The sequence below is a fragment of the Meles meles genome, chromosome 16 (assembly GCF_922984935.1).
Source record: "Meles meles chromosome 16, mMelMel3.1 paternal haplotype, whole genome shotgun sequence".
NCBI classification, from domain to species: Eukaryota; Metazoa; Chordata; class Mammalia; order Carnivora; family Mustelidae; genus Meles; species Meles meles.
Window position 1 is genome coordinate 75,289,282 of NC_060081.1, and position 288,358 is coordinate 75,577,639.

At 42.9% G+C, this 288,358-nt stretch overlaps 1 protein-coding gene and 1 non-coding gene across 4 annotated transcripts; one reads left to right on the forward strand and one right to left on the reverse strand.

Annotated features, from left to right (window-relative positions):
* Nucleotides 1-30,219: 30,219 nt before the first annotated feature.
* DOK5 (docking protein 5) lies at nt 30,220-194,221 on the forward strand. 3 transcript variants are annotated; one of them, XM_045981178.1, is made up of 9 exons: nt 30,220-30,237; nt 30,738-31,073; nt 101,752-101,859; nt 133,728-133,842; nt 133,928-134,047; nt 137,235-137,424; nt 152,971-153,106; nt 179,246-179,366; nt 193,732-194,221. In XM_045981178.1, exons 2-9 carry the CDS (start codon nt 31,008-31,010, stop codon nt 193,794-193,796), a joined length of 921 nt encoding a protein of 306 aa, XP_045837134.1. In that variant the 5' UTR covers nt 30,220-30,237; nt 30,738-31,007; the 3' UTR covers nt 193,797-194,221. The 3 variants fall into 3 exon arrangements, with proteins under 3 accessions (XP_045837134.1, XP_045837133.1, XP_045837135.1); XM_045981177.1 differs by lacking the exon at nt 30,220-30,237 and having other exon boundaries at nt 30,621-31,073; XM_045981179.1 differs by lacking the exon at nt 30,220-30,237 and having other exon boundaries at nt 30,621-31,073; nt 137,274-137,424.
* A 57,283-nt stretch (nt 194,222-251,504) lies between these two features.
* On the reverse strand, nt 251,505-251,609 carry LOC123927326. Its single transcript, XR_006815412.1, has one exon. It is a non-coding gene; the product is annotated as a U6 spliceosomal RNA (small nuclear RNA).
* Nucleotides 251,610-288,358: the final 36,749 nt, after the last annotated feature.

The following is a 288,358-nucleotide window of genomic DNA, read 5'->3' on the forward strand; positions in this document are numbered from 1 at the left end:
ATGAGCTTTGACTCTTGGCTCCCTCCTTGCCCTCCAAGTTCCACAGGAGAGGGTAAAAGGAGGCTTTCAAGCAGCGGGGTCCAGGTGGATTTGCACTGCAAGTGAGGGACGTTGAGTTCAGGGAATGTGCTGGGATTACAGTAAACTGTACACAAGCCTGCTTGCTACCTGGGGGAGACGGTACCACAGTCCTCAAAGTTGCTGTCTATTAACGGAACCCTAAAAAGCGACCTGAGCAAAGAGCCGGCAGTCAGGGCCTTACATTCCGGTCATTATTTTAGCCGCAATGTGTCGGAATGCTCAGGGCCCGTAGTGACTGCCTCTTCCCCTCCCGGCCTTCCGCTCATCCCAAAGGGAACAAAGCCATCTTCCTCAGGACTGTCACAGGAAGTTGTCCCAGATTGAACCCTTACCCTGTTGCAGAAAGAGGGAGAGAGATGCGTAAGAAATCAGAGCACTGGGGTAGAGGTTTTGAATGATTTTGGCTGCAAGGAAGGGAACGTTCCCTCGTCAGAATCTTGGAGGAGGGTTTCATTTTTCTCACAGAAGATGAAATTCTGGCCACAGGTGATTTGTTGGTGATGGTTTGGCGGGTCCACGATATCTGGGCTCTAGGTTGGCAGGCATCTCTGCAGTCTTCTGAACTTTCCACGTACAGATACAAGATGGACCTGGCTCTTCTGAGCATGGTGTCCTTCACCCAGTTATTTCCAAAGCAAGGGCCAGTGACACAGAGCATTTCTTTACCAGTCCATCCTCTTGTCAGGGGTGAAAACTCATATCCTCCTGGGGCCCCCAGGGCATTTCTGCTTATATCTCAACAGCCACACCCGGGTCCCATGACCACTTGGGTCCCATGACCATCCCTATGTTGTGGTCTGTTCCTCTCTCTCTCCTGAGAGGCCTCTGGCAGATATTTGAATACAGTCGAGGTTTTGTGAGGAAAAAAAGGAGGTGTTGGCCATGGGGTTGCCACTCTTCCACCCCCATTTACTTTCTGGCATTTAGACAAGGGCTCTGGGCAAGAAGGATGACCTGGAATCCTATAATCACTAAAGCAAGGAGTGGCTTTGTAGGTGGTTTCCCACGAGTAACCATGAAGAGGGATTTGGTCATTCACACCAGCCCCGTGTGGGGATGGACACAGAGCCTGCCAATGAACCTGGCAAAGAACTCCACTTTGTTGAACTTTAAATAAAGAGCACAAAGGGGGACAAATGGGAATTATTTTGTAATCTGACTCAAAGCCTTGCATGTTCCTAGTCACTGACTAGAACGAGGAGAAGGTCTTGTCGACATATGTTGTCAGTGGGCTAAAAGCAGAAGGACGTGGAGAGGAAGCTGTTCGTATGCCTGGAACCCGTCACGAAAATCCCAAACAAGCAAAATGAATGCTACGTTTCTCAGCGGGTGAGGCAGCCTGGGACGCAGCCCGGCCTGCGTGCTCACAGGTTGAGTCAGCGTCCCATTTCTTCCTTTTAATAATATTCACCATATTGACAGTCATTTGCAGGTTTTTGAGTTCTGCATATGTTCCCACTGAAATAATCCTTCCTTTTTGCCTCCCAGAGACCTCGTTCAAGGAACACCTGAGCTAAGCAAAACAGCAAACACATGAATGAAAATGTTCTTCCGTGGTGCATTAACCAGAGCACCTCTCTGGAAATTTCTCTAGGCTCTTGCACGCAAAGCACTGTACCCATCGAAATGACAGTGGCAGCGTTAGGGAATTAATTGTGAGGAACTGGAATCATAATCGTGGGATATTTTTCACTGAGAATTAGGTTACACTAGTAGGTCTGTTATATATGGTTTAAAGGTATTTTTTTTTTTTAAAGTAACTGAAATTACTCCTTAGTTATTGTACGTTCTTTTTTTTTTTTTTGGACTTGACAAACACAGCACATTTATCACACAAGGAGTCATTTTTAGAATTGATTAGCTGTCCTAAGTGTATCTAGAACTATGAATGTGTTTTTATATGGATAGCTCTGTGTGAGTGTGTGTGTGTGTGTGTGTGTGTGTGTGTGTGTGTAGGAAAACTAAATGGACATAACACATGGATCCTATAGGCAACTGTTTCAAATTTTGGCCCAAACAGGGGTGCCTGGGTGTCTCAGTCGTTAAGTGTCTGCCTTCACTCAGTTCATGATCCTAGGGTCCTGGGACGGAGCCCTACATCGGGCTCCCTAGGAGCATAGGGCTCAACAAGGAGCATGCCTCTCCCTCTCCCACTCTCTCTGTTTGTGTTCCCTCTCTCACTCTCTGTCAAATAAGTAAATAAAATCTTAAAAAAATCTTTTTTGGCTCAAATAATAATATATTTTCAACCGATAATTATCATTGTAGATCTGGCGTAGGCTGGCAGCTCACAGTACAGCTCTAAACTCAGACTCTGGGGGTTCAGTTCTCATGCTGTCATTTGACCTTGGGGAAGTTACTGAATTTCTCTGAGGCTCAGTTCCCTGATTTATAGATTAATAGCAAATACAAGAGTCATATTAATAGCAATAATGAGAATGATGGTGAAGACAGCAGCCAACAGTAATTAAGGGCGAGGTTCTCTTGTAAGCACTTCTGTGTTCACTCATTTATTGTTACTAATACTAACAATTATAAGGGTTTGCGAGAATAAAAATGCAGTATGTGCCTAATATAGGACTTCATATTGCCATAAATATTTTAAAACATGTATTCGCCAGAATCATATTAATTGACTAAATGAATTAGGCAGGTCAGTCAAAAGGGAGCAGACCAATTATGCGTCTAGACCCAGCCAAAGAACTCCAGGCTATGTTAGTTATTTATTTCGAGAGGCAATGCCAAACCGTTGTGGGCGAAGGATTTTAAATTATATCCTTCCCTTACCGGAATTCACAAAACACATTAACAGCAAGGGATCCCTTATCTAGATTCTTTAAAACTGGAGCCTGAACGATTTCCACATGTTTGTGTGTCCATCTGCACGTTTCTAGCTAGAACCTCAAGAGTTTAATTAAATATTTGCACAACAGGCTTTTTCAGGATCGTTTGGGGAGGACAGTTGCACCTCCTGCTGCGGTCGCAGATCGGCTCCTCAACTGGCTGGCGTGTTCCTTTCCCGGCCTGGCACACAGCAGCCCTGTGCAGCGTCCAAGGGCACCGGCACTCACTGCGTGGAAGGTTCCTATCGGCTTTCTGTGCCTTCTGGTTTCGGCAGAGCTGAGAAGCCCTCCCCTGTTGACTTTTTATTAATGAACAGGGCAAACTGGCTGCCGCCATTCATCCATCCATCCATTCATTCACTCACTCACTCTTCCATTCTCCAAAGAGCACCCAGACCGGTCTAGGCGGAACGTGAAGCAGATCACAGACATCCTAAACTGTTGGAAAGCTTCAGCACCTTCTCATGCTTCGGATGAAACTTTGTCCCCTCCCCTCAGGCATGAGCCCCACATCCTGGCAGGCCTTTTGTCCTCATTTTGCATCACGATCCCTGTCTCTCTGCTTCAGCCCCATCTGTCTTACTGTGTCCCATTCAAGGGGCCAGACTTACCAGGCTTTAAGGCCTTTCCACTCCCAGCATGCTCTAGTCTCTCTTTTCCATGCGGGGCTCAGTTCAACACTGCCACCCCCCGGGGGTGCTTCCTACGGACCCCGCTCAAAGGAACTCTCCCCCAGTGCCTGCAACGACGCCAGACACCTAACAGGTGCCAGTAGTTAATTAACTCAGATCGCATGAATTATGCTTCTACTGCGTGCAAATTATCCCCTTTTAAAGAAACTATGTAGGTGTATAATTAAATCCAGTGAGGCCTCATGAGATTATAGCTGAGCTCTTGGAAGAGAGGCAGTTTTGGGGATGGGTAGTATCCGAGGTGGTGGGCTCCTGTTTAGGTGGGCACAGGAGGCGGGCAGGGAAAGCGCGTTTGAAGTCACGCTCCTTTTCAGAACAGGGGAAAGAGCGGGAGGTGTGGCCCAACTTGAAGGGTCCTGCCCCCGCCTTAAATAATTCAAATTCAGTTTGAAACATAAAAACAAAAACTGTAGTCTTTGCCACGGAGTCTGCTGGCTGGTTTCTAGTCCTGGATGCAGTGCTCACTCTGCCAATTGCTCTCCTGCGCGTTCTCTTTATTTTCTTCCATCCGACGTTGCTAACAGCCCCGCAAGGAAGGTACTGGAATCCGACACGATTTTCAGATGCAGTACCTGAGCTTTTGAGAGGGGGCAGGCTTTCTCTGTAAAGGGTCAGAAAGTACATATTCTAGGCTTGGTAGGCTCTCAGGTCTATGTCAACTCTTCAGCTCTGACTTCGTTGCGGAGAAGCAGCCAGAGCCGTCATCTACACAAATGGCCGCAGCTGTGTTCCAATAAAACTTTGTTTACAAAACAAGTAGCGGGCCAGACTTAGCCACATACAGTTTGCCAACCTTTCTTACAGAAGGAAGGAAATTTGCCTGCATTTGAATAGCAGCCAAGTGACAGTGAGGGTCTGGACTCAGGTTGTCCTGATTCCCAGATGCTAGATTTCAAATACTGCATTTCCATACTTATTGCCCTCTCCTTTCCACTGACCCATCCCATAGGTCAGGGGCACCACAGTTTTTTAATAACTGTAATGAACATACTGACTGCTTACGACACACCAGGCACAATTGAAGGGATCTGTGTATGTAGTCAGGGGTGTGATCCCTATGGTGTTGAAGAAAGAAGCCAGGACTCAGTATCTGAAATAAAAAGCTGAATTTCTCACTTGCTAGGAAGGGACAACTGCTCTGTTTCGTATGCCTCTGAACAAGCAGAGAGAGCTGAGCCTTTAACGGTTGGTTTGGGGACCTGGGGAGTTCAAGGATGGGTGGCTTTCAGAAGCAGAGTTGAAGGGTTGGTCGCCTTTAGCCCTCTGGGTCTGCCTAGTTGTCTGAGGCTGAGTTGCCGTGGATAGTTGTAGATGGATTTAAAACCACTTCCGGTGATTACTTGGTCCTGGTATGGACTAGGGTCAAAGCATCATCAACATTTTTCTCTCTTGAGTTTGGGTCCGAAGAACTTTTTCTGTTTATAGCAGTCCTATGAGGGAGACACTCTAATTAACCCCTACTTGGTGTAGGAGGAAACAGGGCACATAGAGATTACATGACTTGCCCAGGATCTTAAGGCTGGTGAATGGAGGAGCCAGGATTTTAAATCTGAAAGGTTGGATCTGTGTTCTCTGCTCTCCAAGTGGACCTCTTCTGCCTCCCGGGTCATGTGTTTGCTTTCATGAGAATTGCAGGTTGGTCACGCACGGGCACGTCAAGAACTCCTCGTCTGAATCCATCCATTTTATTCATTTCAGCTCATCATTCCTTCCCACCTCCATTCCCTCTATTGGGTAACAAATGGTCACTTAAAAAAGAACAGTCACAAGGCCAAATTCCTTGATGTGAAATGCAGTGCCATTTAAGGTAATCATTCCTAATACTTCGGCTTCTAACTGAAAAGTCAGGCTTGCTTTTGCTAAAAGGTTAATAAGCAGAAATCTTGACTTCACAGTACATCAGGACAGATAAATGACCACGTGAAAGATAATGCAAAATTACAGCCTACTTTAACCCTACCGGGTTTGTTCTTGACTCTTAGACAAGCCTTACAAAAGGTTAAATGGAAAATTAAGGGAAAGACAAGTCTGTCTCTCTGCAAATTCCTGTGTTCCACCTTCTACAGCTCACAAGACTCAACAGCTCATGGCCAATATGTATAACAGAATGAGGAGAATTATACCTAGAGAGTTATAATGGTCTCCTACTGGACCACTGATGGATGCAGAGGACAGAAGACGTGGACTTCATTCTGTTTTCACCAAAAACTTAGGTGCAAAATCCTGGGAAATGGGTTGAATCTGTCCCTATGTATCTGAGAAAGTACTGAAAACTGGGTGGGTTCAAACAGAAATTTATCATCTTATAGTTCCGGAGACCAGAAGTTTGAAATCGAGGTTGTCCGCAGGGCCATATTCCTTCTGAAGATTCTAGCGGAGACGCCCTCCCTGCCTCTTCGAGCTTCTGGTGTTTACCAGCAATTGTTAGCTTTCCTGGGCTTACAGATGCCTTATTGCCATCTCTGCCTGTGCCGACACATCGATATGCTCCCTGTGTTTCTGTCACTGAGTCTCTTTGCTTCCTGTAAAACCACCAGCCATATTGGCTTAAGAACCCACTCTACTTTACCTTGACTTGTCTTCACTAATTATATTGACAATGACCTTATTTCTAAATAAGTTCACATTCTGAGGTACTGGGGGTAGGAACTTCAGCATATCTTGTCAAGGGACACAGTTCAAACCGTAACACCAGGATTCCATGCTCTCATTGGTTTTATGATGATTGCTTTCTTCATAGGGGTACTAAAGGGCGGATAATGAGATTCAAGTCCTTTGAGGAAAAAGTGCTCTGTAATTATTAAGCATATCACTGACAGATTAATCGAAAAGATGACGACTTATTCATAGGACAGGCTTTATGAAGTCTAGAATTCTTTTACTACCTACACACACCAGCTGACATCCTTTTTACAGGAGCTGAGCTCCCCAAGGTGTATTTTTGCCAGAATAATAAGTAACTTCAAAAATAAGTGAGATATACACAAAGGGATGATAATTTCTGACCTAGATGTGATTCTGCAGCAAATTTCAGAAATTACTTCCTTTATGTATGGACTGGACACTTCTTAAGAGAAAACCAGCTTCTCCCCCGAGATGCAAAAATTGTTTCTTCTATTTGTTCTGGAAGAAAGAAAGTTTTCATCAGCCCGGACCATCCATATTTGGCTTTTTCACTAAACTTGTAGAAAAGAATGTCAATTCAGACAGGTAATTTTTATGGAGATGCAGAAAGTATGCTCAGACCTCTCAAGAAGTAGTGTTGGCAGGAGATAGGGAAACAAAAGCTCCCAAAATCTCGTTTTGAGTTTCGTAGCTCATTCACTCATTTGTTCAACAAATATCGAGCCCCCCTGGATGTTGGGCAACGACAAGGGAGATATAAAAATATATAAGTTCTGGTCCCTTGCCCTTGGGAGCCCATAAGCAAGTAGAGAAAGCATGTCAAGAAATAGGATAATATGATATGTTCCATTGAAGAGGTTATTTCCAAAATGCTGTGAATATAACTGATGTCATTAAAGGAAATCAGGGAAGGTTTTCTTGAAGCAGAAACAACGCAAGCAGGGAACGTGATTGTGCAAAGGCCAAGCGGTATAAGTCCTTATAACCTCTTCTGTGGCTGGAGTGTAGAGTGTGACTTGTCTTCAGGGACCGTATTATAAAAATTTGAACTCAGTCATCAAAAAGTAATAATCTTCTTTTATTTTCTTAATATTAATTTTTCTTCATTTAAATTAACCTCACGTTGTGGGCCCATGGGTGGCTCAGGTCATGGTCTCAGGGTCCTGGGATGGGGCCCTGTGTTGGGCTCCCTGCTAAGTGGGGAGTCTGCTTGTCCCTCTCCATCTCCTTCTCCCTTTACCCCTCCCTCTCACTCATGCTCTCTCTCTCTCAAATACATAAATAAAATCTTAAAAACAAACAAACAAACAAAACCTCGGCTTTTTACACAAAACCTAAAGCAGTGGAAAGTACAGTATGGAAGTTAAAATCACCTTTAATCTTTATATCCAGAGATACATGTTTTTGTGTTTTATGAATGTCCTTCAGTCTTTTCAAAAATTATCCAATGAATTCAATATAATATATTTAATTTTAGGGGCACCTGGGTGGCTCAGTGGGTTAAAGCCTTTGCCTTCAGCTCAGGTCATGATCTCAGGATCCTGGGATCGAGCCCCACATCTGGTTCTCTGCTCAGCGGGGAGACTGCTTCCTCCTCTCTCTCTCTGCCTGCCTCTCTGCCTACTTGTGATCTCTATCTGTCAGATAAATAAATAAAATCTTTAATGTATTTAATTTTTAGTTTATTATAATGATAAGGTATACATACTTTTGTCTGTCTGTCTCTCTCTCTTTTTTCACTTAATTGTACCAGGGACTTTATCTGGAAGAAATTTTTTCTACATAGTCGTGTAATATATCTACATTTTTAAGAACTCTGGTAGCAAGCAGAGGTTTCTACAATCTAGGAGAACATCAAGATGGCTTAGAACTCCTGCCATTCCTCACTGCAGATGATTGGTGTTGATGTGTTTCAACTCATCATGTGATTCACAGAAATCAAACAAACAGCTCCTTTTTTAAATAAAGGGGCATTTTAAGTGATACATGAAAAGGAACATGTCTTGAGAATGAACATGTAAATGAGGAAAAATGGCAGGTTTTTAAAAATTATTTAACTAATTTATCTGACTGGGGGTGGAGGGGCGTGGGGGACACAAGCAAGGGCAGTGGGGGGCTTGATTCCAGGACCCTGGGATCGTGACCTGAGCTAAAAGCCTATGCTTAGCGACCGAGGCACCCAGGTGCCTCAAAATGGCAGGTTTCAAACAGAGTACTTATTTTCTAAAAATAAGCATTTCTCTTTATTTAAACTTCCAGTCGGAGCATGCTGACTCTGTGATGCTTTAAGCCTAAGATTTCCATAACCGGCATCATTACAAGCCCCACAAGCTTTGTTGACAATATAATAGCCATCTCAAATCATCTGTCTGGAGAACAAATCTCAGATCAAAATAACATATCAGATTTTAAAAATTTATCCCTGAAATAATAATAATACCATTAGGCTGGATCAAAACAGGCCCAGTAGACATGAAATAAAAACTCTGCCCAGGAGTGTAGGTTTGTACAGTGTCCTCTAGGCTTTGTCTAATTCTAAGATGGTTGAATGCTTTTAATGTGGAAAATCAGTAGTTAGTTGCTGTTTCAACAATATTTAATAACATTCGCAAATTCCACTAAACCAGAGAGTTCACAGTTAAGGGAATCAGAATGATTTTTTATTTTGTCTTAAATTAGAGGCTGTCGACTATTTTTAAATTCCCCATGTCACAGTGAACTGACAGTATTCATCTATGGTGGGGGAAGAAAAACAACCTTGATTGTTATCTAGAAGGAAAAACCAAATTATCTCTAAGGAAACGAAAGTCAGGCCTGCTCCAGCCTCCCGTTCTGGGAAAGAGAGGATTAGGAAGCAGAAGCACTGACCATTATTGAAAGGTAATTTCAGAAGAGGTAAAATCGTTACTTACCTACAGTCATCCAATCGAATACATGTTAGAGATTTTATTTTATGCATATGAAGGATACCCAGGCTAATGTTATAACTAGTTCAAAGGGAAAGTCCAACAAGCTGAGATTTATCTAGAGTAAAGAGATGTTGAGACGAGCTGTAGTCAAAGACAAGGACTGTTTTTTCCAAAGAGTAGGAGTGAGGACAGTTGGAACCTCTCCCCCATGAAGACACACTTCGCACATGTCTCAGTGATCTACAACTTGCAGAGTCAGAACAGAGCTGGAATCTGATAACTCAGAGAATGTGCTAGACCTGTGCAGTCTTCCACGGAAGCAGTTTTTAATGCCGTGATGTAGAAACCCATCTCCCACTGCCCTCTTATCTTCTGTTTCCCACTACTCCAGTCTTTTGGAATACTAAAACCCAGGATCCAACGAAATGAAGGCTACAGGTTTAGGAGGGAGGAAAAAAAGATTAAAACAACAACAACAACAACAACCCAAAAACAAAAAAAGCAAGAATCTAGGGCCAAACACTCACTCTTACTGCTTAAGGACAGTGGACACTTTCCCACTGCACTATAAACTCCATTTCCCTAGGCATCCCCTGTTAATGATAGACCCTGGTTTTTGAGACTTGAAGATTTTACAATTCCTAGAGCCCTCTTTAAAAAGAAAATGGGGGCCCTTGGGGGGCTCAGTCGTTGGGCATCTGCCTTCAGCTCAGGTCATGATCCAGGATCCTGGGATTGAGCCCCACATTGGGCTCCCCGCTCAGCGGGAAGCCTGCTTTTCCCTCTCCTACTCCCCCTGCTTGTACTCCTCTTGTTGCCTCTCTCTGTCAAGTGAATGGATAAATCTTAAAAAAAAATTTTTAAAAATTAAAAAAGAAAAAGGAAATGTGTATGAGATTTTGAATTAGATAAAGGGCAAATTAGATAAAGGGCAAATATTTACTTAGAATAAGAAAATAAATATGAAAAATAATAAATGATTTAAGAAATCATAAATCACAACATAAAAGCTTATTTTAAAAAAGCCATATGTGCCCAACATGCAGCAAATACCGTAGAGTTTATTTTCTTATTAACTGATTCACGCCTCTGTAGCTCCTTTTTCCCTACATTTTTTATTCATCTAGCTTCTGATCAGCCTATCATATAATGATGATTTCATGATTTTATTTCTAGAGGGAAAATGGAAAGGTAATTCAGGCTTTTTTCTACTGTGGTCGGTTATTTCTGTTCTGAGAGTCATTTTCTGTGCTGTTCCGTATAGATCCATCAGACCTCATTAAGACAAGATGAGTCACATGAGCGGAGATGTGATTTAATACGCTTCTACTCAAATTTTGTGTCTTACACACTATGAATTCAGGAATTTTGAAGTGCTGTTTCTCAGAATTCCCATCAAGAAGAACGAATGTGTATGGTGTGTTTATTGTTACGTACGCTCTATTTTCAAGTGGATTCTCAATGATAGAGCCCATGGATGTCAGAATTTTTCATAGGTGGCCATCTGACTCTGAACATTTCAAACCTCGTTTCCCTTCCATGGCCCACATACTTGTGAGGTCAGGAACATGTTTCCACTTGGATCCACCTCTGTTCTCGCTTCTCTGTGTCTTTGTGAGGGAGAACCAACCCGGTAGACCCAGAAAGTCTCTCAGGAAGCAGTTCCTACACCAGGACAGTGAGCACAATGTTAATGCACCAATGATTATGAATCCCATACCTACATCCCACGGAAACCAAAATAAGGGTGTCTTAAATTCACCTTCCCCTTAGCCAGATCCAATCACTTTAATACCACCACATGACTGGGATGTGTAACAAGCAGGAAGTTGGCGGTGAAGGAAGGGTTCTAACTTAGTTGTGCCTAAACACCTCACTCTCACAAAATACGGAAAAACACAAAAATATATGTTTGTGTGAATATATTGCTAATAACCCTCCCTCATTCCTCACTATATCCCCAGTGTCTTGACCATTACCTGGATTATAATAGGCACTTAATAAATCTCTGCTTAATGATTTAAAAAAATGCTTAAGGAAGCAGTATGAAAGGAAGGATATATTTATGGGGGGGAGGCGTTGGTGCCCTCAGGGGATGCTTGTATATATAGAAAATACTATTCAAGAGGTTGTTTTGTTTGTTTTTTGTTTTTTTTTTTTCATCTGTAAAGGGCTTATATTAAAACAGTACAAAACTGATGATTCTGATAACCATATTGGCAAATAGTTCCTGAATTTAAATTTTAAAATTATTTGAAGAAATTAAAAATATATTCTGGTGAAAAAATGGTGAAAACTTTGTTATATTTAATTAAATTTAAACTATACAGAATCATGACAGTGAAATATTATTTTAATTTATAATACAGTACTATAAGGTAAAATATACACCTACTTTTGGTAGATAAGATTTAAAATTAAAGTGATAGCAACATCTATAGGTTTATTAAAGTGGAAGTATATAAAAATTATTTGAGCTCAGGGGGGCGCCTGGGTGGCTCAGTGGTTAAAGCCTCTGCCTTTGGCTCAGGTCATGATCTCGGGGTCCTGAGATCGAGCCCCGCATCGGGCTCTCTGCTTGGCAGGAAGCCTGCTTCCCCCCTCTCTGCCTGCTTCTCTGCTTACTTGTGATCTTTGTCTGTCAAATAAATAAATAAATAAAATCTTTAAAAAAAAATTATTTGAGCTCAGGGATTTTGATACCTTGTGTTTTAATAAAGGGTTTAGTTAAAAAAATCTAAATTTTTTTTAACTACACATCCACATTTTATTTCTTATTTTTTCTATAAACATACAATGTATTTTTATCTCCAGGGGTACAGGTCTGTGAATCGCCAGGTTTACACACTTCACAGCACTCAACATAGCACATACCCTCCCCAATGTCCATAACCCCCCTCCCCCTCTCCCAACCCCACCTCCCCCTAGCAACCCCCAGTTTGTTTTGTGAGATTAAGAGTCACCTATGGTTTGTCTCCCTCCCAATCCCATCTTGTTTCATTTATTCTTCTCCTATCCCCCTAACCCCCCATGTTGCATCTCCACGTCCTAATATCAGGGAGATCATATGATAGTTGTCTTTCTCTGATTGACTTATTTCACTAAGCATGATACCCTCTAGTTCCATCCACGTCGTCGCAAATGACAAGATTTCATTTCTTTTGATGGCTGCATAGTATTCCATTGTGTATATATACCACATCTTCTTTATCCATTCATCTGTTGATGGACATCTAGGTTCTTTCCATAGTTTAGCTATTGTAGACATTGCTGCTATAAACATTCGGGTACACATGCCCCTTTGGATCACTATGTTTGTATCTTTAGGGTAAATACCCAGTAGTGCAATGGCTGGGTCATAGGGTAGTTCTATTTTCAACATTTTGAGGAACCTCCATGCTGTTTTCCAGAGTGGTTGCACCAGCTTGCATTCCCACCAACAGTGTAGGAAGGTTCCCCTTTCTCCGCATCCTTGCCAGCATCTGTCATTTCCTGACTTGTTAATTTTAGCCATTCTGACTGGTGTGAGGTGATATCTCATTGTGGTTTTGATTTGTATTTCCCTGATGCCAAGTGATGTGGAGCACTTTTTCATGTGTCTGTTGGCCATCTGGATGTCTTCTTTGCAGAAATGTCTGTTCATGTCCTCTGCCCATTTCTTGATTGGATTGTTTGTTCTTTGGGTGTTGAGTTTGCTAAGTTCCTTATAGATTTTGGACACTAGCCCTTTATCTGATATGTTGTTTGCAAATATCTTCTCCCATTCTGTCAGTTGTCTTTTGGTTTTGTGAACTGTTTCCTTTGCTGTGCAAAAGCTTTTGATCTTGATGAAATCCCAATAGTTCATTTTTGCCCTTGCTTCCCTTGCCTTTGCCGTTGTTCCTAGGAAGATGTTGCTGCAGCTGAGATCGAAGAGGTTGCTGCCTGTGTTCTCCTCAAGGATATTGATGGATTCCTTTCTCACATTGAGGCCCTTCATCCATTTTGAGTCTATTTTCGTGTGTGGTGTAAGGAAGTGGTCCAATTTCATTTTTCTGCATGTGGCTGTCCAATTTTCCCAGCACCATTTATTGAAGAGGCTGTCTTTTTCCATTGGACATTCTTTCCTGCTTTGTCGAAGATTAGTTGACCATAGAGTTGAGGGTCTGTTTTTTTTTTTAAATAGTATTCAATTTATTGAAGTTCAACAGTAGTAAATAATATTCAATTTATTAAAGTTATAATCCTAAAAGAAAAACTAACTCTCAGGCTTAAGTTTAGCTCACAAATGTGTTAAGCTTAGCTTGCAAATATATCTGTGAGCTCAATATATTTTAAATCCAGCTATAGAGTAATCACTTTCATGGGATCTCTGACAAATATTTGGTTTCTCTTACAAGCTTAAATGCCTCAAATATTTTAAACGACTTTTATAAATTTAACATATTTGCTTTCTTTAAGTGTCTCCCAAGAGACTGTATTAATAAAAACCATCTTTCTGTATAGTTACCATGTCTTTTTAATTTATGAATATTTAAGTTCACAAAAATTTTAAGTTTTAATTTTGTTAATGTGTTTCAAACGCATATGTATAAAGTACATGCAAATTTATTATTTACAGAACGCTGTTAATACTATGGTTTTGTTACTCTTAAATTTTTAAGACTTAGCTTTAAGGTTTAAGAAATCTATTCCATTTAAGGGGATATAGTTCTCATTCCCACGAACCAGAATGATCTGTGATCAGAGGCTTTGCCCAGCGATTCTGTGTGCTATGGGTGACCACCCTGCTGGGGCTCACCAAGTTCCACCTTAATTTCCTCCTGTTTTCGGAACTCCAGAATGTGACTGAGTAGCCCTATTGCCCTGAATTCAAGTTTCACATTTACTAATTCACGTCCATTCACAGGCTCTGTGACTCTCACTCAACTTGGTCACTCGATGTAATTTTGCATTTGCTTTTTCCTTCCCCATCTTAAAAGGACTTGGCATTGCTCTTTGCCGACTCAGACTTAAGCATTTGATGAAATTTTAAAGACAGAGAAATAGAATTTCTACCAAAGGATAAGCACTCCTCTGTTGGATGAGCTTGTTAAAAAACAGATTCTCGTTAAAATATATATTCTCAAATTCGTACCACCGATGGAAATGTTGAGAATGATATCTGGTTGAATTTTGTATACTTCACATGGCCTTTGTGTGATTTGCCTTTAAACTCATGAGGTCGTTCCACTGGCAGTAAATGTCAGTACCTTTCCTAAAAATAAATTCAAAGCCACCCCCCTGCTATTCATAAGAACGTGTCAAAGAATTTCAGAGAAGGAAAACAATAGTCCAAAAAACTACCATGGAACAAAATAGGTGAGATTTCACTAATGTGATAGTAATAGGGAACACAAATTTCAAAAATAACTTTTTTTTTGTTTGCCCCTATTATGATATTATTTCTTAAAAGTTGTTACTTAAATTCCAATTAGTTAACATACAGCACCAGGTGATGTACAGAATTGTTGAATCACTATTTTGTACATCTGAAAAATAACTCTTGATTGACAAGGTGCAGAAAAAATGAATAATAGATCTATGAATTGAAAATCTCAGGTTATGTAAATACGTACTTATTGATACTAGAAGAAGTAGGATGGGAATGGTATAAAACAATGTGCTAAATTTTCCACCATAGATGTTTATATGCTTATAAAAGCTGATACAAAGGTCAAAAGTGATTATTCAAAGAGGAAGGATGTTGTAAACTCATCACCATCTTTATCATTATAATCTTCGATCACATAGCATAGTAACAAAAGCCAGAAAGGGGAGGCTCTAGGGGAAATAAAAATTGCTTAATTTTTTAACTTGTACAAAAAGTTAGACTTTCAAAAATAGATTTAAATGTATTCACAGAATTGTAAAATTAACAGGCAGGAGGGAGTAAAAGGAGGATAGTGTTGACTGTTGACTCCCCAAAGCGACCATTAACATAACCTACAGATCAAGCAAAGCCAAGTTTATTGTTTATTGCAGTAAGGGACAGCAGAGTCCCTGTAGCATCTCTAGAGGGGAAAGTCAAAAGCGGACGTCTGTGAGGTTGTTGTGATCTGATCTCAGTGCATCTTTCAGTGCAGGGACCTCACTGGGATTTGGCAAAGTTTGTGATGTCGTTGAGGAATGATGGATGTGGAAAGGTGAACATCTTGAAGTGAGTCTTTCAAGAACAAACAATAATTTGAGGAAGCCACTTGAGCAATCTATTGTTCAGTAGGAAGAAGAAACTATTGTTCCTTGTACTGAAGAGAACAAGGGGAATAGTCTATTGTTTAGATAAGTGGATTTTCAGCAGATTCCTCAAACAAACAATAAAGTTATTTGCAACTCCATTTTTCTGGGCAAGAATTTCCTGGCATAATCAAGTCATGGTAATGTAGAGAGTAAAGTGGGTGGATGTAGATAAGAGCTGTTGTCAACAGCATTTTTTAATATCAGAATTATTAAAAATTAAAAAGAAAATACAGCTTGTATATAAATGGGAGAAAATGAAATGTAAAAGGAGTATAAAATCAGAAAACAGAAATTAAGCGGGCAAGAGGAAGACCTAACTTCCAGTAAGAGTTAAAAATGAAAATGAAATACATTATCTAGTGAAAAGGTACATTCCATTATATACTAACTGAAGACGAACATACTTTAACATGATACCTGTAGATGAAAAATAAAAGATGGGCAGTGATGTCTCAGACCGTCGCAAGAACATTGAGAGGGTGTAATATATTAACCTAAGACATTAGATTTCAAGGCACAATTTACTGATGTGAAGGAAGCTCATTTCATGCTGGTGTTACAAAACTCAACAAAAAAAATGCAATCATGGATATTTACGTGCAAAATAAAAGGGCATGGAAATATGTAAATCGGAAACTTTTGAAGATAGAACGTAGGAAAAAGAGGAATTAAGGAAGTGTGTGTAGTTTGGAGTTAGGACAGGTATTGAGAAAGTGAGTTGGGTGGGGAGTGGGAAGGGGTCACAAGTGTGGAGGGAAGATGAAAGACTGCCAAAGGGTCAGGAGAACGGCCTCCATAGTCAAATGTGAGAAAACAAATCGTAAAGTGAAACCATTTTGAGTATCACTGAGTTGTGTGGTCCAAGGAGAGAATTCACATACAAGAATTCAGGATTCCTGGGGTGCCTGGGTGGCTCAGTCAGTTAAGCATCTGCTGTTGGCTCAGCTGTGATTTCAGTGTCCTGAGATCAAGCCTGCCTTGGGCTCCCTGCTCAGCGGGGAGTCTGCTTCTCCCTCTCCCTCTGCCCCTCTTCCCGCTTGTGTTCTCTCTCTCTCTCACTCTTCCTCTTAAATAAATAAATGGATAGTTAAAAAAAAAAAAAAAAAAGAATTCAGGATTCCTGACAAATCCGCCGGTATTCAGACCCAGCTAGAAACGCAGATTCCATTCAAGAGTGCAAGCAGAGTGGGGGTCCACGTTTCTAGGAGTAGACCAAGTTAGGATCTTGAATGTCACTGGAATGTAAGGTGGCGGCCCACGTGACCTGGCAGGCCAAAGTTTCGTATTTTCTGTGGTCCATGACAGAGCACCTCTAAAGTGGAGTTTATGATGAATGAAAGTATTACTGAGATGTATCAGTCAGTGTCCCAGGCTTTAGGAACCTCCAGCATTGGAATAGGCAAGCCCCAAACTGATCTGAACATAAGGATAGCGGCTTGGGGCTTAGCTGGACTCTCAGCAGGACAGGGATCCCAGCCTGTACACGCCGAGCGGACACCTTCCTCTGTTCCATGCCCCCTGGGAGCTGGGGAGTTTGACAGGTGAGTATAGACGGGTTCAGTGGAATGAAAACCACATTACTTATTTTATTTTTATTTAAATTCAACTATCCAGCTTCTGACTTCTTTAGTTTCAGATGTAGTGTTTAATAATTTATCAGTTTTGTGTAACACCTCGTGCTCATCACGTCATGTGCACTCCTTAATGCCCGTCCCCCATTACTTCATCTCCTCACCCAACTTCCCTCCAGCAACCCCCAAGTTTGTTTCCTAGAGTTAAGAGTCTCTCATGGTTTTTCTCCTTCTGTGATGACTTCCTATTCTCTTTTCCCTCCCTTCCTACAAATCCTCTGTCCTCTTACGTATATTCCATGCATGAGTGAAACCATGTAATTGTCTTTCTTCATTTGACTTATCTCACTCAGCATCATCTCCTCCAGTCCCATCCATGTCGATGCAAAAGTTGGGTATTCATCCTTTCTGATGGCTGAGTAATACTCCATTGAATATATAAACCACATCATCTTTATCCATTCGTCTGTTGGTAGACATCCGGGCTCTTTCCATAGTTTGGCTATTGTGGACATTGCTGCTATGAATATTGGGGTGCAGGTGACCCTTCAGATCACTACATTTGTATCTTTGGGGTAAATACCCAATAGTGCAATTGCTGGGTCGTAGGGTAGCTCTATTTTTAACTTCTTGAGGAAGCTCTGTACCGTTTTCCAGATTGGCTGTACTAGCTTGCCACATATTTTAATTTTTGAAAATTTACTTATAGAATTTGAAAGACTTTGATGTATTCAACTGGAAGTTTTATAACTCCACAGGAAAAAGCCTGTCTCAAATAAATAAATAAATAAAACATCATTCAAAGACTCTTTAGAAGTGAAAGTCAAATTCTGTGAAACCAGGAAACACAACATTAATTTTTTCCTTAAATTTATTTATTCACAACATTAATTTTTAAAAGGTTTTGTTTATTTGGCAAAGAGAAAGAGAGAGTGAGCACAAACAAGGGGAGCGGCAGAAGGAGAGGGAGAAGCAGGCTCCCCGCTGAGCAGGGAGCTTGATGCAGGACTTGATCCCAGGACCCCGGGATCATGACTTGAGCCAAAGGCAGATGCTTAACTGACTGAGCCACCCAGGCTCCCCCGACAATATTAAGTTTTTACAGTTCAAGTTAAAAGGAAAAACTAGATTTTTCTTTCACTTTTATTTTAAAATACTTAAAGGACTTACAGGAAGTTGCAAGGTTAGTACAGAGAGGTCCCCTGTACCCTTCACTCATTTTTTTTTTTTAGCAAGTTGGTTTTTTTAATTTGTGAGTTTCAAAAAATTGAGTATTAACAAAATTAAATAAAACGAAACATGTGGATAATTTTTTTTTTCCTACAAGTATCCTGTGTGTGAGTGTGTGAATCGTGTGCGCATATGCACGCGCTCAGTTCCTCCAGGGACACTGAAAAACTCCCACTAACAATAGTTCATATTGGGACACCCTGAGTTTGGCCAGTGCTGGGGACATCCAGCTAGAACTCCCCAGTAAACTGTGGAACAGACTGGCTGAGCGTGTGTCCTGCTCTGTCCCCGGTGTGCCCTGCCTGCCTTCCCCCACTCACCAGCACTGAGACCTTGAGCCTGTTCTTAAGCTGTGCACCACAATCTCTCACGGGTGACTGGATGCTGACAGCGGTCATTGCCACACTGGGCTGTTGAGGGGTTCAGTGAGCAGATGCGTCGCAAGCTCCTGGCTTCTGCTTGGTACACTTCTGTTCTGTACTCAGCCTGTAGGCCACTGTTCTTATACATCCGGTTATGACCTGGGAGCGAGGTCGCAGTTCAGACATGCGTTTGGGAAGCATTTGGCAAGGAGATCCTAAAGAATTTGCGTAGAATGAGAAATAAGAGAGAAGTCTACGGACTCCCAAAGAACACCAGCATTTAATCTTTTTTTTTTAAAGATTTTATTTTTATTTATTTGACACAGAGAGAGAGATCACAAGTAGGCAGAGAGGCAGAGGCAGAGAGAGGGGGATTAGCAGACTCCCCGCTGAGCAGAGAGCCCGATGTGGGGCTCGATCCTAGGACACTGAGATCATGACCTGAGCTGAAGACAGAGGCTTAACCACTGAACCACACAGGTGCCCCAAGAACACCAGCATTTAAGGCATAGCAAAAGGAGAGGATCCTGGACAAAAACAAAAACAAAAAACAACTAAACAAAAAGCCCCCAAAGAAGGAGCACTCTTAGATGAGGAAAGAACATTGATATGCAGCCATGATCACAAGGGAGTCACAAGGGAGTGGGCATTGGGACAAGCATATAATCGAAGATCCAAAAGCAGACCCACGTACGGGAACTGGATCTATGACAGCTGAGACCCTGCAGACTGACGTGGAAAGAGGAACGTCGTCGGTGGTTTCACGTGGAAATAAACGAATTGGATTCCAGTCTTCCATGACACAGTCATTCACAATGAATTAAAGACTTAAAAGTGAAAAGCAAAACTTTCAAGCTGGTGGAAAACGTATTGTAAAATATTTTGTGACATTAGGATCCTGAAAGATTTATTTAAAAAGACACCAAAGTGACTATGACAGAAATGATCAAAAAGTTTGACTCCATTAAAAATTAAAATGACATGTGTCAGACTGGTGAATCACGGACCCATACCCCTGAAACAAATAATGCGTTATATGTTAACAAAAAAATAAAATAAAATAAAATAAAATAAAATAAGCTATACAATTTGAACATACTTTCTTTTTTTAAAAATATTTTATTTATTTATTTGACAGAGAGAGATCACAAGTAGGCAGAGAGACAGGCAGAGAGAGCAGGCTCCCTGTGGAGCAGAGAGCCCGATGCGGGGCTCAATCCCAGAACCCTGGGATCATGACCTGAACTGAAGGCAGAGGCTTTAACCCGCTGAGCCACCCAGTTGCCCCTGAACATATTTTCGTTTGAAATTCAAATTCAAATAAATGTGTAAGATTTTACAAACAAAATAATTTGTTCTCAAGAAAGTTATTTTTCTTCTAAAATGCTAGAATGTGTTAAAGAGTAAATATAAATTATAATTAATAAACTTAAATTTTTTTTAATTAAAACTTCTGTTCATTAAAAGGCACCATAAAGAAAAAGAAAAGACCTCAGTCCAGGAGGTTTTTATAATACTTAACAACTGACAAAAAGTTGTTAGCTGGAATACACTAACAAAAATACAGTAAGGTTCGACCCCACTTTCACCAAAGAAGGAGGTTTAAGATCTCATGTTGACATCCAGAGAGAAGAGCAATTCTAGCCAGAAGAAGTGCCAAGGCTCTGAGGCAGATACTGGCGTGTCTTGTCGAAAAATAGCAAGAATGGGGCGACTGGGTGGCTCAGTTGTTAAGCATCTGCCTTCAGCTCGGGTCATGATCCCAGAGTCCTGGGATCGAGCCCCGCATCGGGCTCTCTGCTCAGTGGAGGCCTGCTTCTCCTTTCCCACTCCCTCTGTTTGTGCTCCCTCTCTCGCTGTCTCTCTGTCAAATAAATAAATAAAATCTTTGGGGGGAAAAATAGCAAGAAGGCCAGTGTGCTCTAGCCACTCTGTTTATATGCCAAACAAAGACAGGTAAGAGTCTGGATCATTATTTCCATGTCTTGTAATTTAATCTTTGACTTAAGAGGCCAGCCAGCAAGATGCTTCATGAAAAAAAACTAAAATATTTAATCATATAGAGGACAGATTAGAGTGACCAAATGGATTTTGAGATGAAATAGTTTCATTTTGATTAAATATTTATTTGATATACACATATCAAATAAATATCTGATAAATATTTATATTGAATTTTGATTAAATATTTAATCATATAGGGGCTGATTACAGTGACCAAATGAATTTTGAGAGAAAGGGACAAAGTATAAGATGAGTGAAATTTAAGATATTTTAGACAATTCAGTATTTAATTTATCAAGACCATATTAAGTAAGCATCCACTCAGGGCCAGGCCCTCTGTTAGGGACTGAGTGAGAATCAAAGAGAAGAAGGAAAACCCCAACCTAGAAGGAGGCACATGCCTAAGTAACTAATAAGGAGAAGTGATAAACAATGTAACGTGTGACGTCATAGTAAACATAATGTTTATTTGTTGACTTCTCATGCTCCAGACACAGAGCCTTCAACACAAATTTACCCATCCCCACAGTAATCCTAGATGGTTGGTATTATTTATCCCCAATTTGAAGATGAGGAAATGAAATACAAGGGAGAGTAAGTAATTTGTTTAGAGCAGGGTTTCCCGATGGCAGCAGTATTGGCATTTGGGGCTGGCTAATTCTCTGTCGTGGGGCTCTTCTGTGCATCGGAAGATGTTCAACGGTCTCCCTGGGCTCTGCCCACTGGAAGCAAGTACCTCCTCTCTCCACACGGTTACGACAGCCCAGATGTCTCCAGACCAGTTATCTCCTGGGTGACAAAAGGGTCCTGCTGGGGGACACTGGTTCAGAGACAGAGAACAAACTGGGGTGGGACTTCCGACCAACTCTATTTGAGTCCAATGGCCAGAGTTGCTGGTTGTTTCTGTTAGTTTGCTTGGACTTCTTTATCAAGTGTACAATGTCTCTACGAACAAGAGTATCTTGGGTCCTACCCACTGGTGTTTAACTACCTTCATTGAAGGCAATATAGTGTTGATATCCAGATGGCTCCCACCAGAGGAAGAGATGCCGTGAAGGCACGGCAGACGTTGTCTGAGGTTTCTACCATTTGTTCAGAATCTCAGGTAATGATATCCCATGAAATGATAAATAACAGCCTGCAGACACTGTTTATGTTGCTTTAATTTCATTCATTCATTCATTCATTCATTCATTCATTCATTCATTCGTTCATTCATTCATCAATGCCCGCCTTGCCTGGGGCACTGAGGCTCATCGTGGACAATTCAGAAAGGTTCCTCCTCATGCTCTGTTTCGTCGAGGGTGGGCAACAGACCTGAGATGTGGTAACACATTGTTCAACAAGGGAATGTCAATTTGTCATACGTATTTTGAAAAAATAGAACAGTTTTATGAGGGCAAGTGACTTGGTTAGAAGGAGCATGCGAACTGGGGTCCAGAGATCACGAGAGGCTTCTCAGAAGAGGTCACACAAGCTGGGGCGTACTAACAAGAAGGAATCAGTCCTGTGAAAATCTGAAGGGGGAGTTCGCGAAGAGAGGAACAAGAAAAGGTTAAGACGCGGAGGTGGGAGCGTGGTATATCTCGGGAACGGAAAGGTCTTTATGGGTGGGAGGGGAACGTGCAGGGCAAGAGGTAGCCGACATCTGGGAGGTGCATGAGGACCCACGGGCGTGTTTGACCTTGTCGGACAAGGAGGAGTGTGGCTTGTGTTCTCTGTGCGCGCTGAACGTGATCTTCCTGAAGTCGCTTCAAGAGGGAGGCCGGGTGTAGTCCTTCTTTGAGCTCAACTGTGAAAGCAATGTCCTGGGTGTCCCTGCCGCTATCAGTTTTATGTTTTATGTTTGCAGTGATTTGAATGGACCGATGTAAGAGTTAGAGTTTGAAGCTTACAAGGGAAATCAAAGAAATATTTAAAATATATTAGTTCAGTTTGTTGTTCTCCCTGCAGAGCTTCTGCAAAACAGACTTTTTATTGCACCTGTTCCTTAGAAGGTCTGTTGAGTGTTTGATTTCATAAAGAGAGCCCACAAGCAGCTCTAGTGTTTAAGAATTTTGATATTCTCAAGGACTGTCAGTGATTGTCGATTTTTTAAAGAAAGATTTTATTATGGTGGTCATCTCCTTTCCTGTTTTAGGCATAACAATTTCATGCCTATTGCTGGTCATGGGATAAAATGGAAATAATTTAGATGTCCATCAGTAGAGAAAGGAGAAATAAAACGTGTTATGGTCAGATGATGGAATGTGATTCAGCAGGTTAATGACCTAGACCTACATGGATCAACTGTGCAGGTCTCCAGGAAATGAGGAGGGGGAAAGGTAAGTTGTTGGACAATAGGTATAGAAAAATGTGATTTTTTTTCCCCGAGTTATATTGAGATATAATTGACACATTACGTTGAGTACGTTTAAGGTTGTACAAGTGTCGATTGGATACATTTATATATGGCAAAATGATTACCCCCAGAGCCCACAGCATGGTGGCATGAGACAGAAGGTGCATGAGAATACTTTGGGGGATGGAAGATACATTTATTGCCTCGATTATGGGCATGAGTTCGCCGGTGTACACGTATGTCAGAACCTGGGAAATTTTACATTTCACATACCCGTGGTTTGCTGTCTGTCGATTATACCTCTGTAACAAGCCATTACAGACTGTTGTGGTTGGTCATTGATGGGAAAGCCTAGGCTGGCCACAACTTTTCTTCCTTACTAGGACATACAAAGTGGTGGTACACTTTGAAACAAAAGGCGTCTTAGATTTTTGTCAACTACAGCAGTAAATGCCTTTGGTCTGAGATTCCGGTGGCTGAACTTTTTGCTATTTTCAGCTAAAAACATGCTAACGGACAAAATAGGAAATACTAGCAGGGGAGATTGTCAAGGAGACTGTGAATCTGTTTAGCCATGTTAAGATGGTAGGATGTTGGGATGACTGGTGACCCACAGTCATTTCCTTACGGGTCACTTCGTGCACTCAGGCTTTTTTCTGATCCAGTCTTCAAGCCAGCAGCCCCCTGCCCTTGCTGGGTACTCTGGTACTTAGCCTGGCTTATGGCTTCCTGGAATACAACCTCCATTTTGCCACTTTTGCCCATCTTCTTGTGAAGCCAAGGGCCTGTGACTCAGCTCTGGCCACTGAGATAAAAGTAGAATTGATGTGTGCAGCTAATACAGTCACCAGCTGAAGAAAGGCGTCCTTAAACTTGCCAATGGATCTGTCATATTTTTTGGTCCATGTGGCTGTCTTTTTTTTTTTCTCGCCTTATACTTCATCGACCCAGAAAGTATGTTTTCAAAATAAAACCATCCCAGACACAATTCACTGAATTGTATTTTATGAGCGAGGTGAAAATGATGCCTCTTTGGATACCACTGCTGTCACTGGCCAAGCCTCATTCTGACGCAGGCTTCTTCTGTGTCTTTGGACGCGTCATTCAGGCTTTCTGCTGCAGGTCCCTCAGCTGCAAAATGCGGATAATATGACAGGGCTCATGAGTGCTGTGAGGATTAATTAACATCGGCAAAGCGTTTTGAACATAAGACGTTGCCCTCTTCACACGTTTTATCCGTGGACTTCAACAGACTGCATCAACGAGGCTGGTCCCATTTATCTCTGTTTTCCAGATCATGTTGTGAGTCTCTCCGTGAACTAGGGAAACAGCCCTGGGAAGACCTCTGGACTATTGACCTTGTGATCTTCTTGCCACAACCCTGGATACATGCTTCATTTCGAAAAGGGTCTCTGTAAATGCCAAGTGTCTTTGTCGTCTACTTACTTCTCTTGGTCTTTTTTCATGCATTGACCTAGATCTTCCTGGATTAGCTCTGCACTGACCTACGGTGGGGAGGGCTCTTCTCCTCAGAAAAGAAACTCGAATATCTGGGAGAGCCTAACGGTCACAAGACTCCTTTTTTTTTTTTTTTTGGTATTCTAAATCAAGTTCACTAGAAGATTAGTTTTGCTTTTGTGTCCTTGGTTATAAAACTCAAGACACGAGGTCTACCCATGCAGGAATAGTCATCCTACTTTTAGAAGTTGTATTTAGGATTTTTTATTTAAAAAAAAAAAGCACACAGGAGAAAGTTGACATCTCCAATACTCGCACAACAAATAACTACCACTACTATTTTAGTGTGGATATATTTGATCTTAGTTTTTTCTTTTTTTAAATTCATTTTTAAAAAACCAGGCCCTTCTTCATAGATCACCTGTAATACACTGAGAAACCCTGTTATCTTCCAGGGCTCATTCCCCAATACCCACTTTTCATTCTCCAAATCCAGTCACTCCGACCTTCTGGGCTAGATGTTCCAGATGTTCTTCTGTCTGGGACACATGACCCCTGTTGTCCTTCTCCCCACCATCCTCTCTGCCATCACTCAGATCAGAACACCTTCACCTTCCTATCCCAGCTCCCAATTTCTCCACCCCCCGTCTCCCAAAAGGGTCAGGTCCTGTCTCTCTGTCCTTCCTCAAACAGCGTCATGTAACTTTCTTCTGTGCATAATTTGATACATATTTGAGTATTTTTTTAATGTCTGTGCTCCTGATGGATCGTCACCCACTCAAGCTCAGTCTGGTCCTTTCCTGTCTGCTTCACCAGCTCTTTGGCGCCTAGCAAGCCTGGCTCAGATAACATTTGCTGGATGAATGAATGAGAGGGAATATCCTTTATGTGCATTCTAATGGCTTTGATATGGGTTTATAAGCGAATGGTAAATGTGACCCTTCCTGTTGACTCAGTTTCAGCAGAAGCCTCAAAAGCCCAGTGTGTGTGTGTGTGGGGGGGGAACATTAGGAAAGTTTCTGAAGCCAAGTGTTGGACTCTTTATGCAGAAATTGCAAAAAGAGCAGCAGCAAACCTTTTTGTCTGCATTCATTGACCATGCACCCCCAGCTAAATGCTTATTTATTTATTTATTGTGATTCAAGAGTTGAAAGAAGGAAGGTTATTTGGCAGAGAGTTGGTTTTCTTCTCCCCATGAGACAAGGAGGGAAGCTCCCTCCCCTTACTTTATAGCAGGGGAGTGATTTTCAAGAGGATCACTCAGAAGGCTAGACATGAGTGTCTAGAAGCATAGAGGACACAAGGACTGCTGGTAGACCCAATCCTTACTATTCTAAAGGTGGAGGCCTGGGGTCAGCTGGTTGACTTGCATTGAGGCAGAGCTAAGAGCAGTGGCTGCCCTGGGAGTGAACTAACCGTTCACTGGCATGGACGATACTGAGTAGAGTTTTTCCTTTGACCAGGTAGGGCTTATTTTAGAATAAATCCACCAGGAGAACCAACTGCAAGGGGCAAAAATCCAACATGGGCCTGGAGCTTGAGACGCTGGGGTGTTCATAGCCCGTCTGAGAAGGGCATTGGAGATAGAGTTCTTAGCGGGTGCATCTCTAAGGAACTCTCAAAAGCTCCTTGAGAGAAAGAGCAAACATTTTATGTCTTTGCCCAGAGGGCATCACCTCCAAGGCAAGATCTGGAGCAAGCAAAACTTTCCTTTCCTTCCACACCACCCGCCCACCCCGAACTCCATGGAAGCCAGAAGCCTATAGTTACTACGCGGAAGAGGGGGCAGAGCAGAAAACCAGTGAAGGAGCCGTCTCCAAGCCCTACCCTCCCAGTCCTGAACTGGGTTAAGGGATAAAACCTAAATCGAATGATATCCAGTGTTATACGGCTGTTAGGCTGAGATGACTCTTTATGACCTCGTAGTAGCCAAAAAAGCCAGAGACCTTCTGGAAACTTCATTCATGTTTAGAGAAACAAATTTTCAATAAGCAAAGTTTAATGGGAAAAGATCATACCAGGTGGATCCCAGTTCCTTCAGAAATTTGCTTACATGTGTGTACCTGCTTCCATGTAAAATATATATTTAGATGCAGACATATTAATATACATGCAGATAATATGAAGATAGTTACCCATATTATCATAAATAATACTGCTGTGAATGTTCTTGTAACTAAATCTTTGTGCCTTTGGATGCATTTCCAGAACTGGATAAGCAATTATAAAAGTTTTTAAAAATCTCTGATAGATATCCCTATGCTTCAAAACAGTTGTATCAATTGATATAAATTTATATTTTCAGTGGAAGGTTCATTTCTCTTTTCTTAAAGATTTTTGGGTACAGGTCTTTAGAAGTAGATTTTTTTATTTGGTCTTACCACTTCCAGTCCAGTGTCCAGTGCACTTCCAACCCATTTTTTATTCATCAGAGAGAATAATATTTTTTAAAAATGCAACTTTCGTGGGGCGCCTAGGTGGCTCAGTCAGTCAAGCATCTGACTCTTGGTTTTGGCTCAGGTCATGATCATAGGGTCCTGAGATCGAGTCCTGTGTCGGGCTCCATGCTCAACATGGAGTCTGCTTGAGATTCTCTCCCTCTTCCTCTGCCCTTCCCCCTGTGTGCCCGCACGCTCTCTCTCTCTCTCTCAAATAAGTAAATAAATAAAATCTTTTATATATAACTTTCCTGCATTTGGTTTTCTCAAGGGCTCTTCATTCTAGCTGGTATGCACTTCCCCAACATTGCCCATAGCTTCTTCCCATCTTTTGTGTCTTAGCTTAAATGTCACCTTCTCAGAGAAGCCTTCCCTGACTCTTTCTGACTGAAAGTAGGGCTGTTTATTACCCGCCCCCCACACACACATAACACACCACTTCTGTTCTTTAAACTGTCACCGATAGTCATCTAAAATGTTTATCTGCTTGTTTTTTCTCTCTCCAACTGGGGCTACAGGCTCCAGGACGACAAGACTGTGTGTGTGTGTGTGTGTGTGTGTGTGTGTGTGTGTAAGCTTATTGTAGACAGACCCCACCCGGAGCAGGTGCTTGGTCAATATTTTTTGAAGGCAGGACAGAAGCAATGAATCAATGAAAGACAGAGGCAGACCTGCTTGCAAGTTTTCTCTCAGCTGATTTCTGTGTCATCTTCCAAGTCATCCTTCCTTAGCCGGGTAAGGACTGGTGTAGAGGGACCTGGCCGCCCAGCAAACAAGGTCTCTCCTTGGTGATAGCCAAATCATTTTCATTAGCACGGTCACTCCTTGCCAGAGCAAAGGCTGTCTGTTTCTGGCCTCGCAGCTGGCGACGGGGCCAAAGCTCAAGCTATTTTTGGTAAAGACATCGGACGAGTGCCATTTCAGTCTCTGCCTTGGTACTTTGTGGTACTTGGTGAAAGTAACACCTCCTTGGGCCAAGCGTGGGAGCCCATCATCTACTCTGGAAAAGTGCAGAAGCCTCTGGATTTCTGCACGTAATTTTCTGTCCTGGAGAGTTTTACAATAATAACAATAATGATAGTAATTGGCTGAATGGGATACAGAGGGGATGGCATGAGTCATTCATATTTCAGGCTTGAGTGGGTTCCCACTTTGAAAATGGCGCAGTGGGGGGAACTGTGTGTTAATTCCTGGCTCTGCAACGTGACACGGTTTTGTTCCTTATCGACAAGATGTCCAAAGAGGAGCAAAGTGCTACTGTATGTGATTCATTCCGATCTCGCACTTACTTCATTTTAATGCAATCAACTCTTAGTCCCCCGGCTTAGACGGAGAGCAGGGGATTAAGTATACTCAAAATGAGTATGAGTACCACTGTCGGCAGAGGGGAGTCTCAATGCTGAGCAAACAAACAAATAAGCTTGAAGTGTTGGAAATGAGTTAAAAACAGGGACTGAAATAATGATTTTTAAAATGACTAATTTATTTATTTATTTATTTTTTTTGAGAGAGAGAGAGAGCGGGGGAGGGGCAAAGGGAGAAGGAGACAAGTACACTCTGCACTGAGCTCAGAGCCCTATGTGGGGTTTGATCTCAGGACCCCGAGATTATGACGTGAGCTAAAATCAGAGTAGGATGGTTAACCGACTGAGCCACCCAGGTGCCCCAAATAATGATTTGTGCGTGTGTGTCACCCTTCTCCCCAGTGAAACTGAATTGTGTGTGACTGTATGTCCATTTGGCAGCATATAGTGGTGTGAATTGTGCACTGTGCAAGTCTATCAGCACAGCTTCCATTGTATATCTCTGAATTCCTCTTTTCCTCTTCAGCCATGGTTGTGTATCACACGATTTGGACAAGTACAAGTGACTGTTCATCATGTGACATTTAAGGGTTTGCTTTAACAAAAAACAAACATAAAACCATATATTGGGTTCCGTCCTGCAGTTAAAAAATATCACTCATCTTTTCCCAACCAGTTTGATATTTTCTAGTTTGATTCTAGTATCCTCATGTCTGGCTTAATTATTTATGGATATGGATTATACTCAACATTAATTATCATGAGATGTATTTCTCAGTTTCTGGTTTTGTCAGTAATTACTTCTTTTTTCTTGAGCCATTCATCTCTGGGCCCTTATGCCTCCATTCCTTCATTCTTGGTTTCTGTGATACTGTTGATTTGGTGTACAGAGATATGTTGGACAAATACCTTCCATGACCACGTCTATTTCGTCGCAACCATGGACAGTATTTTTTTAAGTTCTAAGCCTTCCAAAAGAACTCACCAAAGGATTTCATCATTTCATCTTTCTTTGGTGAGAGATTGAAACTTAAAACATCATCTATCGCAAGTGATAACATGACAGAGCAAATGATTTATTAGATAATAAAAAGAGTTCTCGTCCCAGAATATTTGCCTTTTGACTGTCCCAACTTAGTCTCAGTCCTCCTATGACACATTCTTGGGTGATTCTCTTCTTTTTCTGACACCTACCAAACCAAAGTGACTAAAAGCTAGTGTTCTTGGCCAGAAAAGAAAGAATTATATAAGCTTGGAGTTGAAAGGTCTTCAAATCTCATCCGGTCAAAGTAGTCAACACTCAGTAAATGAGCTTTCTTCTCCCTAGCTCTGAGTAGGGGTCATCCAACCTCGGTTTGGTCTCTCCTGTGAACAGGAACTGTCTATTTCTGATGCTGTCTTTGTGCCTTTGCAAGATAGGGCAAGTTAGAAGGATCTTCCTTGAAGGAAGCAAGTTGCCTCCCTCATGACCTCTGCTCTTCAGAAGGGCTATAGAACCAAGCTGGTATCACACACATCTTCCTTCCGTCCCTGTCCTGCGGTACCTGGGGCAAGTCTCAATTTGTTGGAGCTTCAGTTTCCGTGTGTGCGACAGTAGGGATCTCATTATGACATGTGCGTGATGGTACCTATTTCATTATTCCTTTAACAGGATTAGGACCGCGTCTAGCAGCCTGGTGCCCTGTAAATGTCAGTGGGTATCAACCCAAGCATGCTTCAGGAGGGTCGTGCAGTCGGGGCAGTGAGTCCAAGACCTGTTCCCCCTTTTCATCTTACTCTATAGGCAGCACCGCTTAATGGTTCTGAGGGTGAGGTCCATTGCTAGGCTACTGGGGCATAAATATGGGCCTGGTATTTACATTAGGGAGGACATATCTCATGGGTGCAGGGGAGTTTAAGTGAGTTAATCCGTGCGTGCGGCTTAGAGCCTTGCCAGGCACCAGAATTTATCCAGCACCTGCTCCAGATGAGGCTTTGGGGGCACACATATTAATGAGGCCAAGCGTTAGCCCCTGGGAAACTTACATTCGGGCGGGAAAAACAGGCTCAAACAAGGAAAATGTAGCAAATGATACCACCAGGATGCCAAGGAAACCGGAGGAAGCTCTTCTGTAGCTTAAGGTAGGGCAGTATCCCTCCCCTCCTATGCCAAGGTCAGGGCAAACCATGGCAACATCGCCACCCGCACAACAGAAAATCAGCCCTTCCCGGGAAAGAGATGGGGCTGGAGAGGCGTGGTGGGCGGCGGCTGGCATAAAGTGAAATTTCCTCTCCTCCTAAAATCAAACACCGGAGCGAGAAGAGAGGGCGCGTGCTCTCGGCAGGCTGTCCGCGAGGCGTGGGGGCGGGCCGGGGCGCGCTCGGGGTCCGGGAGGAGGGGAGGGATCGGAAGGGGAAGCGGGTCGGGCCAGGTGGGCGGGAGAGGAGGGGAGGGGTGCGGCGCGCTCAAGGGTGTCTGCCCGCGGGTGGCCGCAGCCGGGCGCTGGGGTGGGGGGGCCCTCCGCGGTCCTCCTTCGCTTCCCTCTGCCTCCTTCTCCTCCTCCTCCCCTCCCCCCTCCTCGCGGGCCCCTGGAAGAGGCAGGGCTGGAGCCCTGAGCAGCCGCCGCTCCTCCTCCCCGCAGGCCGGCGGATGAGTCAGCTGACGGCGGCGCCCCAGCCTCGCCGCGCCGCGCTCCGCGCTCCCCCGAAGTGGCTGCGAGCCGGCCGCCCACTTTCGGGGTTGGGGGACAGACAAAGTGATGTGCGCCTTCTAGAGCCGCGCCGAGCCGCCGCCGGAGCCGCTTCGCCGTGTCAACTTTCTCCCCCCACGTCTGCTCCCGACCCGGCCCGGAACCCGCCCCAGAGCCGCTTCGGGCGCGGGCGCCTGGGTGAGGGGTCGCCGGCCGTCCAGGATGGCTTCCAATTTTAATGACATAGTGAAGCAAGGGTACGTGCGGATCCGGAGCAGACGCCTGGGGGTAAGTATCGGTCCTTTCCCCGCAACCCCCTTTCCTTCTCCCCGTGCGTTCGATTGTCTCCATCCCCCGCCAGCATCCCCCGAGGCTGGCCCGAGAGTGCGCGGCCGCGCGCGGGCGGATTGCGCGGCGGCTTTCTCGGCCGAAAGCCACATCGCCTGCGGCTGCCCCTGTGAGGCCGGGTCGCGGTGTGTCACGGATCTATCTTTATCTCTCGGGTGACTTGGCTGTCTCATGGTGGCCGCGTGTTCGGCTTCAGGAGCCGCTGGAGCCCATCGCCTGGAAATAAATATTTCTCGGTAGCCAAGGGAGTCGGAGCCCAGAGACCCGGCTGGGGGTGCTGAGCCCGCCGGATGCCCCCGGTGCCCCTCTTCCCACTCGCCGCCAACTTAACTTTTCCAGGGGATGGATGGGAGGCTGGCTGAGAAGGAGGGCAGGCGCTCTCGCTGGGAACGAGGTCGGTGACCCTCTGACCCCAGGGAGAATTTGCTGCCAAGCGGAAGGTCTCTGCCGGCGTCCGGTCCTGGACGATGACCCGCGTCTGTCTCAGGTGTTGGCCAAGGCGGTGTGGGCTGGGCCTCGGGCCAGGCCAGCTTGGGGTGGAGACCCGAATCTGAATTTTCGTTGGTCCTTACCCGGGGTGCTGGATTTTTGTTGCTGTAATACACACTGGAAGCCCACTGCAAGATTCTTTGGGGTGGAATATAGCGCCTGGTGCAGAGCGGGCTCTCCCTAAATATGGACCACGAGGGACTTGTTGGGGAAAGAGGTTGGCACAGGGATGGCTCCTCTCTTAAAATTCCCTCTCTTTTGCCCCCTTTCCCTTTGCTCTGCCTTGATAGGACTTAAGAGAGAACTCATTTTGCTTCTCTTTGAGATTGAGTGATGAGGAAAGAATTCTCCAGAGACAGGGAGGATACTGGAATGATTTTTTGCTCCCCAGATTCCAACCTGTCTCATTTCCCTTTGTCTTATGTCAAATATTGTTGCTGTTTTTGTGTTTATTGGGTGTTTGGATGCTGGCATTGGGGCGCAGAAAGTTTACTTTAGTAATGTCTGAAATCATATCCCCAATGATGTTCAGTGGCCACATTGGGCTAGTTAGTTACAGTGATAAACTGAATGTCTTTCCCCACAAATACATGTCATTAGCACCTTTCTGTTCCTTGGTTTTTGTACTTTCTTATGTGTTAGATAATTTTACTGAAAATTGAAAAGAAATTTCAAAGTGCTAACCAGCGAGGGAGGATGAGAGGAAACATCTGTAATTATTAGAAACTCTTGCCTGATTTGTTTTGACCCTTTGCTTGCTTGCTTGCTTTTTTCCCCTGCTGGTTACCATGTTTCAGCAATTATGTCCCATGTTATTGTGAATGTATACATATATAATTAGGAAGAAATGTAACAGGATTTACCAGTGCCTATCGGCCCTGTGCAGGTTTCTTTGATCTTTTCTGCCATGCACATATTCTCACCAGGAGCAACTACTGTTAGGGTACTTACTTAACTTAGTGACTCATGCAAAGGGCAAGAAATTATAGGAGTTTTATGTTTATGATAACCTTAAGGGCCAGCTGAGTTGTTACCATTTTAAAGGGAGCACTAAAAACACCATTCTAATTTTAGATTTACTCCATCACCTCAGTTGAGGAAATTGATAAGAGACATCCATTCTGTGTTAGGGAGCATTCCAATAGGAGGAAGACATGCATTATTAATGCACAAAATGTGAATTATTCATAAGGATCAGGGTGTATGCCAAATTGTGACACGTGGTGATTTATTTGAAAGACTAGTTATCCTAACTTCCTAGTTTATGGTAATTGAGATTATTTTTCTATATTATTACAGCTGACATAATATGGTCCTATAAATATTGTGCCAATGTTTACACACAGATATTTGAAGCAGAAGGAAAGGAAATACAATTTAGTTTGTACTCATTTTATATTGTACATACTGTATATTGGATGCCAGAGAGCAGTCTCTTTTCTCAGGATTTCCTCATCTTGTCTGCGTTACTACTCAAGTAGATTTTAGAGTATCTACGGAATGACGCTTATTGCTCATGGAGAGAAAGGTCAAACATGTAATCAACAAAACCTGATTGTACTTATTAATAATTTATTAATACCAGTTTAGTTTTTAAAAGTCTTCTTATGATATAGTTGATTTATAAAATGAAAGAGGCTGATTACACAGTTGTCAGAAAACACTACAAACTGAAGTTTTCATGGAGGTCCCAAGTAATGAGGAAGAAGGCTTCAGGGAACGGTGTGGACCCTTTGTCCAAAGTGAGGAATGTCAGTGGTATTAATCCAGGCTGCAGAGAGCCTGAAGCAGCATGTGTCTTGTGTAAATCTCAGCCAGCGCTGGGGCATCACTTCTAGTTCAAAGTGGGCACTCTTACATGCTCGTTGGACTACAGGGTGATGTGTGACTTTGCCGTTCATAAGCCTCTTGAGGAACTACTATGACATAGTCATTTTATTAATGGAATCCAGACAAATATCTGTGGATTAGAACCATGTTTGGGAGGGTTTATAATTAAACAAGAAAACAACTTTTCATGGTAAGCAGCTGTTGTGCCAAGGAATGCTCCCTCAGACTTGGAAAAGGAGGAAAGAGCCATTTCTGCTTCTGTAACTCAGGACCTCCGTGACCTTGACCTCTCTCAGCCTCAGTCTCCTAATCTGTACAATGAACACTATTTCATGATGTTGGAAGTATTGACTAAGATCATAGCTGTGAGAATGTAATGAAAGCGTAGCATTGATTCTCATTGTGTTATTTGTTTGATGAAATCAAAGGTGAGTTAGGATTCGCTTAAGGATATGGGGATTATAAATCTCTTTATGTCCAGAAGTGTCCAATGGTATAAATGGTTTTTCAGATGTGGATGTTTTCATTGAGTGAAGTTTTTACAAATTCTGTACATTTCATTGATTTTACAGTGGGACACGAGACATTTTAAGACTATCTCCATTTGCATGAATGAAAGATAAATGGTCACTTTTAGTTGGGATCCTATATAGTTTAAGCTGATGAAGCAATCATTTTAATATAGACTTTTGTCTGTAAACATCAAAAGGCTTAATGACATTCAACTCCTTTAACTCAAAAGTCTCAGTGTCTTTACATCTGTGTTCTCCAGCTTAATCTCCGGTGGTTCCTGGAGGTCTCGAGCTGTGCCCTGGGTGCAGGGTTTGCTCAGCAATGTCTGTGCCACAATTTAGGGGGCTCTGGGAAGGGGGAAGGGAGCAATCGTCTACGGTTATCCGGCTAATCCACAGAAGGCACTAAGAATGCATTCTTAGAGGCATGGTGAATCAGGCGATTTGCACGTCATTAACCTGACTGAGTTTACATGGTGTCCTATAACTGTCCTCACTTGGTTTCTTTGCAACAGAGAGAATTTCCAATCAATAATTGCATGCTTCTGAGTTTAAACTCAGACCTGATCACCTCATCTACATGCAGTCTCTCGATTACTCACCTTAAATCACATCTTGATGCGTCTGTACACCAAGGGCCTCTTCTGTCCAGCCTGTCTCTCCCACCTGGACGTTTAGGAGTTTCATACTTAATGCATCCAAACACTTGGTTGTTTCCTCCAAACTACCTTCTCCTGGAGTCTGCATCTCCACCACTAGAGGTCCCTGCATTTTAGTTGCCCTGGTTAAAATTAACCAGGCAAGCAAAGGGATAGCAAGCAAACCTCTGTTGCACTTCAGTCTTCTCTTACCTCTCTCCCCACAACCAGTCCAGCACGACATCCTGTGGGCTGTGTTTTTGAAAATGCATCTACAATCTGTCTTTCATACTATCTGCCACTACCATCCTGGTCCAAGTCCCCATCATCTCCTTCCTGTAATGTTATAAAAATCTCCTCATTCGTCCCCCTGGCTGTTCAGACCACCAATGCCTTTCCATGCAATTCAGGGAAAAAGACTTAGATGGGCTCAGAGGCCCTTTGCTGACTCGGAACCTTTTCTCTTGCTGTTCCCTCTGGCTGGAATGCTGTTCCTCCACGTATCTCTTCCCAGCTGGCTCCCTCATCCCCTTCAGTCTTGCCTCAAACGCCACCTGCTCCCTGAGGCCTTCCAGATACTTAATTTTATTTCTTGCCTCCTCCTCCCCCATATCTTTTTCTGTTTCTCCTCCCCCATATCCCTTCCATTTCTTCTCTCTAGACTTATCACCCCCTCACATACTGGACTTTATTTTACATGGTGATTGCCTGTATCCCTCAAAGAGCACATGAGGCTCTGTGGGGCTCTGACTTCTCTATCTTTTAATTATAGCTGACTGCCAGTGCTGAAATCATGCCCAGCACTACATCGACAGTCTTCTTGATGAAGATTTCTTGAATGAATGAATGAATGAATGAATGAGTCACCTTGAACTGGTTTAAGAGCATACACTCTGACCTGAGACTGTTAAAATCCCAGGTCAGCAACGGGTTATATGGATTTTTGGTGAGTTCCTTAACATTTGTAAGCATCAGTCTTCTGTAAAACTAGGGAGATTCATAGAACCCAGCTTGTAGTTGGTCCTCATAAAGGGCTCCACACAACGCTTGACACAATGGAAACCTAATTCATATTTATTACTGCCCTTTCTCACTACCACGGCTGTTAGGGATGATGAGGCTTAGGTGGTTATTATGTTTATTTACTGCTTCTTCTGCAATAACTCTCATCCTTAAAGAACTTGCTGTTTCGTTGGGAAAACAGACTTAATACACGTGCAGTAATTAATGGATAAGCACAAATATTGCTTGACAGTGATGCTAAGTATAGAAGGAATATTTGCCTTTGTAAGATTTTTCATGATGCTTGGATACATGGAAAAGATCATCAGAGACAAAGAAACTCATCTCCATGAAATGTCAGTTTGAATGAGCTCATCAGGCTAGGAGGGATTTCTGTAAATTTGGGGGTCTTTCTCTTGGGTGCTAGAGAATGGATTTGCAAAACGGGTTAGTTAATGGCTGGAGTTTAGGCAGAAATATTTTCTCACTCCTTTGCTTCCCTGTTTGACCAGACCCAGTATGACAAGCAGCTACAATATTCCCTTCGGGGTTTTGGGATCTGTAGATGATCCACAGATGACCCACCGTTTTAATGACAAAGTTATAGTCGTAACATCGAAATTCAACCATTCAGGAAGCTACATGGAGCACTGTTTTTCCTCCTCAAGAAAAAGAGGCTTTGGGGATAACTTCGTGGTGGTGAAACTGATGATCACCTAGACTGAATACCCTGGCCTGTGTCCAGACCACTCAGCGTCTCGGCCCCACGTGAACTGACTCCTGTCCCTATGTCAGAAGTGCTTCACGGCGGGTATTTGCGTCATCCGCACAGGGTAGTCTGTGTGGATGTTCTGATGAGTGGTGCATAAAGCCCAGCTTTCATCGTCCTCATCCAAACTTAAGCAAAGAACGGCCGATTTAGTGACTTCATGTGTAGACATAGACCAGATTACTGATGGCATGATTGTCCCCACATCTGCCGTATTTTGCCCCACATCTGCTATATTTTTTTAGTCATATTCCTTGACTCGAAATATTTATTTCTTAAGTAGCTTTGTAATTCTTATGAGAAATCATGATCTTGGTTATTTTAAGAATTTAGTTTTCATTTGGGCTGTATTTGCTTTCATTTGTTTTATCGTTCACTAAATATTTATGGTGTGCATACTAGTACAAGATCAGGGTACACCACCTTAAACAAGACAGGTCCGATCACTGCCCTCAAGGGACTGATGGTCTGTTATTGGACTTGTATTGTTAACATGAGATTAATATGTTCACTGTACTTAAGGATGAATTAGTCTGAGTAACAGATGAAATACTGAAGTGCAAAGATCTCTGCAGAAGCCGCCCTGTTCCGTTTTTGTGAAATGAGGAAGGTCAAATTTGATTTTCCTCTTAACTCCAGGAATTTGATTCCAGTTGGGTGGAAGTTAAGCCTTTGGAGAGTCTAAGCCGGGAAGAGATTATGATGCCTCCTTCCTGCAACCTCTGTTCCTTTGAAACTCAAAATGAAATTGTGAGTTTAGAAATGCCACAGATATGTGTGAATGTTGAAGTTTTAAAATAGCTTCTTTCTAGGATGCAGATGGCTAAATTTTGAGTAAGTATCTGGAAGCTGATCTTTGCCAAGCAGTAGGGGGGCTGTCTTTATTTTACTAGTGTTCTGTGTCTTTCTTCACGCCCTGGTTCCCAGAGAACACAAATGTTAGCTTGTGTGTATTATGCTCTTGTGTGGAGTCCTTTAAGTAGGTTCTTGGAATAGAATGCAGGTGAACATTCTGGAGTGACGCTTTATAGCTTTTATCAGATTCCTGGTGATTTCCAGACCACCCTGCCCCCAGGCCTCTCACCTCCCACCCCCTCCAACTTCTGAAAGATTAAGAACCACTGTCTCATTTAAATTTTTTTTTTTTATTTTTAGATGATACATGCAGTTGTAAAAAATAATGCAGAAAGATCTCTCATACCCAGTTCCTCCCAGTGGCAATATTCAAGTATATACTATAGTATTGCAACCAAGATACCGACATTGGTACAGTCAAGAGAAAGAACATTCCCTCACCACAAGGTCCTTCTTGTTTTTTTATAGCTTCCCCTACTGCTCCTCCTCCCACAGCCCTAAAGCCCTGACAACCACTAATCTGTTTTCCATTTCTATAATTTTATCATTTTGAGAATATTATACAAATGGAACCATATGGCATGTAACCTTTTGAGATTTGGGTTTTCTTTTTTCCTTTTTTTTTTACTCAGCATGATTCTCTGGAATTGTTGTGTTTTGTTTTGGGTATCGTGGTTCATTCCTTCATGTCCCATGGAATGGACGGACCATAGTTTGCTTAGCCATTCATCTATTGAAGAACATTTAGGGTGGTTTCCATTTTGGGGCTGTTACAGAAAAAGCTGATATAAATGTTTGTGTACAGATCTTTGTAGGAATATAGGTTTACATACCTTCTAGATAAATGCCCAGGAATGCCACTGTTGGGTGGTATTGGTATTTGCATGTCTAATTTTTTAAAGAAACTGCCCAACTGCTTTTCCTAGTCTTTGTACTGTTTTATGTTCACACCAGCAACATAGAATCCGGTTTCTCTGTGATCCTGCCACCATTTCATGTTGTCACCAGGTTTTGGTGTCCCTACTGTTTTTTATTTTAGACATTCTGATATATGTGTGGGATAGCTCATTGTGGTTTTGATTTATATTTTTGTAATGGGTAGCGACGTTGAGCTTCTTTTCATGTCCTATTTGCCAACTGGATATACAGTTTGATAAAATGTCTGTTCATGTCTTTTGCCCATTTTCTAATTGGGTTGTTTGTTTTTTGACTGTTGAGTTTAAATGTTCTTTATATATTCTAGGTATCAATCCTTTCAGACATGTGGTTCTTAAATGTTTCCACTCAGTAGGTAGCTTGTCTTTCCTACCTTCTCAACAAAGTCTTTCGCAGAACAAAGGTTTTTAATTGTGATGAAATCCAGTTTATTCCTTTCTTGCTTTTGTGGATCATGCTTTTGGTACTAACACTTTGCCCGGCTCAAGATCCCCAATGATTTTTTTCTAGATGTTTTAGAGTATTACCTTTTACATTTAAGCCCATGATCCATTTTGAGTTAATTTTTGTGTAAGTTGCACATTTAAGTGTAGATTCATTTTTTGCCTGTGGATGGCCAGTTGTTGCAGCATGCTTTGTGGAAAAGTCTTTTCTCCATTGAGCATATTTATGTGTTTTTATTCTTGAGTCATTTATCCTGGTCCATTGCTTTGTATGCCCATATATATATAGCGGTATGTCTATATATGTCTATATGTACAGCAATACAATAATCTTGAAACAGGGTAGACTAATTCTTCCCACTTTATTTACTCTTTTTCAAAATTATTTTAGGTATTGTAGTTCCTTTGCCTTTTGATATGGAATTTAGAATAATTTTGACTGTAACTACCACAGATATTGCTGGGACACGCTCCCTCCCTCCCTTCCTCCTTTTCTTCTTTTCTTCCTTCCTTTCTGACTTTCATAACTGAATTGATGCAAGATTTTTTTCCATGGTGGAAGTAGCGTACATTTGAAACTGACACTCCTGCTTGGATCTCAACTTGGCCACTTACTGATTCTATGGCTTGAGAAAATTGCTTATTCTTTCTGATATTTTTCTTCATCATGTACAGAAATGAGGATAGTAATATACTTCTCACAAAAGATAAGTATATCAAACTCTTAATCCTGCGCCTGACTCATAGGAACTTAATGAATGCTGATAATGTTTTTTTATTTTTTTTATTATTGAAAGATTGAGGTGATATTTGTTGTTCTTTGTCTATAAGAACAATAAACCAGTAAAAATAAATTCACTCATCTCAGCAGAAGAGTCACGGTGTTGGTAATGAAAAACAGAAGGCATTTAACTTCCCTCTTGCTGTTAACTTTAGTAATACATTTTTATAACATTGGACTCATTTAGGAATTACTCCTGAAACACTATGTTAGAAAATATAGAATTGGCCCAAACAGCAGACCTTTGATTCAAAGACTGATCACAGTATTTTTTGTCTACCAACTCTAATAGTGGCCCTCAAACCTGGGAATTATGTATCTTGAGAGAAAGCAATTATTAGGGTAGTCAGTAACATTGAATCACAAGATAAGAAAAATGTTACTTCTTAATCAACTTGTTTCAAAGAACAGATGCCTTGAAGTCCTTTTACTTTTAAAATTTTATTTATTTTATTTTTGTTTTTATTTTTAAAAGATTTTATTTTACACAATCTCTGTACCCAACATAGGGCTCGAACTTACAACCCTGAGATCAAGAGTTGCATGCTCTACCAACTGAGCCAGCCAGGCACTCCCTGAAGGCCTTTAAATAGGGAGAACACTGTACTTAGTTGCAGAGGCTTCGGGTAACAGTCCTATGCTTTATTGTATTCATTAACTTTACATTGCATTAAATTTTACATTTACCTTCAAGTGATATTGGTTTTCCATTTAAGGTAAAAATGTGTAGCTTCCTCTTTAAATAAGCTTATTTAATTTAAAAAGTAAAGTTGTTTAATGGATCGCTAACTCATAGTGCAAGCATACCACAGAGTAGCAAAAATTAGGAAGGTAAGGGCTCCTGGGTGGCTCAGTTGGTTAAACTTCTGCCTTTGGCTCAGATCATGATCTCAGGGTCCTGGGATTGAGTCCCACGTCCCTGCTCAACAGGGAGTCTGCTTCTTCCTCTCTCTCTGTCTGCTGCTCCCCCTGCTTGTGTTCGATCTCTCTCTCTCTCTTTCTCTCGCTGTCAAGTAAATAAAGACAATCTTAAAAAAAAGTATGAAGGTAGGTAGTGGAACTCAGTATGGCACAAATCCAAATGTCGGCCTATGCATGACTGAGCTTGGGAGACTCAATGAAGATTGTACTTTTCTTAAGTAGGTTCCTCAACCCTTACATGTAAAACTTATACTGGCCATATTGCTTGATTCTATACAAATACTTAAAAAATTGGTTCCTAAGAAAAAATATCCCAGGTACTCAACACACCCTCTTTAAAAAGTTCCATCTGATATCTCCATAATGTTATATGTTGCTTCTCACCCTAAAACCTCCACAATTTTATCTCAAATTTGCCTAAACCTTTATTTTGTCTTTTCTTCACTCATGTTTGCAGTGAATACTTTAGTGGTTAACAGAAAGAAAATAAGTCTGTCTTATGAATGGGCTAACTCAAATTAAAGCACTGGTTGAGCTTTTCCTTAATACAAGTTTCACTACTTAGGAAAGCAATTAGATCCTTAAAATGCATTTTATTATCTTAAAGTCACACATTAACTCAATAAAAGAAATTTATTTTAAAAACCTTCAAGAAATCATACCTCTCTGAATCCCCTAGCAAAACTGACTCTTCATCTGAACAATTTCTTTAGGGCTCCAGGTTTCCATCTCATGGACTAATCTGCAAAAGAACCACTTTTTAAGCCCAAGTTGTATTATACCAACATTGACCCCAGATCTAGGTGTTACGAAACTGGGCTAGTTCTCAACATCCATGAATTCAGATGGAAAATGTGGTGTGAAGTGAAGTTTGAAAGGAACATTTCTGGGGGAGTTTGCCCTGAGAGGTCTTCATCGGTTTGAATAGATCTCCATTAATGGCTCCTCTTTTCTCTGAATTTCTCCTGCATGACTCTCTCTTGGTCTCCAGTTAAAATCTGCCTCAGAACAACCTGCCAGGACCACCGCATCTAAAAAGTCTTTTTCTCACATCCCTCTAGAGCATCCTTCTAATTTAAGAGTATGAATAGGTTTTTAAAGATTTTCTTAACTTTTGTGCCGGATACTTTTCTTCATAGTGTTTTTGTAGGTTATTTCTTCTCCTTCTAGGGTTTAAGTTTTAGGAGGCCAAAGACCTTAGCTACCTAGTTCACTCTGTATCCCTCCGCTCTCTGCCCATAGTAAGTGTTCAATATTTGCTGACCAAATGAATGAGTGATTTTGCTGCAGATCAGAATAATAGAATGAGATATTCACATTATATCCCACTTAATTTTTTTGTAGATTTTGTGCTGGAGTGGCAGAATGTTCTAGAATTTCTCATAATTGCTATTGGTATTTAACCTGCAAAGTCAGTATCAGGGAATATAGCAATTAATGCTGGAGGTTTAGACTGACCCCCTTAAAATTAAATCTTACTTGGTTTCTTCTTGTGGTAGGCAATATGTATATTGGATTCAGATTTGAAAGTACAAAGTTTGTACATTGAACAGTAAGATTTCCTTTGAACTTTGTTCCCAGGAATCTAGTTCCCAGAAGCAACCACTGTGAATATTCCAGAATAGTCTAGGTATAGCTAGTTTTGTATGTGCATGTGTGCGATATATAATTACATCTCTTCTGTGCTGTGGGTTTCTTATTCAGTAATATATCATGCTTTTCAATTATTAGACAGGATTCCAGTGTATAAATAAATTCTGTCCATTTATTTAATTACTCATTCTGCTTTCCTTTCTCCCTTTCATCTGTTATTAAAGATGAGCATGAAGAAGGTGTTTTGTGCCCATTTTACAGATCACAAGACTGAGTGCCTGAGGGGGTGAGTTTTTGTTCAAGTCACATAGCTGGTATACAGCAGAGCCCAAGTTTGAGTCCTAGCTGCCTGTCTGTTGTGGAACAGTTGAGCAATTTTTCTTCCCTGTGACAGGCAGTGCCACAGATGACCCCTCCTTCCACCAGGGGGGAGCATACTGGTAAATGAGTTCCTAGAAGTGGGACTCAGTGTCCAAAGTGTATTTACACATAAAGCTTTATTGAAGTTGTCCTGCCATCTATGAGAATGCCTGGTTCTTCTAATCTTGCAAAAGTATGCTTTGAGAGCTTTTTCAAGGTTTTGCTAATCTAGCGGGTGAAAGATGGACCCATTTGTGTACGGATTTTCTCCAGTCTGAGGTTGAGTTCTTGGCAGTTTTGTAATTAGAATCTTTTCAGTTTTGTCGTCTTTTTTTCTTTTAGGGTAATATTCATCTTAAGTAGTTATTACTAGGATTTAGTAAGGAAGCAAGGATTTGCTTTATTAGATAAGCACCTTCGTGGTACAGGCTATGCAGAAATCTTTCACATAGAAGATACAGTAAATCATATGTTTACTGTGACTGTGTTAATTTTTATTCTAAAAATAGAATTATAAAATTGAAAATTTGACCAGTATCTATTGGGTAACAAGATGTTTACTGAATCAAATAAATAAATATCGACTAATACAGCCTGTATATATTGATTAATGCAGCTGATATCTTTATTAACCTGGTCATATTAACCTGTAAGATCCTTCAAGTGGGTCTGGCTGGGAGGCAGGATGAGATAGCTAGATGCAATTTCTGAATATTCCATTTATGTGGAATATTAATATCCTAGTTATTAAGAACCACAAGTCCTTGCTTAGTGTGGTATCTTGAACTTCTCTTCATCTTTTTTTTTTTTAAGATTTATTTATTTTATTTTAGAGAGAGAGCACGAGCAGGGGGAGGGGACAGAGAGAGAGGGAGACAAGGTCACTCCTACTGAGCGCAGAGTCCAATGCAGGGCTCCATCCCAGGATCCAGAGATCAGGACCTGAGCTGAAACCAAGAGTTGGAAGCTTCCCTGACTGAGCCACCCAGGTGCCCCATCTTCTCTTTTCTTCTTTCTCTTTGTCATGCAAGTCTTGTGCTCTTACTGCTTCCTTCCATCTGTGATGTCCTTCCCGGAGGGAGTGGCTGGCCCTCACTTCATCATCAGCTTAGAAGTCACCTCCCCAGGGAACATTGACCATCCAGTTGTGGGTGTCCCCCCCCCCCCCCAGGGTATTTTCCGTCTCATCTCCTTTTTGTTTCATCCAGAATCACATTCCTCACAACTGTAAGGATCTTTTAGATTACTCACTTCTTTATCTCTCATTTTTTTCCCACTTACCTCTAAACATCAAGAAGATAAAATCATCAGTTGTGTTAATGGCAGAGTTCTCCATGGCTCAAATAGTGTCTGGGCACACAGCGCCCAGGTCAGTAGGGTGTCAGCCAACATGTAGGTACAAATGAAACTCTGAAACAGCATTTGGCATATTAAATTGTGAAGCAGACAATAACCCTACAGATAATGTATGTATGTATTTATAAATACCAAGAAACTCCAAGAGTTCTGTGGCGTTCCCTTGCATGATTTTTGGTTGTAGCCATTTTTCAGGATCCAGTTTATAGTCAGTGCAGGCCAGGCATGTGGAGAAGAAAAATCTGGCTGGCATTAAAAAAAAAAAAGGCTTTTCTTTTGCTCTGTCCTAGTGCTGCCGGCCATCTGCTGTGACCAGAGCTTGTCACTGAATTTCTCACACCTCAGCTTCCATTGCAGCAAAATGGAAGTATTCATGTCTGACCTTTCTGTCTCACCACCTGTCCACCTCTGAGCCAGAGTGCAGTTGTGGGTGGAAAGAACACGCCCAAGCACATGAAACATTCTTTTTCATCCCAGACAGGTCTTCCCAGGGCCCCCTATGTGGAAAAATAGAAGAGAAAACTTAGATTCCATTGTGCTGTTTGGGTCAGACCCAGGACAAAACCAGATAACTTTGTAAATCTATTATTTACCTTGAATTTCAAAAGACAGAGTTGACTATCTAGTAAAAAAGAAAAAAGAAAAGAAAAAAAGAAGGGAGGGAGGAAGGAAGGGAATCCACTTTAGCTACAACAAAAGATTGCTTTTATAATAATCTATCTCTCTGTGTGTGTATTTATCAGTTCTTTTAAACTAGTGTTTTACATTACACGTACATGGCAAATAAATAGAACAATGCAAAAAAGAACAGAGTGAAGAGGCAGTTTCTCTCCTACCCCATGCTTGTCTCACTTCCCAGGCATACCATTCTGGGCAGATACTTGTCTATTTTTGTAGAGATATGTGTGCATAGACATACATAAAAATGCAGGTGTTTTTGTATAGTTCATTTTGTACATATGGGTTCATATTTAATATTGTTGTATACCCTGTCGATTTTCTTCTAATTTATGTTGGAGCACTTTTCAACACCTTTTATGGATGCCCATTGTTCATTTATTTGGCTGTTTCACAATTTCTTTCGTTAACACTATTAATGGATACTTGAAGGTAACGTCTCGTTTTGGCTAATTAAACGGTAAAGCAGGGTTCATCCTTGTGCATACCTGTATGCATACACAAAACTGTATTTCTAAGTTAAATCAAAAAAGGAGTTTCTCTTACAAAGTGGTGTGCGTCACAGTTTTGATAAATAGAGCCAATTTTCCTTGAAAGAGATTGTACCAGGTATGTTCCCACTGAGAGTGGTCAGGAGTTCAGTACTTGATTCTGCCAGTCCTAAAGTGTGTGTGTATCTGTGAGAGCGTGTGTGTGTGTAACTCTTGAAGGGTATTCTCTTGCCTCCATTCCTCGGCTCAGTCCTCCACTCCCCAAATCTATTCTGCTTACTGGAAATCGATCACCTAAAAAAATATCAAACCTAATCCTACCCTAATTCTCTTTTAAAATATTCTCAGATGCCTTCCCCTTACACATAATTATTCTGTAATGTACTCAAGACACTCTGTGATCTAGAGCCTGCCGTAGCTCATACCACCCATATCAGTGCACCCCCAAATCAGTGCTCAAGGCGACTATGCCATTTCTTTTTTTTTTTTTTTTTTAGTTTTGTTTTTTTTTATTTGACAGAGAGAGAGGTCACAAGTAGGCAGAGAGGCAGGCAGAGAGAGAGGGAGAAACAGGCTCCCCACTGAGCAGAGAGTCTGATGCGGGGCTCGATCCCAAGACCCTGAGATCATGACCTGAGCCGAAGGCAGAGGCCTAAACCGCTGAGCCACCCAGGAGCCCCGACTATGCCATTTCTAGTTCCTTCACTGTCCAGGCTTTTTCCTTCATTACTATCCATATGCCTGCTGTTTCATTGATTAGAAAGTTCTTCCTCTTCCTTTTACTTTCTCTACTTTTTTCTCACCCCGAAAATCCCAACTGGGATGTCCTTGATTTGGAGATGCTTTCCCCAACACTATAACACCATCCCCCATCTCAGTGGTGGGAGGTACCGCTTGCCACATGTATCCTGTTACATTTAAATTAATTGAAATCCAATAAAATTTTAAAAAATTAAGTCTCCTAGTTAGACCAGCCAAATTTTAAGTGTTCAATAGCCAGACTTCTTTAGTGGTTACCATCTTGGACAGTACAGATTGAGAATATTTCCATTGTTATAGAGAATTCTTTTGGACAGTGCTGTTTTGAGAATATTGTTTTAATGATGGTACCCTCACTAGTCTGTGAGCTCCATAAGGGCACAGCTTGTCCTTGTCTGGGTCCTTGCTTTTTCCCATTACAGAGGTTCTATTAACTGGTGAATGAATGGAAGAGTGAGTGAGTGGCTCTTTATTAGGCTTCACTGATCAGTAGACCTTCTGGGAAGGAGCCGAATCCTCCATGCCTTTACCCAAGTCCCCTTCACAATCCAGTTAGGAGCTTTAGCGGGACCCTAGTTCTTATACCATCATGATCCAGGAGGATTTGAACTTTGCCATTGGGCCTGACTTCAGCATCCATTTCCTAACTGTCAAAAGGTTGCCCAGGATTGGGTTAGACTTGTGCAGTGGGCATCTTAGTGGGCCTCCCAGATCTTCCTTCTCACCCCTCCACCCCCACTTAGAACTGAAGCCTTTCTTTCTCCAGCTGGGAGTGCTCAGAGTGGTTTAGAGTGACAACTTGCAGCTATGGCCCCTCCTTCTCCCAAAGAGAGCTTCATGGCCAAAAGCCACACCTCCTTCCATGGGGCACAGCCCACACCCAAGACCTTCCCCATTTGGGATGACTCTGAGTGGGTGATGGATCTTCAGAGGACATTGCAGAGAGTGGGTCAGAGTTGACATGCCTCCTTGACTCCCTCCTAGGTGTTGCTCTTGAAAGCCCTTCTCACTGAACTTCCAGAATTCAGATCTCCTTAGAATCTGCTTCCCAGGAAACTCAACTTGCAACAATCTGATTTCTAATTAAAAATCTGCAGCTCAGCCTTCCAAAGAAGGATCCGTGATCTTCTGTAATATGTTTTTGCTTGATTTGTTGGCCCACGGATTCTGATTTTTACCTTTTGTTCTCAAAACTAAAATGATTCGTTAATTTAATTTTCATAAAAAGTTTGGTGGCCTATTTTATTTATTAGGTTGTTAAAATGGTCCAGTCTATTCAGTAGAATCATCTGATAAATGAATTTAAAAAATACCTTAGCCACTTTATTACATTGAATCTGGATTCCATAAATTATTAGTATCAGCCTTGATCTTTTTTGTTTTTTGGAGGAGGAAGCTCCAAAGAAACAGTAGGCAAGATTTATATGCATATTACTTTAGCATTTCTTGCCTGAAAGTCTTGATTTCAGTCCTTTTTCCTGCATACCTGTTCACACTGTCATAAAAGGGGAGTGCTGGTTATAGCTTTGTAGCCAGAGGGAAGATAAATGCTTTGTCTGTGGGTTTGATTCTACTTTATTCCTGAACAGGGCACTTGGCCATCATGTAGCCCACTCACTGAGAGGAGACAATTTGATTTTTCTTCATAGCTGTCAATTTCATTGGGCAACTGTGAATTTCTGGGGAACATTTGTAAAATAGATGGAGTTACAGAAGATATGCTGACTGGCAGATGTTTCGAGATTGATTAAAGATTTAGAAAGAAGTACATTTCCCCAGGCTGCTGGGCTCCCTTTTAATGAGATTGACAGTTTTACACATGGGGCTGAAAAAGTTCTTTATCATACAGAAATACATTTCTAAAGTTAAATCCACTTGAGAGAGATGGATACAGGGTAAAGTGTGTGTGAAGAAGATTGGACATTTTACTGGTGTTTAACTTTGAAGCTTATTTTCTAGAGAAAGATGGAGTCGAATATTTCAAAGATGAAGAAATCCTTTCGTTAGACTAATTGCTCTAAAATTAACTCAAAGTGTGGGGCAGCTTTCCACGAGTTCAGGTCATGCATTCCAGGGAACTTGTAACCGTGATTTTAGATAGGCTTTAGGCACATGGAGATAAAAATTAGCAATTTTCGTTTCATCTTCCAAAGGTTCAAGCTGAAAAAGGCATTGGCATATTGGTTGGAAAAATGACTAATAAGGAGACTTTAAGAGTTATTAAAAAAATATTTCTTACTATTCTCTGACCTAGAGAGACATGCAAGCGAAGGTTATACTAAATATAATATATAAAAAGGATAACGTCTTCAAGTTTTGATACTAGAGGATAGAGAAAGAGCCAGAATAAATGGACATCCATAATGAAAACAATTTGATACTGACTTTTCTGATCCTTGTATTTTACTGATGGGGAAACTGAGGCCCTGAGAGATTTCATGACTTCTCCAGAGCTCTGGCCCCTCAGGAACTTACCTGTGAGTCTACTACCTGGGGGCTAAGAGCATAAACCTCGGTGACAGGTGGCAGACAGATCTTTCTAGGCCTCTGACTTACTGTAATTTTGTTTATGTTTCTTAATCTCTCTTAATTTGTTCTCTCAGTTAATTGGTGTCAATAATTAGGGTGCCTGTCTCATAGGGGTGTGTGAAAATTACATAAAATAATTGATGAAGTGGATTTCATAGCTTGTAGGTTACTTTGAAAAGCAGATTTTGAAGTTGGAGAGCTAGACTGCTTTGTTCCCATGGGTTCATAAACCACGCCCTCTGCCAGGAGCATCGTGGGTGCTTAGTGAATCAAGGAGTAAACACCAAACACCAAAATATGAAGAGGCTGCTACTTGGAATGACCAAGGCTAAACTTGTGATCCAATTAAAATGTTAATTTAAATAGTCTTGCATTTGAAGGACATACTGGTATTTTACTCTTTGAATTTGTATTTCCAAACTCTTATAACTAATTGTGAAATCATGTAATTGAGGTGTTGGTAGAGGCAGGAGTGGGCAGTTCAAAGGTGGTGTAATCTGTTGTAAAGGGAAAAATTGCCCGCTGAAAATTGGAAGCCTTCAAGTTTTGCTCTGTTCTGCTTTACCCCATTGTTGTACCTTCTGGAAGACTGTCCTGATACCTTGTGGTGTATGAGAAAAAGCAAATGGCAGAAAAAAAAAAAAGAAAGAAAAATTTTGGTGCACATGTATTCACAGAATATATTACTGTGTGGGCATAGAAAAATGAAGAAAGGAATGGTTTCTGGTAGTAACTATTAAAAATGTAACCGTGCTGGGGCGCCTGGGTGGCTCAGTGGGTCAAAACCTCTGCCTTTGGCTCAGGTCATAATCTCGGAGTCCTGGGGTCGAGCCCCGCATCGGGCTCTCTGCTCAGAGGGGAGCCTGCTTCCTCCTCTATCTCTGCCTGCCTCTCCGCCTACTTGTGATCTCTTGTCTGTCAAATAAATAAATAAAATTAAAAAATATATATATAACTGTGCTTTCCTGTAACAAGTGGGACCAGTGCAGGTAAGGCGAGGTGGGTGGTCATCTGCTTTTTACTCTTACGCTTTTCAACTTCTTTATTTATCTATTTGCTTATGTATTTTTATGATGCACATTCATATCTTTTGTAGTATAACAAAAACAAATATTGTGATCCTAATTGGCTAGAGATAAAGAACAAAGAACATTGGTTGGGAGATGAGACTCTTTGTGAATTCATTTTATTTAAAAATATATTGAAAGTGCATCTTTATACAAGGGCATATACTTACATATTGTGTTGTCCTAAAAGATATCATCCAATAATGGCACTGACCTTTTCTCTCATGCAGCTGTTGGGACTTCGGATAGCAATGGATCATGTTCATTCATACATAAAGCCATGCATTTGTCACTTCGACTGTGTATTTTCCTTTGCAAGAGAGCTAGCTAGGCAACGGGACCTCCTGCACCTTAGCGTAATTATTATGGCTTGTCAGAAACATTATAAGACATCTTCCCAATTAGAATGAAATATACTTTCCTTTAGTGATCATTATGTTGTCTTAATTAAGAGCCTGGATAGCTCAGGGCTTCAGCCATATCTCACTCGCTGTGGTAAATTTGAGGATTAAGTGGTGTTTTTACATACTATATAATCAGAGGAACAATAGCAGCTCTAGCCAGTCAAGAGAGAAAGACGGGACTGGGTTCTTATGCGCACATATTTCAAGATGGCTGATTTGGTAGTGAGAGACAGTGGCCAGACTGAGAAAATGGGAAAAGGAGGCTGGCTCAGCTTTTTAGAGCAAATCAAGCTGATTTGGAATTGCAAGTTACCTTGATAATTTGTTCACTTCTAGTTTCCTGTGTTATTTTGCAAGTGTTGGTGTTTGCTTTTATGTAGCAAAATTACGTGAACTGTTTTTGAGTTGTGATCCCCAAGATCTGTCTAAATTGCATAACCGACATGCATTGTTTAAGACTCTAATATAAAGCAGGGAAGGAGAGGGTCGTGCCCCTCTGAGGTTTGAATCCAGTCTCAGCCCCTTGCAATGTACTGTCCTTGTCCTCAATTTATAGATGAAGGAGCTGGGCTCACAGGGAATCATAATCTACTCAAGATGGCTTAGCCTAAGAACCAAAGGAGCAAAAGAGTTGAGATCCATGCCTCTCCCTGCTTAATCTCCGTCACAGTAATGCAGGTCTCTATACACCGTCCTTGTAATTTTAGCATCAGTAATAGGACTAAACTGAATGTCTTGAAATGCTAGTATAGGACTGCGTCTTTTAGATATTTTCTTGACCTATTTTATTTATCCAAGATTCTCTGAAAATGAGAAGAAACTTCAGACTTGCTAATGAGCAAAAGAACTAAAAGAACTGCATTTGAGTAAAAACCAAAATTTTATGACTATGTGAATGTCATACAACTGGCTTGAAAGACAGTGGAAAGACAATACAGCTGGGGTATCTGAGCATTCTTTGTGTGTTTATTTATTCCTTAAGAAATAGACCACTGGACTAAGCTAGGTTCTATAAGTGGAATCTTTAGAAGGATTTTAGTAACCAAGATCTTTTCATTCAAATTAAGTTTGAACACTGGGCACAATGAAAATAGGAAAGACTACAGCAGTGTCAATAAAATGTTTTCTGTCTTTTTATTGTTACTGTTTTGCTGGGTTTTCCAATGGTTTCCCTATAATAATATAAACCTAAAACCCCAACATGAAATTATTATTTTAGTATATATACTTTACATTTTTTTCCATACCCATCTAAAATTTCACTTTGCCAAAAGCAGGGGACACAAGGGCAAAAAATGAACTATTGGGACTTCATCAAGATCAAAAGATTTTGCAAAGCAAAGGGAACAGTCAACAAAACCAAAGACAACTGACAGAATGGGAGAAGATATTTGCAATTGATATATCAAATAAAGGGCTGGTAGCCAAAAATCTATAAAGAACTTAACCAAACTCAACACCCAAAGAATAAATAATTCAGTCAAGAAATGGGCAGAAGACATGAACAAACATTTCTGCAAAGAAGACATCCAAATGGCCAACCCACACATGAAAAAATACGCAACATCACTTGGCATCAGGGAAATATAAATCAAAACCTCAGTGAGATACCACCTCACACCAGTCAGAATGGCTAAAATGAACAAGTCAGGAAATGATGCTGGTGAGGGTGCGGAGAAAGCGGAACCCTCCTACACTGCTGGTGGGAATGCCAGCTGGTGCAACCACTCCGGAAAAAAGTGTGGAGGTTCCTCAAAAAAGTTGAAAGAAAGGAGCCTAGATGTCCAACAACAGATGAATGGAGAAAGAAGGAGTGGCATGTATATATAATGGAATATCATGTAGCCATCAAGAAATGAAATCTTGCCATTTGCAATGACATGGATGGAACTAGAGGGTATTATGCTGAGTGAAATAAGTCAATCAGAGAAACAATTATCATATGATCTCTCTGATCTGAGGAATCTGAGAAACAAGACAGAGGATCATAGGGGAAGGGAGGGAAAAATGAAAGAAGATGAAAGCAGAGAGGGAGACAAACCATAAGAGACTCTTAATTTCACAAAACAAACTGAGGGTTGCTGGAGAGGAAGGGGGTGCAAGGGATGGGGTGGCTGGCTGATGGACATGTGCTATGGAGAGTGCTGTGAATTGTGTAAGACTGATGAATACAGACCTGTACCCCTGAAACAAATAATACATTATATGTTAGTAAAAAGATTATAAAGATAAAATTTCACATCCTTGCAATTATTACATATTTACAATGTCATAGTCTGTGTATAATATCTAAAATGGATTGTGTTCTATTACAAATATTCCCCCAAAGGGTTACATAATTTCTAAAACCATAATTTTGAAGTCTATAATACTCCATTGAGTAGGTACATGATTTACTTCCTAGTTAAAACAGCTAAAGTGTTTCTATTTCAGATAACAGTCAGGCCTATAATAACTTCAACCATGTTTTGGATTGTTCCCTTTCAATGGAGGTGATTAGGAGGCTAGAAAGTGTGAATATTTTTATGACTCTTGATATACATTGTGAATTAGCTTCCTTTTGGGCCACTCCAGTTTACACTTTGTCAGCAACATCTGAGGGAATGAAGACCAGTTTTTAAGACTAGAACTCTGGCCGTAGGCCACAGATGAGCTGACGTTCTGTTTCCTTTGCAGTCGCCCATTCACTGGTGATAGGACTGGGTTGAGGATCCCAAGTTCTACAACAAAGTCATACCTCTAGGCCTCAGTACATGTTTTGGCTCTTAGCATAAGAATATACACAATCTTTTAGGGAAATAAAAGCAAAAATAAACTATTGGGACTAGAGCAAAATAAAAAGCTTCTGTGCAGTGAAGGAAACGTTCAACAAAACTAAAAGACAACCTACTGAATGTGAGAAGATATTTACAAATGACATATCAACAAAGCGTTAGTATCCAAAATATATAAAGAACTTATAAAGTTAGGGGTGCCTGGGTGGCTCAGTGGGTTAAGCCACTGCTTTTGGCTCAGGTCATGATCTCAAGGTCCTGGGATCAAGTCCCGCATCAGGCTGTCTGCTCAGCAGGGAGCCTGCTTTCCCCTCTCTCTGCCTACCTCTCTGCCTACTTGTGATCTCTCTCTGTCAAATAAATAAATAAAAATCTTAAAAAAAATAGTATTCCATTGTGTATATATACCACATCTTCTTTATCCATTCATCTGTTGATGGACATCTAGGTTCTTTCCATAGTTTGGCTATTGTAGACATTGCTGCTATAAACATTCGGGTACACGTGCCCCTTCGGATCACTATGTTTGTATCTTTAGGGTAAATACCCAGTAGTGCAATTGCTGGGTCATAGGGTAGTTCTATTTTCAACATTTTGAGGAACCTCCATGCTGTTTTCCAGAGTGGTTGCTGGTATATATACACAATGGAATACTATGCAGCCATCAAAAGAAATGAAATCTTGCCATTTGCGACGACGTGGATGGAACTAGAGGGTATCATGCTTAGTGAAATAAGTCAATCGGAGAAAGACAACTGTCATATGATCTCCCTGATATGAGGACATGGAGAAGCAACATGGGGGGGTAGGGGGATAGGAGAAGAATAAATGAAACAAGATGGGATTGGGAGGGAGACAAACCATAAATGACTCTTAATCCCACAAAACAAACTGGGGGTTGCTGGGGGGAGGTGGGATTGGGAGAGGGGGAGGGGGCTATGGACATTGGGGAGGGGAGGCGAACCATAAGAGACTATGGACTCTGAAAAACAACCTGAGGGATTTGAAGGGTCAGGAGTGGGAGGTTGGGGGAACAGATGGTGGGTAATAGGGAGGCCATGTTTTGCATGGAGCACTGGGTGTTGTGCAAAAACAATGAATACTGTTACGCTGAAAAAAATAAAATGGAAAAAAATCTTAAAAAAAAAAAGAACTTATAAAGTTAGACACCCCCCAAAACAAATAATCCAATTAAAAATGGGCAGAAGCCATGAACAGCAAAGAAGATACACAGAGGGCTAATAGACAGATGAAAAGTTATTCCTCATCAGTTACTGTCTGGGACATGCCAACCAAAATGACACTGAGTTATCACCTCCCGCCTATCAGAATGGCTAAAATTAACAAGACAGGAATCAACGGGTTGGCGAGGATGAGGAGAAAAAGGAGCCCTTGTGCCCTGCTGGTGGGAATGCCAACTGGTGCAGCCACTTTGGAAAACAGTATGGAGGTTCCTCAAAAAGTCGAAAACAGAACTACCCTACAATCTAGTGATTACACTACTGGGTGTTGACCCAAAGAATACAAAAACACTAATTCAAATAGATACATGCCCCCCCCCTTTATTTATAGGAGCATTATTTACAAGAGCCAAATTATGGAAGCAGTCCAAGTGTCCACTGATTGATGAATGGATAAAGGAGAAGTGGTGTACACACACACACACACGCGCGCGTGCGCGCGCGGACTGGAATACTATGCAGCCATAAAAAAGAATGAAATCTTGCCATTTGCAATGACACAGATGGCGCTAGAGAGGGTAATGCTACGTGAAATAAGTCAGAGAAAGAGATACCATATGATTTCACTCATCTGCGGATTTAAGAAACAAAACAAATGAACAAAAGGGGGGGAAAAAGATACACCAAGAAACAGACTCTTAACTCTAGAGAACACACAGATGGTTAGCAGTGGGGAAGGGGGATGGGGGACGGGGGAATTAAATGACGGGGATTAAGAGTCCACGTCTCACGATGAGCTCTGAGTAATGTGTAGAATTGTTGAGTCACTGCATTAGACACCTGAAACTGCTCTAACACCGCATGTTAACTAATAGGAATTAAAATAAACATTTTAAAAAGGAATATATACAGTGTTTTGTGACGTCCATAAATCAGGCCCTCTGTAAATTCCCTAACTCATTTAGCAGTTTTATTATCGCCAGAGAAAAATGAAATAGGCTCTTTGAAGTGGTGAGCTGAGCTGTGTTTAGCACATTCATAAGTGCTGCAAAGGATTTCAATGAACGTTTTGGTTTCCTTTGTTCCAAAACTGGAGAGAGGACACATCATATCTATTTCTGAATTTTCAGCAAACTTCATATTCCTCAGTTAATACTCGGAGTGCTGTTCTCTTGTCATGCTTGCCAGCAGTGGAGAGCATCAGATTTGGTTTTGTGGCTCATGTCCTTTATTGATTATTCTCCATCAAGAAAGCGACCTGCATCGACTCTGAAGTTGGGAAAGTGGGAGCTCTTCTTAGTTAAGTTGTGTCCTGAATGAAGGGTGCACCTCTGACTTTTAGTCGTCTATGCACAGCACTACCAGAAACCACATTAGCAATTGAAACCTATTTCATAATCATTATACCAGTAATCTGTTCACTCCTGTAGTTTAAAATATTTAATACACATATTTGCACGTGTGTGTCCGTGCATTTCACACATTCATTTATTTATCCAGCTCCTTTTTCTTGAGGAGCTGTTATGTGCAAGGCTCCGTTCTTAGCGCCAGTAGAGAAGTGGTGAATCAGAATAAACTGGAAAGATACGTTAATGATAAATGCACTCGTTTAACCCGTAATGTTAATGTTACTGCAACAGTTTTGTACTATTTGATTTAAAATTTTTACGGGATTCGCATGTCTGAAAATTGGAGCATTGAAAGTTAGAACGGATACACAATGAAAAGTCTTCTTATAGCCACAACAATATTATCCAAACGGGCAATCAGTGTTATAGCTTCCTGTGTGTTTTTTGAGGCACATGGCAACATACACACATACAGGTAAGTGCACACACGTGTTATGTTGTATACTCCATTTCCCCACATCTGTGGCACGTGTGCCTATACGATTCTGCATCTATCCTGTGTGGCTTCATAAATTTGGAACACCTCTCCTCATCATTACTTATATAACATCAGGCTTGTTTCTTCTTTTGCCTGGCTGCATGGTAGTCCATTGTGTTAAATATTATATTAACTTTGAATTCTTGAGAAGATTCATTATTTCATCTCTATTGTTATAAATAGCACTGCAAAGAACATCGTTGTCTATAGGTTTCATTCCTTTAGACTTTTTTTTTTTTCTCAGTAAGTGTAATTGTGAATTTAAAGTGGCGTGAATTTTTAGGGCTATTGAAAAATATTTTTAAAATTATAACCTGGGGGGCACCTGGGGGGCTCAGTGGGTTAAGCCTCTGCCTTCAGCTCGGGTCATGATCTCAGGGTCCTGGGATCGAGCCCCACATCAGGCTCTCTGCTCAGCGGGGAGCCTGCTTCCTCCTTTCTCTCTGCCTGCCTCTCTGCTTACTCGTGATCTCTCTCTGTCAAATAAATAAAAATCTTAAAAAAAAATTATAAACTGGAAGTACAGATCTGCAATGTGTACAGAATACTGTATTTTGTATAAGAAGTGGGCGGTAAGGCTATATATTAATATTTGTCTGTATGTGCTTGTGTTTGCGTGAGAAACTAATAAATGTAGTTACAAACAGGCACTGGTTCAGGGGATAGAAAACAGAGATCGGAGCCAGGCTGATCAATATATACCTCTGACAGTCAAATTTTGAACCATGTGAATGTCTTACTTATAAAAATTATAAAATTTCAATTTTAACTATGAAGTTAAGAATTGAAATGTAATTCTCTATTATACTGCCATTTTCAATATATGGATATGAGCAGCTTTTTGTTGTTTTTTTTTTTAAGACTGGGCTCTTGGAAGGTACTACCATCAAGTGAAATATGGGAAGTCACAAAGTCCGCATGGCCATGAATCTTGTTCACTGGTAGGATCTAACTCAGAGGTTTATTGCTTCCGTCCCTGACTCTTAAAAACAATGGAAAGATAATGGTGTATTTCCCAGACCTCGGTGATTCACGTGTCCCCTCCACAGTCTTTATCATAGTTGCAGACAGCCTTGACTGGTTTACTTTTCTTTATGCTTATTGCATTTTCTAGAAGTAGCCAATATGAAAAACCGTGTCACCTTCCTTATATAGAAGCTGTGTGAGTTTACGTTCCGTCAGAGAAGCAGAACCAGGAGGAGGATTTGCTTTCAGGATTCATTCTTAACGCATTTTAGGATCCGGTTTACGGGGTCTGGGTGTATCCGATGCTGGAGGCTGACATCAGAAGTAAAGATGGAGACGAAGTGGTAGGAAGCAAAAACAAACTGGGGCCTGTGAGGACGAGCTGGGAGTCTCTGATGGACAAAGCACCTAATCCCCCATCTCCAACAATGGGTGTGTCCTCCAAGGAAAAGATGGGAAGACGGTGCCTGTCGTCAAGAAGTTAAACAGACACTTGGCCCAGGTTTCTGAGTAGCTGAAGGAGGATGTGGCAGGGACCGAAGAAGCTGCAGCCCAGCTGTTGCCGCATGTCCACAATGTGAACCAACAGAGCCCAGACCATCCCTGACGGTCAATATGGTGCCCTGCGCTGAGCGTCCAAGATGTAAAAACAATACAGAGCTTCACCTCCTCCTTCTAGATCTTGTGGTCCATACTCTGATCTTCGCAGGGAAGGCAATTCTTTGAAAAGTATTTCCAGCCTAACTGAGTTGACCTAGTATGAATCTACCCCAGAAGATAACTGTCAAAATAAATGCCTTGAAAAGTGAGCAATATTATCGAATTCTAACAGGACACATGGCTCCCTAGAGGTACTGATCCTGAAGCCCTCTCTTTGTTGAAGAGGAAGATTAGCACATTTTAGAGAGGTTTTAAAATCATTACTGGCAACTGACTGGAACATTCTCCTTGACTCACTTGGAAGGACTGAAATGACAAAATGAGGATCTTGCTCACTGTGAGATCTGTGTTATTTAGTGCCTTTGCCAGTACAGTTCTTTCTGGTGCTCCCACAGTTTAAGGAGTATGTGGTGGTGAATAGAGATGGTGCCGTGCTCTGTTCACTTGTCTCTGCATTTTGCCTTCCTAAGTGAAGGAAATAACAAGGCGGACGACAGTGTGGTAGACGGGAAAGGACAGAGCAAAGCTCCAGATGTGATTTTATTAGCTGTAGACCCAGCTCATGGAAGACCTGTCATGGACACACTTGAGTGCATAGATCATCAGCATCGAAGGCTTGTTGGCTTTTGAGGGGGTGGCAGGGAAACAAGGAGAGCCTGGCTCAGATCTCTGAGGGTTGGTGTCCATCTCCACTCATTGGAGGTCAGTTACTGCCAGTAACTGAAATGTGGGGAAATGGGAGCTAGAGCAGGGTTTGGAGCAAAGATTAAGAATTCAGAATTGAGGGACACCTGGGTGGCTCAGTGGGTTAAGCCTCTGCCTTCGGCTCGGGTCATGATCTCAGGGTCCTGGGATCGAGGCCCGCATCGGGCTCTCTGCTCAGTGGGGAGTCTGCTTTCCTCTCTCTCTGTCTCTGCCTGCTGCTCTGCCTACTTGTGATCTCTCTCTCTCTCTCTTTGCGTCAAATAAATCAATTAATTAAAAAAAAAAAAAAAACCTTGATGAGTGCCTGGGTGGCTCAGTGGGTTAAAGCCTCTGCCTTCGGCTCAGGTCATGATCCCAGCATCCTGGGATCGAGCCCCGCATGGGGCTCTCTGCTCTGCAGGGAGCCTGATTCCTCCTCTCTCTCTCTCTGCCTGCCTCTCTCCCTACTTGTGATCTCGGTCTGTCAAATAAATAAATTAAAATCTTAAAAAAAATTAAAAAATAAAAAAAAACCTTGAAAGCTCTTCTTATTAAAAAAAAAAAAAAGAATTCGAGCGCCTGGGTGGCTCAGTGGTTTAAGCCGCTGCCTTCGGCTCAGGTCATGATCTCAAGGTCCTGGGATCGAGTCCCACATTGGGCTCTCTGCTCGGCAGGGAGCCTGCTTCCCTCTCACTCTCTCTGCCTGCTTCTCTGACTACTTGTGATCTCTCTCTCTGTCAAATAAATAAATAAAATCTTTAAAAAAAAAAAGAATTCAGAATTGAAAATGTTCATTGTGACATGCCCGTTAGGCTTTCAGGTGGGAATATAAATATATAAATGCCTAGAATGATGCCAGCCACTTAGTAAATAGTAAATATTCGCTATTACTACTGTCATGACTGATGTTATTATGAGAGCTCAGTACCTGTATGTGTGTATGTGTGTATATATATGTGTGTGTGTATATATATATATATATGTATATATTAATATATGTACTTACTATGTATCAGCATAGAGAAACAACATTGGATGAGTTCCTGTCCCTGTCTTCATGGTGCTGGTGGGGAGACAGATAAATACTCAGAAATTTTAAGTGAGATCACTGGTGTGGGGCAGTGTGGGGGAGTCACAGACACCATGTAGATCCAAATCATGGTTTTTATAAAATTAGTTATTTACACCTTGCTTAGTCTTTACATATCCCTGTCCTCATCTATAAAATAGAGACATCAACTTTATTTTTATAATGCATCTAAGTGCTCAGTAAACATTAGCTTGGTATAAAAGGTGCTATAAAATCATTTGTTTGTTACAAAAATATTTGTTGAGTATCTACCATGTACCAGGAACTTGGATTGCATTAATGGTATAGTGTGAGCAAGACAGATGAAGACCCCGCTTTCAAGGAGATCCTAGAGGGCAGGGGTGGAGAACACATGGTAAATAAATGAAATGGTAGGTGGAGCTAAGAATTACACGAAAAATTCAATATATTCTAGGACTACACTCTCCGGTAGAAATATAATGTGAGCGGCATGTATGCAATTTTAAATTTTCTAGATGACACATTAAAAAAGTAAAATGAAACAGGTGAAATTAAGTTTAATAATATACCTTAATCCAACATATCCAAAATGTTATCATTTTAACATATAATAAGCATAACAATTATTAATGAGACATTTTACATTCTTTTTTTCTAGTAAATCTTCAAAACCTAGCCTTTTATTTATTACAGCACATTTCAAGTGCTTAGAAACTACATGTAGCTAATGGCGACTTGGAAATCGCTCATGGCTGCCATATTGGACACTGCAGATCTAGAGTGAGTGGGTGCCTGCTTTGGATGGAGTGCTTGAGGAAAGGTGAGTCCTTATGACGGGAAGGATCCAGCCATATAAAGATTTGGCAGAAGCCCTCCATGTAGAAGATAGAAGTAGGCAAAGAGCCTAGGACAAAAATGGGCTTCCTGTGGTAACTGAGAACAGATCTATAAGGCCAGTGGGGCCAGGGTCCAGAGGGCGAAGGGAATGGTTATATGAGGTTGAGGAACGACATGGGGCGAGATCTTGTAGAACTTAGAGTCCACAGTGAGGGGTGTGGATGAATTCTGGGTGTGTTGAGAACTGGTGGAAGGGTCGAAGTAGGAAGTGAGAGCATGAAGCTGTCCCCAGCTGCTGGGAGGAGAGAGGCGTGGTAAGACACAAGAATGGATGCAGCAAGGTATGGAGATACCTCCAGTCCAGCTTTGGGACTTCAAGGATGGCTTGGAGGAAAGAGGTCATAAAGTGGATTTCCCCAGGCACAGTTGGGTTGAGACGTGATTATAAGACACAGAGCGTGTTTTTAGATTCATACACTTCACACTTTTTTGATGACTGATTCACTCCATTAAGGCAACTCTAATACCTTTATTCTTGATTATTCATTATGCATGTGCTCTATGTCCAATCCACAGATTACAGTATTATGCTTTAGTAAACTTATTCTCTTACTTATTCCAGACACACAAGCAAATACAAGTTTTTGTATTGTTTCCCTTCGTGTGGCTGCATCCCGGTTTGGAAATGACTGTTGTGGACGGAGGGAAGGGCGCAGGGGGAGTGAGACAGCTTGACGGCAGCAGCTGCACACATCTGGAGGGAAGCGTGTTATCAAGGAGGTGGGTGGGCGATGGTGAGGAAGTGTTCGGGGCTGTTTCTGCAGATCTGTGAGGGAGCTAGATCATGAAGAGTGTATATTTCTGTACACAATGGGAGGCCACTGGTGGGCTTTAAGCTAAGAGAGTCACCATTTTGGGAAGCACTTTACATTCTCACCTTGTTTGTCTTTAACATACACAGAGCAAGAGCCAAGGAAAGAGTTTAAGGCAAGATTATTTATTATGGACTAGAATATTCTCCTTCCCCTCTTCTCCATTTCTCCAATTAAATTCTCTAAATGGGAAGCTCATGCCGGTAAGACTATAGCTTTGATCAGAGAGAGAGATTTCATTCCTGGACAGCCCACATGCCCTCTCGCCCTGACCTCTACCTCCAACAGCTCCGGAAGAAAAACACTGCCGAAGGGCTGATCCGGTAAAAACCATCCGCTTACACCGGAGACTTAGAAATATCTATGGGAGCTTTTGGCAAGAGTACGGACACTTTTGGAAATACTGATTTATATTTCCTTTCCTTTGCATTCTTTGTTCTTTCACACCCAATGTCCTGGAAACAATGCTGCTGTAAGACACAAAGCTGTTCCTTTCTCTTGGCCATGGGTTCTTTTTCTCCCTTCCTTGATTAGGCAGAGGGACTGTGGGAGTGGCTGGCTCTCTATCCACACTCAGTCATTAACAGTCACACTTCATACTTAATCCCAAGATATATGCACTTGAAATATCATAACATTTAGAACAGCCTTTCTACACTTTGTACTTGTATGATTTTTAGCTTCTTACTAGAATTAAAGAGATAATAAATAAACCCTTTCATGTTCAACTTCTGGTCATGGTGAAGAGAGGTGTTTTGTTGCTGATCTCTTTAAACCACAGCCAGAGATGTACACTCAGAAAAATCAGTTTATACTAATGACTAATTGGGCATATGGACAATATTGCGAGAACAGTGAGAGAGAGGTCACGTGGGCTTTCTAAGTGGATTCGGCTTGGGATCCCATGGCCTAGTTTGAGAGGGAACATTTCTCCGTCCTGATCTGCCAGAATCCAGTCAGGCCATCATCCCCTCCCTGCTTGCTTGAGTTCACTCACATTGCCCTAGGTTGAGCTGGATTGGAAAGCTGCCTGGCTTTATGCCCTCGCTGGGCCAGAATGACAGTCCCCGTTTGGCCATTGGGAGCACACGCCATCTATGAATGTATCCATTGGATTTCACTTCGGGGCTTCTGGAGTTGAAAGAGCAGGCCATCAGAATGGGACTGAGCCAGAGGGCTCAGCCAAACTGGCCTGATCAACAGTGCCTGCCCGTTGCAGTGCACGGGACAACACAGAATAGCATTTCCCTGTGAGGACATTCAGAGCCACCAGACTCCAACAACAGTGACAACATCGGCAGTAATAGCTACCATTTCTTGGGTGTTCTCTGTGTGCTAAACGTTTTCATATACTTCTTTATAAAGCCTTATTGTGACCTTGTGAGGGATGTAGCAAGACTTTGGAGGATGAGTGTGCTTGTCCTAGGTATGACTGCTGTGCTGACCACTTCTATGACCCTGTGGAATGGCCCAACTCCTGGAGCGACACGGTTCCCCATCTTTAAAAGAGGGATAACAATAATAGTGACTATCCAGAACTGCTGTATGAAGCAGGATACAGGATACTGTAGTGTCCAGCCCATAGTAAGTGCTCAGTAAAAGTTGTTGAATTTGCTTTGCTTACTCGCAAGGTGGCCATGGCGGTTCCACAGCCCGTATCCTTCCAGATTCTTAGCCAGTTGGGGGGAGAGAGAGCATCTGTCTCTCCTAACAGTTGAAGAAACATTCTGAGCCTGACCCTTCCAGGCCAGAATTAGATCACAGATCTATGATTGAACCAATCCTGTGGCTCAGGTGATGGGGTAGGCGAGTTGCCTTCGGCTAATCAGGTTCCTGTCTTGAACCTGAGCGTGGTTGACCTTACCTAAACCAGCAGAGCCAAGGGGGTTTCCCAGGGAGGATCTGAGTGCCGTTCACCAGTGGGAGTGGACAGATGCCAAGTGACACAAACAGTAGAAATCCACTAGATGAATGAATGAATAGTGAGCAAATTCCTCCAAGAAGCTTCAGAGAAACCTATTTCCTTACCTTTCCTTTCTCTCTTCCCTTGAACTTTTCTTTCCGCAAATTATGCTTACTCAGAGAATGAAGGAAAAAAGAAAGATTTATCATCCTCCTGAGAAAACCGCCAACTCTAATGCAACCTTTTATATTTTCTGTGGGTCCCCTGAATATTGTGGCACATTATTTATACTCAGACAATCATGACATTTAATGGTCATTAGCAGAAATGCTAAGGAGGTGACTCACTTGCACAGTTATACTTGCTAAGACATATGAATTGTGAATCTCATCATTATTTGGGTCAATTTGGGAATTTGATGCTGCCATTTATACCCTGTTTACTTCACAGTGGTAATGTAGGCAGTGGCTTAAACAGAGGCCCACCAACTCTACCTTTGGGATGGTGAGGGTATAAAATTGGTTTGGTGGGAATGTGTGGCATTTTTTTTTTAAAGATCTTATTTATTTATTTGAGAGACAGAGTGAGTAAGAGAGAGAGGGCGAGCACATGTGCACGTGAGCAGGGGCAGAGGGAGAAACAGACTCCCCCTGAGTAAGGAGCCCGATGTGGACCTTGATCCCAGGAACCTGGGATCATGACCTGAGCTGAAGACAGACGCTTAACCAAATGAGCCACCCAGATGCCCAGAAAGTGCAGCATTTTTTTAAAAGATTTTATATTTATTTGACAGAGATCACAAGTAGGCAGAGAGGCAGGCAGAGAGAGAAAAGGAAGCAGGCTCCCCGCTGAGCAGGGAGCCCGATGCGGGGCTCCATCCCAGGACCCTGAGATCATGACCTGAGCCGAAGGCAGAGGCTTTAACCCACTGATCCACCCAGGCACCCCAAAGTGCAGCATTCTTAATAGGAGTCTTTCCTATTGAAATACTCCACTTTGCTTTACTATTTCAAAATACACTTTCAAAAGAAATTTGCTGTGAAAGACCAACTCTATCTGAGTGACGATTATTAGATTTTGGCCTCGGTCGCTATGTATTTACTGTCACGTGGTCCTGAGGAAGACAGGCTTGAGAGCACCTAGCAGCTGTTTAAGCACAAGAACATGATGGAAAGGGAGAAAGGACGGAGGCAGGAGCATGGTTTTGTGATGGTTTTGTGGAGTGGGAAGCCTGCTTCAGACGTTTTTCCCCGACTGTTTCACAACAAGGCCACCATCCCTGTAGGTGTGCTTGGTAGACACCACTGGACACGTAATGGATATCTCTTCTGCTGCTTCTTTACCAACAAGCAGATCCCTGGTTGGCTTGGGGCCATGGCATACCGAGCTCCAATGACTCCATTTCTCGGGTTGGGTTTGCTCACTCCATGGGGCTGCTAGGAAAACCCTTCAACAAAGGCCAGCGTCCCCTGGCAACTCATCTCTTGCCCTTTTCTCAGAGCGTAACACGGAAGGGTTGTCAGAGGTTGAGCAGCCATCTTGGGAGCCATCTTTATTTTCTAGCTAAGAAGCTAAGAAGCCACAGTAACTGGTTTTCGGTTACTCAGTTCCTAATAAGTAAAATAATACGGTGGTTTACTGAGTTTTAATTGAGGATGTGCTGTCTGCCAGGAACAGTGCCAAATGCCTGAACTTCATTATTTCATTTCGTCCCTACTCCAACCACATACTTAATGAGAATTGCAGTAGTATCCCTGTTTTACAAATGCGGGAACTGAAGCTGAGAGGTTGTAAGTAACTTGTCCTTGAGTGCTTACGTGGGACGAAGGGTCTGTTCCACAGCAAAGTTTCTGCCCCTAAGCAAGATATAAGCTGGCTTTTTTTTTAAAAGAATTTATTTATTTATTTGACAGAGAGAGAGATCACAAGTAGGCAGAGAGGCAGGCAGAGAGAGAGAGGAGGAAGCAGGCTCCCTGCGGAGCAGAGAGCCCGCTGCGGGGCTCGATCCCAGGACCCTGAGATCATGACCCGAGCCGAAGGCAGAGGCCTTAACCCACTGAGCCACCCAGGCGCCCCTAAGCTGGCTTTTTTTGATGGGCTCGTGTGGTGACACTGGTAGGTCAAACTGGATGAAATAGAAGCTAAATAAACAAGTAAGCACTCTGCCTCCTAGGAAGTGGTCACAGCTATGGTCTTCATTTCAGAAGACTATGGAAATCATAGATTCTGTGTGACCAGGTAAGGAGCAGAGAAGTTGGTTCAATTCCTTTGTCCCAGATTTTACACTGGTCATCATCTGGGATCTAGCTTTGTCAGTTCTTCCGATTTTTTAAGCAAAATCAGAATTTCAGTTTTATGGGAAACTTGATTGTAAAATATTGGTTCTTTTTTCTTTTCCTTTTTTTTTTTTAAAATGCTCTTTGGACAAAAAATTCTCCGTTCCCATTTGCAGGCTGCCGTTTTGTCACTCCCGATCATTGATTCCTTTCTTGTATTCCTTCGACAGAGCGTGGACAGGTTGAAGGTAATTCAGAACTGAGTCACAAAAGAGCCAGAGAATAAAACTTTCAAAGGAAGGTAAAAGACACTGAGATGATTCAAGTCCGAGGAATAGGCCGTGAGTTGGCTAATTCATGTCAAGGAATTTAAGCAGTTGATGTTGACTAATTATCCTTTATTTTCTAGAGAATAGCACAAGAAGAAAATGGGTGTATTTTTTCAAGGAGAATGATTATGAAGGAATAGGAGAAGAATTTCCTGGATACTGGGAGTTACTAAGTTTTAGGGAAAAACAAAGAAAACAAAAAACAGGAGAAAAGACTGTAAACTCTTACTTGGTAAAGTCTTTTAAAAAAATAAGACGGGGGCGCCTGGGTGGCTCAGTGGGTTAAAGCCTCTTCCTTCGGCTCATGTCATAATCCCAGGGTCCTGGGATCGAGCCCTGCATCGGGCTCTCTGCTCAGCAGGGAGCCTGCTTCCTCCTCTCTCTCTGCCTGCCTCTCTGCCTAGTTGTGATTTCTCTCTGTCAAATAAATAAAATATTAAAAAAAATAAGACAGCTTATCAGAGGGATTTGTTTGTATGGTTCGGATGACCTTGGGTGCTCCCCGCCCTCCACTGTGAGGCTGTGCCTCCTTTTACTGAAGGGGTCCAGTAGCTTCACCCAGCATTTTTGTACCCGCTGTTCATTGCAAGGTGCAAGGCAAGAGAAGGACTGCGAGGTCCTGAGTGATTCTGGATTCTGATTACTCAAGAGAGCTTTTTGCCTCCCATATGCCAGCACCGCTCCAGCTAATGGACACATGCTTTGAATACAGGGCTCCTTTTGGTGATACAGAAAAGGGGTTTACCCCAGGGAAGTCACGTCTCCGGCTTGACAGATGCCAACTTGACATTTTCGTCCTCTTTCATTACTCCGAATTACTCTGCAAAGCCCTCCTCATTCCGGGACTGTACTGAGCATGAGAATGTGCCTTTTCCACTTGTCAAAAGATGTCAAGAGTTTTTAAGAGTCCACGGTCGTTCTCCGGTTTTCAGACGGAAGAGGAATTCCAAGGATTCCAGAAATGGCAGTAGATCTCTTTTCTTACTAACTTTGGTTCAGGTGCGCTTTAAAAATTTGAAGCTTGACAGGGTCTTGAATATTCCCTTTCCTTTTGCTGAAGAGCCTCAAGTTATTTTAAAATATATGGAGGGTTGCCTAGTAACCGCAGCTTCACTGGCTGTGCAAGAGAAGTTTGCTTTTTTTTCCTTTCCTTTTGCTCCTACAGAATTGGCAGGTCAGGGAAGAGTGACGGGAGGCAGGCTTCATTGAGGAATTAATGAAAGTAAGGTGTCTCTCTGGGATTTGAGGTCACACAAAACCGATGTTAGTGGGGACATGTAGCGGTAGGTTCCTGTCAGTGGTAATTAGGAGCAAGTTCACGGACATCAGCTACCCCTTTATCTTCGTTGATGCTGAATAGTTTGAGTGAAGTGTATTGTAGAGAGTCGAATTATGTAAATATTCTGTTTCTTCCTTTTTCCCTTGGTCTGTCCTTCCCTCCCTCCTTTCCTCCTTCCTTCTGTCCATCCATCCTTCCGTCATTCTTTCTTTCCTTTTTTAAAACAGCGTATGAGTCCGCTCACACTGCCATAACAGAATGCCACAGATGGGGTGGCGCTTAAACAACAGAAATTTATTTCCTCACAGTTCTAGGGGCTGGAGGTCCAAGATCGGGGTCCCCAAAACGTTGCTATCTGGGAAGGTATCTCCTTCTTCCTTGTAGACAGCTGTCCTCACATGGCCTCATGGCCTTTCTTCTGTGCGTGTGAGGAGAGAGAGATCTCTGGTGTCTCTTCCTCCTCTTACAAAGACAACAGTCCTGTAGGATTAGGGCTCCACACTTATGACCTCATTGAACCTGAGTCACCACCTTAAAGGCCTTATTTCCAAGTACAGTTACGTTGTGGTTTGAGGCTTCAACATGTGAACTTGCCTAGGTTGGGGGGGGCTGGGTAGGACACACAATTCAGTCCATAAGGAACAGCATGGATACTGTTGGTGTCTTGTGGATGCGACTTTGGGCTCTGAGATATGGGTTAGTTATAACGGATTTCATAACTGACTTTACTCCTTGTGTTAATTCTGCTTCTTTTAGCTGGGGGCGGGGGGCGGCATTCATCACCGATCAGGATACGGTATAGTTGGTGCTATCTCCTGGCTTTGCAGAGCCCTTCAAGATTTGCAGCTGACTTGTCGAAGAGCTGAACTCATTGGACTTTGCCGAGTTGTATGGGGATGAGGAGAGTTTCATGAACTTCTAGGGGTCTCAGTGCACCTTCCCATATTCGGGGACAGTGTGTGTTCTCTCCCACCCCCTTCTCTCTTTCCCTCCCTCTGTTTTAACACGCTTTGACCTGTAAGGAAGAAGACTGAGGGAAAATTTAACTTAAGGGAAGGAAACTACTGGTACTGTGTGATGCAGGGAACCTTGAATAAGACATGTTCAGTAGTTGCCGTCCCTGAACCAGGAGCACGCCCTCAGGATAGTACGAGGACCAAGACAAAGCAAGGACCATGCCCCTAGAACATTCCTTCCCAGTTGATTAAATCTCCGTCTTCCAGCCGTGGAAGTGCACTGAACTTGAAAGAAGTGTTTTTTTTAGGGAAGGGACAATGAATTAATAGTTTACTGAAGGGCTGGGTTGACTCACGCGGTTTTAGGTGTGCTGCAGGCACAGTTCGTTCCAGGGAAAGTCAGCTACCATCTAACCTTTCAGAGACAATGACCTCGTTCTTTCATTAAATGTTCTCTGGAGTTTCGGCCTTAGATGAGTCTTCTGAATTTTTCTTGTGTCCCCTTGAAGCCCCATGCCATGATCACCGGTCCTTCTCTTTTCTGTTATCTGGCTGACTCTTCCTCAGTTTCTCCCCATTGTTGCCTTCTTGCTTGGCTTCAGGAGCATATGCCACTGTAATGCTTTATTATTAACTTTACATGAATAATGCAAAGCACGTTCTCATTATAGGAAGTTGAAACACTACAAATAAATGCCAAGGCTAGTGTCCCTTGGCAATATCATCCTGCCTTTAATTTCTTACCGGGGTAACCATTGTTATTAATTTGCATAATATAATTACTGACAGTCTCTAGGCATATGCGTAAATGTATATAGCCCCGGAAACATAGTTATTTGGTATGTGTGTTCCTTTATGTAAATGATGCCTTGTGGGGAGTGTTCTGTAGGTTGTTTTACTACTTACCTACAGAGAAATACATGTGCATAACCAGAGATCCAATAGGATGATGACCGCATCCAGCTTGTGTGGTGGTATAAATTAAAAACAATATCTGTCCATTAACAGAGAGCAGCCAAGTGGCTGTTGATTACGCATGCTGTGGGATTCTGTGTCGTCTTAAAAAGGAAGGAAGGAGCCATGGAATGAAATATTCACATGTGTATTTATATATTGTTTATTTAAAATGCTATTTATATATAAGATTGGAGAGATCATCTCTATAGACTATACATCATATCTGTGTTTTTCCTGAAATTGCTTATGACACGTACTGACATTTTGACATGTGTTTTTCCTATATTAGACCGGGAGCGACAAGAGGGTAGGAGCTGAAATTTTCATTTGTGTCTTTCTCTAATCTGCTTTATCTCAGAGTGGGCTTTCGATAAGGGCTGTTGAAGAAGTGAAATAAAGTATTAAACGGGTGAATAAATGAATGTGTTATACTTGGGCAAATAATCAAGGAACCAGGACAATAAATACATTTTTTAAGAATCAGAAGTAATTTTGTTAAGTTACAGTGCATCCCGTTCAGTGGTCAGAATAGTTCTATGTTTGGATTTGGTTCTCAGACATGGAAATTAATCCTAAAAAGATTTGTCTGAAATTTAACAAAAAACAAAAAAACAACCCTATATGCATTATGTTCCTATTGCTATTGTAACGAATTATCAGAAACTTAGTTGTTTAAAAGAACACAAACTTACTAGCCTACAGTTCTGGAGGTCAGAAGTTGGAACTGGGCCTTTGGGGGCAAACATCCAGAGGTCGGCAAGATGTATTTCTCCTGGAGACTTTCAGGAAGACTTTCTCTGCATTTTCCAGATTCTAGAGGCTGCCTTGTTCTCCTTGGTTCATGGCCCCTTCCTTCATCTTCAGAGCCCGTCTCTCCATTCTCTGATTCCCTTCCGCTGACTTTGCCCTCTTGCCTGTCTCTTGTCAGGAAATCCGTAATGACATTGTGCCCCCTTGGGTAATCCAGGGTAATTTCCTCATATTAAAATCCTTCTCTCAGGCCCATCTGTGGGTATCTTCTGCCATGGAGGACAGCCTCTTCACAGGATCTGGGTATTAGGACATGACCCTCTTTGTGGGGACACTTGCTCGTCTACTGTAGTTGGTCTTGTTGTTATTGATTACTAAAACCTTCCTTTGAGATCGTATAAGGGGGAAGATCCTACCCTTGTTCCTTCGGAGGCAGATATGTTGTTTTGAGCTTGGGTTCTGTCTGCTTAACCCATTTCGGAAAGTTAATTTATTTACCCAGCAGAGCAATTGTTCCCTCTACTGATTGCCGGTGAATAGAGTCATGGTTCAGCCAAGGAGAGCATACCCTGATGGGTTCCGTGCCTCCCGAGGAGAAGCTAGCTACCCAGCCATGTATGCTAGTGACACAGAGACGTCAGCTTGCTGGCCCCGAGCCAGCTCTGTCAGGTGATGGCATCAACGTCGCGAGTTTGCTTTTATGCTATCCGTGATGTGGCAGTAATTGGGCAGGGCCATAGCTGACAGAAATCCCTGACACAGCCCATCTCTTTCCAGCTCTTGTTACTTCTGACTCTTAAAGTGGACAGGGGAAACAAAGAGAAAGGTGTGTATAATAGTAAAATGTTCATTTGCGGTGTGTCATGCACCCTGAGGCTAAAGATAGACAGCGTCTCGGAATCCGGCTCCCAGATGCTCCTTTCCCTGTATGTGATTCCTTAAGTGGGCAGAAGTGTGTCTGCTTCTATAACCGTGTTGTAGTGGGAAGAGGAGCTCTATTTAAGTCTGCATGTGGAGAGCCCATTGTCCGCTACGGATACATATTTAATTACTGTAAAAAAAATCCACACATTTGAATATGATGTAGAGGTTGATTTTATTCAAATTAGGGTTCTAATTCAGTCTAAAAAGAACTGAACAGTGTTGTTTAAATGATTGCCTCCTAGGAGAGACAGTATGTGTATGAGTATCCATAACCCCGCTTTATTTAAAGAGGCTGTTACAGCAGATGGAAAGCTGTAAGTGAGGGAAGAAAGTAATTTGCATTTAACTCTTTGGAAATATTGTAGCTTGAGGGACATTCTGTTGTCTTCTTTGGGTCTGGTGTCTGAACTCCGTTTTCTCCTTCTAAGGTCCTGTGCTAAGACCTTTATTCTCACAAAACTCAGGTCCTTCTAAGTGATAGAGACGGGAATCCAACTCAGATGGTTTTACCCCAGGTCTGTGCTCCGCACTGACCCAAGATCAAGCCTAGCAGGAAGTGAGGAAGAAATTAACACAGGCATTCATTCATTCAGTTACTAAATAGGCACTTACTGCTGACTGTGATCGGTTCCTACCCACAGAGTACGTCTGACAACAAATGAGTGTGTGGTTTTCCCACACCAACCAGTTCTCCAACCCTCTTGACATCAGATGTTTTCCTAGAATTCAATTCCATTCTGATGCTAACTATTCAGAGCTTGGGCCGACCCCCTAAGTTAAAGGCTCACCCACAAGACTGCCCACCAGTTCAGATGCCAATTGCAATAGTGGTCCCCGAGGTTACCCACAATTCTCTCTGACTTAGCTTCAAACTGGGGGTTCCATGACCCCTCCTTGGGTTTCATAATTTGCTAATGGAGCTCGTGGAACTCAGGGACACCCTTTATACTGGTAATGGTTTATTATAAAGAATATAAATGAACAATGAGATGAAAAGGGTGAGGACCTGAAGGGTACTGAGTCCAGAAGTTTCTGACCCTGTGGGTTTGGATTGTGCCACCTTCTGGTGGATGCATTCGCCAACTGGATGCTCTTTGAACCCCATTGTTAAGGAGTTTTGTGGAGGTTCCATTCCATTGGCATTATTGGTCTAATCGCTGGTCATCGGTGGTTGTCTCCATCTCCAGCCCCTCTCCCCTCCCTAGAGATGGAGTGGGGGATTGGGCTGAAATTCCAACCCTTCACTCACAGGGTTGGTTCCTCTGGCAACCAGCTCCCCATCTAAGGAGTCACCTCATTAGCCTAACCTCAGGTATGGTTGATGGGACTTATTATAAATAACAAAGGATGCTCCTCACATCTTTCACTCAGGAAGGGGTTTAAGAACTCTGTATTAAGAAAACAAGGATGGGTCCCAGGATCCTGAGATCGAGCCCCATATCCGGCTCTCTGCTCAGCAGGGAGCCTGCTTCCTTCCCCTCTCTCTTCCCCTCTCTCTCTCTCTGCCTACTTGTGATCTCTCTCTTTCAAATAAATAAATAAAAATCTAAAAAAAAAAAAAAAAGAAAAAGAAAACAAGGATGGGGGTGCCTGAATGGCTTCATGGGTTAAGCCGTTGCCTTCAGCTCAGATCATGATCTCAGGGTCCTGGGATCAAGCCCCGCATCCATCTCTCTGCTCAGCAGGGAGCCTGCTCCCCCCCCCCCGCCCCCACCGCTTGCTCCCCCCCCCCCGCCCCCGCCGCCTGCCTCTCTGCCTACTTGTGATCTCTGTCTGTCAAATAAATAAATAAAATCTTTAAAAAAAAAGAAAACAGGGATGAAGACCAACTAGGTATTTCTTATTATATCACAAGATCACAGTACAGAAGATGAAACCTTTTGCTGGGCTGCGAAATGTAGAAGTTAGATTTAGTTCCTGCCCTTCAAGAATCTACAGGGTAGGGGAAACCCACTTTGAAACCAGCAATTAAGTCTTTAACATCTTTGCATTTATTCTGCAACACTGAATTTAAAGCAGGTTTTTCACAGAAGCAAGTTCTGTTTTTACAGACTGTTTCCCGGGCTCAAAATTCTTCCTATTATCAAGTTTCTTGAAAGCCATGCGGTCACTTTTAAATATAACATGTATCAGATTCACATTTTCTTTGTTTTGTAATATTCTTTCCATTTCTTCCATTTGTTTGAGAATTTGAAAAATAGGAGTTGCAAAAGCCCTAAAGAATCAGCAGGGCTGACTTGATTCAAATGTGACTTTCACCCTCTGTGCAACATTAAACCACGGAGTAGAACAGATCTGAGTTCTAACCCCTTCTGAGTCTCTTGTCAAGGTTTTGTTAGCATTTGGTTAACTCATTTGGGTTAACTTGGCCGCTGATTCTTCACGTGAATAATGGGCATAGCTGTGGATTCTTAGGAGGATCAGATGCTCTTCTGTGGGCATTCCCTGAAACACAGTAATGCCATAGCAGGTTTAAGTTCCGAAATAAATTAGAAGCATCGTGATTTCGCAACATGTGATACCAAAACGGGCTCAACTCTGTGTGTGCTGGAGTCATCCAGCTTGACTTTGAATGAGTCTTTGAAGTAAATCCTGGCTCTGACATTCACAAACTGTGGCTTTGGGTTATTTACTGAGCGTCTCTGAGCTTTAGTTTCCCTCTTGGTAAAACAGGAATGAAAACAGATTTTCCCTTATAGGATTGATGATGGTGGAGGTGCTGGTTGGGATGGTAAAGTGATGATGTTGATTAATAATGCCTCAGGGTCCTTGCTTTGGGTGGGCACTGCGCTGAGCACCAGCGTGCATTACCTCATAGTGTCCTCTGTGACCCTCTATGGCAGGTACCATCATAATCTCATTTGTTCTGTTTTTTAAAAAGATTTTATTAATTTATATGAGAGAGCACGGGAGAACTTATGAGTGGGGGGGAGGGGCAGAAGGAGAAGGAGAAGCAGGCTCCCTACTGAGCAGACGCTTAACCAACTGAGCCACCCGACCACCCCAGTCTCGTTTGTTTTAAATGGAAAGGAAGGAAGATGTGATTTAGCGGCATTAATGAATGTGTTCAGATTCACCAAGGTAGGAATTAGCACACGTAGGACTTCAGTGTAGACTTGACGGACTTTTAATGTGCACCGTGTCTCATTTCCTGTTTTCATTGCCCTCTGGCAGTTTGAACTGTGCTCTCTGGTGTGAAGATTAAAAAAGATGTAGTAGATATTAAATGTTGAGTATTTGTCCCAGACTAAATGCTGCATAAATACTAGGTATTTAATTAACATTGGGTTTATATTGTTTTTACTTATCTGTTATAATCTTTATTCCAATACTGTTATTCCCTTTAACATTAAAACCACCCAGAAATGATTAAGATATTTATTCTCCTCTGCAGAGACAAAAAAGTTAGCAGTGCCCATACCAGTGAAGACGAGGGAGAGACAAGGTTGCTATTACATCTGTTGAAAGGCAGAAACAAATTCTTCATTTAGGTCTCAGTTTCAAGTCAAAATATGACTTGCACTCATTTTTTCAAATAACTAGTTTGTATTAAAAAAACAAACAAACCATGAAGTCTGTAACACCATCCTCTTGGGATTTGGTTAAGAAAGAGCAATGGGTTGTTTAACCATGATACTGTACCAGTTCATTTGAGAGTGAACGATGCATTCAGTAAGTATTTGTGAATTTGGCTCTGCTGTGTAATCATCAATTTGTTTGATTTTATCTTCAAATTAATACTTGTTTTGGCTTCAGGGAGATGGGATACATTAGAAATTGCATATTATCTGTGGTAAATCTGACTTATAGGCTTTTACTAACAGCCTATTTAAAATTCTTAAAAGAGAATTCTGGGGATTTTTTTTTTTTTTAGCATTTTTGTCCTTGAAAATCAAGTGTGTTATAACTTTCATAGTACACATTCCTGCCTACTGATGCTCATTGACCTAAAGCTTCTGTTGAACATCAGACTCTTTTTTTTTTTTTAAGATTTTAATTATTTGTTTTTGAGAGAGAGAGAATAAGTTGGGGAGAATGTGGGGGGCAGAGGGAGAAGCAGGCTTTCCGCTGAGCAAGGAACCCAATGCAGGACTCAATCCCAGGACCCTGGGATCACGACCTGAACTAAAGGCAGACGCCTAACCAACTGAGCCACCCAAGCACCCCCGAGCATCTTGTTGCAGTGCTCATGCCACTGGGTCCTTCCTCTTCCAGTCAGTTGGACCAAAGGTATCTCAGTCAGTCTCCTTGCCCTGTTCCCCAAATTTGTCCCTCATGTGTTCTTCCCATCTCAGTCAATGGCATCTCCATCCTTCCAATTGCTTTGACCATGAACTTGAAGACATCCCTGACTCCTCTCTTTCTCCCACATTTCATTAGTCCTTCCTTAGCAAATTCTGTTAGCTCTCTGTTCAAAATAGATCTAGGATTTAGTTCTTAGTGTCCGCATTATTATCCCTGTAAGTCAAAACTCCGTATCTTATTGGCTGGACAATGACACCAGCTTCCTGACTTGCTCCCTTGCTTGTATCCTTGCTTGCTTTACTTGCTTCTTTAGCTGAGATGATATTTGAGACTATGAATTAGAGCACGCCACTATTCTGCTCAAAATTCCACAAGTCTCGGGGCGCCTGGGTGGCTCAGTGGATTAAGCCGCTGCCTTCGGCTCAGGTCATGATCCCAGGGTCCTGGGATCGAGCCCCACATCGGGCTCTCTGCTCAGCAGGGAGCCTGCTTCCCTTCCTCTCTCTGCCTGCCTCTCCACCTACTTGTGATCTCTGTCTGTCAAATAAATAAATAAAATCTTTAAAAAAAAAAAATTCCACAAGTCTCAAATTTTATTAAGAATAAAATCCAGAGTCCATCCATGGCCTCTGAGGTTTCACATAATTTTGCTGTTTGCTCCTTCCCTTGTCCATCTGCTCTATGAACAGCATTGCTTTTGCTTAATTATGGCAGGCCTGTGGCCTCAGGGCCTTTGCACTCACTGTGTCTTGGAATGTTCTTTACCTGTAAATGGCTCAGCTTGCTCCTTTACATCATCTAACCCTCTAGGTGAACAACACCCGTCAGAGAGACCTGTGAGCAACCTCTGAAGTAGCACATGTCTCCTCCCATTGGCTTTACTATCCATTTTCTGGCTTCATGCCTTTTCCCACACTGGTTCTCCAATTTTCCAACACCAACAGAGTGTCCAGCAATTCCATCCAGTTCTGATGCTGCTTCCTAGAGCTAGTGCAGGCCCCCATAGGCTAAGGGCTCTGCCCCACAAGACTTTCCCTATTGCAGTTGGGATGCCTAGGCTGGCCACACCGCTGTCTGCTGACTACAAATTTGGGGCTCCCATGACTCCCTCTTCAGGTTCAGTAATTTGCTAGAGGAACTTCAGAACTCAGGAAAACACTTTACTTGCTTTTACCAGTTTATTGTAAAAGATGTAAGTCAGGAACAGCCCAATTGAAAAGAGGCCTAGAACAGGGAATGGTATGGAACTTCCATGTCCTCTCTGGGCCTGCCACCCTCTCAGCACCTTTACCAATCCTGAAACTTCCCAAACCCTGTCATTTAGGGGCTTCTATGGAGGTTTCATTATGTTGGCATGATTGATTGAGTTATCGGCCATTGGTGATTGAATTCGATCTCCAGCCCCTCTCCCCTCCCCAGAGGTAGAGGGAGTGGGGAGATGGAGCAGAGACTTCCAAGGCTTTCATCACCTGCCTGGTTCCTCTGGCTCATTAGTAGTCACCTCATAAGCATAAATTTAGGTATGGGTGAAAGGACCTGCTTATGGATAATAACAGATGCCCCTAAAACTCCTATCCTTCCAGTCACTCAGCAAATTCCAAGGCTTTTTGGAGCTTCGTACCAAGAACTGGGAACAAAAATGAAATGTCTGTTTCTTAGACCAGCCCCGCCAGCCTGGTTCATCTTGCGCTTAGTTGTTGATGGTCTGCACCTGTTGGAAGTAAACCCCGCCCCGGCAGGGGACGTTTTCCAGTTGTGTTACTGCTCTCGTTCAGCACCCAAAACAGTGCCTGATGCCCTGTAGACACTCAGTCAACAGTCAATGGATATATTGAATGAGATATTTAATTGAATTAAATTGAAATGTGAATTAATTCAGGAGTTAATGGAGGAAGACCACAGAGAGAGGCTGAGATGAGTAAACACGTGGTCCTTGAGAGTCAGAACCGTGAAAGAGAAAGAGGTTTTCTGGAGAGATGTCTGCTTTGAGTTTCAGTCCTTTGTGACTCTCTTATTTCTACAACTTAGAAAATTCCATGAGCTTTGCGTGTTTTCTGGAAATAAATCCCCCTTCTCTTAGGCAAGGTTGAATGGGCTTTCCATTTGTTGCAAGCCAAAGTGCCTTGTCTAGTGAAGTCCTAGTAAGCCTTGAAAAGTAAAAGAAATATGCCTGGCACATGATCGGTGCTCAATAAATAATTTCTAATGAACAAAAATACCCTTAAGCCCTTACCTCTCAGCCGTGACCCTGCACCTCTTAGATGAGCCCAAGTTCAATGATGAGCCCAAGTTCACCTCTTAGATGAGCCCAAGTTCAATGTCTACCCATTTTGAGGTGGTGGAGGGATGAGGCAAGGAATGTTGTGTGTTGGAAGAGGGGAGGACAGGCTGTGTAAGGAAGTCTGAGACTAGAGAAGGAGCCATGACATTAATGCTTAAGCAGGAAGAAGTGAAGGGACAGCTTTGCTTAGGGTTTTGTCCCCTTGTCCTCATATATCGGTCTTTTCCACTTATTAAGCAAATATTTACTGATAAGTGTCCTCATTAGGATGCGGTAAAACTTAACAGGATTTGCCCTTGAAATCCCTACAGCTCTCAGAAACCCCAAATTCTGCTTTGCTGACTGTGTACTCTCCTTGCATAATCTGATTTTTGGAATCTCTGTTACTGTGATGAACAGTGAAATACAGACGATTGCATCCCCCACCTCCAGTAACCGCGCTACGGAGTAGCAAGGAAGGTGTTGATGGTGCTTTCTCCATTATTCATTGGGGGAGAAATCTGAGATGCTGAGCAGTTAGGGAATTTATTTGCCTAGGATCACATGGTAGAAGGAGAGGAGGGTGAGGGTTTCAAACTCCGCTGCTCCCTGCCATTCTCAAGCAAATTCACAACACACGTCATTTCTCAGGGTTTTGATATTTCCCCTCTGCTGTGTTTATCTTTCTTTGTAACTTAATTTTCATTAAGATAATTAGCATGCTCTTGAGCTTGTAGACGACACTGAGCTCTATCAGGTTAAAAAATCAGACCTTAACAAGAAAATGAAAAAGGTTGGGTTTTTACAGCTTTTCATATGCGGTTCCCGGGTGCAGTGGGCTTTCAGCTCTTTGGAGAAGAACTTTATTAGAGGGGGTTCCTGAGCAGGTGATGGTCACCGTCTGGTGAGAGAGCAGGGCCAAGCTCTTGCCCTGCTCACATGTTAAATATTCCAAGTGGCACCGCTCTGAAGAGCCGAGTTATTTATAGTGGGTCTAATTATGAATGTCCTTGCCCTGAAGGAAGTGTTTGCCCCAAGGGTGGGAGACTGGCTCACAGAGTCTTGAGCTCTGGCAGGAAAAGGTACATTCCTGTTTTCCTGGTTGGGAAAACCTTCACATGAGTCTTCCAGGTGACGGTGGGGTTCCGCGGAATATTGCCTGGACATGAGAAATCTCACTGAATGGACCAAATGATTTTTCTGGACTCGAGCATTAAAATTCTTCATTTTTGTGTGCACTTTGAGTGTATTTATGCGGGGAACAATTCCTGTCGGGGTGGGGTGGGGGCGGTAAAAAAATCTCATTGAAGTGCCCCAAAGAGCAGGTAACACATACTTTGGTTAGTTTTTTTATGATTTTGTTTCTTCAGGGCTTCTCACATTGGTGGGGCACTTTTCTGAGTGCGAGGTGAGAGGAAATAAAGAACATCGTAGATGTGCATCAGGTTTCGAGATGTCAGGACCTATCATGTAACCTCTGGGGAGTTTCATCATCAATAGGATGGAGACAGTGATCATAATACCCTTGTGGACAGAGTGAAATAGGCTCCGTTTATGTAGAAAGCCAGAGCCAAGGTGTTCTGTAAATATTGGCCGTTATTATACATTTGAAATTAAACCACAGAAAACTCATGCCGCCTGCTTTTACAACTTAAAGTGTATTATTATAATCACCGAGGCAGTCCTTTCACCTTTAGGGAGATCATAGAGGGGCTAATGCGTTGTGTTCAGGTCTTCTCTTGCTTCCCATTTGATTTATTTTGAAGATTTGCCTGCAAATTTGGGGCCAAAGTCTGAGAAACAAATTGCTTTTTTATTTTAAGTATGTGCGCTCCAGTGCGTGATTTTTCTGGGCGAGTTCCCTGTACAGGCTACATTGTTTCCTTTCTGCTCTAACCACTGGCTCTAAGTTTTACTGGAAACCTAGTTGCCTCTTCTGATTCAAGTCCCCCATCCCCCGCCCCTTCTCTGATTGATCTCTAGCCCAGAGTTCTGCCTAAAAGCCAACCAAAGTCTTTTACCGGTTCCCCACATTCCTCTCTCTTAGGTTCAAAGAGGTCAGGTTTCCAAAGGCCAACCTGACAGTTTTCTCCTCCTTCTGGTGATGGTGTTGGATAAAACCAGGCTGTTTCAAGATCGCTTTCAGTCTGAGGGGTGTCCTTTCTCTGCATTGTGAGAGATGATGCCCCAGAGCCGGGACCTCGACAGTCTGGCGCCGGGATTCATGGAGTTCTAACTGGTGAATATTCAGAAAGAAATGAATTTGTTCTCTTTGATCCAGAGCCAGCTGCCAGGGCTGCTGCTGGAAAGTGAAAGGAAATGTGGGGCCTGACAACTTGGGTATTAAGAACGTTAGAAATAATGATTGTCTCCTTAGGAATGAACTTTTTTGCTGTCGACTCGTAGTTATAAACCAAGTGAGTATTTGGCAGAAACTGAGCACAGTTGGTTAAAAAAAAAATGCCTTGAAAACACAAGAAAAGATGTCCAATTGCAGCATGCCTCCTCGAGCCATGTAATTAAATTAAACTGTGTTATTTCAGAAATACCTGGAACAGCTCCATCTTCCAATAATAGATATCTCCTCGTACACACGGCTGGGTCTGAACTCAGAGAAGGCGGGACAGCCGCCTGCTCAGAAAGGAGCCTTTCTTTCTTCCCGAGCACCAATGTCAAAGACAAGCACAGTTTCGCATTCAGAGGTAGAGGTGTTTTAAAATCAGTTGCTTCCCTACCACAAGTGGGTAATGTCTGTGAAATAATAAGATTTTATTTATCACGAACAATGTTTAGGAAGGCACAGTTTGCCCGGTCTCCTGTTGTCCTGCAAGGTGATTCCAAACCGTCCTGGTTTCTGTGCACGTCTGATAAGGATGCTGCAGTAATTGTGCTTGGAGCCTAAAGGGCAATCCAGAGAATTCTCTCATTAGTATTTCTCTCCAAAATGGACAGTCGGAGCAACTTGCCTAAAAACATGGATTTGGTCTTCTGATGGCACAGGAGAGATGTACGCTGGCCATGCAACCACAGGTCAAGGTCCAATGGCAAACTTTAGGGACCGTGTTTAAGAATTTGCCTTCTCTCTGGGAATGATGGCTTTCAGAGTTTATTATTTTTTTTTAATAGCTGTTTTATGGCTTGCCAAGTGAAGATACATTGACGTGTATACTCCTGTGCTTAGAATTCCATGAAGCTTCTTTCCATTTGCAAATACCTGGTTGTCCCAAGAAGCACGTGTTCGCTCCCGTCCTCCCAGGAACCATAGGTGGTCCTGGCACTTATAGCTCCTGTTGCCCATGCTTCTTTGTATGGTCCATGAAGCAATATCCCAGCACTCATGAGCACGCATCCCTGATTTTCCCTTCTCTTCAGTCCCTGGCAACCATGAACCTACTTTCTGTGTGTAAGGGGACTCACACAATATGCAACCTTTTGAGTCTGGCTTCTTCTAACACACTGCTAATATTTTCAACTTTCATTCATGTTTGAGACCCTTTGTTCCTGTTTATGGCTGAAACCCGTTCCATTGTACGGATAGACCACGTTTTGTTTATTCGGCAGTCGATGGACAGTTACTTTGTTTCTACCTTTGGATCATTGTTTTGTGTAGATGTCTGTTTTAATTTCTCCTGGGCATTCGCTTTGCTTTTTCACTTAGCATCCCTGCCTGAAGAGACTATTTTGATAGATTCAGAGTAGCCTCTGACTTCTTGACGACTGCATGGTCATCTCTGACATTCGTGTTTTGTTCACCAGTGCTCTCATGATGGGTATTCCAGTTGTTTCTAGTCTTTTCTAGGACGAATAGTGCTATGGGAACACTCTTACACACCCATTATTTCACACATATAAGACTACAAAGGTAAGCTCAGTTTCTGAAATTATTGGGTCAAAGGATATGTACATTTTGGGAGAAGATCTTGCCAAATTGCCTTCATGGAAGTTGATGGAACTGTAGTTCCATCTGTTATGAAGACCCTGAGGAAACATTTCTGTCTGGGTCTAGTATAAAAAAATGGTTGCGATCTCCTTAGTGATTGGCTTGTTTTCATCTTATGGAGCATTGACTCATAACTCATCAAGTTTGTATTGTGTTGCCACCATTATTGAGTACATGGGATGGTATTAGATTTTTATGTTGGTGTTTTATTTTTGCTTATCTCATGGTATTGCAAAAGCATTACTGTGGATCTTCAAATTCTCATTCAGATGCGTCAACGAATCAACTTCAATTCTGAGTTTGGATCTCAGAGCTCTGAACTGCCATAGAGCCTGCCTTCTGGGCCAGGGAAGCTTTCCATTTTGGGCGAGTTTGAGTACCATCCACTACAGATAGAACATCTAGGGATAAACTGATGTTATAAGACAAAGAAATTACCAACTCGGCTTCATTTCATAATGAACCAGAATGGGAATGCTTTGCCAAGGTCTTGGAATATTCAGCAGCTTCCTACATGGCTTCCCTTTGGTCTAGAATTCAAGGAAGATGAAAGTTGAATCCTTGCCTCCACATAGCACTGTTGAAGACAGAATCTTGGGGAAGCTGGTTCCAAATACTTTTTCGTGGAAAAGCTCTCATTTTCTTCATACTCTTTGTAAAGACAAAGGCATTTCTAGCAAAACTTTGTAGAGACAGGTTTCTAAGAAAGCAAAAAGAAGGAATTTGTGTGAAAGCTACTGGCTCTGCTAACAATCTTATTTATTTTTTAAGCATTCATTTATTTCTTCATTCCATTTGGGAACTTTTTTGTTGTGTGCTCGCCATGATCCAGCAATCAGAGTGATGCAGAAAGCAGGCGCTGCCCTTCACAGAACTTACAGTCTAGAAGAGAGAATGAAAAATTACCATAACATTTTTTTATGATGATGGGAAGTCAGAGTGCTCTGGGAGGACCTAGGGAAGGACTCTGACAAATGATTTACTCAGCAATTATGGAGTCCCTTCGATGTGGCCGGCATTGTGCTGGAGCAGAGGACGAAGCAGTCACGACACCTCCTGCTAATGGACGCTGCACCCTCGGAAGCGCGCCTGTCACTTACTGAAGTTCGATTACGTTCCAGGCATTGTTCCACGGTGCTTTAAATGTCGTAACTCGTTGAATCCTCTCGAAAGCCCAATGCGGTATGTGCATTACAGTTATCCCACGAAGCCCAGAGAGGTTAACAACTCGCCCAAGGCCACACAGGCTGCGCGTCCTGGAGTGAACACTGGAGCCCAGGAGTTTGGTTTCTGAGGCTGGGCCCCTGACTGCTGGTGGATGCGCTGCTTTGTGGGGTCTGTGTGGGCATTGGCCTGGGGCTGACAAAGGCTTTAGTGAAGGTTTCCGAGAGGAAGTCACAGGACAAAGGAGAGGTAGGGTGTGATCTGGGCAGATTGTTCTCTGGGTGCAGGAAAGAAAGGGGGTGGTTTTGGCAAAGAAAGGTACTGATGGTTGGGGAGGCTGTCGGAGGGTAGGTGTCTGGCTTGGCAGGAAACTTCCACATCACGTGCACCCCTGAGCCTTCTGTGCCGGGACTGTGGCTGTTCTCGGCCTCTGTTGTGTTTCTTTTCCTACTGATTAATCCTTACCAGGCCACTTCTTCCTCTTGTTTTCCGCACTTGGGTGCCAGTGACTCTTCTCACCAGGCTGCCATTTGGGCAAGATGCCAGCGGGCTTGGCGAACTGCGGACTGGGTGGCATTTCCTCAGGCTTGGTCCAGACCTCCTGGTCCAGCACTAACTGCCGCCACCTGACATGGAAAATTCTTTGAAGGTTTGAGTCTCTTGTCCCGGGACTACGGGCACGTCTCAGCTTGTTGGGATCTGTGTCGGCCTGACCCCGAAGTAGTTCCAGCGCAAAAACAGCTGACTTTGAGCCACTCGTCCTCTTGAGTCTGGGGTAAAGGCTCTACTTTTGAGAAGACTTTTCTTTATCTAACATCATCTTTTTCTCAGCTTGGGCACGATTGCTATTTTGGGGCCAGATAATTCTTGGTCGTAGGGGCCTATCCTGAGCACTGTAGGATGTTTAGCGGCACCCCTGGCCTCTACCCATGAGAGGCTGGTAACATCTTCCCAGGTGAGACAAGGAAATAATGTCTGCAGACATTGTCAAGGGTCCCCTGGTGGACAAACTTGTCCCCGGTTGAGAACCACGGATATAAACATACAGACAATTGTTTACCATCTGCATTCTCTGTCATTCAATTACAGATTTTTTTTTAAAGATTTTATTTACTTATTTGATAGAGAGAGATCACAAGTAGGCAGAGAGGCAGGCGGAGAGAGAGGGAGAAACAGGCTCCTCACTGAGCAGAGAGCCCGATGCGGGACTCGATCCCAGGGCCCCGAGATCATGACCTGAGCCGAAGGCAGCAGCTTAAACCACTGAGCCACCCAGGTGCCCCCAATTATAGATATTTTTAACATGTTTATTTATCTGAGAAAGAGAGAGAGAGAGAGAAAATGAGCAGGGGGAGGGACAGTGGGAAAGGAAGAAGCAGACTCCTTGCTGAGTGGGGAGCCTGACTCAGGGCTTGATTCCAGAACTCTGGGATCATGACAGATGCATAACCCACTGAGCCCCCCAGGCATCCCTAGATTTTTTTTTTATAATCTAGGTGATATATAGTAAAAAGCCATTTCACGGAATTTTAATAATCGTGGCTTTAACATCTTTTTCTAACTTGTTATAATTAAATGCATATGCATGGTAATAATAAAATAATAAAGCACAATTAAGAAATGAATATATAAAGAACAAAATAACAATAACATTAATTAAACACTTAGAAGTATACACAAACCCGTGCATAAAGTACTAGTGTTGCTATTTAACAGCTGGAAACCCATAAGTTCAAAAGGGTAAGTTATTTGCTCGAAGTCAGACTGATGGTATTTTTATTAACCTTGATTAATGTCAAACTTCGTATTTTTAGAGCTTCAGTTGTAGCTCTCTTAATACTGAATTTATGATACAGCAACCAGTATTTTTTTATTTTTTGATCATTGTATATTATTAGATTGAGTCCACAATATAAATTATTATTTTTTCTAAAGAAATGTCAAAATTAAAAGATGAAACTTGTATTTTGATTGACTCCTATAATTTTAGAGACAGTAAGTCCACAGATCCTGTTTTCAGCAAGTGTTTCTGGAAGAGCACCTGTATTATAACTGCGTTAATAATCATCTCAGTTTTTGGACTGCTCTGATAACAGCTTAGCTACGTGTCACTTTATGGTCAAGAGTAACTTCAATCCCTGAAGAATGAATTCGAAAAGGAAATGGCCAGTGTGGTGGGCCAAGCCGCTATAAAATAAAGACGGTTCTGAAGTGTGGCTTTTGTTCAGATGTTGGGGATTTGAGCTCAGTGCAGATCATAGTCTGGGAGGCAGGCAGACCTGACTGCAAGCGTTGACTCCACATTACATTAGCTAATTTGTTCCTGTGGCCACGGCACATGGCTTCAGTCTCAGCTGTAGTGTTTTCGCCCGTAGAAAGGGAAAATTAATAGGCCCTAGCTCACACAGCGTGGGTGACACCTGGGTAATTCTTGTCCATCATGTAGCCGGTGCTCAGCGGAGGTTGATGAGGATGATGATGTGTTCCAGACACTGAATGTGTTGGCAGTGTTCGATGCCACTCATCTGTCAACAAAACAAAACCAAAACCACAACCCCAACCCCCAAAAAGCCCCAAACAAACTAACCACCTGCCAGTGCTGTCAATTTCACATCTCTTCCCATCAAGAATAATATTTGCAAATATGTTTCTTTGTTGTAAATCGCCCGTGAAAATCTGTGACGGATTTCTCAGTGGCCACCTGGGTTTCCTGCTCATGAATTCTTGGCTCAGAATTTTTTACAACATGACTGTTATTCTTCACCCTTCTGCCCTTTTCTGGCAACGTCTGTTCCTTGTGGGGCTTTTTTGGTTGCTTTTCTTTCTTTTCTTTTTTTTTTTGAAGAGTGCTTCCTCAACCGTGGAATTCATTTCTGTTCCTTTCTTGGAGAGTGACATTCTAATTTTCTGTACTGAGCCTTCTCACAGAATGACTTTTACTCAGTGTTGTCCCAAAAATGTGGAGGAGCGAGCCTTGTTGAAATGTTTCCTTCTGAAATCATTACAGTACGTGCTCCAGAATGGAGCATTTTTTAATGAAAACCCCTATTTTTACATATGTATGTATGTTTTTATTTTTGCCATAGTGGGTAGATCTCTTTCCAGTTTGGTTAGAGCCTGTTTCCAATTATAGGAACATATTTGCTTTGGTTATAGGGAAATAGAGTCATTTTGAGGTTCTGTGGTTTTAGAACAAAACCCTTGATTTTTTAAAACACTGACATGAAAAAGAGCCACTGACATCTTCCTCCATGTCATTTTGCGAAATGCACTTTTTAAGGAAAAATGTGATTATATGATTGTTTCTTTGAAAAGATTGTCCCTCAGTATCATTTTAATGTTTGTATACTAAATAACCCGGGTTTTTTTTTTTGTTTCTTGCTTAAAGATGTGAAAATTGGTCTGGAAATGTCAGATCCATTATGAAATTCTAGAAATCTCTTTTGAGTTCTGAGTGTGGCTTTTTTCCACTCGTTTATTTGCTCATTTATTTATTCACTCAGTCATTCAAAATAAAGAGATGAAAGCCTCATGCTTTCCTGGGCCCTGAGGATTCAAGGTAATTAAGATAAAGTATAATTTTTTTCTATATTCCATGTAAATAGTGGAAAAATCAATGAGGGAGATCATTTCAGACCCGGATTTGAAGTTTGCGTGCATGGGGGTTGAGAGTACTGTAGATTTGGGAGGTGGGAAGTTGCCTCCGAGGAGGCAATGTCGTGGTCAATTGTGAGTACATTGATGGTCTCAATTCCTTCCATGACTTTTACTCTGAAACTTTGTTATCCCTGTCTGCCCTATTTGACCATGGGGGATGAAATATTAACAGACTTAATACAGGCAGAGGCTTGATAAAAGCATTTTATTCAGAAGCTATAAAAAACATTTACCTTCTGCGCTGGGGCAGGTGAATAAACATACCTTTTCTGTTCTCTTGTTAAGTACAACTAAGACCCTGGCCATTATATGTGAGTCAAACCTGAGAACCTGAAAGGTGGAGAGAAGGTAGGCAAGGTAGGGAACTTAGGATAAGGGAACAACACAGCGTTGACTTTCCTGGGTTTTCTTTTTGCCTCGTATATGCTAGACTTAGAGCTAAAGAAGTGAGTATGCCAGAATGCCCATTGGTACAGACAAAAAAAGCCTCCCCCTCCAAAAAAAAAAAAAAAAAAAACCAACTTTTTTTTTTTCTCCCTAGCCAAAGGCCAGGAAATGAGACACCCCAGCAATACAGAAAAGTTTTGGAAAGTGACTACCCTGCATTAGCCCAACCCCATAGAGTAGACTGTGGCCACTTTCCAACCCATGCCAGTGAATGTGGAATAAGGATCCCAGACTTAAACCCTTGAGAGAATGTGTAGAAGAGTATAAACATCTCCTATACCCTCTTAAGTGCGGTACCTGGGCACTGTGAATTAAGCTGACAAAAACCGATGTATGGGAGAAAAGACATATAGATATCATTGATACTGCATTTTACATGCACTGTGAATTAAGCTGACAAAAACAGATGTATGGGAGAAAAGACATATAGATATTGTTGATACTGCATTTTACATGCAGGGGGACATCACAGAAAAGAAGTAAAAATCCAAAGAAATGGTTAGGTTTGACATCTTATATACCATTTTAACAGAGGGTGATAAATCGGGGAGAAGTGACTAGACAAAGGATAAAGGGGATTTGAGTTGCCAGGGATGGTAAATTGTGGGAGGGTGATAAGGAAATGTATAGTATATTAGGGTTATTAAGGTTTGATATACAGATTCATCGCAGTGCCATCTCTGGTCTTCCTGGCACAAGATGCAGAAACACCTAAAAATATAGGCTTATGTCACCTTTAAGGGGATATTTATGCCTTTCTCTTAGGCAGAAAGGGGTAGTACAGACAGTTTTTCCTCTGTCTGCTGTCTCTCAGTTGCCTTCGGCTTAAAATAATCTTATGCCCAAGTGACATGTTTTAGGGCAATATATTGTGATCCCCTTTGTAACAAGGTGCTCTGTGAAGTGGTGTCTATGAAGGCCAAGTCAGGGGTCACAACTTTCTTCCCCATTGGTTGATAATTAGTTCTCTCCATCATGGTATCAGTAGAGACCTCGTGGGGAGCCTGGACTTCTACAGTGAGGTGCAATCTCTTTCCCCACTGGGATGGCGTCAGAGGAGGCCTATGGGAGAGTCCATACTTTGACTACTACCCAGTGGCAATGAGACCACTCCCAGTGTGGTGTGCACGAAGATCACATGAGGACTCAGAACTCTCATCCCAACTCAGGTGTAAGGAAGGGCCCCCTCCGGTTTCAACGATTCCAAGTTGGGAAGCTGGATTTTGACTAATAGTAACAGGGAGGCACATGCTGCCTCCTACCTCTTCCCGTGTTGGAGTGGGGTTGGAGGAAGCCAGCTAAAATAGACGGTTTAACTAAGATCCAGATACTTGTAACACTCCATGTGTCCACATTTGCATAACAAAATGTATTTGGTGTACCAAGAGAAGTCAGGAGACTTCAGACAGTGGTTGTCAACACCGAGATGACAGGCGTGCTAGATTTATGGAGCAAAAGTGTTTAAGGAACCGTGATAAAAATTCTCCCATGAGTAATTACCAACGTGCTTGAAACACATGAAAAAATTAGATTGTCTCAGTAAAGAAAGAGTTTCTTCCACAAGAAATAAGATTGAGAGGAGAACCAAGAAGTTGTTTTAGAACAGAAAATATAATTAAATTAAAAAATTCAGTAGATGGGCTCCACAGCAGAATGGAGGTGATGGGGAGAGATAGAAAAATAGGAAACCCCCAATTTGAACAACAGAGAGAAAATAGACTGGAAAAAATTCAGAGTTTCAGGGGCCTGTGAGACCGTAACAAAGGATCTAAGATTCATACCATCCGAGCCTAGAAAGAAGGTGGAACTAGAAAAGTCCTGAAGAAAGAATGTCTGACAGCAAGTAGCGTAAGGAAGTGCACTTTGTCAGGTGCTGAAGAAGACAACCATCAACTCGGATTCTTACACCTATGAGGTGTCCTTCAGGAATGAAGGGGAAACAAGACATTCTCAGATGAAAGAGGGCTAGGAGAATTTGTCCCCAGCAGATCTACTCTGAAATAATTAAAGGAATATTTCTAAATGGAAAGGAAAGGATAAAGGAAAGAATAGTGGAACATCTGGGAGGAAGAAATAAGTCAATAAGCAAAAATATGGGTAAATACAATAGGCTTTCCTGCCCCTTGTAAGTGTTCTAAATTGTATCCTTTTTTTTTTTTTAAGATTTTATTTACTTATTTGACACAGAGAGAGAGAGATCACAAGTAGGCAGAGAGTCAGGTGGAGAGAGAGGGGGAAGCAGGCTCCCCGCTGAGCAGAGAGCCCGATGTGGGGCTCAATCCCAGGACCCTGAGATCATGACCTGAGCCAAAGGCAGAGGCTTAATGCACTGAGCCACCCACGCCCCTAAATTATATTCTATGATTGATTGAAGCAAAGATTATAACACTGCTCTGGTGTAGTTTTCAATGTATGTAGATGGAATTTTTTTAAAAAGATAATTTTAAGCCAGAGAAGTATAAGTACATAAAGTGCGATAAAGTTTATCCTAGAGAAATGAAGACTTCTCTTCACTCAAAAGTCTGTGTGTGAATGTTTATGGCAGCTTTGTTCATAAGAGCCAGAAACTTGAAATGACCCAGCTGGTCTTCAAATGAGTAAATGGTTGAAAGAACCATGGTATGTCAGTATCAGAGAGAATTAAAACCTGGATGACTCTTCAGAGAAGTTTTCGGACTGGAAGAAACCAAACCCAAAAGCACCTGAATGACTGAATTTATACAACATTCTTTTTTTTTTTCAAGATTTTATTTATTTGAGACAGAGAGAGAGTGAGAGAGATAGAATGAGCAGGGGGAGGAGCAGAGGGGGTGAGAGAGAGAGAGAGAGAGAGAAGCAAACTCTCTGCTGAGCAAGGAGCGTAATGCAGGGCTCGATCCCAGGACCCTGGGATTATGATCTGAGCTGAAGGTAGATGCCTCACTGACTGAGCCACCCAGGTGCCCCACATATAACATTATTACAGTGTAAAAATTAGAAATGGAGAACAGATTAGATGTCCCCAGGGCTTAAGGAGGAGTCATGCAGGAAGGAAGTAGGTATGGCCATAAAAGAGCGACATGGAAGATTCCAGTCTTGTAGGAAATGTCAGCATCCTGGTTGGGATATTGTACTAATGTTTCTCAAGATGTTACCTTCACGGGAAACTGATAAAAAATGCATAGGTTTTCTCTGTAGTATTTGCTACAGCTGTGTATGACTCTACGATTATCTCTAAATGAAGTGATAGATTAAAAAATAAAAAGCATCTACATTTTCCTGCTCGTTCTCTGAGACTAATGCTTGCTGCAGGAGAATAAGCCCCAGCCAACCTGTTGGAGAATCCAAGACAATGTAAGAAGACAGAGCTGAGTCACGCCTCGCAAACTCAAGAAAATCTGTGACTTGGCTGCTCACATGTGAGTGAGCCCATCCATGATGAAAAAATGAAGCCAGGTCAGATCAGCCGTCATATTCATGAGGAGTGATTCATGGTTATTGTTTTAAGCTGCTAAGCTCTGCCGTGAGTTTTGTGCAACAGTAGTTAAGTGGCAGAGAAATTTCACCAAAGACCTGAAGGATAAAAGGAAGCAGCTACCTGAACGGTATGGGGAAAAAAGTTCTGGCAAGTTCTCTCATCCTTTGTCAGAATGGCAGGTAACATTTTGGAGGCTGGTGTGTCATGAGTGAAACAGGAAGTGATGGGAGGTAAGGTCCCGCAAATTGGCAGGGGTCCCATTGCATAGGGCCAGGCTATGAAACTGGATCTTAGTCTTGGTGCTGTGGGTTTGGTGATCACTCAAAGACTGCTCTGGAAGTCACTTTGGAAGCCACAGTGAGATCATTTCTTTTTTAACTCTACCAAATACTTAGTTGGATACTTATTACCAAATGACAGTGTTCCACACATCACATGTCATCTCTAGTTATTATCACTGTGTACTAGGCATTGTCCTAGGGTCTGGGAGACTTAATTATCTGACTCTGTACACTAGAAAGTATGCTTTGTGGACTTTGCTTTGTGCACTGCCATTTCTTCAGTGTTGGAATAGGGCCTAGTGCATAGTAGATGCTCAGTAAATATTCACAAAATTAATGAGTAATGAAGGGACCAACATGTGTGTTGTCCTTGTTTGCAGGTGGATCACCCCCTAGGCAGTTGGGGTGAGTCACTGACTGCTCTAGAGGGCTCTCCAAGCAACAGAAGCACTTTAAATGCAGCCCTATAGGGAAGATGGTATTATTAATTCATTTTCAAATAGAATAAAATCTTGTATATACAGGCTCACGTAGACAATGTATATGTAACTGCCTCTTCATTGTGTTCGATAATGTAATGTTAATATAAACTAGTTGTTTCATAGGCATGGCAAACTCATTATATCCATCACCAAATTCCACAACATCTTTACAAACCCTGGTCTCCTTGCAGGCTTGCTCAGCTGCTGGGAACTCCATACTACTTGCCTGAGCTAAAAATCTTGGAATCATCCTTGAGTCTCTCCTTCCTCCAGTCCAGTCCCATTGGTGAATCTTGCTGGTTCTGCCTTCCAACCAGATGCAGATTCTGACTGCTGCTCACCCCTTCCTCGCTATCATCCTGGCCCCGGGACCCATCCTCTCCTTCAAGCCTTATTGCAGCAGCTCCTACAGTTTCCCTCCTTCTGCCTTCTGACCCCTCCAGTCTGTTGACCGTACTCCAGATTGTATTACGTCCATTCAAAACGCTCCAGCTCACTTCTCATCTCATTCAGGGAAAAAGCCAATGTATGCACCGACGCAGGCACACACATCTTACTGTCTTCTCCATGACCTGTAAGCCCAGCAAAGATGGTGACTTCTCCCGTTTTCTTAACAGCTGTGGCCCTGGTCAGTGCCTGACAGGGCCCCGCATGGGGTAGGTGCTCAGGAAATGTTTGTCTGATGAATTCATGATTGCTATCAGCTCCCAGACATGCCCATACAGTAGCTAAGATTTTCTGCTGTCTTTTTTTTTTTTTTTTAAGGATAGTATGTGTTTTTTTTTTGTTTTTTGTTTTGTTTTTGTTGTTGTTTTTGTTTTTTTTTTCCCGAAAGACTAGTTAAAAATAGAAGCTAAATAAATGACTCTTGCTGCCAATGGCTTCTTGAGGCAGTTCTTTTGTTCCTCATCTTCCTCTCCATCTTCCTCACCCCTCAGCCCCTCTCACCGTGGAGATCTGGAGAACAGAAAGGAATTGGAGACCGAAGGAAAGGGGGTGTAACTTTCCTCTCTCAGCATTGGCTGTCCCGACATTGGCCAGCTTTGTAGGACAACTAAAGAGTTTCCCTTGGTGATGAGAACTGTTTGTGGCAGATAACGGATTCCATGAGAGTTTTTAACAATTATGTATTGCTTGTTTGCTAAACTATGCGTATCTGCATATTTACAACTGAAGAACATAGAAAAGGAAGAAAGCCGCAAAATGAGGCTAAAACGGTAAGGAGGGGCTAATTCTTGCAGGTTCTGGAATGTCTTAAGACTTCGGTTTTTTACCCCAGAGGCAACAGGCAGACCACAGAAATACTTTAAGCTGCAGATTGATGCCCTCAGATTAAGTTTTTTTTTTAAATGATTTTTTTTAAGATTTTATTTATTTATTTGACAGAGAGAGAGATCACAAGTAGGCAGAGAGAGAGAGAGGAGGAAGCAGGCTCCCTGTGGAGCAGAGAGCCCGATGTGGGGCTTGATCCCAGGACCCTGAGATCATGACCTGAGCCGAAGGCAGCGGCAGCTGCTTAATCTGCTGAGCCACCCAGGCGCCCTCAGATTAAGTTTTTAAAAGATCACCCCAGATGCCCTGTGGGAAAGGGATTGAAATGCAGCCACATGGAAGCAGGGGGTCTCTGAAACTCCGGAGATGGTGACTTGGTCAGTGTGGCCATCCCCAGCAAAGCACGAAGGACATTCCCGGCTTAGTTAGAAGGAAAGCACACAGGACTTGGGTTGCTGGATTGTGTTAAAAATACGATTTTCCTAAGCTGGTAAAATCACAACGAATGAACACGTTATGCATCCCGCTTTAGCTCATTAGTTAAATGAAAGAACAAAGCAGAATATTACGAGTGGTTCAGAGAGAACCCGGAGAACCCACACATTTATGTGCGACGTAAAGTGAATGTTGGAAAGGAGGCAAAACCTTGCCTTGTTGGCAGTGGGGGAAGGAAGTGAGTTGAACCTCTGTCTCATGGGACAGAATTTGCCTCTTCATGGACTAGAATTATGTTGCATTTCTATGAATTATCTACAATTTAGATGCAGAATAGCACCCACAGAATCCGAAACAGATAATCCTACAAGTGTATGTGCTAAGGAATGCAGTTTTCCACAAAAGCATGGATTTTTTCCCCAGTAATTGCATGTATGAGTGTCTGTGTGTGTCTGTGTATGTCTGTGTGTGTGTGTGTCTGTCTGTCTGAATGAGGGCTAGAGGGGAAGGGTCAAATATAGCCCACAATCTTAAGCAACAGAGCTGAATAAAAGTATACTGGACTTTGGGGGGAGTTGGAGGGGAAGACAAACCATGCGAGACTGTGGACTTTGAGAAACAAACTGAGGGTTTTGGAGGAGAGGGGGGTGGGGGGTTAGGTGAGCCTGGTGGTGGGCATTAAGGAGGGCACGGATTGCATGGAGCACGAGGTGTGGTGCATAAACGATGAATTCTGGAACGCTGAAAAGAAATAAAATAAAAGGAAAAACAAAGGGATGCCAATTTAAAAGAAGTATACTGGAGTAGAAGCAGGTTAAAAAGCAGGAATATCCTACTTATTAAACTTAATAATTTACTAATAGCATTTTCTATGGTATAAATATTGTGTGACAATATCATTTTTAATTATAGCAATTTCCAGTTTACAGACATGCCATCATTAATTAAACCAGCCCCCGTGGAACGTTGAGAGTATTTCCAGTTTTTATGTGGAAGAACCTTATTCCCATATGTTTGCATATTTCCTTAATTATTCCCCGAGGGGGGAATTTCCTAGAAGTAATATCTCCAGGTCAAAGGGGAGGCTTAATTCTGCCGCTAGAAGGTTTGTGCTAATTTACCTCACCATCAGCAAAGGACTGACATAGCTAATTTATCGCCTGTGGATGCTTTTTAAGGCTTTTTAATCCTCTTTGTACAAGTTTTATTTTATGATTAATTATCCTGTTCTTGCTGTCTTTTGCTTCGCAGTGAATTTAAAATGTACCTCGCTACCCACTGTGCAATCTTCTCCAAATTAGCATTCCTTTCCTTACAAGTAAAGGTATACGTGAACGATAGGCATGGAATCATGATGTTTACTCATTAACATTTTTTTCCCCTTCATGAAATACGTAATTCTGCACCGGCTCATTATTTTAGGAAGTGGCTTGGTCACAGCCTACAAGTTACCATTCCAAGGTGCAGAAGAAATCCTTGTATACGCTTCACCTATCACGTTCTGAAATCCCACACAGATAGTCGTTTGTAGAACCGGAAAGTCATAACCACGTTGGTCTCAGAGATCATCCAGGCCAAAGCTCTCACGGTGTGGAAGGAGAATTTCGCAGACGCTGGCAGACAGGAGAGAGCGGGGGTTATCTGCTGGGCTCCTTCCTGCCTCGTCTTTGGACTGCATCGTTGGGCACTATTCTCTGTGGCCGCTGGGCCATCCTTAGCTACTGGCATTTGCTCGGTCTCGAAGTGATGGAGGAGCCCGAGGCTGTCATGGGCAGCTGGTCCCTGACCGTGTGTCATGCCCCAAGCCGGTATGCCAAACCAAAGCCGGCAAACCAAAGGTGGCTCCTGGGCAGCTGGTCCCTGACCGTGTGTCATGCCCCAAGCCGGTATGCCAAACCAAGCCGGCAAACCAAAGGTGAGCTCCTGGTGAAGGGGTGGGTCAGCCCTACTCGGTGACTGCGTGTGCCCGTGGGGAGCCAGCCGGTCGGGGTGTTTCTTAGCAGCAGCCGTAACTAATTGAGAATAAGAGGTTGAAGGTTAGCAAGGCAAGGAAGGCCAAGAAAAAAAGAGGTACTTCTAATGTAGTCAGAAATACTTTGGCCTGTTTGGGTTTCTGGACTTCGGTCAAGGATATGCAATACTTTGTCACTTAAAGAGAGGAATTAAAACATAATAATAATTTTTAAAATTTGTGAAAATTTTTTAAAATTTTAAATTGTGAAATTTTTTAAAAAAGCAAACTCTTCATACAAATTGCTAGGATACCTTTGAGTCCTAGCCTGGGATGTTAAGACCCCAGTTGCAGACGTGCTCCATTAAAAACCATCCCTGGAGCGACGCCTGGGTGGCTCATTGGTCAAGCAGCTGCCTTTTGGCTCAGACCACGATCCTGGAGTCCTAGGATCGAGCCCCGCATCGGGCTCCCTGCTCAGCGGGAAGCCTGCTTCTCCCTCTCCCACTCCTCCTGCTTGTGTTCCCTCTCTCGCTGTCTCTCTCTCTCCCTTTCTCTCTCTGCCAAATAAATAAATAAAATCTTTTTTAAAAAATGAAAAAAGTAAAAAGAAATAAAATAAAAACCATCACTGGAGATGAACACTTGGTGCCAGAGACATTACCAATGCAAATGTCACTCTGAAATAGCTAAGCTAAAAAGTCGTCGTCCAGATGAAAGAGCATATGGTTACAACGAAATGTCTCTTTTTAGATTGGGATAAGCTTGAAAATAAACTTCATACAGACGGTTCGACCCTTGGCGTAAGTGTGTGCCTCTCTAGGAGTCCAACTTTTCTGAGGAACTCGTGGGGTGATGGTTAGCTTGTTCTCCAGAGCAGGGCAAACCAAAGGTGAAATCCTGGCTTTTTTTCTGCTAGCTTCATGCCCTGAAGTAATACTTAGCGAGTAACCTTACTGAGGCCGTGTCCTTATGCAGTGGGCACAGTGGGGCACCTGCTTCCCAGGGCTGGGGGGAGGGGGTTAACTGAAGGAAGAGAACGCACAAAAAGGGCTCCGCACTCTGCACTGGGAAGGTTCTGCGGGTGCTACGTGCTACGTGTTGATATTAAGATCCTGGATGAGAAGAGCATTTGGTTTGTTTTGGAGAGGAGGTAGAAATAACGTTAGCCCACGAGCAGTGAGGTTACTTTAGCAGTGTGTGGCCGAGGTTTTATCTTGACAGTTGCGGGGAAGGCTTTCAGAAGAGCCCACCTGATTAGAGAGAGGGGATGTTGGCAAAATGGAAAATCTACCTTTTCTCCCAAAGTGCACCTTGACTTCACAAAAAAAGATAATGACCAAAAGCTAACTATATCCCAAGGCTAAGAGGGTATGCTCTGTCGGTGCGTGGGAGAGCTCTCTGCAGGACGGCATCTAAACTGATTGCGAAGGAGTAAATCTCAGACAGTGGACAGGACTCAGAAGGGTGGTGGAAGGCGTAGAAAAAGCATCATGTCCACATTAATAATAAAATTTTCTGTAAGTAAAATTTAGACTTGTGGGGAGATGGAGAGTATCTAGGCATTCTCACCTGGGCTGTGTTTCCTCCTCATTTTCTCTCAAGGAACATGTCAGATGAATTTTTAGCTTCATGAAAAGGTCACATGAGCTTCAGCAGTCGAGAAATATGGCCATAGACCAGAGGTTGGCAAACCGCAACATGGCCTGCTCCCTGATTTTTTTTTTTAATAAAGTTTTATTGGAAGATAACCACACCATTCATTTATACCTACTCTCTGGCTACCTTTTGCTATAACTGTGGAGTTCAGTAGCTCCAACAAAGACCTATGATCATCAAAGACTAAAACATTTACCCTCTGGCCCTTTACAGAAAGTTTGTTGACACTTGCAATGGGCCAGAGAGACCTAAATGGTCACATCTTACATAGGCTTTCTGATTTTTGTCAGTATACATGGAGGCGTATGTAATTTCCAATTAAAAGAAATTTTGTGACCAAAATTTGCTTTCTGTCACCGTTATGACTGTCCATATGTTCTCCAGAAGCTTTATTTGTGCCTCTGTTGTTCAACGCATTGTCATGGACTGCTAATAAAATTAGGAACTCAAAACAAATTCTTACTTGTTTCGGTTGCTTTGTTGGCCCCGAGAGTCTCGGTGAATTTACCAGACGGTTCTTTGTTAGGAGAAGAAGCTAGTAAAAGTGTCAGTGATTTGAAACCAGAGCTGAGCAATTATTAAGGGTATCCAGTTTTTAAGAAAGACAATGGAAAAAACAGTACAAATCATACAGGGTTTGGTGACAATTTAGGGCGAAAATAGATGTAATAAGGCCACTACCAATAACTAGCAAGCGCACACTGAAGGAAATTGTCATGTAACTGCTAAATCTGGTGTCTCTCCACCCAGGTTGTCAGAACTGTGTGATGTGCTTATCTTTTTAGCTTCAGCAGTGGCTCACGCAGATTAACTTGTCCAAATCCGGGACTTTGAAGATATTCACAAAGCCTCATATTTTTCAAATGTGCAATCTCCGATCGGCGTACACGTGTCTCAAGGAGTGGTTCTGACTTCTCCCCCCCGGGGACCCTTGGCAATGTCTGGAGATAATTCTGGTTGTCAGCTGGGTAGGAGGAGTGCGCTGCTGGCCTTGAGTTGGCGAAGGCCCGAGATGCTACTAAACATCCCGCAACGCGCAGGACACGCCACCCTCATCACTCTACGAAAAAATGGCTTGCCTGAAATATCTCTACTCTTGAGATCGTAGAACCTTGATGCGTGGGAGGTGGCTATTTCAAGATGAAATGTATTCGACCATCAAATTCTCTAACAGTATTTTTGTCATTAGAATCATCTATTCTTTATGTTTAGTGAGAACTACACTTAGCTGTTATCCTTGGGATAAAAATTTCCTCTTTTAAATAGAAAAAAAATTTAGTTCAATCAATTGACAGAAAAGCATTAACTAAAAAGTGCTACAGACGGTAAGTCGATATATAAAATACGAAGGAGATGGTTGAATGAATTAATTTTAAGGAGATGAAAAGAAAACTGCTATAAACTCTTGAGTGGGATTGTTCTCGAATTGTCATCTTTTTAACAACGTCTGTTACTCCAGCGAGTCCCGCGTGATCGTGTTCAGGGAGTCCTGTTTCATTCTCGTGGAAGCGTACTGAGATATTTAGCATAAGATTTTAATCCTCAGGTACTCCGGGGCTCTCCGTGAATTCTTAGGACAGAGAGTGTCCAAAGGTGAAGTTGTGAGTTCCTCAGAGCTCAACAGATTTATTTCTGCTTCTTTATCTCTCTTCAGCTCATGACAGCATCTCACACTGCTTGACTTCAAAGGCCTCTGTGTGCCCCTTGTGGGAAAGCACACATCTCAGAAGCCCTCCTTGTGGAGCATTTGTTGGTGAACTCTTTGTTGGCAGTCCCAAGTGGGAAGCACTGTGTTTTGTGCATCTTTATGAATATTTATGGCCCGGGTTTGCAAATTATAAATAAAACACCTGGGGAACGTGTTAAAGAGCAAATTTGTCTGGCCCCACCCCAGGAGGTTCTGAGTCAGTAGACCTTGGCTAATCTCTAGGAATCTACATAATTAACAATTATCTTGAGTGATGCTGGACCAGCGCTGAGAATCACTGATGCGTGATGTCTGGCAGAATGAGGAATGGCCTTGATGGCCCGATGGCTCCCAAGTGCATTATTTTTGTCCCGTGTGTTTGTATGTTACAGACATCCTGAGCTGCCTTTCCATAAGCCAAATTTTTGTTTTTTCCTTCTTTCCTGATGAACCAACATGACGTAATCTATTCCACGGTGATTTCCCTGCCAGTTGGTGCATTTAAATTTATATAATAGTATTTTTTTTAAGATTTTTATTTATTTATTTGACAGAGAGAGATCACAAATAGACAGAGAGGCAGGCAGAGAGAGTGAGAGGGAAGCAGGCTCCCTGCTGAGCAGAGAGCCCGATGTGGGACTCGATCCCAGGACCCTGAGATCATGACCTGAGCCGAAGGCAGCAGCTTAAACCACTGAGCCACCCAGGTGCCCCTCTATAATAGTATTTTTGCAGTTGTTTGTAACTTTGCACTTTTGCCCTTACTGCTTAATAAAACAGAAGAAAAACAAAAAAATGAAAAAGATCCCCTCAGCCCACTACAGATGGATCACAGGTGGGCATTATTGGGCATGCTGAATTCGAGGAGTCTTTATCTTGCGTTCAGCAGCCTTTGGACATAAGCCAGGAAAAGACTGGTTTGATTGTGGAGAAAATGAACAAGTATAAAAGAAAGTTAGAAATGGTATCACTCAAGAGTGAGTCAGAAAGTTGAGGCATAATTAGGAAATGTAAATTATCTTCCAAAGTGAAAATAATGTTTTGCTACAGTGGATATATTTTTGCATACCTTTAGCATGCTCAATTTCTGAACCATTTTCCAAAGCACTCACAAAAGAAAAGGGTGGCTGGTTGTAGAATGACAGCCTATTTTCTGCACTCCTTATGGGAAAGAGTGACGGTTACTCCCCCTGTAATTACAGTCTCTGGCGGTGATCAAATTTTCAAGGAGACAGTTGTCTCCCCCATTATTCAGACATGGAGTGAGATGTTGGTAAGACTTCTATGTGTCAACCACAGGACTGGAAATGTTAATTTTCATGGCGGGTTCGCTATCTTGAGAACGAGTTTTTGTTTGAACTCCTATTAGTGGCTCTCACAACTTGGCTTCTTAAAGTTCCTTAGTCCACTGTTTAATATGACTGTGGTCTGACAGCAACAGAAGGAGGACTGGTATATAACAGTTATTAAATTAGGCTGTAATTCTAAGATTTTGCTTAATTATCTCTACAACTCTCCATGTAAACATTTTAAGTATTTTGTTTTGAAATAGTTGTAGATTTATATTCAGTTGTAAGAAATATTATGCAAATCCTATACCCTTTACCCAGTTTCCGTGCTGATAACGTCTTCAAAACTATAATGCAACATCATAACCAAGATATCGACATTAATACAGTCAAGACACAGGATAGATTTCTTGGTCTCCTTTTGTCGATATATCCACTTCCCATCCCTGTCCCCCTACAATCACAGATCCGTTCTCCATTTCTGTAATGTTGTCGTTTCACGAATACTATAAATGGGGTCATATAGTATGTATCCTTTTAGGTTTGGCTCTCCCCTCCATCCCACTCAGCATAATTATCTGAAAACTCATTCAAACTGTTGCAGTATTGATAGTTCAGTTGTTTTTGTAGCTAAGTAGTGTTCTATGGTACGCATGTACCACCTTAGTCCACTGAAGAACATGTGAGTGTTTCCAGTTTTGTGCTGATCCAGATCAAGCTGTTATGAACGTTTATGTTCAGTGTGTGTGTGTGTGTGTGTGTGTGTGTGTGTGTGTGTGTGATGTTCACATTTCTCTGGGGTAGATACCTAAGAAAACAACTGTGGGTCATACATTGCTTGTTTAGTTTTTAAAGAAACTGCCCAGCTGTGTTTCAGAGTGCCTGTTCCATTCTACATTCTGACCAGCAAAGTGTAAGAGACCCAGTTTCTCTGCATCTTTTTCATCATTTGGTGGTGGTATTTTTTTTTTTTTTTTAGCCAATCTGATAGATGTGTGGTAATATTTCCTTGTGGTTTTTATTTACATTTACCTGATGGCTAATAATGTTGAACATTTTTTTCTGTGCTTCTTCATCATCTGTGCACCCTCTTCAGTGAAATGTGTGTTCAGTTTTTTTGTTTGTTTGGTTTTTTTCTTCCTTCTATTTTGTAATTGGATTGTTTGACCCTTTATGTTGAGTATTAGGAGTTCTTTATGTATCCAGATACTAATCCTTTGTCATATTCATGGTTTGCAATCATTTCTTCCCAGTCTGTAACTTGTCTTTTCATCCTCTTAATAGGGTTTTTCACAAAGCAAAAAGTTTAAGTTTTGAGAAGGTACAGTTTGGCAAGTTTTTCTTTTATGGATTATGCTTTTGGTGTGAAGTCTAAGAATTCTTTGTCCAGACCATGATCCCAAACATGGTCTTTTTTTTTTCCCCTTCCCTAAAGTCTTATAGTTCTGTTTTATATTTAAGTCTATTTTGAATTTAAAATGAATATTTTAGGTTAAGGTGTTTGTTTGTTATGCTTTTTGGTTTATTTGGTTTTTCCTACAGATATTCAGTGATTCCAGTGCCATTTGTTTGAAAGGTTACCCTTTCTCTGTTGAATTACTTTCTGTTTCCGGCTCCTGCTTTTATGTATCTTGTAAGTTCAATGACTATGTGAGATGAAAGCCAATAAAATCGATTTTAATTGTACTATTTTACTGGTACCTCTGGATATTTAAGAAATAATAATTCTCTTTCATTTAGTTTACAGTATCAATTTTTGTTAAACAAAACAAAAATAAACAAAAACCTCCTCTTTCTCTTGTCATTAGAAATTCCTTCTGAAATTTATTTCAAATGATATACCTATGGTATCCTATAGATTAACATACATATTACTGCTGTATTGTGTGTACTATTACTGTGTATAGTGTGTACTATTCATACTGGTACATTTTTAATACAATGATTACCTATATTATCTTACAGATGCATACATCTATTTGTATTATATATATTTGTACCACAGACTTACTTGTGTAATAGAAGTCCTGTCATTAACTTGGTCCTTCGTTATTATTGAAGCTTTAGTAGTTTCTATTTATTATTATTTAAATAATAATACTGGAATTATACATTCAACAGGATGAGGCATATGTCTTACCCTCTGTATTCAGAGCGAAACTTCAATGTGCAGTGGAGTTCATGTTCATTTTACCACCCCAAACAAAACGATTAATGAATGTTTAGTTTACTGAGTGAAAAGAGAAAAACAGAATCTGTTCAGCATTGCAGACAAGTAGTAGCAAACCTGAATTCCTCATCCACCTGCCAGTTACTAATAAAGTTGTAGAAGGCATTTTAAATTGAAGATGGTTTGAATGGCCAGATGTTTTATGTGGACTTTTTGTTTCTTCTTAGTAGCTCAGAGGTTCTTAAGCTTTATAGTGCATAAAATTTATTTATGGGTTGACTATACAAAGCCACATAAACATGGTACTTAGAAGGTGATTTAAGGATTAGGAAGATAATTGTGATTGGATACTTGCCCACATGTCTGCACTTGAATTCAGAATTCCTCTGTCAATTCTGGGCTGCATTTGGGCTTTTTCTTTAGGATAAATTCTTATTCTCTTAAGGGTCTTCATATTTGTTGTCAGGTGGCCGTTAGAGGTCACCAGCAGAGTATAAGAATGCCACTCAGATCTCTGCTGTTAGTGAATATTATCATTAATATACATCCTTATTAATTTTTAGGTTAAAACACTTCATTTTATTTTGCTTATGGAGAACATTGTTTTCATTTACTCACTAGCTCTTTGCACTTTCCTCTCTTGGTATGATTAATATTTTAGTGTCTAATTTATATTGGTTATTCCAATCAAGGTAGCTTTTGTTGCTTGGATCAGAACATTCCATTCAGCCTCACTCAGTTAAGACTGATGTTGATGGTGATGGGTTGCAAGGGACACAGATGATTTCTAAGAAAACTGGAAGAAGTCAGCAACAGAAAGATTACAAAGGACTAGAATGTCTCTTCTGCCTGGAGGAGAAGTTATCTACTTCTTTGTACCAGGTTCCACTGCCTAACTATTAAGCACATGATTCAATATGGTCGCCAACCTCTGTTTATAACCTGCTAGGGTTGACCTCTCAAATCAGCCTGTGCCTCAGTAATCTGAGTATCTGGGTTGGGTGTTCTGAGGGAGTATCTGGTTGGTGTTCATCAGTCATTAGCTAGTCTAGTGTCTGGTCCAACTATTGAACCTCAGTTATGAGGGACGTCATATGACACATAGGGACCATCTCTTTCTAGGGCTGACAATGAAGTCTTCAGTATATATTGGGCCCATGGTTTCCATATTTAATTGCATTTGAAATAAGAGCGTGTACAATGAATGCCTATATTATTTGTGCTAATATGGGCTTTTTGTCTCTGGGATGTTTTCTGAAATGTTGCTAGTGATACTGTTATTGAAATGTTAAGAAATTTGCCCTCAGTTATTCATTTTCATTGGATTCCAGTTCTTGAATGACATAATATGCCTGTTGTGGAAACAATTTGGGGTTTTAAAATTTTATTTTCCCAAGGTAGCCTCAGGCTTATGGATTATGAACACTTTACCGGTGAAAACCTCAAAAAGAAAACATTTATATGCAAATGTCAGTAATATCTGACTCGGTGATGCTGAACTCTGTCTTTGTGTTTCTTCCCAGATATATCAGCGATGCTGGCTAGTATTCAAGAAAGCTTCAAGCAAAGGTCCAAAAAGACTGGAGAAATTTTCTGATGAACGTGCTGCCTATTTTAGGTGTTATCATAAGGTAAAAGTTGATTGTTGTGGCTTTCTAGAGATCTGGTCACAAATAGGTAACCCGAGTTCATTGAATCTGAAAGCTTGTCTAGATCATTTACCAGAAGTACAAATAATACTTTGTCCAAGGACAAAACATCTCTAAATTACTATTTGTTAATTGTTTAAGATAATGGACCACTGTCAAGTTACTCCTCTGATTTCCTACTATTTGTTGTTGTTTTTCCAATCTGTAGTGTAGAATTCACCATGTTCTTTTTGAATTTTCAATTTGTGGAGTAAACCCAACTCCATCACTGAATCCCCCTCACAGTAAAGATTAAGTCTCCATGTATCGAGCACATCTAGTGCCTGAAACAGATGAGATCCTCATTGAGTGCTTGAAATGTGGGGTGAGCAGGAGGGGAAGAAGCTAGGAAACAGATGAATGGTGAAGGGGCAGGAAGTTCCACTCATTAGTTTATTTTTTTTAAGCTTGATAACTAAATTTCATTCAGTCTTGCAGTTTGAACAATGGTCGTCAGCCTTCCTCACTAAAAATAGTAACTGTGTATTAAAATACATCCTCTGGGAGTAGAAAATGAAGGAAAATACAAGGCATACTTGAATTTACAAATTACCCATGTCTTCCTCTCTACAGGGCGATGTTTTTCATGGCCCTTGTTAATGGGCAGCCTGTGTCTCTTCTCTTTTCATGAAAATATATAAAAATGCATGGTTTAACTTCTTTTCCCCCCAAGGTGCTGGTTATTCCCATTTGGGGAAAACACTACTCTTGTCTATGGAGGAATTATGTTTACTTTTAGGACAGAACATTTTAATGTTTCAGTTTTCAATCTTGAGATTCTGATCCTTATTTGATGAGATTTTGTCAGGAGTGGGGCTACCTGCCATTTAAAATTTTATGTAAAACCAGTAGATTCCTTAGCACAGAAATTTGGCTAGGTGATGGAAAGTGAATGATCTTTCCTTTTTATGCAAATTCTCCACAGGTGGCGACTTTATGACTTCTTATTAAGGGGTTGTTGTTGACACCTTGGTTTATCCAATAATGAAAAGCAGTAGGGCAAGCTGTATTCCTTTGCAATTTAGAGAAATAAAGCATATGCATGTTTTATAGACACATCTGTACATACGTAAGGGAAGAAAAAACACTGAGCAAGACTTCTGAGATAAGTAGGGAAGGGAGTTAAGAATTATACCTTCCATGTGAACTATTTCCCCACCATTCCATAATGACGTTCCATATTCCAAGGTCAGCTTCCTTCACAGCATACCTTTAACGTAAGGGAGAAAAAACCAAAGGAAACCTCTTTAGGGGTCTAGAATTTCCTCCATCATTTCTCTTCCCTGTGCCATGCATTTCCACTATTCAGATACGGGTGTTTGTCCTCAGGCAAGAGTTGTTGGGCTGCAAATCTATTACATAGGAGCGTGATCCAGGAAGCCAGTGAGAGCATACCATTGAACCTTTGCAGATAATCTCGAGCCAGTCTCAATATTTCTATAACACCTGAAACTCCTGGTGTCCAGACATTTTGGACAGGTGTATTATGTTCCAATTATCCCACATGTACCCAGTATCTTTGCTAATAGTAAGGTGGTGAACAATGATATGGGAATGGCTTGCTTCCTATTTACTTGACAGGCCTTGCCTTATAAGGGAGCTCAAAATGCCCGAGGGGTATTTGGATTATCTCTAGGACAAAAGGAGAGCCTTCTCCAGGTCTCTATTCCTTAACTGACCTCGATTCCGATTCCTTCCCTCCTCCTCTTAGGTCCATCAAATCCTGGGGACCAGATTTTCTACTCTGATTGACTATTTTCTTCATTCTTCTTTATTTCCTTCTCATTATAATTAGCAAGGTCATCTAAAGGCTTCATCTCCTAGGTGGCCAGAAGTTGTGGTTCCGCATCAGCTCCCACTTGAGACCCTCAGCAGGCTGTAACTTTACGGTTCACCATCTGCCACCACATGACGGCATGTTTGCGTCACCCCAGAATTCATGTGTTGAAACCTAACCCCCAGTGTGATGACATTTGGAGATGGGGCCTTTGGGAGGTGGTTAGGGCGTGAGGGTGGAGTCGTCATGACTGGAATTAGTGCTCTTATAGGAGAGAGCCCCGGGAACTCCCTCCTTCCTTCCTCCACGTGAGGACACAGCCATCTGTGAACCAGGAAAACGGGGCCTCTCCAGACACTGAATTTGCCAGTGCCTCTGCCTTGGGCTTCCCAGGCTCCAGAACCGTGAGGAACAAATTTCTGTTGTTGATAAGCCACCCAATCTGTGGTGGCTTTTTTACAACAGCTCCGATGGACTAAGACACCATCATACTCTTGTCCTGTCTAGTCATTGTGTGTGACCGCTAATGTTGATCAGTCCTTTCTTGTTTTGGTAGGGTTCCAAGTAGAGCACAGAAATCCCTGATTCCTCACAATCCTCTATACCGAATACAGAAAAATAACGAAATGGGCTGTGCTTTGTTTACAGACCTTCCCATACCTACGAGGAGAAAAAAGATAAGTGAGGAATAGTTTATAGGAACTCCCCAAATCCAGTCCGTCAGCAAGTGGTGTTGGCTCTGTGTTCAACATGAAGAGAGACTCCGGACATTCTTACAACCTCTTTCACTACCACTGTGGTCCAAGCCACTGGGCTGCCTGATGGTTGGCCCTCTACAGTGTATTTAAAACACTCAGATCACATCATGGTCCTCCATGCAAAACCCTCAGCCAAGTCCTTTTAACGGCCTACATGGTCACACGATTTGACCCCTTGTCCCCTGTTTCACCTCGTCTGTTCAGCCCTCCCATCCCACTTTAGTCTGCTGCAGGCACCATGGGCTCTTTGCTTTCCTGAGAGCATTGTGTGTGGTGTTTTCCTTTTCTGGAATGCTCTCCCCACAAATATCCACGTAGCTCATTTCCCTGTGGTGTTCAGGTCGTTGCTCAAATTTCTCCTCTAAGAGAGGCTGTTCCTCGATCTCTTGTTTAAAATAGAATCCTTTGACACACCCTCCCATCTCTGTTTTTCTCTTCAGCATGTATCACTACACGCATATTTGTTTGACTGTTTCTTACTGTCCTCCCTACACCACCACCATAAAATAAGGTCTACAAGAGCAGATTTTGTGTGTGTTTGTCAGGCGGAGGCATGGTTCACTATTTAGTGATCATTGCCTAATACATAATAGACATATTTTAAACTATTGGTTGAAAAGCAATGAATGTTATCAATAGATGAGATAGAGTACATGCAAATGGCTTTGTGTCATATTTTTATTTAGCTTACCAAAAGAAGTCTGTACTTGAGACACCTGAAGCCAGGAAAAGGAATCTTGGTTTGAGGGATATGGGGTAGATGGTGACAGGGGCAGACAAAGCCAGGGTTGGGAAGTTTTGGGAGGACAGACTCAAAAGTAAGTCCAAAGTGGATTGTAATGATCCCCTCCCAATGTGAACCAAGTAAGGGAAGATTGAGGACGAACTTGTCCCTTCAGACTTCTACCTGCTGGTTTTGGAATTTAATATGTAAATCTTTGGGGACTGTGGTAAGCCACATTCTCTTTCATCTATAATAATCATTAACCAAAGTTCAAAGCATTAGAATAGAAGAATTATCTACATTAAGCCTCCAAACCCGTGATGAGTTCCTGTAGCCATTCATCCTCTTTACTCTCTCAGATCTGATACATTTAGTATTAATCTCTTGGGGGCATATAAAAAGCCAGAATAACTAGAATAACTCTGCAATATGCATTTTTTATCTAAATGCTGTGTAATTTATGAATCTTGATAATGAAATACTGAGGTTATAAGTAGCATGCTGTGACCAGATTTCAGAATTTATTTGCCTATAAATAAAGCAATTTCTGAAAGAAATGAGGAGCTGTCCATTATGCTATTTGATCTGTACAGAGCTGGTGTGGCGTATGTAGCCACATTCCTCCTGGAGGAAAACTGTAGCATTTATTAGACCATAACGCCTCTTTCATATCATTCTTCAAGATATTATTAAGAAAAAAAAAATGCTGTGATGCCTGGGTGGCTCAGTCTATTACGTATCTTCCTTTGGCTCAGGTCATGATCCCAGTGTCCTGGGATTGAGTCCCAGGGCTCCTTGCTCAGCGGGGAGCCTGCTTCTCCCTCTGCCCCTCCCCCTGCTTGTGCTCTCTCTCTCTCTCTCTCTCGCTCCCTCAAATAAGTAAAATCTTAAAAAAAAAATTTAAATAATATTTTTTTGCATATCTGATTTCTATTAGAAGTATTAAAACAGGAAATTGACTGCATAATTTTAAAACTCGGTGCCTTCCTCACTGAAAATGTAGCGAAGGAGGAGCTCATGAAAAAAAATTGGAAAATAAATACATAAATAATGCACATACAGAGCAATTCATTTTTCATTTCTTTACCTCTTCTGTGACGTTCCCCTCAAGCACCACAGCCATCAAAGATGGCTGTGAAATTGATTAACTGTAATTGCAGCAATATTAATACTCCAGTGACTTTAAATATGCTTTCCAACCTTCTTGTTAAAGGCAAGTTCACTGTTTTCATTCAGGAAATCAAAGTTGCCCACCCCAACCAGAAAGGGTTGAGTGTTTCTATGAATAATTTTACTTTTTCAAGACGAGTGACAATTGGAAGGCAATCTAAGTGGAAGGAAGACCATCTACTGTTTTTGAGCCAAATGGTGGGGTGGGAAGTATGCCAGACCCAGATTTGGGAAACCTGCTTTCTAATCCTGGCTTTGCCACCAGACACATATGACAGGTTGCTTCACTTGTGTGTAAGGGTGATCTCTGTTAAAAGATAAGCTGAGGCATATTAAACATTTTAAGAGTTTACGTGAGCAAAAATTGATTCAAATCATGCAGCGCCAAACTGGACATGGTAGGAATTCCCCACCTAGAGGAATTGGAGAGGGACTTTTATAGTGAAAAGGAGGAAGCAAAGTAAGGCAGTTATTGATTGGCTGTAGCTTAAAGCCTAGTTGTCTGTGATTGGTTGGTTGACCTTAGCATTTGGACATCATAACCTTGAGGCATTTGTAAGCTCAGGATTTGGTTTTCTCCCATAGGCTCCCAGGGCGTGAGAGCCGCCTTGGTCTAGTGGTCTCCTTGTTTAATTAATTTAACACCTCCAAGACAAGTCCCGTCATGGCTTCTCCATCATCACACATGGCTGAGCTTGCAGGATTCAGTTCACTTTGGGCCAGAAGGACAATTCTAACCAATTGTCTAATAGAGTATTTCCCAAAATGTATGCCAGAGACTGCGAAAGAGGAGGGTTCCAGGAGGATGAGGGTTCTGTAGTCAAAGAAGTTTGGGGACTGCAGCATTTCCATCCATTCTTGAGAGTCATAATCCACTTATCAGAGGCTCTGAGGAAGCCTATAATCTGGATACCTGAGTAACTTTGGGTCAGCATTTCCACAGTAATGGGGCCATGGAGCTCCCTTTTTTTAATATCGTGTGTTCCATGGAGCAAAGACATTTAATTCTGAGGAACACAGTCATGGATATGTATGTCAGCTTGTTTATATCTGTCCATTCAGCCTGTTGTTATTTCAACAGTGAGCATCTGGGGATGGTCATTCCTACTCTACTGAAATCACAGCATTAACTTATGTATCAAATGAGTACATGTTCGTGAATGTATCAGAAAAATGAGAGACCCTCTCACTGCGAAGAGTGATCACCGTTATTATTTTTGTCAAAGAGTAATGTGTTCTGTCATTCTGTCCTTCCTAAGTGAGCAGGTCACTTTCCAGCTCCACAACCCATCGTCAGACCTTGTTCTTGGTTTCTGCAAAAGTAGGGTTCCAGGTTCTTCACAATAAGCTAACCTCTTAAAAATTATTTCTCTGAAATTTCCACCAGCTTATCACTTGTGCCTGTGTGTCTGTGTCAGGGTTAATGTTTTCTGTATTAATGACTCGTTCTTGTTGACTCAGCTTCTCTCTCTTCTAAAACTTTCCCTCTTATGATGGCGCTGTCTATAATCGATCTTTTCAAGATTTTACCATATATCATAGTATCTTTTTTCAATATTCACACACCAACACACCAGCTTTGGAGTCATTCCCTCTTTGTGCAAGAAACTACCTACCAGACCCTGTTCTGGAACCTGCCTTCACTTGGGCCAGTGAGGCCATGCCTCTTCACATCCCCACAGATTAAATTATAGTGTATTACTTGGAAGTTTTCCCCAGGTGGTAAATGCTTCCATACTCCCATTTCTTAAGTAAAGGTAGAGTGGATAGAAGCGGTTAACTATGGTACCCAAACTACATCTTCCTGCTTTAAGTACTCAGGGAAGTAAAAGTCTGCACCATTGTGCCAGAGGCTCCTGAAATATGTTCAGAATTGAATGAACTGTCTTTCCTACCTGAGCTTAGTTCCTTTCAGGAGTTCCGTGCCTCAGTGTAAGGCTCCAGATTCACCTAGGTTCACCCTCTTCCTTACCCCCTCTCCTGTCTAGTCCTTCACCACGTTTATTCACACCCCTGCCATTGCTCGGATACCCTTCCTTCCCTGGTCCATGTGGCAGACATTAATTGATCCCTCAAAGTCTCTACTATGTCTTTACGTCCCCGTGACTCTTCCTGACCCACCCCAAGGTAGCCTGTCTTCTGGGCACCTTCTGCCTGGATGCACTGGTCATATTGAAAGCAGTGATTTGTTTTCCTGCTGGTGTCAGATTCTGTCTGGTTGGTGCTGACCCCTTAATCATACCCTTTCTTCCTTGGTGATGGGCAGCTGATTTTTAGCTGGACACAAGGCTACCCAAAGAAAAAACCCCTATGTAGTGAGGCATGACCAAATGACTAAATCCAGGCCTGAGTGTAATCAGAGGTGATATGTCCTTCATTTCTTTTTCTTTCCTTTTGATTAGAAAATGGACATTAGCCATCTTGGCCCACAGTATGGAAGAGACCATGGGTTGAGGATGGCAGAGCATCAGGACATGTCCATGAAAGTGTAAGGAAGATATCAAGGGCTGGTCTGTGGTCCGTGACACCCTATGTCCTTGTCTTGTTCAGGCTACAGTAACAAAATATAGACAGGTGACTCATACAACAGGCAATCAGGTCTCGTGGTTCTGGCGGTTGTAAGTCCAAGATCAGGGTGCCGGCATGGTCTGATTCTGGTGAAGGCCCTCTCCTGCGTTTCAGATTGCTCACTTCTTGGTGTGTCCATATGTGGTGGAAGGCATGAGGGAGCTCTCCGGATCCTCCGGATTCTCTTCTATAAAGGCAATGATTCCATTCATGAGCACTCCACCTCCACGATGGAAGCCCTTCTGATACCATCACATTGGGCATTGGGTTTTAAATATGAATTTTGTGGGGACACAGATACTCAGTCTGTAGTGCAACAGAACTCCAGGTCAGCCCTGTACTATCTCTGTTTCTCTCACGGGACAGGAGTAACTCCTGTCGTATTCAGACCTCATAATCTTGGATTTTCTCTCAAGTGCAGCGAAGAGCTGATAGAGCTTACCCTCGCTGGTGGAGACAGTAGAACACATTTTCCTCATTGCCCAGTGCACTCTGGGTAGGGAACTCCGTTACCACCAAGAGGATCTGCTGTGATCCTCTGTTGAAGTGTGATTTCCTTGAAGGTGGGAACTGTGCTTTATTCAGCTTTACGTGTCCTTGGGGCCCACCACAGGGTCCGGCACACTGACTGCTTTTGATCCCAGGGACACTGAGGGTACCTGGGAAATGATCTATGACCTACTTATACTAGTACCACAGAGTGGAAATGTTAGGAGACCCTTTGGTATATGGAGCATAAAAAGAGCTGTGTGAATCACGCCAAAGTCTCTGTCATTGGAAATTAACTGCACGGTTTGGTCCTACAGAGAAGACTGTCGAATAACAAAGAGAGCCCTGTCACCATTGTACAGATATTTAAATTTTTAAAAATCTATATAAAATAACACACAGGGTTAAAGAAATCAAATGATTGAAGGGCTTATGATAAAAATTAACTCTTGTTTACGTCATCTCTCCCCTCCGATTGTGAGCTGAATTACGTATGAAATTCCTGTGGATATGGCCTTATTTCGAAATAGGGTCTTTGTAGACATCATCAGTTTAGGATGAGGTTACTGGGTTTGGTGTTCTGGTAAGAAAAGATGCAGACACACCGGGGAACATGAGGGCAGAGATGGGAAGGATACAGTCGCAAACCAGGGGATGCCAGGGACTGTGGGCCTTGGCCAGAAGCTAGGGGAGAAGCCTGGAACAGAGTCTCATTCAGAGCCTTCAATAGGAACCATCCCCACTGACACCTTGATTTTGGGCTTAGGCCTGCAGAGAGAAGACATTGCTGATGTTCAGGACCCCCAGTTTGTGACGCTTTGTTACAGCAGCCCTAGGAAGCTCATACACCTCCCCAGACCTAATCAGCACCTTCGTAACTTGCTTTCATTTTCTCGGTACTTGTTTCTGTAACTCTAAATGATATGTTTCTCTCTCTCTTATTTTGTCAACCTCCTACATTATGAACAGATTCCCCACGTTAGGAAGTCAGTGATGTGGCTCGTGTATAGTCCCTCACCAGCTCTTTCCTTTTCCTTATGAATGGTGGTGATTACATTATTTTAAAGAACTACCAACTTTATGTGCAACATTCAGTAATATGCTTAAACGTCTGTGCCTTTCCCCATTAATGCTGGGAAGAACTTCTTGACACACAACCTCATACAACGAAGGTACCGTTGCCTCTACCCTTTGCTTGTCTCTGCTCCAACTTGCTGGGTTTTCTTCACTTTCATATTATCCAACTCCAGATTATTGCTGCCTTGTAGAAAGGGGAGCCCACGGTTGTCACCCATTCCATTCTTTCAAGAGAAACTGGAAATGCAGATTTTTTTTTTGGTGAGAACTTCTAACATGTAAGTGTATTTGTAAAAGACAGCATAGACCAAAATCAAATGTCTCTCTGGGTTGCACTGACTTGTAGGCTCTCCCATCCCCAATTTTTTTTTAGTCTTTAAGTCACCTCTTGGATAATGGTAGAAGGAGAACGTGATCATCTTGCAGGAGTCCGCATGAGACAGTGTACTTAGGAGGTTGACTGTTCTAACATGCGTAAACTGCAAGCAAAACTCTCATACTTCGTGATGAATATAGCATCTTATTTTCTGAAAGAAAATACACACACACACATATACCCGCACACATACATATACATGCATTGTGATGAGGAACTTCACAACACTCAGCTACAATAACATTTTCATCAAATCCACACACATTCATCATGAGATATTATTTTAGTCCAAACACCCATTAAAACTGTCAAAGATAGGTTTATTCTGTATATGGCCCCTACAAGAGTAGAGGAAGGCCAAGAGAACCAAATCAGAGAGAAGGAATAAGTCTATCAGGTGGTACAGCCATGCGTGATTCAAGACCGAAGGTGCTTTCAATCCAAACTGTTACACTCAGCATGATGTCTGTCCTGAGCATTGGGTCCCATACCATCTGTGCATTATAAAACAAGCTGGTTTCAAAGTGATGCCTCCGAAAGAAATTTTTTTTTTTTTGAGGCTTCCCAACACCCTTAGAATCATAATTAAACCCATTGCCATTACCACAAGCAAAGGCCTTGAGTGATTCTGCTCCAGCACACATCTCAGTCTATCTCATGACCCTCATCACCTTGCCAAACTTTTGTTCCACCTCAGGGCCTTTGCATCAGCTGTTCCTTTGGTCTACAAAGACTTTCCCATGGTTTCTTCTCTTATTTTTTTTAAATTTTTTTAAGATTTTACTTATTTATTTGACAGAGCAAGAGAGGGGGGAGCACAAGCGGGGGGAGTGGCAAGCAGAGGAGAGGGAGAAGGAGTCTCCCCACTGAGCAGGAAGCCCAACGTGGGGCTTGACACTAGGACCCTGGGATCATGACCTCAGCTGAAGGCAGATGCTTAATGACTGAGTGACCCAGGAACCCTCTTACTTTAGATATTAACTTAAATATCATTGCCTCAAAAAGGCCTTATTTGAACCCTCTGTGCTATCACATTTCCTATTAATTCCTGAATCACATTTCCTATTAAATTCATAACTTACCACGATTCAAAGTATGACATTCATTTATTTCTATACATGTTTGCTGCTAGTTAACAGTGCGCCCCAGGAACACACAGACAAGGTCCTGCCTTGTGGGTGCCCTTAACACCTTTATCAACATAGGGAACATAATAAGCATTCATTAGATGTCGGTTGAATTTGTGGTAGAAGGGAGAATGGGTTTGGGGACAGAAAGGCTGTCCATTACACTTAAATTATGTCTTAAGTTCCTAATCTACAATGTGGGAAAAAGATAATAAGATTGGCCTCCCAAGGTTATGTGAAGATTTTTTAAAAATAATGTAAGGTGGGCACTTTATACTTTGTAAGCCCTTTGGAATAAATCATAAATAACTTCTTTAAATGCATGTGCTTTGGGACAATACCATTTAATCTAGAGGTTTTCCTGTGATCATTATAATAGTGGATATTTACTGAGGCCTTACTTTGTCCCAGTAGGCACCGAACAAAATTCTTCAGGTATTAAGTTAGGTCAATACAACAGCAGTTTTATGAAGCAGAGAGTCTTATCATTCCCTTTTTACAGATGAGGAAATTCAGGATGAGTGAAGTTGAGGCATGTGCCCAAGATTATACAGTTGGGAAGTGGCAGATTGAGAGCTGGAGCCTAGGCATTCTGGCACCAAAGCCCACATTCTTAACACTTATGGCACACTGCCTCCCTGACACAGTCTTTAGTTCATGTACCTTGTTTCGCTAGCCCAGCGTTTCAGTGCGTAGAAGAGCTGTTCTCACAGAAGCAGGAGTGGAGGTTGGAGTGGGGAAGAGAGATCCCCACATTCATTCTTCTCCCTCTGGTTCTCATGTTCTCAGAGGCTCATAGAGATATTCTGGGGAACACATTTGAAAATCATCTGTTTACATTTTTCAGTGTTACATTTTATTTTGAGATAATTGTAGATTTATATGCAGTGGTAGGAAATAACACAGAGAAAATGTGTATCCTTTATCTGGTTTTCCCCAGTGGGAACATTCTGCAAATCTGTAATACAATATTCCAGCTAGGATCCTGACGTTAATACGATCCACTGATTTCATTCAGATTTGCTTGGGTTTACTGGTACTCACGTGTGTGCGTGTGTTTATTTCTGTGCAGTTTTCTCACCTGTGGACTTAGTTAAGAGACAGAAGGATTCCATCAGAAAAGTATCCGTTGTGTTTCCTTTTGTAATTACATCTCCCAGGTCCCTACCCCAGCAGGCACTAACATGTTTTTTATATTTTTTTCTTTTCAAGAATCATGCAGTATATAACCTTTTGAGATTGGCTTTCTTCAATTACCGTAATTTCCTTGAGATTGATCCAAGTTGTGTGTATCAATAACCCTTTTTATTGCTGAGTAGTATTGCTTAGTATGGATTACCACAGGTTGTTTATATTCACTGATAGAAGAACATCTGGGTTGTTTCTAGTTTTCGGTTATTACCAATAAAACTTATTTCTCTGGGATAAATTCCCAAGAGTGCAATTGCTAGATCATATGGGGTTGTATCTTTAGTTTTATAAGAAACTGCCAAACTGTTACAGAGTTGCTGTGCCATTTTAGATTCTCACCAGCAACATATGAGTGGTCCAGTTTTTCTGCATCTTCACCAGCATTTGGTGCTGTCACTGTTTTTTTTTTTTTTAAGTTCTGTTAGTGATGTCTAATGTTGGTTTTCATTTGTGTTCCTTAATAGCTAATGATGTTGAACATATTTTTATACAGTTAACTTGCCATCTGTCTATTTTTTTGTATGAAATATCTCTTCATGTGTTTTGCCAAATTTTAACTATTGAGTTTTGGAAGTTTTTATTTTATTTTATTTATTTTTGGTTTTGAGGTTTTTCGTAGTTTTTTTTTAAATATAGTCTAAATATGAGTCCTTTGTTATATATGTGGTTGCAAATAATTTCTCCCATTCTACAGCTTATCTGTTCATACTCTTAACAACAGTCTTTTGCAGAACAAAGTTTTAATTTGGATGATGTCCAGTATTTGAATTTTTACCTTTATAGAATATGCTTTCATATCAAATGTAAGAACTCTGCCTAGCTTTAGATGCTAAACATTTTCTCCATTTGTCTGTTTTTCCCCAAACATTTTATAATTTTATGTTACACATTTAAGTCCACGAATCACTTTGAGTTTAATAGCAGTGGTGATAATGGACATCCCTGCCGTGTTCCTGACCTTAATGGAAAAGCTTTCAGTTTTTCTCCATTGAGAATGATATTTGCGGTGGGTTTTTCATAGATGGCTTTGATAATATTGAGGTATGTGCCCTCTATCCCTACACTTTGAAGAGTTTTGATCAGGAAGGGATGCTGTACTTTGTCAAATGCTTTTTCAGCATCTATTGAGATGGATGGAACTAGAGCGTATCATGCTTAGTGAAATAAGTCAATCGGAGAAAGACAACTATCATATGATCTCCCTGATATGAGGACATGGAGAAGCAACATGGGGGGGTAGGGGGATAGGAGAAGAATAAATGAAACAAGATGGGATTGGGAGGGAGACAAACCATAAATGACTCTTAATCTCACAAAACAAACTGGGGGTTGCTGGGGGGAGGTGGGATTGGGAGAGGGGGAGCGGGCTATGGACATTGGGGGGGGGAGGCGAACCATAAGAGACTATGGACTCTGAAAAACAACCTGAGGGTTTTGAAGGGTCAGGGGTGGGAGGTTGGGGGAACAGGTGGTGGGTGATGGGGAGGGCACGTTTTGCATGGAGCACTGGGTGTTGTGCAAAAAGAATGAATACTGTTACGCTGAAAAAAATAAATAAATAAATAGAAAGCAAAAAAAAAAAAAAGAAAAAAGTTTTTCTTTTGGCTTTGAATTGCTTTTGCACATTTGTCAAACATCATTGGGCATATTAGCATGGATCTGTTCCTGGATTCTCTGTTCCTTTCCGTTGAGCCATGTATCTCTCTCTCTAGTAATACCATACCCTCTTGATTACTGTAGATATGTAATAATTTTTGATATTGTATACAACTATTCTCTCATCTTTTCATAAAATTTTTAATAGAGCTGATCTGTGTCTATAGAGAACCTATGTTAGGATTTTGAGAAGAGTTATATTAAACCTCTATACCTCAAACTGTGGGCGAACTAACATCTTTTCTGGATCACCTTTCACTTCATGAACATGGTATGTCACCCTGTTTACTTGATTCTTTTAAAATTTATTTCATCAGCATTTTGTAATGTTCCACCTCCATATCCTATGCATGTTTTGCTAAGTTTATACCTGATTATTTCATTTAATTTCCATGAGGTTTAAAGCCCTTTTGGTTTAAATACTTAACTTATATAAACTGGTCATTTCTGACCTAGGACCTGATAAAACAATCATGTCATTTAAATGACTTTTTTCTTATCCCACAGTTATTTGACTTATCATCTGAAACGATTAATTGTCCTTGCATTTTGCATAGAGTCCCCAGTTTTTCAGAGTTTATGAAAATTTAATCTGCTTACTCTAACACTGTTTGTTTGACTTAGTTATATTGTTAAGAAACACACGTATACACATACCAAAATAAGGATAAGACAAATAGAACATTAAGCTACAAAGTTCATAGGTTATAAATGCTTCCCCCCCACCCATGCATATATATTACATGAATTTCTTAAAAGCATGTATCTTTAGGACTTTGATCTATATAGAAACACTTGACTATAATGGAAGTACATACAAAAGCTCTCGATAAATGGCATCAAAAGAAAAAAGTGAATTTTCTGAAGTTGGTGAAAAATTAGCCTAATGGTTTTGGATGTGGAAGAAATCATAGAATGCTGTTTGCCAAGTGAGTCACTAGTAAAGGGGATTTCTTGTTGACAAAGGATGGAGATCCACTTCCTCCATCTAAAATTTTTTGGCAGATTTCTTCCTTTTGTTTCTCTCTCTTTTTTTTTAAGTTATAAACATCACGCAGTAACAAATTTAAACAGTTCTGGAGTGCGTGGAGTAAAAGAAAAGAAAAGACCCCAATCCTGGACCCTAGTCCCAGTCCTCAGAAAAAAATACCAATAGATTGTGTACTTTACAGACCCTTTTCTCTCTGTATACAATGAGAAACACATTCACACACATACACAGATAATATTTTTAAAACAAAAATGGAGTAGTTAATTATATGCTATCCATATTATGTTTAAGGAGATTGTAAATACAGATTTCGCCAGGATATTCACTCCTTGTGAGCCTCAAGTCCTTACATAACTTTTAGTAGGATTTCCTTTCCCATTCAAAATATTTTGGTTTCTGAGATAAATGTTTTGGTTTATTATACTTATATAATATATATATTTATTTATATTTATATTTATAATATAATTTATATTTATAATATATTTATATTTATATATTTATATATAAATATATAATATATATGTTTATATATTTACTATTATAAAATATTTTGGTTTATGAGATAAATGTTTTGACTGTAATTTCAAGCCAGTAATTAGTGGTTACACCTCTTTAATTTAATAGCTCGACAGTACACTTAAATATTGATAGACCCTAATCTGTTTAAAAATACCCAAATCAGTGGACAAAAGGGTTTCCAGTATTTGGCTAATGCAGAGCCTATCACAGTGGAAAACATGTGCATCCGGCTTTATGTGCTCATGCTCTAATCTTTTTGGAAGAAAAGTCCTAGAAATGATATTTTCGGATAACATCTCGCACCTTTAAAATGTTTGTAGCTCCTGCCAACTTGTCTCCAGATAGATTATCCAAAAATGCATACCCCCGACAGTGTCGGGAAGTGCCCTTCACTCCAAATTCCATCCTGTTCATTTCACGTTCAGACTTTCCAGTTTAAGCACCTTTTTTGGTGTGTGGGGGTTTTTATTTTTAAGGAAGACACAACAAATGGATCATTTCAGTTATTTCCATGGACAAATAAAGATCCCTTCCTCGAGGAGACAGTCCAAATTTATAACTCAGACAGGCGCTAGTCCAATTTATTTTAAGTGACCAAGGGCATGTAGGTATTTTTGGAAAGAATGAAACCATCTATATGGGGACTGGGATATAACTGTCTAGACTGGTTCTTTCTTAAGAAATCTCTTATGAAACATTTATTTAAACTGCCACGTTCAGGGTCCTTAGGGGAAGCTAGTGGGCAGGGATGTTTTGGATGGTGACTTTTGTTTAGAACGGAGCATATCTCTTCTTACTTGCCTGTCCCTGCTTCCCGGCACTGTAACTTCAGACCACTGGTGCTTTTCCGGGAAAGACGATATTAAAAAAGTTAAAAGGTTTGGAATACGCCGTAAGAGATTTTTTGGAAATGTGTAACAGAAATGTTTATTAGGGTGTTTTCAAGTGCTCTGAACATTTTCAACAGATAATAATAATGTAATAACCACAATAATAATAGTAGTTATTTTATCAATACTTAAGAAAACATTATGAACCCAAAAATGGATTGTTGTCATGTTGCTTTTATTTTTAAAGACAATCCACGAAAGTTAAAGGGGCTTATGCCTCTTCATTTTCAGTAAGATAATGGCCTTAATTTTTTTTTTTTTTTTTGAGAATGAAGCAATTTGAAACTTCCGCAGAGCTTTGCCATTTGCATATACAAAGTGAATTGCTTACTTAATTCATTCAGTCCCACAAGGGGAAAAATAATTAGGATATAGCCTACAAAAGCAGAGCAGAAAATTGCCTTTTAGGTAGTGGTCTTGTTTTTACTCTGTAAACATAAATAAATCATCATCTGTAAATTACCTTCAGCAAAAGAAGGAGAAAAATTGGAAATCAAATTCTTGTTTTCCTAAATGGCTTTTGACTTTGCAGCACACAATATACTTTGCAGTAGATTAAGAAATATACTTAATATTCCCACATAATGCTGACTAATTGCATAATTCTGACAGGAATATATCAATTCCTCAAGGGAACGTATACACTTTTAAAAACCCCATTGTATTAATCTCCCCTTGAAACACCAGAAGAAATTTCAACCGTTTCTCCGTCTGGTTCCAAAATAATCCATTTGGAAAATTGAATTGTGCAATTTGCGATTGTTTTCCAAGTTGTTAATGCAAAACTATATCGGTAGCAAATTAAACTTTTTTTTTTTTTTTCTCATTTTATTTATTTTTTCAGCGTAACAGTATTCATTCTTTTTGCACAACACCCAGTGCTCCATGCAAAACGTGCCCTCCCCATTACCCACCACCTGTTCCCCCAACCTCCCACCCCTGACCCTTCAAAACCCTCAGGTTGCCCCAACCTCCCACCCCTGACCCTTCAAAACCCTCAGGTTGTTTTTCAGAGTCCATAGTCTCTTATGGTTCGCTTCCCCTCCCCAATGTCCATAGCCCGCTCCCCCTCCCCCAATCCCACCTCCCCGCAGCAACCCCCAGTTTGTTTTGTGAGATTAAGAGTCATTTATGGTTTGTCTCCCTCCCAATCCCATCTTGTTTCATTTATTCTTCTCCTATCTCCTACCCCCCCATGTTGCTTCTCCATGTCCTCATATCAGGGAGATCATATGATAGTTGTCTTTCTCCGATTGACTTATTTCACTAAGCATGATACGCTCTAGTTCCATCCACGTCGTCGCAAATGGCAAGATTTCATTTCTTTTGATGGCTGCATAGTATTCCATTGTGTATATATACCACATCTTCTTTATCCATTCATCTGTTGATGGACATCTAGGTTCTTTCCATAGTCTGGCTATTGTAGACATTGCTGCTATAAACATTCGGGTACACGTGCCCCTTCGGATCACTATGTTTGTATCTTTAGGGTAAATACCCAGTAGTGCAATTGCTGGGTCATAGGGTAGTTCTATTTTCAACATTTTGGGGAACCTCCATGCTGTTTTCCAGAGTGGTTGCACCAGCTTGCATTTAAAGTGTGCCCACTTTGTTAATTGCTGGCTGTTAAACGTGTATTTCCATGAATGCGATCATTTATGATCAATAACATCTGGAGCATGGATTTAAAGAGCCAAGTTAATTTGGCAGTTCTTTTTGGGGGGGGAAATTCCTAATTGGATGGCATACTTAAAGATTTATCCGAAATTGGGGGGAGTGTTGAATATTTCTTTCCTTTGATGGAGTCCTAGTACTTCATGTTTTTGATATGCAGAAAACTAGAAACCAGGAACTGCATACCGGCCAAGAAGTTCTCAGATCTCTCCTTGTCTTCTCACTCCTCCTAGTCTGACATTGTCACTTACTGCCTGGTGGTCTGCTGGCCTCCCCAGACCTCACCTTCGCCCTCCGGCCATGCTCCTATCCTTCCCGTGCCCGCCATGTATGGGCAAGGCAGCTGCTCACAGATCATCTCCTCGGGTTGCCCTTCTCCTCGACTCCACATGAATGGCTCTCTGCCCCTACTCTAATGGGGAAAGAAACAGATATAAAGGAAATATACGAGTAAAAGATATAGTATGTTGGTATGACTGATGAATGCTAAGGAAGAAATTAAAGCAGGGAAAAGGGATAAGAAGTATGGAATGAGAGTTTGCAGTTTCAAATAGAGTAATCAGAAATGGTGCTATTGAGAAGATAGTATGGGAGGAGCTGGAGGCAGGGCAGAAGGGAGCCATGGAGGTCTCGAAAGGAAGAGTGTTTCTAGGCAAAAGAAAAGCAAGTACCAAGTGTTCCTGCTTGAGGGACTTGAGAAGACCATAGAAGTGAAATGGTTTTCAGCTGAGCTTTTAGGATACGGAAAACAATAAATTGTGCACCGCCTTTATTTCAGTAGAGTTGTATCCCTTCGTATAACGGCGCCTGGCATTGGAGTGGACTGTATTTGCAGCGAGATGTTTAGGAACACTCTGAGATCTCCCAAGAACTGCCCATTAGATGAGCAGGACGTAGACAGATGTGTGCGCAGTGTGCGGCTTTATTGCTTCCAGTCATGGAATGAAATCCATTTCCCTCAGAGGAACCCAGAATCTGTGGGTGGAAAACACGAGGTTGGAATTTATCTTGAGAGAAGTGAGTCAAAGTTTGTTCAGAATGATTTTCAGGCCGCGCCATCCAACATAATCAGACACTGGGGCCAAAAAGCACACCACCAGCGAGGCGGCCTTCTGTCGTTTCCTGTGTCAGTCCAGGAGAGGCGAGCTGGCCCGCCTTCACCATCTGCCTTGAGTCTCTAATGAAGGAAGGTTGCCTCATTGCAGGCAGAAGATTTGACATCCCAATAAGATGGTATGCAAGTGCCAATGAAGACTCGAGAAGCAAAGAATCACCAGTATCCCTTCTCAGCAGGCACCAGAAGTATAATCTGCGTGGACTCCCGTATTCACCTGTGCATGGTTTTCTTCAATCCGAACCACCTATAGTGAGGAGATGGCGGTTGGGCTAACAGTTGGCTGGTTGTCCCTGCAGAAATGCCTGGGAAGGAGACTGATGATGGTGTCAGGTCACAAATGGCCTGGTTCTCTTCTCATGGAAGCTACCCGGTTGTGTACAGCAGCTCAGCTATTGGCAAGTCGCCATGAAAGAGTAAGGATGAGGATGCTCAAGTGTATAAGGAGTGTACAGTAGGCACTTACGTCAGCTCGACAGACACAATAAATTCTAGGTAGGTGAGCTTGCTCCCCTGATGAAATGCCGGAGTTACACAATTTTGAAATAATAGCTGAATAAGAATAGCGGCTCTAGTAATATCTGTGATCTGTGCTTCCAGATTATTTTAATAAAAAGCAGAATGGGGGTGGGAACAGTCATAGCTCCCTCAATCAGTATTTATCTTGAATCTGGCAATCATAGAATATGGGCTTAGGGTAAGAGACCAATTATTAAAAAGAATAGTGTTTTTAAAACTTTCATTGAAATGTAATTAACATGCAGTGTTATGTTAGTTTCAGTTGTACAATATAATGATGCAGCAATTTTATACATTATTCTGTCCATCATGTGACCATCGTGATAAAAAGAATAGCATTTTGTTTCAGATGAGAGTATTCAGTGGATGCTAAGATAATGCCTGGACAGGTGGTTGGGGAACAGGACATTCACATGATATCAAAGTGTCACTCAGCTTAAGTACAAATGCAGAAATTGCTGCTTTATGATAGAGAGAAGTGATGACTACCCCCAGGTGATCAGACTACACCTCACTAAAAGAGAGGGATTCTGGCATTATGTCTCTTCTGATACATGATGAGATGTGAAGCCCACAACATCTCTTCCAGAGTATTCTCAACAAAAACGTTACCTGAGTCTCATCAACCCTTTAGATGTAGCTTCCATTCTGAAGACATGCAAGGCGTAGAAAAACTGAGGTCACCATGGAAAACCAAACCTATCTAGAACACGGAATATTCTACCTGAAAACTGAAATGATCTTCTCAAAGTGACAATGTCCTTTATAAAGTGTGGGGACTCTTCTAAATTGAAAGAAACTCAGATATAAGAAATGCAGCGCATGCATCTTCGTTGGATCCTGGACTGGGTGGTGGCAGAGGGATGTGGCCACAGCTCTGAAAGATATTTGGGGGACTCTTAGGGAGCTTTGAAGATGGGCTGGTAATGACATAATATGAGGAGTTATTGCCCATTTTCTTAGTTGTGAAAATAGCATTGCAGTGATGTGGGTGATCCCTGGTATTGATAAAAACTCTTTGCAAAGTTGTAGGGGTGATGTGTGTTTCTGTCTGTAATTTACTTTCAAATACTTCAGCCCAAACCAAGTGTGTATGCAAGTGCGCACACACACACACACACACACACACACCCTCACATATTTAAATGTAAAGAGAGATGAAGCAAACTAAAGGTGGCAAAATGTTGATAATTGTGAATTCTAGGTGATGGAGCCCATTATATTATTCTTTATCTTTTCAGTGTTGGAAATATTCACAGTGAAATTTCGGAAAAGAAAATGATGAACATAAAATTCACTAAGCAAAAAGCAAAGGGCAAAAGACAAAATTTTTGTTTTTAAAAAACTAAACATAAGGGGCACCTGGGTAGCTCAGTCATTAAGCATCTGCCTTCCGCTCAGGTCATGATCTTGGGGTCCTGGGATTGAACCCCATATTGGGCTCCCTGCCTAGACGGGAGCCTGCTTCTCCCTATCCCACTTCCCTATACCTGTGTTCCCTCTCTCACTACCTCTCTCTGTCATAAATAAGTGAAATCTTAAAATAAAAAACAAATGAATGGATGAGAAAGAATAAAAAAAAGTCTGGGGCTCCTGGGCGGCTCAGTCAGCTAAGTGTCTGACTCTTGATCTCAGCTCAAGTCATGGTCTCAGGGTCATGAGATGGAACCCCATGTTGGGCCGTGCACTCAGTGCAGAGTCTGCTTGAGTTGCTCTGTCTTCCTCTCCCTCTGCCCCTCCCCCACTAGTCTTTAAATAAACAAACAAATAAATAAATAAAATCTTTTAAAAACAGCATGAAAAAGGACTGAACTAATTCCCAAAATGTCAATCATGGGAACTAATTTAAATTACTTTAACAGCTGTACAAGAGACAATGGATTAGATTAGATAAAAATGTAATATTCCAATGGTATGTTTCTTAAAATCACTTATACATTTCTACCAGAGCTACATCTAAAATGAAGGCAAGCCAAAATTTAAAAACCAAATGGTCATCCACAAAGTGGAATACCACATAGAAACCAAAACCTCTCGTATCCGAGACAACCTGGAAGGACGTCACACAGGTGAGGTTGGGTGAAAGATGTAGACACGGAAAAATACATATGCAATGATTCCATTTATAAAAAGCTTTTTAAAAGAACTCACCACCCATGACCGAGATCAAAGTCGTGATCTTATTTGTGAGCAGCTCTGACCCAGGAAGTGGTGATAGTGACAAAAATGCTTTTCATGGGTCCGGATGTGTGGTGGATACACAGGTGTGTAGGCACGTAAAGACGCGCTGGGCTGTCTTCTCAGGATTTCGTTCCTTTACCGTGTGTGTCTGATCCACAGGACCGGTACATAAATTCCAGCTCTGGGTGTCTCAAGCAGAATTGCCCTGAGCCGTAGCCCAAGTTATAAAGCGTGGTACCATATGTACCCACAATAAGCAAGGGTTGTTGAAAAGCTGAGTTTTCTTCAACACTTTAAGATCCAAGTAGGAAAGTTGAGTTTAGTTCAGATTATCTTCTTTTAATTTAACAAAGACTTTATTTTTATTTCGGGACACTATGCAAGATTTCTTCTGAAAACTTTAAAAAAAAACAACTGATTTGACTACTAAGTAAAACTGATAACCAATGTCCTAGTTGATCATTATGTACTGGACTAGGCAATCTGGTCTGCTTTGTTCAAAAAGCAACATTATTGTACAGCGAGATTTGAGAGGAAATCTCTATGAAAATTCCTGGCCAAAAGAAAATCGAACAGAGGGTCTATTAACTAACTTCTGCTGTGGCAACCATTCCAAAATTTTAGTAGCCTATAGCTGTGCGTCTTTTATCTCCTGCGCTTGTTACAGGAGGGGTCTGGGTTGGCTGTGGGTGGACTGAGCACAGCTGGATTAATTTCACTCGGTTGAGATCCATCCATCTGTCTGAATGTACAGATGAGATGCATCTGTCTGTACATTCAGAGATCCAGGAAGGTGGGGAACATTATGCTCATAGTGGAAGGTTGAAACTTGAGGGTAGAACTGATCTAATTATGCATGCATTTAAAATATCTTCTTGGACATGGCATATCAGGTCATGTTCTGTTAGCAAAAGCCAGTTGCATGGCCAAGTTCAAACTCATTAGCAAAGAAGCAGAAGGACTGGGGGAGAATGGATGCTTATGAACAAATAATTCCATAAATGGTAGAAAATGGAGATTACTACAAGGGGCACATTTTACCTTTGGTCTTATTTTAAATTCCTCCAAATCCTACAGACAGAATTATTTTGCCAAGTCTTATCATTGCCTGATCTGTTTCAACCTCCATGCTTAGAAGCACACTTTATGCGTCAGAGAACGCCCTATTTAGTGTTCTCTTTTACCAGCAGAATTTTTAAGGAGCCACTGTCTTCTGTGAATTTTTAATTGCTCCATGATAATTTCTCTCAGAAAGAAATGGCCCCAGGATGTGCAAAATCAGATTAAGCCTGACACTAAGCGGGGCTCTTGAAAGTAAACATACAGTTTCTAGAGAAAAATCAAGCATTTCAAACGTCCTAATATTGACATTTTCCAGTAAGCTATATCGATATTTCCAGCCTTTTTTTGATAGCTACCTGTTTTTTGCTTCGTTTCAAGAGAAAAATCTCTTGAGTCAGTAAGTTTAAATACATTCTAGTAAATGAAAAGTGAGGTTGAAACTGAGAGGTCACAGGTTAATTCGAAAAGGTAAGCAGGGGGCACCTGGGTGGCTTAGTGGGTTAGGCCTCTGCCTTCGGCTCAGGTCAATATCTCAGGATCCTGGGATCGAGTCCTGCATCAGTCTCTTTGCTCAGCGGGGAGCCTGCTTCCCCTTCTCTCTCTGCCTGCCTCTCTGCCTACTTGTGATCTCTCTCTGTCAAATAAATAAATAAAATAAAATAAAAAAGAAAAGAAAACGTAAGCAGCCTGGTAGCAGGCCCCCAAGTAAACAGAGGTTATTTTAATTGTCTAACTTGGGATCTGCTATTGTTTTTGCATGGGCAGTATATAAAAAATAGGTTAAAAATATTTCAAGTCTATTTATATACCATTTTTAACCACAAAATTCAACTTCTTTTCTGCTTTCCAGACTCTTCTATTAGAGATGAAAACGTGTCTGGACCTGCCTTTAGACCTCTCTTTGGAATAGTTCTTTCGTCCTTTAAATCCTATTTCTCAGAGATATTTCAGATTTTGGTCACAAGGCTCGAAATACTTCATTGTCTTTCTCACTCAGGAAATGCAACCATGACATGGGCAAAAAAGGCAAAAGGAAAGCAAGTGATGCTTTTCAGCAGGGTGACCTTTGGGATTTCAAGTGGGAACCAAGCCTTTACCACGTTTCTGTCACAGTCTGTTGTGACGGAATGCTTCTGCTAAGCCAATGGGAGCCTTTCTGGGTGCCTCTAGGACCTTTAGGTCCATTGATTCCCCTGCACTGTTGACTCAATAGAAAATGAGATGAAATGAAACTCAGTTTCATACTAGGATTAGATCAAGAGTGGTCGGTTTACGGTGTTTTTCTTAATTTTCAGTCATTTGTCATTTATTCATCAAGGCTTGTCACAGTAACACCTCTATTCATGGTTACGTCATCTTTTGCTTTCCACCAGCTCACCTCTCTACTGAAGTAAATTCACCACAAGAGCAGATTTTCCTATTGCCCTCAGTAGACGACCAGTATCTCTGGCCATCAACAGGAATTAGCATTTAAAAAGAAATACAATGGAAAGAATATGATGTTCCTAAGTTCTAACTACTTTTTACTACAGAAATTTTTTTTTAATGTGGTAAAAAACACAAAGGGTAAAATCTACCCTCTAAATAACTTTTTAAGTATACAGTACAGTTTTGTTAACTATATGCCCACTGTTGTACGGCAGATCTCTATAACTTTTTCGCCTTATATGATTGAAACCCTGTGCCCATTGAACAGCTACTTCTGGATTCCCCCTCTCCCCATCCCTTGGCAGGCACCATTCAAATTTCTGCTTCTGATTTTCCCTGCTGTGGATACCTCGTATGAGTGGAATCGTGCAGTATTTGTCCCTCTCTGACCAGCTTATTTCGCATAGCATGATGTCCTCCAGGTTCATCATGTTGTCACAAATGATAACATTTCCTTCTTCTTTTAAGGCTGAATAATATTCTGTAGTATGCATATACTGTATTTCTTTATTTCTTTATCCATGGCCGTTTAGGTTGTCTCCGTGTCTTGGCTGGTGTGAGAAATGTTGCTATGGACATGGGCATGCACGTATCTTTTTGAGATCCTGTTTTTAATATATATTTACATCTACGGTATACTCAGAAGTGAGACTGCTTGATCACGTGGTAGTTCTATTTTTAATTTTTCGAGGAACCTTAATCCCGTTTTCCATAGTGGCTACACCAATTTACATTCCCGCCAACAATTCACAAAGCTTCCAGTTTCCCTTCTGGTTTTTTGTTTTGTTTTGTTTTTTCTTTAAAATCGTGGCCATCCTCACATGGAGGTGATATTTCATTCTGGTTTTGATTTGCATTGCCCTGAGGATTAGTGATGTTTAGCAACTTTTTATATACCTGTTGGTTATTTCTAGGTCTTCGGGAAAATGTCTGTTCAGGTCTTTTGCTCATTTTTTTAATTGGGTTGCTTTTTTAGCTATTGAGTTATAAGATTCCGTATATATTTTGGGTATTAAGCCCTTATCGGATATGTGGTTTGCACATATTTTCACCCATTCCTTAGGTTGCTGTTCATTCTGTTGATTGTTTTCTTTGCTGCACAGAAGTTTTTGGTGGTTGTTGTTTTGTCCCATTTGTCAAATTTTCAATGCTGTTGCCTGTGCTTTTGTGCCATATCCGATAAATCATTGCCAAGGCCAGTGTTATGACATTTCTTTTCTTTTATGTCTTCTTTAGGAGTTTATACTCTGAAGACAGGCATTTAAGTCTTTAATCAATTTTGAGTCGATTTTTATGTAAGATGGGAACTCAACCACATCCGTTCACATGTGGATATCCAGTTTCCCAACTCCGTTTGTTGAAGAAACTCTTCTTTCCCCATTGTGGGTTCCTGGCAGAGATGCAGCAGTTATTTCTGAGCTCCTTATTTTTTTCCATCGGTGTGTATGTCTGTCTGTGTGCCGGTACCATCCTGTTTTGGTTACTGTAGCTTTGTAATATGTTTTGAAGTTCAGGAAGTGTGAAGCCTTCAGTTTCACTCTTTCTCAAGATCATTTGACTATGTATTCAGGGTCCTTTGTGGTTCCGTATAAATTATAGGATGGCCTTTTTATACCTGTAAATAATGCAGCAGGATTTTGAAAGAGATTGCATTGAATCTGTAGGTAACTTCAAGTAGTATGGAAATTTTATCTTATTTACTTATTTTTTAAAGATTTTTAAATTTATTTTAGAGAGAGAATGTGTGTGTGAGCACAGGGCTCAGAGGAGCAGAAGGAGAGGGAGAGAGAAAAATCTCAAGCAGACTCCTTGCCGAGCGGGGAACCTGACCCTGGGCTTGATCTCATGACCTGAGCTGAAATCAAGAGTCAGAGGCTTAACTGACTGAGCCACTCAGACAAGCGCCCCAAATGTGGACATTTTAACAATATTAAGTCTTTCACTGCATGAACTAGGGATGTCTTCTCACTTATTTATACCTTATTTAACTTTTTTCAGCATTGTTTCGTAGTTTTCAGTGCTTTTTTTTTTCTTCCTTGGTTACATTTATTCATAAGTAGTTTATTCTTTTTAATATTATTGTAAATGGGATTGTTTTCTTAATTTCCTTTTGAGATTGTTCAGTATCTAGAAACACAATTGATTTTTGTGTGTTCATTTTGTATCCCACTACTCTGCTGAATTCATTTGTTACTTCTAACAGGTGTGTGTGTATGTGAGAGAGAGCAAGAGAGAGAGACAGATCTTTAGGATTTTCTACACATAAGATTATGTCATCTGCAAACAGAGATAATTTTACTTCTTCCTTTCCAATCTGGATGCATATAATTAAAAAAACAATAATACAAAGAGACAAACAATAGAAACCTACCCAGACCCTTCATCCTCCTCACTAATATATATACAAGGATATGTATGTATGCAAGCATGCATGTATAAACATTATTTTTTATAGAAATGGAAATAAATGGGTGCCTGGGAGGCTCAGATGGTTAAGCATCTGCCTTCAGCTCAGGTCATGCTCCCAGGGTCCTGGGATCGAGTCCTGCATCAGGATCCTGCTCCATGACAGGCCTGCTTCTCCCTCTGCCTCTGTCTCTCTCTGTCTCTCATGAATAAATAAATAGTCTTTAAAAAAAAAAAAAAAGGAATTGGGAATAAACCATGCCTACCATGGTGGTTTTTTAAAAACTATTTCTGTTTTGAGTATGATGTTTTAGCATCTTATATTTTAAATTACAGTTTGGCTTCAGTTGAAGTAAAGTGTGCAGTAAGGATTTAGCTTGTGATGCTCTAACAATGAGTGTGGCTTCAAAGTAATACATAAATCCCAGTAATGGATTAAGCCCTTGCTTTGTTCAGGGACTAATTGCAGGTAACCGAGCACTAAGATAACATTCTCATCCCAAACATGCAATTCTCTTATTCATGCATTGTTTTCCTCTGACTGGATAATTTCAAAGGACTTGTCTTCAAGTTTTCTGGTTCTTTCTTCCATTTGATCAGATCTGTTCTGAACCCTGCTAGTGACTTTTCAATTCTGCTAATCTTCAGCTCAAGACTGGTTCTTTTCCTGTACAAAACCAGTCCAAAAAGTCTGAGAGACTGGCTGTTTTTTCAAATGTGTGGATCCCAACCTAAACTTACAAAGAACATGAAGAAACAGGAAACATAGCTCAAAGTAACAAATCTTTAGAAAATGACCCTAAAGAAATGGAAGTATATGAACTACCTGAAAAAGAATTTGAGATCATTATCATAAAGATGCCTCAATGAGCTTAAGAAAGCAAATGTTGGCCAGATTAAAACGGGGAGGAATGGAAAAGCTTTGAAATATTGATCTCCTTAGGTCCCCTGACTTTGCATGAGCTGCACAGCCTTATGGGGAAGGTGGGCGGGGAGATGCCGGGGAGGGGGGAGGTACTGCAGAGAAGGCTTATCCTTGAGTGCACATGTCAAGGGTAGGAGGACAAATGTTCTAACATATAAGATACTTCGTCCTTGCCAAACAAGTAAATTTCTTTCTCAGAATCTTTGCGCTTTCTGTTACTTCTGCCTGGAGTGACTGGGCCCAGTATTCATATGATTCAGATTTTCAGATCTTTTGGGTCTCTGCTCAAATGCTCCCTTCTCTGAAAGGACATCCTTATCCCCTTTTGTAAAATAGGAGACTTCTCCTGTCGGAGCCCACACGAAATCCTTCTTCAAATCTTTGCTTGTCCTTTTAGCACTTCCCTATCCCTGCCTGGTGAATTGGTTCTTTGCTTATTTCCTCCCTTTAAATAAGAATAAACAAAAAATAAATAAATATTAATATACAATGAGTTTTAAAAATTTGATGAATGAATGGGTTCCAAGAAGATTCTTGAAGAGGCAACGTGGTTCTCCTACAGCTTTGTTTAAGGCACTCCCTCCTTGATGCTGTTACACCTTGAGGAAATTTTTCCCTCTTATTTGTGAATCTCTACACAAAAATGACGTAATTCATACAGAGTTTAGGGTGTGTCTTTTCTCTTACACTGTGAAAGAAAAATAAAATTTCTGACTACAGAGTCTCAGGAGGAACTTCTCCAAAAATGTTTTGAACTTGGTAAGAAATAACTTCTGATCTGAGACATAAGGAAAAGATAAGAAATTCAAACTGAAGGTGACCTGAAGGTATTGCCTCTCCTTGGTCCTGAATGCCTGTCTTCTTTGAGGTCATATTGAGGGTCCAATGCAGTCACTTTTGATGATCAGATATGCTTATTAGCCCCCATTTAAAAATAACATTTGGGGGCGCCTGAGTGGCTCAGTGGGTTAAGCCTCTGCCTTTGGCTCAGGTCATGATCCCAGAGTCCTGGGATTGAGCCCCATATCTGGCTCTCTGCTCAGCGGGGGGCCTGCTTCCCGCTCTCTCTCTGCCTGCCTCTCTGCCTACTTGTGATCTCTCTCTGTCAAAGAAATAAATGACATTTTTAAAAAAGTAAAAAAAAAATAAAAATAACATTTATATCACACAAGAACCTGAGACCTTATCAAAATCTATGTTTGCTTCAAAAGTGATTCTTTAGGGGCAAATTATGTCTTTGTAAAAAGAATATTAAAGGGGGCGCCTGAGTGGCTCAGTTGGTTAAGCATCTGCCTTCGTCTCGGGTCATGATCTCAGGGTCCTGGGATCTAGTCCCACATCGGGCTCCTTGTTCATGGTGAGCTTGCTTCTCCCTCTGCCTGCTGCTCCCCCTGCTTGTGCTCTCTTCTCTCTCTCTGACAAATAAATAAAGTCTTTTTTAAAAAAAGGAATATTAAAAAAAATACATTCTGCTTTTATGTCTTATATAGGTTTTAAAGTGACTTGTAAATATACCTGCAAATGTTCTCATAATTTTCCCTCTAGCATGTATTTTGAGGAAGGCTCTGTTGATGGATTAGCGCCGACTGCAATTCTTGTGAAAGTAAACAGTGTGTATGTGGGGGGGGGGGAGGGATGTGTGCAAGCACGCGCTCATTGAGATGTGGTTCTGAACTGTTGCCTTAGAACCTGCCAGTCCTTTGACACAACAGACATAATCCTGCCTGCTCTGTGAACACTCACCTCCCCCGAGCCGGGGGTGTCAGGTTGCTTATAATCTAAACCAATTTCCCAAATGGGTAATTGTGTTCTGACTCATGCAATTCTTCCTACATTTTCTGACCCTTTCGGGTGACATTCCTTCCTCTTTGCCTTTAATGGATGTGTAATGAAATGACATATTTCAAAATCATCGCTGTGCCTCAGGTTAGGGTAGACTGCTTTTATATAATGTCTCAGTAGAGGGTTCAGAATAAAGGCTGGGGCACTCACCCGCGACTTCACCGGCACCCCTCCCTGCCACCCCACACCAGCGAAAAGCAAGAAGTCCTCAAATATGAGATGACCTCCCTGGCTAAAGATTCTCTGGGCTGGAAGTCTTTACAGTCAGTCTTTAGTATTTCAGATGGGTGAAGAACACAGGTGTTAGGGTCAGTTTGCCTCATTCAGAGCTTGGTTCTGCCATTTTTTGGCTGTGACCTTGAGCTCATGACCTTGACCTTTCTCATTCACAGCTTCTTCAGCTGGAAAATAACTGATAATATTATCTATCTTGCACAATGTTTATGAAGATCGAATGAGACACGCCATGTAAGACTGGTCTAAGCACAATGTGTGATAAACAGAGCAGGCTCGATTAATGTTGACTCTCAGATGATTATCATTGATTCAAACCATCAGTAAGTCATTGATAGGTGACTCACGTCTAGCTGGGTATTGGAGAGATCGATGGATTAATTATGATAACAGATAATAGAACAAAGCTTCGTACAGCATACATGGGAGCAGAGAGAAGGCAATGAGTAATTCACACTGAGGTCAGGGCAGGTTTCCCCAAGGAAGTGGGCCTTGAAGGAAAAAGATCTCCCTGGAGAAAGAGGCATTCACCTTGGACAGGCTCCATGCAAGTAAGTTTGTGGGTGTGTTTGGTCTTTGGTTCATCAACCCACATATATTCATTGAGTTCTCACGATGTGGCAAGCTCCGTGTTAGATTCAGGGACACAGTGGTGAGCAAAAACTTAGGGAATTTTCATTCTAGAGGCAAGAGAGGTACAAAACCTCAGCCCATGTGACTGTCAGAGGACCTTGAGGACAAAGATGTCATTGGAAGATAGAGGCTGGAGACTCTGATTAGATGGAGGGATAGGGGGCGTCCAGTAGAGCTCTGTGGGTAAGTGAGATTTGAGCTAAGACTCCTAAGGTGGGCACAAGTGAAGTAAGGAGAGCATAAGGAAGGCTCTGTGCCAGGAGAATCTTGATGCCCTCTGAGGCCTGAACAAAAACCAGTGTGACTGGAACTTACAACTTATCCAGAAGGTTTAAGGGAGGAGGCTGGTAAGATAGCTACAGGGAAGACCACAGAGGGCCTTGATGGTTACCCTAGGGCTTGGCTTCTTGTCCCCGGGGAATGAGAAGTCACCGAACTGTTGTTTTATGCACAGAAATGCTGGTATCAGACTTGTGTTTGAAAAGATCATCTAGATGCCGTGTTTATAGTGAATTACGAGGTTACATGGAAGTGGAGACACCAGTAAGTAGTTGAGGCTATTAGTGCGTGTATTGGGGTATTGGCACAAAAAATACACAGACAATGAATGAACAGTTGCAGGACACCAGGGTGGCTCAGTCAGTTAAGTGTCTGGCTCTTGATTTCAGTTCAGGTTATGATCTCAGGATCGTGAGATCGAGCCCCAAGTCAGACTCCACGCTTAGCGCAGAGTCTGCTCAAAATTCTTTCTCTCCCTCTGCCCCTTCCCCTGCTCACAGTCTCCCTCTCTCTAAAATAAATAAATACACAAATAAAATCTTCAAAAAATCAACAGTTGTATCTGGTAAACTCTGAGGGATTTCGAGTAGCTGGAGAATAAAGTCAGTGGTGTTGAGCTACTAAAGCCACCTACTGAAGTAGGTAGTGCTGTAGCCAGCTTTGGGGGAACTCTGATGTCTTAGTCCATTTGGGCTGCCATAAAAAATAGCATAAACCATTAAACCACAGCAATGTAATTCTCACCGTTCTAGAGTCTGGGAAGTCCAAGTTCAAGGCACTGGCAGATTTGATATCTGGTGAGAACTTGCTTTCTGGTTCATGGAAGGCATCGTCTTGCTATGTCCTCACATGGTGAAGGCATGAGGGATCTCTCTGGGGTCTCTTTTATAATCCTGTTCAGGAGGGCTCCACCCTCCGGACCTATCACCCTCCAAAGGTCCCATCTCTTAATACTGTCTCCTTGAGGGGTAGGATTTCAACATGTGAATTTTGGGAGCCACAAACATTTGGTCAGTAGCAACTGTTAAGATATTTTATGCCAAGAAATTTGCATTTATACTATAAAGAGAGCCGATGGAGTTTAGGAAGTAGGGGAATGAAATAATCAAGTTATTTCATGTGTGGAGAATATTGGCTTCTCCCCACCCCACCCCCAACTTCTTGAGCCAATCATTCCTTATATGTAGAATAAGATGAGAGAGAGTACTGAAGCCAAAGACTGATGGGAGATATCTTCTTTTCTATAACACAAATAGGGGGAGGTCAAACTTGTTAAGGTGCATTATTTATATTGTAAGTACCCTGAGGCCACCCATGCCTTCTCTCAGGCAGCCTGTCATCACAGCCCTTGAACGCAGCGGGGAATCTGGATGTAACGGAAGGAGGGGCAGCCATTTTGGAAACACAATAAGCCAATACCTTTGGTGGGAGGGGGGTGGTTTATAAAAGTGTTAACATTTTGAAAGTTTGTAACAGGGACCAAGAGCCTGTGGGAGACAAGAAAGAAGGAGAGCATGTCTGATGCGAAGGCTTTCCCTCTGGATAAGAAAAAGGTGATACCTTGCAGGGTAGCATGCAGGCTCTAGCAGAGGCCCCGTGAACTGTTGAGGAGCTGGGAGTAAGCCAGAGAGACTGGGGAAGCATGGAGCAAAACCACTGTCTGTCTTGGAATATAGGACTTGAACCACAAGTAGAGGGGCATTTTGGGGACTACTGACATTCCATTGCTGATTATCGAAGAGTGACAAGACTCAGTTATGAACTGGACCACAATTCCCTTCCTCCCCCGGGGTGGACGGGTATAAGTTACCTTCACGGGGAGCACCGCAAGGGACTGGAGTATTTGAAAGGCTTTCCATGGAGCTGGGGATATAGTTCCGAGAACTATTCATCAGGGAGAACCATCGGGGAGATAAAAACACTAAAATGAGCTTTCTATCTCTATGAAGTTTTGAGCCCATGCCATTTAATATGCTTTAGAAGACTTAAAAAGGAAGGTCATTCACTGACCTTCCTTGCTATGTATGAAGGATAAAACAAACATAATTCACAGCTCTCAAAAATGCACTTTGCAGTCAAGCGGTGTTCATGTGCGCTGTGCCTTCCGCTCGTCATGCCTCCCCATAGTGTGGTGGTGGTGACTGGGCGTGTTCCTTCAGGGAGTGTGATCAGATCTGCACTTGTTCATTTTTCAGGTTACAGAGCTCAACAACGTGAAGAACGTAGCTCGATTGCCCAAGAGCACCAAGAAACACGCCATAGGGATTTATTTCAATGATGATACCTCCAAGACCTTCGCTTGTGAATCAGGTTCGTCCAAGGCAGGGAGGGCTTTTGCTTTTCGCTTTTAAGCAGGCACTGGGCGTGCACGTTAATCTTGCGGACGTTTCCACAGATCTGGAGGCCGACGAATGGTGCAAAGTCCTCCAGATGGAGTGTGTGGGCACGAGGATCAATGACATCAGCCTCGGAGAGCCTGACTTACTGGCTACTGGGGTTGAGAGAGAACAGAGTGGTATGTAACGAAAATTCTCTCCTTCGCTCTCTTGAACACTGTTTTTGTCCCACCACAAGACGTCTTCATTGCGTGACATTTTTGAAGATGTAAGCAGTGTATGGAGTAAAAGGAAGCCTTTAGCTGACCCAGATCCTGTATTATTATTTCATTGTCTTTCTTTTCTTAATGTGTGTTCAATGCACAAATATGGACGTAACTGTATGAATACCATTGGCTAGGAACCTGGGGGAACCTGCCACGTGCCAGTTTCTGTGGCCGATGAATTAGGTCATCGGATTTTCCCAGCAGCTCCGTGAAGCAGCCACTGTCCCTTCCCTCGTTTTGCAGATGAGGAGACTGATGCTCCTGCTCTGATCCCCAGCTCATGTTTGATGCACTCCTGGACCTACAGTCCTAAAATACTGATTTTTACCACATAATGAGGGATTTTGTTTTTGTTTTGGTCTTAAGTTTTTCATTGAAAATATCTCACTGAAAGCTTTCTGATTTTTTTAAAAAAGATTTTTATTTATTTATTTGACAGAGATCACAAGTAGGCAGAGAGGCAGGAAGAGAGAGAGGAGGAAGCAGGCTCCTTGCTGAGCAGAGAGCCCGATACGGGGCTCGATCCCAGGACCCTGAGATCATGACCCGAGCTGAAGGCAGAGGCTTTAACCCACTGAGCCACCCAGGCACCCCAGATGTTTTTAGTAGAATCCAAACTTCATAACTATTTTCTCAGGTTTAAATCCACCTAAGTCTGTGTTTTTGTTTTCGTTTTGTTTTGTTTTCTTTTTAATTGAAACACATGAGCCCAACTCCTTGAGCTTAGCACTCAACCTGGGACGAAGTCATTTTAGGTAATAACGATCAAAATACCCATGAACATTTCGGCAAAACTCAGTATTGGTTTACAGTAGGAGCCTGGATGCGAGAGAGTATTTGTTTGCAAATAACCGAACCTTATGGCAGGGTAGATTGGATCCCGGAGTCCTGCTCAGTGGTAGCCTAGTGACTTGATCTGTGAGGATGGGACACACCAGAAAAGGCCGTGAGCCCCTTGGGTTGATGATGAACGTGGCAGAGGTGGAATTGTACTGACCCTTCCCATGGGCACACACTCCAGCTCTCAGTAAAAAAATGCCCTTGCTGTCACTTGGAACTCTGTCTTCATGACACGTTTATAGGCTGGGACTATTTTGGATGTCCCGTATGTGCCGTAATCCCTCTCCACGGAAACGTTGTTGACTGAGACTGACAAGTGCTTGGCTAATTCAGAAAAGTCTCTTTGTAGACTGGGAAGAAGCTGAGCTGTAGGGAAGCCGAGCCATTCTCCAAGGTCATACAACCAAGCCCTGGGCCCTTCGTTGTGTGCTTCCCTGAATCAGGGGGCTCCGGGCTGAGAGGACACACCTGTGTTGCCTCACCGACAGATGCCTATGAAGCCAGACGTGGGAAAATTTGATAGGTTTTGATTTTTTAAAACATCTACAGGGCTCAGATCGGCACCCATTTTTTTTTTACAAATTTATGTTTATGAAGCTGTATCCCAGTAGTGTGGCAAATGGAATCCAAGAACGGGCTGTGCCTAGGCATTCCCTTTACCGTGCCAGCTGTGCCTCAGTTTCCTCTTCTGTCAAACAGGAATAGGAATATCCCTGGCAAATAACTAGGAGGGATCATTGCAAAACTCACCCAAGTCTTCGAAGGCACTTTACGATATTCATTTCCGTGACTTCAAGTAATTGTAACCATCACAGGCACTCCTAGGACTGTCACTGTTGTTATTCTTGAGGGAGGTGGAGTTAGAGAAGAACTCCTGAGTGAGTGAGTTGATAATAGGCTCTCTGACTTTTTACTGGAAAGACGACAGTCTTTCTGACTTGTTCGAGAATTCCCCTGGGCGAGATTTTACTCCATGAGAATATACTTTTAAAATAATAGTTCCAGGGACGCCTGGGTGGCTCAGTGGATTAAGCCGCTGCCTTCGGCTCAGGTCATGATCTCAGGGTCCTGGGATCAAGCCCCACATCGGGCTCTCTGCTCCGCGGGGAGCCTGCTTCCTCCTCTCTCTCTGCCTGCCTCTCTGCCTACTCGTGATCTCTCTCTCTGTCAAATAAGTAAATAAAATCTTTTAAAAAAAATAATAGTTCCAGAAAGCAGCAAACAATTAGTTATCAGGAGTCTGAAATAACTTTAGAAAATTGGAAAAAGAGATCCATGAAATCATGCAGTCGTGACACTCCCATTTACTAAACTGAGCTAAAATCGACAAGAATTCTAATGACTTCCTTATTATAAAACAATTAATTTAGAATACCACTAATAAGATCGGTGCCACACTATCTTATCAGATAATAGGCAATCTGCCATAATGATGGGAAGGCGAAAATGTGTTTGCCGTAGTAATATTTTTGCTCATGTTTCGCTTACAGGTTTTGACTTATGATTCCTTAATTAATGAATTTTCTAGAAATATAACAGAAATACCATGATTGAATCTGTGGGGATGAAAATTTGGTTGTAGTAATAAGCTCAGTCGTTTACTGAGAATGGTCTTGGTTAAATTTTAACAGTCGTCCAAATGAGCAAATGAATATTCGTAATTGGCTAAGGAGAGTTCTTGTTAAAACTAATTCAAGAACATCCACTGGATTTTTCCCAAACCGGTGGTCAGTTAAAGGCATGGTATTAGCATGGAGTTCTATTTAAATAACTTGGGATGTAGTTTTATTCATTTAGTTATGAAAATTATGAGTTGATCAGTATAACTTCAATGTTATTAAATCTTGTGACAATTATTTTGCACCTGCATCTTTTGTGAACACAAAACTGCGGGTGTAATTAATATGTACTTGGCAGGAAAAAAATTGTTTTTAATGGTTTCATTGCTCTACTCTTTTATTGGCATACATATTTTTTATTATGCAAATTCAAAAATTCTAAAAATGGTCTTCGCTCATGTAAATAGTGTTTAGTGTATGTGGACAGCCAGACCGTGTCATTATTATGTTACTTAACATGGTCTCCATTTAAAAAACCATTTTCGGGGACTGTGAATTTATGAGAAAGGCTTATCTTCCTGAATGTTCAACCTAAACCTAGAATATGCGCTAGAATTATTTTGAAATGCCTCTTTGTTCCTACAATGTCTTTGATGTTTTATTCCCGGGATTTTAGAACTAACCTTCTGTTTTTCTCCCAGAGAGATTCAATGTGTATTTGATGCCATCCCCTAACTTAGATGTACATGGCGAATGTGCCTTGCAGATTACATATGAGCACATCTGTCTTTGGGACGTCCAGAATCCCAGAGTCAAACTCATCTCTTGGCCGCTAAGTGCCCTGCGGCGGTACGGGCGAGATGCTGCTTGGTTCACTTTTGAGGCAGGGAGGTGAGTGTCACGACTGTTCTGCTTTTTTCCCTCTCCCCGGGGCTACGAGTCAGGTCCACCCTGCCGTGTGTCTCTGCAGCCGTGTGGAGCGGTGATCCTGGACGGGAGGCATCTCTGCAGGACGGCTTTCTTTCCCCTGAGGGTTCTAATGCTTCATGAATGGGACATGAATTTTCATGGCACGGTTTGATTCCATATCACCACCTGAAGTTGAATTAGGTAAAGAGATTAAAAAGGTACCATTTACTGGGTCATACTGACCCAGGCCAGCTACTTGGGTTTGGGCAAACATCCATATTGTTATTCTGTTTATGTTTTCTCCTTGGCTGTGTTTTCACTGTGGTAGATGATCAGTGGGAGGGGCCATTCATTTCTGAAGGTGCCGTTGACTGAGTTCCATCCACCATGTAATGAAGAGCCCAAACACCAAGAGACTGATTCTAGAACTGGCTTATTGTGATCAAGACCCAATAAGCCCTTCTAGGGCTTTCCCTTTTTCCTTTAGAAGTCAATTTTGGAAAGAGAAGAGAGTGCTGATAATCTTTGGTTTGATCATTAGCTACAAAGAGATTCATCTAAGCAGGATCTCACTCTTCTCCCCCTCACGCACAATTCCTCCCTCAGAATTTGGGCTCTTTTTTTTTTTTTTAACATCACAGATTAATTTTATATTTTAGAATTGTAAATGACTAAATTTTAAGAAATACAACTGCTTCTGTAACATGGCCTGGCATTCATATTCGAACGAAAGCAGTCAGCTTGTGACTTTGAAAAATCATTGTTTGTTGGTAAAAGCGAATGGTTCTTCCCCACAAGAATACGATACTTGATCTAAGGAGAGTAAAAACAGAAGTTCCACACACCTAAGACCCTAATTTGTGTGACGATATGCCAGTCATGCTCTACTCAACTTAGTCTGCTCATTCCATGATAAGCAAAGCCCAAGTATTTAAGCTTTGGTTTTCAGAAATAATGATGCATTTGATCCTCCCACAATTCTCCTTGGAAGTTTTCAAGCTCTTCTTTCCCAAACAGCTCTTTCCCATTGTTTTATTTTTAAGTACCTGGAAATTGAAATGCTGTAAATGAGTCTGTGAATCCCCCAGAGATGGCAAAGGTCCTCCCATTAGAAAATAAAACTGTAATTTTCAGAACAATGTTCTGTCAGAATTATTTGTTTATTATCCTTATGGGAACATTTCTGTAGAAAGATCCGAATTTGTTTGGGAAAGTGGGCATATTTCCCTGTTTCAGTCTCAGAAATTATTTATGTATTCTTCATTACCAGTGAAATCTATGTATGAAAAATGTTTTATGATCAAAGTAGACTTTTCTATGGATTATAGGCTTCATAGCCTCTCCCACTTGTGTCCCATATTGATGCAGAGTGGAATTCTGCGTTGATCAGGATGTGTGGGGCCTATTTTGGGTAGCCCTTATTCGAACATTAACATTTTTCAATTATTACTTGGATTTATAGGAATAGTAATAGGAAGAGTGTGTCTTTCTATCACAATTTCTGGAAACTAAAACCTTAGTAAACTTCTGTAGTGTCTCATGACTAATATTAAACTTTTTCTGACATCGTCTTTCAGGTTTTAACGTTACTCACTCCTATCTTGCGAAAGTTTAGTTTATTCTTATTAATCTAGTAGCTTGTGAAGGATCTAGGAGGTTATTTTAAAGACTGATATTTCTCCTAAGTGTGGTAAGAAACCACAGAGATTTTCTAAGCAGGGGAGTGTGTGTGTGTGTGTGTGTGTGAGAGAGAGAGAGAGAGAGAGATACCGTAGTTCTATTTTGTGGACAGTGGGACAGAAGTGGCCGAGGTACCTATGGGGAGATACTGCGGTAGCTCAGGTAAAGGAAATGCATGAAAATTATGGATATATTGGAGACATAAATTTCAAAAATATTCCAGAGCCTTTGACCAAAAGCCATAAAGTGCTGACCGGAAAATGAAAACATTTTGTTCGATGACTTTGTTCTATTTACGGTCTGACCTTTAGGGTACTTTGTCCAAGCTCTCCAGCTGTTCGATGACTAGAATACCTACCACCCACAGTGTTGCGTCTCAAATATTGTACAGACTTAGAACGCTCATTTGAGCGTTTGAATCCTTTTCTTATTCAGTGGTCATGCTTTGTGGGGCTGGTGCTAACCGGAGGGCGAGTCCTCAGAAGGGAACGTGTCGTGAATGTGCTCTTAGGATTCTGGTCATTTCTCGGACAGCTCGGTGGGGCAGAAACCCTGACAAGAGTCAGAGAGACCCTAGTTTCTAATGTCTGTTCTTTATTAGAAATTGACCTTGAACAAAGGTTTTAACTTTTTAAGTGTATCCAAGTCATAACTTCCTCCCGAGGTTGTTGTGGGTAACAGCTGTGATGCACTCAGGTGATCTGGAAAAGTGCTGGGCTTCTCCCCAGTAGGGTCTTTGATGTTTTATTATGATTACCGTGAGAGTAGGACCCGAGTTTGCAGGGTACAGACAGTGTTAAGCACAAGGTAATATGACTATTTTATATTTTGCCTGAAACTCAAATAAAGATGAATTTTTATAGTTACCATCAAGATGCTCAGGATAATAAGATCATTTGTGTTCCCCCAAGCATGAAGGTTTCATATCGCCTTGCTTTATTAGTGAAGATAATTTTTTCCTTGGCTATTTTTGGATGTGTTCGAAACAAAGCAGTTTCATATTAACTAGTACCATTTTCTCCTTGTCTCATGTCGATGAATGAAGAGAACTTAAGTCTCTCTACGCAAATAGTTTTCATGGGTCCAACATGCATCTGCAGAGATTGTGCAGTTTTGCCCACCAGAACACAAGGAGTCTCCCCCAGAAGTTTGGACAGGTCTATTTTGGACAAGCTCTCAGCCTCTGCTGGAGTTGAGACTCAGTGTTACTCCTGCTTAGTGGCCCCACTTTGCCCCACCAAGACCAGGGCACGTGTAATAAACTGGACGGGAACTGGAGGAAAAGAAAAGAGATTGCAGCTCTACCCCATACCGGCTGTGGACCTTGAGGGAATGACCTCACTCTCTGAGCTCCATTGGCCACCTGTAAAAGGGCTATACAAATACCTAGCATAACACCTGGCATGGAGTAGACAGTTGTGTCAACCAACCCAACACAACAGGAGAGAATTCATTGGCTCACATACCTGAAGGTCCAGGTGGTAGGGATGGCATCAGGCTTGGCTTGATCCAGAGGCTAAATGACCGTAGGTTTCATCTCTCAGTCCTGTTTCTTTTAGGATGGTTTTGCTCTGGCTCCACATGGAGACTTCCAAGAACTTTGGGATCTTCTCACGCCCTCAGCCGATAGAAGGGAAATTCCTACCGTATATGGACCCTCACATTCCCGAGGGTGTCAACTGCTACACTGAGGACTTTATACAAAGCAAGCAGGGTACAAGTACAGTGGGGTTGTTCTCCCAAAGCAGGAAGAGGGTACCAATGCCATCTGAAGAAGGATGGATGTAAGGTTTAAAATGGAAGAAATCTAACAAAATGGGTCCAATACAGCATTTAATAACTGCCCAAAGCAAAGAGGGCAAAACTGCTATTGGACTGTAATTAGCAATATCACTCGTAATGGCACTGAGATGCGGAACAGCGGTTCTCAGCCTGGGATGTGTTTGTCCCAGGGGACATTTGTCTATGTCTGGAGCCATTTTTTATTGTTAGAATCAAACAAGGATGCCACTGGCATCCAGCGGATGGAGGGGCCAGAGACGCTGCTAGCATACACTGCCTGGAACAATCCCCCACAACAAATGGAAATCAGATCCAATTGTCCAGTTGAAAAACTCTGTCCCAGCAGGCGTACTAGCCAATGAAAATAACCCCTGATATTTACGTAGCCGTTATTATATGAAGGCCACTGTACTAAGTGTTTCGCATGCACTGTCTCCTTTAAGCCATTTGCTGCTCATAGAAAATAGGGAATATTACCGTTCTCATCTTAAAAGGAAACTTGGAGACCTAGATGACTGGTCCAGAGGCATTAGACGAGTAAATGGTGGATTGAGGAGTCACACTCCGGTCTTCTTACTTCCAAACCCTGATACTATCTAGGAAGGCTAAATGTCATAGTCCACTAGGTGAGCCTAGTTCTTCATGAACTTCTGCGGAGCGGGGGAAGAGAAGGAAGGTGTTCTCATGTCGCCAGGGCACCCTAAAACCATTTGGATGTGTGCTGTTTTCTTAGTTTCTGGAACCTCCTGTTTGCTCCTTCAGCATTCCAGAGCCAGGATTGTTTGTCGCTCATGGACGGCAGTATCATGGTCATAGATCGCTAAAGTCTTCTAGATATCGTTTCTCCCCCTCTTCACCCAGCAGAAGCGAATCAGATCGTATCTCTGTTTTTTTCCTTAAGAAATCCAGCGTTGAAATATAAGCTTTTTAATAACGTGCAATTGCCTGATTAATTGCCACTCCTTGCCCCTGGAGACAAAGAACGGTGAGATTATTTGGTGGGCCAGGAGACATTTTGCTTACTTTGTTTGAGGTTTTTCTGGTCTTTTGTTTGTTTCTTTCCACTTGGAAGCCCTGAAACTTCGGTGAAATACATCAGGCTGTCAGGGGCTCTGATTTTTTTTTTTCCAATGGGAAGATCTAACTGTGAAGATGGGAAGATCTAACTTTTGACTGTTAGAAGGTTCTAACGGCATCAACACGTCCCCTTGGAACCGTTCTTGAAATGTGATTGTTTAAAGAAAGGTGGCAGGTGTCCAGTAAGTACCCCTGTTAACTTTCTAGCTGGCTGCTGAGTTAGCATGCCCGGGTGTCAGGCTCTGCTACCTCCTGAGTGATTTAAATTAATACCCTGGGTTTAGCACCTGCAGGAGGGAAGGAAGCTCAGGTGACATTTGGCAGAAGGTACTGAATAATTACCACACATGAGTGCTTCTCTTTACCAGCCAGAGAGAGTCTCTATTGTGCTTTTGACATCATTTTAAGAGAAATTTTTAGGTATGCCAAGTATATGTGAAAGTCGACGTTGCATGTACAAATTACTTTTCTTCAAGGGAATGAACAAGTTTGTGAAAAGTTTTTTGGGTCGGGTTTTTTTTTGTTTTGTTTTGTTTTTGTTTTTTTGTTTTTTTTTTGGAATAAAGGCATCTGAACAGCCTCCGAAAAAAAATTATTCATGTCTAGTATATATCACCCTGAAAACAAGTAATTGGTAAATAGCTTTTCATTGGGGAAGAAAATTGTTTCCCCCCCGTAACTGATGCGTTTACAGGATCACTCTTCTAATATAAATCGTTGCATATTCTCATTCTCTTCTTGATTTTAAGCTACTTAGTTGTCTCTCATTCTTGTGTATTTTAGGGAACATACACCCATTCTTATTAAATGATTGAAAGCAAATTGACGAACAAACTACACCGCATTCTTCCTGCCATGTTGGGTAGAGAAAATGGCATAAACGTGCTGGATCTCACACGTGGACTTGCTTAGAAGTGGGATTCTTATCTGGGATCTCTACTGTTGCACTGATCTGTGTGTCTGGTTTTTTGTTTTTTGTTTTTTTTTAAGATTTTATTTATTTGTTTGACAGACAGAGATCACATGTAGGCAGAGAGACAGGCAGAGAGGAGGAAGCTGGCTCCCTGCTGAGCAGAGGACCCCCCCTCCCATGCGGGACTGGATCCCAGGATCCTGGCATTATGACCTGAGCCGAAGGCAGAGACTTTAACCCACTGAGCCACCCAGGCGCCCCTATGTGTCTGGTTTTTGACCAGTACCATACTGTCTTGGTGATCACAGCTTTGTAATAGAGCTTGAAATCAGGCAATGTGATGCCCCCAGCTTTTTCTTTTTCACCATTTCCTTGGATATTTGGAGTCTTTTCTGGTTCCATACAAATTTTAGGATTGTTTGTTCCAGCACTTTGAAAAATGCCATTGGTATTTTGATCAGGATGGCATTGAAAGTATAGATTCCTGTGGGTAGCATAGACATTTTAACAATGTTTATTCTTCCGATCCATGAGCATGGAATGTTTTATCATCTTTTTGTGTCTTCTTCAATCTCCTTCATAAGTGTTCTGTAGGTTCTAGGGTATAGATCCTTTACCTCTTTGGTTAGATTTAGTCCACTTCAATGTGAGGCGGGAATCCATCAAAATCCTGGAGGAGAACGTAGGCGGTAACCTTTTCCACAGCGGCCACAGCAACTTCTTTCAAAACACATCTCCAAAGACAAGGGAAACAAAAGTGAAAATTAACTTTTGGGACTTCATCAAGATAAAAAGCTTCTACATAACAAAGGAAACAGTCAACAAAACAAAGAGACCATCCAGGGAATGGGGGAAGTTATTTGCAAATGACATTACAGATAAAGGACTGGTATCCAAGATCTGTAAAGAACTTCTCAAACTCAACACCCATAAAACAAATAATCATGTCAAAAAATAGGCAGAAAACATGAACAGACAATTCTTTTTTTTTTTTTAAAGATTTTATTTATTTATTTGACAGACAGAGATTTCAAGTAGGCAGAGAGGCAGGCAGAGAGAGAGAGGAGGAAGCAGGCTCCCCGCTGAGCAGAGAACCCGATGCGGGGCTCGATCCGAGGACCCTGGGATCATGACCTGAGCTGAAGGCAGAGGCTTTAACCCACTGAGCCACCCAGGTGCCCCTGAACAGACAATTCTTTAAAGAAGACGCACAAATGGCTAACAGACATATGAAACAATATTCATCATCATTAGCCATCAGGGAGATTCAAATCAAAACCACACCGAGATACCACCTTACCCCAGTCGGAATGGCAAAAATTCATAAGGCAAGAAATAACAAATGTTGAAAAGGATGTGGAGAAAGGGGAACCCTCTTACACTGTTGGTGGGAATGCAAGTTGGTGCAGCCACTTTGGAAAACAGTGTGGAGGTTCCTCAAAAAGTTAAAAATACAATTACCCTATGACCCAGCAATTGCACTACTGGGTATTTACCCCAAACATAGAGATGTAGTGAAAAGAAGGGCCATATGCACCCCAGTGTTCATAGCAACAATGTCCACAATAGCTACACTGTGGAAGGTGCCGAGATGCCCTTCAACAGACGAATGGATAAAGAAGATGTGGTCCATATATATACAACGGAGTATTACTCGGCCATCAGAAAGGATGAATACCCAGCTTTTGCATCAACATGGATGGGACTGGAGGAGAGAGATGGTGCTAAGTGAAATAAGTCAAACGGAGAAAGATAATTATCATACGGTTTCACTTATACATGGAACATAAGGAATAGCAGGAAGGACATTAGGAGAAGGAAGGGAAACATAAAGGGGGGGAAACCAGAGGGGAGATGAACCATGCGAACTATGGACTCCAGGAGTCATGTTGAGGGTTTTAGAAGGGTGGGGTAGGGGCCCGTGTGAGCCTGGTGGTGCGTATTCAGGAGGGCATGGATTGCATGGAGCCCTGGCTGTTATACGCAAATAATGCATCATGGGACACTACATCAAAAACTAATGATGTACTGTATGCTGACTTAACAGAACATAATTTTAAAAATTACAAAATAAATAAAGTGCAATTCTTTCCTTTTGCATGAAAATACAAACAATAGTTGTGCCATTTATGTGGCCTTTTATTCCCCATCAGCGTTTATCTCAAAAGTAATTTTAATTGTGAAGGTAATGCACACGCATCATAAATATTCCTTTAATGGAGGCAGTGTGGAAGAAGAGAGTCTCCTTTCTACTGTACAGAGTCAGATTTTTAGTAGTCACGTTCAAGAGATCTGTGCTAGGCGTGGGGGTATGAACACAGACAGGCAAGGCCACGTCATACATAAGAAGCTTAGCCAAGTCCCTTCCACCTCCTTGCTGTGATTTTAACATGTTTAATCCCTAAAGGAAAGGATGACTTTGTCATGACCATTGGGAAAAACCTCTCGTCAGTACATCCGGTCATGTGGGCATCATTTTTAAGAAAAATTGTATGTGTATTTCTATTTTATTTATTTGCCTAGCTCTCTTGAGGTTGTATGGTCTTACAACATTAAGTGTAATGTGTACAGTGTGTGTAGCAGAAGGACCACCGTGGTGAGCTCACTTAACACCGTCTCCAGCTCACGTCATTACCTTTTGTGTGTGTGCGGTTGAGAACATTTAAGATCTCCTCTCTTAGCAACGTCCAAGTATACAATACTGTATTTTTCACGGTACTCACGATGCTGTACTGTAGATCTCCGGAACTTACTCACCTTCTCACTTGAAGTTTGCGCCCTGTGCTAATCTCCTTATTTTCCCCACCCTCCAGTCCTTGGTCACCACCATTCCGCTGTCTGCTTTTGTGAGTTTGGCTTTTTTATATTCCACATACAAGTGAGAGCATACGGTATTTGTCTTTATCCGTCTGACTTATTTTACTTCCCCTAATGCTGTCGAGGTCTGTCCATGGTGTTATACATAGCAGGATTTTCTTCTTTTTCATGGCTAATATTACATTGTGTGCGTATGTGTATATGTATATATTTTTTCTTTATGTACTTACATTGGTGGACACTCAGCTGCTTCCATATCTTGGCTATTGTAAATAACACTGCTGTGAACGTGGGGTGTGTGTATCCCTTTGGGATGGTGATTTCATTTTCTTTGAATATATACCCAGAAGTAGAATCGCTGGGTTGAATGGCGGTTCTAGTTGTAGTTGTTTGAAGACCCTCCATACCATTTTCTATGGGGCTGTACCAGTTCATATTCCCGCCAACAGTGCACGAGTAGTTCCTTTTCTCCACATACTCCCAGACACCTGCTTTCTCTTCTGCTTTTCAGAGTAGCCTTTCTGCCAGGGATGAGGTGATATCTTATTGTGGTTTTGATTTCCCTGAAGGTTAGTGATGCTGGATGTATTTTCACGTACCTGTTGGCCATTTGTCTGCTGCAGCCGTCTTCCTGCAGGCGATAATCCGCTAGTGTAGGTGGCTACTTTCTGCGGGACGGTACCTCACACTCTAGGAGGGTCTAGTAGAAATGAGTCATTTCCTTCTTCCATCAGATGTCCGCTGAGTGCACGCGAGGAGCCTGGTGAGGAGCCGTGAATGAAACACACAAGTGTTGTGCTGTTGTGAAACTCACTCCGTAGAGGAAAGGGGAGTATAGACCATAATAGACATGTTAAAAAGTAAAAGAGATGTTAGATTGTGTAAGACCACAGCAAAAAATAAAGTCATTCAACAGAAAGTGCCAAAGGAGGGGGGGTGATTTTAAATAGAATGAGTGGGACTGGCTTTGCCAAGTCAGGGATGCCTGACAAAAACTCTAGGAGGAACCGCAGGGAGAGCATTCCAGCCAGAAGAAGGAGGTTGGGAAAAGGTGCCGAGGTGGGTAGATGCGGAGCGTGCCAAGAAGAGCCAAGGGGCTGGCGTGACCCGGGCAGAACAAGGGAGGGGGGAGCACCGTGTGTAAAGGTAGACATGCAACAGGGTCTGGCTATGTGGGGCTTGAAGACCAGTGTAAAGAATTGGGCTTTAGTCTTTGTTGGGGTGCCCCTGGGGGTGGCGAGTAGAGGTGGGTGACTGCAAGGTTTGTAGGAACGGTCCCCAAGACCTTTCCCATTAACGACACTAGCTGCAAGTTGAGGGATTCCCACAATCGCCAAAGGTTTCGTAATTTGCTAGAATGATTCAGAGCTTACTGACATCTATGAAACTCATGGTTAAAGCTTCTAACAGCGAAGGATACAGAGTAACTAACATCAGCAAGGGAAGAAGGGGGGGCGGGGGGCAGAATCCAGAGCAGTCCCAGGCATAGAGCTCCTGTATCCTCCCCCCTTGGAGTTAGAGCAGCATCCTGCCCTCCTATTAGCGTCTGAAAGTACACGTGGAGTATCGCCAGCTAGGGAGCCCCCAGCCCCAGTGGAGAGGTTTTACCGGGGTTTCATTCTGTGCATGTATGATCAACTCATTGGTTGTGCATGTGGCGGAGCCCATCCTCCAGGTCCAGGCACGTGACCCAAAGCCTCTCCCTAAATCCCATTCTTACTATTTGTCTAACCCAAGAACCCCAGGCAAACAAAAATTACCTCCCAGGAAATTGCCCACGCCAAGACTAGAAAAGATGTTTTGGACAAGTTTGAATTCTTTCCTGCCTAGGAAGTGGTGAGCAAAGAAGGGACATGGTCTGACTTTTTTTTCTTTTAAACTAGACTCTGAAGCTAAAACCACTTAGGAGGGTTTGCAGTGCTCACAGTGAGCACAAGATTGGCTGCAGGAACGTTGGTAACGATGAACGTGGGCTCAAGTGTCTGGATACTGGCATGTTTTGATGCTAAAGCCAAAAGTGTGTACTGACTGGCCATGAGTTGGGGTTGGGGGTCAGGATCCTCCTTGAGCAGCTCAGACTACAGAGGAACACCCCGGCGGGTGGAGGGCAGTGTAGGGATGACCAGACTTCAGTTTCAGGCTTGTTAACTTCAAGACTTGTCCCGCGGTTTCCCTCTGGTGCTAACCTGCCTTTTTATTCTCCTGGGGATGAGAACACACGTCGTGTTTGGGCTTAGACATTGTGAGAGCCCTTCCGTTTCAGCCCGCTGCTGGGAGAGCGCGATAGCAGGAAAAATGAGGGACAGATGCCCCCTTAGATCTAGGTCAGGGCATGGCATGAGGAAGCAAAAGGGGAAAAGGAGTATTTCTTTGACTTTACCTGTTATGTGATGAAGAACAGATATAATTAACAAACTACCACTGTCTCTTACACTAGCCATGTTTTATGACTTTGGATACTTGGTTTTGTTTTTTTGTTTTCATAAACTCTCAAGTCCCTATACATGGGGTTAGAATTTAAATCTAAAAGGTAATAATGTGCACATTTAAGGGAACCTCTGGGAAGTCTGGCGATATCGATGGTGGAACCCGGGGAGAAAGGACAGCCTGTGACAGTCAGAGCACTCTCCAAATTTGGGGACCTGGTCTTTCCTCGCTCACCGGGCTGATGAGCTTTGTGGAAGTTGTTGCTAACACTCCAGAGCACTACTTCACTGGGGCTGGAGAAACAAAACCCCCCAGAGGTTTTGTTTTGTACATTTGCGTTGTAGTTTTTACATAGTGAAAGCTGCGGCTTTTCCTAAAGGGAGAATCCTATTCCTGAATTCGTATTCCTGTTCTCAGAGAAGAGGTTTGTATTTTTCTGTTTTCGTAGCCTGTGAGCCTCAAACAGACTCATCCCCAGCCACACACCTTCCACCCCAGGCATCTTTTCTCACTCCCCTGCTGTCCGGGGATGTGGTCACCTGAGTTTCCTTCGAAGCAAAAATGCGGTTGTGCCTTCCTCCTGAAGTTTTCCCTGAGGCTTTGACTTTTTAAAGGGTTAAAATAAGAACAATAAATCCTAATTCAGTGCTTACCTTGATGCAGGATCCTTGATAAAGATAAAATACAGTCTCCCAGTACCTACAGAGGTTTGGGTGATCTTATTATTAACATCTGGGATATGAGACCGTGGAAACTTCTAGAGGTCAGTATACTTGACCCTGATTCCAACGTATGAGGGAACTGGAGGAGACGGTCTTTCCTACCTCTCTCACATCACCTCTAGGAGGGCTCCGGGAAGCACAACCACATTTCCCCAAATGTGGGGTGATTTTCATGACAGAGGCATAACATTAAATTATGGGACTCGCACAGTGATAGTATTTTTCTTCCCAACTACCTTTTCAATCCTTTTGATTAAATTACAGTAAAAAACTTTTCGGTGGGCGGCTGGCATGTCTAAACCTTATTTTTTAACACTTTCTTCTTCTTTTTTAAAGATTTTATTTATTTATTTGAGAGAGAGAGAGAGAATGGTGGGGAGGGACAGAGGGAGAGAGAGAGAGAAGAAGGGAGAGAGAGAGAAGCAGATTTCCCGCTGAGCAGGGAGCCTGATGCGGGGCTCTATCCCAGGACCTTGGGATCATGCCCTGAGCCAAAGGCCGGCGGTTAACTGACTGAGCCACCCAGGTGCCCCTAACACATTTTAATTTTCCTGTGTTACTAATAAGGGAGCACATGTCCCGTTCGGGTCTTTGACAAGAGGACCAAGACAGGGTTCAATAACGTATTTTGTTTTCGTTGCATTCATTTTCACGTCTGCCTTCAATTTATTGCGGATCATACTGGCTTATGACTATGGATTTGGTGGCTTATGGACAATACATTTGTTTGAGAGAGAAGAAACCTGAGTTGATTTTAAAAGTATTAAAGAGGCGGCACAATGATTTGACAGAGAAAAGTTGCATGAGGGTGACTAACATCCCCAAGAGCTACCCCGTGCTCCGTGTCCTGAGTGGCTCCGCGATGCGCTGGTTTCTCCAGGCAACACACACACGCACACACGCGCAAACACACACACTACACCAGCAGAGTCACCTGCCCTCATCTCCAGCTGAGCTGAGATCAGGCAGTGACTGGAACGGGCAAGGCCACGCCCACCACAGAGCGGGGCGTCCTCTGCTCCAACCCGAATCCCGTCTGTGGCAAAGCAGCAGCTCCCCCCCCCCCCCCAAGAAGCTTCCTTCTGTGTATGGCGTCTCCACTGCTAGCCCATAAGTTCGGTGCACGCTCAGCCCCTTGTTTTGGGTCTATTTCATTGCTTATCGGCTGGGGACCTTTTGCCACCTCGGGGACATTTATCAATGTCTGGAGAGGTTTTGGATTGAGGATACTACTGGCGGCCGGTGGGTGGACTGACCAGAGATGCTGTTCAACCTCCTACAACACACAGGAGACTTCCCACCACCAAGAATGATCTGGCCACGCAGTATTGCCGATGGCAACTGTGCCAGCGGGAGAGCCCCTGTCCTAAAGCCCCAAAGACCTTTCCCCAGCTTCTTCTTCAAGCTGGAGCCACCAGATCCCATGTGGTTAAGCCTCTTGTTTATTTCGTGTTGTGTTTCTGTGTGTCTGTTTTTCTTACCATAGTGTCTCTGGCACGCTGCGGCCACAGGTGGGGGGGAGTCACACTGGCACGCTGCGGCCACAGGTGGGGGGGAGTCACACTCCCATTTGTTCACTTCACTCTCTCAGACAAAAGAATGACCACATTCTACAATGTTTTGCTTCTCATTTTGTGTCTCTTCTGTATGGAGCTTCTGATCAGTTTCTCTCCAGTGTTTTGGCTTCCTGAAGTTCTTCATTACTATATAACATCGACACCCACCCCTTTCCCCATCCATACTTTGATTTATCAGGGACTCCTCTGACCCTGTATGACTCATTGTGCCCTGTTGTTAGTCTTGAACTTATTCACTGACATAGATCTCCTTTAGCCAAGTGAATTGTAAACTCCTTGAAGAAAAAGCCCATGTCTTTACCTTTACTTCTGTTGCTGAGGCTCTTATGATTTGCCTTGTTTGTACTGAATTCTTTCAAATATAATGTAACTGTAAATGTGAAAGGTAACTTTTTAAAATTAACATGTAATTTATTATTTGCCCGAGGGGTACAGGTCTGTGAATCATCAGGCTTACACATTTTCACAGCGCTCACCATAGCACATACCCTTCCCCATGTCCATAACCCAGCCACCCAATCCCTATCCCCCCAACACCCAGCAACCCTCAGTTTGTTTTGTGAGATTAAGAGTCTCTTGTGGTTTGTCTCCCTCCCGATCCCATCTTGTTTCATTTTTTTCTTCCCTACGGTAACGTTATTGATTTAATAACCACTATGCCAGGGTGGAGAGAAGAAAAGATTACCATAAATACACATGTTGAGTGTAATATACGTCCTGCTTGCCACAGTGTCCAAAAATTCTAAACACGCACATGCCCACGCAAAATACACCTTCACCGTGAGGCAGTGTGGAACTGACTTGGATTCTGATCTCTCAAATTTGCTTATTAATACTGCCCCGCCATAAGGTCATTTATTTTCGTTCTCATAATTGCAGTCCCATTAGTATTTTTCTCAGACAGGATAGGATGTTGGTGTGAAACGTCATGGGCAAAGAGAGGGAACGGTTTCCAAAGTCGGCGTCCGAGCCTGTGGGAACTGTTGCCCTCAGGTGGCGATTCTGCCGAATGAAGCCCCTCATCTCGGGGCGCTCACGCTGGTCCCCGATGCTCCAGGAACATGGGCTGTCCCTCCTGCCCCCCCTCTCCCTGGTGTGCTGGGTCACTCGCCTTTGTCCCATCTCAAGCTGTTCTCTGTGCTGTTCCTGCCTTCTCTGCCAGAGCCCTGCCCTCCCCAGGGTGGGTCCGGAAAACTTCAGTTTAAATAAAACTTCAAAATAAATAATAAAAATTTAAAAATTAAAAAAATAATAAATAAGACTTCCACAAGGAAGCCCGGGTCAAGTTCTTTGTTATACCTTTGCCTAGTGCCTCCCGTCCTTTCCCAACCCATTCTACAGTTCTTTATGGAGGGCCAGAGAGAGGGTGAGCCGTGCTCTAGGCGCTGGTGGCAGAACTGTGAATGAATCAGGAACAATTCTCGTCGACCTGGAGCTTATCTTCCGGTGGAATAATGGACATGCAGATTTCCTTTGTGTACTCACGTATCCTGTCTAACACTTTCAGGACACTTAGCGGGTGGTTACTATCATTCTGTTTATTTTGCAAGTGGAAATGCAGACGCAGAGAGGCTAAGTAGCACATACCGGCTTACAAGGCTGGCGAGGGGTGACCCCTGCCCGGCAGCTGGGAGCTGCCTGGGTTCGCTTCTTACTTCACTCTGCCCTGATACATCCTTGCCGTGTGCAGGCGTCAGCGAATTTCCCACTGCTTTCTGAGTTCCTGATTGTCTTCTAGATTCTTGACTAAATTGCAAAATCCATGGTTTGGAGTGACAGACTTATCCTGTAGACAGTAATTCTGGGGAAATTCAAAACTGTTCAGTGTGTCTATAGGGCCATCATGTTCTTATGTCTGAATCCTTATCTTCCCAAAGGGCGTAGGAGAGGCTCAACTTAAACTCATTATTTTATTTTCTCTTGGCTCTGGGTTTCCATCTACAGGTTTCTGTTAGCTAAGGCCATAAGGAAAGAGTGTTGGGACATTTGGGACCACTTTGGATGCTGGAACAGTGTCCAAGGTAAAAGTCAGTGGGTAAAGTGAGAAAAAAAGGAATCCAGAGTGATTTTGGAAATGAAAGAATCCATAAAGCCATTGTCTCTGAGGAAGGAACAGAATCTGGGAGTCATAGACTCCTTCCACCTCTGGGCTGATGACGTAGTTTCTAATGAGCTTCTGATTCATGGACAGTCATGAGAACACAGTGTACAGGTGCCTCTTGGAAAGTGGGAAGGCGAAGTACTGGGATTATACTGAGAATCAAGAAATAGCTGTTTATTAACCTTGGCTTCTTGACTGAAAAAAAAAAAAATTCAGCACCGTGTTAGCCTAGTATGGATGGTCTCCTGCCCAGATGAACAACAAATCCATTGGAAATGTTGATTCTAGTTAACGACATTTAACCAACATGGACAAGAATCCTGAACGCGTGTGAAATAAATGGTTTCGTTTCGTGGAGTGTTCTAGGCTCCCCTAGAGCGTGGCAGTTCTTGGAGCTGGATTTTCAAAAGCTTTTTGTTTTTGTTTTCACAGGATGTGTGAAACTGGGGAAGGGCTGTTTATCTTTCAAACGCGAGATGGGGAAGCCATCTACCAGAAGGTCCACTCCGCTGCCTTGGCCATAGCGGAGCAGCACGAGCGCTTGCTCCAGAGCGTGAAAAATTCAATGGTACGTGCGGAATTTCTTCCTTATGACCCAGCACATACCCTTGTAGAACGCAATCGTAGGATCTTTACGCTGAAAAATGTGGCCTGCAGTATTTGAGCAGATGGCTTTCTCCTGCACTCAACTGTGTATTACTTGGATTAAGCGCCATCTTTGCAAAGCCCCAAGAGCCAGCTGGTGGTACAGTGTCCGGACATCCCTGTTGATCTGCTTTGTCCTTCAGTTACTACTTGTGTATGTCTTTATCCGTTTGGGCTCCTCCAGCAAGTACCAGAGGACTGGGTGACTTTTCAAGAGTAGAAATTTATGTATTTCCCACTGGGAGGCTTGGTTGTCCAAGATCAAGGTGCTGGCCTATTCACTGTCTGGTGACACCGACTTCCTGGTTTCATAGATGACTGTCTTTTCTGTGTCTCACTGACGGACGGGGCAAGGGAGCTCTGCCCTCATGACCCGATCTCCTCCCAAAGGCCCCACCTCCTAACCCCATCACCTTGGAGGTTAGGATTTCGATATATGAATTTGGGGAGGGAACGTCATCATTAGTCCACTGTCATGAATATGTTCATCAGAATTAATTTGGATGCATGTGGACAGCTGTAGACACAACTGTGTAGATTATCTACCTATAAGTATATATTCATAGCTGTACCAGATATTATCATTTCAAATGGTAGTGGGAGCCAGACAGAAGAGGGCTGAAGGGAATGGGGGTAAAATATCAAAAGCCCAAGACCAGAAGACTGTTGATGAGCCTAAGGTCTCCATGTAGGACATCTCTTTTTTCCAGGGAAGCCAAGGATTTGAGTCTGTATATAATATCTTGTAGTTTGCCACTGTTGGAAATGAATTCTAGCTAAAACCAGCAACAAAACAGTAACACTTTGTGGGCCAAGGGAAACCTGTGCAGAGACTCCATCCTGCCCAGAGCCATGCATCTCCCATCTCTGGTTGGTCAGCCTTCATGGACGTTGATTCATAAAAACAACACAAACACAAATACCCATGAGCACAGAGCTCCCTGGGATTACCTGCCGTGTTCATTGCATCGTACTAGGGACTGCACAGAGAGTTAGGATTGAAGTCATAAGGCATAACAGTTAAAAGTAATGCAAATCATGCATTGTGGCTGCAAATACATGCATAGAGCCTCACATCTGGAAGGAAGTCTGCAAAACCAAAAGGAGCTGGGCTGGCATGGTAAGGTTAGGGTAGTTTGAAAACGTATGATTTAAACACGTGGGGCAGTTGGATTTAAAGAAAAGGAAAAGCATGCCCGAAATATGATCTGTCCCAAAGTGGCCTCAGATTATTCTCAATGACTTGTTCATGCAGTGGTCTGGGATTTCAGAGCATAGATCAGCAAAACCTTCTGTGAAGGGTCAGCTGGTAAATACTGTAGGCTTTGTGGAGTAAGATGGTCTCTGTTGCAACTACTTCACTACTTGCAGAAGCAACTCTAGATAAAAATGTAATCTAGTGGATATGACTCTGCTGCAAAGCCAATTTATTCATGGACACTGAATTCAAATTTCATGTCATTTTCACACATCATGAAATATTCTTCTCTTGATTTTCTCCCCACCAATTTCAGAATATTTTTTTGAACTAATGTAGTCTTGGTATCCATTTCCCCTATGCCTACGAGTTCTGGATAGTGCAGTGGAGATAGATAAATGGATGGATGGATGGATGGATGGATGGATGGATGGATGGGTGGTGGCTGGTGAATGGATAGATACATAGGTAGATAGGTAGACAGACAGATGGCTGTAAGGTAGACTTCAAGTCCACTTGGAACTTTACAGGGCAACATTTCATTACATTAAAATTGTTTACCTGTTCCATTAGATGCCTTTAAGCATCTGACGGAGTTTTTCCAAGATTACCTTACTGGTAAAGCCATCAATTAGCATAAATTGTTTTGTGCTTGAAAAGCAGGTTTGGTGTGCACATGTTTTTCCATTTACAACCTCCTCATTACTTCCACTAAAAATTAATCAGGAATATGAGTAATTCGTTTAGATCATCCCTTTGCACATTTAACTGGAAAATAATGTTGTTTGCTCTGAATTTGCTGTGTGCTTAATGAGTTCCATAAAATGAATATGATTTTAAAGTAACAACTTCCTGTTTTAGATGGAAATGAGTAAGCTCCAAAATGGGATCTGAAACTCAAGCATGTTAAGTGGGGATTCTGAAATGCTCAAAATTAATGTACATGAATCAGTCCCTGATTTGGGGAGAAAAGGGACGCCCCGGGACAATGAAGCCAATGAAGACAGCCCTTCCAGCTCCCCTCCCTCCCCGGGTTACAGTTCTGCATTTTCTGGTACCAAAGAAGGGATCCACTTAGATCTGGCTGTTTTCTCAGCTAGGAATTGCGTGTTTACCACCACCGGCTTGCTTCTCTGGGATAGTCACAGTCTTAAATGGAGAAAGATGGTGATGCCCACCTCTGGGCTCAGCCTCATTGTTAAGAATCTCTGACCCACTGTTGGCTGCCTCTGTTATAAAAATTCGCAAGACCACCTCCACAGACAGGTGCTTCCCCGCGGGACCTGCACCTGTTTGAAGTTACAGCCGTAAAGTGCATTGGTTGGGATCAGACTTGTGACCTGAACCTAGCAGCTGTGAAGAGGAGGTGTATGGGTCGCATCACAGGAACAATACTAGTGATAAGCTGAGTCAATAGGACACTCCAAAGATGTGTCCTACTCGCTGGAACCTATAAATGTGTCCTTACGTGGCTACAGGGATTCTGCAGATGGGATCAAGTTAGGGCTCTCGAGATGGGGAGATGATCCTGGCTCGTCCAGGTGAGCCGGTGTTATCACAAGGGTCCTTATGAAAGGGAAACAGGAGAAGAGTCAGAAGGTGAAGTGACAGTGAAAACAGAGGGACAGAGAGCGAGAGATTTGAAGTGTGTATGCTGATGGCTTTGAAGGTAGGGGAGAGAGATGTGACCCGAAGGATGTCGGTCCCCCTAAATGCTGGAGAAGGTAAAGAGGTGTTCTCCCCTGGAGCCTCCAGAAGGATCCAGCCCGGCCAACCTCTTGACTTCAGCTCGATAAACTGGCTTTGGACATGTGGTCCCCAGAGCAGTAAGTGGATACAGCAAGGTTGTTTAAGCCCCAAGTCATGTGATTTGTGACCACAGCCTTAGGAAGCTAGTACAGTAATGATATCCATAATAATAAATACGTATCTTGTGTCTGCTCTGGAACAAGCAGTATTTTCAGGACTTTCTAACCCAACAGCCGCTGCTGTATGGAAGGCCCATGACCACCGGCTTGGAAATCATGGGACTCAAATTCGGAGCAGGTGTTCTGGGAGAGCCCCGCTTTTCTCCATATCACTCACGACTGGTTTTCTTTGTCCTCCGTGAGATTAGCTTGCCGGTGTTCTAAAAGTACCAAATTAGTGACCAGTGATTAAAAATTGAGAGGTTTCACAGAAACTCTGATTTCTACGCTACCTTTGAAAAGTAAAAAGGTCTGCCAGCACTGACCTTGTACCCCCCAGGGCAACAGCAATCGGATATGCCCGGTCTTATCTGCCCTCTTTGGGGGACGTCACTTGCCCACAGTCCCTACGTCCCTCTGTTGTTACTCTCCACAGGTCGGCTACGCATCTGTGGACCGTTGACATCTGGCCTGTTTGTTTTCTGGTCTTTCATAACAAAGTCCCAGTGACAACGCACCATAACACAACACACATTTGTCATCTCGCAGTTGCAGCAGGCCAGGAGGGTTGGCCTGGCTTCAGTTCCTCACAAGGCTGCGGTGCTTCAGGCACACCTCAAGGTTAGACTGGGGAAGGGTCCACTCATGAGCAAGCGTGGTTATCGGTGGGACTAGTTGATTGTAACAGTAGGATTGCCGGCCCCAGTTAGTTGCTGGCTGTGGCCTGGAGGCCATCCTTGGCTCCCAGAGGCCACCATCAGCTCCTTACTGCATGGGCTCCCCCAGCACACCACGGACTTCATCAAAGCCGGCAAGAGGGAGCGTTCCCTTGCGCACTGCAAACTGCACAATCCTATGTACCCTAAGCACGCAGGTGACATCCTGTCGCCCTGTCTGATGATTAAAAGCAAGTCACAAGTCCTTCCTATAGTCAGGGAAGAGACCCACACAGAGACCCTGAGGAATAGACCATGGAGGCCGCCATCTTGGTGTCTGTCGCCACACCACACAAACGTCCAGAATAGTATTTATTTAGTGCTTTGATTTTTACCTTTGTAGATAACTTCCTATTGAGGGTGTCTTGCTGATAACACTGTGCATCTCCTGGCCATCTGCTGGCCGTCTTTAGTCTCTTCCTTCACAGCAGCCAATACTGTTTACCAAGCCTCCTACGATATGCCAAGCGCTTTGCTTGCTTTTTCTGTCATCACTTAACTGGAAGGTAGACTCATTCATTCATTCCTATTCATTTGTTCATTTAAGAGTGTCCATTGAAGACCTGACGTGCTCGGCTCGGTGCCCCAGGATGTAGTGGTGAATGGACAGTAAGGCTCCTGCTCTCGTCGGGCTCACGATTCAGAAGAGTATTGTTCATGACTTTGACCTGGAAGGAACCACAGTCTCTGCCAGAGAGATGAGAAAACTCACTCTCAGAGTGGTTCCGTCACCTGCCCGCAGCCACAGAGCTCCTTACTACCGGAGCCAGAAATGCAAGATCCTTATGTCTGATTCCTAAACCTCTACCGCTGGTCACAGTGCCTTGCCCCCTCGGAGAGTCTGAAAGCTCTCCTGTCCCCCCCTATGTCTCCACTAAGAACTGGCTTAGTGTTTGCAAATTACCTTGAATATCAGAGTGCCTTTCGGAAAAATCTGTCAACTTAGAGTATGCCTTAGAAGATACCCGTTTCAAGAAATCCTGTTTCTTTGGGTAGTTTTGGCACCAAATAGCAATATTATATCTCAAAATCCCTCTCTCATGTTCTCACTTTTTAAAGGCAAAGTGTGGTTATTCCATACTCTAGGGAGTGCTGGGAGGTTGGTGGCTGGAGTATCGGGAGGGAAGGACAAACTGTTGAATGAGACTGAGCAGCGAGAACTTGTTTGCTCACCAGCTGCCAGCTGGCCTGCCGGAGAAGCCACGGGGACTCTGCGGGGACAGCTCGGGACTCCCCCGAGCAGCTTTTGCTATTTTTGCCACCTTGGAGATCAGTGTCTGTGGCAAAGTCTAATTTTGGACCAAGGAGTGGCGGTGTGTGGGATGTTCTTCATTCCACCCCTGGGCCTGTCATTTTTAGAATTTCCTTCAAGGCTAATCAAGTGATAAAGTAGAGGAAGACTAATTTAGCAGGCTTGCCCTAGGGGCTGCAGGCGAGGCTCCATCCAGGGTGCACCGAGGCCGCAGGAGACATTGATACCGAGACCCCGGGGCAGGACTTCTCCCCTGTGCTCTAGAGCCCTGACTGTGAACCCAGGTTTGAGAGTTCATCTGAACCCTTATTTGTCACTTTTTTGGGGGTTTGCCTGATTGATAGATTTACTTCCAAGCTTGGTTTTGCAAAGAAAATGTAATGAATTTGTAGAATTCAAGTGGCATTCTTCCACAATTCTGGAAACCACAGTAATTCTTACTCAATCTAATTCAAAAAGCCATAAACTATCCCATTGGTTTTAATAGAGAAAGAATCAAAGAAATCATAGAATCTATTTCATTACTATTCAGACTCTGAAATAAGCTCTTCCCTGATGTTTTTATTTTATTTTATTATTTTTAAATGTATCTAAACACTCTTCTCCCAACTCAACCTGCCCCTCTGTTCCCAAACCGCCCCCTCAAAAAAAAAAAAAAAAAAAAATCAAGTTTTATCTCTTCTCCTCTTTGTGGGCTCTGATTAATTGGGTTCACTTATGGATTGATTTATTCATTATTTAATTAATTTGTTTGTTTCTTTGTTTATTGTGTACTGCTTAAAGCAATTATCAGCTTTTCTCCCCTCCCAAATAAACACTTTTTGTATCCAGGCATTATAATTACGATTCAAAAACCTTTTGTAGAACACCTATCTATGGCTTGCAAAGAAAGCATTGTAGTAAGTCATATGGAGAACATAAACAAAAAAACCCCGTTTTGAATCTTTACCAGAGCTTAAAATTTAGGTAAGGAGTTACGATTTACACCCTTAGCGCATTCAGCGGTATAGTCCTGTGAGTTCAGTTTGCTACAGTCTCCCTGGAGGGCAATTTGCCCTGATTTACCAAAATTAAATTCACTTATCTCTTTATCAGCAATAATCCTGCCAGGAATTTACTCTAAAGATAGGACAGAAACAGATGAAATTCAGGTTTCTTTCTTAAATTTGCTCTGACTTTCGTTCTGGTATATTAGGAGGGAGATGTCATTTTCGGAGTACATCCTTCCAGTCTCTTATAATAACCTCATAACTTGCGAGGTGTGGTGGCGGGTTTCAGTGGTCCCTTTCCTTGGTTATGAAGTGCTGCCCTCGTTTATGCAACTCCTCCCCATAGCTAGGCTCCTGGGACCTCGCCATGGTCATTGTCCGCTGGAGGCTCTGTCTCCACAAGGAAAGGAACCACACTGAATGATGCCAACAGGTTGTAGCTTTGTGTATGACTTCTGACACTAATATTAATGTTTAAGATGGTGGCGCTGTAAGTAGGCAGCCCGTGGAAAGCCTGGCGGTGGTAAGACAGCAGCAGTGCATGATAGGAACCGAAGATGTTCATATGAGAGCACAGGGCGCATCTGGTTGACCAGATGGGCGGTGGTGAGTAATACAGTTTTCCAAACCCAGTTGTCGCAGAGAGGGTAGAGATGGTGTTGGTGCTGGGGATGGAGAGAGGAGTAGGATCATTTCAGTGACATTTTTAATCAACGTTGAGAAGTTAGGAAATGAGTGATGTATCCATCTCCAAGGGTTGGTGAACATTTTCTGTAAGGGTCCGATAGTAAATATTTTATATTTTGGGGCCACAGATAGTACTGCTGCTTCTTCCTTTTCCTCTACCTCTTTTTCCTCCTTGACTCCCTCCCCCTCTTCTTTTTTACTTTAAAAATGTAAAAACTGTCCTTGGTTCTGGGCCATAAAACACAGGCCACCAGGATTTGGCCTTCGGGCTGTAGCTCACTGACGGCCCCTCTGCGTCTTGGCTTTCCTTGTTAGACACAAATGTACATTGATTATTAATCAGTCCCTCTCTTCCACACCACGTGGATTTGCTTTTCCTCCTAGGAGTTTACTGAAAGCAAAGCAATAATCCCAAATGTCTGGCAACAAAACCAGAGGCCATTTTTTATTTTAACCAGAGTCAGTCATTTTAAGAAATCATTTAATAGGGGTTTCAGCTTTTGGTTGCCCCAGCGGACGTGCTCTGCCTTGTATGGCTCTTTTTTCTTGCTCTTCAAGTGTTGGGTATGACCGGGATCTGCCAGCCTGAATGTTGCCTAGAGAAGGCATTCAAAGGTGGTGCCAGGATGGACTATTGTTGCCAACTACACAAGTTTCAACATTTTAAGGAGATCCAGTCAATTATTTTTGCAGAACTGAAAATCAATTACATGCTAGGTTCCTACCCAAATATTTATCAATCCATGCAAGCATGAAATACAATTCCTCCTCCACCATGTGACTAGCCAGGGGGGCGGGGTAAAATTATCTATGGATTCAGCTTCAGGCAGTAAGGAAGCTTTGGTGGAGTCCCCAAATGACCAGAGCAGGGAAAAGGAGTCAAGACGGCCGAAGATGACGGCACAGGCGTTGGGAGCTCACGTAGGGAGACCACTTTTTGTTTGGTCTAGAAGCGATCGGCACAGATGATCTCTTTTAAACTAACTTAGTTCCCAGTGTTTACAGTGGGAGGTTTCACATAAAATACATCGTTGTATCTTTTGGAGAACTGAGACTATCTGGTAACAGCATGTCCACCTGAGTTAAAATTGAGTGCTAGCTACCATTTTGAGAGGATGAATGGCCTTCAGGGCTGCCTAGTTCTTATCGTTTCTTGTCGTCTCAACAACCAGAAGACTTCACTGATTTCTGCTACCTGCATGACCCATGTAGGCATTCAAGTCTGCAACCCCTGCTTCAGGGGAAAAATATATACCTCTTGCCCTTTATTTTTGCCAAGAAACCTATGTCCTTGAGACCTCTTTTTATGGAGGATTGTGGCCATTTGCCTGGTAGCAGAGGCTGGCTCTTACTGGGGAGAATGTCAGGGTGGATATGCACCAGGGAATCTATGATGCAAAATGCAAAAAGTGTAGGTACGCATGCGCTGCTTGGTGATGAATCCAGCTGTGCAGCCTCTGAGAGAAGAGCAACCAGACTTTTGTACTTTTCCCTCAATGAGGAAAAAAATCACATGGGGAGCTTTTAAAGGCTCTATTACATACAATCAGTAGGGTTACCCTAGGAGTTTTTTCCCAGCTGGGACACTTTTGAGAGTCAAGGTCAGCCTTCTTAAGAGCAAGACTGGTCTTGCAATTTGCAGGCCCGATTCACAATGAATACATAAGGTCCTTTGTTCAAAAGTTAAGATTTTTCAAGATGGTGATGGCAGAACGTCAAACCAAGCATGGGGCTCGGTGTGACTACAAGGGTCATCTGTCCTTGACATTGGCCCTGATGAAGAGTAATGCCTGCATAAGGATGTAAACAGGATGTAGCCAGGAACACTGAAATGTATAGTCACCCTAAACCAGCGATTCTCGGTGGCTAGCAATTTTGCCTCCCAGGAGACATTTGGCAGGATCTGGAATCATTTTGGTTGTGAACACAGGGTTCAGGGTCAGAGGCCAGGGATGCTCTGAACATCCTGTAATACGCAGAACAGTCCCCCACAGCAAAGAGTAACCTGATCCCAGATGTCAGCAGCGGGAGGTTGAGAACCCCGTTCTAAAGATCGGCAGGTTCTGCATGAAAGCTGGGCCAGAAATTGATGGGTCACTGTGTATGGGATTGAATGTCACTTCCGCTGTAGGCAGCTTGGCCTCCCTTTGCCTTGTTTGCTTGATGTCATCTGTGGGTGATAATAATCATGTTAATGCCTCACAATGTGGTGTGATTCACACAGGTCAGTACATGTAAGGCACTTCGGAGGAGCAGAGGAAGAGTCAAATGTGAGCTACCATAGAGATTCCCGTTTTACTCACAGAAACTGGCAGGGGTGAGGCAGGAGAAAGAGACTCACACTGTAGCAATGGCCATGTCAACGGGCAACGCTAGGAATTCTGCTGCTGGGACTGAATGCTGTTGTTTGTTGTTTCCTTAAGATCTTCTGTGGTGTTGGTGCGAGCACGGCGGCATCAGATTGTGAGGTCAGGCCCCTGCCTTAGGTGTGGGGCTCCAGCACGGGCTGGCACTCCGCAGGACCCCATAAATATGCCCAGAGTGGTGATACCCACTCCGGAGTGCAACCGAGCAAAGTATACCGTATCTACATGGCCCACTCGGGCCATCGGGCCACCTCTCCACTCAGTAGACTTGTGCCCAGAGTAAGCATAAAACAGAAAACACAAACTACCCCTTTGCTCCTTGGTCTCAGTTCCAGCGTGTGCACCGCATCGTGTCACAAAAGCATCTGCTTCTGGTGAGGTGAGCCGCTGAGTTCAGTCGGACCCTATGGGATTTTTGCCCCGTGCATTAGCTTCAAAATCTAACCGAGTAACTAACTGGCCGGTCTTCCAGAAGCTGGAAGCCTCCAGAGGGCAGAGGCTAGGCTCCATGCGTCTGTAATACGCTCAGAGCCTGGTACAGGACTTACTACGTTTGTCAAATGAACAAAATCCGGCCAAGTGAGCCATCTTATGAGCATAGAGAAAAAGAAAAATGAAGCCCAAATACCAAATCCAGTTCCCTCTTCATGCCACGCCAAGGCCCAGGTTTCATGCAAGTCTGCTTGAAGAGGTTGTAGAAAAGAGTCCCCGAGGATATCAATTTCAGTGCACGGATGGGGAGAGGATTTCCGTAGTAAAGAGGCATAAAAAGTTACCAGAAGCAAAGGGAGCAATGATTTTGTTTTATGCATGTGGCTGAGAACTCAGATGGCTCTGAATAAATTGATGCAAATCACTTTCATTCCCCTGAAAATAACCGTTTGAGTGCATCTGTGTTCAGCAAAATACTTCCCTTGGAAATGTGGCCCCAAGCGGCTGGTTTCACTAACAGTCTGCTTTCTCAGAGCTGTGGGTGATAATGGAGACATTGTTTCAGCGAGTCCGGTTCGCCGGGTCGTGTCTCCGCTGTGCTTTTCCTTAACAGGAAAGCAGGCTTGCTCTCCTTCTCGCTTTTTCTTTTGTCTGTCTGTCTCTCCTTCTCTTTGTGACATTCCATGGCTAAGCCTCTGCCGGGCTGTCTGTCCTTGACACGTCAGTAATAACTCTGGGATAGCTCAGTAGCATTTTGGTGATGGGAATCCCCATCACTTTTCCTGCAAATGTCGGAGCGAGGCAGAGGGTTAGAGGAAGTCAAGACAGCACTTTGGGTGGTTTAAGCCAAACATCTGTCAGAGCCGGAATCAGGATCAGACTGCCATGAGAATGGGTTTCGTTAGGAAGCCAAGGAAGGATCACATGTTTGGCAGATTGCTAATTTCCACTTGAGAGAAGGCCCCTGGGACCGTGGGGGTCTGAGGGCCTGGCCGAATCACTGGTAGCTTCTATTGCCCAAGATGGCAGGGGCATAACCCTCTTCCTGCAGCCTAGACTTCTGGCCACTTGCCATTTCTCTGAGCTTTGGAAGTAAAATTCAGGTGTCTTTTATCATTCAGAACAGGATTTGAGTCCATTCTTTTTTTTTTTTAAAGATTTTTTTGTGTATTAATTTGACATACAGAGATCACAAGTAGGCGGGGCGGGGGGAGGGGTGGGCGCAGGCTCCCCGCTGAGCAGAGAGCCCGATGCAGGGCTTGATCCCAGGACCCTGGGATCATGACCCAAGCCAAAGGCAGAGCTTTAACCCACTGAGCCACCCAGATGCCCCAGATTTGAGCCCATTCTTCAAGGCCTTTGTAACCACCTCAGTGCTTTGTAGAACACATAAATGGTGGTATGAGCTTTATCTCTGGAGTAATAAAGAGGCCAGGTCTTAAATGCTGGCCCAGTGTCTTTGGCAAGTGACTTCACCACTCTGTAAAGGGGTTTTTATTAATACCTACCTGGCCAGGTGGGATAAGGCAAGTGATTTCTTGACATAGTGTCGGGAACTTACCCAATACAAATAAACATGAGCTGTTATTAGCACTGACTTAGAGTAAGAAAGGAAAACATGGCAACGCGGGCGGGATATTACAGAGGTTTCTTATTCACTTAGTGATTCGGTCATTGATCCCCATCATACCGCACACCTCCTGTGTGCCGGAAATCATGCCAGGTACCAGGCGTGTGACACATGCGCGTGTAAAGAATCTTCTCCCCTCCCCCCACCCGCATGAAGGAGAGCTCTACTTCCAGGAGAGTCTGTTCACTTTTTGTAGAGGAGGGAGGGCCGTCGTGGAGGTAGACAGCACTTGACCAAAGCTGGCCTTTAGTTCTCCGGCCATTCACTCTAAAATCCTGGGGAGCGGAGGAATTGTGTTTCATTCATTTTCAAGTTTCCAGCCCCTGGCATTACTGCATGACTTAAAAGTGATGCCCAGAGCATATAAATGGGTGCAGTGAGTGAAAGTACTGAAGAATAGTCAGTACAGAACTCACTGAATGGGGTCAGGGGAGAGGAAGGACCGTCAGGGGTGTGTAAGCAGCAAACCAAGTTACGGGGCTTAGTCTAATAGCAGGATGATTGAAACTGGAATGAGTTGCTCCATCTGGCTCTACGCTGAGGGTCTGAATGCTGTATTTCATTTAATTTTCACAGCTCTCTTAAGAGATGGGGTTGGGTTTTGAATCCTGTTTGTTTTTACAGAAATGCATGTATGTGACATTTAACTAACTACAGAGATAGGATCATAGAGATGATGATTGGTATGACAGTATTTTTCTCCATAGTTTATTTGTATGCTTATACCATTCCCAACTTTCCCCTCCTTAGCAACTCCTAAATCTTGTTCAGGAGTTTGGATTCTGCTTTCCATGTTTTTCTCTGTACCCATGTGATCCCATACAAAAATCCCTACGTACAGACGCACACGTAGATACATACATAACATGGGTGTTTGGAAGTCATTGTTTATATTATAAAATTGTAATTCTGCTACACATTGAAGTTACCTTCTTGGCTTTCTCATTTAATAGTAAATACCTAATGGAAAGACAGTACTTAAAAGACATTTATCGTAAGTCTGACTCAAGGGTTAGCCAGCTCTGACCCATGAGTAAAATCTAGCTTATGCCTGTTTTTGTAAGTAAAGTTTTATTGGAACACAGCTATGCTCATTTAGGGATATCTTGTTATGGCTGCTTTCATACTAAAGCAGAAGAGTTGATTCATTGGCTTGATGAGGACCGTACAGCCTGCAAAGCTGCTTGCTCTCTGGCCCTTGACAAACAGGTGGCCAATGTTAGTCTTATTCATTCTTTTTAATGGATTGCTTGGTATTTCAGGGTCTCGATGTGACACTAACTTATTAGCCTGTCTATGGGAATATCAAATTTGGGGGGGGGTCACTAATAAACAGTTCTATATCATACATCTCCATATATGTGCTCTTATATATGTTAACTTTAACTGAGTTTTTTTTTTTTAAGATTTTATTTATTTGACAGACAGAGATCACAAGTAGACAGAGAGGCAGGCAGAGGGAGAGGGAGGAAGCAGGCTCTCCACTGGCAGAGAGCCCAATGCGGGGCTTGGTCCCAGGACCCTGAGATCATGACCCAGGCCAAAGGCAGAGGCTTTAACCCACGGAGCCACCCAGACGCCCCACTTTAACTGAGTTTCTGAATGTTACTTTATTTAACTGAATGTTGTAAACCCAGCAGCAGGATTGCTGAATTAAAGGTTGTAAGTATTTTTAAATTTAAATAGGTGTTGCTGTATTGCCTTCCAAAATACTGGAGTACTTTGCATTTCATTGAAAATACTTTTAGGTCTGTTTCATAGAGGGAGAAGCTGAGGCTCAGTAGCTCATAATTAGTTACGTGAAGAGTCAGGAGAGGAATGTAAAGCCCAGGACGTGGATTTGATGGGAACTGGCAGGGAGGATAAAATCTGGGGACTTTGCATAGATGGAAAACAGACTTCTAGGGCCCCAGTAGGGGCTTGTGGGCTGGGCACTGGGAGAAAGGGCGAGAGAGTGCGGAGGTGAGACTTGGGACAGTGCTTCTACACCTTCAGAGTGCATCAGGGTCACCTGGAAGGCTTACTGAGCCCCAGGTCACTGGGCTCAAGCGCCACTGTTTCACAGGTCTGTAGTGGAGAATTGGAATTTGAATGTCTGGTAAGTTCTCTAGTGATGCTGATATTGCTGGTCCAGGCACCACACTTTGAGAACCACTGCTCTAAATTGACTCGGGTCTGTCTCCTCGGTCCCTGGAAGAAATGGGACAAGTGCTAAAGACAGTGCAGCAGGAGACTATGTGCCTTGATGTCCTGTATGCCTATAAAGACTCTCGGGAAGATATATGCCAATCAGAGAACACAGTCCTCTGCTGGGCACGGAGTATCGTTGCGCTCAGAGTTCCTTCATTGTCTAATTATTGGACACTAACCACTCTTTACATGTGTTGTATCAGTGGTCTGCATTTAAGGGTTTGGGAAAGCAAGATCATGTGATGCTCTCTCACTGAAGAACACTAGACCCTTTTAAGAAATCCTCTTAAAATCCTCCTTAAATCCTTTTCCTCCTCCCACACAAAGGGGAGGATACCTGTCCAGCAGGTGAGGAAAGGCAGGCACAGGAGCCTCTCTGCATACGTCTGTACACTGCCATGAGAATGAATTCCATCTTCTCATGTACCACGTGGTTGCCCCGCAATGATGACAGAACTTTTTCAACAACATTTGCATCTCTGTTCAGGAGGGATTGGTTACCGCCACTTAGCATAGCAATTAGCATTTTAAGCAGTTTGTATTGATTAAATGAATCTGCTTCATCAAGCAGAAGGAACCCCGCAAAATGCAGCAAATGTAGTTATCTCAATAAATGACTCCCAGCACCAAAGCATACAAGATAGATCTGCTGGTACTTTACAGTGTGTTTGATAAACTTCAGAAATAGGGATTTGTCAGACTTGGGAAACAGATTGCATGCTCCACAAACACATGCTTGATCTTTATGTCTCTTTTCTTTTTTTAAGTATTGTCTAAAGCCACTGTTCTCTTTTAAGGGAGACATTTGGTTTGGATTTTGTAAGAATAAGCCTAACATTTTAAGATTCAGTTCAAAACATATTTACTATTCATGAGATATTTGAAGTGCTTTTCTCTGGCTAGAGATCTGACATTATGTTTTAGCTTCTTTGAGAACTCTTTTCTCGTCTCCTTTTAACTTCTCCTGGATTTTGTCTTCTTGTAAGTCTCTTTTGAGAAGACCCAAAGGGGTAGAGGCTTGGGGGATGGGAAGGTCTGTAAAGCTGCAGTGTGGGAAGAAGAGAGATGTCTGCTCTGTGCAAGCCTGGTCTTGGAGGGGTGCTGTGCTTACACATAACCGTCAGTGCCCGATTCAGAGCTACCAAGTTCTTTAAACTGGTGAATGGATGTGGTGCCATCGAGGGAGGAAGCCGTGATTTATTTTGAGATGCATTTAGTATCAAAAAGAGAATTTTGGATTAAGAATTAGACCTGCGCATGATGTAAAATGCAAATCTGCTTATTAATTCATTCATTCATTCTACAAATATGAGTATCTACCTTGTGGCAGGCCCTGTGCTAGGAAGCAGGAGTACAGCAGAGAACGAGAAACACTCCTTGTCTCCAAAGAATTTGCTGCGTTGTTGCGGGTGATGAGACGATCAATGGTAGACATATACATCTATATATCAAGACTTGGCGAATGCTCTGAAGAACATTACAGCATAAAGCAGGAGAGAATGATGGAGGTTTATTGCTCTGATGGGGTGGTACGCTGGCAGAGGGCTGAGGGAAGTTCAGAGTGAGCCTTGAAAATTTCTGAGCGCCAATTTTTCCAGCCAGAGGAGGCCTTAAGAAATTTTCATGGCTCATCCTTAACTACCCTCAGCTCTCTGCTGGAGTATTGAGGCCATTTTATGCCTTGCATGTTCAAGGTCAAGAAGGCTGTGATTTCGAAGCAGATAAAGTGGGGAGATGGGGGAAGTGGGGGTATGGTCTAGAAGTAACGAGAAGCCAGGTGCTATATGACCTTGTCACTGTGGTAAAGTCTTGGATTTTTCTTGGGGTGGTTGGAAAGTCAATTGAGGGTTTTGAGGAAGGTGAGATATGCTGACTTCACTTTTAAAATTTGGAAAAGACCCCAGGTTGGTGGGGTAAGAGTATCAACAGGAAGAACATTCGGGAGCTCTTTCAGCCATCTGGGGTCTAGGTGAGTGCCAGGGCATAGACCAAGATGGCGGGCTGGACATGGTGAAAGGTGGGGCATTCTCAACATGTTCTGAAGATTGTAAAAACCAGATTTGCTGGGGGTAAGCAATCCTGTAGGCTAGAGAGTCAACAAGGTAGCCTCACCGGGCTTTCTATGCTTTCAGCAGCAGAGCAACAGGTAGAATGGAAAAACCATTTATCTGGAAGGGGAAGAGATTGGAGGAAGTAGACAGTGAGAAATGGTAGTTCAGGAATGGACATGCTAAACGAGAGAGGCCTACGAAGCACGTAGGCGGACATGGGATGATGCGCACAGAAGCCCAAGGTTTAGGGACAGAGGGGAGCTCCAGGTGTGCATTTGAGAACTGTCATAGCGTGCATGGATGATACTCAAACCCACCCCAGGATGGACTCTCCCTGTGAGCATGGACAGATGAGTAATTGTGGCTCCTTATTTTTAGGGTTGTTTCAACATCTCTTTAACAGTGATCTGCCTTTTTCTTTCTAATGTAGCAGGAAAAAAAAAATGTTAGGAAGGAAATTGGGTCAGAATTTTTTTTTTCCCCATTTTATTTATTTTTTCAGTGTAACAGTATTCATTGTTTTTGCACAACACCCAGTGCTCCATGCAAAACGTGCCCTCCCCATTACCCACCACCTGTTCCCCCAACCTCCCACCCCTGGATTGGGTCAGAATTTAATTCCATGATCACATCTGGTAAATAAGAAATGGTTAAGGAAATGAGCAAACAAAGGAAGGCACAGACAAAGGAGGGGCTATGGCACAGACATTCACGTGGTCATACAGAAGATCGTAGTGTTCAGGAATGGTAAGGTCTGCTCACGTATATTAAATGTAAAAAAGAGGATGGCACAACAGCATATCCACACTCGTGCAGTTTGTTTTAAATACACTTTACGGGGGCGCCTGGGTGGCTCAGTGGGTTAAAGCCTCTGCCTTCGGCTCGGGTCATGATCTCAGGGTCCTGGGATCGAGCCCTGCGTTGGGCTCTCGGCTCAGTGGGGAGCTTGCTTCTTCTTCTCTCTCTGCCTGCCTCTCTGCCTACTTGTGACCTCTGTCTGCCAAATAAATAAATAAAATCTTAAAAAAAAAAAAAGAGAAAGAAAGAAAGAAAGGGACCATAAACAAAATGTGGACCTCCCTCCCACCCCTTTTTGGGTGCTGAGCAAAATGCTACCAGATGTATAGGTAGAGATGCCTTGGAGATTGTGAGCTCCTCAAGGTGGGGGACAGGGAGACTTTAGTTTTAGGGGGACTTTTGGATTTTCTCCATTTCCTGCAGTTGTCCATGTGCCCACACTGAGAGCTGTGTTCATCTTTATTCATTGAGTGCCTTGCGTACTAACTGGGACCAGGTGATTAAATATGTTCTCTAAACATACTTATGTTTTTCAGGATTTAATTGGGTGGCTTTTTTGTTGTTGCTGCCTGAATATATTTTTAAAGCTCTTGTCGTAAAGCCAGGAGGAGTCCAGTATCAAATATTCAGGTTTAAAAAGATGTGAATGCTCCTAATAAGATCCTTTGCAGAAACTCTTGCTAAAGACAGTATTTTGATGGAAATTAGGCTTAATCACAATATTGATAAATTGATGGAACCCCACAATAAGCCGTGGATGTTCTTAAAATCAGCTGTGAAGTAGAAGCTATTTTTTTCTCTTTTTTACTGATGAGATGGTATAAGGAGTAAAGGAGGTTAAATAATTATCTTAGGGTTCTGCAATTATTAGTGGCAGCTTCCAGACTTTCTCTTGATTTTTGGCCAAATTTGGGCTCTAACCACAGTGGAGAACTTTTTTTTTCTCCATCATGCTTGGTCCTAAGGACACAGGGCAATGGTTCTCAAAGTATGGTCCCTGGACCCGTAAGATGAGAACCATCTGGAGACTTGGTAGAAATGCAAATTCCTGGTGGATGGGACCATCCAGGTGATTCTTCTGCTTGCTGAAATTGGAGAACCATTGACCCATGGTCTGGAGAGCAAACGTAAGGCATGTTTTCAAATGTTTTTTTCGTTGGAGAATAAGTAGGCAGAAAATGAAAGCATCGTTCAGGACGCCCAGTGGAGAACGTCAATGAACCGGGAGGGTGCTGGTAACAAAAGTGAGTGGTGAGTGGAAATAGGGAGACACAGAGATGCCGACTTTTTTCGGAACACAATTTTACTATTTCTCTCTTGAATTGTCCCTCTGACTCAACTTTGCCCACACTTTGTGCTTAAAATATCCGCAGAAGATAAGTTGGTTTATATATACTTAAAACGTGGATACTGTCAGAACTGCCTGAGCTCTGGGAGTCTGTCGGGTTAAGCAGACATCCTGGCTGAGAGGCGGCCCTGACTCACCGCTGAATCCCACTGTCAGAACCGTGTCCTGGTGCCGTCCCTTCAGGATTCAGGTGGGGTGGACGGAAACTTACGATCTGATTTGCATACGCCAAGTTGCTCTTGGCAAACCCCAGGCTCTCGTTACTGTAAGGAGCCTCCTGGTGCAAGTTTAAGAACCTGAGGAGGATGGAGTGAGTTCTAGAAGGGCTGACCTGCCGTTGGGGTGATGTGAGCCTGTGTCTGAATGGGTCCTGGCTGATGTCACACACACAGCATACGGCACTCCTGAGCCACCGCCGCGGCAGAAAGCCTCATCCCGTCGAGCTGTTCAGTTTCAACACACACAGGGCTCTGCTGTAAAAGAGCTGGAGTCCCGAGAAGGACGATATGGTGGCGTGTTCCGGCCAGGAGTCACCACTGCTCTGTACTCCAGATCTCCCGCTCATAAAAGAAGCGTCTAAGCCACAAGGGTCAGCCAGGCCCAAGGAAGAATGCAGAAGCTACGAAAGTGGTTGGTGGTGTGGAGGACAGTTTTTTGTCGGTTTGCTTGTTTGTGTCTCTCACTGAGAAGCTATAAATAGCAATCATTAGAACTTTTTCCTCTCCCAAGAGGCTTGGTATGTTTTGCCCATGATGAGGCGAGAAGGGCCTGGGCAATCAGCATCACTGTGAGCCACGGGAGGTGTTCAAAAGGACCCGTTGGTGGTGGTGTTGATGACAGTGGTGGGCAACCACGCTTGGGCCAGGTGCCCCTCAAGTTTCCATGTCCTTTCCCCTGGGACTGATTGGAAGTTGCCACACTAGTTTATTATATCGTGAATTTTTTAATAGGCTGTTTGGCACCCACTGCTATCCGATCTTACTTTTCTGAGGGCAGTTTACTGAGCTACCGTTCGCATACCATGCCATACATCCCTTAACCTGGACAGTTTAATGGTCTCGGTATATTCACAGAGTTGTCTTTCACCACCATTGACTCCAGAGTATTTTCATCACCCCCAAAAGAAACCTGTCTCCCGTAGCCATCACCCGCCCAGCCATAGGCAACCGCTCGTTTGCCTTCCCTTTCTCTCTGGGTTTGCTGGTTCTGGACATTTCCTGTAAATGGATTCAGACAACATAATGGTCTTTTGCAAATGGCTTCGTTCACCTGGTATCACGTGTTCAGGTTCATCTGTGGGGTAGCAGGTAGCAGGGCCTCATTCTTTTGCACCGCAATCTGATGACTTTTTATGTGTTTCCTCTCTTTGTGTCATGAAAAGAGAAGTTCTATGAGAAAAGGCACCTTGAGGCTCAGACAAGACGAGGGTGTGTCCCCTATGCCGCGGTTCTCGTGGCGCACACCGTAAACTGGAACACGGTCTCTGACTCTGTGGTCGGTCTCTTTTCCCAGCAGCATAATGTTTTTGTGCCTTCAGAACCCTATCAGTTACAGCTGTGATTGGTTGAGTATTTCCGGCCACTGGGCAGCAGCAGAACTCACTTAGCCTCGGTTAGGAAGAGACCTGGGTGCATCCCTGCTGTTTAGGGAGAAGGTTCGAGCGTTCAAGTACAAGAAGGCATTTGTTTGACTTTCACGAAGCCTGTCTTTCTCCCCCGGTGGGATCTTGAGCTAACACTGCTAACAGAATGAGTAAGCGCATAGAGTTGAACTCCCCAGCTGCTGGACTGTCCTGGCCGATGGCACGTCTGCACAGAGGGCGTGCTGCCGCTCATCACTTGAATAGCAAAGTAGGAGGAAGCAGAGTCTCGTGACCATGTCGTCGTTCCCCCCCCCCCCCCCCCCCCCCCCCCCCCCCCCCCCGCCAGTGAAAGCCACGCTAATTTAACCTGGACTTAGAGCTTCTGCAGGAATTCAGCCTTGGGCTAATGGTGCTTCTCATTGGCTGAGTTGATGAGGATTGATTTCTAAAAACTATCCCCTGCTGCCTGGGCAAAAGTGAGGTTCATTTGTTCATTCATTCCTTTATTCCTCCATCCATTCTGTATTTGTGAGGCTTTGAGAGGCCCTAGTGAGGTGCTGGGGATATGGAGAGAACATATATACTCACCGTTTTCCAGGAGTTTGTGGTCTGCCGTGGAGATGGGGGTGTCCAGCTGCTGTCAGCAAAACCGTGAAATGATGGGAGTAAGAATAGAACACGAGGGGCGGCTGCGTGGCTCGGTTGGTTCAGGTCAGGTCATGATCTCAGGCTGCTGGGATGGAGCCCTGAATGGGGCTCCCTGCTCCATGGGGAGTCCGCTTGTCCCTCTGCCCTTTCCCTCCCCCATGCTTGTGTGCTCTCTTGCTCTCTCTCTCCAATAAATAAAATCTTTTTAAAAAGTTTTTTTTTTTTTTTTTTTTAAATGGAACTAGAGATACCTAATAGGAGCAGTAGATGTCGTTAACAGAGACAAGATGTCAGGAAAATGTTGAGGGTTTCCTGATCGGACTCCTGAAGGGAAGGGAGGCGCCAGCCGGGTGAGAAGTGGGGGGATGGGGTGCACACAGACCACACACAGCCTGTCTGGTACTCCATGTTTGGCTGGCAGGCCTTTCTTTCACACTATGGGTTGGATTTACTCATGTGCTCGCCAATGTTTAAGAAATGGCCCTCTGAAGAATAGTGCATGTGTGCAAATGCAGAGCTGGGAAGTGGTCTAGAGAAGCATGCTCTTTTACATTGTCTCCGCCAAGTAGATGTGACCGACTCAAATAATCTCAGAGCACGGACGATAGTAAAATAGTAACAGGAAGCGATGAGTTTTGAGTAATACATCTGTTGTGACTTGAATACCACGTACACAATTGTGTGTATTTTACACATACAATTTATGTAACTGTAAGTTTGCATGATTTAATTTTTATCGATGGCTGCATTAACATCAGCTCACAAACTCTCTGAAAATGTAATACTTGGCTTTCGCAAGCGGGTTCCAGCCAGCTCTCCCGCATCCTTGATTGGATTCAGTCTTTGACTTGGCAAGAGTGTGCCCAACTGCCACCGTTCTGAGAGCTGAGAACACATCAGTGAGCAAAACAAATACCAAAATTCCCTTCTGGTTCTAAAATTCTGGTTTTTAGTCACTGATCTTTCCAACGATCCTGGGCCTCCGTGTTGGCTTTGGCGTCTCCAAGCCTTGACTTACACCCACCACAGTCATGGCTCCCTGGGCATATCGGCCCCAGAGCTGTGAGTGCACACACATCCAGGCATCCTAAGAGTCTAACATTGAGAAGGAGCAACGAAGGACGCCTAGTGTGACTTCAGACATCCTGCAGCCCTCCTGTGCGCTGGAAGTGATGTGGGAGGTGAACCAAGAGGTGAGGCTCCCGGAACCCCATGACTTGGGGGAAGCAGCTGGGGATTCGGCTGTGTGCACGGTAACTCCTCTAGCAATTCCTCTCTGATACCTCTGTCCCCTTGTCACTCCCGCTGCTCAGATTTTGATGTCCTTTTCCTGTTGTCCCAGGATGTCCAGATGTCCTCTGCTTTGTCCTTTTTTTTTTTTTTTAAAGATTTTATTCATTTATTTGACAGAGATCACAGCAGGCAGAGAGACAGGCAGAGAGAGAGGTGGGGGAAGCAGGGTCCCCGCCGAGCAGGGAGCCCGATGTGGGGCTCGATCCCAGGACCCTGAGACCATGACCTGAGCTGAAGGCAGAGGCTTAACCCACTGAGCCACCCAGGCGCCCCTGCTTTGTCCTTCTTGGATTGTCTTAGACAAAAACTCTTGGAGGTTACAGAGTATGCCTCAAAATCAATAGGTATTTGACGATAAGCTGAATAAGTGTACTTTCCGTTCATTTGCTCAGGTGGCCAATCTCTGGAAAAATCCAACTTAGAATGTTCATGAGCACCTGTGAAGACTGCTCCCCACTTGGCAGCCATGGTTTTAGGAGGCGATTGGAATTTAACCTTGAACTTCAATAAGTTCAATGTGGAGAGCAAGTAGGTGCCTGTCAGTAGGTTCTGAGAGATGGAGTTCAGGTCCTGGGAACCAGTGCCAGCTACCATCAGGCTGTGTGAACTCGGGTACTAACTTTTTGGCCTGTTAGCACAGGAGACTGGGCTGGCTAGTCCCGTAGTTTGGTGTTCCGTGATTATATTAAACTTTCCTAGTAGTCGCAGGATGCAAAAACGATGATTTGAATCATTTTTTTTTTAATATATATAGAGTTCAAGGATACCTGTTTAATGGAAAGGTGGGAACAAGCCAGGCAGATGTGGTAGACAGTGCTACTTAAAACATCCTTTCTGTGTTCACTTTGAGTTCAGATGCATTTGATAAGTTGGAGAATGATTCATTCTAATGTCAGAGTGCATTGGTGCAAGAAAGTGCGTTGGTTCCCTTCCTAGGCAAGGGGAGCCCAGCATAGCATGAGTGGAATTACAGCCTTTAGTAGGAGAGGGAAAAGCCCTCAGTAAACTACGGCACAGACAGAGCATCTTCAAGCTACAGTTTAAAGAGATAAGAAATGAGCAGAGCAGAGGGCGCCTGGGTGGCTCAGTTGTTTAAGCGACTGCCTTCGGCTCAGGTCATGATCCTGGAGTCCCGGGATTGAGTCCTGCATCAGGCTCTGTGTTCAGCGGGGAGTCTGCTTCTCCCTCTCACCCTCCCCTTGTCATGCTCCCTCTCTCTCTCAGTCTCTCAAATAAATGAATAAAAATCTTGAAAAAAAAAAGAAAGAAAGAAGTGAACAGAGGGACAATAGGCTCTACCCAGAGAGGGGCTTGGCCACCTTGTGGAGCTCTGGACCAGGGTTTGTTCACGTGGCTACGCAGTCAGGGGTGCACACCCTTTGGGAAGAGCCTGGGCTCCGTCTGCATAGGCTAGGCTTCGGAAGACTGCATTTCTAACCAAATATGTTTCCGTGTGTATGTGTGTGTGTGTGTTTTAACAACCTTTGCAAACCCTCCAGCCTCCGAGCTGTCTCTCAGCAGAGCGATGCCTTTGGTTAGAGAGCAGCAAACATCTTGAGGGGTCGTCCCATAAAAACTGATTTTCCCAAAAGAATTGCAGATGGGAAGGTCCGTGTCCCGTTACAGCAGAGATAGCTGCACTCCAGATTTTTATGGTTTGGGGTCATCTTTACTTCTTACTTCTTCATGTGAAATTACTATGATTTTTATAAACAGAGAAAGAAAGCTAACTATGTACAAGTATGGAAGGTTAAAAAGGAAAAAGGAAGAAGAGTGCAGCCTTTCTTTCTGTGTACTCGAGATGACCCAATTTTAAATCCTCTGAACACGTTGCTTTCTCTCTCCGCCGGCAGCGCCAATGAGCATCCATTCAGGTCCCCCATCCTGGAGGCTGAGAGTAAGGCTCGGGGTGCCTTGCAGCAATAAAGAATGACGTGGGGGGCGCCGGGGTGGCTCAGTGGGTTAAAGCCTCTGCGTTCGGCTCGGGTCGTGATCTCGGGGTCCTGGGATCGAGCCCCGCATCGGGCTCTCTGCTCAGCGGGGAGCCTGCTTCCCCCTCTCTCTCTGTCTGCCTCTCTGCCTACTTGTGATTTTTCTCTCTCTGTGTGTCAAATAAATAAATAAAAATCTTTATTGAAAAGAAAAAAAAATGATGTGGAAATTTCCCTGACATATCTCACCAGACGACCTCTCACCCTTGAAGAACTGCATTGCCAAATAAGATTTTGTTTCATTATTTTTCTCTGGAGACAATTAAAATGCCCCCTTTTTCCATAAATTATGGTAATCTTCCAAAGGGTTGAGGAAGAAACAGAGAGTCAGGCTGTGTCATGTTCTCCATGAAACATGATGTTGGTGTCATTGCATTCTCGTTCCTAAATAAGCTTTCTAAAAATACAGTCAAATCACGCTGGTCTGCAGAAATATATTCACGGTACTGCAGTGAATAATTTGACGGGATGGCTATTTCCCGAATGTTTTCTGTAGGTTAGATTTTTTAATTATGTTAAATAGAATCTGTTTTTATGAGGAAAATCCAATAATCAGTACTTTGGAAATCCATTCTTTTTATTTATTTGTTTGTTTATTTTTGTGTTCCATGTAAAGGAGGTTTAATGTCACCAGAAGTCACTGGTAAATAGGTTTCGGCTTCTTTGTTTTCATTTTTTGCTCTGAAGCTTTGAGACAATCATGTGCACAAAAATAGAAAAACAATCACAGAACTTTTCTGTTAGCTTTGTTCTCAGCTCTTTGCCCTTTTGATCTGATAGGACATGTTTAGGGAGAAAAACGTCCCCATGAAACCTAGTGCTATCTGATTCTTCTGGGGGACACATTTTGGTAATTGTCCTATTGTGATGGGACCGAGAATTCAATCCATTATATGTAAATGCAACACATGTAAATTAAATTATCTTTGGAATACTTGGATTCTAATCTTTGTTCCAAGTTCAGTCTCATCACCTAGAATGAGTTTTGGTCACTAGGGGTATGAAGCCTCCTATTATTTTGGCTTCACTGATTGAATGGATGGATATTAGGCCTGGATCTACCATACAGAAGAGTTGTGGAGAATGGAGAGTTTTCTTTTAAAAAATATTTAAATGAGGGGCGCCCGGATGGCTCAGTGGGTGAAGCCTCTGCCTTCAGCTCAGGTCATGATCTCGGGGTCCTGGAATCGAGCCCCCCATCAGGCTCTCTGCTCAGTGGGGAGCCTGCTTCCCCCCTCTCTCTGCCTGCCTCTCTGCCTACGTGTGCTCTCTCTGTCTCTCAAATAAATAAGCAAAATATTTTAAAAAATAAAAAGTAAAAAATATATTTTTAAAGATTTTATTATTTGACAGATACAGATCACAAGTAGGTAGAGAGAGAGGAGGAAGCAGGCTCCCCGCTGAGCAGAGCGCCCAATGTGGGGCTCGATCCCAGGACCCTGGAATCATGGCCCCAAGCCGAAGGCAGAGGTTTTAACCCACTGAGCCACCCAGGTGCCCCAAAAGTAAAAAATATTTAAATGGGCCTTGCAATTTATAATAATACTTATATATCCTTCATTTTTTTCCTGTACCTGGTTTGTGCTAGATAGTTGCTGAGCAGGTACTGAACTCTAACACAGCCCAAGAGGGCAGGCATTTGATGTCACTGCTTCTCATATGAGCAATTAAAGCGGCATTCCACTAGATACAATGGTCTGCAACTCACTGTTTCCCTAATAATACAATACATACATGTTTCGTTTTTCACTGATGTGACTCTACCTTCCTCCGGTTTTCCATGACCAAGTATGTCCTAGGGTCTCAGTGCAATTAACCTGGTCCTCAGGGGCGGAGGCCCAAGCTGCCTCTGGTTCTAGAGGCTTGCAGACTGTGTCTCACTGCGGAAGCTTGTGCAGATCTCTGTAATTCTGGGCACACTTGTAAGACTGAGGTGGGTTATTTGATATTCAGACAACTTCGGGAAATCGAACATTGCAGAATCACTTCTCCTGTTAATGCGTAATAAAACTGAACTATGATGGCATTTGGAGCGGGCGGAGATGAGACACTTGGCTCTTCCCGCTGTATTGTCCCATGTACCCATCCTTCTGCTCAACTCCTGCCCATCCTCGGAGGCCGTCTTCTCTCTGAAACTTCCCTTATAGGGTCAGTTCCACCAGTGTGTCATACAGGCCACTGACGACTCCCCAGGACCCGGAGACAACTGCCCCGGCGTCCCCTTTCCTCCCTCCGTATCTGGACCCAGGATCAGGAGCTTGGAAGAGCTTCCGATCCTAGTGATCAATTCAATCAATTCAAATCAGCTTGAACTGAAAAGAGATAATTGGCTTATGTAATTGAGAAGTCCAGGGCTAGTTTCCAGGTTTAGGTGGGATCCAAGGTCGCCCCCTTTTCTTGGCTGTCTTCTTCTGCGTCAGTCCATGGCCTGGCACGCTCTCCCTTCATTGTTCCAAGGCAGGCTCCCGCCCATCTCCCGTCCCCAGCAACCCCACAGGGAAGCCCTTTCATTCAACGCCGTGTGCATTTGCCGCGAACCTGCCACACACCAGGAGATGTTCTCGACCTAGAGGAGAGAGCACAATGGACCGAACAGACAAAAACCCGTGGCTTACCTCTGTGGGTTCTTTCTTCCACAAAAGTTCTGATACATGTTCCCAGGGATTGTGTCTTAGTGACCTGACTGAGGTCACCAAACCACGCCTAGAATCAGTGGTGAGGCCAGCCCCCTGTACCCAGAGAGACGGAGCTGAACCGGCGGGCGGGAGGTTCTCCGGAGGAAAGTGGACAAGCTGTTGCCAGCAGGGGGAGGAATGGATGCCGCCAAGTGAGCAGAAGCAAGTAGCTGAGCCCCCCCAGGGGGAGATGCCCACCGATGGGCCCCCAGCGGCTGCGAGGTTCTGACTCCCAGCGCTCCGGTTCTCTGCCAAGCCTTTTCCAGCCCCTGGGGTCGCTGACATGTTCCTTTCTCCCCTTCGATGCAGCTCCAGATGAAGATGAGCGAGCGGGCCGCCTCCCTGAGCACCATGGTGCCCTTGCCCCGCAGCGCCTACTGGCAGCACATCCCGCGGCAGCACAGCGCCGGGCAGCTCTGCCGCCTGCAAGGTACGTGGGCGGGGAGGGGCGCGGGGGCCACACGGCGGGGCACATCCTGCATCGTCACCGTGACCTGGGAAAACTGTTTACAGTGCAGATCCCTGGGCCCTCAACTCCACTGAGTTTCTCCATCTTAGGGAAGTGGCTGAGCAAACCACCTTGAGCAGACACCTGCGGAGGGTGTGGGCAGGAAGGGCAGGGGTCCGCGCTGCGAGAAAACAGGCTAGTGCCCTTGGCACCAAAGGCATCGGCATCTTTTGGGAACATGCTAGAAGGCAAATGCACAGGCCCCTTCCGGGATCCTCAAAGTTTCCGGATCAGGAGCTCTGGGGTGGGGGCCAGCCATCTGGGCGTTCATCAAGCCCTCCTGGGGATTCTCGTGAACGCCCACGCTTAGGAACCTGTGCTGTTGGAAAGGGAATCACCAGGCAGGGTCCCGGGTTCTGGTTCTGCGGGGACTCTGAGCAAACCCTAGGAGGCCTGCTTTCCAGAAAAGTGGGCTCAGAAACAGGATGCAGAAGAGCCCATGGTGGGGACAGCAGGAATACTGAGAAAAAAATTTAAATATTTTCTTATCTTTTCAAGTGCTGCTTTTATGGTTTATAGTATGTAAGAACAGCTTGTCCATGTGAATCTTAACTCCAGCGGGGAACGCCTGCTGGAGAACTTTGCAAGATGCCAGAACATAGAAGGGTGTGCGGAGGACGGCACCCTTTCCCGTGTGCAGAAATCTGTCGAATGAATGAGTCTGAGAGCAAGCGAAGGGCCACAGGAAACAGTGGCCTCCGCCATCAAGAGCTCTGCCTGTTCCCTGGTCACTCGGGCTTTCAGCCCTTCCTGGTGGCCATTTCTCCCCCAGAGAGCTTTTCCCGTTCTTTCATTCCCCCCATCCTGGGTCACTCTTGTCATCTCCGGGTCTTACCTTCTGACTCCAAGGTAACCCTCCCAGACTCCCTTACAGCTGGCCCAGGATCTTGACTATGTGTGCTCCTAAGACGAGGGTGCTGGCCGCCCTCTTTAGAGTCCTTCTTCCAGGGCTCCTGTCATCTTGTTTTGTGTGGCCAGTGGCCTCCACTTCCAGGAAGCAGTAAAGCCAAGGAGAATGGGTCTCTCTTGTCCTCCTCATTTCATCCCCCAGCGCCTTGATGCAGTGGCCATGCCCTGAGTCGTTGAGTGAATGTGCACTGAGGGTCCTTACATTCTAGTCCTTGTGACAATATAAGCTCTGTCCCTTAGCAGAGAGGGGAGCACAGGGTGGGTGTGGTTTGCTCCCCAGCGTGTTCAAAAAGTTCTGCAATATTTGAATCACATTATCGGCATTTTTCTCGTAGACGTACCTCCTATACTATGATGCAATTTTATGCAGTCTCCTCTCCTTAAATAGACTCATTTTTGTGAAGAAAATTGTATGCCACTGCCTTTATACTCAGAGCACCTGGCTATGTTTTCTGATATACAATAAGATAAATAGTCATTATCGAAAGTTTAAAGGAAGTACGCATAACATGAATTCACACAAAGCTATTGAATTGCTTTGTAACTGGACTTTCTACACTTACCGAGACGATCTTTACAAAGAAAGTAGGTCTTTCTAGATGGTGCGTGTCAGGCTTGCAAAACAAAGTTGAGAGCCGAAGTGATGTAGGCTTCCTAGGGAGGAAATTGATGTGACCTTAATTCCGGACAGACTGAGTGGTAATTTGCGAAGTCGGTTTGCATCACAGGTGATGCATGGTGGGATTTCCCTGGAACAGCCCGTTTGCAAAGAAGCACCGAAGGGTGGGATAACCTGAACACCTAGGGTATGCAGCAGTTTTAGAATTGATTAGTGAAGATCCCAGAGCTTAAGAATCCTTAGGACGTAGAAGATGGCATGTAAAGGGCATCCTCACCTTCCTCTCCCTAACTAATCTAATAACTATCCTTCACCAAGATGAGACCTTCATCAGAAATGATGAGGCCTAAGGGTCTTATCAGGACCCCAGTGTGTAATAAAACTCTACAAACTCTTTGGGGGCTTCAAAAAAACATCTGTTTAGGTATAGAGAGGATGTTGTGGATACTGTTACACTGTACCCTCCCAGGGTATATATGACTCTTCTGGCGACATCTACCCTGTGATGATTACTGGAAAGGAAACAGCTCTATTTCCAGCATACAGATACTTTTTTTTTTCAAGAAAAACAACAAAATTTGCAAATTTACCTGCACGCATCAAAGCCCATATTATGTGTGGAAGGGCGTGCACAGCTCGCAGGTCCGGGATGGTTGTCAAAGACTAGTAATCCGCTGATTCCAAAATAATAGTAGTAATAAGTGTCTCTCTAAAAGTAGAGCAGAGCTGTACACAGCATCACAGTAAAGAAAGAAATTTGCATCCTTGGAGAAGTTCCATTATTTCTTTTTATCGAAACCAGCATGTCACCCATCAAACAACTCATCAAAATTAAACGTGGGTTTATTCCCTTTACTGTTTTTATTTTGAATTATCCCTACAGCCCATCACTCAAAAGTAATGAGATTACCGTAAAATCAGGTCGAGTTTCTTGGTATAGATTTTTCAAGCGATCCCAGTCACAGCAGTCCCAGAACAGTAATTTGAGGACAGTGATTTCTTAGATTCTAGTGAGATCAATGGCCGTCATCATGAGAACGAATACCACAGATTTTCCGCAGAGCTCTTAGACTCTCAAGCTTTGTATTGATCATCTATAGGGTTTTCAAGATGATTGTGTCCTAGGTTTTGAAGATGATGGTTAAAGCTTCCCTTGGTTGCTCTTTGTCAAATATTATGATCTTCATTGAACATGAATTTGCGTTTGAGTTCTTAGAGTTTCCCTGTTCGGCACACTGATAATACTTGGGGAACACCCGAATATCTTAGACTATCTGTATGCCTGAAAATGGCATGATAATGGTCTCAGAATTATTATTAGGATTTGCTTTCTGTTTGGGACCAGTCATTCCCTCCGATTATTTGCTTCTGCATGAATTTCGTCACCTGTGTCGGTGAATGTGTTTTATTTCGGTATTCGATGCGTACCAGTGTTTACTGAGAAATTCTTCACTGCCCGTTCTGCATAGCTCTCTCTGCATTTGTGTTATCTCGTGGGTCACCTCTGAGTTACCAGTATTCGTTAAGATACAGGCCCACTATGTGGTCTGTGTCGTGCGGGACTCAATTTACCAGTCATTTGTTACCTTAAGGAAAAACAAAAAAAAGTTCTCAGACTACCTAAAATCTTCTTATCAGAGGTGGTCAGTTCCATGACAAATAGGATAAGTTCATCTGTCGATCTGTCTGTGCTGTCTGTCCTCCTCCTTCCCTTCCCCCCACCCTCTGAATAAAGCTGAAACTGGAAGAAAATGAATGACATCATTGCCTGTGTGTGCCTTACACTGAGGTTACGCTGTGCGTGATACCTTGTTGTGATGATGTTTGTGAGTTGTGGTTCCTCTGGCCGGCTCGTTTACCTGGGGGACTTCAGGGGGACTTTTCTAGATGACAGATCTGGAAGCTGACCTTGGAAAGCCCAGAGACCCTTACAGGGGCACTGGTCCCTCTGGTTGGAGAACGGGTCACTTCCTCTCCAAATTTAGTCCCACAGAGCCACCTGCTGGCTAGTTTTGGAATTATTATCTTTTTTTTTTTTTTTTTTAAGATTTTATTTATTTATTTGACAGAGATCACAAGTAGGCAGAGAGACAGGCAGAGAGAGGGGGGGAGGCAGGCTCCCCACTGAGCAGAGAGCCTGATGCGGAGCTCGATCCCAGGACCCTGAGATCATGACCTGAGCCGAAGGCAAAGGCTTAACCCACTGAGCCAAGCAGGCGCCCCGGTTTTGGATTAATTATTTCTGGTGGTGGTGGGAAGAGCTTCTGGCTTTGACACAGCCTGGTATCTGAAGACATGTTTAATTCACCGTCACTGCCTCTCCTGCCCCAGTTCCAGTTTTCATATCGAAATGCCCTTCTAGGATTGAGCACCTACAAAATCAACATGTGGAAAGTTTTTATCGTGAATCCTAGAAGAGACTCAGGAAGGAGAAGCATTTATCGAGTTGGACACTGTATTCACAGGATTCTTTCAGGAGTGCATCGCACAAAATAACCCCAGAGCAGTGGGTTCCCAAGTGGGTTCCCTGGAGTACGAATTCCAGTAGATACGGCCCTTTCCCAGAACAGTAGTGTGGTCCAGTGAGTTTGGGGGAAATGCTCCAGGTTAAGTTAAATTCTCCTTTTGGAGGTTGAGAATGCCAGTCACCGTTTTCAAGGTTTCGAGATGTCCTGCCGTAAAGAATCTGTTTTATCTTTTTTAAACTAGAGCTCTGCAAATTTATTTGCATATGAAACCCTTTCTCTCCTTGTTTTAATCTAAGTAAACCTGGACACACCACTAGCAAAGTGCTAGATTTGTTCCTTACGAGGCACACAAGGCATACTGAATGAGTATCTTTTCTGAAGATAGCCTTTCTTGAAGACCTGCTCAGGGGCGGAAGGAGCCAGCAGCTGTATCCAGCCTCACTGGGGCCCTTCTTAAACTCTGTCACTTCCTTCTCAAAGTTATCCTCTTAGGAATCTTTCTCTTACTCCAAAGGTTCTCCATTGCTTAATATTTCCAGAATCCTTCTACCGGAAGTGCCTTGGAAGACAGTGTCCCTTGTTTAAAAACAAGAAGCAAATAGGCCTCATTTATCAGATTTGACTTCAGATAATTTTAGGAAATCAAAGATTGGCACCACAGGTCTGTGTCACCGTCCCCACGGCATCCCTCATGTTGCCGTATCTGGTTCTCCTGGCAACGCTTTGAGTCGGAAAGAGCAGGACTGTGTTCTCCATTTCCATGAAGGCAGAACTTGAAACCCTTGGAGGTCAAGTTCTTGCTCAAGATCACGGAGCTAGTGGGTGAGGGACTGGTGTTAAAACTCCTTTCTTTCTTTAGCATATATTGTTGTTTTTTTTTTATTCTTTTTTTTTTTAATTTTTTTTTCCATTTTATTTATTTTTTCAGCGTAACAGTATTCATTCTTTTTGCACAACACCCAGTGCTCCATGCAAAACGTGCCCTCCCCATTACCCACCACCTGTTCCCCCAACCTCCCACCATTGATCCTTCAAAACCCTCAGGTTGCCCCAACCTCCCACCCCTGACCCTTCAAAACCCTCAGGTTGTTGTTCAGAGTCCATAGTCTCTTATGGTTCGCCTCGCCTCCCCAATGTCCATAGCCGGCTCCCCCTCTCGCAATCCCACCTCCCCCCAGCAACCCCCAGTTTGTTTTGTGAGATTAAGAGTCATTTATGGTTTGTCTCCCTCCCAATCCCATCTTGTTTCATTTATTCTTCTCCTATCCCCCTACCCCCCCATGTTGCTTCTCCATGTCCTCATATCAGGGAGATCATATGATAGTTGTCTTTCTCCGATTAACTTATTTCACTAAGCATGATACGCTCTAGCTCCATCCACGTCGTCGCAAATGGCAAGATTTCATTTCTTTTGATGGCTGCATAGTATTCCATTGTGTATATATACCACATCTTCTTGATCCATTCATCTGTTGATGGACATCTAGGTTCTTTCCATAGTCTGGCTATTGTAGACATTGCTGCTATAAACATTCGGGTACACGTGCCCCTTCGGATCACTATGTTTGTATCTTTAGGGTAAATACCCAGTAGTGCAATTGCTGGGTCATAGGGTAGTTCTATTTTCAACATTTTGAGGAACCTCCATGCTGTTTTCCAGAGTGGTTGCACCAGCTTGCATTCCCACCAACAGTGGAGGAGGGTTCCCCTTTCTCCACATCCTCGCCAGCATCTGTCATTTCCTGACTTGTTCATTTTAGCCATTCTGACTGGTGTGAGGTGATATCTCATTGTGGTTTTGATTTGTATTTCCCTGATGCCGAGTGACGTGGAGCACTTTTTCATGTGTCTGTTGGCCATCTGGATGTCTTCTTTGCAGAAATGTCTGTTCATGTCCTCTGCCCATTTCTTGATTGGATTGTTTGTTCTTTGGGTGTTGAGTTTGCTAAGTTCCTTATAGATTTTGGATACTAGCCCTTTATCTGATATGTCGTTTGCAAATATCTTCTCCCATTCTGTCAGTTGTCTTTTGGTTTTGTTAACTGTTTCCTTTGCTGTGCAAAAGCTTTTGATCTTGATGAAATCCCAATAGTTCATTTTTGCCCTTGCTTCCCTTGCCTTTGCCGTTGTTCCTAGGAAGATGTTGCTACGGCTGAGGTCGAAGAGGTTGCTGCCTGCATTCTCCTCAAGGATTTTGATGGATTCCTTTCTCACATTGAGGTCCTTCATCCATTTGGAGTCTATTTTCATGTGTGGTGTAAGGAAGTGGTCCAATTTCATTTTTCTGCATGTGGCTGTCCAATTTTCCCAGCACCATTTATTGAAGAGGCTGTCTTTTTTCCATTGGACATTCTTTCCTGCTTTGTCGAAGATTAGTTGACCATAGAGTTGAGGGTCGATTTCTGGGCTCTTTATTCTGTTCCACTGATCTATGTGTCTGTTTTTGTGCCAGTACCATGCTGTCTTGATGATGACAGCTTTGTAATAGAGCTTGAAGTCCGGAATTGTGATGCCACCAACTTTGGCTTTGTTCTTCAATATTCCTTTGGCTATTCGAGGTCTTTTCTGGTTCCATATAAATTTTAGGATTATTTGTTCCATTTCTTTGAAAAAAATGGATGGTATTTTGATAGGGATTGCATTAAATGTGTAGATTGCTTTAGGTAGCATAGACATTTTCACAATATTTAGTCTTCCAATCCAGGAGCATGGAACATTTTTCCATTTTTTTTGTGTCTTCCTCAATTTCTTTCATGAGTACTTTATAATTTTCTGTGTATAGATTCTTAGTCTCTTTGGTTAGGTTTATTCCTAGGTATCTTATAGCTTTGGGTACAATTGTAAATGGGATTGACTCCTTAATTTCTCTTTCTTCAGTCTTGTTGTTGGTGTACAGAAATGCAACTGATTTCTGTGCATTGATTTTATATCCTGACACTTTACTGAATTCCTGTACAAGTTCTAGCAGTTTTGGAGTGGAGTCTTTTGGGTTTTCCACATATAGTATCATATCATCTGCGAAGAGTGATAGTTTGACTTCTTCTTTACCAATTTGGATGCCTTTAATTTCTTTTTGTTGTCTGATTGCTGAGGCTAGGACTTCTAGTACTATGTTGAATAGCAGTGGTGATAATGGACATCCCTGCCGTGTTCCTCACCTTAACGGAAAAGCTTTCAGTTTTTCTCCATTGAGAATGATATTTGCGGTGGGTTTTTCATAGATGGCTTTGATAATATTGAGGTATGTGCCCTCTATCCCTACACTTTGAAGAGTTTTGATCAGGAAGGGATGCTGTACTTTGTCAAATGCTTTTTCAGCATCTATTGAGAGTATCATATGGTTCTTGTTCTTTCTTTTATTAATGTGTTCTATCACATTGATTGATTTGCGGATGTTGAACCAACCCTGCAGCCCTGGAATAAATCCCACTTGATCGTGGTGAATAATCCTTTTAATGTACTGTTGGATCCTATTGGCTAGTATTTTGGCGAGAATTTTTGCGTCTGTGTTCATCAAGGATATTGGTCTGTAGTTCTCTTTTTTGGTGGGATCCTTGTCTGGTTTGGGGATCAAGGTGATGCTGGCCTCATAAAATGAGTTTGGAAGTTTTCCTTCCATTTCTGTTTTTTGGAACAGTTTCAGGAGAATAGGAATTCGTTCTTCTTTAAATGTTTGGTAGAATTCCCCTGGGAAGCCGTCTGGCCCTGGGCTTTTGTTTGTTTGGAGATTTTTGATGACTGTTTCAATCTCCTTACTGGTTATGGGCCTGTTCAGGTTTTCTATTTCTTCCTGGTTCAGTTGTGGTAGTTTATATGTCTCTAGGAATGCATCCATTTCTTCCAGATTGGCCAATTTGTTGGCGTAGAGTTGCTCATAGTATGTTCTTATAATTGTCTGTATTTCTTTGGTGTTAGTTGTGATCTCTCCTCTTTCATTCATGATTTTATTGATTTGGGTCCTTTCTCTTTTCTTTTTGATGAGTCTGGCCAGGGGTTTACCAATCTTATTGATTCTTTCAAAGAACCAGCTCCTAGTTTCATTGATTTTTTCTATTGTTTTTTTGGTTTCTATTTCATTGATTTCTGCTCTGATCTTTATGATTTCTCTTCTCCTGCTGGGTTTAGGGTTTCTTTCTTGTTCTTTCTCCAGCTCCTTTACGCGTAGGGTTAGGTTGTGTACTTGAGACCTTTCTTGTTTCTTGAGAAAGGCTTGTACCGCTATATATTTTCCTCTCAGGACTGCCTTTGCTGTGTCCCACAGATTTTGAACTGTTGTGTTTTCATTATCATTTGTTTCCATGAATTTTTTCAATTCTTCTTTAATTTCCTGGTTAACCCATTCATTCTTTAGAAGGATGCTGTCTAGTCTCCATGTATTTGGGTTCTTTCCAGCTTTCCTCTTGTGATTGAGTTCTAGCTTCAGAGCATTGTGGTCTGAAAATATGCAGGGAATAATCCTAATCTTTTGATACCGGTTGAGACCTGATTTGTGACCCAGGATGTGATCTATTCTGGAGAAGGTTCCATGTGCACTAGAGAAGAATGTGTATTCTGTTGCTTTGGGATGAAATGTTCTGAATATATCTGTGATGTCCATCTGGTCCAGTGTGTCATTTAAGGCCTTTATTTCCTTGTTGATCTTTGGCTTGGATGATCTGTCCATTTCAGTGAGGGGAGTGTTAAAGTCCCCTACTATTATTGTATTATTATTGATGTGTTTCTTTGATTTTGTTATTAATTGGTTGATATAGTTGGCTGCTCCCGCGTTAGGGGCATAGATATTTAAAATGGTTAGATCTTCTTGTTGGACAGACCCTTTGAGTAGGATATAGTGTCCTTCCTCATCTCTTCTTATAGTCTTTGGCTTAAAATCTAATTGATCTGGTATAAGGATTGCCACCCCAGCTTTCTTCTGATGCCCATTAGCATGGTAAATTGTTTTCCACCCCCTCACTTTAAATCTGGAGGTGTCTTCGCGTCTAAAATGAGTTTCTTGTAGGCAACATACTGATGGGTTTTGTTTTTTTATCCATTCTGATACCCTGTGTCTTTTGATTGGGGCATTTAGCCCATTAACATTCAGGGTAACTATTGAGAGATATGAATTTAGTGCCATTATTAGCCTGTAAGGTGACTGTTACTGTATATTGTCTCTGTACCTTTCTGATCTACTACTTTTAGGCTCTCTCTTTGCTTAGAGGACCCCTTTCAATATTTCCTGGAGAGCTGGTTTGGTGTTTGCAAATTCTTTCAGTTTTTGTTTGTCCTGGAAGCTTTTGATCTCTCCTTCTATTTTCAATGATAGCCTAGCTGGATAGAGTATTCTTGGCTGCATGTTTTTCTCGTTGAGTGCTCTGAATATATCATGCCAGCTCTTTCTGGCCTGCCAGGTCTCTGTGGATAAGTCTGCCGCCAATCTAATATTTTTACCATTGTATGTTACAGACTTCTTTTCTCGGGCTGCTTTCAGGATTTTCTCTTTGTCACTAAGACTTGTAAATTTTACTATTAGGTGACGGGGTGTGGACCTATTCTTGTTGACTTTGAGGGGGGTTCTCTGCATCTCCTGGATTTTGATGCTTGTTCCCTTTGCCATATTAGGGAAATTCTCTCCAGTGATTCTCTCCAATAGACCTTCTGCTCCCCTCTCTGTTTCTTCTTCTTCTGGAATCCCAATTATTCTAATGTTGTTTCGTCTTATGGTGTCACTTATCTCTCGAATTCTCCCCTCATGGTCCAGTAGCTGTTTGTCCCTCTTTTGCTCGGCTTCCTTATTCTCTGTCATTTGGTCTTCTATATCACTAATTCTTTCTTCTGCCTCATTGATCCTAGCCGTGAGAGCCTCCATTTTTGATTGCACCTCATTAATAGCTTTTTTGATTTCAACTTGGTTAGATTTTAGTTCTTTAATTTCTCCAGAAAGGGCTTTAATATCTCCAGAGAGGGTTTCTCTAATATCTTCCATGCCTTTTTCGAGCCCGGCTAGAATGTTCAGAATCGTCATTCTGAACTCTTGATCTGACATATTACCCATGTCTGTGTTAATTAGTCCCTAGCCTTCGGTACTGTCTCTTGTTCTTTTGTTTGTGGTGATTTTTTCCGCCTTGTCATTTTGTCCAGATAAGAGGATATGAAGGAGCAAATAAACTACTAAAAGGGTGGCAAAGACCCCGGAAAAATGCGCTGTAACCAAATCAGAAGAGACCCCAAATTGTGGGGGGGGAAAAGGGGACAAAAACAGGTTCTGAAAAAAAAAGAAAAAAAAAAAAAGAAAAAAATTTAAAAAATAAAACAAATAAAAAATATAAAAAAGAAAGAAAAAAATATATATTTAGATGAACTAGTCAAAAAACGTTAAAAAAGAAAAGGGTAAAAGTTTTAAAAAATTTAGCAGGAGAAGAAAAAAGAAAAAAGAAAAAAAATTGAAAAAAGAAAAGAAAATTGAAGTAGCCGCAAGACTAAAGAATCATGGGGAGAAAGCCATGAGTTCCGTGCTTTGCTTTCTCCTCCTCTGGAATTGCTCTGCTGTCTTAGGAATTGAATCTGCTTTCTCCTTGATAGATGAACTTCGTCCTGGCTGGATATTTTGTTGATCTTCTGGGGGAGGGGCCTGTTGTAGTGACTCTCAAGTGTCTTTGCCCGAGGCGGGATTGCACCGCCCTTACCGGCGGCCGGACTAAGTAATCGGCTCGGGTTCGCTTTTGGGAGCTTCTGTTCCCTGAACGCTTTCCGTAGAGTTCCGGAGGACGGGAATGAAAATGGCGGCCTCCCAGTCTCTAGCCCGGAGGAGCCAAGAGCCTGGGGCCCCACTCCTCAGTGCGCCCCCAGAGGACAGCACCCAATCACTCCCGTATCCCCAGCCTCTAGCCGCGCTCCGAGCTCACCCAGCCCGCGACCAGTTCAAGGTAACCCCGAGCTGAGAGTTCAGTCCTCGGCTCTGTCTCTGCAGCCGGCTTCTCCGTTCTAATACCTGCGAGCTCTCCGACACTCCGACACCCCCGATCCTTCTGTGACCCTGCGGGGCCTGGGGCCACGCTGGCCCCGCGTGGGCTTCACCCCGGTTTAGCCCCTGGAGCAATGTCCCTCAGTGGAACAGACTTTTAAAAGTCCTGATTTTGTGCTCCGTTCCTCCGCCGCTTGCCGGGAGCCGGCCCCTCCCCCCGCGGTCTATCTTCCCGTCGTTTTAGATTCACTTCTCCGCCAGTCCTACCTTTCAGAAAGTGGTTGATTTTCTGTTTCTGGAGTTGCTGTTCTTCTTCTCTTCGCTCTCCCGTTGGATTTGTAGGTGTTTGCAATGTTTAGATAAGCTATCGAGCTGATCTCCTGCTACCTGATGTAGTCTCAGGCTGCTACTTCTCCGCCATCTTGACTCCTCCCTCTTTAGCATATATTCTTACCTGTGAGAAACAATTCCGCCACCATGGCTGTTTCAAAGGCACGTGTCATAGAAAGAAAACAACCGCTCCAGAGGGCTGGTTCCAGCTGGTGCAATTTGCATATTCATTTTAACGATGGTAGATTCCCAGAAGCAAGTGGCTACTTCAGAGACATCAACGCTGGTTTTTCAATATTAATTCTAACGCGGCCACGTACATGGTGTGTGCTTCGGTGGAGAGAGAAGAGGTTAAGACGTGAGCAAATGTGAAAGGGTAACAGAGAAATGAAAGTCTCAAACTCTCACAGCTGTCAGGATCGGGGAGGACATGCAAGCAGTGAAATAGGGCACGGGCGGGTGTGGTGGGTGCCCCAGGGGCCCTGGGGCAGGAGACAGAACAAGAGAACAGGGAGATCCATACCTTTATGGAAGTGTGGAGTTATTTAATGATTGATCATCAGTTCTAAACATTTTATGACCCGTGCAGGCCAGAGAAGAGGTCTGAGCCCAGACGGGGTCCACAGGCTGGTCCCAGCTCATGACCCTTGGTGAGCTGCAAAATGACCAAAAATGGTCATTCTGTCCATTTCCTGGCTTTAAGCTAACAGTAGCACTGACGCCAAGCCAGAAAGATTCCGTTGGCCAGCGTGATGATCGAGGTTGCTGGATTCCCCTCCGATGTCGCCCCAAGTGAATTCGATCACTTTTCTCACAAACTTAGAATCTAGATGAAGGTTCGGAAAGGGCTTTGTTCTTGACCGAAGACTTGGGTTTTGCCTCAATAATGTTTGTACACAGTGTACTTCGCATGGGAATTTTTACCCAACTGTAATAAAGGTGTATGGGATATTTACCTGTCGTCCCCAAATTCATTAAATCATCCCTGCAGCCAACACGGGGCTCGAACCCATGACTCCTGGGTCAAGAGTCAGGTGTTCTACCGACTGAGCCCGCCAGACGCCCCTTGTGGCGTTCAAATTCGTTAATACAATTTCTCAGTGTTACAGCGTGTGTGTATGTGGTGGAAACAGTCTAGGATCTGTGTTCAGACTGGTGAGGAGGTTGGAAGAAATGATTTCTGTGATTTCGGACATCTTACTATTCGCGCTTCTCTACTAATAATCTCTGCTCTTGCGCACCAGTGACTGCCTGACTAAGTCTAGAATTTCCCTGTGGTTCTGTGTTGAGGCTTGCAAATATCCAAATCCATGATTTCTTATGTCAGGAAGGGTCTTGACAGGTCTCACGGAGCGCAGGGCTGGTTGTGAGAAGGTAACAGAGGTTAAACTAAGCCATATGCCCCCACGCAGCTTTTTGCTTGGTTCCCGGTTTAAAAACATCATTGGCATGGGATTGGGAGGGAGACAAACCATAAATGACTCTTAATCTCACAAAACAAACTGGGGGTTGCTGGGGGGAGGTGGGATTGGGGGAGGGGGAGCGGGCTATGGACATTGGGGAGGGGAGGCGAACCATAAGAGACTATGGACTCTGAAAAACAACCTGAGGGTTTTGAAGGGTCAGGGGTGGGAGGTTGGGGGAACAGGTGGTGGGTGATGGGGAGGGCACGTTTTGCATGGAGCACTGGGTGTTGTGCAAAAAGAATGAATACTGTTACGCTGAAAAAATAAATAAAAAGGGAAAAAAAAATTATAAAAAAAAAAAAAAAAAAAAAACATCATTGGCTCGAACTCGTTCCCGTGGCACAGCCCTATCGCTGCCGTACGCAGGTTTGACCCACACGTGTGGTTACCAGACACACCGCTCTCGGGGGACCCTGCCTGGCTCAGTCTGGGAAGCGTCTGCCTTCGGTTCAGGTCATGATCCCCCGGCTCCTGGGTGGAGTCCCGGGTTGCTCTCCCTCCTCCGTGGGGAGCCTGCTTCCCCCTCCCCTTCTGGCTGCTGCTGCCCTTCCTGGGGCTCGCTCTCTCTGTGTCAAATCAATCAATCAGTCAGTCAATAAACACACACACACACACACACACACACACACACACACACACCCCTAACTTACTTACTTAAAAAAAATCTTTTTTTTTTTTTTTTAAAGAAAGAAAGAAAAAACGTGCTGTGTTCAGTTGTGCTGGTTTCGCTCTGCCCCCTTCTGAGAACTCCCAGAGCCGCCAGCGCGGATTCCCGGGCTTGTGGCAAACCCCGGCCAGCAGGTGGCAGTAAAACCCCTCGTAGAAAATCCAGCTCCCTGTCCACGGGGATGGGCCGGGCCAGCCAGGGCCTGGGACCCAATGCAGTCCACTGCGTTTGTGAACCAAGTTTTGCTGGAGCGTCCATGCCCCTTCGTCCTGCATTCCCTGTGGTTGCTCTCACGGGGCGGGCAGCGGACTTGAGTTGCAGTGAGACCGAATGGTCCGCAAAATTTAAAATATCTAGTATCTGGCCCCTTATAGACGAAGTGTGCCCGGCCCTTGCCTTGTCTCCCGGAGGCTGCTAACACGGGCCCTCGGTGTTGCCTTCCACATGTCGTCAGTTGTCTTGGCTTGGAGCCTAAGCCCGAAATAATAACGCCTCTGTGGGCTTTAGGGAGTCCTTGCAACAAAATTTCCTAAGTGTAAACAGAATGTTGCCTTCTTTCTAGTCGGGTTTCCAGAGAGTGTGCTAGACAAAAGTTTTCACGGTATGATTCCTTCTCCTTCCCCTTCAATATCCTGAACATGGGAGTTGATGAAGAGAAAAAATTAAGGAGGGAAGTAGCGGCTAGTGGTCGGATCGTAGTTCAGCGCAAAGACCCCGTGCCAATGACATGTTAATTGCGTTGTCTCTCCTGACCCTTATCTGCATCTCACTGTGATCCTGTGTTGCCTGTTCCTTATGTCTGTGCTGTAGAAACCTGTTGCTAGCTAGTTTGATGGCGTGCTTTCTTGAAAGATAACTGCTGGTTTTAACTTCTTTTTGGAAAAGATGTCTCCAGCCCTCTGAAGCTTCATCGCACAGAGACTTTCCCTGCCTACGGATCCGAGCACTGACAGATGCTGTGGAGCGCGGAGCATCGTGTGATACACCTGTGATGTGTCGGCCGCGGCAGACCCACCCGGAGGCCACAGGATGACAGCGAGGGGAGCCATGAAGGGAAGAGCCTGGGAGTCCTGGCTAATTGGGCGGTCATTGGGAAACTGCAATGCAATATTTGTCTTTTTCTTTTAAAAACAACAACAACAACAAAAATCTTAGCGTGATTGAAACATGCTCTGTAGATACCGACTTTTTGTTCCCTCTTTTACAGCTGGACAGAAAGGAGTCAATGCCACAGAATGATTTTCTATTGTAGATACCGTGTCCCTTGCACTTCTCTGAATCTGTCCTTTTGTGGATTCTTGTGATTTTTCCTTCTGAGTGTTTCAATTGTATGACAGTTGGTACTGATAATAAAATGGCTCTTCATTATCTGTTATCCGTTGATACCGTATTCCTCCGTTGTTAATATTATGGTTCTGGTTAACTACTAGAAGTTATTTTTTATGATGTCACCAATTAGTTAAATCAGTGCTTTGACTGACTCTTACCTATTAGGTGAAGAAATAACCTCCAAGGACCCTTTAGTCTTCTTTTCAGGGTTACAGTTTTGCTCTCACACCATCTTCCTCCTACCCCCTACCTTCCTTTTTTTAAAGCCTTTGTTTTGTTTGGAGTCCCTCCATAAAACATTTTAAAATAAATGAGCATTCTTTACCCCCATGTTCTCCGGGTTCTGGTGATCTGGTTTTCTCTTCCATCTTTGGTGTTTATGAGGGTACGTGGATATCCTCTTTATGAGCCAGGAGCCCGTCTGGCATTGCCCTTGATGTCAGTGCGACTGTTTACGCATCTGCCTGCTTACTCATTCAGCTGGTCTCTTCTGAGCATCTTCTCGTTCCAGACACGTTGCTAGATAGAATCCGGGATGGAGGGATGAGGAGACGCAGACCTGTCACGTCAGGTGCAGAGGAGTATGACAGGGAAACAAAGTTGCAGTTATAATAGAGAGTGACATCGGCTAAATGGGTCTCCAGTGGCCATGTGCCTCTGAAGAGGCAGTGAGTCTGTGCCCCAGGCTTTCCCGCTAGGAACTGCCAGATGGAAATTCAATCTTGGGAGGTTCCGAGGCTAGAATGGCTATGGCTTTGGAGGAAGCAGGGATGGTGTGTGTCTCGGTCACTACCCTATTGTCCGTAGTGTTCCCTGATACAGTATAGGGCATGGGGTTAAATCTGATACAAAAATGAATAAGTTTTTAGTGTAAGTATATCCCAAATATTGCTTGGGATATAAATATACTAAAAGTTGTTCATTGTATATCTCAGATTGAAATTTGATGGGATGATCTGTATTTTTCTTTGCTAAATCTGGCAGTCCTATTTCCCAGGCTCTAGACCTGTGCCTTACACATAGCTCATGCTTGAAAAATATGTGATAATTGAATGGAGAGATGAATCAACTCTTATCCTGGGGATAGAATTCCTCCCCTAAGGGGAGGCAAGTTAATGTTGATTGTGTAGTTTCTCAGTGCCAGACACTGAGCTAAGTCCTCTAAAATTATCATTTTTCCCCAGAAAAATCTATCCTGTATTTTTTAGAGAAAAAGTGAATTTTACTCAGCACCAAGCAAGGGCCATAAAAAGGTTCATTTTCATTTGTGCTCCTTCCCAAAAGTGCATAATATCTCAAATTGGAGACTGACCAATGAGACCCCAATGGACCTGCTAAAATCCAGGTCTGCCTAGTGAAAATCCCGGTTGGATCTGAGTTAGTTGGGGTTTGTCTCGGAAGTGGAGAAAAATCGGGGGGAAGGAGGGTTAAATTCAGCTAAGAATTAGCAGATTAGGGACACATAAATGACACAGTGAATGCCTTTGTGTTCTCTGGGTTCTGGGTAGCTGCCTTGCACATTATGTTAGTTCTTCCTTCTTTTCTCAGGTGTATTCAGGTTCATCTTCTAGAAATCTGGTCCACACCCTTTTGACTAGTCCTTCACTCTGTTGTCCTAACTCTAGCTGGCTCTTGTTCTTTTTTCTGTCTCTTCTAAAACTGTCTCATAAGAGGTTCTCCCTGGTTCCCGGCGCCTTGGCTGCCAACATGGGGGCTCACCATGAAGAAGGAGATAAAGAGAATGGAATTAAAGAAATAATCATAATTTTAATGAAGTCAGAGTTGCTGAAGCAAGTCTAAACCTAATGAGCGTGTAAAGAAATGTTGCTGAATGTAGTAAACTACACAGCAGAACCTCCTTTAGGATTTTTAAAAACTGAAACCGATCAACCAAAAAAGAGAGTTTTACTCGGTTTCCTGGTGGGTTTTTTTATTTATTGTCAAGTGCTATTCTAAGTGGTTTCCCTGTGTGATCTTACTTAATCCCCACAACGGGTCCATCAGGTTAAGTATAATTCTTGGTTCCATTTTATGCATGGGAAAACTGAGGTTTAAGGAGCCTGGATAATCTAAAGAATATGCCCAAGATCTCTTAGCTTTGTTGGAAGTTCAACAGAGGCACATTAATGTTCTCAAGTTTCTTTGAGCAAAAATTGTCTGAATGGGGCAGACTAAAGACGGCGAGGCAGACAGACGCCGGGGAGAGGTCCTCACAGAGCAGATGAGGAAGCAAAGGAAGGAAATCATCTGGTCGACTCTAGTTTAACTGCCTGTTTTATTTCAGAAAGTCTCGTGACTGGTTGTGCTTGAGTTGTTTTCTAGGATGCCCACGCATCGACTCCGGCTTACGTTTTGGCTTACTTAGTCGAGACCGCTGGCTCATTTGCCCCAACCCCATCCTTGTTTAATTACTTTAATGTCTACTAAATGGCAGACTCACGCTGGAACCCAGACCATCTGATTCCTGAGCCTGTTATATCAAGCCCTGCCACGTGCTGCCTTAGGGGGCAGCATACTTTCCTCCAAAGGGTGAGAATATAAATATTTTAGGCCTGTGGTCCCTGTTTCTGCTGAATTGCAAAAGCCGTCATAGACGGTACCTAAGCCGATAGGCTCGGCCGTGTGCCAATAAAACTTTATTTACAAAAACGAGTGGCAGGCCAGATCTGCCCACTCTGTGGTTGCCAGCCCCTATCTAAATCGTAAGAACCTCAAATCCTCCCATTTAGTAGTTTCAGGTTTGGAACCAAAAACCATGAGAAATTTAAACACCATAATCTTGGGCCTTAAATAAAGGGAAATTTATTTATTATAATTTATTTATTATTATTTCCCTTAATAAAGGGAAATGATTCTTGTTTGTCTTTTTCTAATCTCTAACCCAAGTGGTGACCATGCAATGTAAGAAAAGGGGGAGGTTTCCAAAGCCGTGTGAATTTGTACACGATTCAAACCATATTTGAAAGCCCTCGTGCCAACAGTGGAAATGACGCTACAGAATTCTTCTTAGATGTAGTTGTTGTTTCTGCTAGAAAAACTTTTTTTTTTTTTTGGTGGGACGTGAGGTGGGGGGGTGGTGAGTAAAGTGTATGTTCTGTGCGTCCCCTTCGCAGGCAGGGCCAGTGCTATAAAGATTGTTACTCAGGGGACGCCTGGGTGGCTCAGTGGGTTAAGCCGCTGCCTTCAGCTCAGGTCATGACCCCGGGGTCCTGGGATTGAGTCCCACGTTGGGCTCCTTCCTCAGCGGGGAGCCTGCTTCTCTCTCTGCCTCTGTCTGCCTGTGCACACACGCTCGCTCTCCCTCTCTCTCTCCGCGACAAATACATAAATAAATAAAATAAATAAATAAATAAAATCTTAAAAAAAAAAAAAGATCTTGACTCAGTTTGAGTCCCAATTAATGTAGTGGTTATTAAAATGCTTTTTAGGGTAAGACTGTCTGGGTTTCTGAAAATCATTCATGCATTTACCAAGTACTGATTCAGTATCATGTGCCAGGCTCTGTGTGGGAGTTCCCAGGAACTGTTTGGGTCCACTTGTATGTGGGGTTTTTTTTTTCATAAATCCAGTATCGTAAATGTATTTTCTCCTAATAATCTTCTTGCCGTTTTCTGATTATAAGACCGTAATGTATAATGCACGCAACTTGCAGAACGTGTGTGAGTCCGCTGTGCGGTCGGAAAGACTCGCAGTCAACGGTAGGCTGTTGCTAGTTGTTTTATAAGCTAAGGGGAAGCTATCGCGACCTGAGAAGTTGTTCTCAGGTTTTCGACTGAGCAGGAGTCAGTGTGCCTTTCCCTTGTGTTGCCCGAGGGTCACCTGTGTTAACACAATCTTCTCTCCAGTCCCAGCAAAAAAACCCACATCCATTCTCCGATTCCCATTAAGACTGCTGGCTTAATACTTTGCATTCGTATTGAGGTTTTAAGTTCTTTGGTTAAATATTGGCGGTAAGTCGGCCCCTCTTTTTTTTTTTTTTTTTAAGATTTTATTTATTTATTTAACAGAGAGAGGGATCACAAGTAGGCAGAGCAGCAGGCAGAGAGAAAGGGGGAAGCAGGCTCCCTGCTGAGCAGAGAGCCCGACGCGGGGCTCGATCCCAGGACCCTGAGGTCATGACCTGAACCGAAGGCAGAGGCTTAACCCACTGAGCCACCCAGGCGCCCCAGTCTGCCCCTCTTCTGGTGAAAGTCAGCAGTTGGCTGATTTCAGAGTAAACCATTGGCTGAATCTGTGATGATTTGGCTCAGCCAAGGCAGGACCCTGTGATAACCATTTACCTACAGTTGTGCTGAATAGGATGGAACTGCCCACATTCTGCTCTCTGAGCCTGTAGTTCTCAAGTGTTGGTAGAAGATACTCCTTCCGTGGATCTGGGACGGGGTGGGGGGGAGCCCATGATTCTGCATTTTCAGTCCGTGTGTCTAGGTAATTCCGGGACAGGTGGTGTAAAATCCCATCTTAAACCTTGAGAAGATAGAAACGGAGAGTTCTCACCCCTGAGATCTGGCCACTAGAGGCAGTCAGCAAGGTGTTCTCAACCAGGACATCCAGGACATCGCCAGGAAGTCAGCAGGAGGAGCTGGGAGGCCAGGTGATGGGGAAACTGAGGCACCTGGTACAACAGTAATTGTGCGTGGGGGCTGCCCACGAGAGGAGAGGCATGTTGGGGCCGCAGCTCTGGAAGTGGGCTCCCACGTGGCCTCTGCAGGGCCTCAGCAGTATTTTCTTTGTTGCTTTAACAACTAACAAGGAGACTCGGTTTGACCTTCTTTGTTGCTCTAAGATGTACCAGGTCTTCCTGCACTGTTCTTTTTCATGGGAAACCGTCAGCCAAGAGCGACTCTCGAAAAGCAAAGCGCAGGCTGGAAAGACCAGCAGGGAGAGGAAGGAGCCAGAGTCCGGTTGCTACTGTTAACGACTCAGGACTCCACGTGCGCTGAGCCACTCGCCAACCAGCCTCCCGGCCCTGCTCCTGCCCCAGGCTCTCCCAGCCTTACTGCAAGAGCCTCGTTCTTTGTTTGGCCTTTGGTGCGACTGCATTTCCCTCTTCTGGAGAGCAGGAGCTGTTCGAGCCGACTGAAGAGACTGGAGGTGGGTCAGGAACAGTATTTTTGGTCTGAGTTTTGGCAGACGGACCACTCCGCTTTGTGTCTCTGTATTAACATGTTGTGTTTATTTGCTTGTTTTCCCTGGAAACCCCAAGAGGCAAAGAACCGTTTTCAATCATTCGTCTTTTCAGTAGGTAGTTACCCTTCTTGGGCCCAATTGATGTGGTGCGTGGGGAAGCCCTCTTTAGAAAGGGTCTGCAAACTGGCCAAAGTTGACCTACTCCCTGCCTTTTTTTTCTTTTTTCTTTTTAAGATTTTATTTATTTGAGAGAGGGCATGAGCAGAGGTGAGGAGAGGGAGAAGCCGACTCCTGCTGAGCAGAGTGCCTGGCATGGGGATGGATGACCTGGGATCATTACCTGAGCCAAAGGCAGAGGCTTAACTGACTGAGCCACCCAGGTGCCCCTATTCCCTGCTTTGTAAATAAAGTTTTATTGGCAGAGGGCCATGCCTATTGGTTTATGTATCATCCATGTCTGCTTTGGTGGGACACCTGTAGACCTGAGAGGCTGTGACAGGGCCATATGCCCTCTGCAGGAAAGGCTTGGTGGGTCCTGCTCCGTGTGAGCCCTGCTGTCCCCCTGCTGTCCCCCCGCTGATGGCTAGGATCCCTGCTACTGCACATGTCTCCCATCTTCAGCGTTACCTGTGAAACAAATGTTCTTCATGGTCGGGAATCCTCAGCCCTCCCCCAGGAGGACCTGCTCCCTCCCATGGCAGAGGTCATTGTTTCTGCAGTTCCACTGGCCTCGAAAAATCTTACCTTCTTCCACTCTTGCAAAACGGACCCTTCGGACTTCCACTCAAACACCAGGTTGTCGGAGTTCCTTCCTGAGACCCCCCCCAAACCGGACGAAGTGTCCCATCCTAAGCTTTTGTGAAGGCTTCGTGCAGAGCACGCATTGTGGTTCAAGATGACATTTTCCCGTGGTTGTTGGGTTGTCGGCCTTTTCCGTGCTTCTCAAGCTCCCTGAGAGCAGGTGTTATATGTCTGTTTGGCATAGCTTTGTACCCCTGGCACCAGACAAAATACCCAGTGAATTTCGTGGGTGCTCAATAAATACTCATTTTGTAAATCAATGGAAGGTGAGTCCCCGACAGATGCGGCATTAAATCACGGGGGGCATGATCTGGGTTCTGCCTCCGCTGAGTGGTCTTGCTCTTACAGAGAAGTCGGTGCCAGGGAGCTCCGACATTTCTGGAACTCGGGTGTGCTGATCAACATCCTTACATCGTCCCTGTGAGGCAACCCCCCCGCCCCGCTCCCTATTTTATGATGCACTGAGCCTTGAAGCAACTTGCCCCCAGCACAGCCCCTAACTCCAGTTTCCATACACTTTACTTCTGCACTTGCGTTTCCCAAACTGTGTGCTAAGGTGCCCTGGGGTGCCGCACTGCACTCACACCGGTGCCGCGGGGGTTTAGCCGAGTGTTTGCAGGAGAGAGTGCTCTTCGCCTCTACTGGACCCGTGGGAGCTCCTGCCGGCGAGAGGCTATTCCCTGCCCACATTCGATCACAGTAAATTCACTTCTGTGGTAAGTTTTCTGAAGCTGGGTTTTGGGTACTTGCTCTGGATAAAAAGCAGAAGTGCTTTAGCAAGGAAAGGAGTTGGACACGGCACAATAGAAGGGTGACCAGTAAAACTCATGCTAATAACTTAGACTTTTAATTGTTCTAACGATGATGTTCATAGCAAGTGAGAAACACGGGGACGCGTGAGGAAGAGCTTGGGAGAAAGGAAGACCGCTGACATTTCAGTTCCTTAACCCGCACTTCTTTCCTTCCTGCTTTTGCACGAGGAGCTCTGCATTTTCGTTTTATACCTGGTCCCATGGACTTTGTGGCCGGTCCTGTGCAGAAGTCGCTCCTCGAAGAAAGGGCGAGGTGAGCAGGACGGCAGATTACATTCTGGTGTTTTTTTGGGCGTCTCTCCTGCTTCCACGGGAGGCTCCCACCCAGAAACTGGTGCTCGCCTTTTTAACTTTCCAGTGCAGTCATTTGATAACTGACCTCTATTGAAGCCACGGGGCACAGTTACTATTTTGATCGAATGCCCCAAGCCAGTCACAGTGACTGCCCCCTTGCTAAATACTGTAGAATTATTTTCCTCATCACTGAATTCCTTTTAAAGTTGTACCTTCATAACAAAGAAAGAAAGAGAAGCATTTGGTTATCAAAGGAAGCCAGCCCCCAAATTTACTTTCCTTCAGCTGTCATGCAAATCAGGAGCCAAAGGCCTAGCTGGAAGGCTTTGAAGATAAAGATCACAGTGCCTTCCAGAGAGGCTTCAATAGGGTTTCTGATGATCCTATGATACACTTGGAGAAGGAAGAAAAGAGGGGAGAACAATAGGGAGAACTGGGCTCTGAAGTCCTAAAAGCCCAGTGCCTCTTTCTGGTCCTTCCCTTGCCTGGGGGAAATGGCAGTTAATCGGGAAGGGGTCAGACAGGGCTAGACCAGGATTTCCCCAAGGGCATTCCAAGAGATGCCAATTCAGGTTCCTAGAGGGGGATTGTGGGAGGGGGTGCGGTTTTGGCCTTTGGTGAATTTTTGATTAATTCAGAGTCAAACCAGTTTTTTTGTTGTTGTTTTTGTTTGTTTTTTTGTTTATTTTTTTTTCATTTGCGGACTTCTTGAAGGCAGACGTTGAGTAAATGCAGTGTAATGATCTAGAGTCGGCCATATGAGGCAGAATGTTCATTGGACTGGACTTAACACCAGTTAGGTTGTTGGTGGCACGGAATCAGCAGCTTTCAGTGACAAAAGTAGGTGAAGGCCGGTCTGCTCACTCTCACCCACGGCCATGGGATAGCCATTTACAATGGAGTTGCCCCAAATCTTCAAACACCTGCTAACAGTAATGAGCCATCAGGTACAGAAACAGTGATGTGGACTGAGGGCTGAACTCCCTGTGTTTTCAGATGTTCTGATTGTGGTGAAGATTTCACTGAGGCAGGGTCGCCTGGGTGGCTCAGTGGGTTAAGCCTCTGCCTTCGGCTCAGATCATGATCTCAGAGTTCTGGAATCGAGCCCCACATCAGGCTCTCTGCTCAGCAGGGAGTCTGCTTCCCCCTCTTTCTCTGCCTGCCTCTCTGACTACTTGTGATCTCTCTGTCTGTCAAATAAATAAATAAAATCTTAAAAAAAAAAAAAAAAAGATTTCCCTGAGGCAGATGGGACCATATTCCAGCCCCAAGACTGAGCTAAGGTTCCGGTGGGAGGTGGGAGAGTCTGCCGACTGTCACTCGAAGGGAGGACCTGTCGGAAATCCTAAGGTCTGCAGGAGACTTACTCCCTCATTCTGAAAGAGATCGGAATGTCTATAGCTTTCCAGTGTCCCTGGATTTGTGGACACCCCTTTATTCAGCTAGAAAAACCACTTCTGGGACACCTGGGTGGCTCAGTGGGTTAAAGCCTCTGCCTTTGACTCAGGTCATGATCCCAGGGTCCCCGGGTCGAGCCCTGCACCTGCACCGGGCTCTCTGCTGAGCGGGCAGCCTGCTTTAACCACCCCCCTACCCGCCCCCCCCACTCCCCCGCCGGCCTCTCTGCCTACTTGTGATCTCTGTTTGTCAGATTAAATAAATAAAATCTTTAAAAAAAAATTAAAGAAAAACCACTTCCGACATCCATTATGCTAATACACAAAACCAGACCTACAGAAGCCGCTTTTGGAGTGAGGGATCTGATGAGTATTTTTGTTTTGTTTTGTTTTGGTTTGTTTTTGCAGATCCCAGCTCGCCCCTTCTGGAATGTAGGTTTCCAATGAGGGTGTTGCACGTACCAAAGATGGAGCTTAAAACACACGTGCGCCCGTATCATCCTCTTTGTTCTCTTTGCTAAGACGTAACTTGTTGGAGAGACTGCAGTAGCTTCTGAAGTTTAGGAGAGCCCTTTTCCCTGGATCATCTTTTAGGGTTGGGGTTGCGAGGAGCCCATTTTAGGAACTGACGGGTGGGAGGAAAGAATCTCGAGCCCGTCAGCTCCCGAGTGGTCGTGTTACTCCGTTCCATGCACTTAACCTCTCTGCGGATTCTTGGATTCCTCCCTCCATGATTTGGGATAATAAGAAAAGTTATTTTTAAGAATGCCTTGCAGGCTACTACAAAAGAGAGTACAAACTGGAAAGCTCCAGAGAGAGCTGAAATGCAGACTTTTGACCCGATATCCCCAACTACAAAACAGCAATACCAAGTCTCCTGTCCGTTTGGTTAAGACCCCCTGAAGTCGTAGGTGTGGAAATTCTTTGAAAATCGTAAAAATACTTCAAGTTTGGAGTTCTTCCCAAATCAAGGGCCTCTCCTCCAAGATGGCATGAAATGAGAGACTATGTTTAGAATGAAAGATGCTTCTAGTCTTATTTATGAAAAACCGTGACCTCCATGTTGTAGAAGACAGACAAAGGGAATAATAGTGAATGAGAAATTGCTCTTTTCCAGAGGTTTTTAATAAACTATCTTGTTTGACCCTCACTTACACCTGAGTAGTATTATTTTAGGACGAGGAAGTTGAGATGCAGAGGGTTGGGATAGGGGGGAGAGGGGGTCAGAGAATTACTTAAATTCTCACAACCAGTAAGTAGGAATTGGCTTGAATTAGGCGGGTCAGAATTCTAAAACAGGCATTGTTTCTAGTACACTGAGCAATTATATTGCTCTGCTTGGCCTTGGTGTTCCTTGCTGTGCAATGGGACAATGTTGGCTGCCTTTCCAGAGTATGCCGGTGAGAATTACAAGTGGGCTCATCACTGTTTCATCGAACCGATCTGTCAGCAGTAAGAGACACCATTAGTGTTTTGTTTTGTTTTGACTGAGATAATTAGTAATGGTCATATTTAAACTGAAGGCGAAATTCAAATGCCTGTGGGGGCCAGACAAGTAACACCAATCAGGGAGGCTGGCCAGGTTTGGGTAGTAGGGAAGCCCCGGTTCAGCAGGCCAGCCAAGGGCTGGCAAGCAGAAACATGAGGCCAAGAGTTGCTAAATCGTCAGGGTTTCTGTTTTTGTGTCTTTGGTCAATTCAAAGCTGGAACTCTGGATTAGTGAAATCTCCCAGCCTTTAAATATTGGAAACTAATATAAGCCAATAAAAAGAGAATCTGTGCTTATTAATGCCTCCCAGGTCCAAGGGTAGAAGGAAAAATAAATGTCTGTGAGCTAAAATCTACAGTAGACCTTCCATTGAAACCCCCAAATTAAATTGGGTGTGCACTGGTATTAAGGATGTTATTAGCTATTACTAAAATAACCTTGCAAGTGGGGACAGAGACCAAGAGTTGAAAGGAACAGGGAAATGGCACCATGATTCTCAGGGTAGGGCAAGGAGACCTTTCTTCTTCTAATCTTTTTCTTCTAATTATTTAATATTTTCGTTCCTTCTCCGCTCCCACGCCCCCCCCTGCCTCCCATCCCGAGCCATTCTTGAGACTTTAAAGCTCTGATCCCTTAATTCATCTTCTTTAGCAATGGCAGCTCCGGAAATTTTGTCATAGGCGTGACAGTTCAGTAAATACCTCCGTCCAGAAGTTATTAATCGACTAGCTGGTGTGATGAAACCACAGTTTTCTGGAAAGACCGCAAATGCTGGGACCTTGGTCTTTGCTTGAAGGTCCCTCAAATTCGTGGAAAAAAACTTGTATTTGTTGTCATTCATCAACCTTCTTATGGAAAATCAAACTGATAGCATCCTGCTTTCCTGCTGGAGTGTTACTTGATAGTAACATCTAACATCTGTCAGAACATGTAAGATCTATTTCTTCGAGTGGCAGCAGCAGATTGGATCCAACATTTAAGAATGACAAACAGTCATTGAAGCCAAACGACTCTGGGAGTGTTTAGAGGGAAATAGAAAACAAAGACTCGCCTCCATTTGGGAGGTCATGTCCCTGAGGGTTAAACCATGGACCCTGAGATCAGACATCTGCTTTGTTTTCACTCTCAACACTTCTGATATCAAATGTGTGGATTTTTTTTTTCCATACCAGTAACCAGTTCTGGCACCAGCGGGTGGTCTTAAAATTCAGTTCTGAAGCTGCGTCCCCAGAGTTCATGCAGACCCCATAGGTGGAAGGCTCAGTCTCACAAGACTGTCCCCATGTCAGCTTGCTGCCTGCATTTCTGACCCACTGACTCCGAATTAGGGATTCCCAGGACACCCCTGAGGGGGCAGGAATTTGCTAGATCAGCACACAGCACTCAGAAGACACATTATCTACCACGTTATCTATAATAAACTACCAGTTTATTATAAAAGATGAAACTCAGGGGCAGCCTAACAGAAGAGATGTCCGGAGCAAGGCGTGAGGGAGGGATATGGAGCGCATCATCCTCCTGGAACCACAGGATGGTCCCAAACCCCTGTCTGAATACTGTTGTTTAGGGGTTTCTATGTAGGTCTCATTGCATAGGCATGATTGATGAGATTTTTGGCCATTGGTGACTGGACTCCATTTCCCGTCTCTCCCCTCCCCAGAGGTTAGGGATGTGGCTGAAACTTCTAATTATGTCTTGGTCTTTCTGGCAACCAATCCCCACCTAAACGCTGTCACCCGGAGATAACAAGTGTTGGGCAAAGACCAAACAGGAACTGTTGGGTCACAGATGACCCTAGATGAATCTCACCTTCTACCGTGGTTTCTGTTATGTTAGGTAACATTACCTGTATATGCCTCGGTTTTCTCCTCTCTAAAATCACTGAAGCGACTTCCAACTCAGAGTATGACTGTGATCACTGAGCGAGCTGAGAAGGACCTAGGATCTGTTTTGATGGCTGGCCAACAAGGTGCACGATTCTTGTCTTCTTAGGTAGTATGAGTATTCCTGGGACATGCCTTATGGATGTGAGGGAATTCCAAACCCAGCAGAATGGAACAGTGGCATTAAACGATCATAATACTCTGAAACCATCAGTGTTTATAGCACTCCAATTAATAGAACACCCACCCTTTTTATTTGAACAGTTTGGTGAATTTTCACAAATTTACACCATCCTAAAACCACCACCATAATTGAGATCTAGAACGTTCTATCACCCCAGAATTTCTCTCTGGCCCCCTTGCTGTCAGCTCCCCCTGTGGCCCTGGGAAATGACATATCTCACCGTATAGCTTTGTCTGTTGTAGACTTTCATATAAATAAATCATACAATATATAGTATTCGTAACCCGTGGGTAAATTACTATAATTACATTACAGTATTTTAAGAAAATACTGTATTTTAAGAAAATACTGTATTTTAAGAAAATACTGTATTTTAAGAAAATACTGTATTTTAAGAAAATACTGTATTTTAAGAAAATACTGTATTTTAAGAAAATACTGTATTTTAAGAAAATACTGTATTTTAAGAAAATACTGTATTTTAAGAAAATACTGTATTTTAAGAAAATACTGTATTTTTAAAAAAATATTTTGTTTATTTGACAGAGATCACAAGTAGACAGAGAGGCAGGCAGAGAGAGAGGAGGAAGCAGACTCCCTGCAGAGCAGAGATCCTGATGCAAGGCTCGATCCCAGGACCCTGGGACCATGACCTGAGCCAAAGGCAGAGGCTTTAACCCACTGAGCCACCCAGGCGCCCCAAGAAAATACTGTATTTTAAGAAAATACTGTAATTACATTACAGTATTTTTAAAAAACTGAAATAGAAAATATCAGAATAACTCCTATTTAGTAACGATAAGGATATAACCTTTTGTTTTAAGGGTGTGTGTGTGTGTGTGTGTGTGTGTGTGTGTGTCCTATATCCTAACATAAGCTGCATTTCTCACAGTGGGCCAGAATCAACAAAGTTAAAACAAAAGGAAAAAACAATCCGGGGGAGCCTGGGTGGCTCAGTTGGTTAAGCCTCTGACCCTTGATTCCGCTCAGGTCATGATCTCAGGGTCGTGAGATCCAGCCCCACACTGGATGCTCAGTGGGGAGTCTGGTTGGAATTCTCTCTCTCTTTCCCCCTCCCCCCTGCTCGTCCTCTCTCTCTCTCTCTCTCTCTCTGTCTCAATAAATGTTAAATAAAAATTTAAAATCTTATTTTTAAAAAAAAGGCCAATCCTACTCTAATAGCCTTAAAGTGCTCTCTGATACATGGAAATGCTTCCATTTCACCTGTCATCTGAGCCAGGTTTTTGGCCAGAAGACTAGAGGTTGGAGCAAGCAGAGCTAATGAGTTCTCCTGCCTTCACAACCGTGCCAGGCGCAGAGCTCACGCATTATCTCGTTTAATGCTCCCCACGAGCCTGGGCGGGGGCCTATCTGCCTTCTCCAGGGCGGTGAGGCTTCAAGAAGCCAAGATCAAGTCTTCACAACCCGCAGAAGGAAAAATGAAAATTCAAACAGTGGGAGATTAAGACAAACCACGGGGCATGTGGTTAGACGGTCGATAGGGCAGAAGAAGGAAAAGAACAGGAGTGAAAATAGAACTTTAAAAAGCCCGATTTCTGGCTGTTTCTAGATTATCGAACTGCTAATGGACAAATCCTCCTTATGAATCTGCAAGCCCTTGAAGGAGGCAGGGGGCCGAGCGGGCCGAGCAGATGTGTGCTCGGTGCACAGATAAGACGAGAAGGCTCCAAACTGGGTAGTTGAGAGCACGGGTTTGGGCTCACACCCGGATTCTAGTCCCTGCTCTGCCACTTCTGGGTCCCTTGACTCCCTCACAGGACCCTCCGCCTCGCTGAGGTTCGGGCTCCTACATTACAAGACTTTGTGTGGATTCAAATAAAGGAGGGTTTCTCTGCGTGGGCGCTCTGGATATTTGGGGCTGGATCATTCCTCACCGTGGGGGGACAGTTCTGTGCCTGTTTGATGGTGAGCAGTGTCCCTGACCGCTACCTGCCCGATGGCTATGGCGTCACCCCACCACCAAAAATATCTCCCGTTGTTGCCGCGTGTCCCCTGGGGACACGGTCTGAGAAACACTGAAAGGAAACAAACCCGATAGTCGTTTGCCCTAATCCTGCCCTAGCAGAACTACAGAATATTCTGTCAAGTCCTGTTCCTAGTTCCATTCACAGCCCTGACCTGAGCTTTGATGACCAAGAACAGTGCTTGGTTCCATGTGTCTTGCTATCCAGGGGGAGAGCCCCCACGGAGCTGAGTTTTGGGGAGCTCAGGTCAGGAGAGCACCCTGAGGTGTTCTCTGCCCACTGGGCTGCATCTGGCCATGTTGCTGTTGACGGGACGGTGGTTGAGGTAAAAGTTAGCAGCCGGTGAGATTGAGCCCGGCGGACAGGTAGATGGGCATGAAACCCCTGTTCTTATTGGCCTAGAAAGACGCTGCCAGCGTCTTGGACCAGCAAATAAGGGATTTATAAAAATGCATACAGCCTGGAGACCTGGTTACGGCCGCCATGCTAGCAAATGCCTGGCATGACATCGCGTCATCTTCTCCTTTTGCCCAGCGGCTGACACGGGGTGGAGTGGCCCAGATTCTCTCCTTCTAGTGGAAACTTAAAACCTCTCCCTGTTCTCTGCTACACCCAAACTTTCCCGAATGTTAGTGGTCTTTTCAGAGATTTGGTCATCCCTCGGGACTAGAGAGTTTTGTTCTCTAGGAATTATGGCTGTTGAAGCCCGCACCATGCCTGCCTGCCTGCCTCCCTGCTTGGGCTCCATTTTTCTCTCTTACTGACTGACCCCTTTTCCTTAGGAGCTTGACTTCGTGTAGGGGAAGCAACGATTCTGATGTAGGAAAGACAATGTTAGGGTTTGAAGCCAATGGCCAAGAAAAAATTCTTGAGACGTCTTTGGTGCAAAATGGCGGTTTATTCAAGCACGGGGACAGGACCCGTGGACAGGAAGAGCTGCGACCCCCTGGGTTGTGACAGGAGGCTGATTACTACGGGGTTGAGGAAGTAAGGAAAAAGGGAGGCTTCCAAAAGAACTTTCACATGCTAAAGAGAACCTACAAGAGACCAGCGGCCGGCCGTGCCATTGTGAACTTAAGGTGGTTTCAACCCTCTAACCAGGCATTGACAGGAAGATATCTGGGAGATCCCTGGAAGAAAGTCACACATGTCCCACCCAGGGATGGGGGATGGGGGGAAGTAGCAGGGTGCCGCCTTGTGCTTTGCCTTCAGCCAGCTTTCTGCTCCCTCATCAGTTCCCCTTGAAAGTCCTTTTCCAGATGCTCTGGAACATCCTAGAACCCAGTTCTGGCCTGCAGAAGGCTTCGTTCCCCAGTAAAACAAAGCTTTGGGAGGCAAAACCTTTTATCCTTTGGCCTTGGCACTTTCCTCTTGATCTTGCCTGGAATAGTGGCGGGCTGCCTAGAGGCGGCGTCCTTTTCCTTCCATGAGGAGCAAATACACGTGGGAAGGATGCCAGAGAGGAAAGTAGAAGGGGCGTGGGTCCTCTGTGCAGCCCGCCCCATGAACAGCCGAGCCAGTGCCCTGGCCTGCAATTATTTCATATGAAAAATTCCTTTGTGGGCAAGTCACTTAGATGGGTCTTTAGTGTCTGGAACCAAACATAATCGTAACTGAACTGTCCGGTATTGATTTCCAGGGTGCTAGGCAAGCGTTGTGAGCGTCACAACCTTGGAAGCCTGTCGTCTGAGCATATCCTGTTTGCGTGCGGGTTTTCTAGTTGATGGCATCTTTGCTTGACGCCGCCGGGGTCCCCTCGTCTGTTAGACACAGTAGGTACACGGCCTGGGGTGCCTGAGACCCGCGATACTTTTTTTTTTTTTTTTTTAGATTTTATTTATTTATTTATTTATTTGACAGACAGAGATCACAAGTAGGCAGAGAGGCAGGCAGAGAGAGAGAGGAGGAAGCAGACTCTCCACCAAGGAGAGAGCCCGACGTGGGGCTCGATCCCAGGACCCTGGGATCATGACCTGAACCGAAGGCAGAGGCTTTTAACCCTCTGAGCCACCCAGGCGCCCCGACCCGCGATACTTTTAAAGGCCCATAAAAGTCTCTTATGCTCTTTTACAATCAGAAGAAAAATCCAACTTGGTGCACTGGTCTTTTTTACAAAGTCAGTTGTATACTATAATATTTAATATCATTTTACGGAAGAAGGGGCCCACGAAGGCAGAAGTATTTATAGGCCCGTGAAAGTCATCATGTGACCTGGGGTATCTCTTTATTTCAAGAAGGAATTGGTCTCCCGTTTTGTTCATTTTCCGTTCCCAAGTCTTCCTTCAGTGGCTGCAGGACCACGCCTCTGTTCAACAGAGGAAGCCAGGGACATCAGAAAAGGCTTTTCTGTGTTCAGCAGAACTGGGTTTGAGCCCAGTGCGGTCTTAGGCAAGTTTCTTCTGGTGATGGTTTTATAAAATGGAAGGATTGATTGATGTATTTACTCCATGGCGATCCGAAGGCCCACAGGCACCCGCACTGGGTGCAGGGCGGTGATCTTTGGAGACTCGTGGGAGTTGATACGCCAAGTCCCTGGTACTCAGTGTTGTTTGAATTGCCTTCGGCGTGGCTGTGAGCTCCGGACCTGTTGCACAGTTCCTTCTCTTTCGCTGGGTGACCCGTCGGAATTTGAAAGTGGTGTCTTCCCAAGATGGGATCAGCCCAGCTTTGGCAAAAGAGGGATGCCTTTGCCTTGAATTTAGTGAAGCCCAGGACTCCTTCCCACAATCATGACCAAGATGCCTCAGTATTGCTTCTCGAATAACGTCGTTCTGTAGAAGTGTTTGTAAAACTCATTTTACAAAGCAAGACAATCAGACCGCCGTGCAGGAGCTGGTAATTCAAAGACCCATTTAACTCCCTTTCATTGGAAGAAGCTGTCAGAATTTCAGACCTGGTTTATTTTTGTTATTGTGTGTGTGTTTTTTCTTTTCTTTTTTTTGCCTTATAATAACTCTCTTACAGACCTGTCTTCGAAGAAAGCAACTGGTTATTAGAAAACTGTATTTCCCCATTATAAGATTATACTGTGCTACATTGGTGCGCCTTGAAGATTCTGTAGTATGTTGTGAAAGTGCCAGATACCATTTGTATGCAACTATCTGATGCAAAAGATGAGTTTTCTTTATTTTTTCAATTGCATGCAGAAAAACTCACCAAGTGAATTTGAGACAAACACAGGACCACAATAGGAAGACCTGGCAAGAGGAGAGGAAATTTCCCTTGTAGCAACTTACTCAGATTCTCTTACTCAACAGTAAGAAAGAGCCAGGCTGCTTTTCTGCAGGAGACAGAGACTCCAAGTCACCTTCCTCTGCTATCTAAATGTGCCCCTTTCCAGCCCTTCTGTCCCCTGGGGTTCAGGAATCCCAAAGAGGTGCCAGAGAGCGGGGTTTGCCCCTGGATCCCACCCTGGGGCAGAAGTAATTCCACAGAAGCCTCTGATGTGGAGTGAGTTAACTCAGTCATTGCCAGATCACCTCCCCACCGTCCTGCTGTGTGGGGAGGCCTGGGATGGACCCTCATGGGCCGTCCTGGTGGCTGGATGTTCCTTTCCCTTATTTGATCCACGAGGGTGATGCCTGTGTGTGCCTAGCAGCGCCAAGGGCACTCGCTTTAAGACATCCAATAGTTAGAAGTTCCAGACATATCTGACACATTATTAAATTATGTGAATAAATAATTTGGGGATGTTATGAATGCTGGGGTCCCCAGATATGTTCCTTGTTGTGTCTTTCATTTCATCTCAAAACACACCGTTTTGGTTAAAGCTGAACATACCCAGGGAAGCAGGGAGTAATCATTTATTAAATGATCATACTGTCTTCATCAAAAAAGCCCAAAGTAACACTACACATACATTCATTCCTTCGTTTATCTATTCATTCCCTAAATGGACAAATGCCCTTGATACATACCAAGCATCATGAGAGGTTGTAGGGAACATAAAGAATTACATATTGAAGTGACTTTTCTCAGATTGCTTAATACCACGGGGCAGAGCTCGAGAGGGAAGAGATAGAAGTTCAGCGTGGTGATCGGGCTCTGATGGAGGGGAGTCCTGAGTATTCTGGAAGCCCAGAGGAGGGGGACCTAATCCTAACTGGAGTGGCCTTGGAGGGCTTCCTGGAGGAGGTGATGCCTGAAGAATGAAGATGAGTGTGGAAGCCTCAACAGGCATTGCCCCCTGGGCAGGTAGATGTCGTGGGGGGAGGACAGGGGACACCGGGACACCCTAGAGGATTTTTGGAGCCTCAGAGGTGGGTGAGACCATGGAAGAAAAGAACAATGTTGTAAAACTCATGGAAAAGAAAAGGAGGTAATGAGGACAGTTTGGTAGACTTAGCTGTCTGGCCGGGGGTAGAGAGCCTAGCATGGTAGCGACAACTGGTGTCTGGTCCCCGAGTGCCCCCTCTCCAGAGTGGCATGCAGGAAGCCTGCCCGTCTCATTGCCTTGCGGAGAGGCCCTTCTTCCCCATTTCAAGGGAGGACTGGACAGGACTCGGGGATTTTTTGCTGACGAGCAGGTGCTGTGATGGCCCCAAAGAGGCAAACCTGTACAGGGCCTGGACCCTTTACAGCCGTCCACCCATTCAGCAAGTGTCTGCCAGGGCGTCTTATAAGCATCAGACAATGGAGATCGCACAGTGAATAAAAGACCAAATTCTCTGCTCTCAGGGTCCTTACCTTCCAGTCGAGGGAAGTCAGAATAGGCTGTACTTGTGACCTGGCAGCTACAGATGGGCGCTGCCGAGAAAGCCGGGCAGGGATGGCATGGGGAGCTCTGGGCGGCGTGCTGTGATTTGAAGTAGGGGTCCCAGAGGGTCGCCGTGAGAAGGTGATTTTGAGCAAAGCTCTGAAGTGGGTCAGCCTCACAGAGTCGAGAGCAAGAGCCTTCTCGGAAGGCTGCAGCGAGGGCAGAAGCCGGAGGCAGGCATGTCGAGATCCAGGTGCTGCTGGAGAGAAGTGAGCTTGTTGTTGGCAGGGTTCATGGATGGGAGAGCAGGTCAGGGTGCAGGGACCAGCCAGGTGGCCCGCAGCACGGCGAAGACAGAGAGGAAGAAAGCCCAGAGAACATTTTGTTTGTCCTTGACTTGACCCAGACCTCGGAGCAGGAGACAGCTGTGGAAGGTGTGGACCTCTCGCCCTGAGTGACCGAAGGATCTGTACTCGCTAGGACAACACCTGTGTCGGTCCACCGATCTCCAACACCTGTCTCCTGTCCAGAGGCACCTTCTCCCTCTTGTCCTTGTGTGCATGCGTGCACACCTTTCCCATCACTGCATGAAAAACTGAGTCTGCTTTTCACTGGTCTGTTTGAATTATATCTCGAAACGTCCACTGTGCCCATCACAGATTTGAAATATAAAGCCCATGTGCATAGCTCATCCACCATACTTTCCTGTCCATAAATTAGTGGCCTGACAGGGATCTCCGATGCGGGGCCCAAGGATGCCACCTTCATTGTCGGTGATGACCCATTGCCTCCATCTCTGTATCTACGGCCACCATCCCCAATCAATCACAGTATTTATTCCCGCCATGTGGAGAGGAGAGGCCAAGGTCCTTAATGAGAGCCTTAAAGAAGTCCGCACAGTCTGCCACTCCGATGTCCCCTGCCCCTGCTGTTTTCTTCCTCTCCGCCCCCCTCTCGCCCTGGGTCCCTCTGTCTCCCACCTTCCTGAACCTTCCAGCTGCATCTCAGTCAAGGCCTTTGCCCTGCCTGTCCCCTTGCTTGACTGCCCCTCCGCCAGCCCCGCCCACCTCTCATCTGCGTCCTTTTGTCAAGATCTTAGCTCAAATGAATCCTTTTCCAAGTGCTACCCCGATAGCTTTCTTTAAAAAAGACTGCTGGGGCACCTGGGTGGCTCAGTGGGTTAAGCCTCTGTCCTCGGCTCAGGTCATGGTCCCAGGGTCCTGGAATCAAGCCTCACATCAGGCTCTCTGCTTAGCAGGGAGCCTGCTTCCTCCTCTGTCTCTGCCTGCCTCTCCGCCTATTTGTAATCTCTCTCTCTCTGTCAAATAAATAAATAAAATCTTAAAAAAAAAAGAAATAAGAAAGACTGCTGCCCACGTCTTACCAACCTCGGATCCCCAGTGCTCTACTCAGCCGGTCTTTGTTGTCCTTTCCGTGTATCCCTTTCTCACATGTCATGAGTATCATTCCCTTTTCTGGATTTTGTTGTTGCTGCTGTCTCCCCTTCCCCGACCCGAAAGTTAAGTTCTATGAGGGCAATCTTTGCTTTGTTCGCTGAGCTAGTCTAACCTCCTGTGAAAGTAGCTGGCACATACATAGTAGGTGCTCAGGAAATGTTTGATGAACGGTGACATGTCCCGAGTGAGAAAGAGAACAGTGCACACGAGGAACACCATTTCCGTGATAAGCTGTGGGTTTATACATGTGTCTGTACTTCCACAGATACATGTGTGTGAGTAGCGAAGGCACGCATGTGTGTGTAATGAGTCCGTGTGTACACACACAGCTCAGAGGGGACACACAGAGCCTGCACATGAAGTGTGAACATTCAGGTTGAGGGGTTCAGCATACATTTAAGCTTTTTTTTTTTAAAAAAAAAAAAAAGATTTTATTTGACAGACAGAGATCACAAGTAGGCAGAGAGGCAGGCAGAGAGAGAGGAGAAAGCAGGCCCCCTGCCGTGCAGAGGGCCCGACGTGGGGCTCGATCCCAGAACCCTGGGATCATGACCTGAGCCGAAGGCAGAGGCTTTACCCACGAGCCACCCAGGCACCTCTAAGCTTTTTTAAAAAACGAATGTCCATTTATATTGTCTGATTCTTGCAGGGAATAAATAACGTTTTTATAATCTAGAAAACATAAAATTTAAAAATATGGATTCTTGTTTTTTTTTTCCCCTGGGGTATTTTTTCTGACTTTGATTTTATCAAATGAGTTGGTTAAAACAAAGTGCATTTGGCTTTCTTGAGACAGTTCATTGCTTTTTTGTTGCATGTCTCCATGAGGAAACCTTGCTGTAGGTCAGGTATGTGGGCCCCAGGACAGCCCCTATAGTTCAGGGTGCTTCCTGTCTGCAAGGACGTAGAAGTTCTATCAACAGTGACGTTCATGAACTCAGCAGTGGAAACCGCAGGGAAGGGCAGGCTAAGTAGTCATTAGTTTGCTCTGAACTCCCTATTAGCTGAAAACCCACTGCTCAGCTTCCCTGGGATTATTAAACTGTTTTGTTTGTGCTGTTACTTATATAAGCTTCTTTTTTGTTTTCTTATTTAAACATTCAGTCAAGGGGTGCCTGGGTGGCTCAGTGGGTTAAAGCCACTGCCTTCGGCTCGGGTCATGATCCCAGGGTCCTAGGATAGAGCCCGGCATCTAGCTCTCTGCTCAGCAGGGAGCCTGCTGCCCCCTCTCCCTCAGCCTGCCTCTCTGCCTATTTGTGTGATCTCTGTCAAATAAACAAATAAAAATCTTAAAAAAAAATAAACATTCAGTCAAGTACATTGTGGAAACCACAGAAGTAGGTAAGAGACAAGAAAATAAGGCAAGCTATATACTAGCTGGCTGCATCTGACCACTTTCAACATTTTGGGGTTTCCTTTGTCATTTCTGTGCATAGATGTAGAGTCCATTTTTTTAAAAAGATTTTATTTATTTTTATTTATTTGACAGACAGAGATCACAAGCAGGCAGAGAGGCAGGCAGAGAGAGAAGGAGGGGAAGCAGGCTCTCCGCTGAGCAGAGAGCCCGATGTGGGGATCAATCCCAGGACCCTGGGATCATGACCCGAGCTGAAGGCTGAGGCTTTAACCCACTGAGCCAACCAGGCGCCCCTGTAGAGTCCATTCTTATTGCAAAAATTATAATTATACCTTATCATAATTGCTTTTTTCACTCAGAATGATAGCCTCAGAGTTTTTAGATCATGAAGTTTAAAACACCTGCTTTTTATTGGTTTCATATTTCAGTATATGAATTTTTCCATGAATTTGTTATTGCTCTACACATGAACATTTAAATTGTTTTCAAAACTCTTTCCTGTCGTCGGTGGTGTTGCAGTGAGCACCCATGAATGTTCATCTTCAGCTATGAATCCTAAAAGTGGTACCCCTGAGTCAAGGATAGGTATTACCCTGGTCATTTTCAAAAAAAGACGAACTTACACTTTCTTCTTTGTTGTTGTTCGCTGTGACTTTCTCCTCGCTGTGAACAAATACTGCCATCAGGCAAAACAAAACTTTTTGGCTAAAGAGATTAATCCTGGGATACCCACTCGGAAGAACTAGGCAGAGGATAACCAGGCAATGTCCCTTCTGGAATTTGCTCTCCCATGGCCTTGGAGTAGGGAGAATTCCAAACCTATTAAGGAATGGCTTTGTGGTGGTAGAGAACATCTAAGCAAAGGGTACCACATCCTTTCTTCTTTAGGGGACATACCTGACCTCGGTCGAACTGTTCACCTCTGTTCCCTCTGGAACCTGATAAAGAGAGCATGCCTGCTGTGTTATCAGAACACATTGGTCCGGGTAAAAAGGACCACTGAGTAGAATAGTTCATGGGCCTGGGAGCAGCCACAAATGAACTATAATCATGCAGTGGGAAGCAGAACTCTGTGTTCCCCTTTGGGTGATGACTCCTGTCGCTGCGTGTCTTCCTCCCATGGAAACTCTCTTCCCACTGAAGACCATGCTTACGCTGCACCCTTGGCCGACTCGCTTTCCCGGACCACATCTGCCTGAGCGCCCCGTGTGCTTGATGGCCATCTTCTGGGTCGGCGTATTTAGTTAAGCCTAAAATGACCCTCACTGCGGTTACAGATGGAAGGACCTGGATCTCACGCCGGTGATCTCTCCCCCAAAGGCACACACACCCTTGAAACCTGGTTTTCTTGTTTGTAGAATAGGGAGGTTATTAGTCCACATCCCCTCTGTGTTAGATGGATGAGAACAGAGGCCCCCAAATAGAGTCTGACCCCAAATTAAGCAGTCAAGAGACAGTGGTAGCAGAAATGTGGTTGTTGCACAAAAAATAACGTCAATATTCTGACCTGCTGTTCTAGCGAGGTCTGGCTTCGCGGATGTAGGGCCATCCCTTAGAACGACCCCATGCTTGGATTAATGCTCTGCCGTCTTTATCCTGAAATTCCTGGTAATTCCTGAACTAGGGTGTGCTTTTGCTGTTTGTCTTGGTTCTGGGCACCTCCAGCGTTGGAGCGGGTAAAGGATTCCAGCATAAGATAAGCCTAATAAATTAAACCTGTTTTCTACGGAGCCCAGAGAGGCAGCACTTAGGAGCTCAGGCAGGAGCTCAAGAGGAGGAGGAGGACGGACTGGCAACAGCTCGCGCACCCACCAAACCTCGGGTTTCTTCTCCGCAACTGGATGGCGCAGGTGTCACTCGTCTCCATCTGATTGGTTAGAAACTCGAGGGACGTAGAATTTCCATTTCCCACAGTCACTGGGCTGGTGAATACTACCTTGGACTGTTCTGGAGACTGAGTGGTTCAGGTCAGGTGCTCTAGGCCCACAGGCTCTGATGGGTCCGCATGAAACTACTCTTCCCAGGGGGTCCTCTCTGCCTCCAGGGGCGGAGGGGCATCATTTCGTGCAAAGCCATCCCGGGGGCTGGAGAGTCCATTACGCACATGGTAAGCCCTCCATGTCCCAGGCTCTGGAGACTTTATACACATCAACCCCTGCGCTCCCATGGAACAGCAAAGGATGGTCTCCCTTTGTTTCTGTGGAGCTCTGGAGGCCCATAATAATGCAACTGCTCCAGGTACTGGGAGCCCGGGTGTCCCTGTGATAGCCTCATGTCCTCCTTAGCTTTCACAAGGACAGATTCATCTTCTGTGTCTCTAAGCTCTAATGATGCGTCTCTGCGGGCACTGCCCTTGGAGGCCTTATTTGGTGCCTTGACTGTTGTCAGACTTTGGCAGGAAAATGATTATTCCTGCCTTTCAGAGTGAGGGGAGTTAGCTCTAAAGAGTGTATCATCCAGCTGATGGGGCCATTAGGGGGCCATTCAGGGGCTGCTTCTCTGCCATGTTTAGGAAGGGGTCTTCCAAGGTCATGGGTTCTAGACCTCTTCGGTCTCCAACTTCATCTGACCTAGTCCAATAGTTTCTTGGAAACTAGAAGGAAACACATTTCTTGTGTTTTCAGGCAAAAATCACCTCCTTGACTCCCAAGACTGATTTTAGGGCTCTGGTCATGGACGGCTGAACTCCTCAGTCAGGGACCCCAAGCGCCTTTTTGGACTCTTTGTCATCTGTTGACTCCATTAGACTTGAACCTTCATGAGGGCGGCCACCGGGCCTGCCTGACTCATTCCTGAATCTTTTGCATTTCCAACAATGTCTGATGAATAGTCAGCAAACATGGCCAGAATTCTCTCTTTGGAAAAACTGAGCCATGCACATTAAAGTCTGAGATGACTATAAGATCTCAGACTCCCGGGGTGATCCATGCAGGTGTCCGTGCATCGTAGGATATAAAGCCTCCTGTCAGTGCTCTGGCATATCAAATGCCATAATCTCTGCTACAAAAATCTGCTGAGAATAGTTCAGACATCATTTGGATGTCTCCAGTGATGGTGAGCTCACTATCCCCTTTGAACATTCCGTTGATGAAGCAAAGTACTAGAAGGTAGGTGGGTGGGTGGAGGGTTGGATGGATGGATTCACTCATCACATAGGTTTATTGGGTGCCTTCTCTGTGTGAGGCCATTTTTTAGGGAAACAAGGGTAGACAAAACCAAACCCCTACTCTCCAAGAGCCATAATCTAAGAGAGAGGGCAGACAACGTTCGAATAGATAATTAACATGTCAGGTATGATTATTGCTATGGGAGAAGTAAAGCAGGACAGGCAGAGAGCATGGCAGGGATGGGAGAGAAAGCCCATTTTATTTTTTATTTTTATTTTTTTAAATTTCTTTTCAGAGTAACAGTGTTCATTGTTTTTGCACCATACCCAGTGCTCCATGCAACACGTGCCCTCCCTAATACCCACCACCTTGTTCCCCAACCTCCCACCCCCGCCCCTTCAAGACCCTCAGGTTGTTTTTCAGAGTCCATAGTCTCTCATGGTTCACCTCCCCTTCCAATTTCCCTCAACTCCCTTCTCCTCTCCATCTCCCCTTGTCCTCCATGTTATTTGTTATGCTCCACAAATAAGTGAAACCATATGATAATTTGACTTATTTCACTCAGCATCATCTCTTCCAGTCCTGTCTATGTTGCTACAAAAGTTGGGTATTCATCCTTTCTGTTGGAGGCATAATACTCCATCGTGTATATGGACCACATCTTCTTTATCCATTCGTCTGTTGAAGGGCATCTTGGTTCTTTCCACAGTTTGGCGACCGTGGCCATTGCTGGAGAAAGCCTATTTTAAATAGACTAGGCAAGAAAGAGCTTCCTGAGACCTGAATAAAGTGAGGGATAGAGCCATGAGAAATTTTGAAGGAATTTAGAAGGAACAGTGAGAGCAAAGGCCCTGTGGCAGGAAGGCCAGCGTGGCTGCCCTAAGCCTTGAAGATCACCATAAGGATGTAAGTTTTCCCCAGGTTTGATGGGAAGCCATTGGGGGGTCTTAGAAGGGGAGCAGAGTGGTCCCATTTTAAAAGGATCCTTGTTTTGTGGAGAGGAGACTCTAGGCAGAAGGATGGGAGTGGAGATCAGTGAGGAGGTGACTCTGGTCCCCCAGGGGAGGGTTTGCTTGGACACATTTGTCCTTCAATCAGCCCAGCTCACAGCTCTGCCTCTCAAACACAAAGATGTACTTTTCCCCAAGGGAGGTGCAGATATCCCTGCTCTTGGCACTCTGCTTTCTGCTGGCGTGGCAGAGGAATGAGTCTGGTGCTAGGTTGGGTGCTGGATACATAGAAACCTCCTTCCCTGGCCAGACTAGACGGTAGGCATGGACTAGGTCTGTAAGCTTGAGAAGGCTAGATAATATGGCATTTCTAAGTTTCCTTCCAATTCAATTAAATTTCTTTCTGGTCCCCATCCAGATGGATTGATAGGCAGATTTCCCTCTCTCTCTGCTGCTACCAGAGCTCGTGCCTCACCTGGGTTGTCCAAAGGTCCTGGGGTCTTTTGTTGAAACACTAAGAAGCAGCTGCTGGTTATCTCTGAGATACCTTTGGCTTCCCTTCTCCTTGTCCTCTGAGGTCTGGGTTCTGCTGCTTCTAGGCTACATTAGGGGAATAGAAAATTGTGGCAAGGCTGGGAGTCCCTGTCTGAGACGGACGGCAGGGAGATGGCTCTCATTGAAAGAAGACATATTTAAGTCAAAGAAATTCATCTCTGTGAACTCTTCACTTTTATGCAATCAACACAGCACTAATGTCCTTTTTGGAAAGAGAGCATGAGCATAAGCAAACACATTTGTCTTCTTCACACATGGAGCTCATGGTTCTCTAGGGCCCCCTGTGGTAATTCCCACACTGATCTTTACTCCAGCCTCGCACACGCACACGGGAGCAGAGGAAGCCGTCCTGAGAAGCCAAGCGCCAATGCAGGGTCCGTGGGCGGCAGCCTGCGGGAGGTGGGTGGGATTGCAGTGAGGCCATTTCTCTTCTTGCTGGACTCCTAGCAAACCGGGACCCTCAGGGTGAGCCCGAGCCTGGGTTGTTCCGTTCTCTGTGCAAAGTGCAAGGAACCAGGAATTCTCTTTTCCTCTTCTTCCTCCCTGTGAAATAACGACAGCGGTGATTCCTGTATCCATCAGTATTTATGGGAGGCCTGTGAAGGAGCGGGCCCTCCCTGTCCTCATGGAGCTTATACTCCTGTATGTGAGCAGATGGTAAGCAAATCAGCAAATACAAGTATCAGGTTAGGTTCTGTAGGAAAAACAACAACAACAACCAAAAAGAAGACAGCAAACTGATAGAGAATGCGAGGGGGAGGAGAGTCAGAGGAAATCTTGAAGAACATTCCAGGCAGCAATAGTGCAGAAGTCCAAAGCGGGGGCATGTTTTGAATTGCAACAATAATTCTTAGTGAGAATTTACTTAATGGACCAACGAGTACTGAAAATAGGAAGGGTTATGGCAGAGTCTCATGATATTTCCCCTTCCATCTGCTTTCACTGACGTTCACCTGTGTTTTGGGAAACATGCTCAGGAATTTACGCTTCTTCGTCACGCGAGTATGGTGGGGGGAGCTGGCCCAGCCACCTGACAGTACCCTGAGGTGTCCTATCTCAGGGGACGGGACTACAGATTGAGGGGAGTCTGGGTCCCTGAGCCAGTGGGAGCCCCATATCAGCTGTGAAGTGCTTGTCCTCAGATGTGTTACCGGAGAGACACTGTTCTCCCAGATTCGTACGTCTTACGGCGGATGAGCTCCATGGGGAAGCCCGAGGTGGGAGAGCTCCAATGCGGACCACTGAGGTGGTCTCTGCACTCTTTGGGATGGTGGGTAAAGCGCCAGGCATTAAATTCCGGGTAAAATCTGAGTTAAGGGGAGCAAGGAGAGTTGCCAGACCCTGGGAAGTTAAGAGTCATAGAAAAACAAAGGAGGGTTTGGAAGATGTTTGGTCTCCTGAGAAGACGTCGTATGTAAGGGACTCTAAAAGGTCAGCAAGCAATTTGGAATCTGGGCTCCTTCTATTATCTACAGTGCCTTCTTTCTGTCAGCAGTTGACCTCTGGGCTTGGGCTTGGGTTTGGGTTTGGGTTTATATTTTCTCATGGTTGTTTCCAAAATTGCAGGTGGAGATTTAAACGTTTCCCAGCAGGTGGCGATGTTCTCATTCAGAAAAAAAAGGAAAAGCTTCCCCCCCCCCCCACCAAAGCCAAGAGCAACTTTTTGTTTAAGGACATCTGCCGGGTCCTCGGATTCCTGCCTAAGCCAGGGTTTATCGCTCATAAAGTAAAAATAGCTTACCCGCTTTTCCTTTTTTATTCATCTTACGGTACTTTCCTTAGATCCTTGCCACACCAAAACCATGATATTTATTCTGTAGCAATTGCTGTGCAAACCGTATACGAGGGGGAACATCTGTATTATTTTAGGCATCCTCTCTAGAAGCATGGCTGCAGGAGTCGGGAATAGATTAGAACAAAGTAGAACAGAATCTACGTGCACACAGATGGGTGGGGAACTGTCGGGCTGAGGATAGCAAAAATAAGCCGTGGCTTCTATTCCACCTTTCTAAGACCTGTGGATTCCCACAGAAGGTCTGCTGCCAGAAGATCCTACATTTAAAGTGATAGGATATGGAACCATTTCTAAAAGATTTTTTTTTTTCCAGCCTGTCCATATGCAGAAGCTCAGCACAAAAGCACCCAAACAGAAGCGCATGGATGTTTCTGCACGATGGTCAGCAAGGGGCAAATGCCAGAGCTGGGAGGGCAAGGTAAAGAATGTGTGTGTGAGAGAGAGAGAGAGAGAGAGGAAGAGAACACCCAGCAGGCTGGCTTTAAACTGTTCATTTGTTTCTTTGACCCCATGGATAGTGGCCCCATGTAGATGTCCTCAACCCCCAAGTGACAGTGTTGAATCAGGACATGTCCTTAGGAGTTCATGGTCAGGTCTCACTGCAAAAGCCAAAACGGTCATATCATGGTGAGGACAGTAGGAGCAGGTGCACAAGCCCGGGGAGGGGCACGATGCTGTGAAGGGCTTGTCAGTGGCCGCCAGGTATGAAGTGCTTAGCAAGTGTTCCTAATCCTCCTTGGAGGCCAAGGTGTGTTAATAGATTCAATCTCTTTATTGTACTGGGGTCTTTATTCTACTGATCTCTACAAGATCTCCCCTCCCCCATCTCTGGTCCCTTCTCTCCGCTGTCCAGTTCTGTCCATTCACATACCTGTCCATTCACAATCTGCCTCTCTTCCTCTAATGGGAATAAACCATTTTTCTTGGCATATTTCCTCCCTCTCCCTTGCCCCCCTGCCAGCCGGCCATGCTCTCTGCACAGCTCCCCTCCTCCTCCTCTCATTTATGGGAAGGTGGTCATGGGCATGATGCCTACAAATCTCCTGGATTTCCCATCATGAAAAATGGAGCAAAGACTGGTCCTTTTCTACATGAAAGAGTATCTCTTTGGGTGGACTGTGCCCCACGCTGGGCAACATGGGGTAGAAAAATGGGGGGGAGGGGATGCAGGAAATGCAGGCTGGAGTTGCTTTGAACATCGGGCTCACCAGGGGCAGCACACGTGACCTGCCTGCTACTGCCCTCCTGAAGGGGCCCCACTGGGCATCACAGGTAGGGCCCAGGGGCCTGGGACATCCTCCTCTTGGCCACAGTCTGTCCTGCAAGCTTCAGCTATGGCCCGCAGACTGTATTTTTGCAGTGGAATTTCTGTGTAATACTCCATCTGGTCTGTGGGTAGCTGGCTGAAGTTGATTTTTTAGGCTGTGGGGTTTTTTTTTGTTTGTTTGTTTATTTGTTTTTAAGATTATTTAAGATCACAAGTAGGCAGAGAAAGGGGGAAGCAGGTTCCCCTCCGAGCAGAGAGCCCAACGTAGGGCTCAATCCCAGGACCCTGAGACCATGACCTGAGCCGAAGGCAGAGGCTTACCCCACTGAGCCACCCAGGCGCCCCTAGGCTGTGGGTTTTTTATTTGTGGGCCTAGCTTCCAGAGGTTTCAGCCACCTGCCCAGAGAGACAGCAACCCTGAAAACCAGGGAGGAATTTCTTATTACGAAGGAACATGCCCCTCCTCACTGGGCACCACCGAATTAAGCCACAGCTCTGAGACTCTCACTGACCTGCTTGGTAAGGATGTGGCTTCTAGAACCTTCCCCAGAGTCTGTGCTGAAAGGGCCTTTGCCAGCAGCTGGCTCTTAGAGCTGCCCATTCCAGGCTGGGGCATTGCTCAGATCTTTGATTTCAGGGCATAGGTTCACCTGAGTGCGATGGGTGGGTGTGGTCTTGCCTTCCTGGAAGGCAGCATAGATGACTTGCTGGTCCCAAATCCCTTCCAGCTCTGAGTTTTGTGACTGGTAGCAGTCTAGTCCAGGGGGATCAGACCAGCCTCGTTTATTCAGCAAACATCACAGGGCCTCTCAACACCATTCTGGGCATGGGGACTCTAAGATGAGTTTAGCAAATTTTCTGCTGTCCTGGAGAATCTGTTCGAGTGGAGCAGATGCAGGCAATGCATGGCACAGACACAATGTGTCAGGGTAGGGGGGAAAATGAGGGGCAGTGAGACGGGAAAGCTGTGTGATAGAAGTGGTATTTGGTGGGGAGCTGAGAGAGGGAGCAAGGCAGTGCTTTGGGGAAAGAACATTTCAAGCAGTGAGAACAGCACATGCAAAGGCCCTGGAGTAGAAGTGGAAGGAAAGTTTTGGAGGAATAGCAAGGAATCCAGCATGGCTTCAATGAAGTAGGAAGAAAGTGGTAGCAAAGGAGGTTGGTGCCACGAGGGTGGGGATCACAAAGGCTGTAAAAAGCTTTGCAGACCCTGTCTTTTGACAGGGTGAAACGTGATACTTCTGGAGGGTTTTAAGCAGAGGTGTTATCTAATAAGACTTCAACATTTTAAGAGGCTCATCCATTTTCCTTGTTTTTCTAAAGGGGACTATGCATGTGTATAAAGTTACATGTAAATATGTGCGATTTGTGGTACAACTCATCTACCCTTGCAATAAGAAAGTCATTGTGGAAGCTGCTTTGAGGTTCTGCCCCCGCTGCTTCTCCTCCCCAGGGACATCTTAGCAGAGAGTGATGACCCGCACCTTCCTTTTTCTTAAGCAGCAGCTAGAGGTGGGGATGCCTGAGAAAGGGCGGGAAAGGCCAGGGAAGGAACATGAAACACAGGCACGGGAACATGATTTATAAGATCTCCTTGATCACTGCATGGCTCTATAAGAATGCATGGGGAGAAGCTGGTGTTCTCATTACACAGAAAGCTTGTTTCTCCACCGATGCAAAATGACTCAAGAGAGAGCCTTCTGGTGTTAATGAAGTGCTATGTGTATTTTTAGAAGAATGCAGGACAATAAAAGAAATAATTCATGATGAGACCACAGGCTGTTTCAGATAGAATGCGTGTGTGTGTGTGTGTGCGCACGCGTGCGTGTGTGTGATGTTTTTTAAATGGAGAGTTCTTCCAAAAATAGCTCTTATTGAAAATGGATGTTTTGGTTCTCCTGCAACAGAGGTAATCTGGTTTGGTATCTGGGTGAGCGTCCGTGGAGGGTACTTTGTCCAAATCAAGGATCTGCCCGGTATCTTTGGTCACAGTTCTAAGGCTTCGCTGTAAACCTGGGCTCTCACCCATGGTTCTGCTCTTCATGGACCATCTCCGGAAAGTTAGCTTCAGCTCACTGGTAAGGCGGGGGGGAGTATCTGAGCTGTGGGGGAAATTCTAGGAGCCTTTCTTTGGAGTCTTTCAAGTGGGTGATGAACCTGTGTTCTCTAGTCGAATTCATCTGGATTCAGATGTTTTCTAGAGGTACCTGAATGGTGCAGCGAGGTTAGCATCTGGCTCAGGTCCTGATCTCAGGGTGGTGAGATCCAGCCCATGTTGGGCTCCATGCTTAGGGACCAGTCTGCTTGGGATTCCATCTCCTTCTCCCTCTGTCCCCTCCTGCTCATGCTCTCTCTATTTCTCTGAAATAAATATCTTTTAAAAATGTTTTATAGGGCGCCTGGGTGGATCTGTCGGCGAAGCATCTGCCTTCGGCTCAGGTCATGATCCCGGGACCGTCCTGGGATCGAGTCCCCCATCGGGCTCCCTGCTCAGCAGGGATTCTGTGACTCCCTCTGTCCTCTACCCCACTTGTGCTCTCTCTCTCTCAAAGAAGTAAAATCTTTTAAAAAATGTTTTCTAAATTGACTTGCATAGCAGACATATTTCTGATTTCTTCCTAATGTGATCTGAACTAGCAATGAACAGGACATGGGCCAAACAGCTCTCTATGGGGATAGTATACAAAACCCCATCCTTCGGCGAGCTAGGGGAGGAGACCGAGGCAATCTAAAAGTTAAGGACAGCTCCCTCATGCGTCTTTACAGTAACTCCTGCCCTGCTGTCTGATCTAATCCCATTGTCCACACTGCAGCCATTGGTGGTGTTCCAAAATGGCTTACATGACCAAGTCCTTAAAAGGCCTTTCGTGGCTGTCACCCCAGACCTTCTCCAGCCTCACTGGAGCTCCTGTCCTCTGTCAAGTCTGTGCTGCAGCCACACGAATATCCCCCCTTCCTCCCTCCTTTCCTCCAACAGTCACCATGGCTATGCTCATTCTCATGCCTGAACTTCTCACCACCTGTGTCTCTAAGCCTTTCCTTAATAATCCCTCTGCTGCCCCACCCAAACTCAACTTAAACCATCTTTTTCCAGAAATGTTCTTCCTGACCTCCGGCCCCCAGACTGCAGTAGGCAACCAGGACCTATTCTTTCCCAGAACGTATCACAGCTGGAATCAAATAAATAAGTTTGTCCTCTGCCAGAATTTGATCTTGTCAAGGGTAGGGACCTGGCATGTTTGTCCAATGCATGAATATCGATCACGCAACATGCCTACTACACGCCACGTGCTGAAGAGATGTCTATGAATACTCGATCTCCACCCCTCTGTGAGTTCTCTATTCCTGTTGGGGAGAAAGACAGAAACACATAAACAGACAAACATTAAAATCATCACAAATTTTGGTAAGGGTCGTAACGAAAACAAGGAGAGGAATAAAGAACAGTCCTGGCGCGTTTACTTCAGCCGGAAGGACATTGTGCTGGTTAGGGGTTGACAAAATATTAAGTGAAGTTGAATAAATGAAGAATGCTAAAAGGTCCCCAAAGGTTCCAGAAGGTGTCTAAAATGATCGTGTTTGTTTTCACACTGAGGCTGTGGTGAGTGGGGAATCCCACTTGGGGCCTGGCATGAGTCGGAGAAAATGTAGGGTTCGAGGCTGACTGGAGGAGACAGGCAGGAAATCAATTAACTGTAGGACAGCCTGTTAGGTATGCAAAATGGCCTGAGCATGTGGTAGAAATTCTCAACCCGGCTCTGCCAATACTCTGTGCCTTTGGCAAAGCCACTTGACAGAGCCATAATCATAACAGATGAAAATGCATTGAATGATTTCTGGATGTATTTTCCCAAGTGTTTTACATAAATTGTTTGGATCTTCACACTGACCCTATGACGTGGTGATTATATACATTATTACTATTAAATAATAACATAACAGCAATAATAGCCATAATTATTATTACAACATTTTTATTATTATTATAATGATGGTATAATTATAATCATTGTATTATCATTATTATTACATGCCACAGACTGCTCTAAGGGCTCTATTAATATTCCTCACTTAATTTTTGCAGCCTCGCTAGGAGGCAGTTACTACTATATCTATTAGATTGTAAATTCCATGAAGCTCCCCACGCAAGAGCCTGTTTGCTTTCCCTCAGTGCATCTCCTGGGGCGGCACAGTGTTTACTGAATATCTGTTGATTCAGATTGAATCCGTGACACACCAAATGGTACCGAATTCTTTACCCAAGGTCGCGAGGGCAGTAGATCAACTCGAGTGTGAATGCTCAGTGTCTGGATCCAAAGCCCATGCAGTCAACTTTTTAGTTTGGTTGTTGACTTCTTGCCTTTGCCTGTGATGGTCCCCAAAGTCCTCTGTGGCTCTGAACCTTGACATCAAAACCATGTCACGGCCCTGCGTCCTGGTGTGATCTGCCCATATGCTTGGGGTGAATCGGGGAGAGACAAATTTAGGGAAGAAGGAAAGGTATTTGTGAGGAAACATTCCCAGCAGTCTGAGTCCCCTTCCCAGTGTAGGAAAAGGGGTGGAAAGTAAAAGAGAAACAGCTCGACCGTCTACTCAGCTGACAGACTGGAACATCATGGCATTCAGTCTCCAAACTCAATGCGTGTGGGACAGAAGGCAGGTGAGTGCTAGATGAGGAAGGGTTCTAGCTCAACATTCTCAAGGTTGTCATTTCTTGTCATTCCCGTAGGTTTCTTTTTCTTAGTTTAAAAACAGTACTTTCTTTTTGAATACTTGTATGTATGTATGAATGAATGTACATATGTATGTATGTGTATGTATGTAGTCCCCAAGCCCAACATGGAGCCCAACATGGGGCTTGAACTCATGACTTTGAGATCAAGGCCTGAGCTGAGATCAAGAGTCAGATGCTTAACTGACTGAGCCACTCAGGCACTCCTAAAAACACTACTCTTAAAAATTATACAAATAAAGCATGTTTATCACAAATGGCGACATAAAATGACACCTTCAGATGGCTTCCACCCAGCATCAAAGATGCAGTAAGGTATCGATAAATGGACAAGCAACATTTGACTAGAATGAAATTTTGCCTTCGATTCTGAGGTATATGTGTAAAACTCCGGCAGCCCTAAATTGTGTTCTAAAGGCTGACAACAAATAAAACCATAAAACTGAATGGCATCCCTGTTGGAAGCTTGGCATCGTAAGGCACCTTGAAAGACTTTTGTTAGAAAATACCAGGGACTCAGTAAGATAAGTAAGACCACCCAGTCTGATTCACATCTCATTGTTTTATTTTCTCTGTAACAACTATTCTTACCTGCTGTGATCTTGCTCATTTATTTGCTAATTCAGTTGTCTGTCTCCTCCTATAGCAAGATGATTAAAGTTACCTTCAAGCCTAGAACAAGGCTCATAATGGATGCTTAATTAGTATCAGTTATAATAATGAATGAGTGACACAGATGAAATATACCTCCATATTCTGCCTCCCCTACCTGTCCACCAGCTTCCCTCTATCCCACCTAGATACCCAATATTTACAGCATAGAGTGTATCCTTTCAAATATTTCTCTATGTTCAATATAAACAAACAAGAATATTCACTTTTTCTTAACTATTATATTATTAATGTTATTCCAAATCTTCTTTTAGAACCAACTCATCACAGGGATGCCTGGGTGGCTCAGTCATTTCAGCATCTGTCTTTAGCTCAGGTCATGATCTGGGAGTCCCAGGATGAGCCCCACATTGGGCTCTCTTGTCAGCAGGGAGACTGCTTCTCCTTCTGTCCCTCAACCCTCTTGTGTTCTCCCTCTCTCTCTCTCAAATAAATTTTAAAAATCTTAAAAAATAATAATCATAAAAGTAACTCATCACAGACATTCCTCCAAGTCAATAGAAATTGGTAACCTATTGATTTTTTAATCTATGTAATAATCCATAATATGAATAGACCACAAATTATCCTGCCATTGCACTAGTGATACATATTTAGATTATTTCCACCTTTCCCATTATAAATAATGCTGCCACAAATACCCTTGAATATCTATCCTTATGTGTTTCTACTTCATTCCTATAAGTTAGAATCTCCAGATTGTGTTTGTACTAGTTTTCTATTACCACATAATAAATTACCACAAATATAGCTACTGGAAGTAATATACATTTATTATCTCACAGTTTCTATAGGGAAGGTATGGGTCAAGTGGGTCCTTTGCTCAGGCTTGCATAGGACTACAAGGAAAGTATCTTCTGGGATGTATTCTCATCTGGAGACTCGACTGAGGCAAGATCCACCTCCAAGCTCACTCAGACTGCTGACAGAATTCATTTTCTTCTGGCTGTGGAACCAAGCATTTGGTTCCATTTTCATGTTGGCTATTGGTCTAGGGCCCCTCTTAGCTCTTAGAGGTACCCACAGCTCCTATCATGTGGCCCTGTCTACACAGAGTTTATGACATGTCTGCTTGCTCCTTCAAGGGGGAATAGGTACATTTCTCTCCTTCCGGTCTATTAAGATAACCTAATCATGAGTGTGATATCTCATCACTTTTTCTATGGTCTATTTGATTAGAAGCATGCCATACCATCTGTTTGCACCAAAAGAGGAGGAAATTAGATAAGGCCATGACTCATGGGGGGTCACTTAGGGTGTGCCCACCATAGGCTTGCTAGGCTAAATGATAAGTATAAGTCAATATTACAAGATGTGGTCAAATCACACAACGTAAGGGCTAGAGACTCCCTTTCAACCAACAGTGTATGAGCCTATCTGCTCCCCAATGCCCTTGGTGGCTTTTTTTCTAATTTATCTATCTCACTCATTTGGAGATATTTAAGAGTTTTAATTGTTGGGTTTTACTTATTTTATATAGAACAATGTGTTTGCTTCAGAGCCCCAAGTAAGTGGATTATAGCCCAGACTAGTGCTGGATAGGTCAGGCGACAGGCTTGGTTTGATTGAAGCTCTACAACTGATTGGCTCTGAGACCTTGGGGCAGTCCTGCAACCCCTCTCAACCTCAGTTTTTTTTTTTCTCTATAAAAGGTGATAACTATAAAACCCACCTTATTTAGTACTTGTGAAAATTTCATGGGATAATAAATGTAAGTTCCTTAGCCTTGGGCCTAATAAATGGCTCTGGGTGGACTGAATGGGAATGAGATGGGGCCAACACTACCAGCAGCAGCGGTGGCTTCAGCATCATTACAAACATTAGGGAACCGCTCCTTGACCAACATTATGGTTCGTTTTACGGAACCATCTTGCTCGTTAGTATCCGGAATAAATGCCCTAGATTGAAACTAAGGGGTGGCAGGACTAATGTAGTTGGGGAAGTTATATTTCTTGGAATATAGATCTTTTTATCTATCTATCTATCTATCTATCTATCTATCTATTTAATCTATCTTTCTATCTTTTTGAGAGATTAAGAAGACCATGAGTTAAATATAGAACTTGGATCTCTGACCTTTTGAAATCTTGCTTTTTGATGATTTCCCAACCCTATTTAGTAGAAAGTATATCTATGTGGAGCAATGGCAGGCCATGTGTAAGGAGATAAGACTGGTTTGTAATTAAAACTCTGGCTGAAGATTCGGATGAACTCTAATTGGAATCCTAGATTCATTTTATCTCTATTACCTTTGGAACTATACATTTTCCAGCAAAAGATCATAATTCATTAGAAGGCTCGACAGATTCTCAGTGAATATAAGTCCACATCTAAGAAACTTGGATGTCACTGACAGAGACAATAAAGAAATAACAAGCATTTGTGTGACATGGTACAAGTTAGTGAGAAGTGGGGAAGGGCAAGTAGAATGGGAATATTTTAGAAAGGAGATTTGGAGGAGGCTCCTTTGAGGAGGTAAATATCAGAAGCAGAACCTGCTTTGTTAAGGTTGTTATGAGGATTAGCTGAGCATATCAAGTCTTGAGAATAGAACCTGACAGATATGCTTGCAGTAATCTCTCCCAGTTTTTGTATCCTTTCATGAGTAATGACACAAATCTGTCCATACAGTCTTTCAATAAACACCCACATTTTGGAGCTGGCAGAAGCAGGCTTATGGGCATGGATATATGAATGTGAGCCAGAGTGCAGCGATCAGGAATGGGAAGGTAGATTTCCATTCCTGGGCAGTGTGATTCTGGGTGAATCACAGCATCTTCCCATCTTGGCTGGACCAAAGGGAAAGAGTGTGTGTGTGTGTGTGCGCGCGCATGCATTGGCAGAGAGAAAGTTATTATAGCCCTAAGTCTCTACTTTTGAAATATTCTTTCCTTTACCAGCAATTTCTTGAGAAACTGAGATTCTGTTCACAAGGTCAACCACCTCAACCCTTCGCCGGCTAGGGTTGATTTCCTCTGCTCTCCTCTAGCCTTTATTTTTGCAAGCGATCTTAAGCAACCAGATGCAATGCCTTTCTCACTTGGACCGGGTTTGGGGTGGACCAAGCCTTTTACTTCTTGCCATTTACCTCTCAGATGGATTATTTCATTTACTTGTTTACACAGTGAAGCGAAATCAATGCAAAATTGTCTTTTTTACCCCAGGACACGTGACTGTCCAATCCCAGTGGAAGAGTGCTTAAATCGCATGATCCATTGCTTAAAAGGGGACAGAGCATTTAATTACAGTTTAATTATCTTCGTAGCTGTGCGGTTCAGTGGGGATTGGGTTGGTGGGTGGGCAGCGGCAGCATCTGCTGCCTTTTCTGAGACTGAACTTGTTTGTAACACAATCAGATTCACTGGTTATAGCTTCCCAGGCCCTATCAACTGAGAATTTCATTGCTTTTAAATTGCAAGGCTTTTGTTATCACTACAACTGTGAACCAGACAGCCAGAATCAAAGCAAAAAAGAAATGGTCCCGGATGAGGAAGATTGAGTCACAGCTTCCGTCTAGCCCCAGTTACGGAGAACGCAACTGTCTGAAGATTATTGGCAACCTCAGTTCTTTACACACGATGGCGTGGGCTGCTTTTTATTTGCAACTTCCCGATTATCCTCGGCTGAAGTTTAATTGTGGTCTCTCTGCATTTTTGTGCAGAGGTGTCTGAAACCGTTAATATAATCTTTTTTTTTTTTTCCCTCTCACAAGGAAAGGGAGCAAAAACTGTTTCCATACAAAGACGATACAAGAATATAAGTATTGTGTAGATGACTTCGGAGTCTGTCTGCATCTGGCTAATAGGATAACAAAAACAGTTATCAGCGAGAAGAGCCAAAGAATAAAATGTCATTTCCCAGAACCTCGGCTACATTTCTTTTTTTTTTTTTTTTTTTTTCTCATTTTATTTATTTTCTCGGCTACATTTCTATTTGTAATTTCAGCTGGGTGCGCATTAAAGCACAATGGAGCCATCAGGAGCGCATAAACTTCGTGGTGAGAAAGTTGCCGCTCCTGGTTGTCAGCTGCCACTGGATGTGAAAGAGGGACAGCAAGCGCTGAGCTTGTCACTGACGCTTCTGCTATGAGGGGACTGTAAATTGGAGGCAGGGACAAAAAGTAATGAGATCTCAATGAGTCTTCAGGATTCAGCAAAGACTTTTCAGGACCAGAGGGTCCGGGAAGATGTTTCAGCATCAACGCCAGCAAAATGGTTTCTTTTTCTGGCTTGGGCTTCTGAACTTGGCGATTGCGATCCCGACGAGTAAGCTGCCTGGTGTCCGCCTGCCACCCTGCATGGTGTACTTTGCACAGATATTTAGTGCAAAGGGGGTGGGTTTTATGTGGCATTAGTGTGCTCTTACATGTAATAAAATGTTGATTTCCCACGACTTTATTTGCACAAACCTATCTTCACTTATTCATGTCGGGACTGATTTAGGGTTGTCGAAAACCAAAATAAAGGGATAAAGTCCATCAAAATTCTGGAGACTGTTGCCTCCCCTCTCTTTCCTTGTGTCTTCCCTAAAAATGCAGTTGCAAAGAAAGAGAACTGTAGTCTGGAGGGAGGGGGAAAACCTCTTTTTGACCAAGAGCTATCTGTCAGGTAAGGGAATGGAGTTTTGTCTGATATCTACCCTTGAAATAACTTCCTTTTCCCCATTATCCTGAGAGGGATGAAGGTCTCCCCATCGTGACAGGGAAACATGGAGGGTGAGAAGCTGAGGCGCTTACACAGCTCAAACATATGGCCCGATGAATTAGTTTCCTATTGCCGTGGTAGTGAATCACCACCGATGAGGTGACTGAACACAGATTTATTATCTTAAGTTTGGGAAGTCAGAAGTTCGAAAATCAGTATGTTAGCAGGGTTGTGTTCCTTCTGGAGGCCATAGGGGAGAATCTGTTTCCTTGCCTTTTGCCGTTTCTAGAGGCCACCTGCTTTCCTGGGCTCAAAGCCCACTTCCTCTGTCTCCAGAGCCAGCATCCCAGAATCTTTAAATCTTTCTATCTCTGACCTCTGCTTCTGTTGCGTATCACTGTCCCTGACACTCCATTGGACCCACTGGATAATCCAGGAGAGTCTCCCCACCTTAACTAAATTACATCTGCAAAGTCCCTTTTGTTACATAAGGTAACATTCACAGGTTCTGGGGATTGGGACATGGACATCTGTGGGGGGCATTATTCAGCTTCCCATAATACCAGACCTATAGCAATTAGGTTTAGGAGAAGAAACCAACTGTATTCTTAAGGATATCTCTGGATGAAAGGGCCTAGTGTCCACAAACTTTTTGGAAATTTCTAGATATATATATATATTTCTATATATATATTTCTCCTTGATTCAGGTGGATGATTCAGCCTCTGCAGAACCCATCTACCCCCTCAAAGTGAGTGTTACTGCGCATGCGTCCATGAAACCTTTCCCACCCTAACACAATCCCCCTGCATTCCCTTCATACCAGGAATTGGATCCCATATGTTTTTTTAAAAAAGGTAATTCTAGAGGCACTTGGGTGGCTGTCTTTAAGCATCTGCCTTTGGCTCAGGTCATGATCCCAGCATCTTGTGATCAAGCCCCATGTCGGGCTACCTGCTTCTCAGGAAGCCTGCTTCCCCCTCTCCCACTCCCTCTGCTTGTCTTCCTGCTCTCACTCTCTCTCTCTCTTTGTCAAATAAATAAATAAAATCTAAAAAAAAAAAAGTTATTCTAGAAGATAGATGATCCATCCCCTCTGGGTTTTATATGCATTTCCAAGTTTATCATCGATTCCATGATCTGGAAATTGTCATGACGCGTGAAGACCTGTGCTCACAAATGTTTGTGTGTTGGGTGGGTGTGGTAGGCAGAATGTTGGCCTTTGTGATCTCCCCAATTTTGCACCTGGGAACTTTATAGTATCTGGTAAAAGGGAGTTTGTTGGTACAATTAAGTTTGCTAAAATAGGGAGCATCCTTAATAGGCTGACCTTAAAATAGGAGTTTATCTTGGATGATCAGAGTGGGCCCAGGGTAATCACATGGGTCTTTAAAATAGAAAGGCGCCTGGTGGCTCAGTGGGTTAAAGCCTCTGCCTTCGGCTCAGGTCATGATCCCAGAGTCCTGGGATCGAGCCCCACATCGGGCTCTCTGCTCAGCAGGGAGCCTGCTTCCTCCTCTCTCTGCCTGCCTCTCTGCCTACTTGTGATCTCTCTCTCTGTCTGTCAAATAAATAAATAAAAATCTTCAAAAAAAATTAAAAATAAAAATAAATAAATAAAATAGAGCTTTCTCCTGACTGAGAACAGAAACAACTCAGAGTGACTGGAAGCAAGAGGAGGGATGGATCCACTCTTGCTGGCTTGGGAGATGGAGGAGGTTCCGAGTCAAGGGATGTGGACACAAATGACCACAGCCAGTTGAAACCTCTGGAACACTGTAGTTCTTACTCCAAGATCTGCGGTGGGTGGTCTGGGTAGCAGCTGAGTTCATAACACATCCCAGTAACAGATTTAGTCCGTTACACATGAGTTTGTGAAACTTTAGTCAACCTGTTTCTTTCAGGGTTGCTCTGCCGGAGTCCTTTTCAGAGCCTGGGTCATGGCAGCTATCCAACCAGTGAATAATAGAAATATTCCTTGAAAAGGACCACAAGTAGAGAGGACAGAAGACAGTGATGAAAACATAGACATAGATACTGACAAGAGTTCAGGAGCTACATTAGAAGTTGTGTTTTGAGTCCCTCGCCAACCAAACCCATCTTGATTTTTGTGTGTTAGCTTACTCCTCAAAAATCTTTTTTTAAAAAATAAGTCCATGAGAGTTTAGCCCATTCTTAGCTCATTCTAGTGATGTGTGAGTACTGATACCAAAATAAGTACTGTCCAGTTTCTGGTGATATGGGCCTGAAATTCGGTATCTATTCACAGAACGGATGGTCTGGCAAGTGAAGGAAACACACTTGGTTTCCCAGTCACTATGCTTCTTACGTCTAGGTTCCATTTGAGGCATCTTGATTAATTGAGGTTTAATGGGTATGTGGAAGAGTTGCCATCTTAATCATAAAATCCTTTTGAATTTCTATGTATTTCAGACCAAATGCCCTGAAAAGAACAGAGGTACGATGCTTCTTATGGCTGTACCTTCAAGTGAGGGCCATTATCTATGAGTAAATTACGTATGTTTATTTTCCCATTATATCCTCAAATCTATCACTGTGTGATAGAGATTTGTATCTTCCACCTACAGGAAAGTAATGAAATCTGAAGCTAACTGTCTTGTTTGAAGTTATTCACCTAGCAATGGTTTTATTAATCAAGAAGCTTTAGAAGCAAATGGGGGGGGGAACCCCTCTAGATTGAGAAAATAAAAAGAGTAAGTTACTTTGTGAAACTGAAAAGCTTAGGAATAGACCCAGGGACCATGCTATTAAATCTCTGTCTTTCTAGATTTCTTGGTTTTATGTTTTTTTGTTTTTGTTTTTTTGTTTTTTGTTTTTGGATTAGCTTGATTCAGCATGCACATTTCATCCCTTCAAACTTCTCTGCATATCTAAGATACAAGGAGGTCATCTATTTTCATCTATTTTATAATAGTCCCATGGAAAGCCTCAGGATTGAGTCTTTTTGGAGTGGAATTCCTGAACCAAGGTCAGAGAAATTCAGCTTGCTGTTGTGGCAGATGGTATTTTCCCCCAAATGGCCACAACAATAATCTGTTCTGGTAGACTCTTGCAAGAACCTTGCCATGACCTATTGAGAGGAAGTCTATCCATTTTCTAGAAATTGGGTGAGTTTTTGTGATTGCCTCAGCGAAGAAAATGGTGAAAGTGATGCTGTAGGATGTCAAAGGCTAGATCATAAAAAGTGAGCATGCTTGGAGCACTGGGTGTGGTGCATAAACAATGAACTCTGGAACACTGAAAAGAAATAAAAGAAAATAAAATGAAATGAAAAAAAAAAAAAGAGGTGAGCATGCTTTCACCTGGATCTTTGTCTCTTAAAGATACTCACATTTGCAATACTGCTGTGTTGCAAGGAAGCCCAAGCCACACGCAGGGGCTACGTGCAGGAATTCCCGACAACAGAGTTAAGGTCCCAGCTGACAGCAAGCACCACACACCAGTCTTATATGAGTAAGATAATGCCAGTCCCTGCCTTGCAGCTGACGCTGAGTGGAGCAGAGATGACCTGTCCTTATTGAACCCCACCTAGATAGCACATTTGTGGACAAAAAGGGATGCTTTTCTTTATCTTAAGCCACTATATTTGCGGGAGATTTGTTATGCACCCATGTTAACAGGAACTTTGATCATATCTGAGTTCCATGAGCACAGCTGGAGTTGGAAACATGTAGAATAGAAGTTCTCTAACTTTGGCACTGAATCATCTGCAGGGATGTAGAGTAAAGGGAGGTGGTTCGTAACATAAAAATTGAGCTGACATGGCCGGAAGAGGCCATGTCATGTTGTGTCTAACAGACACAACAGTAGATACTCTTTACGGTGGTAAAGGAAATCTCCCAATGTTGTCTTCAAAATTCACTCTCTTCTTACTTCATGAGGATGTTCTTTCCATACCATGAGCTCCCCACAGGATAGCTGGGACAGAATGTAAAAATACAAATTACAATATAACATGAAAGGTGATTATCCTTTCCACTAGAACAGATAATTGGAGACTGGCTGCATGAGAAAGCATGCATTCTGTTTCCATATCACAGCCTGTGAAGGTATAGTCCAGCAGGACTGACGGGGCTCCTGAGATACAATTCCTTGCCCTGGTGTCTGTAAGTGGAGTGACAGATCCAAGTCACATTTGATGTTTTCATTATTTATTTACGTAAGTTTTCATATGGCAAAAAAGGAATCTGGGTCCAGAAGGCAAATGAAAAATGTTAATTGAATTAACTTGTAATCACAGTCATATTATATTTCTTCCCTGGTATTGGTCTCTGGGCATCAATGGTAGAATAAGCACATGTTGATCACACGGATTTCACTAGAGCTTAGGGGGGAAAGGGGCTGCCATGGCAGGCTGACACACTGATAATTTGTCATGAGCCCCCACATGGGAGTACGCTTCAGGAATGCCTTCTTATGGCTGCACAGGGACAGAATAATTTATAATCAATCAATCAACATTCCACTTACTGATGGCAATGTACATTAATACATTTTAAAGAATTAAAATTCTTCCCAAGTTCTAAGTGGTTATCAGTTGTCTTACCAGTATTCAAGTGAGAAAATGTATCTGGGAGATATTTTTACATATTAAATGGAGTAACTGGTTCCCTGCCTCTAACTCTTCCATGCAAATTTGCTGATTCATCCTACCAGGTTATCTCTGTACAATTGCATTATATCACCTGCTTCTAAGATGGAAACAAGCAAACGAAAAAAAAAAACTAAATATCAATCTCTGTTGCGTAAAGCTTCATTGGGACCTATACAGCCTTCTGAGCCTTGGCCCCATCCTACCGCTAGCCTTGTCTCCTTTGTGTCTACACGCCATCTCAGGTGACTGTCATTCTGCCTGTGCTAATTCCTCTTCCAGAGGTATCTTCTCTCCATTATCCATATTTGACATGCCTGGTCAGTTTCCTAGACTCAATCTAAGGCATTTCTACTATTTCCTCTATATTCCGACAATACTGTATATTTAAATTTATCTATATATGTGTATATATTTATATTTTAATTATGTTGTCCATGCTTAAAGCCACCAACTAAACTGAGAACTGTTTGACAATTAGATCACGTGTAATTCTTCTTTGCATCCAAGGCATGCATTATAATAAATGATGAATGGAAGGGTAGATGACTCACTGACCAAGTGAATCATAGTCAAGTTTGAGAGTATGGCACTGTCTTGGGCGCTCCAGCTTTATAGCAAGCTTTGAAGTCAAGTAACGGAAGTTCTCTAACTTTGTTAATTTTCAAGACTTCTTTGGATATTCCAAGTTTTTTGAGTTTCCATATAAATTTTAGACTCCCTCAAGTTTTACCAAAAAAACCCAGAAAACCAAAAAACTAAAAACAAAAACAAAAACAAACCACAAAACCAAAAGTCAACAGAATTATGATTGAGGTTGTTGTAATACTATTGAGTGATTCAACCCATAATAGTAGCATATGTACCCATTTGCCTAGTTCTTCTTTGATTTCTCTTAGTAATCTTTTGTAGTGTTTAATGTGGACATCTTACCTTATTTTACTTCCTTCCTTGATTTCAGTTCCCTTGGATATTATAATCCACCCAACGCTTGACTTCTTCCCTTCCCCTTCTCTCTTCCTACCTTACTCTCTTTCTTCCTCTACTGCTCTCTCCTCTCCGTCTTCCATCCAGCAAATGTATTTAAGTTGTGAAGTTCAGTGTGCACATCCTGTGACTTCTTGTTAGTGTTTTTTTTTTTTTTCCAGAATCTTCTCCTCAGGTATCCCAGGCAATATATTCTTTTAGAGGAGAATGGTTTTCTGAAGCTTCTGTAAAACTGCAGAAATTCCATGTTTCTCACAGAAATTCCTGGAGATTCTGCGTATTTGGATGACAAACCTTCCTTTCCAATTCTGAAGCTGCCTTTTGTTTCATGGGCTGTTTCTATGGAGATCTTGGTGAGTGATTGGTGCTCCTCATTAGCATACATCCTCACCTGAAGGCCTGTTATCACTTTTTAAAAATATATATATTTCAAGTAAACTTAAATCTTTTTAATTTTTAAAAACCATTATATGGAATAATTGAACTGATATAGGTTTGTTTAATACTAATAAATGAAGAAACCGGTAGTGAGCTGAGCTTTTATTCTTTGGTTAAAAAAATGTATATATGTTGTCGTCAGGATTTTTCACTTCAAGCTCCATTCATAATGATTTTAGGTTTGTTTGTATTTCATACTTGGATCATTCTAAAACATTTGGTTTAAGCACGAAATTATGGTTTGTGATGATCAAAAATTGTCAAATAACAGTAATTTCATACGTTCAACTAATAGATGAATTTTTGCTCTGTATACTTGTTAGTGAATGTATCATGTGTCTACTTATAATAGATAAATTTTTAAAAAGGAAGAGGAAGCTTCATCATTCTTTCCCCAGAATGTTGTACAAGACAGATGATACCTCCCTCAGATGGGCAGCTAGGTGACTCCTTTTCTCAGTGAAAACTTGAGAATCTGGATCAATTTCTCTTCAAATGCCTTCTTTCTTCTTCACCAGAAAAAAAATATATATGCAATCTGGAAGAAGTCTCTTATCAGAATACATTTTCTCATGTTCTTACACTGGGAGATAAAGATTATATTCCTAACAAATACATCTTGGTTTTTAAAATTTCTACTTTAGCAAATCCTGAGCAGGCATTTTCCCTGTATTTTTTTTTTTTTAATATCTTGAGGATATAGAACTTTCGTGAACCAGATGTGTAATTCAAAAACTTTGCAACTTTCAACAAATACTATCAGTTCCTTCACAGAAGGAAAAAACTAAATTCTAGTTTTGAATAAGGGATATCTGGTTCTCAGACTGTGAGATTAACCAGGGCTTCCAGACTCTGACTGGTCTCTTAATCTCCTACTCAATCAGAGGTCGAAGAAGATCGCATTAGGGCTGGGGGCTAAGTGAATAACACGTTCAACATTTAGCACTGACTGGAATGTACGAAGAATTACAGAGTGGAGGGCTGGTGTCAAGCAAGTTCAATCCTCATACTTGCCTGTACAAAATCAGATTTAAAAAGAGTAGAAATTGTAAAATCACTCGAAAAGAGATTCTAAAACATATCGTTGCTGTAAGAAGATAACCAGTTATTTAGAGTTAATATGTGATTATCTGGTCATATGAAGAAACCAATGCGTGTGGGGAGGTCCATGTCTGAAGTGTTCAGAGACATGAGCAGCGGGGGGAAGTAGTCACAGGTCTATAGGAACAGGTTTAGGAAGACTAAGGGTCGTGATGCATTAAACCTTGTGGAAATATTATCTAAAGAAGAAAATGCTTCATAGTGATGTGTCAGGCAAGAAGACAAATTGGAATCGGCACATCTGCTTGGGGCATAGTGGGAAATGAAATGATGGCACAGCCATTCATTCATCTTGTCTCCATCTTCTTTACCAAGAAATCTGACCTTCAGTCTAAAAGTGTCAAACAAGCATCATTAGGGGGAGGATTAAAGACATAGTACAGCGTTAAAATAAGTCAGGGGTTGGCAAAGTTTTTCTGGATAGGCCTAGAATCTTTAAATAGTTTATTTTGGGGAGCCTTATCTCTGGCACCTACGGTTAGGTCTCCCAATAATGGGTCCATGATTAAAGAAGTGAGACTGATACAAAGCGAAGGTCAAGCAAAGCTTTATTTCACGCTAAGCATCAAGAATCAAGCTGACCAGCCAGGGCCGCACCTCTTACAGAGAGGGCAACGGCTCTGTTCCACAAACTAGCTTTTAAGGGCAAAGGCCACGTGGTTGGGCCTGGCCATGCGCAGGTGGCCAACAGAGAAACACACAGAGAAAGCTGCACAGTCATGCTAGGTCACACATAAGTGACCAACTGAACTACAATTTACCCTATAGTAGATATTTGAACCAGCCTATCACCTTGGTCAGAACTGGTGCCCAAAAGGCGCCCAAAGGGCGGGGCCCATACTCCTTGGTAACTAGGGAGACAGTATGTGCCCCCCAACTGATCTATGTCTCCACCTGGCCTGACCCACCTTTGTATTTGGGCTTTGTTGCCTGGGGCTGGTTTCCGGGACTTGTTTTTAAGTAAGTCCCCTGGGGGAAAGGAGGCAGGGACAGTTTAAGTTTTAGACCAAAAAGTTATCCTTTAATTGATGGAAGCGCTCTGGCTAAATAGGTCCTTACACCTACTTAACTCTGTGGTCACAGCACAAAGGCTGCCTAGATGATATATAAACGGGTAAGTGTGGCTGTGTTCTAGCAGCGCTTAATTTAGGGAAACTGAAATCTGAACTTCATGTGATTTTCACATGTCATTCTACTCTTGATTTTTTTCAATGTTGTGGAACTATTTTATAAAAAATGTTTAGTTGTTGAGCGATGTAAGAATATGTGTTGGGCCAGAGTTGGCCTGTGGGCCATGATTTCCTGACACCCCCCCACCCCCCACTGCCAAAGAAGAGATCACTTAGTCACTTTCAACGTGAGATGCCATTCTTTACTATTAAGTATAATAACATACTGAGAAACTCAGACACGTGGCTAAGAAATCACTCTGCCATCCATAACAGATGGTATTGGCTGAGTGAAGGATCAAATTTGGAGACAGACGTGTAGTAATTTTCTAAAAGGTGGTAAATTGTCACTTCTGGGAACCATAGACCAGAATGTTTGAGACTGATCACCGGGATATATTGGAATGCATTATTAAACAAGCAGGCGCACTAAGAATTGATTACTCCCTAGTGTGAGTTAACAAAAATAAATGTCAAACTTAAAAAAAAATGGTAAATCAAATTATCCAAAGAGATGAGTGGCATAGACAGAAGATATATTGAGATGGCAGGAAATATTTGGCAAAATTTTTTTGACCTATACTACTGGACAGAAGGAACAAATCAGCTAAATAAAAGTTCAGTTACGTAGGGTGTGATTATCTTAACAATGGCCAATGTGTATTAATTGATGAGTCCAGGCTGGGTTGACGATATGAGATAACTTCTAACCTCTTACGATACTACATGCTAAATTAGATGCCTAAAGGCCAGATCAGCATTCCAAATTGCCTTTTTACCTGAATGTCCACTTGAATTCTAAAACCATGCTTCTCAAATTTTTAAATGACCTAAGTTCAGCAAGTGTTTCCAATGGAATCACACTGAAAAATACCTCAGATTATAAAATGATAGATGTAAACCAAAAAGACAACATGGAACAGGCATAAAAGCAAAAGTTCAATTAGGTTAAAACGAATTCCTTTATTAACATATATAGATGGCCAAGTTCTTAGCACAACCACCTTTGTTATCTCTTTGGTGTCTGTATGTGTGTGGGTTCTTTTTCAAAAAATGGTGAGGACGTTTTGGTTAATCACAAACTCATAATTAGCCAACGGGTTGACATTTCTGCTTGGAGATGTGTGGTACGTCTCCTTTTCTCTTTCTAGTCCCTTGAACTATAATTTAGGAAGCTACAAAGTAAAGGAAGAATTGAGTTCATTTGTAGTTTGGGAATTTTCCTCATCAAGACGACAGCTTGGAAACGTTCTTGGTGGCCATTTTGTCTAGTAAGGTCATGTTTTGGATGGCTTGGCTGGGTTAAATTTTCATAACTTGGTTGCTCATAATGGGCCATCTGCAGTTGTAAGTGTTGAGTTGATTACATTTTTGATCCAACTCTATATGAAATATACCAGACCATCAATGTAGGAGGGGACACAGCTTGGCAACAAATGCTATACTGATGATGGTAAGCATATAATGAAACTTAGGCTCTTGTAAGTTTCTAGCCATTCACTTTGAAGTGTTATGCAAATTATTTAAGGGCTTTGGATTCTTTAACAGAAATACCTGTGTAATTGGGAATGAGGTGGAACTGTCACTTTTCTATATTCCTGACTGTATTCTTTCTTCTTGAGCCTCTGTGAAATAAAGATAGATTATATATATAATTGTTTTTTTCCTGGTGCCTGTCCCCAGTTGCTGACACAGTTTACTAAAATCCTTATAATCTGAGTGATAGAGGTGTTAGGAGCTTCTTTTGTTTTATTATTTGGTCTTTGACCAAGGTTTCTGACACAGAGCTCCTAAAACCCTTGTAATCTCCTGGGTGACAGGAGTGTTTTTTGTTTTAATTAGGTGACTCCTGGATAGCTTCAGGATGGAGCTATTCATCAAAAAGAGTAAGTGTGATTAGAAGCTTGGAACTTTCAGCCTCTTTCCCCCTCCATCCTCTAGAGAAGGAAGAAAAGGCTAGAGATTACGTTAATAATCAGTCATGCCTCCATGAAAATCCCTGAAGTGTAGAGTTCAGAGAGATTCCAGGTTGGTGAACACATCCATGTGTTGGGAAGATGATGCACCCCAAGTCCACAGGAACTGAAGCTCTCGAGCTGGGCAGCCTCTGGACCTTGCCCTATATACCTCTTTGTCTGATCATCTGTGATCTTTAGGATTTCCTTTATTATATGATGGCTGGTAAATAGAGTATACTGTTATAGTACCTGAGAAGGGGATCCTGGGAAATTCCAATCTGCAACTAGTTTGTTAGAAGAATGGGAGGCTCCAGCTTGTGATGAACATCTGAAATAGAGCCAATCTTTTGCCATTAAGCCCTTAACTGGTGAGATCTGATGGTAACTCCAGGTAGATAGTGTTGGACTTGAATTGTAGGACACCCAGCTGGTGCTGAAAAATTGGTCAGGGTGAGAAAACCCACACATTTGTTGTCAGAAGTGGGGTAAATAAAGGAAAGCCAGCTGTTTTTCCATTTAGCCTCAGAATTCCTCTTAACACTTGGAGTTAGATTTGACATAGAAATGGAAGATTATCTGTCTACCAGGTGAGGTGATTTGTAGAGTTCCTTCCCACGTGTGTCTCTGGATGATTTCCTAAATCTGTTCTCATTGCTATTTTTTTTTTTTTGACATCGGTCTAAATGCCCCTCTTTTATCAAATATTATATAGTCAATCTTTATAGTTTGTCAATATTTTAACATTATTATTTTTAAAAAAAGGGACTTCAAGGCTTTCTGGGTTAAACTTTGGGAATTTTGCAAAATAGTCCCTCTGAATCTTATCTTGAAGCAGCCATTCTAAAATGTAAAGGTGGATATCTAGAAAGTTGTAATCAATGTTTTATGGAAATCGATAGCACAGAACTCCTCCTCCCCAAAGGTGTTAAGGTCAATCAATAGATCTAGGGGTGAGGATAATTCTGTTATCTTAGAATGCCAAGTTGGGACATTAAATTGCCACTCTACCTTCAAAACTAACCTTCTGTCCAATATCCAATACCTTTGCAATTCAATATGGCAGTCATTCATTCATTTCAACTCAGTAGAGTATGGGTCTCTAATCTGGAGGCAAGTCCAACAATGCTTCATAAAGCAATTGACAACGCTACCATTTTCCGTCTGTATCTTTTTTTCAGTATTTCTGTTCACCACGTACTTCCTTCTTACTTTGTTCTTTAATGTTTCTTTTCTTTCTCTCCCCACTCTTTTTGTGTTCCCTTCCCTTTGCACTCACCTAAGCCACTCTGGCATATATCATAGTGGTCCACTCATGGAAGTAAAGACATATGCTGTGACTGTCTGCCAGATGCGTGCAGATGTCTGGGTGTATGATATATGAGAGACATTAAGCGATGGCTTGAAATTCTACAGTAGCTTTGATTTTTGGTCCTCGGTCCTATTCCAAAGAGGGCTCCCTCCTCCAAATACTGGGCTACTGGAGGACCTCCTTTCCTCCCTGGCAACACACTAATGGCGTAGGGTGCATCCTTGTCTCCATGGGTGCCTACAAAATTGTGCTGGAGGGCAGGCCCAATATCATTCTTAATTTTAATGCTTAAAGCTTTCCCAAATGAAATGCCATTAACATCATTTACAGATAGTGGAAGCAACGCTTTGGGTTCACAGAGGTGACCACATGAAGTGGAGAGATGGGGTAATTGTAGTCTGATTGGGGGAACTACGACAAGTGCATCCCCACCCTTAAAGAAAATGATGTGTTCAGCTGGGGTGTCGGTGTGAATCAAGTCACCGTGGTTGCTCCACCCCCCCCCCCCACCATTTCACCTGGTGTGGATTCTAATACTTCTCTGGTTTCTCCCTAGATACCCTCTTCTTCTTCCTCAAAATTCAGTCAGGTTTTGATTTGGGACAATGAACTCTATCATACACAATTCCCCCTCTGCTAATCAGACTATCCATATATTATATTTACAGACTGGAATTTCTTCCTTGGGAAGAAGTTATTCATTGGAAGAAGTCTGTGGCATGCTGAAAAATCATCTTTTACAATTTAGGCACGCAGTGGAAAGATTTACAATGTATTTTCTCTTTGACTCCTTTCAGCTGCCTGGAGCAAACATTCATCTTCTGCTTCCTTTAATAGGATCTGACTTGTGACATCATGCTCTGAAAGGCTGCAGTTTAATGGGTGTGTTTTCTCTCACACACACATATATTATGCAGAGACTCTAGGATTTCATTTTTATTTTATTTTTTAAGTCTGTAGAGGCCAAATGCTTTGGAATACCCTTCTCCTAAAGATGGGTGATGCCAAGGTAGCATTCTGGCTGGGTAGAAGTGCATCGTAAGTAAACATCCTCCCATAATGTACGCTCAGGGCTTGGCTTATACAAGGATGGCTTGTCTTGCCAGCTGAGTGCAACACTGAGTTGCTAACAATGTCATTTATCTTCATTGAGTTTCCAGAGCAACAGGCTAGACATGTCTGTACGATATTGCATATTCATTTTTAAGGCAGGTATCCTTGATTCTGAAGTTGCTGGAATGGTAGCTTCAATGTGTTTGAAGCCTTTTGCCCAACATGTTAACCTTGGATGAGAGAATAACATGACACTATGCTTTGTAGAGAATTGTAGACTATTATAAACACTCAAGGGAGAATCAGGGAATCATTGACTCTTTGAGGAGCATGAACAATAATGGTCCTCAGAATGTCTCAATATCATGAGACACAGATGTATGCAAGTCTGGTAAGTGAGAAGCTTGCTACTTACTAGAGAGGCAGGGATTTTGATCTGGCATGGCTTCAAAGAGCGCAAGGTGATTTATCAATGAACTTTAGCAGCATTGCTAATGCCTAAACTTGTTCTATGACATGAACATGTCATTCATTTTTTCCTCTTGTTTCTAAGAAAGGGAGTGTCAGTGAAAGCCCTCGAAGTTTATATCTCCACAATGTGGGGTACTATTAGATTGGTTAGCACTTTTTCAGTTCCAAGAGAAAAACTCAAATTCACTTTAGGAAACAAAGCTGAAAAGCTGAGGGTCATGTTTCTTCCAGGCCAGGGACCAGAGTCAGGATTCAAACGATGTCAATAGAACTTGCTCTTGATCTCTCATTGGTTCATTCAGCAGGACTGAAATTATGGTCAATGTCTGTGTGGTGTACCATTCCACCCAACACCCTGTTCCAGGCTCTCCCTCAGTGATGGCAAGTTGACTGCTGTACACCGTCACAGCTTAAAGTCTACCCAGAAACAGCAAGCCCCCACTCATTCTTACAGAATTCCCGAGATCCACTCTGATTGGATTTATGCCTAAACCCACTACTGTGGCCTGGAGAACATGGTGTGCTGAAGCTAGTGTTGAACGTTTCCTCAATCCACGTAGACCCAGAGGGGAGAAAGTGGACTCCAAATAAGAATCCATTCTTTTGCTGAAGAACTGGAGGCCAACTACGTGCACTTGGTGCTTTTATTGTACCCATCCATTATGGGTTGAATTATGTCTCTCTCCTGCACCCCTAAACTCAGATGCTGTAGTCCTAATCCCCAGTACCTCGGAATGTGACTATGATATGGGGATTAAGTTAAAATGAAATAATTAGGTGGGTCCTAATCCAATCTGACTGGTACCCTTATTTTATTTTATTTTATTTATTTTTTTTAATTTTTTTTCCCATTTTATTTATTTTTTTCAGCATAACAGTATTCATTGTTTTTGCACAACACCCAGTGCTCCATGCAAAACGTGCCCTCCCTATTACCCACCACCTGTTGGTACCCTTATTTTAAGAAGAGAAAATCTGGACATACAAAAAGAGATAAATAAGCAAGTGGTTAAGCCACTGCTATTTTGGGTGTTTTGTGGGTTTTTTCTTCTTCTTCAGGAATTTAATATCTCAAACAGTGTAGCAATCACCACCTCCTTAAGCATCTTGACTTCCATATTAAGATTTTGTCATCTTCTTCGGTTTTCCTCTAAAGGATATTATTAATTTGAATTCTTCAAGGCCTAGAGAATGAACACAGGAAGGCTGCATCTCCAAGTCAAAACAAATGGTTGAAAGCCAGTTTTTGCAATTCTTCTTATTTGCCTTCTATTCACTTGAACTTGGATCATGCAAATGGAGCACAGAGTGCAATCTTTAGGGGAGAATTTTTTTTTTTTTTTTTTTTTTTTTTTTTTTTTTTTTTTTTTTTTTTTTGGTTTTATTTTATTTTTTTTTATTTATTTTTTCAGTGTAACAGTATTCATTCTTTTTGCACAACACCCAGTGCTCCATGCAAAACGTGCCCTCCCCATTACCCACCACCTGTTCCCCCAACCTCCCACCCCTGACCCTTCAAAATTTAGGGGAGAATTTGAAAGCTAGACACCACAATCAGATTTCTCTGTTCCTTCTATCTTTGATTCTGTGAAGGATCATTTCTGCTGTAGTGCTAGTTGTTTTATCAGCAGTATGAAGGATTTTTTTTTTTTTAGCTGACACAATAAAAAATACACCATTTAAAAAATAAATAATGCAGAGTGTTTTCAATACTTCTTTCAAGACACATAAAAATACCCCATTTCAATTATTTTAGCAGCTCTTTTAGCTGCTGAATACTTGCTTCCAAGACTTGTCTAATCTGCCCCTCTTAGACATTTGTCTGGTCTTTGAAATTCATTCCTGGTGTATGTGAACATTGCTATTGTGTTCTAGTAAGTGTAGGATATCATTATAGCATGTGTCAGTCACCAGAAAAAAATTAACTTCACGACTCTCTATGTATACACGAACTTAATAAATTCTAGAGAACAGATGTAGCTGCTGGTCTCTCCTTCTGCCTCTTTCCCCAGTTCAATAAAGAAGTACAGATGGTTATGTTCGCTCTGGTCTCTTCAATCTTGGCATGAAGGCACTGACTTTGTTGATCTTTCTCTGGAAACTTCCTTTGACCCAAAGGACCATGGCAAGCTAAGTCCTGCACGAGAGTGCCTTGTACAGATCTGGCCATTTGGAATCCTGAAGCCTTTAATGGTTGTAGAGCAGCCCTGAGTACCTCTCGACATTCTGCACGGAGAGACTGTCGAGTTACATTTTCTCCTCTCCTTTTGATTTCTGACAAGTATGGTCTGCGGAAGCCCAGGGCTAGGAGAAAGGTCATCTGGATCTTAGCTGTGCCTTAGGAAGAGCCAGAACTAATCTATCAGAAAAGCAGGAGAATCCAGTCATGGCTTCTAATTTTTCCAATCAACCACGAGAAACTGAGGTCACCAAGTTTTTCGTGGTGACAAATAATGTTCAAGGGTGTTAAAAGAAAATAAAAGGTCCTAACGTGTATATTCTACGAGATAGATGCAGTTTGGGTTCTGCTCTGTAGAAAATGCTTGTTCTTTGAGGACTGGTATCAGTGACTTGTAGTACTCATGGGTGTCACAGAGAGGAGCCCCACATGCTGAAAATCTGTTATACTTACATGTCCTTATGCACGAAATACCTGGCAGGTTCCTAGGTCATGGCCAGATTTTGAGCTATGGGACTCTGACACCCAGCCCTCTCAACCTGGATTGGAGGTTGATGTCTGTTCCAAAAGTAAATATAACACGGGATACATACGATGCCCTAATAACGCATGGTCAAAATTATGCAACTACTGAAAGAGAGAGAGTCGTCAGGAATACTGTGCTGGGGCGATCCGTAGGAACTGGACCAGCCTGGACAACCTGGCTGAGGCCGGGGACACAGCCTACACCACCCGAACACCTCCCCATGTATCATGGCACTGAAAAAACGTGCTGTGATAACTCCTCTTTTACACACGTGGAAACTAAGGCACGGAGAGGTTAAGGAACTTCCTAAGAAGACATAAACTGGAAAGTGGCCAAGTCAGGAGGGAGGCCAGGAGCCTCCAGGACCACTGGTTGGAGGAGTCCTGCTCTGAAGGATGCTCTGTGTCGGGGAGGTGGCGACTGGTCCATGGGATTCTTTGCCTCGGAAGGTTTGTCACGGCACAGAGGGACAGAGAATGGAGGTGGGGTAGAATCACAGTTGAGGCACGTGGCAAGGAGGCCACCATCGAGCTTGGGAAAAGAGGAAAGAGCACCCCAGTGGACGATCAGAAGATGAGCCACCGGAGCTCTGCTTACCCCTAAGAGAGCACCGGCCATCCTTACCCCGTTGGGCGATCTGCTCCAACGGGCATAGCCTGATGCGGGTTCCAACAGCGGGAGTGAGGTGAAGTCCGAAGTCAGCCGTGCACCCGGTCACCGCAAGGCGAGGGGGACGGCAGAGGCAGCCGCTCCAGATGCGCCACCAGGAAACGTGCAGGAGAGGCTTGTCTCGGGCCGGCGACCAGGAGACCTCAGATGCACGCTGCCCTCCAGCATCTGAAAGGTTAAAGAGGTCTGCACGGGGCCCAACCATGCTCACTGTCCAGAGGGCCTCAACACCACACTGCTTGTTCCAGGCCGCGACCTTGAAAATAGCTGCAAGGGCGGAATCCCGCAGGCGCGAGCTCCAGGGACAGGGCGGGGCCGGGAGCCTGTAGTGCCGGGCGCTGGCGGTGGGCGGCGGTCACGGCCGGTCCATGACCTCCCAGGCCCCTCTAGACGCAGCTCTCCCCACAAGTGAACAGGTCTGAGAGGGCCTGCGGACCGCTGCCCTGGGCCTGGTCCACCGGCTGGGCTGCTGCAGGAGGCTGGAACCGAAACTGGAGGACCTGGTCCTGCGGTTGGAGGGAGCGAGCCCAGCCCCTGGTGAGCACCTGCGAGTTAGCGGGCGGTGCTGGCCTCGGCCTGCCGGGTGCATTGGCTTAAAGCCACCCCACCCGGTGCGCCCCAGCCTTTTCTTTCTGGAACATGGCTAGGCCGGGTTCAAGCGCAGATACCTCCCTATGCTCTGAATGTCTTTGCTGGAGGGGTGGGGGGCGGGGTGTGCCCCGTGCTAATTGCTGTTCTAGAAAACAGGGTTCAAGAAGGTCTCAAGGATTACAGCTCCCCGATATCAAAGATTCCTGCCATGAGTTGTAATAGTTTTATGTTCTTCAGGGCTGCTTAAGGGGTACTGTGAAAACGTGCTGTATTTTATTATTTGTTTTAAGATTTTATTTTTAAGCAATCTCTATACCCGTGGTGGGGCTGAGACTTAAAACCGATGTAAGAGTCGCTTTGCTTTTCTGACTGAGCCAGCTAGGCACTGCCTGTATTTTATTTTTAAAACGTGCATAAGATAGTTTGAAAACACCAGTGGAAGTGAGTGACGCTACTCAATGAACTCTTCAGCGAGGAATCTAGACTTCAGAGCCAGAGTGCCTGGTTCCCATGCTGCCTTGGTGCTCACTGGCTGTGTGATATGGCAGATCGCTTGTGTTCTTTGTGATACACTCCCTCATCTGGGAAATGGGCACAGTAATAATATCTAACTCCTGCAGCTTTGTAAGGAGTGAATGACCTTCAGTAGGTAGGACACAAGGGAGCACAAGATCAAGGCTGGGTCTTACTTGTTCCTGCAGCTGCTGCTGGGCAGAGCTCAGAATTAACCTATCATCTCATTCACCTATGTGAACTTTTCTGTAAATGCATCATTAGTTTGGAAAACCTGCAGCTCGGCCCTGGCCATATTTATGTATCATTAGCTACTGGTATAAGGACAGGCGATAACAAGGAGAGGTATAACATCTATCAGAAAGCCATTATATCAATTTTGGGAGTGTAACATATGTTACATACTGTATTCTGTCATTTTCTCTCTTTTTAAATTTTTTTTAACTCCAGTATAATTAACATACAGTGCTATAATAGTTTCAGGTGTATAACATAGTGATTCAACAATTCTCTGTGTCACTCAGTGCTCATCACGATAAGTATACTCACAAATTTGGAATGCTTCTCGAGTTTGTGTGTCATCTTTTGCTCAGGGGCTGTGCTAATCTTCTCTGTATTGTTCTAATTGTAGTAGATGCCTACTGAAGTGAGCACTGCAATTTTCCAATTTTGAATTATATATATTTATTGAATGCATTATATATTTTTATATATTTTATATGTAAAGTGTCTTTTGTAAGTATCCCTATATTGTGTATGTACAAATATGTGAACATTTGCAACATAGTAATGTTTTATAATATATAAACATATGCATATCCTTAGGGATACATTTTACATATGTATATATTATGTAAGGTATCATTTTTATATCATTTGAGATGTGATATAGCTCAAAAGTGGGGAGAGATACAGATAATAGTATAATCAACACCTATGTGTTAGCCAGATATAAAAATATTAACTTTTTAAAAATTAGTTTTTTAAAGAAGCAAAACACTACAGATGCAATTTCCTTACCTGAGTCTTTTTCCCACCTCCAGGTAATGCTATTCTGAAGCTGCGGTGTATTTTTTACACCTCTGATTTCAGTATTTTAACGTAGATATATGACCTATTTTGCTAAATATATCTTTCCACAACATTCTCTGATCATTTCCCCTACTCACTCAACATTTTTTTTTTTTTGGAGACTTATTTGGGCTGATAAATCATCCCTATTTCATTTATTTAATCATTGTGCAGTAATACTGTTGTAAGAATATATCCCGATGAATTTATCCTTCTCTCCATTGATGGAGATTTACAGTCTTTCTTTCGCACGAAGATTGGTGCCGTGTGTGTGGTGGTGCACATCTCCTTAGGCAAATGCGTGAGAGCTTCTGCAGGGCACACATGTAAGAATGGAATTGCTGGGCTGTACTTCCTTGTCTCACTTTTATGTTTATTTTTACAACAGCAGACATTTTTTAGATATTCTTAATTTTCAACTTTGAAACAAATATGATTACTACTTCATTCTTATGCTTTTGAATGAGTCAACTGAAGACTAAAGTTTGAAAGGAAATTGAAAAATGTTTGGCATTTGGATCTGCTTATCTGTATAATCCAGGATCGACTTGATACTGTAGGGTACGCAAGGCAAAAATCAAAAATAAATTGGATGATGAGAATCGTAGGAGACTAGAGCTACCACTTCTTTCTTTCTCTCTCCCTTTCTTTCTTCCTTTTTAAACTAACTTATTTATTCAGAGAGTGAGTGAGCAGGGAGAGGGGCAGAGGGAGAAGAAGAGAGAGAATCTCAAGTAGACTCCATGCTGAGAATAGATCCAGACTAGGGGCTCAATCTCGTGACCCCAAGGTCATGACCCTAATTGAAATCAAGAGTTGAACCCTTAACTGACTGAGCCACCCAGGCACCCCTAGAGCTACGTTTTCTAATCAGTGTGAATATGGTGTGCGCTTCAAAGCCATTGTTTTGCATATAAAATACTTTTACTTTAAATGTGTCTATATTAGATTTTTATTTTGATAATACATGATTATACTTGAAAAGCATAAAAAGGAAGAGGAAGACTCTTAAATCTCCTGCACTTGATTTTAATCTGCAATGGCCACTACTTACACGAGCTCGATATTTCCTAAGTATTTATAAGAGTGTGTGTGTGTGTGTGTGCATGTGTAGTTTCTAATAAATGGTATTTTAGTATATATTCAATTCTAATAATAATTTGAATCTATTTCACTCTGAGTTTTTAATGTAAAATAACTAATTAAAGCGCAGTAATGATATTTATACTATTAAATACTGCATTATTGTCTTGCATATAGAGTCACTGATTAAATTAAGTGAACACAGAAACTAAGGCCTTCCTCAGTATCCGGCTTTCTTGGTTACTTTGAGGATACAAGTGGTCGTAAAGTGTAGATGAAGCAAGGAGAAGCCAAGGACTGTCAATGTTGCTCCCCAGGTCCTTTCTTGCTGTATATGGGCACGCGCCAGCCACATTTAACATGCAAGTTGTCTAAGAAATGTATGCAGGTACATGACGTACATAAACATCTCCACTTTATACTCTGATAGCTACATAGCTCATTCAGCATTTTTTAGGGAACCATGCCCCATAGTTCCATAGAGTCTAGATCTGTTTACCACTAACAACCCCAAGCAGACCAGGTACACTCTCCTGAAAGCATTTCATAGATAAGGATTTTCCTACTAGTGATTGTCATTCACAGACTTGCCAGTTGACCCATCATCGGTGTATTTTCAAGATCTGATCAGACACTTTACTTTCTTTTCCGAGACATTCGTAATGAAGGGGAGAAAAAATTGTAGGCTTGCTATACTGCAGACACTTGACAATGACCATGAAATAGTCAGTGGTCCATGGGTAAAGCCAAAAGTCTCGGCCCATAGGTCCTGTAGCAAGACCAACAAAGCTAGTGGGGATCATGTTTGGTACCTGTTTTTCATTTTCTCCATGTCTGAAGTTAAAATTTTGATTCCTTTTTAACATTTCCAGGCAAGCTTGAGTTCTAGCTTCTAGCTCCCGTTTCCCGTAGAGCTTGTCACCAATCCTAAATTCTAACCTTCATGGAATCATCTAAGTGGCATGTTGGATTTGCTCTGTTTAATCCCACAAGACATCAAACCTACTAAGTTTTTTTCAAGATGTACCTTAATAAGGGTCATAACTTACTCTGGTTCCTGGCTGTAGCTCCTCAGTTGTTCATTTTCTGCATAAACCTAAGCTTCTCTGAATGGAAGGAGAACTTAGTTGTTTCCTGTTGATGTCCACGTAAAAATGGAGATGAGAGATGGGATAAGTTAAGTCACTGGGTCATTTGCTTTTCAGGTACAGAATTCTTCCACTGGAGCTCTACAATGCTCCCGCTGCTCTGTCTTCTCCCCTGCTGAGTTTCCCAGCTTGCAGAAGGCCGTCTGTGATCAAACAATCGCAGGCAGATGAACACTCAATGATAGGAAAAGAGATGGTATTCATAGTTCTGTAGCCTCTCAACAGTGGAGTTTTCACATTGGGAAGGCATATTCCACTGTGCCAAACCCAAGAAAGAAATTAATTATGTTTTGAAACAGTATGGGAAAAGAAAGCAAATAGTTAATTCAAAAGAGATAAAACAAATGAGCTTCAGAATAGATCTCTGAAATGATTATCACTGGTTTCCTTTGGAAAATGTTCTCTCCCGACCAAACATTTCACATTAATTAGGGAATGTGCTGGAGATTAAAGCAGCAAAATGTCACTGTGTATCTGCCACACGACCTCACACCTGCTTTTCAGAATAACAGTGGAAACTATGCAAATATTAACCACAAGACATGAATGAATGACCCAGGGAAATGGGAAAGCTGTTTTGTAATATAAAGTTTAAACATGGTCAACAGTGTTTGGAGGATACAGTCTCTAAAATTATGTATTTTTCTCTGCTCTGGGAGTTCCTGCCCTGAGGTCAGTTTCGTAGGTCCCAAGGGCAACCTGAACCAAGCATTAATATTGTCTTTTAGACAGCTAAGTGGTTTTAGACTTCCTGCTTTCAGGTCTCAGACATTACCCTCCATAAAGTCAGCATGTTTTCCTAATCAGATAACACTCACTTAAGCATAACAAAGAACACAGAGGACATGGGGAGATGGAGAGGAGAGGGAGTTGAGGGAAACTGGAAGGGGAAATGAACCATGAGAGACTATGGACTCTGAAAAACAACCAGAGGGTTTTGAAGGGGCGAGGGGGTGGGAGGTTGAGGAACCAGGTGGTGGGTAATAGGGAGGGCACGTACTGCGTGGAGCACTCGGTGTTGTGCAAAAACAATGAACACTGTTATGCTGTAAATAAAAACAAAACAAAACAAAAAAACAAAAAAAGAATATGTCAGTGGGAAGGTCAATCAATAGGAAACAGTATCTGCATAAGGATTCCATGAAGACAACATCGGTGACAGAATAGTTCTTAGCTCCATCAATCACTGAGTTATTTAGGAGGTCCTGGTCTCTCTGAGGCATCTGGAAAGAAAAACTTTTATTTCTTTGATCTTTTCTCAGACTTGGAATGGTGATGGACAGGCAAGGGGTGAGAAGAAATATTACCTTTGGAGAAAAAAAACTGACCCTCTGCAATGGAATTTCCATAACTTTGCTGTGGTCACTTAAGAAGTAAACAATAGTCCATCAAGAACTTTGACGGCCAGAGGCATTTTCAAAAGGAGACACAAGAAAGCCCATTTAGTTTCACATCTTCTAGAATTTCTTAGTGTTATGAGACTCAGATGGCTAGGAATCTAGGATTTGAGGGGGTAAGAAATAGGATGGAGCTCAAAAAGGAAAGCCTTTGGTCTTAAATGTTTATATCACCAGAAAAGCATGATTATAACTATTAAGCCAATCATAAGCAATATAGGTAAGCGGGTACACGTCGATTAACAGCAAGAGGGGGACACTCTTCACTGTGCACTTCTAAGAGCTACAAGAATTGTGTGTGCAGGGGGGCTTCCTAACAAGGCAGGTGGTGACAAGGACTCACATTTATGAGCACTTACTCTCTGTTGGGGGGCTTCTCCAGGAACTTCCAAAGCATCCCCACATTAACTCTTTACAGCAATCTCATGAAAGGGGGATGGCTCTGTTCATTTACCTGCCATGAGCCTGATGCTCAGAGTCGGTAGGCAGCTTGGGGAAGTTTCTGCAGCTTGGAAGGGGTACCATGATCTGTCTTTCATCCGTCTGGTGCCAGAGAACTATGTCCTTACGTTCACAGCAGTTGTGGTTGGCGACCTTACATTTTATGAGCACCTTATCTGATCTGGAAGTAAATATGCAATCAAAGATCTAAACCATTAATAACTGAAGGGGCAGCACAGGCTCCCAAGAGAACTTTGCATTTTCCACTGGGGAAACCACGTCTCTCCCGACACAGCCCTTTGTGACCTGAGAGCAACATCTTAGGAACCAGATACACTCAGGGGCTCACGGGGCATTGGGCCATAGGACTCTTGTGGCCATCAAGATTCCTGATTTCAGATAGCTGACTTCTTGGGTCTTGGCCCCATGACTTTTATGACTCTGACGTGGTCTGTTAGATCCAGTATCACCGCCGAGTCCTCATCTGTGACTCTGAAGCCACCCAGAGACCGCTGCCCCAGGGGACCAGCGCAAGCAAAACATAAAATTTGTCTGTTTTATGAAATACGGGTCATTAAGAGATGTGGCCAATTTAGGTACCAAAGTAAATTCTAGGGTGTTGGATTTTTTTTTTTTAAGATTTTATTTATTTGACAGAGAGAGATCACAAGTAGGCAGAGAGGCAGGCAGAGAGAGAGAGAGAGAAAGAGAGGGAAGAAGGCTCCCCGCTGAGCAGAGAGCCTGATGCGGGACTCGATTCCAGGACCCTGAGATCATGACCTGAGCCGAAGGCAGCGGCTTAACCCACTGAGCCACCCAGGCGCCCTAGGGTGTTGGATTTTTTATGTGTTATCTTTGTTGACTGAATTGCCAGTATAGAAATAGTAGCATTTTATTTATGATGAGTAGACCCCACTAAGCAATGAGCTTCATTGCTATTTTTGTTATGATAACTTTGATTCTCGTTCTCAGTAATTTTTGGTTCCACGTAACAGAAACCTAATGCAACTTGATTAAGTTTTAGGGAAAAAAAAATACGTATTTGCACACGTTGGTGTGTGTATAACTATGTTGGGAGGACCGGGATGTCTGAAGAACTCAGGGGTAGGAAATATACACAGATTGAGAGAATGGAACAAGAAACTATAAAGTTCAAAACTGAAGTTATTCTCTTTATCTTTCCAGACTCAGATGGAATCTACGTCTGATGCTTGTGTAGGTATAATTTGTTCTCTGTCTCTGTAGCTAGGCCATCCCAACCTACCAGTGCGCAGCTTTTCAAGTTCAGAACCCACGTGAGCCTTTTAAATCCAATTCCAAAATCTCTGGGGTGGAGAACCTAAAGGGCCTAACAGTAGTCCTTGGTGATCCTGGGGCGGTGAGGTCAGAGGAGGTCCTGCTGCCTGTCAGGCCCATTGGGAATAAGCCTTTGAGAGGATGGGAAATGTTCTTGCCATGGATGAGTAAGGAAGTGGCGGCAGTGATTAGTACGGGAGATTATGGCAGCCTCCGATCCACCTGTCTGGACATTACCTGGCATGAATTTGGATTTTTGGTCATCTGATGCACTATCGGGGCTTACCTTCCATGTGATTCCCTACTGTTTGATGGACAGTGCCGTTTAGAATTTTCCTCTATATTTGAATTAAGGAATTTAATATAGGGAATGTAAGTACTGCACTTAAGGGTGTGGGTTTTACATTCAAAATGCCTGCATTTGCAGCCCAGCACCAGAGCTTGCTAGCTGTGAGACCTTGAGAGAGTGACTGAACCTCTCTGTCCCTCTTTATTCAGTTCTATACAACGAGAGGAATAGTAGTGACTACCTGTGAGAGTTTTGGGAGAAGTAATTGTTTGAATATATGGGTGTCCTCACAACAGGTCTTGTCAGGTCGGGTTCTCAATAGAGCTCTTATTTGGCAAGATTTTGTAAATTCTGAGATTTTGTAATTATGAGATTAAATATGCTTAAGGATTTTTACACATTAATTGACTGAAATAAAAGTCAGGGGATTAAAGAGAGTGTAAACACTGAGAGGAAAATGAGCAAAACGGAAAAGGAGACACTGCGATATCGTTACGGTCTCGCGATGACAAGAGTGTGCTTTGGCCAGGTGGAAGGTCCGGTGAAGCTCAGCCTGTGTGGCCCATTCCTTGTTGGTCTCTGCTATGGGATGCCCTTCCCCCATCCCTTCATGCTGGGATGGTCCGGAGAAAAGCCACATGCAAATTCAGTATCTTGTAACTGGGGAGAGCAATGGGCATATTGGCTCCAGCGGCGCTGGAGGAAATTTGAGAGAAGTTTGGGTGGAGGACACAGGATGAGAGCCAGAGGGAGTGGGGTTAGCTGTAAATGGGAGGGTTTCTTCATCTATTTTGGCTGGGAGCTTTTCCATGTGGGGGAAATCCTGGTGTGGACGACGGTACACTTCTGTATCCTGGTGGCTTTTCAAGTTGGCCTGAGCCCCTTGCCCTGCCATCACTTCTGGCTTAATTGATTGCCCCCTCTCTCCTGCCAGCAACTGGCTGCTCCCAAGAATGGTCAAGCCTTGCTAAGGAATATAGAAAATCCAACTATAGTAATGGCAAAAATAGTAGATATTTTTTTTTTTTTAAGATTTTGTTTCTTTGAGATAGAGAGTAAGTGAGAGAGAGAGCACGAGTGAGGGGCAGAAGGAGAGGGAGAAGCAGGCTCCCTGCTGGGCAAGGAGGCTGATGTAGGGCTCCATCCCAGGACCGTGAGACATCAACTGAGCTGAAGGCAGACGCTTAACTGACTGAGCCACCCAGGCGCCTCAGCAGTGGATCACCTTAAGTGAAAATGTGGGCTCAACATGTTGCGCATTTTATTTGCAAAGAGAAGGCCAACACTTTTGATCTATCAAGTGGCGTCATTGGTAAGGCGGAATAGCAGTTCTTGAGTCTGGGATAGGGCTGGGGTTTCCAACATGTTGGCCTTCCCGTTCTCTCTTTCCAGAACACCCAGCCCAGTAGACCACAGGCAGGCTGGGCAGTGAGGTGAAGTATTTGAAATGTGAGCATCGTGTTCTGCATCAGAGCAGACCATACCACGTTCCCCCCTGCTTTGACTTTTCCAATTTGATAAAAGAATTACTGAAGAAAGACTGATTTCTGATCCTTCTAGAAGCAAATGATGTATTTAATTATAGGCTTTCCACCATCCTCCATTACTTTTATTCTTTCAACATTGTGAACTGACCCCACGGTACTGAAACCCTTAGTCAGACTCACTGAAAAATAACTGTGTAAGTTTTAGTTTTAAATAAGTACTCGAAAAAAAAATTTAATTAGTTGTAGAAACGAACCTTGAATTATTTCTGTGAAATCAAATAATGGGCAAAATCACCTTCGGATGTCCTGTTTCTTATTAAAATTTAATTCAAAGAGCAAGTTTTTTTTTTTTTTTTTTAATCTGATGAAAGCACCTAGAAATGTTCATTTGTTCATTTGGCTTTACTGATTTTGAGATAAGCTTTGATAACAGAGTATGTTTCATTTTGCGGCGAGTAAAGCTTTGCTCAAAATGCAGCTGTTTACTTTTTGAACTGATCAATATTATTGCACTGTTGTTGTGTGGGTAATATATTACAGTGGTATTTGCTGAAAGTCAGTCTTTCTGAAAGAGAAGAAAGTGTGGATGCGGTAGGTACCATCACCCATCATACCAGGAGTTTTTGAAGAGAACTGTGTTAAGGAGACTCTTCAAGAAAACAGGCATCGTGTCTTCTCATGTCCGTATCGCTAATACCCTTGCCTAGTGCCTTGTGCATAGTAGAGCCTCAGAAAACGTGTCTGGTGTTGAATTGAGTAGAATTGGATCTTAGGTCTCCCAGCATCCTGAAGAAACGGACACCTAAAATTGAAACATGCAGATACAATGGTGAATGAAAGGAGCTGTCTTTTAGTCGGGGAAGATGGTACTAGGGTAAATAATGGTCATCATAAATAGAACAGAAATAACAATAGTAGCAAATCCACACTGGTGTTTTCTACGTGCCAGCTGCTAAGCTTATAATTTCCCCTGGATGCCCTCATTTGTCCTTTTGGCAAGGTGCTTGTAGTGTCCCTCTTACAGACGAGGGATCTGAGACCAGGCGAGCTTGAGTACTTTGCTAAAGATCTCCCTTGTGGGAAGTGTCAGAGTTAGAATTTAAATTCAGGCAGTTTGATCTTAGGAAATGCCTTCTTCGCCACTGCTGATTTTCTTTCCTTTCCACATATGTTGGCCTCTTCTAAAGGTCCAGTTAAAATTGATTAGCTAATATCCAACAGATTCTAGAACCTGTCTCGGAAAGCCTGTGGAGACATAAGACTCATTGGAAATAGCAGTCAGATTCCTAACAGATTTTTCAGGCACAAGATTTTGTTCTTCTTTCATTTATAATTCCTTGTTGAGCTCCCTCAAACCTTACCTGAGAAGTACTTGTTTTCAGGATTTATGGGTCCATGTTTTTTCATTTGAGCTGTGAACTAATTTCTCTGGGGGCAGCCACTCCCTGAGGGACTGAGGAAAAATATTCAGGTAGAGGGGTGTGTGTGTGTGTGTGTGTGTGCGCATGCACACACGTGTACCTACATGCCTGTGCCTCTATATACTTTCTTTTAGAAAACTCAGAACTTGTAAGACTTTGAATTGATTTGGGAACATGTACTTTGAAATATAGATTTTGCTGAGGTTTCGTGATAATGAAAGATAGTTTCAGATGCTTGCTTTTTCTCCAAGAATATGAGTTGGCTGTGAATCCCAAGTTCGTTCTACCATTCTGGGTAGCAAAAGACAAAAAATACAAGATAGGATACCAACGGTGACTTTTTTTTTTTTTTAAAGATTTATTTATTTGAGAGAGAGAGAGAGAGCACCCCCTGGGGGGAGGGCCAGAGGGAATAGTGAGAAGCCGACTTCCCACTGAGTGGGAGTCCCAAGCGGGTCTTGATCCAAGGACTCTGAGATCTTGACCTGAGCCAAAATCAGATGCCCAATTGACTGAGCCACCAAGGCCCCTTAGATACCACACTGTGTTACTAAGTGTGGTGGTGGACTAGAGAAAATAATGCTTTGAAGAATTAGAAGCTAAAAGGGCATATCCTTTGGAAGACTAATTTATGGATGTTCAAGAAAATTCATAATGAGAGATACATTTTGCACTGTGACTTACTGTTCCCAGGCATCTGTGCACAGATGTGCATGTATGTGTGTATACACATGTGTGTACGTCTACGTGCGCGGTTATATGTAGAACAGACAGCTGCACGTGTGCGTGTATACGCACGCGTGTACGTCTACGTGCGCGGTTATATGTAGAACAGACAGCTGCACGTATGCGTGTATACGCACGCGTGTACGTCTACGTGCGCGGTTATATGTAGAACAGACAGCTGCACGTGTGTGTGTGTATACGCACGCGTGTACGTCTACGTGCGCGGTTATATGTAGAACAGACAGCTGCACGTGTGTGTGTGTATACGCACGCGTGTACGTCTACGTGCGCGGTTATATGTAGAACAGACAGCTGCACGTGTGTGTGTGTATACGCACGCGTGTACGTCTACGTGCGCGGTTATATGTAGAACAGACAGCTGCACGTGTGTGTGTGTATACGCACGCGTGTACGTCTACGTGCGCGGTTATATGTAGAACAGACAGCTGCACGTGTGTGTGTGTATACGCACGCGTGTACGTCTACGTGCGCGGTTATATGTAGAACAGACAGCTGCACGTGTGTGTGTGTATACGCACGCGTGTACGTCTACGTGCGCGGTTATATGTAGAACAGACAGCTGCACGTGTGTGTGTGTATACGCACGCGTGTACGTCTACGTGCGCGGTTATATGTAGAACAGACAGCTGCACGTGTGTGTGTGTATACGCACGCGTGTACGTCTACGTGCGCGGTTATATGTAGAACAGACAGCTGCACGTGTGTGTGTGTATACGCACGCGTGTACGTCTACGTGCGCGGTTATATGTAGAACAGACAGCTGCACGTGTGTGTGTGTATACGCACGCGTGTACGTCTACGTGCGCGGTTATATGTAGAACAGACAGCTGCACGTGTGTGTGTGTATACGCACGCGTGTACGTCTACGTGCGCGGTTATATGTAGAACAGACAGCTGCACGTGTGTGTGTGTATACGCACGCGTGTACGTCTACGTGCGCGGTTATATGTAGAACAGACAGCTGCACGTGTGTGTGTGTATACGCACGCGTGTACGTCTACGTGCGCGGTTATATGTAGAACAGACAGCTGCACGTGTGTGTGTGTATACGCACGCGTGTACGTCTACGTGCGCGGTTATATGTAGAACAGACAGCTGCACGTGTGTGTGTGTATACGCACGCGTGTACGTCTACGTGCGCGGTTATATGTAGAACAGACAGCTGCACGTGTGTGTGTGTATACGCACGCGTGTACGTCTACGTGCGCGGTTATATGTAGAACAGACAGCTGCACGTGTGTGTGTGTATACGCACGCGTGTACGTCTACGTGCGCGGTTATATGTAGAACAGACAGCTGCACGTGTGTGTGTGTATACGCACGCGTGTACGTCTACGTGCGCGGTTATATGTAGAACAGACAGCTGCACGTGTGTGTGTGTATACGCACGCGTGTACGTCTACGTGCGCGGTTATATGTAGAACAGACAGCTGCACGTGTGTGTGTGTATACGCACGCGTGTACGTCTACGTGCGCGGTTATATGTAGAACAGACAGCTGCACGTGTGTGTGTGTATACGCACGCGTGTACGTCTACGTGCGCGGTTATATGTAGAACAGACAGCTGCACGTGTGTGTGTGTATACGCACGCGTGTACGTCTACGTGCGCGGTTATATGTAGAACAGACAGCTGCACGTGTGTGTGTGTATACGCACGCGTGTACGTCTACGTGCGCGGTTATATGTAGAACAGACAGCTGCACGTGTGTGTGTGTATACGCACGCGTGTACGTCTACGTGCGCGGTTATATGTAGAACAGACAGCTGCACGTGTGTGTGTGTATACGCACGCGTGTACGTCTACGTGCGCGGTTATATGTAGAACAGACAGCTGCACGTGTGTGTGTGTATACGCACGCGTGTACGTCTACGTGCGCGGTTATATGTAGAACAGACAGCTGCACGTGTGTGTGTGTATACGCACGCGTGTACGTCTACGTGCGCGGTTATATGTAGAACAGACAGCTGCACGTGTGTGTGTGTATACGCACGCGTGTACGTCTACGTGCGCGGTTATATGTAGAACAGACAGCTGCACGTGTGTGTGTGTATACGCACGCGTGTACGTCTACGTGCGCGGTTATATGTAGAACAGACAGCTGCACGTGTGTGTGTGTATACGCACGCGTGTACGTCTACGTGCGCGGTTATATGTAGAACAGACAGCTGCACGTGTGTGTGTGTATACGCACGCGTGTACGTCTACGTGCGCGGTTATATGTAGAACAGACAGCTGCACGTGTGTGTGTGTATACGCACGCGTGTACGTCTACGTGCGCGGTTATATGTAGAACAGACAGCTGCACGTGTGTGTGTGTATACGCACGCGTGTACGTCTACGTGCGCGGTTATATGTAGAACAGACAGCTGCACGTGTGTGTGTGTATACGCACGCGTGTACGTCTACGTGCGCGGTTATATGTAGAACAGACAGCTGCACGTGTGTGTGTGTATACGCACGCGTGTACGTCTACGTGCGCGGTTATATGTAGAACAGACAGCTGCACGTGTGTGTGTGTATACGCACGCGTGTACGTCTACGTGCGCGGTTATATGTAGAACAGACAGCTGCACGTGTGTGTGTGTATACGCACGCGTGTACGTCTACGTGCGCGGTTATATGTAGAACAGACAGCTGCACGTGTGTGTGTGTATACGCACGCGTGTACGTCTACGTGCGCGGTTATATGTAGAACAGACAGCTGCACGTGTGTGTGTGTATACGCACGCGTGTACGTCTACGTGCGCGGTTATATGTAGAACAGACAGCTGCACGTGTGTGTGTGTATACGCACGCGTGTACGTCTACGTGCGCGGTTATATGTAGAACAGACAGCTGCACGTGTGTGTGTGTATACGCACGCGTGTACGTCTACGTGCGCGGTTATATGTAGAACAGACAGCTGCACGTGTGTGTGTGTATACGCACGCGTGTACGTCTACGTGCGCGGTTATATGTAGAACAGACAGCTGCACGTGTGTGTGTGTATACGCACGCGTGTACGTCTACGTGCGCGACACCTGTCTGTTCTGCATAAAACAGCAGTGTATGAGATAACACCCGTCTTACGGCGTACGGTACATTCTGATACTTTCAGTTATGTTTTCTTTATATTTTATTTCATAACATGATATTGGTACAGCAAGCAGTTGCACATTAATATAATTAGCAGGAAATTGAAAAGAAATGAGGATACCTATGAATATCCATGCCTTATACATGTATGCCCATCTCTCATGATCACTAAGAACAAATGCTAGAGTCGTTACAATCTATGGATCAAAAATGTGGAAACATTGGGGCACCTGGGTTAAAGCCTCTGCCTTCGGCTCGGGTCATGATCTCAGGGTCCTGGGATCAAGTCCCGCATCTGCTCTCTGCTCAGCGGGGAGCCTGCTTCCTCCTCTCTCTCTGCCTGCCTCTCTGCCTACTTGTGATCTCTCTCTGTCAAATAAATGAATAAAATCTTTTAAAAAAATGTGGAAACATCTAAAAGGTTTTTGGTTCCAAGGGCAGGTTATTTCACTTCTACAGACATTTCCATTTATTTTACTAATTCTTCGAAGACACGTGTTGAATACCTGCTATGTGCCGGGACCGTTAGCTTGTCGTAAAACAAACAAGTTCCCTGACCTCATAGATCAAAGACCAGCGGACAAACAAACATTGAAAGATGTCTACATTAACTATATAATGAAAGATTATGGGAGATGTCAAGAATATATATAGCGTGTTTGATTAACACTTGAATGAGAAGTTTTATTTATTTAGTCAAAGAAAATGTCTAAATAAATTAACTGTAAACTGAGATTGTGGGAAGAATTGGAATTGTCTGGGTGAGAGAGATTCCAGAGTAAATAGGCCTGAGTCTGGAAGGAACTCGTGTGAGAAAAAGAAAAATCAGAGAGTGAGGCAGGAAGGGGAGTCTAGACAGACAAAGAGAACAGGTGGGCGTGAATCAGGATGTGGGCCATTCTAAGCGAACTGGGGAAGTTTTGGGGGTATTTCAGTAGGGTATCTCAAGATTTTGCTGTGTTGTTCTGTTCTATTCTATTGCATTCTTTCATTTCATTTACGATATCTCTGCTGATGAATGAAAAATGGGCTGTAGGGAGCCAAAGTGGAATGAGTTTGAGCTAGATGGTCCCTGTAGCCACTGAGGCTTAGACAGTCTGTGACTCTGTAACCTTTGTATGACCAAACAAGCAGTATGATTACCCCAGACAGCTGATTTCTTTTTTTGTTTGTTTGTTTTCCCCATCATTTGACTTTCAATGGTAGTTTTGGTAGACGAGAGAAAACTAATGACAGGTCCTTTTCTAGGACTTCAGGTGACTGGCTGGTGCTGTGTCTTCTTCCAATTTCTTTTCCACCAAACTAGATATGACACTTGCCACTCTGACTTTTAGGGAGTTGGGGCATGGAAGGAAGCATGCTGCATAGATGACGAATCAAGTTCCGTGTAAGCTAGTTCTGCCGAAGTAGAAGATAGGTTTTCAAGACCTACTAAATAAAATTGTCTCTGTCTCTACCAATCAGAGAATTCATTTGTCAATTACATATTTATGTATATTTAAATGTTTTTTAATACTTCCTTTGATTTTTTTAGAGGAAAAAAGAAAATAAATGAGTATCAGCTACTTATTTCATAATCCCTTATTTCCAGGGTAGCTTCAGAGCCAAAAATTATTATAGCCAATCTCCTCCTCCTGTAAGATTGAGATTTGATGTTCTGCATAAGACCCTACCTTAGCAAGGAAAGCTTATGGTATCTATATTTATTATGGGAGGAAAGTAGAACTCTTCATTTTAAAAGTAGCCTTAAAAAAGATAAAAGCTAAAATTAGTCTTAGAGTTATTAATCAGAACTTTTCTGCTTATAAGTGAACTGAATTCGTCCTTAACCTAGTCCAGGAAGAAAAGAAAAAAAAAAATAAAAAAAGGAAAATTCATTATCTTATGACTTAAGAGGTCCTGGGGATAGACACAACTTCAGATAGATCTATGGGCTCAAATAGCATCATAGGAATTTTTCTACCCGCGCGCGCACGTGTGTGTGTGTGTGTGTGTGTGTCTGTGTGTCTGTGTGTAGGAGTCTTCTCTCTCGGACACTCTCTTTCTTTGTGGTGGCAAAATGGCTACCAGCTGCTCCAGGATTACACTCTACCATCCTCCTTGGCTGCCATTTTTAAAATATTCCAGAAAAAGTCCTAAAATAAGTCTCTTTTGTCCCATGTTGGTCATACATCCCTCTTGGAACCCATCAGTATCACTGATGGAATGGGCAGTGCTGATTGGCTGGGGCTGGGTCACGTGCTTCAGCCTTTTTCACGCGCCACCCTTCTTCAGCAGCCAGGGCTGGGCCAGATTGACCCAAACACTTGGACTCAGAGAGGCAGAGCACCGGCTTCCTCAAAGGACAGTCAGTTTTCAGTGATGAGAAGAAGATATAAAAGGGATTTAACGTATGCACAAGAGATACCCCGGACCTTGTAATCTTTGCATGAACAGAACACTTCTCTCTCTGGCTCTTTGTTACACAGCGCCTAGCCCACACTCTGGCACTCTTTGAAAATAAATGTAATCCCCGAGATTCCTCTTATATAAAATATAATTTCCTACTTGCCCAATGCATTGCACTTAATCAAAACTTGATTATAGCAGGCATTGGATGGGAAGTAGTGTTGACTCTTTGAGTCCTTCAGGTTAACACGAGGGATTTAGTCTGATGAACCACAATGTTAAACGGATAGTGGGTGTGATTAGCGAAAGACCAAAGAGCAGGGAGCCAAGGAGTCCCCACTGCAGGGTGGTCAGAGCCCGTGACTCAGTGCCATTGACCTTCTCAGACTTTAGTAAGTCCGGTTGGAAATTCTGACAAAGATCAGTATGTCACCATCAAGAAGATACTGAGTTTGAAATGACCTTTTTTGAATAAATAGATTAGAAAAGACAACAAAATTAAGCAGCAACCTTGAGACGCCAACACAGAAATCTGTAGGGGGGATGACATGACCTTAGGCTTCTGACCTTCATTTCACTGTCCTCCAGCCACCAGATATTTTCCAGCTTCTTTGTCTCTCCTTTGTGAGGACTCCAGGCTTCAGTCACATTTGAGCATGTTAAGCTATTAAGTTTAACTTTAACTGATCATAGTGAATGTTTCTGGCTTGTGATCCTTTTGTGCTATCGTGTCGTGGATCTGGAAATGGAAAAGAAGGCAGGGGAAGCAAGGCTTTGGAGTCAGGCATCCCAGGGTTCATGCCATGCCTCTGCTACTTTCTCACTGTGTCTTTGGACAAGGGACTTAATATTTTTGATTATGTTTCCTCACTTGTCAAATAAGGATACCTGCAGTTTCGACCTTAGACGGTTGCGTTATGTAACACAATTCATTTTACCAATGCTTAGCAAAGTGCCTGGCACATAGTGAATGCTCAGACAATACTCAGGAGAGTCAAAGTTGCTATCAGTTGCCTACAATGTGTTCTTCTAGTTAAGGGCATTATCAGTTTGTCTTTAGTTAGAATCAGTAGATGGACAAGCCCACTACTGATTAACTTGTGAACTGTAACTCTGTATCATCAAGTGGGATGCCTCCTCTCTTTTATGTCCCCTGGGAAAGAGGTGAGGAGAAAGGGAAGTCAGAAATGGTATGATTTCTCAAATTAGACGATAAAGAAAGAAAGACAGATTGGGTTTCTCAACATCACTGACAGAGACATTTCCTCTGGATATACAAATGCTTTCTCAACTCTCTTTTTTAAATGAGTACCTCGGGTGAGAGGGCAGATGTGAGAATCAAGCACTTTATTCCTCCATTTTCACGTAGACTCCAGTATAAAATGAAGATAGAATGTGGTTTTCACTTGTCTGTGCCAACGCATGGCAGCTCTGAGGTTTACAGCATCCACTGTTGTCAGTCCTTGGTCTTGGAATGCATTATTTAGTTTGGCTGTGTTTTGTTTCGGCAGGCTCACCTAATTATGGTTTGCTGAGGCTCATGCTGAAACCACTGTGAATTTTCTAAGTATATCCCAATCAGCAGTGGGGAAAATTGGCCTAGAAAACTCTTCTTGGCAGAAGGATAATGGCAGACTGGGATAACGAACACATCGGAAATTATTTGCATATGGATAATTGAGTCTTGACTGTAAGCAACAGTCATTTATGTACTTTTGCTGGAATACTCAAGTAGTTAGTCATTTTACCGAAGATAAAGAGATCAGTAACATCTCTGGGGGAATACCATCCCCCACAAAAAGGACAAAATTATTGCTTGATGAGGTTTATAGATGGCAACTGGTTATTTGAATTGTTCTCTCCTTGCCTGGAAGATGTAGAGCATTACCGAAGATGTTTGATAACACAAATAAATGTAACCTCTTTCAAAAATTTCTGAAATTGAAACAAATTTATATGTGTTTGTGTATATAGACATGAATATTGATTAGCACTTAAAATCGAATTTTGTAAGTTTGGAATTAACATTTTGCATCCTATCCTGTTTATGGACATACTCATTTTTTGATGTGCTTTTGTTTTTCTGAAATATGCACTTTCAGTGCTGTCAGGTCTGATGTTCCATGATTTGGTCCCAGACTTTCACTTAACTCTATTTTTAGGATTGTAATACTATATGCAGGGCTAATAGATAATATAATATAATATAATATAATATCATATAATATAATATAATATACCAGTCTCTTTCTCTCTCTCTGTCTGTGACAGATAAATAGGCAGAGGTCTCTTCTACCTGTCTGTCTCTCTCTCTCTCTTTTTATATGTATATATTGATCTATCTACTATGTCTATATATCCGTATATATGTATTTATTGACATTAAAGGATACAAATGATCATCCTTGAATGACTCAGAGATTAGAGGTGCTAAGCCTCCCCTTTCCTGGCCTCCCCCCTCATTGTCAAAAATCCATATATAACTTGACTTTCCCAAAACTTAACTGGAAGCCTTATTGATAACATAAACAGTCAGTTAACACCTGTTTTGTATGTTAAATGTATTGTATATTGTATTCTTATAATAAAGCTAGAAAAAATAAAATTAAGAAAATCAGAAGGAAGAGAAAACACAGTATAGTACTATATTGTATTTTTTGAAAAAAATCACGTGTTAGTGGATCTGTACAATTCCAACCTGTGTTGTTCAGGGGTCAATTGTATCTCTCTCTCTCTCTATATATATATATATATCAATATTTATATACTCTTTCATATGACATACATAATATAATTGGTATACTTATAATACTATGTATTATTCTCTCTATATTATATATGTTATACACACATATGTACTGAGAGAGAGAGGGAGAGAGCGGGGAGAGAGATAAACAGACATCATTGCAACAAAGTTTAACACATAGAATTGTTTGTTATTTTATTGTAGAACTGTATTTTGAATCCAAGGCTTCCTGTAGGTTGATTTTCCCAAAGTATGCCACTTACTTCTTTGGGCAAGCTACGTTTTTATGGAACTCAGATGGAACAGTAAGTAGCATTCAATGATGAGACATTGGTTTTCTTTTCTTCTGGTTCCTTCTACATTGTGTCAAGCAGAAACTCCTGGTTTGGGGGCACCTGGCTGGCTCAGTTGGTTAGGCATCTGCCTTCGGGTCATGATGCCGGGGTCCTAGGATCCAGCCCCATATCGGGTTTCCTGCTCTGCAGGGAGCCTGCTTCTCCCTCTCCCTCTGCTGCTTCCCTGCTTGTTCTCTCTCTCTCTGACTGCCAAATAAATGAATAAAATCTTTAAAAAAAAAAAAAAAGAAAGAGAAAAAGAAACTCTTGGTTTGGTTCTAGTGGTACTAATCCCTCCCTGACTCTCAGTAATCTCTATTTTTAACGTTAACAACAGACCTCAAGCAGCCGACAAGGCCTGGAGAAATTTTGCTTTATTTTCAGTTAAATTTTATTTATATCCATGTTCTATTTGTGTCAAACGATATTTTTTGATGATTTTTTTTTTTGCTTGTTTGTAATGTTTTTAAGTACAATGTAAAGTGTTGTTAAGGAAGAAAATGAATCAATTTAACAAAAAAATTATTACATCAGTGGAAGTGAGTTGAAATGCAAACTTCGTAATCGGCAGGACAGCTATTACCAGATAATAGGAAAGACAATCGTAGGACATGATTTCACTTTCGGATGAGTGCTGCTCTCCAGACATATGCCTACCTTTCTCCGTGAACAACACATTTTCCAGTTATAATGCCTTCGCTGACTGTTCCCTCTCTCCCTCCTAGGTCATCATAACTAAATTCTAAATAGTCATAAGGGTCAGGTTTACACACTGTGTCTATGAAGTTTTTCCTTATCTCATAGCCGAAAATGTTCCCATACTGGTTTCCCAGATAATTTTTTTTATCTTTTTTTTTTTTTTAAAGATTTTTATTTATTTATTTATTTGACAGGCAGAGATCACAAGTAGACAGAGAGGCAGGCAGAGAGAGAAGAAGAAGCAGGCTCCCTGCCGAGCAGAGTACCCTATGCGGGGCTCGATCCCAGGACTCTGGGATCATGACCTGAGCGGAAGGCAGAGGCCTTAACCCACTGAGCCACCCAGGTGCCCCTCCCAGATTATTTTATATCCTTGAAATCCTCACCTACTTTTCACATGTCCTTATAAATATGCTTGTTTTCTCCTTCTGTCATATACATGCTGAAGGCAAAATCTGTGTCTGGTCCACTTGTCTGAATGCATCAGCGCCTAGAAGAATGCTTTGGACAAGGGACAAGACTGACGTTCGTGGAATCAATGAATTCATATGTGAGTGAAGAAAGACAATTGAAGAGGTACTTGACTCATCAGACACTTTGCCATTTTGCAATGACTCAGCCTCACGTTAGGAATATTAAAATTTTGCTTCCCAGAACATCAAATAACCCAGATGTTCTGTGTTAATTGCCAAGGTATTAGAAATAATCTGTGGCCTGAGACATGAATTAAAAACAACAACAAAAAAACCCTCTAACGCATCATCTTCTAAAGAAACCATTTGGTAGAGCAAAAATACTTCTTAAAAAAGGAAGAGAAACGAACTTGACTGACTTGAGTTTCTTTTCTTTTCGACTTGAGTTTTCTGGTACCACCAAGGCTTCTGTACCATTCACTTAGAAGCATTTTCTGAAAGTACCCGTGAATGGACTCTCCCCTGGGGTGATGGTCTTCCTGTCCTCGCTGCAGGGGGATGCAGCTGATGGAAGAGAATGCTCCAAGGTGCCGGGTGGCCTCTGTGGGACTGTAACCCTTTCTCTGGCTGATTAGTATTCCAGATGCTAGAGGCCAGCCGGCAGAACTCAAGTGAACCCTGTTCTTTAATCAGCCCGGCGCAGATGTGGCCGCTGACTGGGGCTGGGGTTCTGTGCCTTCCCCATCCAAGGCTCGCTCTCTTGTAACTTCTCCTTTGTTTCACCACCACTAAGATTTTCTTCTCTGCTACTTTATCTCCTTTTTTCTCTGTCAGTAAGACGATTCCCCAAATACCTCGGGGTGTAGTCGAACTTCTGGATGTTCATTATCTCTAGATTCCCTCTGCTACAGATATTTATTTTCTGCAGACCTCAGTCTGCAAACAAAACAATAAACCTTGCTACTTGTTATGGCAGCAGAACGATCCAAACTGTTTTTCTCTTTCCAAGGCAGTTCAGAGACCTTAGCGTCTGTGTTTTTTTTTCTTTTTTATCCCTCTAGCTTTTCTGTTTCTCAAAAGTGAAATTATATGCCAGGGATCATTTTTCATGCCACCTCTCTCCCGAAATAATCTGGACCATTGGATTCTCTGATCTTCTTTCCTTAATCACTGTGGCAAAACGTCTCACAGACGAAGACTGCATTTCTGGAAGTGGCGGGTTTTGAGGCAAAGGTGCTTGAAAAGTTATGAGTGGGCTTTCAGAAAAGTGAGAACGTACTTGAAGATGTTCTCTTTTGAAAACCTCACAGTCCAGGGGTGCCTGGGTGGCTCAGTGGGTTAAGCCTCTGCCTTCGGCTCAGGTCGTGATCTCAGGGTCCTGGGATAGAGCCCCGCATCGGGCTCTCTGCTCAGCGGGGAGCCTGCTTCCGCCCCTCTCTCTCTCTGCCCGCCTCTCTGCCTACTTGTGATTTCTGTCTCTGTCAAATAAATAAATAAAAATCTTAAAAAAAAAAAGAAAAGAAAACCTCATAGACCTTTTCATAAAAAGTCAATTTAAGGACCTGTTCAAGTTCTTTGAATTCAGGTTAGATCATATCTGAGATTGAGGCTGTGTGATTTGCGTTGTATTCCGTGGATATTTCAGAATACTTTGCCCTCCATTTTTATGTTCCTAGGGTCACCATTGTTCCAAGTAACTGGTCAATACCAGAGGGCCTATATTCAAAATGCAGCTTTTATTTCTCTAGCACTCATAGGCTACAGTAACCAGGAGAAGGAAGAGTGCTAGAAACAACAGATAAAAACAAGAGGGAAAGCAATTTCCGAGTAACGTCTTTTTTTTTCTTTTTTGCATGGTATTGCTTAAAATATGCACTTTACCTTATTGAATGACATTTCCTCGGTTGGTAATATTTACTGTAAGCACTGGGTAATTACAGTGAGATGTTCACCAAGAATGAGAAAATCACATCAATAAGTTCCCTTTCAAAGTTGGTGTGTGTATTACTTCTGCTCGTTTTCTGGTGCCTGAGACATAAACTCTACGGTAATGAATGAACCAAGTGAACATTTATGGTTCTCATGTAGTTAAGTGAGCTAAAGAAGAAATCCAAGATGAAATGGTAGCTCCATGATGCTGGCATGGTATGTACTTCTGCTTTGTTTTTCTCAACCACGTGGCCTCCACTCATGACCTCAGAGTTGCTGCAGAAGCCTATGACATGTGCATTCCAGGCAGGGAGAGGGGAGGGGTAGAAGCCACAAAGCAAGGGCCAGGCGGGTCTACTCCGTTTTTAGGAATGTTACAGTTTTCCTTGCAGTAGATTCCCACCTAAATGTTATAGATGAGAACTTTGTTACAGGCCCACCCCTGCTACAAGGAATTTCAGGGAGGTGAAACTTTGATCTGAGTAGATTGCTATGTAGAAAAAACTCAGGGGAAAGATCCTTGTATACAGCTAATAGAGCCTTCTTAACAAAGAAAATCGGCATGTTGTTGGACAGGGCAGAAAACATGCCAACTCATTTCAGATTAGGTCCCTGATTTATTTTATTTAATAAAGAAAATGTCAGCAAGCAAAGGAAATAGAGTAAAAGTTTGTTTGTGGGAAATGTTGGCAGTTCCCATCCTACGTACTGCCCAGCAGAGGAAATCTGAATTAAAATTAGAGAGCTTCATGCATTTATACGAAGATGATTTTGTGTGTGTGTGTGTGTGTGTGTGTGTGTGTGTGTGTGTGTGTGTGTGTTGGGGGGAAGGGAACCAAGAAAGTAAACAGTTCTATTCTTAAAGCAGCATTGATAGTGATTTCCTGGCTCCATTATCTACTGGACGTACGATAGTAACCTAGTTACTCAACCATATTTTACCTTGGTTTCCTCATTTGTAAAACAGGGATTATAATAATACCTACCAATATAGATTCTCTCCTTGACCACATTTTAGTAGAGCTCCTCTGAGCCCACTGCCTGACCTTGAGCTTATATCTCTACCCTTGGCCAGAATCCTGCTAAGTTGGTTTAGCCAGACTCCCCCATCCTTGGTACACGATCTCCATTGATATCTGACCAAATTCTTCACCCCCCAGGTAATATCTCAGGATCTTATCACCTTGGCTTGCCTTTACCAATTAGGTTACTTAGCAAGAATTACCCTAACCCCTTAGTAATTTTCCGTCAGCCAACTACACCTCCCCACTCTGGTCCCTGGCTATAAATCCCCATTTTCCCTTGTTGTATTCAAAACTGAACCTAATCTTTCTCCTCTGCTGCAAAACCACGGTGCACTAGTTCCCCCCAAAAAAGAAGTCTGCCTTCTCCTTTTAATAAGTATCATGAATAATTTTTTCTTTAACACTACCTCCTGGGATGATTGTGATAAACAAATTAATATTTGCAAAACATTTCATGGCAGAGTCTTTTACATAAATGGTTATTAAAAGAGTGTTAAACAGTCTGTGGTATGGAAGGAATTCCTTACGTCTTTGTCGGGCACCAGGTTAGCTCTTTATCAGATTTAACTGATCTGTCCTATTCACTGTGGTGATCCCAGTCTCTGGCATATTGTGGGAGTTCAGTCAGTTCTTAAGGAATTTACAAGTGAAGCTTAGCTGATGCCAAAGCATTTTTGGTTCCTACTCGTTTGTTGCTGTTTCAGCGGCACTATTGTAATTTCTATGTAATATGGTGAAGGATTCAGGAAACAGACTTTGCGTAATTCCGTCCTATATGAGAGCAGGTTTTCATGGCATATCCTTCAGATGTCTTCTGATGATGACTCTATTTTACATGAAGCTTGATTGTTATGTGGCAACGAAGGAAACATATTCTTATCTTGCCAACCCAAGCCTTCATCATTCCTTTGACAGTTGGACTTTTCTCTCAAAACATCAATTGGCATTGTAGCTACCTTATTTTATTTTGGGTGGGGGGAGGAATTTAAGACTTTTCGGTTTGTCTCAGGGCCTGATCATTTTTGGAAGCAAGAAAAACCGATCTCTAGGGTTGTGGTGAGAATGTCTCTTAAATGATTAAATGATTCCATTGAACTCATTTTAGTTTTCTGTTTTCATCTCTTCTCAGCTGATTTACAAATTAAGTAAGTAATTTATTTGGATTAATTCTGTTTAGAATCTAATCCCAGCTCCACGATATTTTAGTTGTAGCATTTGGGCAGATGATTTAAGCTCTCTGTAGGTCAATTTCCTTAACTATAAAACAGGCTTTGTAATAGTGTCTACTCTCTAATAGGGACATAAGGGTTAAATGAAACAGTCCTCTGTAGTATTAGAATGGTTCCTGGCATGTAATAATTGCTCAGGAAAAAAGAAATAATATCCACATTTGCCAGTTAATTCATCATTTGAAACAATGTTTTCTATTGTTCAGTTGACCACAGATGGATAAACGAATCGTTAGTTCCTAACAAAAATGATCCATCACTCTAAGTATTTGGGTTTTTTTGTTTTGTTTTGTTTTGTTTTGTTTAAGATCAAAAGATGAAGTTTTGACTGAATTTTTCTGTCAGGTATTGTAAAACCGTGAACAGAGAAACTGCATTTTAGGTCAGGCCACGGGACTGTTACTGAGTTTGTTCGGGACGTCATTTTGGCTGCACTGTTGTTAGTGTTCTGTAGCTACATGGGACTGCCACGTGCTCTAGGACGTATGCTATGGCCCCACCATCTGCGCTGACTGTATGTACTGCACAGTGGATCCTTGAACCGCACGGTTTGAGCCGTATGGGTATGTGCAGACGTTTTTTCCAATAAATACAATACAATGCAGTAAATGTATTTCCTTTTCCTTATGATTTTCTTAATAACGTTCTTTTCTCTAGCTTACTTTAAGAATGCTGTATATAATACATATAATATACAAAATATGTATTGATCTACAGTTTATGTTATCAGTAAAGCTTCCGGTCAACAGTAGACTATTCGTAGCTAAGTTTTGGGACAATCGGAAGTTAAATGCTGATTCTTGACTGTGTAGAGGGTTGGTGCCTCTAACCCCCTTGTTGTCCAGGGGTTAACTGTTGTGGTATACAGTGGCGTACTTTGGTTTTTTTAGTGGGTATTGATCACTTCCTAGGCATTTTGTACATGATACTGTATTCTATATATATTTTTTAAATTTTTTATTTAAAGTCAAATGACTTAAAGTGTGTTGTTAGTTTCAGGGTAGAATTAAGAGCTTCATCAGTTACCTATGACACCCAGGGCTCATCCCATCAAGTGAGCTCCTTAATGCTCATCACCCACTTACCCCTTCTCCTTCCCACCTCCCCTCCAGCAACCCTGTTCATTTCCTACAGTTAAGAGACTCTTACGTTTGTCTATGTCTCTGTTTTTGTCTTATTTTATTTTTCCTTCCCTGCCCCCATGTTCATCTGATTTGTTTCCTAAATTCCATATATGAGTGAAATCATATAGTATGAGACTTTCTCTGACTGACTTATTTCTCTCAGCATAATACTTGCTGGTTCCATCCATGATGTGGCAAATCACAAAATTTCTACTGCATTCCATTTAAATCTGCAGTTCATTCTTTTGAAAATTGCCACGTTTTACACCTTATGTGGCAAAATGTAACACTGTACTATTTTTTAAGTGGGGTTTTTTAAAGGAAATTAGTAATGAAATAAGATAAATAACTAAAAGTAAATTTTAATAAACTTTCCAATGCAGCAGTTTTTTATATTCCTGGAATTTACTAAAACTTTTCAGTTTCACTTGAAATTTTAGCTTTCTTTATTCCGCTTCCTTATTAATATTAGTAGAGACTGCTGAAAGTTATAAAACTGTCAACATTTTTCTAAGTTCTAAGAACTGTAAATTTAGATTAATTCATATTTGTCTTTGTTTCCCTCCTAATGTAACTAATTCAGAGAGATTTTAGTGTATCTATTTGAAAGAACTATTTGCATTTTTCCTTATATGTTTTCTTCTTTTTTTTAATGTGTTTATTTGACAGAGAGAGATCACAAGTAGGCAGAGAGGCAGGCAGAGAGAGAGAGGGAAGCAGGCTCCCCGCTGAGCAGAGAGCCTGATGCGGGGCTCGATCCCAGGACCCTGAGATCATGACCTGAGCAGAAGGCAGCGGCTTAACCCACTGAGCCACTCAGGTGCCCTGCTATGTTTTCTTAATGAAATTCATTCTTGGTTTTCTACCGGGCTGTGGGCAGTAGGAGATCAGAAACTTTTTGTTGTAATCCAAGCACCCAGTGTTCATTCACTGAGCAGCAAGTAACACAGATAGTATGTTTACTGAGTAAGTGGAAATGTATATAGAAAACTGAAAAGAAATATATGGAAATGTAACATGAGAAATCATTGTTAATAGCAGCCTGCTAGCAAGTTCGTGTACATACCTGTCATCTTTTTTTTTTTTTTATTGTGGGTGTACTTTTAGAATTTAGATGAGATTAGTTCTTTATATATAAAAGTTCAAGCACTTTCCTTTCAAGCAAAGTTTTTTTTTAAAAAAAAAACAACTTCAAAGGTTTTGAAGTTATTACTTAAAAAAATCATTTGAGGGGCGCCTGGGTGGCTCAGTGGATTAAGCCGCTGCCTTCGGCTCAGGTCATGATCTCAGGGTCCTGGGATCGAGCCCCGCATCAGGCTCTCTGCTCCGCAGGGAGCCTGCTTCCTCCTCTCTCTCTGCCTGCCTCTCTGCCTAGTTGTGATCTCTGTCTGTCAAATAAATAAATAAAATCTTTAAAAAAAAAAAAAAGAAAAAAAATCATTTGATAATGAGAGTTTCTTCCCCCACCCCCCAACCCGGCCCCCGAGTTCTCGTTCCTGCGGGTGCTTTAAAGCTGGTCTTATTAGTGTCAGGGACTGTGGAAGCTCAGAATCCGAGTGTGTCTGGTGGTAGTGTCTCTGAAGAAGGCTGTGGCTTGCAGAAGAGTCAGCTTGGACAGGCAGGAGGGATCACATCATGTGTCACGAGCTTCTAGATGAACGCGGTGTGACACCAAGTTGGCAACAGCTCTGCCCTAGACAACAGACTCACATATCCTTTATTTGTAATTCTGGAGTACAAAGGGTTCCGAACACCAGACGTTTTGTTTTTGGTAAAACTATGCCAAAATTCATGTGGTGATAAGACATAACCTAAACCAAGTTGAGCAACCCTCGAGGCACGAGTAACTAACCCTCATTCATACATTGGGCTGCAGAAATAGTAAGATGATTGGTTACCGGGTAACTGTAGTCCCCTTCTAGAACTGAAGAGTTCTCAACACAGAATCAAATTCTGCCCCTTGGGTTTCAGATAAAGGATTGTAGACTTGTGTTTGCTTGGAAAACACTTAAATTTTTAATAAGGAGACAGTATGGCATGGCTGTTAAGAGTTGAGCTGTAAAAACAAAAAGTCTACTTTACCATTTACTCGGTGTGACCCCTTGAGAAAGCTATTGATTCTCTTTATGTTTCAAATTCCTCCTCTTGCAATGAAGTACCTAATTTTCATTCATATGGTTACTGTATGAATATACACATAGCGCTTAACATGTTACATTAGTAAGTCTTCTGCAAGCATTGGCAACATGCGCACTTTCAAGTATATAGTGTTTTATAAGTTTGTCGAACACAAGAATGGGAAGGGGGCAGTCAGGACCAATGCCAATTATGGGATTTGCTCATCAAATAGCCAATAACATTTGACAGGAGAACAACTTCATCTCAAAATGTAGACATTTAAAAGACATGCCCTAGGATAATAGCACTTCGCTTCACTGAACAAATATTGAATCTCCAGGTTAGCAAATATCCAGGGATTATCCCTGAATAATTATTCTGATAATTGGGACTTTATAAAGTGATGTTCAGTTTAACTGAGTGTAATAAAAAGCAAGGCAGTGTAGGATAACATTTTATAACGTATCCAAATACGCTCGTTCCTTATTAAACACGCAACACTGAATGTTCTTTGTTAAAGTAAAATCATTCAACATCATAGTGTATAAATTATTGATAGGATCATTTGAACAGTTTCCTAGTGGAATTCTAGTCTAGTTTTCATTTTTAGGACACAGTGTCCTTCTTCTAGAGAAAACCATCCGCAGGTAGTCAATTTCTCGTCTCACTATTGGCTTTTTATGTCTCTTACGTGGAACTAACATCATTCTCTATTTCCAAAGTACTGAGAAGAAATGGGCTGCAGTGTTTCTTCATTGATGATTCAAGATGATTCTACTGAGGAAAAACAATTTTAAAGGCTAATTTTCTAAATGTATTTTTTGAACATTCACTGTCCATTATTTTTAGTGTTCATATTCTTAAATATATATTCTTTGAAAATAAGTGAGGTATGTGAAATATCAGTTTGTTACTCATTTAAAAAAACTTAAGGAACATTGTTTCTCTAGAGACGTTCATAAATTGAGCTTGAAATACATATTTTTTTCTTGGTCGGGTTTCATTTGTGGTAGGTGTTTTTCCTACCACAGAAATATATATATACATTTTATGAGAGAAGTGTTTTATTTTCATTTCATACACACCTTTTCTCAAAGGATGACCTAATGAATGGTAAAGACGCATAGTGTGAAAAAGTTCAGGTTTTAATAAGAGTGTCTGAGTGGTACTTCAATTATAACAAAAATCCCGTGCTCACTATACTGGCTTCGTACTGCCCCATAGTCCTCATTAATGACGTTCCTAACGGTTCACTTAAGAAGACTGACATTTAAACTGGGAGAAACCTCTGTTAACTAGTAGGACAATGATATTATGACCGACTTAGGGATTTGTGTATAAATAGTAATGCCACATATTTTTTTTTAAAATTTATTTATTTTTATTTGCTTATTTACAGCATAACAGTGTTCATTGTTTTGGCATCACACCCAGTGCCCCATATTTTATAATGAGGCTTCGAATGGATGCTTTGGTACAGATACTACTTATGACTGCTTCCCTTGTATGTTGTGTTTACTTCATCTCTGTGATCCGAAGCCAACTGTATGACCAATACATGTTTACAGTTCAGTTTATCTTTTCCAAATAGTTATTTTCTCATATATATAAATTATATATATCAATAAACAATACCTGTGAATTTCATAAAAATTTATCATGTTTGTCCTTCAAAAGACAAAAACCAAGAAAATGCAGTAGAACAAACCACAGACTAGAAGAAAAGATTTGCAAATCAAATAAATAAGGGACTTGTAGCCAGAGTATACAAAGAACTCTTATAACTCAGTAGTAAGAAGACAGGTGACCCACTTAAAAGGTGCTCAAATGATTTGATTAGAAATTTCTCCAAAGAAGATGGCTGAGGGACCGGTCAGCATGTGACAATGTGCTCAACTTCATTGGTCATTAGAAAAATGTAGATTAAAGCACAATGAGATGCTGCTTTACACTCATTAGAATAGTTAAAATCAAAAGATAGAAATACAAAGATTTGGTGAGGATTTGAAGACATTGAAACCCTAATGCAGTGCCGGTAGGGAATATAAAACGGTACCGTTCACTGTTGAGAACAGTTTCACGTTGCTTGAAATGTTAAAAATAGGATCACCGTATGACCCCATAAGTCTGCTCTTGGGTATATAACCAAGAGAATTTAAAAAATGTGCCCACGCAGAGACTTTAACACAGATATTTTTAGCAGCACTGTTTATAATGGCCACAAAGGGGGAAAGAAGATAGGTAGATGGAAAGTAAGCATATGAAGAGATATGCAGATTAGCTCTCGGGAAAATGCAAGTTAGAACCACAGTGAAAGGGGCGCCTGGGTGGCTCAGTGGGTTAAGCCTCTGCCTTCGGCTCGGGTCATGATCTCAGGGTCCTGGGATCGAGCCCCGCATCGGGCTCTCTGCTCAGTGGAGAGCCTGCTTCCTCTTCTCTCTCTCTGCCTGCCTCTCTGCCTGCCAAATAAATAAAATAAAATAAAATAAAAAAGAACCACAGTGAAATACTGCTATATGTTTACAGTCTACTAGAATGGCTACAATTAGAAAAACAATCATGACAATCCCAAGTACTGGTAAGGATGAGGATAATCTGGATTACTTATACATTGCTGAGAAAAATTTAAAATGGTACAGCCTCTCCGGAGAACAGTGTGGCAGTTTCTTAAAAAAATAAATGTGTGGCTCTTCTGACCCAGCGATTAGATTTCTGGACATTTATCTTGAATAAAAAGTCATAAACTACTCATATCAACCACAATCTGGGTGAATCTCTAGGCAGTTTTGCTGAGTGTGAAAAGCCAATCCCCAATACATACAGACTGTATGATTCCATTCTTTTTTTTTTAAGATTCTTAGAAGGATCACATTATAGAGATGGGGGAGAGATTAGGGTCACTGGGGGTCAGAGAGTGCCGGTGAGTGGGAAGGGGTGTGGCTAGGAAAGGTCAATGAGCAGCATTGTGCGGATAAAGTTTTGTATCTGTGCCAACCGTGTCAGTGTTGACAGCCGGGCTGTGATGCTGGGCGATGGTTTTACAAGATATCACCACTAGAGGAAACTGGATGAAGTGGGTGAGACATCTCTCCAGATTATTTCTTACAAGGCAAATCCGTAATTATCTCAAAATAAAAGTGTTAATTAAAAATCCTGCAAACATAGAATAAAGAATTTTCAAATCTCCTTCACCTACATTCCCCAAATGTTAACATTTTATTACTTTGCCTTATAATCTGGGCCCACCCCTGGGTGTGTGTATGTACATATATTTATTTACATATTCTATTTTCTCAAATGTTTGAGAGTAAGTTGTAGGAATGATGCCACTTATAAATATTTCAGTGGTGTATTTTTTTTTTTAATTTTATTTGTTTGAGAGAGAGAGAGCACAAGCAGAGGGAGCAATGGGCAGAGAGAGAGAGAGAGAAGTGGGCTTCCCGCTGAGCTGGGAGCCTGTTGTGGGTCTTGATCCCTGGACCTTGGAATCCTGAGCCGAAGGCAGCTGCTTAACTGGCTGAGTCACCCTGGTGCTCCTCAGTGTGTATTTTCTAAAACAAAACAAACAAACAAACAAAAGAAAAAACAACAACAAAAAAAACCCAACAAGGATATTCTCTTATATAATCAGAATACAAATTACAAAACCAGGAAGTTAGCAATGACTATACTGTAACATACCTTTTCAGATTCTTCCAGTTGTCCCACTAATGTCCTTTCTTGGTCTGGGATTCAGTCTAGAATTCTTCCCAGCATTTCTTTGTTGAGTCTGTTTGGTCTCCTTTAATCTGAAAGAGTTCTTAAGTATTTGTTTTTTAGGACCTCACTGTTTTTGAAGAGCGGTGTCTGTACAGAAAATATCCTTGTTTGGGTTTGATGGTGTTTCTTCATTTGTGGCAGGAGTACTATAGAAGTAATTTTTTTATTTTTTTCCCCAGTCCATAGCCTCAGGAAGATTTGTCCACTTGATTAAGGAGGGCATGTGATGTAATGAGTTCCGGATATTATATAAAGCTGATGAATTACTGGCCTCTACCTCTGAAACCAATAATATATGTTTGTTGAATTTAAATAAAAATAAATTAACTTTAAGAAGGAGGTATCTTCCAACTCCTGTACTATAGAGTTACTATTTTTCCTTTTCTAATAAATGTGTATGTTGTGGGGTGATGCTTTGAAACCATGCAAATATCCAGAAAGTCCCATTTGAAAGATGAGGTGTGATGGGTTAGTTAGGAGAATTCTGTTGGGAGGCATTTCAGGAGGAGGGAAATGGCATGTGGGAAGTCCCTAAGACTAGGAGTCTAGAGCTCTTCGAGAAGGAGAGAAAAATCCCATTGCAATTGGGATCGACAGAGAGAAAACGATGAAGTGGAGTGGTGGATGGGTACCATACCATGCAGGGCCTCGAGGCTGAGCCTAGTATTTTTTACATTTTAAACTTTAATACCAATGCAGGGGGAAAGCCTTCCAAGTTTTTAAACAGAAGTGCGATATGACCAAAACTGTGTTGTAGAAGGATCAGTCGGACTGTATGAGGAATAGATTGGAGATAGGATGACACACTTAAATTTTATACCCAAGCCTTGTATCTATTTGCAGTTTATTTTTGGTACATGGTATATTGTAGATACCCAGTTCTTGTACTTTACAGATGATTAATTTTCTCAGCATCATTTAATTTAAAAATAGTCTTTAAAATTATATCATGAAATGATATACATTTATGCCTTCTAACATTACATAGTAAGTGCCTGTGACATTTCAGGGACCACTCTAGAGAATGGGATACAGACAAAAATTCCTGCCTTTGTGGAGCCACATCCTGTAATATTTGTTTTAGAGTAATTAGGCAATACAGGTAAGTATTTTGAATTTTCTTCCAGATTTCATCAGTGTATGCAATTTACATATTTATGTATGTATTTGTATAGTTTTTTAGAGCCTATAATCCCACAATGCAAAAAAGAAACCCCTATTATTAAAAACTGTGATGTAGATATACACAAATGCAACTTAAATTTTTCCTTTGAAAAGGTGCAATATGTTTTCTCCTTTTTGTAACCTTAAATGTATTTATCCACTCAATATATTCTAAATGTCTTGTCAGATTATTAACTGTTCTTGTACAATATAATTTTTTCTTTGCTCTCTAGTATTCTGTTGTATTACTGTACTGTAAATTATTTAACCAATCCCAGAGTTTAACCTAAAATGGAGTGATTGAGTAAAGGAGTTGAAGGAGGTCCATTATTCTGCATAATGAAAGAATTCAGCATGTTTTCCCCTGGTGGCCCTAGAGTAGGAAGTATGGGCTACTTCATTGAAAGCCAATTCACTGAATGGCCTGTTTACCCAAAGTGGAGGTCTGTAGATGTGAATTTGTTCAAATGTGAACAAATGAGAGGGGTGACTTGGTGTAGAAGAAGCTCATTCTAGAAATGTAATGGTATGGTGACCCAAAAAGAGAGACAGCCAGCAGGGGTCTGCAGTGTGGGGCACCAATAGATTTGAACAGATGTGGCACCTGATGCTTAATTTTGAGCTGTTTTGTTGTCTCCCAAATTCTCCAAAGTGTTGAATGGAAATGACATTTCTGTGAAGAAATGTGAACGAGAGGCTCAAGAAATATAATTTTAGCATGACACAAAATGACATGGCAGGAACGTTAAGCAAAACTTACACTTTGGGTTTTGAAGCCCAGAATTATTCTCATATAATTAGCAGAAATGGTACGCACAATAAAAAATGCATTACATTATCTGTTTGGGGACGATGTCCCGGAGCCGTGAGATGCTTGAGTCTCCCATTAGAAACGGCTCTGTTTGAATTTTGGTTCAGTCACTTGCTCGCTGTGTAGCTCGGTGCCATGTCTCTTTCCAAGAATGCGTCCTTGCACGTGAGCCTGCAGTTACCAGGAATATCTAGCACATAAGCTGTGAGGAGAATTAAATGAACACGTGCATATTAAGTACTTGGCACAGTGCCTGGCATTACCTGTTAAGAAGTATTGAGCTTATATGATGATGATGATGGCGATGATGATGAGACACATGTTCAAAGCTTTTGATAGAGATTGCCAAATACGCTCTCTGTAAAGTTCACAGCAAATTGTATTTCCACCACGGCATTTGAGCGATCATTTTCCCCCTGCATTCTGGAAATTATAGGTTGTAAATCATCAATCATTTGAATTTCAAATCAGGTGTCTGTGCAGAGATTACTTATTGAACACCTTGTCTGTGCCAGTCACTTGGATTGGCTCTGAGGACACCCACATTAGACCCAGTCCTGTTCTCATGGAGCTTATGTTCTGGGGATGTTCCTTTTTGGCTCATTGAGTTATAAGGATGCCAAGCCCCTTTCTGCGAACACATAAGGCTGTCTTGCGGTAAACCATTGATTTTGCTTATGGAACATAGGCAGAACAGAGGTCTTAGATTATATCTAACTTTCTGCCTGTGGCAATACTTTGCCCCTGGAGGAAGTCTTATGGTCTTTCCTTTCTGCTCCCCGAAGCTGCCTTCTTCAGAGGAAAGCTGACATCCACTCACAGGAGTGGGTCTTTTCACCACATTATATGAAGATGGCTTCTCAGTCAATAAATTTATACTCACAGGGGTAGGAAGAGACACAGTTGCGTTCTTTTTTTTTTTTTTAAAGATTTTATTTATTTATTTGACAGAGAGATAATAAGTAGGCAGAGAGGCAGGCAGAGAGAGAGGAGGAAGCAGGCTCCCTGTTGAGCAGAGAGCCTGATGCGGGGCTCGATCCCAGGACCTGAGATCATGACCTGAGCCGAAGGCAGAGGCTTAACCCACTGAGCCACCCAGGCGCCCCCACAGTCGCGTTCTTCATGTAAGGCTGAGATTCGTTTACGAAGCACCATGCTAAGCACTGGGGATCCGGTCATGGTTAGGTTTCCTTTTAGTCCAAGAACACTCAAAACCTTCCTTACCCACCTGTCCCCAGAGAGCATCCTATTAAAAAATCTATTACAGAATTTAGACAGTCCTAGCCAACCTCCTCTTCAGAGACATCATTACTTGATTCCTTCTCCCATGCACCACAGCAGTGCTCTGCATTGGATTACCATCTTACATGTGGCTCAGGCATGGGGCTCTGAGTTCTCCGAGGGTATGATTTTTGGGAAAACTTATCTTGGTATCACCAGCATTTAATATATCTCCTAGGAAAGAATGGGAACCTAGTTATTGAAATATATTATCACATCGCTTTTCTATTATTTCGGGTTTGTCTTCCCCACTAGAGTGGGAACAGTTTCACGACAAGGATTATATACTATCAGCGGTTGTGACCCTCCCCCGTCTCAGTGTCTGTCACACAAGTAGATGCTAATAGATGTTGTGATATAGAATTAACGAAGGACTATGCTAAGTAAGTCCCTTAACTAGAAATGTCTCTTTGGGGATCATGGATCCAAATAGGCCCATTTAAGCTGAATTACTTCTTCTATCCAGGTAATTTTCCTCTGCCATGTCGTAACTGCTCCATGAACCTATTTCAGGTCCCTCAGACTCTAATATTGTTGACCTATTCTTCTGTACTAGGACATTTCTTCATTTTTAAACAGAGCAATTATACATATAGAGCAAGGTCAATGCATTAATTATAACCAACTGTTTCCTCATGCCTGTGAAGCAGTTTTTAAGTGCTTAAGTTCAATCTGTTTGGGATGGAATGGGAAGAAGCAGGGAAACCATTTCTGTGAGCTTTTTTTCAATGTACTTATGGGATGGTGGACCATGGGGAGCAATATGGCAGTGGGTACCCAGCAGGGAAGAGGTGATTTTAGACAAGGAAGCATATGTTTAAAAATTTAAAAACTGGTATCCATGGTTGATATATATTCATGTCGGTTGATATAGAACATTTATTATAAATATGACAGCTCCCAGGTGAATGAGATTTTGAGACTGACATTTCATTCATTTACATTAAGGGCATGCCAGATACTGTCCTGTGGTTCTCATAAACTACCCCATTCTTGCCTTATGATACCCCTGGAAGGAAAATGCTTTTATTATAGATGAGGAGACTGGAGCCCAGGGTGGTGAAAGGGCTTGCTGGTTTCATGGTGGATGGTGAAACGGGACTGGACTCTGCTGCTCTGGCTGCGTAGACTGAGCTCTTAGCTCACGCTCTGTGGGTCGTAGGAACCAGATGGATGGAACGGCCAGAACTTAGAGCCTCTGAGGGGAAGTGCTTCTAGCCATGCCTATCAGATGTACAGTGGGGCCTCTTTTGTTTGCTTTAATCAAAACGGCCAAGGAAATGATCTATATCCATTTAACAACTACCAGAGATGGTATCTTTTTGCTCTCCTTTCGTGGCAAGTGTCAAAATATCCATTCCAGTTTGTCCTAGGTAGAAAACTTAAATTTACTGGCTCACACGATTGAACAGAGCAGGGCAAGATCTCGTTCAGGTTGGGCTGCACTGACGGAAGGAAGTTGCTTCTCTCTCTTCATCACTCAACTCCGTATCTTTCCTTGATTCCATTCCCAGACAACATTTCTTTTCTATTTGCAGCATCATTGCTAGGACAAGTCAAGGACTTGGAAGGAAAAGTCCTTCCAAAGTCAAACCCAGTGAAGAAACATAAGCCCTTTCTCCCTCATATTTCTAGGGAAAACCCCTCCGTGAACTTTCCTTGGTCAGGCTTAGATAACACCCCCAGATGTGAGTGTTCTTGGGACAAGTTGCCTGACTCTTTGGTTTAGTCCTAGGATTTATCATGTATCCTGGGAAGGGCAAGTGGGAAGATGCTCGTAAAAATCCGCAGGTGGCTGGCAAAAAGAGGGGACATAGATGCTGAGGAGTCAAGGTGCAAATACTCATTGCAAATTCTGAATATAAGTTCCGTGAAAAGGTAATCCAGATTCTTTTTAAGCTAGTCCATCCTGTATGATCTTTAATACTTGAATGTCCTGCCTTTAATGAACATCTAGATTTGCAAAAGTAATAAACCATGGGATTGGTTTGAGGGCAGGTTGAAGAGATAATTTAATGAAATCCTTCAATGTAACACCTGTAGATTGTTTTCCTCATCCCCCTACAGCAGGAAATGCTTACTGGAACTAAGGTTGTGGTTACGTGTCTGACCGGAGACAGTGCCGTATCAATGAGGATCGCCAGTGGCTGATGGAGAACAGACACAGGGCGCTTTGGCAGAGCAGGGGAATCAATTTTCCACCTGGGTGGGCGACAGCCGAAGGAACTATTTCTGCTCTACATGAAACTCATGACTAATATATATTTGTCTGGACCAGACTCTCTCTCTACTCCTATTCATAATCATGGTTTCTGACGCCCGGGTTTTGCATTTTTTTTGTTGTTGTCCTCAACGTTCACTCAAGAGTAATCTTGTTGATCCATATGCAAAGAGGATGGGGTGAAATCCACAAGGTTCTTCTTCTTGTTCTGTGTTGGGTGGGAGTGGGTGAAGGAAGAGGAGGGGGTGTCCTTGGGGCATTAGGCGTTTGTGTGAAGAAAGGCAACAGTTCAGTAGGCATGGCCATGCCCAGTGACTTCACGGATTTATATTTGGCTACTTTGTAACTTCCATCTGGAGAATCCATCAGATGAGGTACACAGAGACTAAAGGGGGGAAGAAGCCCCAGTCTCTCCCTTTAGAAAGAAAGAGAATTTTTTCTAAAAGCTAAGGAGACTGATGTGTTACTTACAGCAAAGCAATTCTCAAAGGACAACCTGAGACACATTTCCTTGTATCATTACCTGATAATACAGGGCACGTCATGTTAGCAGATAGGCCCGTTCTTCAAAAAAAAGTACAGGGAAATCCAATTTTTGCTAAAGAGTGGTAGTTAACAGTGGGCAGTGGGGAGGAAAGGGGGAGCGTGGTGAATCAGCTCTGAAATTAAACCGCTCTCTTTTGATTCACTAAGGATCTATGG

Coding starts and splice junctions, on each gene's coding strand:
- DOK5 (XM_045981178.1), top strand. CDS start 31,008: ATGGCTTCCAATTTTAATGACATAGTGAAGCAAGGGTACGTGCGGATC. Junction 133,843..133,927: donor GACCTTCGCTTGTGAATCAG/GTTCGTCCAAGG, acceptor ACGTTTCCACAG/ATCTGGAGGCCGACGAATGG. Junction 153,107..179,245: donor AGAGCGTGAAAAATTCAATG/GTACGTGCGGAA, acceptor CCTTCGATGCAG/CTCCAGATGAAGATGAGCGA.